Source organism: Pseudophryne corroboree, chromosome 2 (assembly GCF_028390025.1).
Source record: "Pseudophryne corroboree isolate aPseCor3 chromosome 2, aPseCor3.hap2, whole genome shotgun sequence".
Lineage (NCBI taxonomy): Eukaryota > Metazoa > Chordata > Amphibia > Anura > Myobatrachidae > Pseudophryne > Pseudophryne corroboree.
In genome coordinates, this window is record NC_086445.1 from 35,897,539 (window position 1) to 36,185,896 (window position 288,358).

The window sequence follows — 288,358 nt, forward strand, 5'->3', positions numbered from 1 at the left end:
TGTGCCCAGAGGAGACTGACAGTACAAGGAAAGGATTTTGGTAATCCAGGGCAAGAATCATACCAGCCACACCAATCACACCGTAAAACTTGTGATAACAACCCAGTTAACAGTATGACAAATAACATAGCATCAGTTCATGCCCGATGCAACAATAACGTAACCCTTATTGAAGCAATAACTATATACAAGTATTGCAGAAGAAGTCCGCACTTGGGACGGGCGCCCAGCATCCTCTAAGGACTACGAGAAATAGATTTACCGGTAAGGAAAATCTTATTTTCTCTAATGTCCTAGAGGATGCTGGGTACTCTGTAAGGACCATGGGGATTATACCAAAGCTCCCAAACGGGCGGAAGAGTGCGGATGACTCTGCAGCACCGATTGAGCAAACATAAGGTCCTCCTCAGCCAGGGCTTCAAACTTATAGAATTTTGCAAAAGTGTTTGAACCCGACCAAGTAGCAGCTCGACACAGCTGTAGTGCCGAGACCCCCCGGGCAGCCGCCCAAGAAGAGCCCACCTTCCTAGTGGAATGGGCCTTGACCGATTTTGGTAACGGCAAGCCAGCCGTAGAATGCGCTTGCTGAATCGTGTTACAGATCCAGCGAGCAATAGTTTGCTTTGAAGCAGGAGCACCAATCTTGTTGGATGCATACAGGACAAACAGCGACTCCGTTTTCCTGACCCTAGCCGTCCTGGCCACGTAATTTTCAAAGCCCTGACTACATCAAGTAACTCGGAATCCTCCAAGTCACGTGTAGCCACAGGCACTACAATAGGTTGGTTCATATGAAAAGATGATACCACCTTTGGCAGAAATTGTGGACGGGTCCGCAATTCCGCTCTATCCATATGGAAAACCAGATAGGGGCTTTTATGTGACAAAGCAGCTAATTCTGACACACGCCTAGCCGAAGCCAAGGCTAATAACATGACCATCTTCCACGTGAGATATTTTAACTCCACCGTTTTAAGTGGTTCACACCAGTGTGACTTTAGGAAACTTAACACCACGTTAAGATCCCAGGGTGCCACCGGAGGCACAAAAGGAGACTGAATATGCAGTAATTCTTTTACAAACGTCTGAACTTCTGGTAGAGAAGCCAACTCCTTTTGAAAGAAAATGGATAGGGCCGAAATCTGGACCTTAATGGAGCCTAATTTTAGGCCCAAATTCACTCCGGACTGTAGGAAGTGAAGAAAACGGCCCAGCTGGAATTCTTCCGTAGGAGCATTCCTGGCCTCACACCAAGAAACATATTTTCGCCAAATACGGTGATAATGTTTAGATGTCATGTCCTTCCTAGCCTTTATCAGCGTAGGAATGACCTCATCCGGAATGCCTTTCTCTGCTAGGATCCGGCGTTCAACCGCCATGCCGTCAAACGCAGCCGCGGTAAGTCTTGGAACAGACAGGGTCCCTGTTGCAACAGATCCTGTCTTAGAGGAAGAGGCCACGGGTCTTCTGTGAGCATTTATTGCAGCACTGGATACCAAGTCCTTCATGGCCAATCTGGAACAATGAGGATTGTTCTCACCCCTTTTTTCCTTATTATCCTCAGCACCTTTGGTATGAGAGGAAGAGGAGGAAACACATAGACCGACTGGAACACCCACGGTGTCACCAGGGCATCTACAGCTACTGCCTGCGGGTCTCTTGACCTGGAGCAATACCTCTGTAGCTTTTTGTTGAGGCGGGATGCCATCATGTCCACCTGTGGCAGTTCCCACCGACTTGTAATCTGTGCGAAGACTTCGTGATGATGTCCCCACTCCCCCTGGTGTAGGTCGTGTCTGCTGAGGAAGTCTGCTTCCCAGTTGTCCACTCCCGGAATGAACACTGCTGACAGTGCGCTTACATGATTCTCCGCCCAGCGAAGAATTCTGGCTGCTTCCGCCATCGCCGCTCTGCTCCTTGTGCCGCCTTGGCGGTTTACATGAGCCACTGCGGTGATGTTGTCTGACTGGATCAGAACCGGTTGGTCGCGAAGCAAGGTCTCCGCTTGACGCAGGGCGTTGTATATGGCCCTTAGCTCCAGGATGTTGATGTGAAGACAAGTCTCTTGACTTGACCAAAGACCCTGGAGATTTCTTCCCTGTGTGACTGCTCCCCAACCCCGGAGGCTTGCGTCCGTGGTCACCAGGACCCAGTCCTGAATGCCAAATCTGCGGCCCTCGAGAAGGTGAGCACTCTGCAGCCACCACAGAAGTGACACCCTGGCCCTGGGGGACAGGGTGATCAACCGATGCATCTGAAGATGTGACCCGGACCACTTGTCCAGTAAGTCCCATTGGAAAGTCCTCGCATGGAACCTGCCGAAGGGAATGGCCTCGTATGATGCCACCATCTTTCCCAGGACTCGAGTGCAGTGATGCACTGACACCTGTTTTGGTTTTAATAGGTTTCTGATCAGGGTCATGAGCTCCCGGGTTTTTTCTATCGGGAGATAAACCCTTTTCTGGTCTGTGTCCAGAATCATGCCCAAGAAAGACAGACGAGTTGTAGGAACCAACTGCGACTTTGGAATATTGAGAATCCAGCCGTGTTGCCGTAACACTTCCAAAGTGATACGCTGTTCAGCAACTGCTCTCTTGATCTCGCTTTTATGAGGAGATCGTCCAAGTACGGGATAATTGTGACACCTTGCTTCCGCAGGAGCACCATCATTTCCGCCATTACCTTGGTGAAGATTCTCGGGCCCGTGGAGAGACCAAACGGCAACGTCTGAAATTGGTAATGACAATCCTGTACCATAAATCTGAGGTACGCCTGATGAGGTGGATAAATGGGGACATGAAGGTATGCATCCTTTATGTCCAGAGACACCATAAAATCCCCCCCTTCCAGGCTTGCGATGACCGCTCTTAGCGATTCCATCTTGAACTTGAACCTTTTCAGGTATAGGTTCAGGGATTTTAAATTCAATATGGGTCTGACTGAACCGTCCGGTTTAGGGACTACAAACATGGTCGAATAATAACCCCTTCCCTGTTGAAGGAGGGGAACGTTAACCACCACCTGTTGAAGATACAATTTTTGTATTGCATTAACACAATTTTCCTCTCTTGGGGGGAAGCTGGTAGGGCCGATTTGAAATATCGTTGAGGAGGCATCTCTTCGAATTCCAGTTTGTAACCCTGAGACACAATTTCTATTGCCCAGGGATCCACCTGGGAGTGAACCCACAGGTGGCTGAAATTTCGAAGACGTGCCCCCACCGGGCCTAGCTCCGCCAGTGGAGCCCCAGCGTCATGCGGTGGATTTTGTAGAGGCCGGGGAGGACTTCTGTTCCTGGAAACTAGCTGCGTTGTGCAGCTTCTTTCCTCTGCCTCTACCTCTGGCAAGAAAGGACGCACCTCGGACTTTTTTGTTTCTTTGTGATCGAAAGGACTGCATTTGAATGCGGTGCTCTCTTAGGCTGTGAGGGAATATAAGGCAAAAAATTTGACTTTCCAGCTGTAGCTGTGGAGACCAGGTCCGAGAGACCCTCCCCGAACAATTCCTCACCCCTGTAAGGTAAAACCTCCATATGCCTTTTTGAGTCGGCATCACCGAGTCCACAGGACCCTTCTGGCAGAAATCGACATAGCGTTTATTCTAGAACCCAGTAAACTAATGTCTCTTTGAGCATCTCTCATATATAGGACAGCGTCTTTAATATGCCCCAGGGTCAATAATACAGTATCCTTATCTAGGGTATCAATCTCCTCAGATAAGGTATCCGTCCATGCTGCTACAGCACTACACACCCAGGCCGACGCGATTGCCGGTCTTAGTAAGGTACCCGAATGTGTACAAATGGACTTCAGGGTAACCTCCTGTTTGCGATCAGCAGCATCTTTGAGGGTAGCCGTATCCTGTGACGGCAGGGCCACCTTCTTGGATAAGCGTGTTAAAGCTTTGTCCACCCTAGGGGAGGATTCCCATCGTAACCTGTCCATTGGCGGGAAAGGATACGCCATAAGAATCCGTTTGGAAATCTGCAGTTTTTTATCTGGAGATTCCCAAGCCTTTTCACATAACTCATTCAGTTCGTGTGAGGGGGGAAAGGTTACCTCAGGCTTCTTTCCCTTATACATATTCACCCTCTTGTCAGGGACAGGGGTTTCCTCAGTGATGTGCAAAACCTCTTTTATTGCCTTAATCATATATCGAAGGGATTTAGCCAATTTTGGCTGTAACTTTGCATCATCGTAATCGACACTGGAGTCAGAATCCATGTCGTTATCTGTGTCAACAATTTGGGATAGTGGGCGCTTATGAGACCCTGACGGTCCCTGCGACATAGGGTCAGGCACGGGTTGAGACCCTGACTGTCCCAATGCCTCAGCCTTGTCAAATCTTTTATGCAAGGAATTAACATTATCATTTAAAACCTTCCACATATCCATCCAATCAGGTGTGCTGGCGCCGTCGGCGGAGACACCACATTCATTTGCTCCCGCTCCTCTCCCACATAGCCTTCCTCATCAGACATGTCGACACAAGCGTACCAACACACCACACACACAGGGAATGTCCTTTCTAAATACAGTTCCCCCACAAGGCCCTTTGGAGAGACAGAGAGAGAGTATGCCAGCACACACCCCAGCGCTATAATATCCCAGGAATAACACAGTAACTTAATGTTAACCCAGTAGCTGCTGTATGTATAGTTTTTGCGCCTAAATATGTGCCCCCCTCTTTTCAACCCTCTTCTACCGTGTATCAGCAGGGGAAAGCCCGGGGAGCTTCCTCTCAGCGGTGCTGTGGAGAAAAAATGGCGCTGGTGAGTGCTGAGGGAGAAGCCCCGCCCCCTCGGCGGCGGGCTTCTGTCCCGCTTAAACTGTAATTTTGGCGGGGGCTCATACATATATACAGTGCCCAGCTGTATATATGTGTTCTTTTTGCCAATATGAGGTCCCAAATGCTGCCCAGGGCGCCCCCCCTGCGCCCTGCACCCTTACAGTGACCGGAGTATGTGAGGTGTGTGGAGCAATGGCGCACAGCTGCAGTGCTGTGCGTTACCTCTAGTGAAGATCATGAAGTCTTCTGCCGCCTGTGACGTCTTCTTTGCTTCTCATACTCACCCGGCTTCTGTCTTCCGGCTCTGTGAGGGGGGCGGCAGCGCGGCTCTGGGACAGACGGCGAGGGTGAGATCCTGCGTACCGATCCCTCTGGAGCTAATGGTGTCCAGTAACCTAAGAAGCAGGACCTAGCTTCAGAGAGTAGGGCTGCTTCTCTCCCCTCTGTCCCACGATGCAGGGAGTCTGTTGCCAGCAGGCTCCCTGAAAATAAAAAACCTAACAAAATACTTTCTCTCAGCAAACTCAGGAGAGCTCATTGAAAAGCACCCAGCTCCTCTGGGCACAGTATCAAACTGAGGTCTGGAGGAGGGGCATAGAGGGAGGAGCCAGTGCACACCAGGAACTAAATTCTTTCTTAAAGTGCCCATGTCTCCTGCGGAGCCCGTCTATCCCCATGGTCCTTACGGAGTCCCCAGCATCCTCTAGGACGTTAGAGAAATTGTAATTTCTGCCTCTTTATCTGTATGTTCTGATTTTCGTTGTCCGTTCACTACGGCAGATGGCGTTGCATCAACGGCTTCAGGTATAACGGTGTAAATGAATCCGCCGTATCTACATCGGGTGCCTCTGCAACAGTGGTTTCTGTTACTGCAGAATCGTGATCTAATGACTCCACACAATCCAGAATGTTCGGTGCGTATGAATCATTTTGGGTGTTGTGCGTTTCACGTGTACTATGTGTATGAAAGTCTTGAGCATTCAAGTCTTTTTGCTGCGTATCTGTTATAGTTATAGGGCTTTCCCGTGTGTCTGGTATTATGATGTTGGGCTTTATCACCGATGTACTTTTAAAAAAAAAACTTTTGCAGGCTCTGTAATATTAACATTAGTGCCTGCTGTTTGTTCATCAAACTTTGTGTCTGGGATTGTGATAATGGTCTGGCTTGCAATGTCACTTGCAGTGGGGCTATGTGTACTGTATATTTCAGAGCTGTTGTCATTACATATGTTTGAAACATTGTATAATGCAGAAAAGCGCTGTCTCTTAGTTGGGACCACATTTGAATAGGGTAGCTTTCTTTTCAGCCATTTGGCATTCTGATTAGTACTTAGTTTACGACCCCATAGTATTGTGCGTGGCATACCTCACAGTCATTTGTTTGCCTTGGAATTACAATATACGATTCATAAACATTGGTGTAGAATAATTTAGTGGCAAATGAGAGCTCAGCGGAGTTGAGCAACGAAAATTGACGACATCATCGTCGATCATTCTCGCCAACGTAGCATCATCTGTGATTGCCTGGACGGGTGGTCTTCAGGTTGCCGGCGGACGGGGTCTCCGCGACCAGCACACCGGCGCCGGAATCCCGACCACCAGCATACCGACATCTTTTCTCCCTCTTGGGTTCCGCGACCCCCATGGAGGGAGAATAGATAGCGGGCTCATTTGCGCTCTCCCAGCTGTCGGTATGCCGGCGGTCGGGATCCGGCGCTGGTATGCTGGTCGCCGGGACCCCGACCGCCGGCAAACCATACTACACCCGCCTGGACAGTGGCTTTAGTCTCGTCTCCAGTTGTTATAGCTCGTTCAAAACATCTTGCTAAATCGACATCTGTAACAAAAATATGCGGTGGAAAAAAATCATTGTTTTAGATCACTTATCATATAGTGAAATTTGATTAACTTACCTTGTATAAAAATATGATTGAACCAGTTCTCGCTTATAGATGTGGAAGACATAGTTATGACCGGGCCTGGCACGCTGAGCCAATCTCGGGAGACACCTAACTGGTAGAAAATGGCAACCAGACACCCGGATCGTGACACCCTCTTCCTGTCCTCTGCCCACTCCCTCAACACTGCTGTCTATCAATCAGGCAGTGGAAGAGCTGAACTATGGGTGACAATGCAAGGTCTGTTCTGCGCATGCGCAATACCATAATTGTGAATCTACCTTTGACACAGAACCTGCGTCTCACCCTGTATCAAGCCCAGAATCCACAGCTCACTATATATATATATATATATATATATATATATATCCTTTGACACAGAACCTGCGTCTCACCCTGTATCAAGCCCAGAATCCACAGCTCACTATATATATATATATATATATATATATATAAAACCGCTGGAAAGAAGGCGGCACTCACAGTCTTGTAAGGTGCATAAAAGCTGTCACTCCGGGCATGCTATTTATTAAAGTGCAGGTTACGTTTCGGGGACGTGTCCCCTTCCTCACACCGTCTGAGGAAGGGGACACGTCCCCGAAACATAACCTGCACTTTAATGAATAGCATGCCCGGAGTGGCAGCTTTTATGCACCTTACAAGTCTGTGAATGCCGCCTTCTTTCCAGCGGTTATATCATGGTGGGTCTGCAAACCCACAAGGAGGGCACCGCAGCAAGCAAATAGCATTTGGAGTCTCGGGGCTTATATTATATATATATATATATATATATATATATATATATATTCAAACTCAAATACTAGAATATTAGCTTGAACGGCCCTTAATGGATTCCCACATCCCCAGAGCCAGCGCCACTAAAGAACATTACAGAAAAATGTGACCATTTCCAAACCAATTACAAAATAGTGCTGTTTGGTTTGTTTCAATTTCAACTTTATAGGCTTCACATGGACAGATAGAGAATAGATTTTGGTTCTAAGTTCAGCAAATGCTGTTGTATGATAACTGCACACTTTTGCAAAATTGCTCCAGTTTTGCCAATTAGGCCTGGCACCATGGGCAGAACAGCTGTAAAATAAGATGGGAGATGTTGGGTAAAAGGGGGGAGTGGTGGTACAGATTAGCCATAGTAGTGCACCCACATGCAAATCCAAAATTGCATTACACGGGAGAAGATTAAATGAATAATAGGAAGGGGAGCAGAAGGCACATTTACAACTCATTCCCTGTGTTGGGAGGGAGCAGAGCCTTTTCCGCTCAGCAATACAACTTGATTCTTCTAGCACCTCTGAGATTGTTTAAATTGTCACTCATGCAATACTTATCTCAGGTATTTGCACTTTTGGAAAAGTGCATCTCTAGGGGATGATGAACCATTGTAATCTGGACTGCCATAAAAAATTGGGGGACCCAGAACAAACTGGAGCAGAGAGGGTTCTTTCCTCCAATGGCCCAGCAGATGCAGACACTTTTGGATAATGAAGAATGAGCATGCTATGTCAAGCCCTCACAATGCTGAAGTGTGCCACATGCCCCCCCCAGATATCCGCACGTGTCCACTAGACCCACCCACATGCCACCAGACTGCTGATTATCACTGACAGACGGGGGACTTACCACCCACTGTCACTGATTATACTGGTGGGATGACGGTGAGGATGTGAGTGTGACGGCATATCAACACATAACAAGATGGGAACACACCGTACATCTAAGAAATTGCCCCCCTTGTGTGAGATTTTCCCTCCGAGAGGGGGACCCTAGGAACATGGCTCCTGTGATCCTCTTTGCTCTCACTCTACAGTCTGATTCATAGAGGGAACCTGGGAACATGGCCCCCTCGCTCCCCTCGCTCTACCGTCTGATTCACAGAAACAGTTCAGTGCTGGGATTATCTGCGGCGTCTAGCCCCTCTCAGTCCAGGATCCCTCTAATGTGCCTCCCCCCATCGTGGTCCTGCGTGTAATCAATACAATCACATAAAAGTAAAACATGTAGAAAAGGGCCTGATTCTTATTAGGAAATAAAGTAAGAGATAGTAATTGTGCTCCTGGTAAAACCATGCAGAGATTTACATGTGAGAGGGGCGAGTCCAAATGTGAATCTAAATTGCAGCATGTGTGGACTACATGCAGAAACAGCCACACATGCAAAAAAAGTATGTATTGGCACCCCTTGCATTGCAACAGGATTTATCCAGTTACAGGTGCATCCTCACACATCCAGCATCAATACGCCATGCAGCACAAGATGCCTGGTAGGCGTGAGTATGCCACCAAGTCCCCTACAACTTTTTTATTTTTGTGTGTGTCTAAAATGCGTCTAAAGGCCCCCCCTTCCTGAGCGACGTCGCTCATTTTCTCGGCAGGTGTGTATGCCGCCAGCAACGATTGATGCGCGGCCCCGCGGGTCGGCAACAATCGTCGCTGTCGGCAGTGCATGTATGCTCTATCTGGACTGTCGTACAGGAGGTGCATGCATGGCCGGCAGCTGCGTGACGTCACTGAGCGATATGAGCGGTCATATTGTGCAGTGTGTACGGGCGGCCCGGAAGTGTGTACTGCGGCCCGGGAGGGGAAACACTAGACGATGTCGCTCATCTAGTGTGTATGGACCTTTAGTCTTAAACCAATGAGACTAGGACACACAAGTAGACTTGATATATGATATTTTTATATTGTATGTGACTGAGTCAGTATACAGAAAAGAACTTGTATTAGAAAAAAGTGAGGCTGCTACATTGTAGCACTTTGTGTACAGATTCAGACTTACACACAGATACACAAGTGTCATATAATTAATTAGCACAGTCTCCCCATTTTTGGCAAAAAAAATAAAATGCAAAGACGACGAACAATGATATAAGATTCTCACACGACCTGGCATGCCAAAAGGTGGTGTTTGGTGTGACTGCAGCAAGTATGTACTGTATGATGACATACCTGTACTCTTTCTTACTTTAATCCTAAATCAGAATCAGCCCCAGAGGTAGTTATAAGGTCCTTCACCCTCATAACTAATTTAAGTTACGACAGAAAGCGGTAGTAGGTGGAATATTCAAGTGATGTCTCTACTGTATACACAATGCAAATTTTCAGAAAAATCCAAAACGGGACACAGCCCCTTTCCCAATTCCAAGTCCTGCATTCGATGGGAAAAGAAGTCTGTCCCTCTGTCAGATTTAAGCAGCATTGCTAATAAGCTAGTTCTTTAAATTCTCCACGCTGCCATATGTTTGATAGCTAAATGTTGGAAAAAAACTGTTTCTCCACCTATAAACATGGTACTGGCTAAAAATAAGATTTTACTCACCGGTAAATCTATTTCTCGTAGTCCGTAGTGGATGCTGGGAACTCCGAAAGGACCATGGGGAATAGCGGCTCCGCAGGAGACTGGGCACAATTAAAGAAAGCTTTAGGTCACCTGGTGTGCACTGGCTCCTCCCACTATGACCCTCCTCCAAGCCTCAGTTAGGACACTGTGCCCGGACGAGCTGACATAATAAGGAAGGATTTTGAATCCCGGGTAAGACTCTTACCAGCCACACCAATCACACTGTATAACTCGTGATACAATACCCAGTTTAACAGTATGAAAACAACTGAGCCTCTCAACAGATGGCTCAACAATAACCCTTTAGTTAGGCAATAACTATATACAAGTATTGCAGACAATCCGCACTTGGGACGGGCGCCCAGCATCCACTACGGACTACGAGAAATAGATTTACCGGTGAGTAAAATCTTATTTTCTCTGACGTCCTAGTGGATGCTGGGAACTCCGAAAGGACCATGGGGATTATACCAAAGCTCCCAAACGGGCGGGAGAGTGCGGATGACTCTGCAGCACCGAATGAGAGAACTCAAGGTCCTCCTCAGCCAGGGTATCAAATTTGTAGAATTTTGCAAACGTGTTTGCCCCTGACCAAGTAGCAGCTCGGCAAAGTTGTAAAGCCGAGACCCCTCGGGCAGCGGCCCAAGATGAGCCCACCTTCCTTGTGGAATGGGCTTTTACTGATTTAGGATGCGGCAGTCCAGCCGCAGAATGCGCCAGCTGAATTGTGCTACAAATCCAGCGAGCAATAGTCTGCTTAGAAGCAGGAGCACCCAGCTTGTTGGGTGCATACAGGATAAATAGCGAGTCAGTTTTCCTGACTCTAGCCGTCCTGGAAACATAAATTTTCAAGGCCCTGACTACGTCCAGTAACTTGGAATCCTCCAAGTCCCAAGTAGCCGCAGGCACCACAATAGGTTGGTTCAAGTGAAAAGCTGATACCACCTTAGGGAGAAACTGGGGACGAGTCCTCAATTCTGCCCTATCCATATGGAAAATCAGATAAGGGCTTTTACATGACAAAGCCGCGAATTCTGACACACGCCTGGCTGAAGCCAAGGCCAATAACATGACCACTTTTCACGTGAGATATTTTAGATCCACGGTTTTAAGTGGCTCAAACCAATGTGATTTTAAGAAACTCAACACCACGTTGAGATCCCAAGGTGCCACTGGAGGCACAAAAGGGGCTGAATATGCAGCACTCCCTTAACAAACTTCTGAACTTCAGGTAGTGAAGCTAGTTCTTTCTGGAAGAAAATCGACAGAGCCGAGATCTGTACCTTAATGGAGCCTAATTTCAGGCCCATAGTCACTCCTGCTTGTAGGAAATGCAGAAATCGACCCAGTTGAAATTCCTCTGTTGGGGCCTTTTTGGCCTCACACCAAGCAACATACATCCGCCATATGCGGTGATAATGCTTTGCAGTTACATCTTTCCTGGCTTTAATCAGCGTAGGAATGACTTCCTCCGGAATGCCCTTTTCCTTCAGGATCCGGCGTTCAACCGCCATGCCGTCAAACGCAGCCGCGGTAAGTCTTGGAACAGACAGGGCCCCTGCTGCAGCAGGTCCTGTCTGACGGCAGAGGCCATAGGTCCTCTGAGATCATCTCTTGAAGTTCCGGGTACCACGCTCGTCTTGGCCAATCCGGAACCACGAGTATTGTTCTTACTCCTCGTTTTCTTATTATTCTCAGTACCCTTGGTATGAGAGGCAGAAGAGGGAACACGTAAACTGACTGGTACACCCACGGTGTCACTAGAGCGTCCACAGCTATCGCCTGAGGGTCCCTTGACCTGGCGCAATATCTCTCTAGTTTTTTGTTTAGGCGGGACGCCATCATGTCCACCTGTGGCCTTTCCCAACGGTTTACCAACAGTTGGAAGACTTCTGGATGAAGTCCCCACTCTCCCGGGTGTAGGTCGTGTCCGCTGAGGAAGTCTGCTTCCCAGTTGTCCACTCCCGGAATGAACACTGCTGACAGTGCCAAGACGTGATTTTCCGCCCATCGGAGAATCCTTGTGGCTTCTGCCATCACCATCCTGCTTCTTGTGCCGCCCTGTCGGTTTACATGGGCGACTGCCGTGATGTTGTCTGATTGGATCAGTACCGGCTGGTTTTGAAGCAGAGGCCTTGCCAGACTTAGGGCATTGTAAATGGCCCTCAGTTCCAGAATATTTATGTGTAGGGACGACTCCTGACTTGACCAAAGTCCTTGGAAATTTCTTCCCTGTGTGACTGCCCCCCAGCCTCGAAGGCTGGCATCCGTGGTTACCAGGACCCAGTCCTGTATGCCGAATCTGCGGCCCTCTTGAAGATGAGCACTCTGCAGCCACCACAGTAGAGATACCCTGGTCCTTGGAGACAGGGTTATCAGCCGATGCATCTGAAGATGCAATCCCGACCACTTATCCAAGAGGTCCCACTGAAAGGTTCTTGCATGGAACCTGCCGAATGGAATTTTGCTTCGTAAGAAGCTACCATTTTTCCCAGGACTCGTGTGCAGTGATGCACCGATACCTGTTTTGGTTTCAGGAGGTCTCTGACTAGAGATGATAGCTCCTTGGCTTTCTCCTGTGGGAGAAACACTTTTTTCTGTTCTGTATCCAGAACCATCCCCAGGAACAGTAGGCGTGTGGTAGGAACCAGCTGTGACTTTGGAATGTATAGAATCCATCCGTGCTGTTGTAGCACTTCCCGAGATAGTGCTACTCCGACCAACAACTGCTCCTTGGACCTCGCCTTTATAAGGAGATCGTCCAAGTACGGGATAATTAAAACTTCCTTTCTCGAAGGAGTATAATCATTTCTGCCATTACCTTGGTAAAGACCCTCGGTGCCGTGGACAGTCCAAACGGCAGTGTTTGGAATTGGTAATGGCAATCCTGTACCACAAATCTGAGGTACTCCTGGTGAGGATGGTAAATGGGGACATGTAGGTAAGCCTCCTTGATGTCCAGGGATACCATGTAATCCCCCTCCTCCAGGCTTGCAATAATCGCCCTGAGCGATTCCATCTTGAACTTGAATTTTTTTATGTATGTGTTCAAGGATTTCAAATATAAAATGGGTCTCACCGAACCGTCCGGTTTCGGTACCACAAACAGTGTGGAATAGTAACCCCGTCCTTGTTGAAGTAGGGGCACCTTGACTATCACCTGCTGGGAATACAGCTTGTGAATTGCCTTTAGCACAGTCTCCCTGCTCTGAGGGAGTTGTCGGCAAGGCAGATTTGAGGAAACGGCGGGGGGGGGGGGGGGGAGACGCCTCGAATTCCAGCTTGTACCCCTGAAATACTACTTGAAGGATCTAGGGATCCACCTGTGAGCGAGCCCACTGATCGCTGAAATTTTTGAGGCGGCCCCCCACCGTACCTGGCTACGCCTGTGGAGCCCCCGCGTCATGCGGTGGACTCAGAGGAAGCGGGGGAAGAATTTTGATTCTGGGAACTGGCTGACTGGTGCAGCTTTTTCCCTCTTCCCTCGTTTTACACGCTTGCATTTCTGAAGCCGAAAGGACTGTACCTGATAATACAGTGCTTTCTGAGGCTGTGAGGAAACCTGAGGTAAAATTTTTTCTTCCCAGCTGTTGCTGTGGATAAGAGGTCCCAGAGACCATCCCCAAACAATTCCTCACCCTTATAAGGCTCTATGTGCCTTTTAAAGTCAGCATCACCTGTCCAGTGTCGGGTCTCTAATAACCTCCTGACCGAATGGACATTGCATTAATTCTGGATGCCAGCCGGCCAAATATCCCTCTGTGCATCCCTCATATATAAGACGACGTCTTATGTTCGCAAACTAGTATCCCTGTTTGACAGGGTTACAGACCACGCTGCAGCAGCACTATCTGCAGGTCTCAGTCTAGTACCTGAGTGTGTAAATACAGACTTCAGGATAGCCTCCTGCTTTTTATCAGCAGGTACCTTCAAGTGGCCGTATCCTAAGACGGCAGTGCCACCTTTTTTGACAAACGTGTGAGCGCCTTATCCACCCTAGGGGATATCTCCCAGCGTAACTTATCCTCTGGCGGGAAAGGGTACGCCATCAGTAACTTTTTAGAAATTACCAGTTTCTTATCGGGGGAACCCACGCTTTTTCACACTTCATTCACTCATTTGATGGGGGAACAAAACACTGCCTGCTTTTTCTCCCCAAACATAAAACCCTTTTTTAGTGGTACTTGGGTTAATGTCAGAAATGCGTAACACATTTTTTATTTGCCGGGATCATGTAACGGATGTTCCTAGTGGATTGTGTATATGTCTCAACCTCGTCGACACTGGAGTCAGACTCCGTGTCGACATCTGTGTCTGCCGTCTGAGGGAGCGGGCGTTTTTGAGCCCCTGATGGCCTTTGAGACACCTGGGCAGGCGCGGGCTGAGAAGCCGGCTGTCCCATAGCTGTTACGTCATCCAGCCTTTTATGTAAGGAGTTGACACTGTCGGTTTATACCTTCCACCTATCCATCCACTCTGGTGTCGGCCCCCAGGGGGCGACATCACATTTATCGGCATCTGCTCTGCCATCACATAAGCCTCCTCATCAAACGTGTCGACACAGCCGTACCGACACACCGCACACACACAGGGAATGCTCTGACTGAGGACAGGACCCCACACAGCCCTTTGGGGAGACAGAGAGAGAGTATGCCAGCACACACCAGAGCGCTATATAATATAGGGATTAACACTATATTGAGTGAATTTTTCCCAATAGCTGCTTGTATATACAATATTGCGCCTAAATTTAGTGCCCCCCCTCTCTTTTTAACCCTTTGAGCCTGAAAACTACAGGGGAGAGCCTGGGGAGCGGTCTTCCAGTTGCACTGTGAAGAGAAAATGGCGCCAGTGTGCTGAGAGAGATAGCACCGCCCCTTTTTCGCTGACTTTTCTCCCGCATTTTTATGGATTCTGGCAGGGGTATTTATCACATATATAGCCTCTGGGGCTATATATTGTGATATATATGCCAGCCAAGGTGTTTTTATTGCTGCTCAGGGCGCCCCCCCCCCCCAGCGCCCTGCACCCTCAGTGACCGGAGTGTGAAGTGTGCATGAGGAGCAATGGCGCACAGCTGCAGTGCTGTGCGCTGCCTTGGTGAAGACTGATGTCTTCTGCCGCCGATTTTCCGGACCTCTTCTTGCTTCTGGCTCTGTAAGGGGGACGGCGGCGCGGCTCCGGGACCGAACACCAAGGCCAGTTCCATGCGGTCGATCCCTCTGGAGCTAATGGTGTCCAGTAGCCTAAGAAGCCCAAGCTAGCTGCAAGCAGGTAGGTTCGCTTCTTCTCCCCTTAGTCCCTCGCTGCAGTGAGCCTGTTGCCAGCAGGTCTCACTGTAAAATAAAAAACCTAATTATATACTTTCTTTCTAGAAGCTCAGGAGAGCCCCTAGTGTGCATCCAACCTCGGCCGGGCACAAAATCTAACTGAGGCTTGGAGGAGGGTCATAGTGGGAGGAGCCAGTGCACACCAGGTGACCTAAAGCTTTCTTTAATTGTGCCCAGTCTCCTGCGGAGCCGCTATTCCCCATGGTCCTTTCGGAGTTCCCAGCATCCACTAGGACGTCAGAGAAATATGGTATATTTCTACGATGGAGAAAATTACTGCTTCCTTACACGATAGATCAGATAAGTATATGCAAATTTGGGAACCATGGTTTTTTTATTCTAAATCCTCTATCTCTCGAGTATGATTTATTTTGGTGGAGTTGTACTACTTATGCATATATATGGTTGTTTTGCTGTTTTTCGTATTTATATACGATGAATGTTTCTTTTATCCTCATTCTATGGATCTCAATATGAAACTCTACATGGTGGTCTCCCTCCCTCTTCTTCTTTCTTACCCTCTATCTTTCCTACAAGTTTTTGTGTCGGTATATGTTACCGCCCTCTTTATTCTCAGTTTATAGAAAAAAATAATGTGGAATTTGTATATTAGATGTGCCTTTATTTGGTATCCTGTGTGATACCCTGAGCTTTATTTCAAAATGTTCTGTATCATCTTCTTTTCAAAGTCTGTATTGGTTTATACGACATTGTTCCAATAAAAATATTTCTTTAAGAAAAAAAAAGAAGTCTGTCTGCAGTTCTTATACAACTCTTGATATGCATGTGACGGACAATTTATTCACCTAGATCGGGATGAACCTTCTTATGTCGCCAAAGATGTGAGCTGGTAGAAAAGCAGCGGCCGCACTGGGAACACACAAATGGCCTCTCCCCGGTGTGAGTGCGCTGATGCTTCACAAGATCAGCTTTCTGAACAAAACATTTGCCGCACTCCGTGCACTTAAATGGCTTCTCGCCGGAGTGCAGCCGCTGATGGTTAGTAAGGGTGAACCTCCTGGCAAAGCATTTCTCGCACACCGGACATGAAAATGGCCTCTCCCCGGTGTGAGTCCTCTTATGTGACAGAAGACCTGACCTCTGTCGAAAGGATTTCCCACAGTAAGAGCAGTGAAACTGTTTGTCCACGGAGTGACATCGCTGGTGGTCGGTAAAACTCAATTTGGAATTGAAACGCACTCCACAAACCAAGCTTTTAAACAGATTACTGGCGCTATGCGTTTGCTGATGGGTGACGAGGGCTGAATGATTAGGGAAACATTGCTGACACTCCGAGCACTGATGCGTCTTCTCAGGATAGTGTGAGGAGGCGTGCGGACCTGTTGGGGACAAAAGTACTAAGATAAACCCTCTATACATCAGCGGATGGGTCACGTCATCATGTGCGTGAAATTATATATATCTATACATATGTACAAATCAGAAATCAGGTTTTATAACATATCATATGGAAAGATTGTTTATATTCACCCCGTCATCCCCACCTAACACTGGAGTCTAGTTTAGGATTTATTAAAAACATAAAAGTGTAGTAAAGACGTTATTTTACAGTATTCACCCCAGCTCGATGGATGCAGCCATCATTCTTTCTACATTACTAGGGTAGGGCCCTAGACTGTACTCCCTAGCTACATGCAACTACTATTTAATGTTTGAGTAGTGCACCTGCACCTTTTTTCTCTTTGTGTGGCACTATAAGCCTCAGCAAGGTAGCACCTCTCATTACGTGTAGTTAGGTTATGCAGTCAAGGGGCCCTCCCTATATATCCTATATTGTGTATGTATATGTACACTGCTAGGCATAAGGCTCCTTCAGCCTAGAATAGCACCCCTCCCAACCCGTCCTTGATGATTTTAAGTAGGGATCCCATCATTTTCTGATTGTACATATAACAAGGCACAATTAAGGTAAGACCTAAAAATGTATATACAGATGGAGCCATGCTAATCGTATATCAGTTGTGGGGAGTTTTTTTTGGGGAGGTGGGGCCCCCTGAATAGCTGTGCTGCTTCATAATACAACACATACTTTAGCACTATATAACATTCCACTTGTAGGTTTTTACATATGTTACATTTTCACAACGTTATTTTGACCCCTATACACACAGTAGCTGCTCTTATCTATCTTATCTAACACTCTTTAACACTTCACTTACTCTACTAGTGTGATGCCATGGGGTGGTTTGGATGGGCTGGTTTGGAGGTTCCACGCCCCGGACTTGAACCCTTAGAATGTTAGGCACTTACCTGATGAGGTTACTTCGCCATGTAAGCCCATAAACTTGGAAAGGATTATGCAAAAAACGTCTATTTGTTGCAAATTGTATTATAATTCTAATTAATAACGTTTGAATAGCGCTTCTGCTTCTTTTTTCTCTTTGCGTTTTTACACTACTAGAATTAATTCAGGGACAGAATAGATGTTAAACTGACTTCCATATATTCTTAAAAGATGTAACCTGTCCAGCAAACACCTCCGATATCACAGCCCTTTCACACACCGAGCTTTTGTCGGAGGTTATTGCCGGGGTAAGGTGGATCTCGGCTCAGTGTAAAAGGGTCCAAAGCAAACCCCCCTCCCCCTTCCCCGAGTCCACTCATTGGCGAGTTAGGTGGGTCTCGGCTCAGTGTAAAGGGGTCCAAAGCAACCCCCACTCCCGAGTCCACTCATGTGGGACTCTCACCCGGGAACCATGCAGGGTTGGTCACGGGATGGACTTGGGTTGAGGAGTGGTGTAAAAAGATAAGGTCCTGTTTACAACGTGAGGAGATACAGATTTCCTGGCGCTTGGAAATGTCATCTCCAAGCACTGGCAGAAGAGTTCCAGCGTGAATGTGTTTTCTGGGTCAGGGAAGCGATGTGAAAAGGGTCTTTCCAGGGCCTGATCCAGTTTGGAACTGGGGGGGCAGATGTATTAAGAAAAGATAAAGATGAATGTGATAACGCAATAGTCAATCAGCTCCTAACTGCCATGTCACATGCCGGGTTTGAAAAATGACAGGAGCTGATTTGCTGGTGTGTTATCACCTTCCTTTTTATCACTTCTCCCAGCTTAATACATCTGCCGCTGTGTTCCAAATCCTGGGTCAGACCCGGGACTTTGGTGTGAAAAGAGTACAACACTATCACATGTATGGGGTTTGGCTTGCACCAGGCAGTGGTGAGTGGAAACTGTTCCTCCTTCTGCCCTATATTAGGGATTACCAGCCCCAGCACTGTCATAGCATTTGCGGTGTGAATCAGGGAGGGCGGCAGTGTGATGCAGTGGTGGGCTGTGTGATGCTCATAGGCATGGAGGAAATGTATCCTGTCCAGAGCTCCCTGACTCAGGGTCATAGATTCCCCTGGAAATAGGGCAACCAAATCCTACGTAACACCTGGTCAGAGGTGTTGTATACAGAAAAGGGAGTCAGTAGTGACAGAAACAGCATTATGCTAAAGCAGCTATTAGCCATGTTGTATAATGGCAGCCATTCTAGATGTATTTCAAGCTATTTTCTATAGGTTTATAAGTAATGTTGACATTTATATGATATATGCATGAGACCCTTAGCCCTAGCAACCTGTATAAGAAATATGTACTCCAACATATCGGTAATGGTTAAGGATCAGCTCAGATGCATATATGGGTTATTAATCCTACCTACCCCTTAAAGAGTTTATTAAGTGAATTTTTGTACTTGCATAAACGAAACTTATTGATAAAGAATCAGTAGCTTGTTAAAAATGATAATCTAAAAGGGCAGCAACTCCCTAGTAGTTCGTTAGGCTAATAAGCCTAAAAGAATTCACACCTGCAGATTATAGGAGTTTTTTGGCAAGATTCCCAGATATTGGCAAGACGCCCAGAAAAATGACCTTAAAGTATTTAAAAGGAATTTGAACAGTTTTAAATATAAAATCATCTTTATAACGGTTGTAAGCTTTGTATTTAATAACTACAAGCACGCATAATGTTATACAATCATTTCAACCCAATAAGCAGTTATGTGATTCTATGTTTCATAATTTGGTATTGATTAGAATGTTCATTGCTATAATCAATGAACATAGCCAGCTAGTATATGTAATTTCCTTAAATGAATTACATAGATATTTCTGTGAGAAACTATTTTGTTAAGAACAATATGATTTCTCCAGCTGCAGTCACAATGACATTTAGTTAACTCCCACGCTGAGATAAAACTTTAATTGCATGATGAGAACATTAAAGGAGTATGTTTTGGAATGTCCAGGTGACAATGGAAAGAAGGCTTTCAAGATTAAAGTCCAGATGGTGATAAAGAAAAGGCCTTCTCATTAAATTAATGAGCAAACAATGATGAGAATATATATATACAGGAATGCTATAATTGGTTTCATTAAATCATTGTTTATCTTTGCACACGGTGTACTTTGATTGGCTAACACGCTGCCATACCTTTATTCCTTTGTTCATTTGTGTATAAATAAATGCTCCTAAAGCAACGAGTCAGATCAGAAATTACTTGCTGAGCTTCTACATATCTCCTGTGTGTTGTCTCATTATTTCTGGTCTCCAGCCGGCTGCTAAGTACAGAACCATCGACTGATGTTCAAGGGTATTAAACAGACGACCATTGCTGGTGATATTACTGGTCCCACACAGCCATGCTGAGAAATAGCCTGTCCCTATGTACTATCATTTATACCATGGTATAGAGAGGTGAGTGTGTGTAATGGGACAGACGTCCTCTGTGGTAGGGGGCACAGATTAATGTATTACAGGATGGGATTACATGTAGAAAATGATGGGATGGAGAAGGCAGAGTGTCATTCCCTGCATTGGAGGGAGCACAGCCATTTAATCTTAGGAAGAGCACTTGACTTTTCAAATCAGGCTCATCCTGCACTTCTGATGTCTGCGCACTTGGGTTCTAATTCAGACCTGATCACAGCAGCAAATTTGTTCGCTAATGGGCAAAACCAGGTTGATCGTAGCTGTGCTAAATTTAGCACAGCTACGATCAGGCACTCAGACATGCGGGGGGACGCCCAGCACAGGGCTAGTCGCCCCGCATGTCAGTGCCGCCCCCCACCCTGCAGAAATGCAAAAGCATCGCACAGCAGCGATGCTTTTGCCTTTCAGGAGTTGCTCCCGGCCGGTGCAGCTCCTGCGGCTGGCCGGAAGAACCTCATCGCTGCCCCAGGACGCAGCGACTGCGTGCTTCGCTACCGCGGCCCGCCCCCCCAATGGTCCGACCATGCCTATGTTGGCCGGACAGCGCCCCCTGTACGGCAGCTTAATGCCGCCATCCAGCCCCCTCCCGCCCTGCGACCGCCTCAGAGGCAATCGCTAGGCAACAGCGGCTGGCATGCGCTGGCGCATGCGCAGTTCCGACCCGATCAATGCGCTGCGAAAAACTGCAGCGAGCGATCGGGTCGGAATGACCCCACATGTGCACTGCAGGTGTGGCAGATATAACATGTGCAGAGAGAGTAAGATTTGGGTGGGTTATATTGTTTCTGTGCAGGGTAAATACTGGCTGCTTTAATTTTAAACTGCAGTTTAGATTTCATTTAGAACACACCCCGCCCACTCTCTCTGCACATGTTACATCTGCCCCACTTGCAGTGCACATGGTTTTGCCCATAAGCTAACAATTTTGCTGCTGCGATCAGGTCTGAATTAAGTCCTTGGTACCTTCCAGTTGTTCTTTTCTATGTAGATAATGAACCAAAGGAATCACTACGTTCATATACACGAAAATCAAAGACAGCCTCGATGTCCCTTTACTCTCAATATAACACAAAGCAAAAAATAATTCAAGTAATGATTTCACCGTATCCACTATGAGCATTATTAGATCGAGCCATTATATGGACACCTTAAAATGCATTTGGCAAGAAAAGATGTCCACTTTATCATTTCCAATTTGTAAACAAGCCTGGTCATGTAGACGACAAACAATTTATTCACCTCAGACCGGTGTGAACTTTCTGATGTCGACCAAGATGTGAGCTGGTAGAAAAGCAGCGGCCGCACTGAGAACACACAAACGGTCTCTCCCCGGTGTGAGTGCGCTGATGCCTGACCAGGTCGGATTTCTGGACAAAGCACTTGCCGCATTCCATGCATGAAAACGGCTTCTCGCCAGAGTGAATCCTCTGGTGCATAGTTAGAGCAGACCTGAGTTTAAAACAGCTGCCGCACTCCAGGCATGAAAACGGCCTCTCCCCGGAGTGAGTGCGCTGATGCTGGACAAGGTCACCTTTGTGGACAAAACATTTGCTGCATTCGGAGCACTCAAACAGCTTCTCACCAGAGTGCAGCAGCTGGTGCTTAGTAAGAGCAGATCGGTTGGTAAAACATCTCCCGCACTCCAGGCATGGAAATGGCCTCTCCCCGGTGTGAGTCCTCTTATGTGACAGAAGACGTGACCTCTGATGAAAGGATTTCCCACTGTAACAAACAAACAATCTGTCCTCAGTGTGACATCGCTGGTGGGCGGTAAGAGCCAATATGGAGCTGAAACGCACTCCGCAAACAGAGCACCTATACAGATTACTGGTGCTATGCGTTTGCTGATGGGTGAGGAGGGCTGAATGATTAGGGAAACATTGTTGACAATCGGAGCACTGATACGTCATCTCAGGATAGTGTGAGGAGGCGTGCGGACCTGTTGGGGACAAAAGTACTAAGATAAACCCTCTGTACATCAGCGGATGGGTCACGTCATCAAGTGCAATTAACGCTGCATAGTTTAATATACAGTATATGTATGATATAGATATCAGATATTACCGATTGTCATCGGTATCATATATAATTGTATATTTCCATATAACCTTGGAGTTTGTCTAGAACTGTTTAGTTTACTATGTATTTAAAACATAAATGGACAGCACAATGGAAGCAGCCATCTTTCTTTTATACTAGAATGTTAAGGGCAAAGCACCAAGCAAAACAGAATGGGACAGAGTATGAGTAATTATGGGACAGAACAGATGTTAGACATTTACTTGACATCTTTATATGGCACCCCAACCTGTCCAGGGAATATTTTTGAAATTAACCCCACCTATTCCTGTAACTACTGGATGACTGGGGGACATCTACCGGACTAGCAGTCCCAGCACTGGCAGATATAATAGTGTGTGGGCTGTGAGACAGAGTGGAGGCAGCGGTAGGACGCAGCGCTGGATTATGGTCAGCTGTGTGCTTACAGACATGGGGGGTGTGAGAGGCTGCTATCCAGAGATCCCCAACTCAGGGATAGACCCCTGACAACAGCAGAGACTAATCCAACATGACGCCGAGTCAGACAGCAGCAGGAGGCACTATATATGCAGAAGGCAAGCAGTAGGCTGAGTGCAAATTATTACTATTCCATTGCTGGTGATATCACAGGTCCCGCACAGCCATGCTGAGAAATAACCTGTCCCTAATTACTATCATTTATACCATGGTATAGAGAGGTGAGTGTGTGTGTAATGGGACAGACGTCCTCTGTGCCCCAAAGTGAGTGGGTGATAGGAAACCTGTACAGCAGGCACCAGGACGGGCAGATGCCGGCCGCGGGAATGACAGGGCCACAACACTCTGGCACATCTACATATCAGGGTGTGATTACCTCATATTTGAATGGCTGATGTAATAAGAAAGATGGAGCCTTAAATGGAACTTACCTAGATATTAGTAAGGCCTAATCTGCTGGCTGGGGAGACAAAGGACTGCTGGCTGGGGGAGAAAGAAAGGGGGGCTGGCTGGGGAGACAGAAAAGGGGGCTGGCTGGGGGAGAAAGAAAGGGGGCTGGCTGGGGAGACAGAAAAGGGGGCTGGCTGGGGAGACAGAAAGGGGGGCTGGCTGGGGAGACAGAAAGGGGGGCTGGCTGGGGAGACAGAAAGGGGGGCTGGCTGGGGAGACAGAAAGGGGGGCTGGCTGGGGGAGACAGAAAGGGGGGCTGGCTGGGGGAGACAGAAAGGGGGGCCGGCTGGGGGAGACAGAAAGGGGGGCCGGCTGGGGGAGACAGAAAGGGGGGGAGACAGAAAGGGGGGCCGGCTGGGGGAGACAGAAAAGTGCGCTGGCTGGGGAGACAGAAAGAGGTTGCTGGTCATAACTAGACAATTTAGTGCCCTGTGCCAGAAAGTGTTGGACCCCCTCCCGCCCCCATAAAAAAATTAATCTAAAACTTTTTAAGATCTGGTGGTCATCCAGGACATGAAACACCTTACAACACATCCCTGATAATAGCACGTAGCTGCAGGGCAGTTAGCACACCCTACAGACTCTCACAATACCCACTCAGCCACCAATCTGTAAACTCACTGACACCGCACAAATATAATCCCACACTTCTGCATCCACCTCTTATCAAATCTTTGCTTAGTACTGTAGTATCTCCCTACACATAATGCAAAAGCACTAAAATAAAGCCACAGCACCCAAAGCATATGAATCATATGGCACCACCATTGGAATCAGCATTCCTCCCCAACTTGTGCTAGGCAGCAGGCTTATGCAGCTATCTAGAACATGCAGGGGGGTAAAAGGACATAAAAAAACACCAGGAGGCAGTTTCAATTGCTGGTGCAGGGATTTTCCTGCAGCTGTGGGGTTCTGGTATTCAATTAGGGGACAGGAAATGGGATACACATCTTTTTTCATGCACCTCCATAGCAAGTCTGAGTTTTTCCTAAAATTGTTAATTTTAAGAAAATTCAACAGGCCTTGCTCTGGGACCATGGCGGACTTTGCTAGTAGGGCAAAAAACAACAACATTATTACCATTATTTTGTTTGCTTTGAACAAACCCTCTTGCAGCCATTTACTAATAGGATACTATCATAATTATCAGCTGATCAGTGCTACCCTGCACTCTTTCTTCCCCTATGGAAAAAGTTCAAATAATAATAAGAAACCCAGGTGCTTGTAAAGATACTCTGTTCAGTCGTGCTGCTCTCTCATACACAGTGCAATACGGATTCCCACTACTGGAAGTATACAATGTAGAGGAAAAGGAGTGAGCACAATTGGAATGAACAGCAACATCTATTCAGTATTCACAATTAATAAAAACAAACAATAATACTATAATCCCTGTTATAATTTGGCCCAAAGCATAATTAAATGTTCAAAGAAAATGGGTTAAAAGTGAAAATAGTTGTAGTATAAAGCTGCACGTATGAAACCACAATTTATAATGAGTGGTTGGACTCTGCAATAACACACACAAAGGAGGTCTAATTTTTTTTTTTTTTTTAAATTGCGTACTGTTTATTGAAAGTTTTAAATGAACATCCCAATAAAACAAAAACAAAAATAATAAATGATAACAAACAGTAATGGCAGGTATAATAAAGTATGCAGTATGCAAGCAAAAGTACGGTCAGACAATAGACACAGAATATAGGTACAGTACACATCTAATAGATCAGGATATACAATACACCCCACAGTTTAACAATAAGCAGTAAGAACCCACAGGCGCCATGTGAGCTCACACATCAAGGATAAAGTAAAAAAGACACGAGGCATAGAAAAATACAGAAGTATTGGCACTGCAGACCATAAATAAAACACTCGCATAATTATACAGATTAAATTGGAAAATTATTAAAATCCTAAAACATCAGCCATACATAGAGACAAAGCACAAAACCCTGCAATATATAACGACAACTAAACCTCCCAAAACAAACCACCTCAGAACCCCCCCCACCGTGTATAGCCTAACCCCAACCTAGGTATACCTGGATCCCCCAAACCCCCCACCCCCCAATTAAACTACTTAAACTGTACCCAAAGCAACCCTCCCCATAACCCCCCACCCTGTATAACCTACCCCCAACCTAGGTATACTTGGATCCCGAAACAAGTAACCCCTACCCCCACTAAATACACTCTCTATCTAAACACCTCCCCCCTCAATGAAGGAAATTAAAAGAAATAACTGACAGGGGCAAAATACTAATAGCTCCAACTAGGATAGGTTCAACTCTCTCAGAATAAAGGACATAAAGTTCCTCCCCACATACAGTAGTATTCGACAGCAGTCTGACATACAAACAGCCTGCCAGATAGTAAAATAATATGTTGAATCAATGTGTACTGAAGAACCCAAAGCAAGAGTAAACAGAACTCTGCTTATTGCTTCAGACAAAGAATAAATATCATACAGTAGGCATTAACAAGAATTTAAAGAAATCGGGTGTACAGTATGTAGACCCTTTCAATCTAGGAAAATGGTACCACTGTATATTAAGGGAAAAAAGAAAAAAAAATAGAATACATGTAAATATATACCACTGCAACCAGAAAAAAAAGGGGGTATCCAGAGGTGGATGAGGCATCTCCAATACTAAGGTGGTGTATCAATAGTCATTAGTCTGGCCAAAAGTTCAGCTCCCCGACGGAGCAAAAATATAAAACCAGGTCCATCCCAGGGTGATCGTGAATAAACATTAAAGCATCCGGCAAATATAGATGGTAAGTCCCGGGGTCGTAAGATCTTCAACAGAGACATAGATCGTGAATAAACATTAAAGAATCCGGCAAATATAGATGGTAAGTCCCGGGGTCGTAAGATCTTCAACAGAGACATAGTAGGAACCAATGAGGGACCATCAGCATCAGAACAACATCCAGGTTTGACGAACCAAGAAATCGCTGATTTGACCAGAACGACCAGAAGACTCAAGTCCACAGTATAATCAGCCTCAGACGCAATGGGAATTGTAGTATTATAATTTAGAGACTGATCCTCAGCATTTCCTCCGATACATTGCTCAGATAGACAAGAAGGAGAGGGGGTAACCACATATATGGCAGCAAACTTGTTCAGGAGCCGTTGAGTAGTGGCATGAATAGCCTGGAGTATTCTCTGTAAGGAGATATCCATGGTTCCAAAATAAGATCCGCAGCAGGAGATCAGCCCAGTATGTAAAGCAGACCAGTCTCCGTACTATGAGCGAGACCGGGATGCCGCTTAGAGATATTAGGAATAAAGTACAGACTGTTTTAAAGTATCTCCACTGAAAAGCCTCTGCAGGCTGTGTCCAAGATGGCCGTCGGAAAGTAATAAGGGAATACGTCACCTGGAGTTTTCTGCTTTCCCCCGGGCTGTGCAGACGTTAGTGCGGGGAAATTATGGCCAGGTAGAGCAGGAGAATGTATACAGCTCACCCCCAGATGTGGCTCCCAGTCAGTCCACAGCCTCAAAAGCTCACAAGTGTTCGCAATCTAGGGTTTGGAGCTCGTCTGTCGGGTACTGTGAGAAATTTAGTCCGCGGCATAGTAGGTGGTGTAGGATAAACACCGTCTGATGTAGTATAGGTCGCGAGTGGGGTATACCACCTTATATTATACAGAATACTGCAGGAGCTCAGGATATGTGTGTCTTGCTGGTTTCCTGGCTAGACCACGCCCCCCAAAAGGAGGTCTAATTAGTACTGCATGCAGAGCAGTTATCTCTTTATTAGTATAAAAGTATTAGGCGGCGGTTGTTCAATCTGCTGTGACTAATGTCCCGATACCTTAGGAATCTTTCCGTTCATGCAGTCATGAGAAAGCGGAGAGTCCCCAGTCCTTACACAGGTTATATCAGGGTAGAGACCGGGAGAGACAGGGAAACAGTGTGATACGGTCTTCTACAAGAAGAAAAACAATAGATACACTGCGATACTCACCTACCGGTGATGGCAGGAAGCTGTATTAGTCCACAACAGTGATCTTCCATAGTGGTGGGAGACCAGCCGAGTAACTGCCCTGATTCATAGCCGCAATGTGGTGCCCCCGTATAGCATAAATTATCATATTGTGCAACACAGTCCCACTGAGTAGCGGAAATGAATCAAGACTAACCAGGAGGCGCTTCCCTTCTTGTTTTACTTTATATCTAGCAAATAATAGTTTTGAAATCACAATTTGATCGCTTTATTGTAAACCTCGGGCTGCTCCTCTATGGATGGTCAGAAAGCTTCCTTTACGGTCATTATCATGCGCGTCTTCTGAACCAATGTGCTTTTACCAGTAGAAGGATCTAGAACTGGTTTTGTACTCCTGGTGGGTGTAGTATTCCCTCCTGGTGGCTAACGTCACGTCATGAATGATAACTATTCAACTTTCCAACTTATTTTCTGTTACCTCGGCGGATTGCAAACGCTTCAATTGTAACCTGTGAGGCTCTTACAACAGCTTTTGCTTTTCTACCTCCGTTTCCTCCCCCTCAGCCTCCCTTTCTCTAGGTAAGCTTCACCCACATCTTCATTCCACTTCATCCTCTCTCCTCTTCCTAACCGTTTCTTGTGAAATCATTCCTTAGAAAATAAGGGCTACAGCTTTGGTTTACAAATAGTTTAAGGAGTTTGGGCATATAACTGGGATCAAATACAGGTCTGATGGAGAGGTTTCTTGCGTAGTAGTGAGTCCTATAGGTTCCAGGCTTAGAATTATTTGATAACGGCAGTAGTGTAAACATAAATCACTAATTTACCAGGTCACTTTTTTCATATAAACGTATATATGTATTCTGTTATGTATCTTAACACTAGAAAATCAAAATCTTAACAAGTTTAGGGGCAGATTCAATTAAGCGTAATAGCCGTAGGAACGGGTCCCCCCGTCTGGTGGCTATGGGGGTAATTCTGAGTTGATTGCAGCAGCAGCAAGTTTGTTAGCAATTGGGCCAAACCATGTGCACTGCGGGGGGGGGGGGGGGGGGCAGATATAACATTTGCAGAGAGAGTTAGATTTGGGTGGGTTATTTCGTTTCTGTGCAGGGTAAATACTGGCGGTTTTATTTTTACACTGCAATTTAGATTTCAGTTTGAATACACCCCACCCAAATCTAACTATATCTGCACGTTATATCTGTCCCCCCTGCAGTGCACATGGTTTTGCCCAATTGCTAACAAACTTGCTGCTGCGATCAACTCAGAATGACCACCTATGTGCGGTTACTCACAGTAGCTGGAGCTGGGTGTGGTTCATCAAATCGACAGTATCTAGGTCGACAATGTTTAGGTCGACCACCATAGGTCGACAGTCACTAGGTCGACATGGATGGAAGGTCGACAGGGTTTTTAGGTCGACATGTGCTAGGTCGACAGGTCTAAAGGTCGACATGAGTTTTTTTTTTTTTTGTCGTTTTCTTCGTAGAGTGACCGGGATCCCAAATTAGTGTGCCGCTTCGCTCGCCATGCTTCGGGCATGGTGCCTTCGCTCCGCTACCGCTTCGCTCGGCACACTTTACCGTTCCAATCGTAGTCCACGTGGATCGTTAAGTATGAAAAAATTCAAGAAAAGAAAAAAAATGTGAAAAACTCATGTCGACATTTAGACCTGTCGACCTAGCACATGTCGACCTAGAAACCCTGTCGACCTTCCATCCATGTCGACCTAGTGACTGTCGACCTATAGTGGTCGACCTAAACATTGTCGACCTAGATACTGTCGATCTTCAGACCGGATCCCGCTGGAGCTACCAGCAGAAATCACATAACGTAACCGCTGCTTAATGGAAACTTCCCCTTAATGTAACTTATCAGATGTTTATGCAACAACTTACACAACTATTAATCATGTCAAAAGTTTCAGGGGTCTAGACGCGTCTGTACGTGATTTTTAAGTATAGTAACACTGTCCCAAATACACCATTCAGCACAACAGAAAATAAGTGACCTTCAGCTTAGAATTTCTAGAAAACAGGAAGTTTATTAGGGATAACTTAAACATAGAATCAAAATCTGGAAGGTTGAAAACAGTCCTGTACTAGTGAAAGTTTATCAGTGGAATCTAAAAAACTATTACTATGGTCTCACGGTCATAGATGGCGCAATTGACATCAACCAGCTACTTTTGCGCAATGCCCCAGTTTATCCAGTTGGGCCATGGATTCGTGAAAAAAACTGCAGGATAATCTGATGGAAGCACAATCAGTTACAGCACAGAAGATTTCTCATTAGTGTGAATTCTCCGGTGACGAATAAGAACTGAGCTCTGGGAAAAGCAGCGGCCGCAGTGAGAACAGAGGAACGGCCTCTCCCCGGTGTGAGTGCGCTGATGCTTGACAAGGTCGGATTTCTGCACAAAACATTTTACGCACTCAGAGCACTTAAACGGCTTCTCACCAGTGTGTGTCCTCTTATGTGACATGAGATGTGACCGCTTATGAAAGGATTTCCCACAGTAACAATGAAATAATCTGTTCTCGGTGTGACATTGCTGGTGGGCAGTAAGAGCCAGACTGGAGCTGAAACGCTCTCCACAAACAGAGCACCTATACAGATTACTGGCGCTATGCGTCTGCTGATGGGTGACGAGGGCTGAATGATTAGGGAAACATTGCTGACACTCCGAGCACTGATGCATCTTCTCAGGATAGTGTGAGGAGGCGTGCGGACCTGTTGGGGACAAAAGTACTAAGATAAACCCTCTATACATCAGCGGATGGGTCACGTCATCATGTGTGATATATTATACATAATGATACATAGGCTTTATTCAGTTTATCCAGCCTCATATGGATTTGTTCCCTAAACACTACACCTGTCCTTCCCACATTACATTGGAGTTTATTTAGTTACTACACATTACAAACGTAAAAGGAAATGTCTATTTACGATGGCACAATGGAAGCAGCCATCTCTCATTATGCACCTCACCCCAGGGTTAGAGCCATCGTTACGCCAATAAGTGGTGGAAACACCAAGAAGGGGACGGAAAAAACAGAGGGGGATGTCCATGTTACATTGTTATATGGGATCCCAATCTGTCCTGGGGATATCTCCCATCATACACCCGCCTCTATCTTACACTACCGCGTTTCAGGCCACTCTACACCAGGCAGGGGTGGGAGAATCTCCTCATGCCTATCCTATGGATACAATATATTTAGAAGAAAAAGACAAAAAAATACCTTTTTTGGGAGCACTCTTAAAAATGAATTGTAACAAAATAACTCAAACAAAATAAGGGAAGATGTACTGGTGAGTCCTTTAAAACTTAACGTTTATTCTGTTTACTATACTAAAATAATGACCATTGGTCTAATTTAAAAAAAATCTTGATTCGCCCGGTAATTAATAAGGGTCAAGATACTAAGGGGTATATGCAATTGCGGTCGAATTCCCGCAAATGTCAAAAAACGGGACATTTTCGACAAAAAAATAATAATTCGACAATGCAATACAGTACTTTTCGACAAAAAAACGGACTTTTCAAATTCGACTTTTGGAAATTCGACATTTGACAAATTCGACATTTCTGCAATGGTACAAATGCGGCTTTTCGACAAAAGTATATTCAATTGAAGAATGTCAATTTGACAACAGTGCTTTTCGACAGTAAATTCGTCATTTTCAATCCGCCTCACTTTGCTGGCGGAATGTAATAAAAAAAATGTAAAAACATTTTTTTTTGTGTTTTTTTTTTTATTGCTAATAGCATATCTATTTATATTAGAAGGGATTAGGTACTTGGTTTGTCTATTAGGATTTTCAATATAATTTTTAAAATAATATTTTTTTTTAACTGACTAAAATATTGAGAGCATGGTTTTCAGTGGGAAGGGGTGGGAATGGGTTTAAATCCAGAAAAAAAAAATGCGTGGGGTCGCCCCTGCTAAGCATAACCAGCCTCGGGCTCTTTGAGCCGGTCCTGGTGGTAAAAATAAGAATTTACTTACCGATAATTCTATTTCTCGTAGTCCATAGTGGATGCTGGGAACTCCGTAAGGACCATGGGGAATAGCGGCTCCGCAGGAGACTGGGCACAAAAAGAAAGCTTTAGGACTACCTGGTGTGCACTGGCTCCTCCCCCTATGACCCTCCTCCAAGCCTCAGTTAGGATACTGTGCCCGGACGAGCGTACACAATAAGGAAGGATTTTGAATCCCGGGTAAGACTCATACCAGCCACACCAATCACACCGTACAACTTGTGATATGAAACCCAGTTAACAGCATGATAACAGAGGAGCCTCTGAATAGATGGCTCACAACAAGAACCCGATTAGTTAGCAATAACTATGTACAAGTATTGCAGACAATCCGCACTTGGGATGGGCGCCCAGCATCCACTACGGACTACGAGAAATAGAATTATCGGTAAGTAAATTCTTATTTTCTCTGACGTCCTAGTGGATGCTGGGAACTCCGTAAGGACCATGGGGATTATACCAAAGCTCCCAAACGGGCGGGAGAGTGCGGATGACTCTGCAGCACCGAATGAGAGAACTCCAGATCCTCCTCAGCCAGGGTATCAAATTCATAGAATTTTGCAAACGTGTTTGCCCCTGACCAAGTAGCTGCTCGGCAAAGTTGTAAAGCCGAGACCCCTCGGGCAGCCGCCCAAGATGAGCCCACCTTCCTTGTGGAATGGGCTTTTATTGATTTAGGCTGCGGTCATCCTACCGCAGAATGCGCAGCTGAATCGTGCTACAAATCCAGCGCGCAATAGACTGCTTAGAAGCAGGAGCACCCAGCTTGTTGGGTGCCATCAGGATAAACAGCGAGTCAGTTTTCCTGACTCCAGCCGTCCTGGAAAAATAAAATTTTCAGGGCCCTGACTACGTCCAGCAACTTGGAATCCTCCAAGTCCCTAGTAGCCGCAGGCACCACAATAGGTTGGTTCAAGTGAAAACCTGAGACCACCTTTGGGAGAAACTGAGGACGAGTCCTCAACTCTGCCCTATCCATATAGAAAATCAGATAAGGCTTTTACATGACAAAGCCGCCAATTCTGACACACGCCTGGCCAAGGCCAAGGCCAACAGCATGACCACTTTCCACGCGAGATACTTTAGCTCCATGGTTTTAAGTGGCTCAACCAATGCGACTTTAGGAAATCCAACAGCACGTTGAGATCCAAAAAGTGCCACAGGAGGCACAAAAGGAGGCTGAATATGTAGTACTCCTTTAACCAAAGTCTGAACTTCAGGCAGTGAAGCCAGTTCTTTCTGGAAGAAAATCGACAGAGCCGAAATCTGGACCTTGATGGACCCCAATTTGAGGCCCAAACGTCACCCCTGCTTGCAGGAAGTGCAGGAATCGACATAGTTGAAATTCCTCCGTCGGGGCCTTCATGGCCTCCCACCAAGCAATACATTTTCGCCAAACGCGGCGATAATGTCTTGCGGTGACATCCTTCCTGGCTATGATCAGGGTAGGGATGACTTCCTTCGGAATACCCTTTTCCTTTAGGATCCGGTGTTCTACCGCCATGCCGTCAAACGCAGCCGCGGTAAGTCTTGGAACAGACAGGGTCCCTGCTGCAGCAGGTCTTGTCTAAGCGGCAGAGGCCAAGGGTCCTCTGCCAGCATCTCTTGAAGTTCCGGGTACCAAGCTCTTCATGGCCAATCTGGAACCCCGAGTATGGTTTTCACTCCTCGCCTTCTTATTATTCTCAATACCTTGGGTATGAGAGGTAGAGGAGGAGACACATTAAACCGACTGGTACACCCACGGTGTCACTAGAGCGTCCCCAGCGATCGCCTGAGGGTCCCTTGACATGGCGCAATATCTCTTCAACTTCTTGTTGAGACGGGACGCCATCATGTCCACCCGTGGTCATTCCCAACGGTTTACCCGCATTTGGAAAACTTCTGAATGAAGTCCCCATTCTCCTGAGTGTAGGTCGCCCATTGGAGAATCCTTGTGGCTTCTGCCATCGCCATCCTGCTTCTTGTGCCGCCCTGTCTGTTTACATGGGCGACCGCCGTGATGTCGTCTGATTGGATCAGTACCGGCTGGTTCTGAAGCAGGGGCCTTGCTTGGCTTAGGGCATTGTAAATGGCCCTTCGCTGCAGAATATTAATGTGAAGCGAAATCTCCTTGGAAATTTCTTCCCTGTGTGACTGCACCCCAGCCCCGAAGGCTGGCATCCGTGGTCACCAGGACCCAGTCCTGTATTCCGAATCTGCGGCCCTCTAGTAGATGAGCCCTCTGCAGCCACCACAGCAGCGACACCCTGTTTCTTGCTGACAGGGTTATCCGCTGTTTTATCTGTAGATGGGACCCGGACCATTAGTCCCACAGGTCCCACTGGAAAGTCCTTGCGTGGAGTCTTCCGAATGGAATTATGCTTCGTACGAAGCTACCATTTTTCCCAGGACTCGTGTGCATTGATGTACCGACACCTGTCCTGGTTATAGGATGTCTCTGACTAGAGATGACAACTCCTCGGCTTTTTCCACTGGAAGAAACACTCTTTTCTGGCCTGCGTTCAGAAACATTCCCAGGAACAGAAGACGTGTTGTCGGGACCAGCTGTGACTTTGGAATATTGAGAATCCAGTCGTGCTGTTGTAGCACTTCCCGAGAGAGTGCTACCCCCACTACCAACTGTTCTTTGGACCTCGCCTTTATCAGGAGATCGTCCCAGTACGGGATAATAAAAACTTCCTTCTTGCGAAGGAGTATCATCACTTCTGCCGTTACCTAGGTAAAGACCTTCGGTGCCGTGGACAACTCCACCGGCCGCGTCTGGAACTGATAGTGACAGTCCTGTACCACATATCTGAGGTACTCCTGGTGAGGAGGGTAAATGGGGACATGCAGGTACGCATCCTTGATGTCCAGGGAGACCCTGTAATCCCCCTCGTCCAGGCTCGTAATATCCGTCCTGAGCGATTCCATCTTGAACTTGAATCTTCTAATATAAAAGGTCAAGTATTTTAATTTCAAGATGGGTCTCACCGAAACGTTTCGGTACCACAACCACTGTGGAATAGTAACCCCTTCCGGAGGGGCACCTTGACAATCACTTGTTGTGATTATAGTGTTGAATATCCACCAACACCGTCTCCCTGGCAGAGGGAGGTGCCGGTAAGGCAGATTTTAGGAAACGGCGGGGGGAAGAACGTCTCGAACTCCAGCCTGTACCCCTGAGATACTACTTGAAGGACCCAGGGATCCATGTGAGAGAGCCCACTGTCCGCTGAAATTTCTGAGACGGGCCCCCACCGTACCCGGGTCCACCTGAGCAGCCCCCGCACCATGCTGTGGACCTACCGGACGCAGGGAGGATTTCTGCTCTTGGGAACTAGCTGTGTGTTGCAGCTTTTTCCTCTACCTTTGCCTCTCGGCAGAAAGGATGAGCCTCTAGCCCTCTTGCTTTTCTGGGGCCGAAAGGACTGTACTTGATGATACGGTGCTTTCTTTTGTTGTGGGGTAGCCTGTGGCAAAAAAATCGATTTCCCAACAGTAGCTGTGGAAACGAGGTCTGAAAAAAACATCCCCAAACAGGTTTACCCCCTTATAGGGCAACTTCCATGTGCCGATTCGAGTCGGCATCACCTGACCATTGCCAAGTCCATAACCCCCGTCTGGCGGCAATGGACCTAGCGCTTATTTTTGATGCCAGCCGGCAAATATCCCTCTGTGCATCACGTATGTATAAGACCACGTCTTTTATATGCTCTATTTTCAGCAAAATATTGTCCCTATCCATAGTTATTTTCCGATAGGGAATCTGACCACGCAGCGGGAGCACTGCACATCCATGCCGAAGCAACGGTTGGTCGCAATATAATGCCCTAGTGTGCGACTATATTTTATAGGGTAACCTCCTGCTTTCTATCAGCAGGTCCCTTCAGGGCGGCCGTATCCAGAGACGGTAGTGCCACCTTTTCTGATAAGCGTGTAAGCGCTGTATCTACCCTATGGGGTGTTTCCCCGCGTGACTTATCCTCTGGCGGGAAAGGGTACGCTGCCAATAACCGTTTTAGAAATTATCAATTTCTTACCGGGGGAAGACCACTCTTCCTCACACACCTCATTTAATTTCTCAGTTGCAGGAAAAACTACTAATAGTTTTCTCTCACCAAACACAATACCCTTTTATGTGGTACCTGGGGTATAATCATAAATGTGTAATACATTTTTCATTGCCTCAATCCTGTAACGGGTGGACCTATTTGGAGGGTACACCAGTCTCATCGACGTCGACACTGGAGTCAGTATCCGTGTCGACATCTGTGTCTGTTATCTGAGGTAGCGGGCGATTTTAGAGCCCCCCATGACATTTGAGACGCTGGAACAGGCACAAGCTGCGTAGCCGGCTGTTCTGTGTCGTCGACCTTTTATGTAAGGAGTTGACACTTTCACGTAATCTTTCCATAAGTTCAACCACACCGGTGTCGACCCCGCAGGGGGCGACAACATATTTACAGGCATTCGCTCCGCCTCCACCTCATTATCCTCCACATACCTGTCGACACAGCCGTACCGACACACAGCACACACACAGGGAATGCTCTGATAGAGGACAGGACCCCACAAAGCCCTTTGGGGAGACAGAGGGAGAGTATGCCAGCACACACCAGGGCGCTATATATCACAGGGATAGCACCTATAAAAAGTGTTTTCCCTTATAGCTGCATATATATATGTATACTGCGCCTAAATTGTGCCCCCCCTCTCTTTTTAACCCTTTCTGTAGTGTATTAACTGCAGGGGAGAGCCAGGGAGCTTCCCTCCAACGGAGCTGTGAGGGAAAATGGCGCCAGTGTGCTGAGGAGATAGCTCCGCCCCTTTTTCGCGGACTTTTCTCCCGCATTTTTATGGATTCTGGCAGGGGTTAATGTACATCCATATAGCCCTGGGGGTTATATGTGATGTATTTTTGCCAGCCAAGGTGTTAATATTGCTGCTCAGGGCGCCGCCCCCCAGCGCCCTGCACCCATCAGTGACCGCAGTGTGAGGTGTGCATGAGGAGCAATGGCGCACAGCTGCAGTGCTGTGCGCTACCTTGATGAAGACTGATGTCTTCTGCCGCCGATTTTCCGGACCTCTTCTTGCTTCTGGCTCTGTAAGGGGGCCGGCGGCGCGGCTCTGGGACCGGACTCCGAGGCTGGGCCTGTGTTCGATCCCTCTGGAGCTAATGGTGTCCAGTAGCCTAAGAAGCCCAAGCTGGCTGCAAGCAGGCAGGTTCGCTTCTTCTCCCCTTAGTCCAGGCCTGGCCAACCTGTGGCTCTCCAGATGTAGTGAAACTACACATCCCAGCATGCCCTGCCACAGTTTTAGCATTCCCTAATAGCAAAACTGTGGCAAGGCATGATGGGACTTGTAGTTTTACAACAGCTGGAGAGCCACAGGTTGGCCAGGCCTGCCTTAGTCCCTCGATGCAGTGAGCCTGTTGCCAGCAGGTCTCACTGAAAATAAAAAACCTAAAACTAACTTTTATCTAAGAAGCTCAGGAGAGCCCCCTAGATTGCACCCTGCTCGGTCGGGCACAAAAATCTAACTGAGGCTTGGAGGAGGGTCATAGGGGGAGGAGCCAGTGCACACCAGGTAGTCCTAAAGCTTTCTTTTTGTGCCCAGTCTCCTGCGGAGCCGCTATTCCCCATGGTCCTTACGGAGTTCCCAGCATCCACTTTAGAACCAGCACCGGGCTCTGCGTCCGGTCCTGGTGCAAAAAATACGGGGGACAAAAGACGTAGGGGTCCCCCGTATTTTTTACACCAGCACCGGGCTCCACTAGAGATAATGCCACAGCCGGGGAACACTTTTATATCAGTCCCTGCGGCCGTGGCATTAAATCCTCAACTAGTCACCCCTGGCCGGGGTACCCTGGAGGAGTGGGGACCCCTTAAATCAAGGGGTCCCCCCCCCTCCAGCCACCCAAGGGCCAGGGGTGAAGCCCGAGGCTGTCCCACCATCCAAGGGCTGCGGATGGGGGGCTGATAGCCATGTGTAAAAATCAAAGAATATTGTTTTTTTGCAGCAGAACTACAAGTCCCAGCAAGCCTCCCCCGCAAGCTGGTACTTGGAGAACCACAAGTACCAGCATGCGGGGGTAAAACGGGCCCGCTGGTACCTGTAGTTCTACTGCAAAAAAATACCCAAATAAAAACAGGACACAGACACCGTGAAAGTAAAACTTTATTACATACATGCCGACACATACTTACCTATGTTGACACGCCGACTCTGGCCACTTCTGTGCTGTGCGATGCGCTGTCTGACAGCTCAGACGCGCATAGGGAATCAGGAGAGTGCCACGACGTGGCTTTCCCTGGATCGGGTATGCGGTTTGTTTTTTTGCCAAGTACGTGGATTACAAAAAAAGAACAGGACACACTGGATTTAGGGGAGTATAATTTTAATTTCAGGTACCCCGGATTCTGTCGACAAACGGAGACGTGGCCAGAGTCGGCGTGTCAACATAGGTAAGTATGTGTGTCGGCATGTATGTAATAAAGTTTTACTTTCACAGTGTCTGTGTCCTGTTTTTATTTGGGTATTTTTTTTGCAGTAGAACTACAGGTACCAGCGGGCCCATTTTACCCCCGCATGCTGGTACTTGTGGTTCTCCAAGTACCAGCTTGCGGGGGAGTCTTGCTGGGACTTGTAGTTCTTCTGCAAAAAAAACAATATTCTTTTGTTTTTTACACAAGGCTATCAGCCTCCCATCTGCAGCCGATGGATTGGGGGGGGGGGGGGGGGACGACAGCCTCGGGCTTCACCCCTGGCCCTTGGGTGGCTGAAGGGGGGGGGACCCCTTGATTTAAGGGGTCCCCACTCCTCCAGGGTATAAAAGTGTCCCCCAGCTGTGGCATTATCTCTCCAGCTAGTGGTGCCCGATGCTGGTGTAAAAAATACGGGGGACCCCTACGTCTTTTGTCCCCCGTATTTTTTGCACCAGGACCGGACGCAGAGCCCGGTGCTGGTTCTAAAAATACGGGGGATCCCATGTCAATTTCCCCCCCGTATTTTTACCACCAGGACCGGCTCAAAGAGCCCGAGGCTGGTTATGCTTAGGAGGGGGACCCCACGCATTTTTTTTTCTGGATTTTAACCCATTCCCACCCCTTTCCACTGAAAACCATGCTCTCAATATTTTAGTCAGTTAAAAATAATAATATTATTTTAAAAATTATATAAATAATACTTGAAAATCCTAATAGACAAACCAAGTACCTAATCCCTTCTAATATAAATAGATATGCTATTAGCAATAAAAAAATAAAAAAACACACAAAAAAACATGTTTTTAAATTTTTTTATTACATTCCGCCAGCAAAGTAAGGCGGATTGAAAATGACGAATTTACTGTCGAAAAGCACTGTTGTCGAATTGACATTCTTCAATTGAATATACTTTTGTCGAAAAGCCGCATTTGTACCATTGCAGAAATGTCGAATTTGTCAAATGTCGAATTTCCAAAAGTCGAATTTGAAAAGTCAGTTTTTTTGTCGAAAATGTCCCATTTTTTGACATTTGCGGCAATTCGACCGCGATTGCATATACCCCTTAGTATCTTGACCCTTATTAATTACCGGGCGAATCAAGATTTTTTTTAAATTAGACCAATGGTCATTATTTTAGTATAGTAAACAGAATAAACATTAAGTTTTAAAGGACTCACCAGTACATCTTCCCTTATTTTGTTTGAGTTATTTTGTTACAATTGATTTTTAAGAGTGCTCCCAAAAAAGGTATTTTTTGTCTTTTTCTTCTAAAAATATTGTAGCTTAACCTACAAAAAATATTTGGGATCACCACCAATACACAACTGCTGTGAATCTATTAATCAGCAGTAATTATATTGGTTCTTTGATTATTTCTAATTCTGTGTATACATACGAACAGTTGGTGCGGAACTGCACATTTGTATTACTATCCTATGGATGATCAGCGCCAGCGCTGTGATATGTAATAGCGTTTGGTCTGTTACTCGCAGTGACGGCGCCGGTGTGACGCAGCGCTGGATTAAGGCGGCCTGTGTGCTGCTTGTAGGCCTGGGGGAAATGGGAGAGGCTTCATATCTACAGATCTAGGACTCCAGGCTACACAGATTGCCCTGGAAAATTGGACGCACATATTCTACATAATACAGTATATAATAAAAGATGGACAATTACCCCTGGCACATACAGGATACACAGAAGCCCTAATCAAGTCAATGTTACACCCTATAACCAGTAAGCAATCATGCTTTCGATAGAGACAAGATCTTGGGCGTTCATCCTATAAAGATAGGAAATATGCTGGTGGGAATAAATAAAATAATGGAAATAATAAATTAAAATAGAAATATTAAAATATAAAGAATCACTTCTCTTATTTAGGTGTAGCTCTTATCACGCCGTGCAGGGTCAGACAAATGATTGTGAATTCAGCACATATGAAAGATAAAAATGTTTCCAAAATAGTGAAAAAAGTTGAAATACATTTATTTCCACAAAAAGTTAAAAGAATTGTATCATCATATAGAGCTACGCCTAAATAAGGGAAGTGATTGTTTATATTTTAAATTATTTGAACCCTTATTTATTCCCACCGACAATTTTACCATCTCTATAGGATTTCCAGTCAATCCTGAGAACATCAAAGCTCACAATATTGCTTTCATCAATATTGGCCAAAGGCTGCAGCAAGCTGACTGCCTAAACTAAGTGACAGAGCGGAGGCACAAACAAACACACGGCAGTTTAAAACAGTATAGCGCATCTAAGAAACATAGTGGAAGACAGGATTGGCAGTTTAAATAAACTATATGACCCCCATACGATGTTTTCATTAATCAAGAACCAGAGGCCACAGGTAAATAGAGGTAAAGTATTTAATACTATTGATTGATGACACAAATATAACAAAAAGAAAAACAGTGACATGGGCCTGGCAAACATGTAGAGTGCAGTGATCGCGCAGAGCCCAAAAAAAAGTGGATCCCAGGGACCCCTCTGTTTTAAAAATTGGGGTCCTACCGATCTTTTCTTGGGTCCCATCGGAATGAAGGTTCTTATTAATCTTAATCTTGTTTGGACACTACAAAAGTGTTGCAAGGTGGGGGGATGGGGTGACAATGCTGCTGGGCTGTGTAGCATGCAGAACACCCTGCACCAGAGGTGTAACTAGACATTTTGGTGCCCTTAGGCAGAAAGTGAATTGGTGTCCCACCTCCCAGACCGCAAAGTATAGGCAATGCGCGCCGAAGGCGCGGCACACAATTTTAGGGGCGTGGCTTTATGGGGAAGGGGCGTGACCACATAATAATGCCAATTCACATTACACCACACAGTAGTGCCGCTTATACACATTGCACCAGGTAGAAGCTCCTATGCACACTGCGCCAGGTAGAGCACTTTATACATATTGCGCCAGGTAGAGCACGTTATACACTTTGCACCAGGTACAGCACGTTATACACTTTGCACCAGGTAGAGTACTTAAACAAATTGCGCCAGGTAGAACACATTATACACATTGCGCCCGGTAGAACGCGTTATACACATTGCGCCCGGTAGAACGCGTTATACACATTGCGCCCGGTAGAACGCGTTATACACACTGCACCAGGTAAGAGCACTGAGGCACACTGCACCAGGTAAGAGCACTGAGGCACACTGCACCAGGTAAGAGCACTGAGGCACACTGCACCAGGTAAGAGCACTGAGGCACACTGCACCAGGTAAGAGCACTGAGGCACACTGCACCAGGTAAGAGCACTGAGGCACACTGCACCAGGTAAGAGCACTGAGGCACACTGCACCAGGTAAGAGCACTGAGGCACACTGCACCAGGTAAGAGCACTGTGGCACACTGCACCAGGTAAGAGCACTGTGGCACACTGCACCAGGTAAGAGCACTGTGGCACACTGCACCAGGTAAGAGCACTGTGGCACACTGCACCAGGTAAGAGCACTGTGGCACACTGCACCAGGTAAGAGCACTGTGGCACACTGCACCAGGTAAGAGCACTCAGGCACACTGCACCAGGTAAGAGCACTGAGGCACACTGCACCAGGTAAGAGCACTGAGGCACACTGCACCAGGTAAGAGCACTGTGGCACACTGCACCAGGTAAGAGCACTGAGGCACACTGCACCAGGTAAGAGCACTGAGGCACATTGCAGTAGTCACCTTGCAGTAAACACCTTAAAGCAAGAGCGGCAGCGCGGCCACCGCCTCAGACGGCACCGCGGGAAGCCCCAGTCACAAAGCCCAGCTTTACCCACTAAATCACGGAGGCCGCCGATCCCTGCACATCGCCAGCACCCCCCAGAGTCGCTGTGGCCGTCTTAACCCATCCATCACCCGCACTCGGCACTAGCCTTCACTCACCCGCCGCAAGCAGTCAGGCGCCACAGAGGAAGGGAAACTGGCTCCACCTCCTCTTTACATCATTCAGCTCGGGACCAGCATCAGGCAATCATACAAAAATCCCCCTTAGGGATTGGCCTAATGAGTAGCGCGTCCCCGGGGACCCTCCCACTTTAGAAACTTGAGTCACAGGTCTTAAAAAACGGGTAAAAAAATGCGCCATAGCGCGTTTTTGCGATCACTGGGTGTGAAAGCCAGCTAAAGTATGCCATTGATTGATTATACAGAGAAGCAGTTATAACTACAAAGAAAAGAAAGACAGAGACATGGGCCTGGGAAACATGAAGTGTGGAAGCATTGATTAATTGACTATACAGAGAAGCAGTAATAACTAAAAGTAAAAACAGAGACATGGGCCTTTCAAACCAGAAGACAGTCAACAATAGCCCATTAAAGTACAGGATGGAATTATCCTCGAACCCTCCAACTCACCCTTATGTTGTCTATTAAAAAATGGCATGCACAATTTAACAAATCAAGCACTTCATCAACAGGAACACCCACTTTTAAAGCTGAAGATCTTAGTTTGTTTGCCCCCACAAACCCAGCAACCAATGGACTTAAGGCGGCTAACAGTGCTGTTGCTAATTATTGTCACACTTGATAGAGGTCATGAGCATCATCATCACTGCTGACATCACACAATATTACTTCATCCCCAGTGGAATCCATTACACAAGTCTCTGTACTTTGTTACTGTAATCCGTGATGAAGGTTTTCCTCATAGAATTTGTAGTTTATTTTTGTGAACATCAGTTTTCTCTATCAGGGTCTACCTTGGGATATGATATAGCGGCAGCGGATTGGGCACCAAATAGTTAAGCTTTTCAGATTCTCAAGATGCACCGGGCCAGCCCCCTATATCCCCACCTCCTGGCACAGGGAATTCAGTTTTTTGTTTGGTGCAGCAGGAGCCAGCCACGATGAACAGTTGAGCTGCTAAGTTTTTTGCAGCCACAAGATTTTGTTATTTTGTATCGTATTTTTACTTTTTAGGACTAATCTTTCTATGCATCTTAAACATATGGTAAAAGACGCTCCAACAAATCTACACCAGGTCGCGCCAGACTGTATGATTGAGCAATATGTAAACAAGGAAATACAGCGCTTAAATGGTCACATAAGCAAAAACAGGTAGCATGTAAAATCTTTGTTTTATTAAAACATGGAGTAAAAATGTATTTAAAAAGTATATATATGATGGTTGAATCAAGTGCACATAGCTGGCAACTGCCACATAAATTCAAATATCAATCAAGATAGGTGTTTTTCCTAGTGTCAAAAGTCCTTGTATGATTGAGCGGGCGCCAGACTGGATGTTCTAGCAAGTCCGTACTGATGATCCCAGGCTGCGGCCGGAGAACGGGAAGAAGGTAAGGCGTCTTTTACCGCTTAGTTTTTTAAGACGCATATACTGCAGCCTTACTGTTTCCATGGGGGGAGGGGGGGGGGGGGGGACACACACTACCGGACAGTCGCTGTCGCGGCTACCACCTCTGGTGCACCAGCGCTAGGCCTTGGCGATCATAGGTCCTGGGGAATAGTAGAGGCCACGATCCCCGAGGTTGATGTCAGCAGTGGGGAGTAAGACGCTCCCCTGGATATCCCTCCCCACAGTTCATGACCAGTTTCTGCTGAGTCTCCTGCCATGGGGTGGTCTTCAGTATGCCGGCTGTCGGGATCCCGGAGCACAGTATAACGGCGCCGGAATCCCGTCAGCCGGCATACCGACACTTATTCTCCCTCGTGGGGGTCCACGACCCCCCTGGAGGGAGAATAAAATAGCGTGCCACCGTGCCCGCAAAGGGCTCATTTGCGCTTGCCACACTGTCGGTATGCCGGCGGTCGGGCTCCCGGCGCCGGTATGCTGGTCGCTGGGAGCCCGACCGCCGGCATACCATACTACACCCCTGCCATGAACTGATATTTCCGCTTCTGTCTGAAACGCTTAACTTACAATACCGGTCAGAGTCGCATGTGTGGCTGGGTACACTGGTGCGTCTGAATTCATTCAGCCGTTTGTTTGCAGCATGGTCACATATGGAAGCGGGGTTTAAGTCTCCCTGTATCCTACTCTCGAGGCAGGTGATACAGCACTGAGTTCCTACCTACACTTGGCGGTATTGAGTGGTTGATTAGATGCCCGATGCAAATGAGCGTTGTGAACATTTACTGCTGTATTATTCGCTGTGCGTCTGAATACGCTAGTCTCCGGTATAAGGCAATGCAGTAATGTTTTTTCCTACCTAATTATATGTTTGTGTAGTTGAAAAATGTGCCCATATTGCATAGTATATTAACGCATGCTTTTATGTGACTAAGTGTGACAGTATACCCATTGTAAAGGAGCAGCAATAGGTTACAGCAACAACGATTATAGCGATTACAATCTAAGATGGCGCCGCAGATGGCTGCCTCGGAGATACGCAGCTCAGCCAAAATACCTGTTTCCCGTTGTTTTCCCCTGCCCTTGTCTACCCCACCGGTGACCAAATACAGAAGGGAAGCCCTCCTAAGTTGGAGCGCTCCCGAGGTGCTTACCACACGTTCGGGCCAGTCGGCGGGCGGATCAGCGGCCCTTGCAGCCCTGTGTGGCAAGGATGCAGACGTCGTGGACACCGAAGTGGGTGACCGAGCGGCCGCGCATCCCCCGCAGCCCGGGTGGCGACTGGAACGCTGGCCCGGAAAGAGAATGACGGAGGTCCTCATGTCGGCCCTAGTAGTACCTGGGCTCAGAGGAGAGGCTGTCGTGCAGACACCCTAGTGAGGTGGTGGCGGCGAGGGCACCGGTCTGCACTTCCCGCGATCCTGCTTTCGAATGTGCGCTCACTGGCAAATAAGTTTGACGAATTGTCCCTCCTTCTGGGCAGCGCAGGGTCAGGCATTACAGGGTCATCCGTCCTCTGCTTTACGGAGACGTGGCTGGACGACCATATTGCGGACAACCCGATGTCTCTGCCGGGCTTCAGTCTCTTCAGGGCCGATCGTTCCAAGGTTCTCTCAGGAAAAACGAAGGGTGGTGGCATCTGCTTCTACATCAACGACGGATGGTGCACCAATGTCACGATCATAGGCAAATCATGTAGCTCTCACCTGGAGATGCTGAGTATCAACTGCAACCCCTTCTATTCCCCCCGGGAATTTGCCTCAATTGTCCTTGTGGGAGTGTACATCCCCCCCCCCTCACCTGCGCGAACGAAGACCTGCATCACCTGACCGTATGCATATCCGACATAGAATAAAAACACCCAGACTCTCTGGTTATAGTACTGGGCGACTTCAACAGAACTAACCTGAGCAAGGAGCTACCCAAGTACAAACAACAAGTCACGTGTCCCACTAGAGAAGGGCGCACCCTTGATCACTGCTACACTACCCTCAAGTCTGCCTTCCAGTCTATCCCGCGTGCTGCACTTGGCCTATCTGACCACTGCTTCGTTCACCTACTCCCTACCTATACACAGAAGCTGAGAGCGGTTAAGCCTGTCGTCAAGACTGTTAAGAAATGGACCAATGAGGACAAGATGAAGCTCCAGGCATGCTTTGACTGCACGAAATGGGGGGTCTTTGAAGCCTCGGCAACCGACCTGAATGACTTGACAGACACTGTCACATCCTACATCAGCTACTGTGAGGACATGTGTGTACCTACCAAGACTTACCGCATTTACAACAACAAGCAGCCCTGGTTCAATGCCCAGCTCAGGCAACTTCGTCGAGCCAAAGAGGAGGCCTATAGCAGCGGTGACAGAGCACTATACAACCGTACTAGGAACTCTCTGACTAAAGGAATCAGGCTACCAAAAAAGCGGTTCTCGGACAAGCTGACAAACGATCTCTCCACCATTGACCCCGTATCTGTATGGAAAGGAATGCAATCCATAACCAACTATAGGAAAACATCGAAGTCCACCACCATGCACCAAGACCTAGCAGACGAACTGAACCACTTTTATTGCAGGTTCGCAAAAGAAGTCCCCTGCAACCCAAACAATCACCTCTATGATGCCCCGATCACCGACGGCCAACCCCAGGCACTGCAAGTCGCCCAAGAAGAGGTGGAGGCATTGTTCAAAAGGGCAAAGCTTCGGGTCCTGACGGAGTATCACCATCTGCCCTAAGAGCATGTGCGGGTCAGCTTGCCCCCATATTCACCAAGATCTTCAACAAATCGCTGGAGCTACAGAAAGCCCCTTCCTGCCTCAAAAGGTCTACTATCGTCCCGGTCCCCAAGAAACCCTCTATCACGAACCTGAACGACTACAGGTCGATAGCACTGACGTCTGTGGTCATGAAAACGTTTGAGCGTCTGGTTTTGAATCACCGTAAAACTGTGACTGGCCCCCAACTGGACCCCCTGCAGTTCGCCTATCGATCGAATCGGTGTGTCGAGGATGCAGTCAACCTGGGCCTGCACTACATTCTACAGCACCTAGACATTCCCGGTACCTACGCGAGGGTCCTGTTTGTCGATTTCAGCTCGGCCTTCAATACAATCGTCCCCGGCATCCTCCACCCTAAATCACTTCGCCTAGGGGTCCCAGAAGCTACCTGTTCCTGGATAGTAGACTTCCTGACAGATAGAACACAGGTGGTGAAAGCGGGGGAATTCACCTCTCAAGCGCGGTCCATTAGTACAGAGGCCCCTCAGGGCTGTGTCCTCTTACCCCTGCTCTTCTCCCTGTACACAAATGACTGTACCTCAGAGGCGCAATAAGTAAAGATCATCAAATTCGCAGATGACACCACCGTCATCGGCCTCATCAAGGACAGGGACGAATCGGCCTATAGACGGGAAGTAGACCGGTTGGCCCAGTGGTGCATCCACAACAACCTTGAGCTCAACCCCCTCAAAACTGTCGAGATGATAGTGGACTTCAGGAAGAAGTCATCTAGTGCACCTCCGCTAACGATTGCTGACAATGTGGTATCGCTAGTGGACTCCTTCAAGTTTCTAGGGACCACAATCTCCCAGGACCTTAAATGGGGGTCCAACGCTGACGCCACTGTTGAGCGCAGCAGAGGTTGTTCTTACTCAGGCAACTAAGGAAGTTCAACATCCCACAGAAGCTTCTGCTCTTCTACTCCGCGATTGTGGAGTCGGTACTGTGCTCCTCGATAGTCGTATGGTACAGCTCCGCCAGCGCGAGGGACAGATGCAGGCTCCAAAAGGTGGTCAGAACCGCAGAGAAGATCATCGGAGCCGACCTTCCCTCAGTCCAGGACCTGTACCTGTCCAGAGCTAAAAAGCGGGCAATGAAGATAGTAAAAGACCACCTACACCCCGGCCACAGCATGTTTAACTTGCTTCCTACAGGCAGGCGTTACAGGGCCGTCCCCGCCAGGTCCACAGGAAGCCTCAAAAGTTTCTTTCCCCAATCGGTCCGCCTGCTGAACTCCTGAACATTGACTGACTAGACGTACATGTAACTAACTTGTGTCCCTACGGTATACCTATCTATGTGACTTTACTTGCCCTCCCCCATTCCCCCCGCACCTGCTTATCTATTACCTACTTGGCTGTTGTATAGCAAACCGAAGACAAATTCCTAGTATACGTAAGTATACCTGGCCAATAAAGCCGATTCTGATTCTGACAGCTGACTTTAAACTCTGTTTCGGTTAGCGGTTTCTCTTTGTTATTCAGATCCCCAATGCCGGTGCAAAGCAGGGTGAGATCTGATTGTACTTCACTTTAAAGTATTTAAGTGAGGACGGTAACATTTATGTGTAGAAGTACACTGATTATTGTGGTAATAATTGTTGCTATGTCCAAGAAAGGCAAAAGTGACGAGGCACCTACATTAACATCCTGTTTGTCCTGCAAAGCTGCATTAATCGCCTAGGAACTGGTTCATGATGATTTGTGTGCAAATTGCTATAATTTCCATAAAAGCCTTCTGAATAAACCAGCTCCAAGTCAGGTACCTGTTCAGTCACAGGAATTTCTTTGGGCAGCTTTTGCACAGACATTAGCAGACCGTATGGCGCCTGCTACGATACCAGGAATGAGGTTCCCGCTTTACCATTACATGCAACATCCCACTTGGGTCATGCCACTTAAAGTGTTAGATTTAGATCAGTCCTTGGCTGCCTTTCAGCAAATACAAGCTGATAGGCTCAAGGAATGGAGGTCAGATAGACAGGGAGCTACATCATCACTGTCTACACAATTTTCAGAATCTGAGGATACTACAGGTGAGGAAGCTGAATCCTCCCTTTCTAAATCTGCATCTAGAGAGGAGGAGCACTCTTCTGCAGTGGATATACTTGATTTAATTCAGGCTGTTAAATCTATTTCGTCAATCGAGAAGGCAGCAGATCCTGTGCTAAATACTAAGGTGCCTGTGTTTAAACGTCCAAAAATAGTAAAAACAGAATTTACGAACTCAGATCAGCTGAAGGAAATTATGCAAGAGGCATGGTTTACACCCAGTAAGAAGTTTAAGATTCCCAAAAAATGGGATTCTTTCTGTCCTTTTCCTACTGTGGACTGTTTAAAAAAAGGGAGGTTCCTTCCAAGGTAGATGTACATGTAGTTTGTCTTGTGCGCAAATCTACATTACCTCTGCCTTCCACATCTTTAAATGATGTAATGGACAGAAAGATTGATTGGTTTCTTAAGACTGTTTTTTCTTTAGCAGGGGCATTGACTAGCCCAGCTATGGCCTCAGCCTGGGTAGCTAAAGCAGTGGCAGGCTGGGCCGAAGCTTTGGAAGAAGATCTTTCAACAGCTACAAGAGAATAGTTATCCTATATTGCATGTATAAAGCATTATACTTTTTTTCACATACATTGCTACCCCTCCTCCTATTCTTCCTATTCTATCCTTCCTAAATAAATTGTATCCTGGTATAGCTATGTCCCAGTCATGATTCTCATTGCACCAAGACTCTGCAATTGCCACAAAATCCAGGTTATCCCTTGTCATTATCGCAATTAGCTCTGGAATTTTGTCTCCTAAGCTCCTAGCATTTGCAGACCTAGCTTTAAGAATTTTGTCTGTGCATTTGTTATTAGTAGCCATGTCCAGAGCGTACAAAATAAATGACAAGTTTAAAGTTGAAATTACCTGTTTGGGGATGTTGCTCAGTATTTGTTTTCTTTTACTAATCAGTAATCATACTCTGTCCTTTACACCATGACTACACCTTACTAAATATAAAGATATAGTACACCTGACCACAATGGGCAAATGTTCAAAGGAGGTAAACACCAGTCAGTATGCAATAATTAACTGTTTCACCGAGCAACTTCCCCACACATGCAATGACAATTACAAGAAATCATTACATCAAGAAACATACATGAGTTTGCATAAGAGAGAACTGTAGAGAGCAGATTGGGGATGACTTTTCATAGGTTTTAAAAAACAGATAATATGCATAAGATGAATTACATACTTTTGAGGCATTAAGGCAGACCATTTGTGGTAGTGTTGGTGTGTTGATGTTTCCCTTCTGTTTTCCTTCGGCTTAACGCAGGTATAACGCTATTTTTACCTCTGCCTCTTCACACCCTGTTAAACTGCTGCAGCGATCATCGCTGTCCTCTGCCAGTGACTCGCTCGCTGTAGCTCGGCCACTTCCTCTTTGTTTCACAGCAGCCGATCCTGGATCACAGGGCAGCAGCAGAGGCCAGGAGTCGTGAGGGAGCGGTGCATGCAGGCGGCCAGCTGGAGCGCTGGCCGGCTATGTGAGTGCATGTGGCGGTGGAAGAAAAAGCCGGGCTGGGGCTTGAAAAGGGTGGCAGTGATGCTACTCTCCACTCGGTGTGTGTCGGCAGCTCCTATGTTTATTCCAGTAGGAAGGGCACGAATAGTCAAGGGAGGGGACAATGTAGGAAGTGCTCCCCTTTAGGGCTGGAGCCCGGCGGCAACAGACTCCATTGTCTCTGGCAGTTCAGCCCCTGTGCATACGGGTCAAGGACAAAGGATCCAGAAGTAATCTTCGTGGATGCTCTGTCAGAGAGATGGAATTTTCATCATCTGCCTTACATGTTTCCACCAATTTCTATGGTACACAGAGTGATTTGAAAATTCAAACAGGGAGGGGGCGCCGCGATACTAATAGCTCCAGCCTGACCCAGGAGAAACTGGTATACAGATCTGCAGAGGCTGTCGGTGGATGCTCCGTTCCTACTACCTCAAAGTCCAGATCTGCTGATTCAGGGTCCCTGTCTCTACAAACATTTGGATCGACTGTTTTTGATGGCGTGGCCATTCTTCTGCGAGCATCTTTTGCGGATTTGGCATGCATATTTTCAGTGGTGCGCTGCCAAAGGTTTTGATCCGAAATCTTTTAGAGTTTCTAGAATTCTAGCTTTCCCTCAAGAAGGAAAGGACAAGGGTATCCGCATAGCTTCCTTAACGGTTCAAGTGTCAGCATTATCTGTATGGTTTCAAAAGAAAATTTGAGACCTACAGGATGTTCGCACTTTTATATTCAGAGAATGCTTCGCATTCAACCTCCTTTTGTTCCCCCTACAGCTCCCTGGGATTTAGAATTAGTTCTCAGGGCACTTCAAGTTGCCCCATTTGAACCACTGAATCGTGTGGAATTCAAATGGTTGACAGCTAAAGTGCTTTTTCTTCTGGCAATTGCTACAGCTAGAAGAGTATCAGACTTGGGGGATTGTCATGTCACCCCTCCTTTTCTGGTATTTCATCCCGATAGAGCAGTTCATCGAACCAAATCTGGATATCTTCCTAAGGTGGTGTCTAAGTTCCATCTTAATGAAGAAACAGTAGTTCTGGCTTTTCAGAGACCGGACCTCTCTGCAGGAGATGCATCATTGGACATAGTCTGTGCCTTAAGGATCTTCGTGGATCGTACCAGTGCCATCAGAAAAACAGACACTCTCTTTGTCCTTTATTAGACATTATGCCTTTTACACATTTGCCTCTCAGGATGCTGCATTTGGGTGAACAATTCTCCTGTCTAATCAGGAGCATCCCCTCCTTTAGTTACTGCTATGATATGTCCCAAGGTAGATCCTGTGGATCACTGTGGACCCTGATAGAGAAAGCAGAGGTTATGGTAGACTTACATAGATAACCCTCTTTCTCTGAAGTCCACAGGGATCCCACCCTGACGCACTTGATTTGAGAATCTGTACGCTTACTAACCTCTTCCTGTCCTTTGGTATGGAAGTGTAAGTATGTCTTCTCGCCTGAATAGGTCTCCCTTTTGATTAAAACTGCTCCTGCCTTAAGCTTTGGAATCAACAGAATTGTCTGAGCCAGGAGGTGGGGATAGAGGGAGCTGGCCCAGTGCATCCTGGGAGTCTCAGAAGCTTAACTGTTTGGTGCCCTATCCGCTGTCGCTTCATCATATCCAAAGGTAGATCCTGTGGACTTCAGAGAAAGAAGGTTATCTAGGTAAGTCTACCATAACCTGTGCTTTTCCACATTTTTTGGAAGTAGCCTCCTACTGCGATCACTCATGAGGTTCCCGACTGTGCTAAACACTCTTTCCGATTACACACTGGAAAGTGTGCAACATAAGCACAACAAAGCGAGTTTGTACAAGGGGCTCCAAATTGACTTTTTTCCTCCCAGTATTCAAAGGGACTGTGTGACATGCTAATTTATACTTTGTCATTAAAATAATCGTCCACCATTCTACTGATGGTTACTGTATAAGATTGAGTCCCGGTGGAGGTGTCAAGAAGTGTGGGCAATTCTATTAAGCCTGACCAGATGTCATAATGTTGTTTCACTCTGTTGCACTGAGTTGACTCATCATCACCAGCAGTGGGTTTTTGGAAAAGGTAATTTTTTTTCCTGGCAGCAGCATTTACAGAAAACATTGTTGTGTCATGTACTACTTGAGGTGACAACTTGCTTGTAAGGAGCTCTATGCATCTCTTAAGATCTGTACCACTTGGAAAAAAAAGATGTTGCATAGGACTTAAATGTAGAATACAGCAAGTTTGCCAAAATGTAATGATCCAATGTATCCTGGTGAAGCAAAAAAAATTACTTGATCTACAAGTACTACATTATTTCATCTCCAAAAGGATATAAATACATTAGAGAGTGTACAAAGAAGGGCAACTAAAATGGTGCATGGCCTACATCACAAAACTTACCCGGAAAGGCTAAAAGATCTTAAAATGTATAGTTTGGAGGAGAGAAGGGAAAGGGGGGACATGATAGAAACTTTCAAATATATCAAGGGTCTTAACAAAGTTCAGGAGGGAAACATTCTTCAAAGGAAAAGAAGTATTAGAACTCGAGGGCATACATTGAGACTGGAGGGGGGGGGGGAGGTTCAGGGGAAATTTAAGGAGAAATTACTTCACAGAAAGGGAGGTGGATGTGTGGAATAGCCGCCCATCAGAGGTGGTAGAGGCTAAGACTGTAGGGCAATTTAAACATGCTTGGGACAGGCATATAAATATCCTTACAAAGAATTAAGGTTAAAAAAGGGTTGAGATTGCCTGAAGGATAAAATAAAAAAGGGGCAGACTAGATGGGCCAAGTGGTTCTTATCTGCCAAATTCTATGTTTCTATGTTTATACTTAGTGGAATCACTTTGCTTATTCTCTTCCTTCAGCTTCTCTAGCTGCTTTTCCAGTAGTTTAATTAAGGGAATCACCTGACTCAGGCTGGTAGTGTCTGATCTCTCTTCATCGGTTACAATATAAAATGGTTTCAGTAGCTTCCATAATACAACCCTGCAAGGAGGGTTGGACTCGTCACGCATGTTGCAACCCTCTGTTTGGTTCCCAGGTATGGAGGCTGGTATGCACTGGAGCAGACACTGGATTATGCTGGATGGCATACAGAAACAGCAGACTGTCATGAAGTCAGTCAGCAGAACAGAGTGAGAGCACAGGAAGACAGGTACCAGGAATGGAACAGAGCACGGAAGACAGGAATCCAGCATGGCACAGGAAACAGGAACGCAGTTTGCACAGAACCGCAGCTGCCTGTACAAAACCGCAAAGTAGAGATTCATTGCAGCAGGTACAGGGGACCTCACATCCACTGCCCGTAGAAGATGCTGGAAACCAGCGCTATCAGACCCGGCAAGTGAGTGCTGTGTTCCGTTGTGCTGTGACACCCTTTCTAGGATGAAGATTCACCCACTGCAGCCACCCTTGCGCACAAGTAATAATCCTGGATAGGGAAGGAATTGGATGCAGGACTCTTTCCGATCTTCAATGAGGAGGTTGATGAAGATGTTGGCGATGGAAATTGCGTGTGCTGGGCACGGTCCATGCTGCTGGTAGCTGATGCTGGACTGCTTGTTATTATGTTACAGGATTTTCAAAATGTGATAAAAAATTTACATGAACTGGCTGTAAATGACATTACACGGCAGAGGTGCCTAGATGGTTGATGTCCCTACCTCTTCTTACTTCTGCAACACAAATGGTACAGATGCCATGACAAATGCAGGATTTTAAAAAAAAATAATGCCACACAAAAGAGGTAAACATTATATTCCTATGCCCAGGCATGACACTGTCCTTCATATTACTGGCAAGAACTGCTTCCACTTGTGGCTGACTTACTGTGACACAAACATCCTCCTCTTGAATTTTATCAACTTGTTCTCAAATATCTCTCTCATCCTGTTGCACTTCCACAGTAGCATCCTCTATTTCCATATCTAAACCAACACCATCACTACTTTTATTACTCATCTCCATATATCTGCATAGGGTTCAGAAATTATAAAAGGAGGCTTCTCGATAATTACAGTGTCAGGATTATAAATGTCACAATCAGACAAAACACTAGTGAACACCCTTAGATTTTCCTCAGGAATTTTTGAAAATTGGTTGGCACCAGAAAAAATATAATTTTTATACCACTTATGATTTTTGGACTGCACACAGTCACTGACAATGGAAAGCACACTATGCAATTATTTTTAGTTGATTATAAAAGAGAAAGACAGGTAACTTGTTTACTAGGAACAGAAAAGCTCTCCTTGCACTAATTGTTTTGGGGTGCAGATGATGGGGATATCAGTGCACACAGTCGCTGATACTGGAAAACACACTATGCAATTTTCTTATTCGATTATAAAAGAAGACAAAAGGTTTTCGTGTTGCAGTAATAGTTTTGGGGTGCAGATATGAATGAGGGCAATACCACCGCACACAAAACAGTAATATACACTGCGTCTCTAGGCAACACACGTCTTGAAATATATAGTATTTTTTAAATGATTTAAAAAAAAAACGGCAATTTTTGTTCTTTTAGACAAGAGGATTTTATTTATTTTATTTAATAGGAAAACTCAGCTCTTTTTGGGATGCAGCGGATAATCATAATATCAACTCTGTCTCCGGCCAGGCTCGTACACAAGTGACAAGCAACACAGCAAAATAATTTCCTTTAGGAAAAATAAGAAAAGTGCTTCTTCACGGTTTTTTTTTTTGCAGCACCAAAGTTTGCATTTGCAGTGTGTAAAGGCCCATACACACGGTGAGATTCGGGCTATGCCCGATTCTCACTATGCGACAGGGGCTAGGTCGGCATCGCAAGCACATAATGAGTGTGCTTGCGATACTGACCAAGGGGGTCATTCCGAGTTGATCGCTAGCTGCTTTCGTTCGCTGCGCAGCGATCAGGAAATAAATCGGCACTGCGGCGCAATGCGCACACGCGTCGTACTTTTACAACGAACGATGTAGTTTCACACAAGGTCTAGCGAAGCTTTTCAGTCGCACTGCTGGCCGCAGTGATTGACAGGAAGTGGGCGTTTCTGGGTGTCAACTGTCCGTTTTCCGGGAGTGATTGGAAAAACGCAGGCGTGCCGGGGAAACCGCAGGCGTGGCTGGACGAATGCAGGGCGTGTTCATGACGTCAAAACAGGAACTGAATAGTCTGAAGTGATCGCAAGCGCTGAGTAGGTCTGAAGCTACTCTGAAACTGCACAGAATTATTTTGTAGCCGCTCTGCGATCCTTTCGTTCGCACTTCTGCTAAGCTAAAATACACTCCCAGTGGGAGGCGGCATAGTGTTTGCACGGCTGCTAAAAACTGCTAGCGAGCGAACAACTCGGAATGACCACCAAAGTTCTTAAAAATATTGGCTAAAATGACCTTCAGGCTGTGTGTATATCAGGTGTATATGAAACATAAATACATTCTGTGTTTAGACTTAGGTCCCATCGCCATGATATCTCATTATGGTATGCAGTTATTCCAAAATACGGAAAAATCCGATATCCAAAATACTTCTGGTCTTAAGCATTTTGGATAAGGGATACTCAACCTGTAACACAATCCAATCCAATACTGCCCGGCATATAACTAATACAGTAACATACTATAAATTAGTGGTGTCCACAGGCAGGACCAGGGCTAGGAAAGTGACTGTGGGTGTTTTACCGCTGTGTGACACGAGGTGCAGTCTGTGTTGTCACTGTGGGAAATTAACGCTTTGCCTCATACTGGGCTCCGTGCCTGCTGGGAAGAACTGAGCCGAGTCTCGGATCTCCTAAATTTGGGTGTGTTCAATTTAAAAACAAAAAAACAAAAGCTACTTATCTCTAGTATTTACTAAGTGTTCTATGCAAGTATACAGTAGCCTCAACAGTAAACAAAGATATTTTTTTATTTTTGGGGGTAGCAACTCGTCTGAGGGGTGTCTTCCTAATGCTAGACAAGTATTACACCGGTTTGCATAATGTAGTATGATGTGTGACCTCTCACTATTCATCCCCAGAAGCAAATGAAGATAAATGTGCCTGTGCACACCCGCAAGCATTCTGCATCTATCAGCCCTTATGGTCGGAGAAGTAGAAAGTGGACGGGAAGGGACGTTCTCAGATAAGCTGCAATCCGCACACACACATGCAGCCAAGCAATTAAGCACATATATATGTTGGTGATGTGTGTGCAGGGGTTGATATTGCAGAGTTATATAGGCACACACCTGCAGATGGCTCACACTATGAGCAGCCCAGTTACATCACCGGTGGTGTTGGTTTATTAATAGCAGGTACAGCCGTACTCACTGTTACACACCGGTTCTCATGGTTCAGAGCAGGGTGTCATATAACTCACCAGCCAGTGAGTGTATGTAGGATCTGATTAGTCAAGTGGGAACACTGGAATAATTCCAGGTAATCGCAGGTCTCTCTGGAGCCAAGTAGGGGACTTCTGTCCAAGATGGGCTCCTGCACATGCGCAGCAGAGAACTCGGTGGCCATCTTGGAATGGGGCATGAAGTCTCCCTGGAGAACAGGAAGACTGGAGTCTGCACTTCTCTTTCAGCAATACACATGCTAGAAGGTGTTACAGGTCAGGTTCAAATACAGGCAGGCGATGAGGACACGTCGTAAATTAGGCGCATATGCAGCAGATGTGGAAGTGTATGCTGGGCCTGTCTGAGGTCACGTCTGTGAGCAGGAATCGGTACCCTGATCAGCACATAACAATACTTACTACTGCAGGGCCGGCTGCAGGTAAAGCACATTCTGCATATTACACAGCGCAGCCAGGGGCGAGGGAGAAAGGCGACACACCCAGCAACCCTTATGTACACTCTGGTTCCATAGGAACGCCCCACCCCTTCTTCTCTGTTACAGTCGTCCATGCTCTTGCCGCTAGTTACCGGTACTTCCCTGGAAGGACACTTACAGGTCCGCACTATCACAATGAGAGCCCAGGGGTATGTAACACCACTGCTGTCACATAGGGAGGGTGACCTGCCTACAGTACCAGATGATACTGCTGAACCCTTAGTGCCTGTCACCATCACAGCCAATAGGAGTACAAACACCACCAACCTGCGGTAAGGCTGCAGATTACTACATGTCCTAATGGACCCCCCACCCTGCTCTCAGTCCACGATGAGGGGCTGGTGGGGAGTTCCTGGCCATAGGGGGCCATGACAATATTTCTATGTGGGTGACGTCCTAGGGATGATCTGGAGAAACCACCTAAACGTAGCAGTCAGCTGAGTGATGCCATGTAGCAGTGTGAGAGCCTCTGCTGTAAGGTCACCTATAGCCATTTGTGTATCTGTCCTTGCTCCTCACATACTGCCCCCTACAGGCGGAATCACGGGCTCTCATCATTATATGTGACCAGAGGAGCAGCCTGATCCCTCTCATACCCGACGATCAGACATCTATTCTCCCCAACATATTACAGAACAGCGAGGTGCAACAGGAGCGTCTCACACCCAGAACAGCCGCCGTGCACAGTCTATGATCTCCCATTCTGTCCGGCAATGTGATAGATGTCACATTATAGAAGAGCGAGCATCACTGACCTGCACTGGACTCTGGGAGGAATTCCTGCAGCCCCCGATGATCACCAGCATCCAGCTCTACACCGGCCTCAGTTCCTGTGTATGACAATAAGCAGACAGTGTTACACACAGACACACATAGGCAGAGACAGAAGGGGCAGTGTCTCTGTGTAGTAGTCATTATTCCCATATGCCCAACAAAAGATCCAAAAAATTTAGCGGGAGCTGGTTAAGATCAATACCTTGTATGCAGACTAATACAGCTGTCCCCAAAATGTGGAAATGGATTTCTACTTTCTATGAAAAACACTAAAATAATAAAGACATGGGAGCGCTAATAAAAAGCTGGACTGAATACAGTTAAAATATTTATTATTCAATCTTACTAAAAAACAAAAACTTATTATTAATATAAAATACCTATAACCATGGATAGGCAGGTGGACAGATTATCAATAGCTCACAATTAACACAATTAATATGTATGCATGGATCCAGATAAGAAAAAATGCTTTAATAGAAAATAGTTGCAGTTCGTCAGGTAATTAAGGCATATAGGGGTATATTCAATTGAAGCCGTCTGTCAAAAAGACGGCAGTTTTCGACTTTTTTAGGTCGGAAGGGGTTCAGACCTATTCAATATAACCCCAAATTATTCGACAAGTCGAGGAATTCGACTTGTCGAAAAGCACGTGGATCGGCGGAATAGCTGCCGATCCGCGTGCTTCTGTCGAAAACGGGGCCAAAACCGCCTCCTTTTTTACCATCTCAATCAGACTTTAAAAACAGTCTGATTGAGATGAGGGAGCCAAGAGGAGGAGACGGGGAAGAGCGTAGCCACCGCTCACAGCAGCGTACACCCGGCTCCAGCAAGCGAGACCTGCTGGAGCCGGGTAGACGCTGCCGTCAGCGGCGGCTGCGACACATCCTCCGGCTACGCTGCTATGTCGACTGCTGTAGCGCTGCTCTCCCTGGTCTCAGCTCCCGTTTTTCAATTCGACTTTTTTTAAAGTCGAATTGAGATGGCATTGAATAGCTCTTGTCAGATCCATTCCGACAAATGAATGTCGGGATGGATCCAACTTTAATTGAATATACCCCATATACTTTTGGCATCAAATTGGTTGGTAAAGAGTCCGTTCACAGCCGGAAATTGCCTGCTATGTGTATCATATCGCACTTCAGCTTGTTCATACTGGCTCAATTCAGAAGAAGATACTCCGAGACCTTCAAGTTGGGTATGGATCAGCAAGATCTACATGGAAGAGGTCTACAGCCATTAGGTCGACCACTAATGACAGACATGCATTAGGTCGACAAAAGGTTAACATAAAAAAAGATAAACAACATTTTTAAATCTGTTGGTGTCATTTTCGCTGTCGAAGCATGTGGAAGCCCAATTATCCCGATTCACTTGCCATGCCTAAGGCGAGGTTACTATTGCCAACCGTAGTGCACGTGGGTGGTCAAGTATTAAAAAGTTGATTAAGATGCTAAAAACAAACAAACTCAAAGAACTGTGTCGACCATTTGAACCTATCGACCTTTTACATGTCCACCTATTAACCATGTCAACCTTTTGTCTACGTTGACCTAATGCATGTTGACCATTATTGGTCGACCTAGGGGTGTATTCAATTCAAGTTGGATTTCCCGATTTGTTAGATTAACGGAAGTTTAAGGTCGAATCCAGATTTGACCTATTCATTCATACTCCCGTTTATCCGACTTGTCGGAAAGCACGTAGATTGGCTACTTAAACCCCGTTTCCGACAATGTAAATCCGACTTTAAAAAAAAGTCAGATTGGCATTGTCGTTTACGGCCAAATTCTGTCTGATTTGGCCGCTAATTGAATACTGCATTGTCGGAAAGGATCCGACAAGCATTGAATACACCCCATAATGGCCGTTGACCTTCCATGGTTGACCTAGAGCCCGGATACCTTCAAGTCACTGTTAAAGCTATTAGTGCTGACAATCTCTGCCTCTACCCCATGTAGACCTAATTTATGCCTAGGATTATTCTCGGGGCCAAACGTCACAATTAGGCGTCAATTACAAAAACAACACATAATACAGGTTGAGTATCCCTTATCCAAAATGCTTGGGACCAGAGGTATTTTGGATATGGGATTTTTCCGTATTTTGGAATAATTGCATACCATAATGAGATATCATGGTGATGGGACCTAAATCTAAGCACAGAATGCATTTATGTTTCATATACACCTTATATACACAGCCTGAAGGTCATTTTAGCCAATATTTTTTATAACTTTGTGCATTACAAAAAGTGTGTCTACATTCACACAATTCATTTATGTTTCATATACACCTTATACACACAGCCTGAAGGTCATTTAATACAATATTTTTAATAACTTTGTGTATTAAACAAAGTTTGTGTACATTGAGCCCACAAAAAACAAAGGTTTCACTATCTCAGTCTTACTCAAAAAAGTCCGTATTTCGGAATATTCCGTATTTCGGAATATTTGGATATGGGATACTCAACCTGTAGTAGGAAAAGCCATATTATTTACCTACTAAATATAAAAAAGTATTCAAACATGTATTCCAAACTCTCTTCTTACTTGTCAGTGATATTTTTCAGGTGATGATACACATGATGACATCTGGGACATATATTGATACATATGTATACTTACATATGTAAGTTTTAGACTCCATTTTGTGATACGAATGAAGTATATACTGCTTTGGATATACTCAGTAATCCTAAGTGGTGCAAGTAGAACTTTTTTCTTCGTGGTACTGATAGTAAAAATGGGCATGGTAACGTGTCATGAGGGGCCACACATAACTAGGGGAGTGGCTACATGACATGACAATAGGGGGCATGGCCACATTATGCCACACACCGTAATTCTCATTACACATTAAGCCAGACACCGTAACACCCATTACACATTATGCCACACACCGTAATGCCCATTACACATTATGCCACACACCGTAATGCCCATTACACATTATGCCACACACCGTAATGCCCATTACACATTATGCCACACACCGTAATGCCCATTACACATTATGCCACACACCGTAATGCCCATTACACGTTATGCCACACACCATAATGCTTATTACACGTTATGCCACACCCCGTAATACCTTACATATTATACTACACACCGTAAGGCCTATTACATATTATGCCACACAGTTATGCCACTGACATCATTTTATGTCCCACACACATAAATATTCCTTATAAATTATGCCCCAGCGATGGGCTGTACCATATTTCTTAATGGTACTCCATACCACCCTACTTTCAGCACTGGTATTCCTGCAACTGATTAATGCCATTATATTAATACACGTTTAGGTGTGTTTCAAGTAAAGCACCAGGCATCTCATAATGACATATACAGCAAATGATATATAGTATTATAATTTTGATATGGTCATTTATTTATTATTTTTAAAGCCCTTACATCTTCATCTGCAGAAGGATAAGAAAATCTGAACCTTCTGGGAACATGAGACTTCCTATCTGGTCTGAGCTAATTCTCTTTCAAGGTTTCTGGAAAATGTGAAGAAGATTGATAAGTGGATAATTGCTTCTTCTGAAACATCAATTTCTTAAACATTAAGTGTCTGTTTAACGGTTTCTAGCAAATAACAGACACCAATACTTGGAGATGCATCTTCCTCCCATCCTCACATTTCTTCCCAATCAGGATCCATAAATTCACCCTGCTCTTGTGAGGGAATCTATGGGATCAGAATCTCCCTGGAAGACCACCGAAGCCTACCTAGACCGCTTATTATAGAACCAGAGGATGACAGAATCCTATCCGTAGATTCAGATATTCTAGAAAGGCACCTATCCATATTACAGGCCCATAATGGTTAAACTGAAGGCTCAGATAACATCTTTGGGACCTTCTGGGTACAAGGTAGAGAAGAATCACTCTTCCCAGACGGACGACCTCACCTTGAGAGTTCTGCAATGGCGTGCGCCATGGATTTAGCCCATTCCAGGATCACAGGCTCATCTGATTCACATACCGTGCACAGGACTCCTGATTCTGTGAGACATTGGTCACATTTTGCTACGCATTTGTAACATGCAGAAATAATGGTACAGAAGTACTAAACTATGTTTTAGAAGCCTTTTCTACTTTCCCTGCCATGTTGCTATATACACCAGACACTGAGCAACAATATCTGTTCCAAAGTACACCTGCTCCAATCACTCTAAGCCAGTGATGGCTAACCTTGACACTCCAGCTGTTGTTGAACTACACATCCCAGCATGCCCTGCATCAGTTTTAGCATGGCCAAATAGCAAAATTGTAGCAGGGCATGCTGGGATGTGTAGTTCAACAACAGCTGGAGTGTCAAGGTTAGCCATCACTGCTCTAAGCAGTACTAATTGCAGATTTACTAAATATTGGTCAAATTCAGAAAACACACAGGAATGGTAAGCAGTGCGTTCAAACAACTCAAGTACAATAACTGAATAATATAAACTCCCAACATTCTAATAATCCCCACAAATGGTTAATCCGTTACTGCTGCCTTTAACCAGTGCACACATATGCTCAAACCGTAGGGTTAATAAGGAACACTTTATACTCCCCCCTAATGGATCAGCAGCATTTAGTGTACACATTTATATACAGTTATCAGATAGTCTGTAGACATAACTGATTAGCAACAGAAATCACCGTAGGGTTAACAGCTACCACGTAGTTAATAATCCCCATTTATCATGCCTGTGATAAATATCTTATCAACCTCCGGCCAGGCTTTAACCCCATAATCACAATCCCATGCCAACTACTCTGCCCGCTGTATTACTAGCTAAAGTTCCCCCAGCCCGTGGCTGTTATACTGGGAGCCTCCGCGTGTCTTGATGCCTCAGCGTCTCCTCCGGCTGAAGCCCACCTATGTAAGCTGGGGGAGGTACGGGGCTAGGTGCATTGCATGCCTGGGAGGAAGTGTTGGGGCCTTTGTAGCTCAGAATCACTCCCAGGTGTGTAAATTGGTCTGCGGAGGCTGAAGCCCACCTATGTAAGCTGGGGGAGGTACGGGGCTAGGTGCAATGCATGCCTGGGAGGAAGTGTTGGGGCCTTTGTAGCTCAGAATCACTCCCAGGTGTGTAAATCGGTCAGCGGAGGCTGAAGCTCACCTATGTAAGCTGGGGGAGGGACGGGGCTAGGTGCAATGCATGCCTGGGAGGAAGTGTTGGGGCCTTTGTTGCTCAGAATCACTCCCAGGTGTGTAAATCGGTCTGCGGAGACTGAAGTTTCTCCTGCAGAGTCCACCGGTCACAGAAGCGCACATCAGATGGCGCCAGGTACCGGGAATGAGGAATAGATTCACAGTCCAGCGTTACTCTCTCAGGTAGGCTGTGACTGCATCTGAGTAAGCGGCTCCTCTTTCCACACTATATGTAGGTAGAGTCATGGACACTCTCCAGACAGTGATACGGTGACTATATTATAGGAGCTAGTAGCAGGGCCTAATGAGATCCCTTATCTAGCTATATCCTGCTCCTGGACACCTGAGCCCCGCTAACAGGGCCTGAGGTGCAGTAGACCTAAGCCAATTACCCTCGTGCCTGACTCCTATGCACTAAAACAAGAACTGAGGCTAGGTGGAGTACACTGGGGTTATCTGGGCAGTAGGAGGGCGGAGGTGGCTTTTTAGTGCCATGTTCCTGTACCAGCCCACTAACCTATGGTTAAGACTAGTGTGTGTCCCAGATTAGATGTAAGAGGAATGGATTTAACACCACCGAGGCTGCTGTGATAACTACAATATGGTTACCTGTGCTGGAGACACTTACCAACTCTCTCTCTCCCCCCCCCCGCAGCATTCGCTGATCTAGTTACTATCCCGTAATACGATCAGATTGCAGACACTCACACTTACTGTATGTGGCGCCCGTAACTGGTGTCCAGAGGCTTCCAGACCCTGCATATACAGAGACCTCTGTACATATCACCTGTATGACAGTACTGTCTGTATGTCTGTCTCTCTCACCTGATCTGATCTCAGCAGGAACGTCCTCTTCTTTACATTGCTGGTAACACATCCCGTCTCCTGGCACAGCCTGTCATACAAGAACATGTGTCACATACGTGTCCCACCCACACGTTACACGGGACATCTCTATAGGAGTCACACACAGGGCGGGGACATGGGAATAACACAAGATCCTGCAATGTGAGACATGTGAGGAGCTGGGAGAGGTCAGAGCAGGTTCCTCTACCTGATAATCCTGGCTGATCATCCTGTTCTCTTCTCCCATACACCCCGGAGTATAGAGAGGGGTGTCACATGGGTCTGCGGGGTGTGTAGGGTTACACCCACCTGTGGGGGATAGACACAGATGTATAAATGATAACGCAGAAGAAGACCTCAGCTGATACACACACATTATAGTGACGGATATGGTGGAGTAACATAGAACCAAAGTCCTGCAAATAAAACCTTATCCCGATCACTGCTAATGGTCCATTCTCCTGCAGCGCCGCAGTCAGCAGCGACGGGGAAATGTAGATTGTTATACTTACTGTGATGAGACCAGGGGAGGGGGTATTGTACTACTACCCCTAACGCTACTTCCACAGGACTACATTACACTGAGACTATGGGTGGGGAATATTTGTGATGTCTCATGTGTTACCCGGGGATTACACTACTGATCTCTTACTGGAACTATGGATGCAGAGGACACCACTGGGCTCTGAATGTTCTCTGGATGGATGAATTAGAAATATGACTGGACTGTGCAGGTGTGGCAGACACACGTCAGCAGGAGGCAACTGAGTCGGGGCACACAAGGGACCCAGGGCCTGCTCCCTATTTGACTTCATGTTTGGGGAGTCAGGTCTGTAGAACGCGAGGCAGATGGGAGGACAGAGAGGGAGCACCTTCTGTCACGAACCTCGGGCAGCGGCGACCGCGCTTGTCCCTGCGGGTGGCCTGGTCTGCCCGGCGCCTCTCTTCCCCTGTCAGTCTCCGGCTTCAGCGGCGGGTCGGCGCTGCTCTCCGGCGGCTTCCCGGAAGCAAGGGCGCCGCCATCACAAGCAAGGGCAAGGAGGCGGAGCAGGTCTGACGTCACCTGCCTGCTCCGCCAATCAGGCTAGGGCGGGGAATTTAAAATCAGATACCAGGCAGAGATCCGATGCCTGAGTATCTTCGTTTCTCCTGTGGAAGCTATGATCCAGAGCTCCCTCGTCCCTGCAAGCATCCTGTGCTTCCAAGCATCCTGTCCCTGCAAGCATCCTGTGCTTCCAAGCATCCTGTCCCTGCAAGCATCCTGTGCTTCCAAGCATCCTGTGCCTACAAGCAACCTGTGCTTCCAAGCATCCTGTGCCTACAAGCAACCTGTGCTTCCAAGCATCCTGTGCCTACAAGCAACCTGTGCTTCCAAGCATCCTGTGCCTACAAGCAACCTGTGCTTCCAAGCATCCTGTGCCTACAAGCACCTCCGTGCCTCCAGTTACCTCCGTGTCTCCAAGCACCTCGTGCCTCCAAGCACCTCCGTGCCTCCAAGCACCTCCGTGCCTCCAAGCACCTCGTGCCTCCAAGCACCTCGTGCCTCCAAGCACCTCCGCGCCTCAAGCACCTCCGTGCCTCCAGTTACCTCCGTGCCTCCAGTTACCTCCGTGCCTCCAGTTACCTCCGTGCCTCCAAGCACCTCCGTGCCTCCAAGCACCTCGTGCCTCCAAGCACCCCGTGCCTCCAAGCACCTCCGCGCCTCAAAGCACCTCCGTGCCTCCAGTTACCTCCGTGTCTCCAAGCACCTCGTGCCTCCAAGCACCTCGTCCCTCCAAACACCTCGGTGTCTCCAAACACCTCCGTGCCTCCAAGCACCTCCGTGCCTCCAAACACCTCCGTGCCTCCAAGGGTCTCCCAGCACTCCCTGTACTCCCAGTACCTCAGTGCCTTCAATACCACAGTGTCTCCAATATCTCAGTACCCCAGCCTTCATTATTTCTACAAGTCTTGTCTTACAGGAGACCTACAAGAATTCCTCTGGGCCTCCCGCCTGCCGTCTTAGTTCTGCATGAGGAAGACCTACATCCGGCCATCTCTACTACGACCCAGTGGCGGTTCCTCTTCCCGGTCATCGGAAGAAGCCCCGAGTCCACAACACTCCCAAACCAGGTCAGTGATAGTATACTCAGGCCTCATGGACTCGGGGGATCGGAACACGGACTCTAGTGCCATCCAGAACCTGGCTTCTCGAGTGCAAAGTCAGGAAGCAGCACAAGGTCAGGTGATGCAGTACCTCCAGCAGTTGTCCGGGCGTCTGGATCAGATTCAGGCGTCTCTGGCCTCAGTAATTCCGGCTCCTGTTCCAGCAGTCGCACCAGTTGCCGTTGCCAGCAATGTTCAACCATCGGCCGGTGTCACTCCACGCCTTCAGTTGCCTACTCCGTCCCGCTATAATGGGAATCCCAAAAATTGTCGTGGTTTCTTGAACCAGTGCGAGGTACATTTCGAGCTACTTGCACACAACTTTCCTACAGACCGGTCCAAGGTAGCATATATTATTTCTCTGTTGGAAGGTTCTGCTTTGGATTGGGTGTCTCCATTATGGGAACGATCTGATCCCATGGTTTCCAACTACACCAACTTCATCTCGTCCTTTCGAAGGATTTTCGACGAGCCCGGCAGAATGACCACTGCTTCTTCCGATTTGCTCCGTGTTCGGCAGGGCGCCCGTTCCGTGGGCCAGTACGTGGTTCATTTCCAGACCATTGCTTCCGAACTACGCTGGAATAATGATGCCCTGAGAGCTGCCTTCTGGAACGGTCTTTCCGACCGGCTGAAAGACGAGCTGGTTACTAGAGATCTGCCGGATCCATTAGAAGATTTGATTTCCCTTTGCGTCAAGGTGGATCTTCGGATGCAGGAGCGTGGAAGAGAACGTAACCGTTCGGATCGTTCCAGGTTCCGGAATCCTACTCCTAGGCCGGTGGCCTCACCTAGCTCAGATGAGCCCATGCAAATTAACCGCTCCCGACTGTCTCCGGAAGAACGACAGCGTCGTCGTGAGGGTAAACTCTGCCTTTACTGTGGAGCCGCAGATCATTTTCTTAAATCTTGTAAAGTCCGTCCGGGAAACGGGCAGACCTAGCTTGTTCCGGAGGAGTCAAGCTGGGAGTTACGACAAAAGCTTCTCCAACTTCGGACTGCTTGCTTCCAGTAACTCTAGTCTCCAATTCAGTCTCCAGGTCTTGTGAAGCCCTATTGGATTCCGGAGCTGCAGGGAACTTCGTTTCTTCCTTCTGTGCCCAAAGTTTGGGTTTAAAGTTACGGCCTATCGAGCGGCCAATTTCACTGACGGCTATCAACGGGACTAGAATTTCCAAAGGTCTCATAATGTGGCGCACGGGGCCAGTTAAGCTGCGGGTCGGGGCTCTACATCAGGAAGATTTGGAACTCTTGGTAATCCCAGAAATGCCCCATGATCTGGTTCTTGGAATGCCTTGGCTGAAAAGTCATAACCCCCACATCGATTGGAAGTCGTCACAAATTCTGTCCTGGAGTTCCTTTTGTCACACTAATTGTCTTACTCCTGTTTGTCCGCTCCGTGTTACCTCCAAAACGGATGAAGAGCACATTCCGGAGGCATATCAAGGGTACAAGGACGTATTTTCGGAACAAGCTGCTGACCTGTTACCACCTCACAGGCCTTGGGACTGCCCTATTGACCTTGTCCCAGGGAAGACGCCACCTCGTGGTCGCACATATCCTCTGTCTCTTCCCGAGACTCAAGCCATGTCGGAGTATATTAAGTCCAATATGCTCAAGGGATTCATTCGCCCCTCTTCCTCCCCTGCTGGTGCAGGCTTCTTTTTCGTGAAGAAAAAGGACGGGGGGTTGAGACCATGCATCGACTACCGCGGCCTAAACGACATTACTATTAAGAATAAATACCCCTTGCCACTAATCACAGAGTTATTTGATAGGGTTCGTGGTGCCCGCATTTTTTCAAAACTCGACTTGAGAGGAGCTTATAATCTTATACGCATCCGAGAGGGGGATGAATGGAAGACTGCCTTTAATACCCGAGATGGGCATTACGAATACTTGGTGATGCCGTTTGGTCTTAGTAATGCTCCCGCGGTTTTCCAGGGATTCGTCAACGAAATCTTTCGTGATATGCTGTATCAGAGCGTTGTGGTATATCTGGACGACATACTGATTTTTTCCAAGAATCTTGTCGAACACAGGACTCAAGTCAAAGAGGTGCTACACCGTTTACAAGAGAATCATCTCTACGCCAAGCTTTCCAAATGTACCTTTGAAGTAACATCTATTCCGTTCCTCGGTTATGTCATCTCGGGGACGGAGCTTCGCATGGATCCGGAAAAGTTGTCGGCCATTCGTGATTGGACTCAGCCTCTTTCCCTGAAAGCAATACAAAGGTTCCTGGGCTTTGCGAACTACTACAGGAAATTCATTAAAGGTTTCTCCACCATTGTTGCACCCATTACTGCCCTGACGAGAAAGGGTTCTAATCCTAGTTTGTGGCCTCCGGAAGCCATTGTAGCTTTTTCTCGCTTAAAGTTAGCTTTCACGACGGCTCCAGTTCTCCAACAACCAAATTTCGAGGAACCCTTCTTCTTAGAAGTTGATGCATCTTCAGTCGGGGTGGGGGCTGTCCTCTCCCAGCATTCCTCTGATAAGAAATTACATCCGTGTGGCTTCCACTCTCGTAAATTCTCTCCAGCCGAACGAAATTACTCTATTGGAGACCAGGAACTCTTGGCAATCAAATCTGCCTTGGAAGAATGGAGATATCTTCTAGAAGGGGCTAAACATGTGTTTACCATCTACACGGATCACAAGAATTTACTGTACATCAAATCCGCACAATGTTTGAATCCTCGCCAGGCGAGATGGGCACTTTTCTTTTCCCGATTCTCGTTCATTATCAAGTACCGTGCCGGGACTCTCAATATTAAAGCAGATGCGCTTTCCCGTTCACAGGTTCCCACAGACGAGGATGAACCTCCGGAGCGGGGTTTAATTCTGAATCCAGTTTCTGTCTCTGCTGCTTTAACTACTCCAGCTCCTCCTCCTGGAAGAATGTCCGTACCAGCTAGATTCCGCCCAGGAATACTACGGTGGGTCCATAACTCCAAGTTTTCCGGTCATCCCGGCGCTCAGAAGATGTACAAGTTTCTGCAAAGGTCTTACTGGTGGAACACCATGAGGAAGGATGTACAAGATTGCGTTAATTCATGTCCCCAATGTACACAACATAAATCTCCTCGTCTGCCTCCTGCAGGGTTACTTCGTCCTCTGCCTATCCCTGTGAGACCCTGGACTCACATTTCCATGGACTTCATCACTGACTTGCCCTGTTCCAAGGGTTGCAACACCGTTTGGGTTATCGTTGACCGTTTTTCGAAGATGGCACACTTTGTGCCCTTGACTGGTCTTCCGACAGCACCGAAACTGGCTCTATTGTTTATCCGAGAACATTTTCGTTTGCATGGGTTGCCACAAGAGATTGTTTCTGACCGTGGAGTACAGTTCACCGCCAGGTTTTGGAAAGCCCTTTGTTCAACTCTACACATTAAACTTAAGTTTTCGTCGGCTTATCATCCCCAAACAAATGGACAAACGGAACGAGTCAATCAAGATCTAGAGACTTTTCTTCGGTTGTATCTCTCTCCTTCACAGGACAACTGGGTGGAGTTGTTGCCTTGGGCGGAGTTTGCCCATAACCATTTGTTTCATTCTTCCACTGGGGAATCACCATTTTTCGTCAACTACGGGTTCCATCCCCGTGTTCCGGAATTTCCAAGCCTTCCGATAATAGAGGTTCCTGCTGTAGCGTCCACTCTACGACACTTTGGACAAATTTGGAGAAAGGTTCATGCTAATCTTAAGCAGGTTTCTGTTCGGTACAAGTTCTTTGCAGATAAGAAACGGCAAGCCGCACCTCAATATAAAGTTGGGGACAGGGTATGGCTGTCCACACGGAATCTCCGGTTGAAGGTGCCCACCATGAAATTCGCTCCAAGGTTCATCGGTCCTTACCCTGTGCTACAAGTCTTAAATCCTGTGGTCTGTAAACTGGGTTTGCCTGCCCATCTTCGCATACCTAACGCCTTCCATGTTTCTCTACTCCGTCCCCTCATACTGAATCGATTCCACTCAGCACTCCCAAGGCCAACGTCCGTAGTGGCAGAAGCTGGAGCGGAGTTTGAAATCAAAGCTATTCTGGACTCTCGTTATCTTCATAAAAAATTACAGTACTTGGTGGACTGGAAGGGTTATGGACCTGAGGAGAGAAGTTGGATTGGGGCTACTGAAGTAACGGCTCCTCGTCTGATTCGGATCTTCCACTCCAGACATCCGACTAAGCCCGGGAAGTGTCCAGGGGCCACTCCTGGAGGAGGGGGTACTGTCACGAACCTCGGGCAGCGGCGACCGCGCTTGTCCCTGCGGGTGGCCTGGTCTGCCCGGCGCCTCTCTTCCCCTGTCAGTCTCCGGCTTCAGCGGCGGGTCGGCGCTGCTCTCCGGCGGCTTCCCGGAAGCAAGGGCGCCGCCATCACAAGCAAGGGCAAGGAGGCGGAGCAGGTCTGACGTCACCTGCCTGCTCCGCCAATCAGGCTAGGGCGGGGAATTTAAAATCAGATACCAGGCAGAGATCCGATGCCTGAGTATCTTCGTTTCTCCTGTGGAAGCTATGATCCAGAGCTCCCTCGTCCCTGCAAGCATCCTGTGCTTCCAAGCATCCTGTCCCTGCAAGCATCCTGTGCTTCCAAGCATCCTGTCCCTGCAAGCATCCTGTGCTTCCAAGCATCCTGTGCCTACAAGCAACCTGTGCTTCCAAGCATCCTGTGCCTACAAGCAACCTGTGCTTCCAAGCATCCTGTGCCTACAAGCAACCTGTGCTTCCAAGCATCCTGTGCCTACAAGCAACCTGTGCTTCCAAGCATCCTGTGCCTACAAGCACCTCCGTGCCTCCAGTTACCTCCGTGTCTCCAAGCACCTCGTGCCTCCAAGCACCTCCGTGCCTCCAAGCACCTCCGTGCCTCCAAGCACCTCGTGCCTCCAAGCACCTCGTGCCTCCAAGCACCTCCGCGCCTCAAGCACCTCCGTGCCTCCAGTTACCTCCGTGCCTCCAGTTACCTCCGTGCCTCCAGTTACCTCCGTGCCTCCAAGCACCTCCGTGCCTCCAAGCACCTCGTGCCTCCAAGCACCCCGTGCCTCCAAGCACCTCCGCGCCTCAAAGCACCTCCGTGCCTCCAGTTACCTCCGTGTCTCCAAGCACCTCGTGCCTCCAAGCACCTCGTCCCTCCAAACACCTCGGTGTCTCCAAACACCTCCGTGCCTCCAAGCACCTCCGTGCCTCCAAACACCTCCGTGCCTCCAAGGGTCTCCCAGCACTCCCTGTACTCCCAGTACCTCAGTGCCTTCAATACCACAGTGTCTCCAATATCTCAGTACCCCAGCCTTCATTATTTCTACAAGTCTTGTCTTACAGGAGACCTACAAGAATTCCTCTGGGCCTCCCGCCTGCCGTCTTAGTTCTGCATGAGGAAGACCTACATCCGGCCATCTCTACTACGACCCAGTGGCGGTTCCTCTTCCCGGTCATCGGAAGAAGCCCCGAGTCCACAACACTCCCAAACCAGGTCAGTGATACCTTCTGGTTTTATTTATTGCCCCCTTCCCTGGAGCACTGAGTTTGCAGTGAGGAAGAAGATGTAGGAAACCCAGAGGGAGGAACGGACAGGTAGGTAAGCCGAGTTAGTGTTCACTCTAGGTGTCTTTCACAGGGCGCTGCGCCCTGCCCCTTTTTTAGACACCTGAATGCCGCCCTGCCCATTTGTGTGCGCCCTCCCGCCCCGCACTTTGCTGCCCGCCGGACCCCGCCAAGCCACCGGACACATTACTGCAGTAATCCAGTGTGCTTAATCACAGTCACACTGTCTCCCTGCATGAGAGACAGAGACCTCCGCGGCCCGCCCCGTCTGTACCGCCCCATCTGTCCCGCCCACCTCGTCCGTCCCGCCCGCCCACCTCGTCCGTCCTTAGTTGTCAGCCGCCGCATCTCCCCTCCTCTGCGAGAGGCAGGAGGGCTGGGTTTGCCTCTCCCGCCGAGGCAAACCCAGCCCTCCCTCCTCTCTGTGTGCATGGCCAGACACCCGCGGGCAGCCCCCATCTCCCACCAGCCAGTGCCACTGGCCAGCGTACCCATCTACCGGAGTGTGACCCTCAGCTGCCAGAGTGTGAGTAAGTAGATACACACAAAGTAATGAACATGTATTTTAATGCATTGCCATATCCTGCCCCCACCCCCTGCATGTGACCCCATTTACCCCCAGCCTTTGTGTGTGGCACACTTTACCCCCCTCACCCTGGTTTGTGCGCCCCCCCCCCCCCCGTGTGTGTGACACCTTGTGCCCTCCTGCCCCCCCCAACCCCCTGTGTGTGGCCCCACTACCCCTTGTCTTATGTGTGTGCGGAACCATCTACCCCCCCCCCCCCCCTCCTCCTCCTCCAATGTGTCTCAGTGCTTTCTACCTGGTGCAATGTTTCTCGGTGCTCTCTACCTGGTGCAATGTTTCTCGGTGCTCTCTACCTGGTGCAATGTTTCTCGGTGCTCTCTACCTGGTGCAATGTTTCTCGGTGCTCTCTACCTGGTGCAATGTTTCTCGGTGCTCTCTACCTGGTGCAATGTTTCTCAGTGCTCTCTACCTGGTGCAATGTTTCTCGGTGCTCTCTACCTGGTGCAATGTTTCTCGGTGCTCTCTACCTGGTGCAATGTTTCTCGGTGCTCTCTACCTGGTGCAATGTTTCTCGGTGCTCTCTACCTGGTGCAATGTTTCTCGGTGCTCTCTACCTGGTGCAATGTTTCTCGGTGCTCTCTACCTGGTGCAATGTTTCTCGGTGCTCTCTACCTGGTGCAATGTTTCTCGGTGCTCTCTACCTGGTGCAATGTTTCTCGGTGCTCTCTACCTGGTGCAATGTTTCTCAGTGCTCTCTACCTGGTGCAATGTTTCTCGGTGCTCTCTACCTGGTGCAATGTTTCTCGGTGCTCTCTACCTGGTGCAATGTTTCTCGGTGCTCTCTACCTGGTGCAATGTTTCTCAGTGCTCTCTACCTGGTGCAATGTTTCTCGGTGCTCTCTACCTGGTGCAGTGTGTCTCAGTGCTCTCTACCTGGTGCAGTGTGTCTCAGTGCTCTCTACCTGGCGCAATGTGTATAACGTGCTCTGCCTGGCGCAAAGTGTAGAATGTGCTCTGCCTGGCGCAATATGTATAACGTGCTCTACCTGTCGCAGTGTGTATAGGAGGTTCTACCTGGTGCAGTGTGTATTAGCTGCACTATTGTGTGGTGTAATGTGAATTGCCACTATTATGTGGCCATGCCCCTAACCCCACAAAAACAACGCCCCTAAATTTTCGCCTTTGGCGCGCACTGCCCATTCTTTATCATGTGGGAATGGGAGGACCAAGCATTATAGTATTTACCTAATTTTGCCCTTCTAATTGAAAAATGTGCCCTCCCGAACGAAAAATGTGCCCTCCCGAATGAAAAATGTGCCCTACCCGTGATCAGCACCCTGCCCTAAAAAATTCCTAGAGTGAACACTACAGAGTGGCAGCAGATATCCGGCACAGTAAACAGCAGAGATCTGAGCAGGGGGCCTGAATACTGCCCCTTACTACAGGATTACAATCTGGTCTCTCCCTGCTACATGGCGAGATACAGGACTGTGCTGCCTCTGGTCAGGTACATTAATGAGAATGGTAATACCCAGGCATGTTATCTCATGTGTTACAGGTTGTAGTATTGCACTGGTTGTGGGTGTGTTATATGTGCAGTAAAGGTGCCATTGTACCCCCTCTCCTCCGCTCCTGTGTGACTGCCTAACCTAAGGATCCGGGCACACTTAGCAAACTCCGGATCTAACACCCGGTATCCTCACAGCCCTCACTGACCTGTGCCACAAGGGAGATGTGACTGATTGTGTACATCCCTGCAGTGCACTACTTGTGTCCATTACACACCGGAGATCACACACAAGATACGTCACCAAACTGAGCCGCACCTGAATCAGTCACTGTGTGTAATATGTTACGTGTACATGTATGTAATGTCTTCTGGCTTGTGTACTGGGGAATTGGCCCAGCTGTGCTTATGGCAACAAAAGCTATCACTACTATTATTAATTACAAATCATTACATTATAAAGCTAATTAATAATAAGAATTTACTTACCGATAATTCTATTTCTCGGAGTCCGTAGTGGATGCTGGGGTTCCTGAAAGGACCATGGGGGAATAGCGGCTCCGCAGGAGACAGGGCACAAAAAGTAAAGCTTTAGGATCAGGTGGTGTGCACTGGCTCCTCCCCCTATGACCCTCCTCCAAGCCTCAGTTAGGATACTGTGCCCGGACGAGCGTACACAATAAGGAAGGATTTTGAATCCCGGGTAAGACTCATACCAGCCACACCAATCACACTGTACAACCTGTGATCTGAACCCAGTTAACAGTATGATAACAGCGGAGCCTCTGAAAAGATGGCTCATAACAATAATAACCCGATTTTTGTAACTATGTACAAGTATTGCAGATAATCCGCACTTGGGATGGGCGCCCAGCATCCACTACGGACTCCGAGAAATAGAATTATCGGTAAGTAAATTCTTATTTTCTCTATCGTCCTAGTGGATGCTGGGGTTCCTGAAAGGACCATGGGGATAATACCAAAGCTCCCAAACGGGCGGGAGAGTGCGGATGACTCTGCAGCACCGAATGAGAGAACTCCAGGTCCTCCTTAGCCAGGGTATCAAATTTGTAGGATTTTACCAACGTGTTTGCCCCTGACTAAATAGCCGCTCGGCAAAGTTGTAAAGCCGAGACCCCTCGGGCAGCCGCCCAAGATAAGCCCACCTTCCTTGTGGAATGGGCATTTACATATTTTGGCTGTGGCAGGCCTGCCACAGAATGTGCAAGCTGAATTGTATTACAAATCCAACGAGCAATCGTCTGCTTAGAAGCAAGAGCACCCAGTTTGTTGGGTGCATACAGGATAACAGCAAGTCAGTTTTCCTGACTCCAGCCGTCCTGCAACCTATATTTACAGGGCCCTGACAACATCTAGCAACCTGGAGTCCTCCAAGTCCCTAGTAGGCGCAAGGCACCAAAATAAGCTGGTTCAGGTGAAACACCGACACCACCTTAGGGAGAGAACTGGGGACGAGTCCGCAGCTCTGCCCTGTCCAAATGGACAACCAGATATGGGCTTTTTTGAGAAAAAAACCACCAATTTGACACTCGCCTGGTCCAGGCCAGGGCCAAGAGCATGGTCACTTTTCATGTGAGATGCTTCAAATCCACAGATTTGACTGGTTTTAAACCAATGTGATTTGAGGAATCCCAGAACTACGTTGAGATCCCACAGTGCCACTGGAGGCACAAAAGGGGGTTGTATATGCAATACTCCCTTGACAAACTTCTGGACTTCAGGAACTGAAGCCACTTCTTTCTGGAAGAAAATCGACAGGGCCGAAATTTGAACCTTAATGGACCCCAATTTGAGGCCCATAGACACTCCTGTTTGCAGGAAATGCAGGAATCGACCGAGTTGACATTTCTTCGTGGGGCCTTTCTGGCCTCACACCACGCAACATATTTTTGCCACATGTGGTGATAATGTTGTGCGGTCACCTCCTTTCTGGCTTTGACCAGGGTAGGAATGACCTCTTCCGGAATGCCTTTTTCCCTTAGGATCCGGCGTTCCACCGCCATGCCGTCAAACGCAGCTGCGGTAAGTCTTGGAACAGACATGGTACTTGCTGAAACAAGTCCCTTCTTAGCGGCAGAGGCCATAAGTCCTCTGTGAGCATCTCTTGAAGTTCCAGGTACCAAGTCCTTCTTGGCCAATCCGGAGCCATGAGTATAGTTCTTACTCCTCTACGTCTTATAAGTCTCAGTACCTTAGGTATGAGAAGCAGAGGATGGAACACATACACCGACTGGTACATCCATGGTGTTACCAGAACGTCCACAGCTATTGCCTGAGGGTCTCTTAACCTGGCGCAATACCTGTCCCGTTTTTTGTTCAGACGGGACGCCATCATGTCCACCTTTGGTATTTCCCAACGGTTTACAATCATGTGGAAAACTTCCCGATGAAGTTTCCATTCTGCCGGGTGGAGGTCGTGCCTGCTGAGGAAGTCTGCTTCCCAGTTTCCATTCCCGGAATGAAACACTGCTGACAGTGCTATCACATGATTTTCCGCCCAGCGAAAAGTCCTTGCAGTTTTTGCCATTGCCCTCCTGCTTCTTGTGCCGCCCTGTCTATTTACGTGGGCGACTGCCGTGATGTTTTTCCCACTGGATCAATACCGGCTGACCTTGAAGCAGAGGTCTTGCTAAGCTTAGAGTATTATAAATTTACCCTTAGCTCCAGTATATTTATGTGGAGAAAAGTCTCCAGACTTGATCACACTCCCTGGAAATTTTTTCCTTGTGTGACTGCTCCCCAGCCTCTCGGGCTGGCCTCCGTGGTCACCAGCATCCAATCCTGAATGCCGAATCTGCGGCCCTCTAGAAGATGAGCACTCTGTAACCACCACAGGAGAGACACCCTTGTCCTTGGATATAGGGTTATCCGCTGATGCATCTGAAGATGCGATCCGGACCATTTGTCCAGCAGATCCCACTGAAAAATTCTTGCGTGAAATCTGACGAATGGAATTGCTTCGTAGGAAGTCACCATCTTTACCAGGACCCTTGTGCAATGATGCACTGATTTTAGGAGGTTCCTGACTAGCTCGGATAACTCCCTGGCTTTCTCTTCCGGGAGAAAACACCTTTTTCTGGACTGTGTCCAGAATCATCCCTAGGCACAGCAGACTTGTCGTCGGGATCAGCTGCGATTTTGGAATATTTAGAATCCACCCGTGCTGTTGTAGCAGTATCCGAGATAGTGCTACTCCGACCTCCAACTGTTCCCTGGACTTTGCCCTTATCAGGAGATCGTCCAAGTAAGGGATAATTAAGACGCCTTTTCTTCGAAGAAGAATCATCATTTCGGCCATTACCTTGGTAAAGACCCGGGGTGCCGTGGACAATCCAAACGGCAGCGTCTGAAACTGATAGTGACAGTTCTGTACCACGAACCTGAGGTACCCTTAGTGAGAAGAGCAAATTTTGGACATGGAGGTAAGCCTCCCTGATGTCTCGGGACACTATATAGTCCCCTTCTTCCTGGTTCGTTATCACTGCTCTGAGTGACTCCATCTTGATTTGAACCTTTGTAAGTGTTCAAATTTTTTTAGATTTAGAATAGGTCTCACCTAGCCTTCTGGCTTCAGTACCACAATATAATGTGGAATAATACCCCTTTTCTTGTTGTAGGAGGGGTAATTTGATTATCACCTGCTGGGAATACAGCTTGTGAATTGTTTCCCATACTGCCTCCTTGTCGGAGGGAGACCTTGGTAAACCAGACTTCAGGAGCCTGCGAAGGGGAAACGTCTCGACATTCCAATCTGTACCCCTGGGATACTACATGTAGGATCCAGGGGTCCTGTACGGTCCCAGCGTCATGCTGAGAGCTTGGCAGAAGCGGTGGAACGCTTCTGTTCCTGGGAATGGGCTGCCTGCTGCAGTCTTCTTCCCTTTCCTCTATCCCTGGGCAGATATGACTCTTATAGGGACGAAAGGACTGAGACTGAAAAGACGGTGTCTTTTTCTGCAGAGATGTGACTTAGGGTAAAAACGGTGGATTTTCCAGCAGTTGCCGTGGCCACCAGGTCCGATGGACCGACCCCAAATAACTCCTCTTCCTTTATACGGCAATACACCTTTGTGCCGTTTGGAATCTGCATCACCTGACCACTGTCGTGTCCATAAACATCTTCTGGCAGATATGGACATCGCACTTACTCTTGATGCCAGAGTGCAAATATCCCTCTGTGCATCTCGCATATATAGAAAATGCATCCTTTAAATGCTCTATAGTCAATAAAATACTGTCCCTGTCAAGGGTATCAATATTTTTAGTCAGGGAATCCGACCAAGCCACCCCAGCTCTGCACATCCAGGCTGAGGCGATCGCTGGTCGCAGTATAACACCAGTATGTGTGTATATACTTTTTATGATATTTTCCAGCCTCCTGTCAGCTGGCTCCTTGAGGACGGCCCTATCTATAGACGGTACCGCCACTTGTTTTGATAAGCGTGTGAGCGCCTTATCCACCCTAAGGGGTGTTTCCCAACGCGCCCTAACTTCTGGCGGGAAAGGGTATACCGCCCATAATTTTCTATCGGGGGGAACCCACGCATCATCACACACTTCATTTAATTTATCTGATTCAGGAAAAACTACGGTAGTTTTTTCACATCCCACATAATACCCTCTTTTGTGGTACTTGTAGTATCAGAAATATGTAACACCTCCTTCATTGCCCTTAACGTGTGGCCCTAATAAGGAATACGTTTGTTTATTCACCGTCGACACTGGATTCAGTGTCCGTGTCCGTGTCGACCGACTAAAGTAAACGGGCGTTTTAAAACCCCCGACGGTGTTTCTGAGACGTCTGGACCGGTACTAATTGTTTGTCGGCCGTCTCATGTCGTCAACCGACCTTGCAGCGTGTTGACATTATCACGTAATTCCCTAAATAAGCCATCCATTCCGGTGTCGACTCCCTAGAGAGTGACATCACCATTACAGGCAATTGCTCCGCCTCCTCACCAACATCGTCCTCATACGTGTCGACACACACGTACCGACACACAGCACACACACAGGGAATGCTCTGATAGAGGACAGGACCCACTAGCCCTTTGGAGAGACAGAGGGAGAGTTTGCCAGCACACACCAAAAACGCTATAATTATATAGGGACAACCTTATATAAGTGTTTTCCCTTATAGCATCTTTTATATATTTCTAACGCCAAATTAGTGCCCCCCCTCTCTGTTTTAACCCTGTTTCTGTAGTGCAGTGCAGGGGAGAGCCTGGGAGCCTTCCCTCCAGCCTTTCTGTGAGGGAAAATGGCGCTGTGTGCTGAGGAGATAGGCCCCGCCCCTTTTTCGGCGGCCTCGTCTCCCGCTCTTTAATGGATTCTGGCAGGGGTTAAATATCTCCATATAGCCCCTGGAGGCTATATGTGAGGTATTTTTAGCCAAAAAAGGTTTTCATTTGCCTCCCAGGGCGCCCCCCTCCCAGCGCCCTGCACCCTCAGTGACTGCCGTGTGAAGTGTGCTGAGAGGAAATGGCGCACAGCTGCAGTGCTGTGCGCTACCTTAAGAAGACTGAGGAGTCTTCTGCCGCCGATTCTGGACCTCTTCTCGTTTCAGCATCTGCAAGGGGGCCGGCGGCGAGGCTCCGGTGACCATCCAGGCTGTACCTGTGATCGTCCCTCTGGAGCTAATGTCCAGTAGCCAAAGAAGCCAATCCATCCTGCACGCAGGTGAGTTCACTTCTTCTCCCCTAAGTCCCTCGTTGCAGTGATCCTGTTGCCAGCAGGACTCACTGTAAAATAAAAAACCTAAGCTAAACTTTTCTAAGCAGCTCTTTAGGAGAGCCACCTAGATTGCACCCTTCTCGGCCGGGCACAAAAATCTAACTGAGGCTTGGAGGAGGGTCATAGGGGGAGGAGCCAGTGCACACCACCTGATCCTAAAGCTTTACTTTTTGTGCCCTGTCTCCTGCGGAGCCGCTATTCCCCCATGGTCCTTTCAGGAACCCCAGCATCCACTAGGACGATAGAGAAATGCAGACGTCAGACACACAACAGAGACCTGCAGCGCTGGGAATGGTCTCCGGTATAGAGGGCACCCCCAGCAGTCAGTGCGGCTGGTTATACAGAAGGTGTCTAGTTGGGGTCACCAGGTTCCTAAACCTCTGTGTGCAGCGCGGTGACATCAGAATGAAGAGACGTGTCACTGCATGGTAAAGATGGCAGCTGTGATGTACAACTGTCTCAGTATCTTGTCATGTGTTCCATGTTATAGCGCTGAGATAAGCTGCTCTTCCCTCCCATGTATGTAACGTCACATATAAGCCACATCTCCAGTAATATAAATACTTCTCCCCATACAGCAATATTATATCCCCAGAGCGTCTGCGTCTCTCTCACCTGGGCTGATCTCAGCAGGAACGGCCTCTTCCTTACACTGCCGGTGATATATCACGTGTCCCGGCTCATCCTGTCATACAAGAACATGTGTCACATACGTGTCCCACTCACACGTTACACGGGACATCTCTATAGGACACACACAGGGCGGGGACATGGGAATAACACAATATCCTGCAATGTGAGGAGCGGATGTGTGAGGAGGAGAGGTCAGAGCAGGTTCCTCTACCTGATATTCCTGTGTCACAGTCCTGTTCTCTTCCTCTATACAGCCCGGAGAGTACAGAGGGGTCTCACAGGGGTCTGCGGGAGTTCTAGAGCTGCACCCACCTGCGGGGAATGGATACAGAACATTACATTACAGTAAGTATAGTGATTCTATGTACAGTCAGTGGGGAGGTGAGGACTTCCCTACTGAGTATTGAGGAGACCACCACCTGCCACCGAGTACAACTCAGACGTGGCATATACGTCGCTCCACTGCACCCCTTACATCCAACTCAGAAACACGCCCTATATTATATAAAATAGTGATTGCATTATATAGTCATCACTGTACAACAAATTATTACCTGCTCTGATGCTGCTACAATCTGACCGCTGTAATATTTAACCAGTTAGCTATTTATATAGTATACAATTGACTGTATCTGTTATATACCCTAATCCCGGTGCGGTCTCACCTGAGCTGGTGGGATCAGGGACGGGCTCCTCTTCCTTACACTGCGGGTGATACACCCCGTGTCCCGGCTCATCCTGTCATACAAGGACAGAAATATTATTACACCGAGTGTCTATACCAGGAGGATACACAGGATAAGGATATGAGAGTAACATAATGCAGAAGAGATAATGCAGCCAGTCCCGCTACCTGATAATCCTCTATGATAATCCGGTTCTCTTCCTTTATATAATCCCCAGAGTACAGAGGGGTCTCACATCGTCCTGGGGGGCTTCTAGAGCTACACTCACCTGCGGGGAGAACAGACAATGACAGCCATATAGCAATGCTTAGTAATAACAGCAGAACATATCACTGCACAGGGTCACCTGTCACTAGGGCTCGGGTGTAAATCACAGCCCTGCACCGTTACATGTATCTGGGTGGGGTGTCACCCCCCGAGGGTCATCATGACCAGTGACACTGGGGGAAGAATTTATCATCCAACCTTCCACCAGCCCCCAGCATCCGATAGATCGTGATCAGGTGCCAGCTGGAATTGGCAGTCGCTATGGACCCACATGCAGAGGGAATGGAGGCCAATTATGTCCCAACTGCAGTGATCAGTAACAGCCAAACAGCCGGGAGAGGGGCGGAGAGAAGTGACAGGATAGAATCACACACCCTGAGAGACGTCCTCTTACCCACTGAGTCACGCAGCTGCGGAGGGTCCATTACAACGTCATTGTGTCCGCCTGAATAGTCCCACTCTGCCACACAGAACGAGACCTCCACATCCTTACACTTCCCAGGCACCTGCAGCATAGGAGAGCTGGTCACATGACTTACCCCCACACCTAGGAGTACCGTGTAATACATTCCACTGCAGGGCACAATGGCAGACGATGGGTCAGGGATCAATTACCGAGTGCGTCCTGACCAATCACCAGTGCTCCAGTGATGTATCAGTATTGTTACACTCCAGCACAACACAAATCAGTTACTAATAAAAACGCTGTTATAGCAATTATTTAAAAAAAACAAAAAAAAAAAAACAACAGCGTTCTTCCTGGGAATATACAGCTATATGTACAATAAGAGCGCTCACCTTTCTCGTCTCTCTGTGATATACCTCAGTAGGTGGCTGTGTAATCCTGTCACGGCTCCTCTCCCCTGTTGGCGCATGAGGTGGAGCCTCCGTGTTTGGACTCTGGGTGCCGCTGCTTCTGTCTGACACAGGGGGGCCGCTGATGTCTGTCACCTGGTCACCCGACTTTCTCACAACAATGAAATCCTATGAGAGCACCAATATGTAAGATGCCGCCCTATGTATATAATACAGTAACAGCCTCATATACAGCAAGCTAATCCCAGCTGTATATAGGCGGATAGCAGCCCTGCACCATCTCTGTGTAACACAGGCTGTGTGTATATATGGCTGTAACCATAAAAGAGTCACACACAGGGGGATCTGCCTGCTCCTACCCACAATTCCTGGGGGCCACTGCTGTATCTCTGTGGGAAAATGTCACTTTATAGCATAAACCCCTGAAGAAGACTTGTCGTGTATAACAGACGTGTGACAGGAAAGTGACGCCTCTTATAGCCAGACACAGGAGAGAGTGGAAGACGGACAGGGAAATGGCGGCGACCTGTACTGTGTGTTGTACTGTACAACAACTTGTACAACTAGCATGGTGGAAGAAGTATGTCTTACAGTACACCGACTGCCCACACATGATGGAAGTAGCCAACTGGGGATCTGAATTACTATTTATGAGAATGTCGCCAGCCAGTGACATCACAGAGACATGAGGCATATCTGACACTTGGTGCCTCATACCTCACAGCTGTCACCAATTCATAGTGAATAAATGGGTTACAGGGCAATAAGTGCTTGCTCAGACCATAAAGTGGCTGCCTGCATAATATACTGACAAGAGTTGAACTATAATGGAAAGAATGCCAGCTGCTACTACCCCGGGCACTGTCCCCTGTAGTTCCGCTAGTAAATAGTACAGTGAGGTATCTAGCACCTCTCACCTCTCTAGTCAGCAGACAGATAATCTCCATGGTGAGACTCAGCAGCTTGTCTATGATCAGGTCTTTGTTTCTGTCACTCAGTAGCGAGTGCCGGATATGTTCCAGGACCGGGACCTCCATGGCTGGTCTTCAGGTGACGTCTCCTAAGGGAAGGGAATACAATGTTCTGTCAGCTCCATATATGTCATTTGCTCCCATAGTCTCTGCCACATAGAGGGAGCCACATCGCCCATCTATTCCGGGCACAGAAGACATCGGGGTCACTTACTGCACTATACACCATCTGTAATGTAGGAATTGTGGGATTTCCTCACAGCTCCTGAGTGTAACAAAAGCATGGAGGCCTCTTATAGCGTCCTCTAACATGGCCGCATCATCAGCTCTTCTCCGGCAGCCATTTTACTTTTCTTTTATAGGATGCTTAAATCCACAAATCAATATGGACTTGTAAATGGTGGTGGGAGGCGTGACCAGTGGGGGATGCGCAGCGCGATATACGCTGTAACTGCTGGCTCTGCTATACACCCTGTATAACACAACAAGCATATAAGCGAGCTGGAGACACCCCCTATTCTATGTCAGGTTGAGCTGTAAATGACGGGCGAGTTAGTGGAAGAGCTGGGCCTCTTTCTTCGCTAAGCTTCCCAAAAATGGCAGATGGCAGCTGCAGTCTTGGACTGGATAAACAGGGACATCAGATCTGGTGGACAGCACAGCAGGAACATAGAATGCCTCCTCCAACTGTCTGCAGATCAATTCCCTCCAGACTCACCAGCACCTGCTGAACCACATAGACCAGAGGCACCCAAACTATTTTCTTGGAGAGCTGTACTAAGAAAATGACATTGGACAGAGGGGCACAAAATATTCACCGTTATACTACCAGCAATTAGCAGCTGGTTCTGTGCTGAGTAACTCTTATTCTAAGGAGCAATAACACTAATATCAATATCTAAAAATAAATGTATTTTGAACAATTTGACATTTCAATTTTGCTCTCTGCAATTAGATATATAAGTGCACTTTAATGCCCCTTATAGATACAGACCCAAGTGTGCTAGAAGCACCAGAGTAGACAGTGACACCCCAGTCAGGAAAGAGAAACTACACGGACTGTGACAAGGAACTGTGACAATTGCAGGGTGCTAGAATGAACACTAATATGCCACAGTGTAATACCCCCATCTGGTAATGTGCATCTTTGTAGAAGACGAGCACTGTGTAATGATCACCATCCTGGTCTATAGCCCGACCATTGTGGTTATTCTCTTCCCCCCTCTGAGGATAAACGCACCAGTTCTGTTTGTAGTTTCTTATTCTGGAGCCTTAATGACGCCTTATCATAGCTGGATATGGAAATCCCATCTTACATCGTGCAGCCGCCACAGATTCTCCTCCATGTGTCTGTGTTCTGGGCTCCCTCAGTGACACATATGGGACACCCCTATACTGTACTCACCCTACATGTACCCCACCCCCATTGCCAGGCATAGGGAGGGATGGCCAATCAATCTTTTGGATCAATGCGGAATGCCATGTCTGCATTTACCTCAGAAGATGATCAGTAACATGATAAATAAAGAAGAGTGATATTATTCTGACACGCGCCATTAGGGGGTAGATAGATAAACATAAAATAAATGGAAATACAACGTATGCACAGTGGAGGCTGATAATTACATCACTGCTGCATTGTGGGCTTTACATTACTTCAATTAAACATCACATCTCCAGAATCAATCCAAAAAAGACCCACTATGTTTTGGGAATGACCGTCATCCTTTTTATATAATTGGAGAGCGATGCCCACTCCAACCTAAGCGCGAGGTAATCTGCAGATGGAGGCAGCGTAAATCTCCTCTGTGCACACACACACCTGTCCTGTGTATATTGCTGGGGGAGTGTCTGTGTAACGTGAGACATTGCACCATCTCCCCCTGTCCCGTCTCCCCCCTTATACCGGCTAGAGCCATATTACAGGCCACCAGGTCATCCTGTAGCCCCGCAGTCCCAAGTCTCCTCTCTCTCTCCTTACCGCCTTGTTGCCCCGTGTTACAGCGCTGTGACGCACACTAACCATAGACATGTACAGACAGGGAAGGAGAATCCCGGTATTGCAGGCGGCAGTTCCTGCACACAGTGCAGACTAGGTGACCCTAATAAGACACTGACACATTACACTCACCCCAATATAATCCCATTTACATCTCATTACACAGAGCCCCATCCCTGGTAATAACCAATTGCTGCTGAGCTGTCTCCTCTCTATGTATAGCCCTGGCCCCTGTGCTCATGTGACATGGGGGGGGGTATAATGCCCTGCACCTGCCCTGTGCACCCTCATACAACATGAGCTATCTGCAGCTCATACCTTACCCTGCAGCAGGATGTGTCACCGGTTGATGGACAAACACGACTAGTTACCCTTCGTGGAGAGGACCTTTAGGCCACTTGATTCTAGCATCTAACATTAGCCCTGGCTGGATAAAAGATTAAGGTTCTGTAAGGGCGGAAGTTCTCTTCTGCCCTCTCATGCTGTCACTTCCTGGTCCTGATCGCGGAGGGAACGTAGACACTATTGGTCTCCATTTTGTACTTTTTAAATAAAGTTGTTTTTTTGTCTCTTAAAAAAAAAACAGCTGATGGAACTGGTCAGGTGACTTACAGTGAGATTCTTAGTCAGCTGACTAGCTCCAGCAGTTTTTTTTTTAAGAGACAAAAAACTTTATTTAAAAAAGTGCAAAACGGACATCAATAGACAACAGACAACAGCTCTGTTCTGCAGGGAGGGCTGATAACGGCAGCTCGCACAGACGAAGCAGGCACAGGAGGAAAGGGGCAGCGGTGAGTCATCCTGTTACTAATAGCTGGGGGTAATATCGCCGCCATAATAACCTATAGAGGAGCGATACTGAGTGCAGAAACAAGCAGCGGAAATGCTTTAGTACATAGGCTGACCATATCATCCCTTTAACCTGGGACACTCATGAATTACACAGGTTCTGCGGCTGGCTGATTACAAGCCTGCAATTCACCTGGTTTTAAGCAGCCACAGAACCTGTGTAATTCATGAGCGTCCCAGGTTAAAGGGATTTCTCTATCGTCCTAGTGGATGCTGGGGTTCCTGAAAGGACCATGGGGAATAGCGGCTCCGCAGGAGACAGGGCACAAAAAGTAAAGCTTTAGGATCAGGTGGTGTGCACTGGCTCCTCCCCCTATGACCCTCCTCCAAGCCTCAGTTAGATTTTTGTGCCCGGCCGAGAAGGGTGCAATCTAGGTGGCTCTCCTAAAGAGCTGCTTAGAAAAGTTTAGCTTAGGTTTTTTATTTTACAGTGAGTCCTGCTGGCAACAGGATCACTGCAACGAGGGACTTAGGGGAGAAGAAGTGAACTCACCTGCGTGCAGGATGGATTGGCTTCTTGGCTACTGGACATTAGCTCCAGAGGGACGATCACAGGTACAGCCTGGATGGTCACCGGAGCCTCGCCGCCGGCCCCCTTGCAGATGCTGAAACGAGAAGAGGTCCAGAATCGGCGGCAGAAGACTCCTCAGTCTTCTTAAGGTAGCGCACAGCACTGCAGCTGTGCGCCATTTTCCTCTCAGCACACTTCACACGGCAGTCACTGAGGGTGCAGGGCGCTGGGAGGGGGGCGCCCTGGGAGGCAAATGAAAACCTTTTTTGGCTAAAAATACCTCACATATAGCCTCCGGGGGCTATATGGAGATATTTAACCCCTGCCAGAATCCGTTAAGAGCAGGAGTCGAGGCCGCCGAAAAAGGGGCGGGGCCTATCTCCTCAGCACACAGCGCCATTTTCCCTCACAGAAAGGCTGGAGGGAAGGCTCCCAGGCTCTCCCCTGCACTGCACTACAGAAACAGGGTTAAAACAGAGAGGGGGGGCACTAATTTGGCGTTAGAAATATATAAAAAAGATGCTATAAGGGAAAACACTTATATAAGGTTGTCCCTATATAATTATAGCGTTTTTGGTGTGTGCTGGCAAACTCTCCCTCTGTCTCTCCAAAGGGCTAGTAGGTCCTGTCCTCTATCAGAGCATTCCCTGTGTGTGTGCTGTGTGTCGGTACGTGTGTGTCGACATGTATGAGGACGATGTTGGTGAGGAGGCGGAGCAATTGCCTGTAATGGTGATGTCACTCTCTAGGGAGTCGACACCGGAATGGATGGCTTATTTAGGGAATTACGTGATAATGTCAACACGCGCCAAGGTCGGTTGACGACATGAGACGGCCGACAAACAATTAGTACCGGTCCAGACATCTCAAAAACACCGTCAGGGGTTTTAAAACGCCCGTTTACTTTAGTCAGTCGACACAGACACAGACAGGGACACTGAATCCAGTGTCGACGGTGAATAAACAAACGTATTCCTTATTAGGGCCACACGTTAAGGGCAATGAAGGAGGTGTTACATATTTCTGATACTACAAGTACCACAAAAGAGGGTATTATGTGGGATGTGAAAAAACTACCGTAGTTTTTCCTGAATCAGATAAATTAAATGAAGTGTGTGATGATGCGTGGGTTCCCCCCGATAGAAAATATGGGCGGTATACCCTTTCCCGCCAGAAGTTAGGGCGCGTTGGGAAACACCCCTTAGGGTGGATAAGGCGCTCACACGCTTATCAGAACAAGTGGCGGTACCGTCTATAGATAGGGCCGTCCTCAAGGAGCCAGCTGACAGGAGGCTGGAAAAATATCATAAAAAGTATATACACACATACTGGTGTTATACTGCGACCAGCGATCGCCTCAGCCTGGATGTGCAGAGCTGGGGTGGCTTGGTCGGATTCCCTGACTAAAAATATTGATACCCTTGACAGGGACAGTATTTTATTGACTATAGAGCATTTAAAGGATGTATTTCTATATAAGCGAGATGCACAGAGGGATATTTGCACTCTGGCATCAAGAGTAAGTGCGATGTCCATATCTGCCAGAAGATGTTTATGGACACGACAGTGGTCAGGTGATGCAGATTCCAAACGGCACAAAGGTGTATTGCCGTATAAAGGAAGAGGAGTTATTTGGGGTCGGTCCATCGGACCTGGTGGCCACGGCAACTGCTGGAAAATCCACCGTTTTTACCCTAAGTCACATCTCTGCAGAAAAAGACACCGTCTTTTCAGCTTCAGTCCTTTCGTCCCTATAAGAGTCATATCTGCCCAGGGATAGAGGAAAGGGAAGAAGACTGCAGCAGGCAGCCCATTCCCAGGAACAGAAGCGTTCCACCGTTTCTGACAAGCTCTCAGCATGACGCTGAGACCGTACAGGACCCCTGGATCCTACAAGTAGTATCCCAGGGGTACAGTTTGGAATGTCGAGACGTTTCCCCTGCGCTGGCTCCTGAAGTCTGCTTTACCAAGGTCTCCCTCCGACAAGGAGGCAGTATGGGAAAAAATTCACGAGCTGTATTCCCAGCAGGTGATAATTAAATTACCCCTCCTACAACAAGAAAAGGGGTATTATTCCACACTATATTGTGGTACTGAAGCCAGAAGGCTAGGTGAGACCTATTCTAAATCTAAAAAAATTTTGAACACTTACAAAGGTTCAAATCAAGATGGAGTCACTCGGAGCAGTGATAACGAACCGGGAAGAAGGGGACTATCTGGTGTCCCGAGACATCAGGGATGCTTACCTCCATGTCCCAAATTTGCCCTTATCACTAAGGGTACCTCAGGTTCGTGGTACAGAACTATCACTATCAGTTTCAGACGCTGCCGTTTGGATTGTCTACGGCACCCCGGGTCTTTACCAAGGTAATGGCCGAAATGATGGTTCTTCTTCGAAGAAAAGGCGTCTTAATTATCCCTTACTTGGACGATCTCCTGATAAGGGCAAAGTCCAGGGAACAGTTGGAGGTCGGAGTAGCACTATCTCGGATACTGTTACAACAGCAGGGGTGGATTCTAAATATTCCAAAATCGCAGCTGATCCCGACAACAAGTCTCCTGTGCTTAGGGATGATTCTGGACACAGTCCAGAAAAAGGTTTTTCTCCCGGAAGAGAAAGCCAGGGAGTTATCCGAGCTAGTCAGGAACCTCCTAAAATCAGTGCATCATTGCACAAGGGCCATGGTAAAAAAAATGGTGACTTCCTTCGAAGCAATTCCAGTCGGCAGATTTCATGCAAGAACTTTTCAGTGGGATCTGCCGGACAAATGGTCCGGATCGCATCTTCAGATGCATCAGCGGATAACCCTATATCCAAGGACAAGGGTGTCTCTCCTGTGGTGGTTACAGAGTGCTCATCTTCTAGAGGGCCGCAGATTCGGCATTCAGTTTTGGATGTTGGTGACCACGGAGGCCAGCCCGAGAGGCTGGGGAGCAGTCACACAAGGAAAAAATTTCCAGGGAGTGTGATCAAGTCTGGAGATTTTTCTCCACATAAATATAGCTAAGGGTAAATTTATAATGCTCTAAGCTTAGCAAGACCTCTGCTTCAAGGTCAGCCGGTATTGATCCAGTGGGATAAAACATCACGGCAGTCGCCCACGTAAATAGACAGGGCGGCACAAGAAGCAGGAGGGCAGTGGCAAAAACTGCAAGGACTTTTCGCTGGGCGGAAAATCATGTGATAGCACTGTCAGCAGTGTTTCATTCCGGGAATGGAAACTGGGAAGCAGACTTCCTCAGTAGGCACGACCTCCACCCGGCAGAGTGGGAACTTCATGGGGAAGTTTTCCACATAATTGTAAACCGTTGGGAATTACCAAAGGTGGACATGATGACGTCCCGTCTGAACAAAAAACGGGACAGGTATTGCGCCAGGTTAAGAGACCCTCAGGCAATAGCTGTGGACGTTCTGGTAACACCGTGGGTGTACCAGTCGGTGTATGTGTTCCATCCTCTGCTTTTCATACCTAAGGTACTGAGAATTATAAGACGTAGAGGAGTAAGAACTATACTCATGACTCCGGATTGGCCAAGAAGGACTTGGTACCCGGAACTTCAAGAGATGCTCACAGAGGACTTATGGCCTCTGCCGCTAAGAAGGGACTTGTTTCAGCAAGTACCATGTCTGTTCCAAGACTTACCGCAGCTGCGTTTGACGGCATGGCGGTGGAACGCCGGATCCTAAGGGAAAAGGCATTCAGGAAGAGGTCATTCCTACCCTGGTCAAAGCCAGAAAGGAGGTGACCGCACAACATTATCACCACATGTGGCGAAAATATGTTGCGTGGTGTGAGGCCAGGAAGGCCCCACGAAGAAATTTCAACTCGGTCGATTCCTGCATTTCTTGCAAACAGGAGTGTCTATGGGCCTCAAATTGGGGTCCATTAAGGTTCAAATTTCGGCCCTGTCGATTTTTCTTCCAGAAAGAATTGGCTTCAGTTCCTGAAGTCCAGAAGTTTGTCAAGGGAGTATTGCATATACAACCCCCTTTTTGTGCCTCCAGTGGCACTGTGGGATCTCAACGTAGTTCTGGGATTCCTCAAAACACATTGGTTTAAAACCAGTCAAATCTGTGGATTGAAGCATCTCACATGAAAAGTGAACATGCTCTTGGACCTGGCCTGGACCAGGCGAGTGTCAAATTGGTGGTTTTTTTCTCAAAAAAGCCCATATCTGTTTGTCCATTCGGACAGGGCAGAGCTGCGGACTCGTCCCCAGTTCTCTCCCTAAGGTGGTGTCAGTGTTTCACCTGAACCAGCTTATTGTGGTGTCTTGCACCTACTAGGGACTTGGAGGACTCCAAGTTGCTAGATGTGGTCAGGGCCCTGAAAATATAGGTTCCAGGATGGCTGGAGTCAGGAAAACTGACTTGCTGTTATCCTGTATGCACCCAACAAACTGGGTGCTCTTGCTTTTAAGCAGACTTTTGCTCGTTGGATGTGTAATACAATTCAGCTTGCACATTCTGTGGCAGGCCTGCCACAGCCAAAATATGTAAATGCCCATTCCACAAGTAAGGTGGGCTCATCTTGGGCGGCTGCCCGAGGGGTCTCGGCTTTACAACTTTGCCGAGCGGCTATTTAGTCAGGGGCAAACACGTTTGTAAAATCCTACAAATTTGATACCCTGGCTAAGGAGGACCTGGAGTTCTCTCATTCGGTGCTGCAGAGTCATCCGCACTCTCCCGCCCGTTTGGGAGCTTTGGTATAATCCCCATGGTCCTTTCAGGAACCCCAGCATCCACTAGGACGATAGAGAAAATAAGAATTTACTTACCGATAATTCTATTTCTCGGAGTCCGTAGTGGATGCTGGGCGCCCATCCCAAGTGCGGATTATCTGCATTACTTGTACATAGTTACAAAAATCGGGTTATTATTGTTGTGAGCCATCTTTTCAGAGGCTCCGCTGTTATCATACTGTTAACTGGGTTCAGATCACAGGTTGTACAGTGTGATTGGTGTTGCTGGTATGAGTCTTACCCGGGATTCATAAATCCTTCCTTATTGTGTACGCTCGTCCGGGCACAGTACCTAACTGAGGCTTGGAGGAGGGTCATAGGGGGAGGAGCCAGTGCACACCACCTGATCCTAAAGCTTTACTTTTTGTGCCCTGTCTCCTGCGGAGCCGCTATTCCCCATGGTCCTTTCAGGAACCCCAGCATCCACTACGGACTCCGAGAAATAGAATTATCGGTAAGTAAATTCTTATTATTATGGCCACCCTATTAGTACATATTGAGAAGCGGTGTATGAGGCTTTTCACTGTATTTGAGGCTTATCTCCGTTTAGTACATGTGCCCCATGTCTTATATATTTTTGCTGGCAGGTGCTGTTGTGGGAAGTAGACAAACTGCGCAGGATCTGACAGACAGTGGCGGCCATTGTGTTTGCTACATTTGCAATTAGCAGCCGTTAGTTTTGGGGTAGCGTCTAGTTTCCCTTTGTGGAGAGGACCTTTCCCATAACCCCCTGGGTCCATGTCACAAACTATTTGGAATAGTAACCTGTGGCGAACAGAGCGAGACACCGAGCCCAAAGCATGGCGAGCAAAGCGTGGCCGTGAGGGTCCAATGGTGCATAGAAAAAAAAAAAATTAACATCAAACGAACGGAGAACAGAGAAAACATTTAGGTGCTGTAAGGGCGGAAGTTATCTACTGCCCTCTCGTTATGTCACTTCCAGGTCCTGATCACGAAGGTAACGTAGACACAACCTTAGTTTTGGTCTTCAGAAACATGGCCGCCGCTCCCTGTGTCCTAGAGACAAGGATTGAACAAAATGTATACACATCCCGTTTTTCGGCCATCGGCAGAAGACGCACCACGTGACTACATCCTGCCTTGTAGTTCTACCTCCTCGCCGCTGTAGTGTGTGCCAGGAAGGACTACAACTCCCATCAACCCTGTGCATGCGTTGGATTTCTATTTATTTTATGTTTATCGATCTACCCCCTAATGGCGCGTGTCAGAATAATATCAGTCTTCTTTATTTATCATGTTACTGATCATCTTCTGAGGTAAATGCAGACATGGCATTCCGCATTGATCTGAAAGATTGATAGGCCATCCCTCCCTATGCTTGGGAAAGGGGGTGGGGTACATGTAGGGTGAGTACAGTATAGGGGTGTCCCATATGTGTGACTGAGGGAGCACAGAGCACAGACACATATGTACCTGTCAGGAGGAGAGTCTCTGGCGACTGCACGATGTAAGATGGGATTTCCATATCCAGCTATGATAAGGCGTCATTAAGGCTCCAGAATAAGAAACTACAAACAGAACTGGTGCGTTTATCCTCAGAGGGGGGAAGAGAATAACCACAATGGTTGGGCTATAGACCAGGATGGTGATCATTACACAGTGCTCGTCTTCTACAAAGATGCACATTACCAGATGGGGGTAATACACTGTGGCATATTAGTGTTCATACTAGCACCCTGCAATTGTCACAGTTCCCTGTCACAACCCATGTAGTTTCTCTTTCTTGACTGGGGTGTCACTGTCTGTATTGAAATTAGTGTTAGTGCTACTTAGAATAAGAGTTACTCAGTACAGAACCAGCTCCTAATTCCTGTTAGGATAACTGTGAGAGAATATTTTGTGTCTCTGTCCAATGTAATTTTCTTAGTACAGCTCTCCAAGAAAAAATGTTTGGGTGCCTCTGGTCTATGTGGTTCAGCAGGTGCTGGTGAGTCTGGAGGGAATTGATCTGCAGACAGTTGGAGGAGGCATTCTGTGTTCCTGCTGTGCTGTCCACCAGATCTGATGTCCCTGTTTTATCCAGTCCAAGACTGTGGCTGCCATTTTGGGAAGCTTTTGTGAATAAAGAGGCCCAGCTCTTCCACTAACTCGCCCGTCATTTACAGCTCACCCTGACATAGAATAGTGGGTCTCAGGGCTCCAGCTCGCTTATATGCTTGTTGTGTTACACAGGGTATATAGCAGAGCCCGCAGTTACAGCGGATATCACGCTGCGCATCCCCCACTGGCCACACCTCCCCCACCATTTACAAGTCCACAAAAATTTGTAGACCTCTTATAAGTGAAAAGTAAAATGGCTGCCGGAGGAGAGCTGAGGATGTGGCCATGTTAGAGGACGCTATAAGAGGCCTCCATGCTTTTGTTACACCCCATAATTCCTACATTACAGATGGTGTATAGTGCAGTAAGTGACCCTGATGTCTTCTTTGCCCGGAATAGATGGGTGATGCGGCTCCCTCTATGTGGCAGAGACTATGGGAGCAAATTACATATATGGAGCTGACAGAACATTGTATTCCCTTCCCTTAGGAGACGTCACCTGAAGACCAGCCATGGAGGTCCAGGTCCTGGAACATATCCGGCACTCGCTACTGAGTGACAGAAACAAAGACCTGATCATAGACAAGCTGCTGAGTCTCACCATGGAGATTATCTGTCTGCTGACTAGAGAGGTGAGAGGCACTAGATACCTCACTGCTCTATTTACTAGCGGAACTACAGGGGCACAGTGCCCGGGGTAGTAGCAGCTGGCATTCTTTCCATTATAGTGCACCTCTTGTCAGTATGTTATGCAGGCAGCGAGCGATCAACTCGGAATAACCCCCTATATACATAGGGCGGCGTCTTACATATTGGTGCTCTCATAGGATTTCATTGTTGTGAGAAAGTCGGGTGACCAGGTGACAGACATCAGCGGCCCCCCTGTGTCAGACAGAAGCAGCGGCACCCAGAGTCAAAACCCGGAGGCTGCGCCTCATGCGCCAACAGGGAAGAGGAGCCGTGACAGGAATATCCAGGCACCTACTGAGGTATATCACAGAGAGACAGGAAAGGTGAGCGCTCTCATTGTACATATAGCTGTATATTCCCAGGGAGAACGCTGTTTATTTTTTTTAAATTTCTATATCATCATTTCGATTTGTGACTGATTTATGTTGTGCTAAAGTGTAACAATACTGATACATCACTGGAGCACTCGGTAATTGATCCCTGACCCAGCGTCTGCCATTGTGCCCTGCAGTGGAATGTATTACACGGTACTCCTAGGTGTGGGGGTAAGTCATGTGACCAGCTCTCCTATGCTGCAGGTGCCTGGGAAGTGTAAGGATGTGGAGGTCTCGTTCTCTGTGACAGAGTGGGACTGTTCAGGCGGACACAATGACGTTGTAATGGACCCTCCGCAGCTGCGTGACTCAGTGGGTAAGAGGACGTCTCTCAGGGTGTGTGATTCTATCCTGTCACTTCTCTCCGCCCCTCTCCTGGCTGTTTGGCTGTTACTGATCACTGCAGTTAGGACCTAATTGGCCTCCATTCCCTCTGCATGTGGGTCCATAGCGACTGCCAATTCCAGCTGACACCTGATCACGATCTATCGGATGCTGGGGGCTGGTGGAAGGTTGGATGATAAATTCTTCCCCCAGTGTCTCTGGTCATGATGACCCTCAGGGGGTGACATCCCACCCAGATACACGTAACGGTGCAGGGCTGTGATTTACACCCGAGCCCTAGTGACAGGTGACTCTGTGCAGTGATATGTTCTGCTGTTATTACTAAGCATTGCTATATGTCTGTCATTGTCTGTTCTCCCCGCAGGTGAGTGTAGCTCTAGAAGCCCCCCAGGACGATGTGAGACCCCTCTGTACTCTGGGGATTATATAAAGGAAGAGAACCGGATTGTCATAGAGGATTATCAGGTAGCGGGACTGGCTGCATTATCTCTTCTGCATTATGTTACTCTCATATCCTTATCCTGTGTATCCTCCTGGTATAGACGCTCGGTGTAATAATATAAGAGATGTTGGGGGAAACTAGTACGATGGGGTATAGATGGGTCCAAAGGAGCCGGTGCACTTTATATTTCTTCAACTGGGTGTGCTGGCTCCTCCCCTCTATGCCCTCTCCCACAGGCAGTTTAGAAAATAGTGCCCTCAGGAGAGGATGCACACTGAGCTCCAGAGAGTTTTATTCAATTTCATTTCAGTGTTTTATTTTTTTCAGTATGCTGTGTGGGCAACAGCATACCTGCACCGTGGGAGTTGGGGTGGGGGGGTGTCACCGGCCTTGCGAGGTGCAGAGCCGCTTCCACACTGCAGGACCTCCATCCTGAGGAGCTGTTTGTTCAGCGGGGCACTGCGCCTTGGCTGATGCAGCACGCCGCACACCCCCTAACGCTGCCTGAAGGAGACATCGGTGGTGAGTACATACCGGGGGCCTCGCTAGGGGGGTCCCCAGTTCAAAGTGTGGCTGTACACGGGCGCAATGTACGGGACCCTCCCTGGGGGCTTCCGCTAGGATACCCCTTGACTACACTGACACAATCATGCTTAACCAAGCACTTGTGTGAGGTTTTAAGCTTAGGGGAGACGTTACCAGTATAAATATTGTGTATTGCTCCGGCGCCATTGGAGGGGGCGGAGCTTCCTCAGAGCGGGACCAGCGGCGTTTGGTGCCTTCCTCTGCTTACAGATGCCATCAGCAGCTGACACTCAGCGCTTCCTGCCTCACAGGCACGCTGGAAACTGGTACAGGGTGTAGCTAAAGGGGGAGAGCCGCTGTTGTACACTATTCTGAGCCTAATTAGGACTGTATTTATTAGTGTTATTGTGATACAGAGCTGACAGTCTCACTGGGGCTGTGTAGTTCCAGGTGTGCTGGTATTTCTCCCCCTCTGTGTATCTCCTCTCACATACAGTAGGAAAAGCAGGCTTGAATTATAACTGTCTGTGTGTAAGTGTATGTATGTGTTTTGCACTTACTGTGAATATGGGTAAGCACAAGCTGTGCGGTATCTGTCACACCAGATTCTCTCCATTGTCTAATGACTCTGTTTCCTGTGAGCAATGTAGTCAGTCTTCACAAATTAGTGGATAGGTTGGGGGAGAGGGTACAGAGCCTCACTGGTTAGGGTCTCTTAAAACTATGATGTCAGATATGTCATCCCAGCTCCCTGCTAATGTGCAGAAAACTCAGCTACTACAACAGGCTGTTGCAGGTTTAGCTGCTAGGGCAGATGCACAGCCTCCACCCTCTCTCTCATGCAGGTCCACAGAAGCGTGGTATACCTGCTATACTATCTGATACAGATGAAGATGTCCAGGATATTGGAGATGACCCGGACCCCATTAGTGGGGATCCCGATTCTACACTGGTTATTGAACCCCTCATTTTGGCTATAAAGGATGTGCTGAAGCTCCCGCTAGAGGATGCTTCTTCACAGCAGTCATTTTTCTTTGTACAAAACAAGCCCAATGTCTCTTTCCCTGAATCTCCAGAGTAAAGGTGGGTACACACTGATAGATATATCTGCCAATCAATTGATCGGCAGATATATCTGTGGACGGATCGGGCATTGTGTTGAGCATACACACTGCCCCATCCGTCGGGGACTGACGTCATGAACTGGGTGGGCGTGTACACACGCCTGCCCAGTTCAGCTGTCAATCACCGCCGGCCGCCGCAGCATGTGTACGGTTGGGCGGCTGGTCGTCCGTACACACACAGCGATGCGCCAATATATCGGTAGCTATATTGGCCGTCGGCTGTGCTGCGGGGCCGACGCGATATGTCTGTGAACGTCAGAGTTCACAGACATATTGCCCGTACACAGTGGCCGACGGACCCGCGATATATCAGCCAGTGTGTACCCACCTTTAGATGACTTATTCAAACAGGCCTGGAAGAATCAGGACAAAAAAATTTCAAGTGTCCAAAAAGTTTTTGCGCACTTTCCCATTTGCTCCTCAAGGTAGAAATCACTCGTGTCCTCTGTGATTCCCTCAAGGAGATGGGGAACATCAATGCTCGGATGTCGGCCATGGCGGTGTCGGCGCTCAGGGCCTTTTGGTTGCGTCAGTGGATTGCAGACACGGAATCCAAACGTAATGTGGAGTCCCTCCCCTTTTCTGGGCAATGGCTTTATGGGGTTGAGCTGGATTCCTGAATTTCCAAGGTTACTGCCGGGAAATCCACGTTTCTGCGCTCTGGGGCCCCGCCGGCGAGACGTTCCTATCCGGGACCGTCTCTCCAGTCCTTCCTATCTCGCACATTTCAATCAAAGGCCAGAGGTGCCTCCAATGCGGCTAGAGGTAATAGGTGAGTCCAGGAAACCTGCAAGTACCAGTCCTCGGGAACAGTCCACCAGTTCTGCTTCCACTAAAGCCTCAGCATGACTATGCCAACCCACCCCGAGGGGATCTCGAGGTGGGAGCTTGACTGCGTCACTTCAGCCGTGTCTGGGAATCCTCCTCTTTAATGAACGAGATACCGTTCATATCTTTCAGTGTGGAGGCTCAAGCAATGAACAATGAGCGTCTCCTCTGCTCAAGGATCAGGTACAGTCGGACAACGCCACGACGGTGGCATATATCAATCGACAAGGAGGGACAAAAAGCAAAGCCTGCATGCGAGAGGTGTCAAAGATACTCCTCTGGACTGAAAGAACCGCAAGAGCCATGTCGGCAATCTTCATTCCAGGTGTGGACAACTGGGAGGCGGACTTCCTGAGTCATCACGATCTCCACCCGGGGGAAAGGGGGCTCCACCATCTGGTGTTCCAGCAGATCATCGACCGGTGGGGTTGCCCACAAATAGACACGATGGCTTCTCGTCCCAACAAGAAACTTCCCTGGTATTGCTCGCGGACCAGGGACCCTCAGGCGAGGGTAGTGGATGCACTGGCGTCGCCTTGGCCGTACGGGCTGGTTTACCTGTTTCCTCCAAACCCGTTGCTCTTGAGTGCTAAAGCGAATGGGTAATCAAGGTGTCCAGGCAATTCTGATTTCCCCCGGATTGGCCTCGGAGGGTGTGGTACGCGGATCTTCTGGACATCAGAATCGGCTTTATTGGCCAGGTGTACTCACGTACACTAGGAATTCTTTGTGGTACAATGCATCGCCAAGCAGCAACATGAAGGGGGAATACATAGCATACGAAGGGGGAAGAACATAGCATACATTACACACATTACACGTATGAGTTGATACTGCACATTGCAACTGTACAATAGACTCAACATATTAGACATATTATACATGTAGGACTAAACACAAAGGCTGCTTGGCAGAGCAGCACCGAGGCAGCCATCCGCGGCGCCAGCTAGAACTCAGACAAATGTCCATCGAAGACCCTTGGCCTCTGCCACTAAGAAGCGATCTTCTTCAACAAGTACCGTTCATCTACCCGAACTTACGGCGATTTCGTTTGACGGCATGGAGGTTGAGCGGAACATCCTAGCTCACAAGGGCCTTTCCAAAAAGGTTATTGCAATCATGGTCCAGGCCAGGAAACCTGTGACTTCAAAACCTAATCATCATATCTGGAGGAGATATGTCTCGAGGTGCGAGGAATGCACGTTTCCGCCTGCAGCGTTTCACTAGGGATGTTTCCTACGTTTCCAGCAGGCTGGTGTGGATAAGGACTTACATCTGGGTTCCATTTAAGATCCAGATTTCAGCTCTCTCCATTTTTCTTTCAGAAGAAATTGGCAGTGTTGCCAGAAGTTCAGATCTTCTTGCAAGGCGTACTCCACATACAACCCCCTTTTGTGCCGCCTACGGCACCCTGGGATTTGGAAGTAGTGTTGAAATTTCTACAGTCCACCTGGTTTGAACCTCTGATGACAGTAGAAGACAAGTACCTCACGTGGAAGACTGTGATGTTACTGGCCCTGTTTCAGATTTGGGGTCCTTATCGTGTAAAAGTCCCTACTTGGTCTTTTACGAGGACAGAGCGGAGCTCCGCACCAGACAGCAGTTCCTGCCAAGGTTGTCTCCGCATTTCATCTGAATCAACCTATTGTGATTCCGTCCAGTTCTGACGCTTCTGCTCCTCCGGAGGCATTGGATACTCTGCGGGCCTTGAAAATATATGTCAAGCGTACAGCTCGGGTCAGAAAAACGGATTCCTTGTTTGTGCTGTATGATGCGCAGAAGAAGGATTGCCCTGCTTCAAAGCAGTCCATTGCTCGTTGGATTAGGCTTACTATCCAACAGGACTATGTGTCAGCAGCCTTACCTGTTCCACAGTCTCTGAAGGCCCACTCTACGAGATCAGTGGGCTCTTCCTTGGCGGCTGCCCGTGGAGTCTCGACCTTGCAACTATGCCGAGCTGCTACCTGGTCGGGGAAGAACACTTTTGTGAAGTTCTACAAATATGATACCCTGACCAAAGAGGATACCCAGTTTGGGCAGGTGATGCTGCAGCAGTCTCTGCACGTTCCCGCATGTTCTGGAAGCTTTGGGACGTCCCCATCGTACTAATGTGTCCCCAATATCCCTTATGGATGCTAGAAAAAATAGGATTTTAATACCTACCGGTAAATCCTTTTCTCGTAGTCCATAAGGGATATTGGGCGCTCGCCTCAGTGCGTGGACTTTTCTGCAGGTTCTTGTTGTATGGTTACCTGTTCAGCTGTTGCTGTTGTTGTTACCAGCCGTTGCTGGTTGTTGTATGTTAGTGGTGTGCTGGTGTGTAAATCTCACCACCCTTTCTGTTATGTTCCTTCTCTCCTGTATGTCCTTACTCCTTCGGGCACGTTTTTTTACCTATAACTGCCTGTGGGAGGGGCATAGAGGGGAGGAGCCAGCACACCCAGTGATAAAGTGCACTGGCTCCTTTGGACCCTGTCTATACCGCATCGTTCTAGTTTCCCCCAATATCCCTTATGGACTACGAGAAAAGGATTTACCTGTAGGTATTAAAATCCTATTTTCTGTCCTTGTATGACAGGATGAGCCGGGACACGGGGTGTATCACCCGCAGTGTAAGGAAGAGGAGCCCGTCCCTGATCCCACCAGCTCAGGTGAGACAGAGGCAGGATTGGGTTACATAAAGGATACATTGCGTGTAATTGTATACTATATAAATAGCTAATTGCATAAACATTACAAGTGAAACTATTTTTTTCAAAGTAGGGATATGTACTAAACATTCCGTTATTCTAAATAAGTCTGGTGCCGTGCCATGAATATATGTAGCTATATAGAGCGGTCAGATTGCAGCAGTGTCAGTGGCAGTGTTTATAGATTTATTTATTTGAAAAAACCTTGATCCCCCAGTGTGACCGCTGGAACTGTGGGGTACAGAGGTGGTTGTAGGGGGGCGGACAGTTTGTGGATGCTGGAACTGTGGGGTATAGAGGTGGCTGTAGGAGAGCGGGCACTGTGTGGATGCTGGAACTGTGGGGTATAGAGGTGGCTGTAGGAGTCCAGGCACTGTGTGGATGCTGGAACTGTGGGGTATAGAGGTGGCTGTAGGAGAGCGGGCACTGTGTGGATGTAGGAACTGTGGGGTATAGAGGTGGCTGTAGGAGTGCAGGAACATTAAGACCCTCTGTACTGTGGCACCTATGGCAGCATTAGGTTATTATGTTACTGATTAGTGTATCATTAGCTTCAGCTGCTGCCAGTGTTACAGCTGCTGACTCTGTGTGCTAGGAAGGGGGGATAGGTGCTGGGCAGCGCCTCATACTGCCGGCGCCCGTTCCTCCTGCTGTCAGACCTCTGGAGGGGTGACCCGGTCACTGCCATAACGGCAGGCAGCCTCTCTGCACGAGACAGCGCTCTGGAGCTATGGCAGTATCTGTCTCTCTGCACACTGGATGTAGGGAGCTGTGGTGAGCTGCGCTCTGCACCCGGTCACTGGGCTGGCACACATAAGAGCACAGCCTGCTAAGGGGGCAGGTGATGGATGACGTCAGTCACCTTCCTCACTAAGCTCTCACAGGGAAGACATTGTACAGCTGTATCCTAATTCCTGTCAGTGTATGTAGTGTACTCAGTGCTGGGCCTGAGGAGGAGGAGCCTAATTCCTGTCAGTGTATGTAGTGTAGTCAGTGCTGGGCCTGAGGAGGAGCCTAATTCCTGTCAGTGTATGTAGTGTACTCAGTGCTGGGCCTGAGGAGGAGGAGCCTAATTCCTGTCAGTGTTTGTAGTGTAGTCAGTGCTGGGCCTGAGGAGGAGGAGCCTAATTCCTGTCAGTGTATGTAGTGTACTCAGTGCTGGGCCTGAGGAGGAGCCTAATTCCTGTCTGTGTATGTAGTGTACTCAGTGCTGGGCCTGAGGAGGAGGAGCCTAATTCCTGTCAATGTATGTAGTGTACTCAGTGCTGGGCCTGAGGAGGAGGAGCCTAATTCCTGTCAATGTATGTAGTGTACTCAGTGCTGGGCCTGAGGAGGAGGAGCCTGATTCCTGTCGGTGTATGTAGTGTACTCAGTGCTGGGCCTGAGTAGGAGGAGCCTAATTCCTGTCAGTGTATGTGGTGTACTCAGTGCTGGGCCTGAGTAGGAGGAGCCTGTGTGGTTTGTGTTTTGCTTTGTGTGTGAGGGGCCATCTCCCTTATGCAGGTGGCTCCTGACAGCAGCACCTGATTGGTGCATGATATATGTACCCCCGTTCCTTTACTCCAGCACGTTTGGGGCTGTATTACATAGCAGCAGCAGCAGCAGGTAGGGTCTCTGTTACATTTTCCCTCTTACTATCAGTAACCCACTTTCTCTGACGTCCTAGTGGATGCTGGGAACTCCGTAAGGACCATGGGGAATAGCGGCTCCGCAGGAGTCTGTGCACAACTAAAAGAAAGCTTTTAGACTACCTGGTGTGCACTGGCTCCTCCCACTATGACCCTCCTCCAAGCCTCAGTTAGATTTTGTGCCCGGCCGAGGTTGGATGCACACTAGGGGCTCTCCTGAGCTCCTAGAAAGAAAGTATATAATTAGGTTTTTTATTTTACAGTGAGACCTGCTGGCAACAGGCTCACTGCAGCGAGGGACTAAGGGGAGAAGAAGCGAACCTACCTGCTTGCAGCTAGCTTGGGCTTCTTAGGCTACTGGACACCATTAGCTCCAGAGGGATCGACCGCATGGAACTGGCCTTGGTGTTCGGTCCCGGAGCCGCGCCGCCGTCCCCCTTACAGAGCCAGAAGTAAGAAGAAGTCCGGAAAATCGGCGGCATGAAGACATCAGTCTTCACCAAGGTAGCGCACAGCACTGCAGCTGTGCGCCATTGCTCCTCATACACACTTCACACTGCGGTCACTGAGGGTGCAGGGCGCTGGGGGGGGGGCGCCCTGAGCTGCAATAAAAACACCTTGGCTGGCAAAAATACCACAATATATAGCCCTAGAGGCTATATATGTGATAATTACCCCTGCCAGAATCCATAAAAAAGCGGGAGAAAAGTCCATGAAAAAGGGGCGGAGCTATCTCTCTCAGCACACTGGCGCCATTTCTCCTTCACCGTTCCGCTGGAAGGAAGCTCCCTGACTCTCCCCTGCAGTCTACACTACAGAAAAGGGTAAAAAAGAGAGGGGGGGGCACTAAATTTAGGCGCAGTATAACTTATAGCAGCTATAAGGGGACATAATTCAGTTAGTCCCTGCATTATATAGCGCTCTGGTGTGTGCTGGCATACTCTCTCTCTGTCTCCCCAAAGGGCTTTGTGGGGTCCTGTCCTCTATTAGAGCATTCCCGGTGTGTGTGCGATGTGTCTGTACGGCTGTGTCGACATGTTTGATGAGGAAAATTATGTGGAGGCGGAGCAGATGCCCATAGAAGTGATGTCACCCCCTGCGGGGCAGACACCTGAGTGGATGGTTTTATGGAAGGAATTACGTGCAAGTGTCGACTCCTTACACAAAAAATTTGACGACATGCCAAATGCGGGACAGCCGGCTTCTCAGCTCGTGCCTGCCCAGGTGTCTCAAAGGCCATCAGGGGCTCTAAAACGCCCGCTACCTCAGATGGCAGACGCAGATGTCGACACGGATACTGATACCAGTGTCGACGACGATGAGTCAAATCTAATGTCCACTAGGGCCATTCGTTGCATGATTGAGGCAATGAAGGAGGTATTACACATTTCGGATATAAACCCAGGTTCCACTAAAAAGGGTATTATGTTTGGAGAGAAAAAACTACCCGTAGTTTTTCCCCCATCTGAAGAATTAAATGAAGTGTGTGAAGAAGCGTGGGCTTTCCCCGATAAAAGATTGGTAATCCCTAAAAAATTACTAATGGCGTTCCCTTTCCCGCCAGAGGATAGGGCACGTTGGGAAACACCTCCTAGGGTGGATAAAGCGCTCACACTTTTGTCTAAAAAGGTGGCACTTCCGTCTCCGGATACGGCCGCCCTAAAGGAGCCTGCGGATAGAAAGCAGGAGGCGATCCTGAAGTCTGTATATACACACTCAGGCATTATACTTAGACCAGCTATTGCGTCAGCATGGATGTGCAGTGCTGCCGCTGCATGGTCAGATTCCCTGTCAGAAAATATTGACACCCTAGACAGGGACACTATTCTCCTAACCATAGAGCATATAAAAGACTCAGTCTTATACATGAGAGATGCACAGAGGGAGATCTGCCGGCTGGCATCTAAAATAAGTGCATTGTCCATTTCTGCTGGGAGAGGCTTATGGACTCGGCAGTGGACAGGGGATGCAGATTCCAAAAGGCACATGGAAGTTTTGCCTTATAATGGTGAGGAGTTTTTCGGGGATGGTCTCTCAGACCTAGTTTCCACAGCGACAGCTGGGAAATCAGCATTTTTACCCCAGGTTCCCTCACAGCCTAAAAAAGCGCCGTTTTATCAAGTACAGTCCTTTCGGACCCAGAGAAACAGGCGAGGAAAAGGCGGGTCCTTTCTGTCCAGAGGCAGAGGTAGGGGAAAAAGGCTGCAACAAACAGCAGGTTCCCAGGAGCAAAAGTCCTCCCCCGCTTCTTCCAAGTCCGCCGCATGACGGTGGGGCTCCACAGGCGGAGCCAGGTACGGTGGGGGGCCGCCTCAAAAATTTCAGCGATCAGTGGGCTCGCTCACAGGTGGATCCCTGGATCTTGCAAGTAGTATCTCAGGGGTACAAACTGGAATTCGAGGCGTCTCCCCCCCGCCGTTTCCTCAAATCTGCCTTGCCAACGACTCCCTCAGGCAGGGAGGCTGTGCTAGAGGCAATTCACAAGCTGTATTCCCAGCAGGTGATTGTCAAGGTGCCCCTACTTCAACAAGGAGGGGGTTACTATTCCACACTGTTTGTGGTACCGAAACCGGACGGTTCGGTGAGACCCATTTTAAATTTGAAATCCTTGAACACATACATAAAAAAGTTCAAGTTCAAGATGGAATCGCTCAGGACGGTTATTGCAAGCCTGGACGAGGGGGATTACATGGTAACCCTGGACATCAAGGATGCTTACTTGCATGTCCCCATTTATCATCCTCACCAGGAGTACCTCAGATTTGCGGTACAAAATTGCCATTACCAATTCCAGACGCTGCCGTTTGGACTGTCCACGGCACCGAGGGTGTTTACCAAGGTAATGGCGGAAATGATGATACTCCTTCGAAAAAAGGGAGTTTTAATTATCCCGTACTTGGACGATCTCCTAATAAAGGCGAGATCCAGGGAGCAGTTGTTGGTAGGAGTAGCACTATCTCAGGAGGTGCTACACCAGCACGGTTGGATTCTGAATATTCCAAAGTCACAGCTGGTTCCGACGACACGTCTACTGTTCCTGGGAATGATTTCGGACACAGTCCAGAAAAAAGTGTTTCTCCCGGAGGAGAAAGCCAAGGAGCTGTCATCTCTAGTCAGAGACCTCCTGAAACCAAAACAGGTGTCGGTGCATCACTGCACGCGAGTCCTGGGAAAGATGGTGGCTTCTCACGAAGCAATTCCTTTCGGCAGGTTCCATGCCAGAATCTTTCAGTGGGACCTGTTGGACCAATGGCCCGGATCGCATCTTCAGATGCATCGGCTAATAACCCTGTCTCCAAACCAGGGTGTCTCTGCTGTGGTGGCTGCAGAGTGCTCATCTACTAGAGGGCCGCAGATTCGGCATACAGGACTGGGTCCTGGTGACCACGGATGCCAGCCTTCGAGGCTGGGGGGCAGTCACACAGGGAAGAAACTTCCAAGGACTATGGTCGAGTCAGGAGACTTCCTTGCACATAAATATTCTAGAACTAAGGGCCATTTACAATGCCCTAAGTCAGGCAAAACCCCTGCTTCAAAACCAGCCGGTACTGATCCAGTCAGACAACATCACGGCGGTCGCCCATGTAAACCAACAGGGCGGCACAAGAAGCAGGACGGCAATGGCAGAAGCCACAAGCATTCTCCGATGGGCGGAAAATCACGTGCTAGCACTGTCAGCAGTGTTCATTCCGGGAGTGGACAACTGGGAAGCAGACTTCCTCAGCAGGCACGACCTCCACCCGGGAGAGTGGGGACTTCATCCAGAAGTCTTCACACTGATTGTAAATCGTTGGGAACGGCCACAGGTGGACATGATGGCGTCCCGCCTAAACAAAAAACTGGAGAGATACTGCGCCAGGTCAAGGGACCCTCAGGCGATAGCGGTGGACGCTCTAGTGACACCGTGGGTGTACCAGTCAGTTTATGTGTTCCCTCCTCTGCCTCTCATACCAAAGGTACTGAGAATAATAAGAAAACGAGGAGTAAGGACAATACTCGTGGTTCCGGATTGGCCAAGAAGAGCTTGGTACCCGGAACTTCAAGAGATGATCTCAGAGGACCCATGGCCTCTGCCGCTCAGACATGACCTGCTGCAGCAGGGGCCCTGTCTGTTCCAAGACTTACCGCGGCTGCGTTTGACGGCATGGCGGTTGAACGCCGGATCCTGAAGGAAAAGGGCATTCCGGAGGATGTCATTCCTACGCTGATTAAAGCCAGGAAAGATGTAACTGTAAAGCATTATCACCGCATATGGCGGAAGTATGTTGCTTGGTGTGAGGCCAATAAGGCCCCAACAGAGGAATTTCAGCTGGGTCGATTTCTGCACTTCCTACAGGCAGGAGTGACTATGGGCCTAAAATTAGGCTCCATTAAGGTATAGATATCGGCTCTGTCGATTTTTTTTCCAAAAAAACAAAAAAAACTAGCTTCACTGCCTGAAGTTCAGACATTTGTAAAAGGAGTGCTGCATATTCAGCCCCCCTTTGTGCCTCCAGTGGCACACTGGGATCTCAACGTGGTGTTGAATTTCCTAAAATCACATTGGTTTGAGCCACTAAAGACCGTGGATCTAAAATATCTCACGTGGAAAGTGGTCATGTTATTGGCCTTGGCTTCGGCCAGGCGTGTATCAGAATTGGCGGCTTTGTCATTTAAAAGTCCTTATCTGATTTTCCCTATGGATAGGGCAGAATTGAGGACTCGTCCCCAGTTTCTCCCTAAGGTGGTATCTGCTTTTCACTTGAACCAACCTATTGTAGTGCCTGCGGCTACTAGCGACTTGGAGGATTCCAAGAAACTGGACGTAGTCAGGGCCTTGAAAATTTATGTTTCCAGGACGGCTAGAGTCAGGAAAACTGACTCGCTATTTATCCTGTATGCACCCAACAAACTGGGTGCTCCTGCTTCTAAGCAGACTATTGCTCGCTGGATTTGTAGCATAATTCAGCTGGCGCATTCTGCGGCTGGACTGCCGCATCCTAAATCAGTAAAAGCCCATTCTACAAGGAAGGTGGGCTCATCTTGGGCGGCTGCCCGAGGGGTCTCGGCTTTACAACTTTGCCGAGCTGCTACTTGGTCAGGGGCAAACACGTTTGCTAAATTCTACAAATTTGATACCCTGGCTGAGGAGGACCTTGAGTTCTCTCATTCGGTGCTGCAGAGTCATCCGCACTCTCCCGCCCGTTTGGGAGCTTTGGTATAATCCCCATGGTCCTTACGGAGTTCCCAGCATCCACTAGGACGTCGGAGAAAATAAGAATTTACTCACCGGTAATTCTATTTCTCGTAGTCCGTAGTGGATGCTGGGCGCCCGTCCCAAGTGCGGATTGTCTGCAATACTTGTACATAGTTGTTGTTCACAAAAGGGTTATTGTTATGAGCCATCTGTTGAGAGGCTCAGTTAAATTTCATACTGTTAACTGGTTATGGTATCACGAGTTATACGGTGTGGCTGGTATGAGTCTTACCCGGGATTCAAAATCCTTCCTTATTGTGTCAGCTCTTCCGGGCACAGTATCCTAACTGAGGCTTGGAGGAGGGTCATAGTGGGAGGAGCCAGTGCACACCAGGTAGTCTAAAAGCTTTCTTTTAGTTGTGCCCAGACTCCTGCGGAGCCGCTATTCCCCATGGTCCTCACGGAGTTCCCAGCATCCACTACGGACTACGAGAAATAGAATTACCGGTGAGTAAATTCTTATTATTACCAACTACTCCTATTGGTGCTGCTTGTCTGACACACACTCACCATCTGTACACCACGTGGTGCCCTCAGTTGTAGGAGAATAGTCACTGCCACCACCAGGCTCCTTCCCCTGCACCAGGAACCACTGACTGTACATAGAATCACTATACTTACTGTAATGTAATGTTCTGTATCCATTCCCCGCAGGTGGGTGCAGCTCTAGAAATCCCGCAGACCCCTGTGAGACCCCTCTGTACTCTCCGGGCTGTATAGAGGAAGAGAACATGACTGTGACACAGGAATATCAGGTAGAGGAACCTGCTCTGACCTCTCCTCCTCGCACATCCGCTCCTCACATTGCAGGATATTGTGTTATTCCCATGTCCCCGCCCTGTGTGTGACTCCTATAGAGATGTCCCGTGTAACGTGTGGGTGGGACACGTATGTGACACATGTTCTTGTATGACAGGAGGACCCGGGACACGTGATATATCACCGGCAGTGTAAGGAAGAGGCCGTTCCTGCTGAGATCAGCCCAGGTGAGAGAGACGCAGACGCTCTGGGGATATAATATTGCTGTATGGGGAGAAGTATTTATATTACTGGAGATGTGGCTTATATGTGACGTTACATACATGGGAGGGAAGAGCAGCTTATCTCAGCGCTATAACATGGAACACATGACAAGATACTGAGACAGTTGTACATTACAGCCGCCATCTTTACCATGCAGTGACACGTCTCTTCATTCTGATGTCACCGCGCTGCACACAGAGGTTTAGGAACCTGGTGACCCCAACTAGACACCTTCTGTATAACCAGCCGCACTGACTGCTGGGGGTGCCCTCTATACCTGAGACCATTCCCAGCGCTGCAGGTCTCCGGGGCGTCTCTGACGTCTGCATAATAATTACCTTTATAATGATAATACTAATATTAACTAAACCAGTTCCCCAGTGTACAAGCCAGAAGACAATACATACATGTACACGTAACATATTACACACAGTGACTGATTCAGGTGTGGCTCAGTTGGGTGACGTATCTTGTGTGTTATCGCCGGTGTGTAATGGACACAAGTAGTGCACTGCAGGGATGTACACAATCACTCACATCTCCCTTGTGGCACAGGTCAGTGAGGGCTGTGAGGATACCGGGTGTTAGATCCGGAGTTTGCTAAGTGTGCCCAGATGGAAAGGAGGAGCGGAGGGTACAATAGCACCTTTATTGCATAAATAACACACCCACAACCAGTGCAATACAATAGTCTTTAAGGGGGTCATTCCGAGTTGATCTCTTGCTAGCTATTTTTTTGCAGCGCTGCGATCAGATAGTCGCCGCCCACAGGGGAGTGTATTTTTGCTTTACAAGTGTGCGATCGCATGTGCAGCCGGGCGGTACAAAAAAGTTTTGTGCAGTTTCTGAGTTGCCCAGAACTTACTCAGCCACTGCGATCACTTCAGCCTGTCCGGTCCCAGAATTGACGTCAGACCCCCGCCCTGCAAACGCTTGGACACGCCTGCGTTTTTCCAACCACTCTTAGAAAACGGTCAGTTGCCACCCACAAACGCCCTCTTCCTGTCAATCTCCTTGCGATCGGCTGTGCGAATGGATTCTTCGTTAAATCCATCGCTTAGCAACGGTCCGCTTTGTACCCATATGGCGCGCCTGCGCATTGCGGTGCATATGCATGCACACTAGTGACCTGATCACAGCGCAGCGAAAAATCCTAGCGTCGATCAGGTCGGAATGACCCCTTAAATCTGCTAGTAACACATTGGGGTATATTCAGTACAAGTCGGATCCTTTCTGATAAGCATTGCCAGACAGGATCCGACAAAGCACTGTTCAGCAGGGTCCCCGTTTGCTGACAGGAAGGCAGTTTTCAGTTCTCCAGGTCGCCGCTGAAAGCGCTGTATGCTGTATACATTCAGCAGTGCGCAGTAGCACCACCCAAGCCATGCATACCTGGTAACAGGGGCAAGTAAGAAGCGCCGCTGATGGTGCCACTGGCCAGGGGCGGAGGCGGAGTGAGAGGCGCTGCTGCTGGTGCTGGTGGACGCCCGCTGAGTGAAGAGGCGGAAGGATCCCGGAGGAAGTAGTGGCTCCATAGCAACTGAGTGAGGGAGAGTGTGAGCCAGCATTTCCTGCCGAAGTAGAAGAATGACTCTGCCAAACCCAACAGGTTTGACCCGATCCCGACAATGGCAATCCGACTTTTTTTAAAGATGGATTGACATTGGGAGTCATTCCGACCCGATCGCTCGCTGCAGTTTGTCGCAGTGCAGCAATCGGGTCAGAACTGCACATGCGCCGCAGTGCGCCGGCGCATGGCAGTCGTCGGTGCCCAGCGATCGCCTCTGAGACAGGTGGTCGCTGGGTGGGAGGGGGCTGAACTGCGGCGTTAAGCCGCCATTTAGTAGACGCGGTCCGGCCAACGCACGCGTGGCCGGACCGTTGGGGGGGCGTGTCGCGGTGGCTGCGTGACGTCTCGCGCAGCTACTGCGGCCAGCGGCAGCGACACAACTCCCGGCCAGCCGCAGGGGCTGCGCTGGCCGGGAGTTACTCCACAGATACAAAGGCATCGCCTCTGTGCGATGCTTTTGTATTTGTGCGGGGGGGCCGGCACTGACATGCGGGGCGGACTACCCCTGTGCTGGGCAAACCCCCCCCCCGCATGTCTGCGTTTACGATCGTGGCTGTGCTAAATTTAGCACAGCTACGATCAACTCTGAATGACCCCCATTGTCGGAAACGGGGCTAAAACCTGTCTGGTTTGGCCACGCTTCCGACAAGACATGCTTATCGGCGGCTGCGTGCATTCCAACAGCTTTCCGACAAGTCGGGAATTCCCAACTTGTCGGAAAAAATGGCCCCCTATTGAATAGGTCGGAACCCCTTCCGACCTAAACCTGTCTTTAGTTGCCGTCTTGTCCGACAATTATTGAATACACCCCATTAAATAACATGCCAGGGTTTTACCAGTATCCTTTATATCCCCTGTAAAGTCTATACCTGACCAAAGGCAAGGAAGCACAGTTCTATATCTCGCCATGTGGCAGAGAGAGACCAGGTGGTATGAGGGTAATACTGTAGTAAGGGGCACTGCTGCCCTCCTTGCACTGATTCCTATCTGGTCTCTGTTTTGAGGGTTCCACCCACTTGGCCAAGTTCTCCACCAGTGTGGTGGGGCTCTGGCTCTCAGTCCCCTGGTCCAGCAGGCACACCAAATACCACAGAACCAGCGAGCTACTCTGAGTGGAACGATGCCTTGAACGTGTCCTCAGATGTGATGCAGCTTTTCCAGCAGAATGTCTCCCATGTATATCCCAGGTGCTGGTAGAGATCAGTATCCTATCCCAGGCCGGATCTAAGTACCATCTAGCTGCGCTGGTGCTGCTCCTTTTACAAAGTCTCCTGCCTATCAATGCTGTCCAAGGGTTGGTGGTCTCTGCTTATTGGAGCTGCAGAAATAGAGGTTGGAGATGGGAAGGAGGAAGGTTCTGTGCAGTTACCGCCTGCTGGTCCCCTGCCACAGAGTCTCGCACAGTCCTAGGGGAGAACATTAGGTGCTGATGGAGTTATCCTTCCTCCAGATCTCAGATAGGTCCCAGTCACTCCCAGCATTACCCCCTGACACGCTGTGTGACATGCATGCAAGGTGTCACGTTTGTGTTTTTTGTAAACCCGGATTTGAGTCACTGACAGGGGTGGAGTCTGAGGTGCTAGACTGGAATCTGGATGGGTTAATATACAGGTGAAACTCAGAAAATTAGAATATCGTGGAAAAGTTCATTTATTTCAGTAATTCAACTTTAAAGGTGAAACTAATATATTATATTGACTCATTAAATGCAAAGTGAGATATTTCAAGCCTTTGTTATAATTTTGATGATTGTGGTTCACATCTTAAGAAAACCCCAAATCCAAAATCTCAGAAAATTAGAATATTACATAAAATCAATAAAAAAAGGATTTCTCTTACGTCCTAGAGGATGCTGGGGACTCCGTAAGGACCATGGGGTATAGACGGGCTCCGCAGGAGATAAGGTACCTAAAAAGAACTTTGACTATGGGTGTGCACTGGCTCCTCCCTCTATGCCCCTCCTCCAGACCTCAGTTAGAGAACTGTGCCCAGAGGAGAATGGGTGCACTGCAGAGAGCTCTCCAGAGTTTTCTGTGGAAAAAGAATTTTGTTAGGTTTTTTATTTTCAGGGAGTCCTGTTGGCAACAGGCTCCCTGCATCGTGGGACCGAGGAGAGAGAAGCAGAGCTGGCTTGTAAAGTTGGGCACTGCTTCTAGGCTACTGGACACCATTAGCTCCAGAGGGAGTCGGAACACAGGTCTCACCTGGGGTTCGTCCCGGAGCCGCGCCGCCGTCCTCCTCACAGATGCCGAAGATAGAAGCCGGGTGAGTATTGAGGAAAAGACTTCAGGCGGCAGAAGACATCAGATCTTCATGAGGTAAGCGCGCAGCGGTAAGCTGCGCACCATTGCTCCCAGTCACACACACGCAAGCAGGCACTGAAGGGTGCAGGGCGCAGGGGGGGGGGGGGGGGCGCCCTGGGCAGCAATAAACCTCGTTTTGACCGTAAATAAGGTGGATTAGGCTGGGGGACAGTAAATCCGCGGACCCCCGCCATTTTATTAATATATGATGAAGGGACCGAAGCCCGCCGTCGGGTGTGCGGGGCTTGATTCTCACCACTAACCAGCGCCATTTTCTCCACAGAGGCTGCATGAGAAAACGCTGGCTCCCTGTTCTCTCCCCTGCTGAGCTTCACAGGTTGGAAAAAGGAGGAGGGGGGCACTTTGGCGATGCAGTGAGTGGAGATTACGATTATAAACCTATAAAAGCGCTATCTGGTTGTATATTCCAGTGTTTTTAAGCGCTGGGTGTGTGCTGGCATACTCTATCTCTCTGTCTCTCCTAAGGGCCTGGTTGGGGTTTTGTCCCTTTATAGGTAAATCCCTGTGTGTGGGGGGTGTCGGTAAGTGTGTGTCGACATGTCTGAGGCGGAAGGCTTCTCCAAGGAGGAGGTGGAGCAAATGAGTGGTGTGTCCCCGTCAGTTGTGCCGACTCCTGATTGGATGGACATGTGGCATGCAAGTGTGGCTTCTTTACATAAAAGGCTTGATAAGGCTGGTTTAGGGGGGACATCAGGCGGTCAATCCTCAGATTGGACCGATTCACAGGGCCCGTTGGGGTCTCAAAAGCGCCCCTTAACACAAGACACTACTACCGACACGGATTCTGATTCCAGTGTCGACTATGACAAAGTAAAATTGCACCCTAGGGTGACTAAAACTATTCAGTGTATGATTGTGGCAATAAGGGATGTGTTGCATATTGTGGATGAACCCTCAGTCCCCGACACAAGGGTACACATGTTTAAGGAAAAGAAACAGATTATTAATTTTCCCACATCTCATGAATTAAATGAGTTCTTTGGAAAAGCTTGGGAGACTCCGGATAAGAGACCGCAGATCCCCAAAAGAATTTTTATGGCATACCCTTTCCCTAAGCAGGACAGGGAGATTTGGGAATTACCCCCCACTGTGGACAAAGCCCTGATGCGCTTATCCAAGAAAGTGGCGCTACAGTCTCCTGACACAGCGGCCCTTAAAGACCAAGCAGATCGCAGGCAAGAAACTACCTTAAAGGGTATTTCTCTGACGTCCTAGTGGATGCTGGGAACTCCGTAAGGACCATGGGGAATAGACGGGCTCCGCAGGAGACTGGGCACTCTAAAAGAAAGATTAGGTACTATCTGGTGTGCACTGGCTCCTCCCACTATGACCCTCCTCCAGACCTCAGTTAGATTTCTGTGCCCGGCCGAGCTGGATGCACACTAGGGGCTCTCCTGAGCTCCTAGAAAGAAAGTATATTTTAGGTTTTTTATTTTACAGTGAGATCTGCTGGCAACAGGCTCACTGCATCGAGGGACTAAGGGGAGAAGAAGCGAACCTACCTGCTTGCAGCTAGCTTGGGCTTCTTAGGCTACTGGACACCATTAGCTCCAGAGGGATCGACCGCAGGACCCGTCCTTGGTGTTCGTTCCCGGAGCCGCGCCGCCGTCCCCCTTACAGAGCCAGAAGCAAGAAGAGGGTCCGGAAAATCGGCGGCAGAAGACTTCAGTCTTCACCAAGGTAGCGCACAGCACTGCAGCTGTGCGCCATTGCTCCTCATGTACACCTCACACTCCGGTCACTGATGGGTGCAGGGCGCTGGGGGGGGCGCCCTGAGGGCAATATAAACACCTTGGCTGGCAAAATAATCACAATATATAGCCCCAGAGGCTATATATGTGATAAATACCCCTGCCAGAATCCATAAAAAAGCGGGAGAAAAGTCAGCGAAAAAGGGGCGGAGCTATCTCCCTTAGCACACTGGCGCCATTTTCTCTTCACAGTGCAGCTGGAAGACAGCTCCCCAGGCTCTCCCCTGTAGTTTTCAGGCTCAAAGGGTTAAAAAGAGAGGGGGGCACTAAATTTAGGCGCAATATTGTATATACAAGCAGCTATTGGGGAAAATTCACTCAGTTATAGTGTTAATCCCCACATTATATAGCGCTCTGGTGTGTGCTGGCATACTCTCTCTCTGTCTCCCCAAAGGGCTTTGTGGGGTCCTGTCCTCGGTCAGAGCATTCCCTGTGTGTGTGCGGTGTGTCGGTACGGCTGTGTCGACATGTTTGATGAGGAGGCTTATGTGGTGACGGAGCAGATGCCGATAAATGTGATGTCGCCCCCTGTGGGGCCGACACCAGAGTGGATGGCTAGGTGGAAGGTATTAACCGACAGTGTCAACTCCTTACATAAAAGGCTGGATGACGTAACAGCTATGGGACAGCCGGCTTTTCAGCCCGCGCCTGCCCAGGCGTCTCAAAGGCCATCAGGGGCTCAAAAACGCCCGCTCCCTCAGATGGCAGACACAGATGTCGACACGGAGTCTGACTCCAGTGTCGACGAGGTTGAGACATATACACAATCCACTAGGAACATCCGTGACTTGATCCCGGCAATAAAAAATGTGTTACACATTTCTGACATTAACCGAAGTACCACTAAAAAAGGGTTTTATGTTTGGGGAGAAAAAGCGGGTAGTGTTTTGTTCCCCCATCAGATGAGTGAATGAAGTGTGTGAAAAAGCGTGGGTTCCCCCGATAAGAAACTGGTAATTTCTAAAAAGTTACTGATGGCGTACCCTTTCCCGCCAGAGGATAAGTTACGCTGGGAGATATCCCCTAGGGTGGATAAGGCGCTCACACGTTTGTCAAAAAAGGTGGCACTGCCGTCTTAGGATACGGCCACTTTGAAGGTACCTGTTGATAAAAAGCAGGAGGCTATCCTGAAGTCTGTATTTACACACTCCGGTACTAGACTGAGACCTGCAGATAGGGCTGCTGCAGCGTGGTCTGTGACCCTGTCAAACAGGGATACTAGTTTGCTAACATAAGAGCATATTAAAGACGTCGTCTTATATATGAGGGATGCACAGAGGGATATTTTGCCGGCTGGCATCCAGAATTAATGTAATGTCCATTCTGTCAGGAGGGTATTAGAGACCCGACACTGGACAGGTGATTCTGATTTTAAAAGGCGCATAGAGATTCTGCCTTATAAGGGTGAGGAATTGTTTGGGGATGGTCTCTGGGACCTCGTATCCACAGCAACAGCTGGGAAGAAAATTTTTTACCTCAGGTTTCCTCACAGCCTAAGAAAGCACTGTATTATCAGGTACAGTCCTTTCGGCTTCAGAAAAGCAAGCGGGTCAAAGGCGCTTCCTTTCTGCACAGAGACAAGGGAAGAGGGAAAAAGCTGCACCAGTCAGCCAGTTCCCAGAATCAAAATTCTTCCCCCGCTTCCTCTGAGTCCACCGCATGACGCGGGGGCTCCACAGGCGTAGCCAGGTACGGTGGGGGGCCGCCTCAAAAAAATTTCAGCGATCAGTGGGCTCGCTCACAGGTGGATCCCTGGTTCCTTCAAGTAGTATCTCAGGGGTACAAGCTGGAATTCGAGGCGTCTCCCCCCCGCCGTTTCCTCAAATCTGCCTTGCCGACAACTCTTTCGGGCAGGGAGGCGGTGCTAGAGGCAATTCACAAGCTGTATTCCCAGCAGGTGATAGTCAAGGTGCCCCTACTTCAACAAGGAGGGGGTTACTATTCCACACTGTTTGTGGTACCGAAACCGGACGGTTCGGTGAGACCCATTTTAAATTTGAAATCCTTGAACACATACATAAAAAATCCAAGTTCAAGATGGAATCGCTCAGGGCGGTTATTGCAAGCCTGGACGAGGGGGATTACATGGTATCCCTGGACATCAAGGATGCTTACCTGCATGTCCCCATTTACCATCCTCACCAGGAGTACCTCAGATTTGTGGTACAGGATTGCCATTACCAATTCCAGACACTGCCGTTTGGACTGTCCACGGCACCGAGGGTGTTTACCAAGGTAATGGCAGAAATGATGACACTCCTTCAAAAAAAGGGAGTTTTAATTATCCCGTACTTGGACGATCTCCTTATAAAGGCGAGGTCCAAGGAGCAGTTGTTGGTCGGAGTAGCACTATCTCGGGAAGTGCTACAACAGCACGGATGGATTCTAAACATTCCAAAGTCACAGCTGGTTTCTTCCACACGCCTACTGTTCCTGGGGATGGTTCTGGACACAGAACAGAAAAAAGTGTTTCTCCCGCAGGAGAAAGCCAAGGAGCTGTCATCTCTAGTCAGAGACCTCCTGAAACCAAAACAGGTATCGGTGCATCACTGCACACGAGTCCTGGGAAAAATGGTAGCTTCATACGAAGCAATCCCATTCGGCAGGTTCCATGCAAGAACCTTTTAGTGGGACCTCTTGGACAAGTGGTCGGGATCGCATCTTCAGATGCATCGGCTGATAACCCTGTCTCCAAGGACCAGGGTGTCTCTGCTGTGGTGGCTGCAGAGTGCTCATCTTCTAGAGGGCCGCAGATTCGGCATACAGGACTGGGTCCTGGTGACCACGGATGCCAGCCTTCGAGGCTGGGGGGCAGTCACACAGGGAAGAAATTTCCAAGGACTTTGGTCAAGTCAGAAGTCATCCCTACACATAAATATTCTGGAACTGAGGGCCATTTACAATGCCCTAAGTCAGGCAAGGCCCCTGCTTCAAAACCAGCCGATACTGATCCAATCAGACAACATCACGGCAGTCGCCCATGTAAACCGACAGGGCGGCACAAGAAGCAGGATGGCGATGGCAGAAGCCACAAGGATTCTCCGATGGGCAGAAAATCACGTCTTAGCACTGTCAGCAGTGTTCATTCCGGGAGTGGACAACTGGGAAGCAGACTTCCTCAGCAGACACGACCTACACCCGGGAGAGTGGGGACTTCATCCAGAAGTCTTCCAACTGTTGGTAAACCGTTGGGAAAGGCCACAGGTGGACATGATGGCGTCCCGCCTCAACAAAAAGCTAAAGTGATATTGCGCCAGGTCAAGGGACCCTCAGGCAATAGCTGTGGACGCTCTAGTGACACCGTGGGTGTACCAGTCGGTTTATGTGTTCCCTCCTCTGCCTCTCATACCAAAGGTACTGAGAATAATAAGAAGGCGAGGAGTAAGAACGATACTCGTGGTTCCGGATTGGCCAAGAAGAGCTTGGTACCCAGAACTTCAAGAAATGATATCAGAGGACCCATGGCCTCTACCGCTCAGACAGGATCTGCTACAGCAGGGGCCCTGTCTGTTCCAAGACTTACCGCGGCTGCGTTTGACGGCATGGCGGTTGAATTCCGGATCCTAAAGGAAAAGGGCATTCCGGAAGAAGTCATTCCTACGCTGATAAAAGCCAGGAAAGATGTAACCGCAAACCATTATCACCGTATTTGGCGAAAATATGTTGCGTGGTGTGAGGCCAGGAAGGCCCCAACAGAGGAATTTCAGCTGGGTCGTTTTCTGCACTTCCTACAGTCGGGAGTGACTATGGGCCTAAAATTGGGTTCCATTAAGGTCCAGATTTCGGCTCTGTCGATTTTCTTCCAGAAAGAACTGGCTTCACTGCCTGAAGTTCAGACATTTGTAAAGGGAGTGCTACATATTCAGCCCCCTTTTGTGCCTCCTGTGGCACCTTGGGATCTCAACGTGGTGTTGAGTTTCCTAAAATCACATTGGTTTGAGCCACTTAAGACTGTGGATCTGAAATATCTCACGTGGAAAGTGGTCATGTTATTGGCCTTGGCTTCGGCCAGGCGTGTGTCAGAATTGGCGGCTTTGTCATGTAAAAGCCCTTATCTGATTTTCCATATGGATAGGGCAGAATTGAGGACTCGTCCCCAGTTTCTCCCTAAGGTGGTATCAGCTTTTCACTTGAACCAACCTATTGTAGTGCCTGCGGCTACTAGGGACTTGGAGGATTCCAAGTTACTGGACGTAGTCAGGGCCTTGAAAATTTATGTTTCCAGGACGGCTGGAGTCAGGAAAACTGACTCGCTTTTTATCCTGTATGCACCCAACAAAATAGGTGCTCCTGCTTCTAAGCAGACTATTGCTCGCTGGATTTGTAGCACAATTCAGCTGGCGCATTCTGCGGCTGGATTGCCGCATCCTAAATCAGTGAAAGCCCATTCCACGAGGAAGGTGGGCTCATCTTGGGCGGCTGCCCGAGGGGTCTCGGCTTTACAACTTTGCCGAGCTGCAACTTGGTCAGGGGCAAACACGTTTGCTAAATTCTACAAATTTGATACCCTGGCTGAGGAGGACCTTGAGTTCTCTCATTCGGTGCTGCAGAGTCATCCGCACTCTCCCGCCCGTTTGGGAGCTTTGGTATAATCCCCATGGTCCTTACGGAGTTCCCAGCATCCACTAGGACGTCAGAGAAAATAAGATTTTACTCACCGGTAAATCTATTTCTCGTAGTCCGTAGTGGATGCTGGGCGCCCATCCCAAGTGCGGATTGTCTGCAATACTTGTATATAGTTATTGCCTAACTAAAGGGTTATTGTTGAGCCATCTGTTGAGAGGCTCAGTTATATTTCATACTGTTAACTGGGTATTGTATCACGAGTTGTACGGTGTGATTGGTGTGGCTGGTATGAGTCTTACCCGGGATTCAAAATCCTTCCTTATTGTGTCAGCTCTTCCGGGCACAGTATCCTAACTGAGGTCTGGAGGAGGGTCATAGTGGGAGGAGCCAGTGCACACCAGATAGTACCTAATCTTTCTTTTAGAGTGCCCAGTCTCCTGCGGAGCCCGTCTATTCCCCATGGTCCTTACGGAGTTCCCAGCATCCACTACGGACTACGAGAAATAGATTTACCGGTGAGTAAAAATCTTATTTTATTCTCATACGGGTGCTGTGCTAAGACCGACGATTGCGTCGGCATGGGTGTGTAGCGCAATTGCAGCTTGGACAGATGAGCTGAGATCAATTTGATACTATGGATAAGGATACTATATTCCTAACTCTAGCCCATATAAAAGACGCAGTCTTATTTATGAGGGATGCTCAAAGGGACATTGGTTTGCTAGCTTCTAGGGCCAATGCCATGTCTATCTCAGCGAGAAGATCCTTATGGACTCGCCAATGGACAGGTGATGCGGATTCCAAGAAACATATGGAAGTACTACCCTATAAGGGGGATGTATTGTTTGGGGATGGGCTGACGGACCTGGTTTCCACAGCTACAGCAGGTAAATCAAATTTTTTACCATATATTCCCCAACAGCAAAAGAAAGTAACACCCTATCAGATGCAGTCCTTTCGGTCGCACAAGTCCAAAAGAGGTCGGGGATCTTCTTTCCTCGCCAGAGGTAAGGGCAGAGGCAAGAGAGCACCTGCTGCGGCAGGTGCCCAGGAACAAAAGTTCTCCCCGGCTGCTCCAAAACCCACAGCATAACGCTGGGGCTCCCCTGAGGGAGTCCCCACCGGTGGGGGCACGTCTTTGACTTTTCAGTCAGGCCTGGGTCAGTTCGGACCTGAATCCCTGGGTGTTGGAAATAGTTTCCCAGGGTTACAAACTGGAATTCGAGGAGGTGCCCCCGCGCCGATTTTTCAAATTGGCCCTACCAGCTTCCACATCGGAAAGGGATGTAGTGTTAGCTGCAATTCAAACGCTGTGTATACAGCAAGTGATAATCAAGGTTCCCCTGCACCAGCATGGAAGAGGTTACTACTCAACCCTATTTGTGGTCCCGAAACCGGACGGTTCAGTCAGACCGATTTTGAATCTGAAATCCCTAAACCTGTACATAAAAAGATTCAAATTCAAAATGGAATCACTCAGAGCGATAATAGCCAACATGGAGGAGGGGGAGTTTATGGTGTCTCTGGACATAAAGGATGCGTACCTTCATGTCTCCATATATGCCCCCCATCAGGAATACCTGAGATTCGCTGTACAGGATTGTCATTACCAATTTCAGACGTTGCCGTTTGGACTTTTCACGGCCCCGAGGATTTTCATCAAAATAATGGCGGAAATAATGGTGGTCCTGCGCAAGCATGGAGTCACAATTATACCATACTTGGACGATCTCCTGATAAAAGCGAGATCAAGGGAGAAATTGCTGAGCAGTGTGGCGCTCTCTCTGAGAGTGCTCCAACAACACGGTTGGATTCTAAATCTACCAAAGTCACAGTTGATTCCGACAACTCGACTACCGTTCCTAGGTATCATACTGGATACGGAACAAATGAAGGTCTTTCTCCCAATAGAGAAGGCCCAAGACATCCAGAACATGGTCAGAGAACTGCTAAAACCGAAAAGGGTGTCAGTTCACCAATGCACTCGAGTTCTGGGAAAAATGGTGGCGGCCTACAAGGCCATTCCCTTCGGAAGGTTCCATGCACGGACTTTTCAATGGGACCTTCTGGACAAGTGGTCAGGGTCCCATCTGCACTTACATCGGAAAATAACTCTGTCCCCAGGAACCAGAGTGTCCCTCCTGTGGTGGTTGCAAAGGGCTCACCTACTGGAGGGTCGCCAGTTCGGGATTCAGGACTGGATCCTGGTTACCACGGACGCGAGCCTCCGAGGATGGGGAGCGGTCACACAGGGAAAGACTTTTCAGGGTCTTTGGTCAGACCAGGAGTCCTGTCTACACATCAATGTGTTGGAACTCAGGGCCATTTACAACGGCCTTCGACAAGCGGAGAGTTTTCTTCGAAACCTACCGGTTCTGATTCAATCAGACAATGTCACAGCAGTGGCTCATGTGAACCGCCAAGGCGGGACAAGAAGCAGAGTCGCGATGGCGGAAGCCACAAGGATTCTGCGCTGGGCGGAAAATCATGTAAGCGCTCTGTCGGCTGTCTTCATTCCAGGAGTAGACAACTGGGAAGCAGACTTCCTCAGCAGACACGATCTCCATCCAGGAGAGTGGGGACTTCATCAAGAAGTCTTTGCAGACGTAACAAGTCTTTGGGGAACCCCTCAAATAGACATGATGGAGTCACGCCTCAACATAAAACTTCGGAGGTATTGCGCAAGGTCTCGGGACCCTCAGGCAGTAGCAGTAGACGCACTAGTAACACCGTGGGTGTTCGAATCGGTCTACGTGTTTCCTCCTCTTCCTCTCATCACGAAAGTGTTGAGGATCATAAGACAAAGAAGAGTACAGACGATACTCGTTGTCCCAGACTGGCCTCGAAGGGCCTGGTACTCAGATCTACAAGAGATGCTCACAGGAGACCCCTGGCCTCTTCCTCTGAGGGAAGACCTGTTGCAGCAGGGGCCATGTGTATTTCAAGACTTACCGCGGTTACGTTTGACGGCATGGCGGTTGAACGCCGAATCCTAGCAAAAAAGGGGATTCCGGAAGAGGTCATCCCTACTTTAATAAAGGCTAGGAAGGAGGTGACGATAAAACATTATCACCGTATCTGGCGAAAGTATGTGTCTTGGTGTGAGACCAAGAATGCACCTACGGAAGATTTTCATCTGGGTCGTTTTCTCCACTTCCTACAGACAGGAGTGGATATGGGCCTGAAATTAGGCTCGGTTAAGGTACAGATTTCGGCCCCCTCGATTTTCTTTCAGAAGGAATTGGCTTCTCTTCCAGAAGTCCAGACATTTGTAAAGGGAGTGCTGCACATCCAGCCCCCTTTTGTGCCTCCAGTGGCACCATGGGACCTGAACGTGGTGTTGCAGTTCCTAAAATCACACTAGTTTGAACCGCTTAACAAGGTTGAGTTGAAATTTCTTACTTGGAAGGTGGTCATGTTGTTGGCCTTAGCATCAGCAAGGCGAGTGTCAGAATTGGCGGCTCTCTCACACAAGAGCCCCTACTTGCTTTTTCATGTGGTTCGAGCTGAATTGGAATTGAGGACAGGTCCGCAATTTTTGCCAAAAGTGGTTTCTTCGTTCCATATGAATCAACCTATTGTGGTGCCTGTGGCTACCGGTGACCTGGAGGATTCCAGATCCCTAGACGTAGTCAGGGCCTTAAAGATTTATGTAGCCAGGACGGCTAGAATTAGGAAAACAGAGGCTCTGTTTGTCCTGTATGCGGCCAATAAGATTGGCGCTCCTGCTTCAAAGCAGACTATTGCTCGCTGGATCTGTAATACGATTCAGCAGGCTCACTCTACGGCTGGATTGCCGGTACCAAATTCGGTCCCATTCCACTAGGAAGGTGGGCTCTTGGGCGGCTGCCCGAGGCGTCTCGGCTTTACAACTTTGCCGAGCGGCGACTTGGTCGGGGTCAAACACTTTTGCTAAATTCTACAAGTTTGATACCCTGGCTGATTGCTCAGTCGGTGCTGCAGAGTCATACGCACTCTCCCGCCCGATTGGATGCTTTGGTATAAACCCCATGGTCCTTACGGAGTCCCCAGCATCCTCTAGGACGTAAGAGAAAATAAGATTTTAAACCTACTGGTAAATCTATTTCTCCTAGTCCGTAGAGGATGCTGGGCGCCCGTCCCAGTGCGGAAACTCTGCAAGACTTGTATATAGTTGTTGCTTACATAAGGGTTATGTTACAGTTGACATCGGTCTAGGACCGTTACTGTTGTTTTTGTTCATACTGTTAACTGGTTATGTATGTTCCAGGTTACATGGTATGATTGGTGTGGGCTGGTATGAATCTTGCCCTTGGATTGCTAAATCCTGCCTTGTATTGTCCATCTCCTCTGGGCACAGTTCTCTAACTGAGGTCTGGAGGAGGGGCATAGAGGGAGGAACCAGTGCACACCCATAGTCAAAGTTCTTTTTAGGTGCCCTATCTCCTGCGGAGCCCGTCTATACCCCATGGTCCTTACGGAGTCCCCAGCATCCTCTACGGACTAGGAGAAATAGATTTACCGGTAGGTTTAAAATCTTATTTTTAAATACAGAAATGTCGCCCTCTGAAAAGTATAATCATGCATATGTACTCAGTACTTGGTTTGAGCCCCTTTTGCTTGAATTACTACCACAATGCGGCATGGCATGGATTCTATCAGTCTGTGGCACTGCTGAGGTGTTATGGAAGACAAGGATGCTTCAATAGCGGCCTTCAGCTCTTCTGCATTGTTCCGTCTCATGTCTCTCATCTTTCTCTTGGCAATGCCCCATAGATTCTCTATGGGGTTCAGGTCAGGCGAGTTTGCTGGCCAATCCAGTACAGTAATCCCACGGTCATTGAACCAGGTTTTGGTAATTTTGGCAGTGTGGGCAGGTGCCAAGTCCTGCTGGAAAATGAAATCAGCATCTCCATCTCTTGTTAAGCTGCTCCTGAACAATAAACTAAGTCAGAAGCATCTTCCATGGGCTAAAGAAAAAAAACAAAATAAAAAGGTCTGTTGCTCAGTGGTCCAAAGTCCTCTTTTCTGATGAGAGCAAATTTTGCATCTCATTTGGAAACCAAGGTCCCAGAGTATGGAGGAAGAATGGAGAAACACACAATCCAAGATGCTTGAAGTCCATTGTGAAGTTTACACAGTCTGTATTGATTTTGGGGAGCCATGTCATCTGCTGATGTTGATCCACTGTGCTTTATTAAGTCCAGAGTCAATGCAGCCGTCTACCAGGACATTTTAGAGCACTTCATGCTTCCTTCAGCAGAAAATCTTTATGTAGATGCGGACTTCATTTCTCTAGCATCCATAAGGGATATTGGGGACACATTAGTTCTATGGGGGGGGGACCCGCTATAGGCCCTGCATGAGACTGGCTAGCGATGGCTGTACTTAACATTTATGTGAGGCTACAGCATGATTAGGAGACATGGCCAGTATAAATATACATCTCTAGCTCCGGTGCCATTACGGGGGGCGGAGCTACATCAGAGCGGGCTCAGCTACATTTTGGCGCCTTCCTCTGCATAAGCAGCAGCCTCACACAGCTTCTCCATACTGTCACACGCTGGATCACTGGTACAGGGTGTAGTTGGGGGAGAGCCGCTATTTGTGCACAGATATTATTCGTCTCAGGGGTTCATTATATAAACAGTTTTCACTGATATATATAAAAATGCTGACAGCCTCACTGGGGCTCTGCAGCATTGGGGGTGCTGTTGTCCTCTCTTCTTCTGTGTCTCCTCATTCATCTGGTTCCATATTCTCCCCTCTTTCATCTGGTTCCATATCATGTGATCAGTGTAGTCAGTCCTCACAAAATGCTAAGGACAATGTGGGGGAGAGTCACAAGCCTTCCTAGCTGCCGGCTATCAAAACTATGATGTCTGATATGTCATCTCAACTCACTGCAAATGCCAATAAAACACAAGAACTGCAACACGCAGTAGCAGATCTAGCTGCCAGGGCTGATGTTCCCCCCCCCCCCCTGTCTAATACAGGTGCGCATAAACGTGCTTTACCTGCACTCCTCTCAGATACTGATGATGATTTACAGGATGATGGGGATCCCATAAGTGGGGATTCCACCCCTACACAGGGTATTGAACCCCTCATTTTGGCTATAAGGGATGTGCTAAAGCTCCCCCTAGTGGACACTACTAATCAGCAGTCGTTTTTCCTCCCACAAGACAAACTGACAGTCACTTTTCGTGATTCTAAGGAATTAGATGATTTATTTAAGGTAGCATGGAAAAATCCAGATAAAAAATATCAGGTGTCAGAACGGTTTTTGCATACACTCCCCTTTGCCCCTGAGGGCAGAAAGTTCTGGGAAGAATCTCCGGCTGTAGACGTCTCAGTCTCTCGTCTCTCTAAGAAGGCGGTGCTCCCGGCTCCGGGCTCCTTTACAGTAAAGGACCCTGGGGATAGAAAAATTGAGACCACACTGAAATCTATCTACATTGATGCAGGGGTATCTCAAAGACCAGTCATTGCAGGTTGCTGGATGACACATGCAATTCATTCCTGGGCTACTCAAATTCAGGAGGTTCTCTTGGGTGACCTGACCCTGGTTACCACAATGACTTTTCTAAAACACATTCAAGACACTGCAAGAGTCCCCTGTGACTCCCTAAAGGAGATTGTCAATATTAACGCTAGGACCACTGCTATGGCTGTATCTGCACACAGAGCCATATGGTTGCGTCAGTGGATTGCAGACACTGATTCCAAACGCAAGGTGGAATCTCTTCCCTTTACAGGTGAATGGCTCTTCGGAGGTGAATTGGATGCATGGATCTCCAAAGTTACTGCTGGGAAATCCGCGTTTCTTCCCTTGGGGGCTCCGCCTGCTAGACGTACCTACAGGGACCATCTACTCAATCCTTTCGGTCCACCAGATTTCGATCTAGGGCCAAGGGTGCGTCAAGTGCAGCTAGAGGCACCAGGGATAAACCTAAGAAACCAACCGTTACCGGCTCTCAAGAACAGAGCACCAGTTCAGCTTCCGCAAAAACCTCAGCATGACGGTGCCCGCCCACCCCGGGAGGATCTCGAGGTGGGAGCCTGGTTACATCACTTCAGCCACATCTGTGAAAGTTCCTGCCAGGATGCCTGGGTAAGGGACCTTATTTCTCAGGGTTACAAGCTGGAGTTCGACTGTGCTCATCCCCAACGATTTTTCAAATCAAGCTTACCAGCTTTGGAAAATATGCGTGTTACGCTACTACAGGCCATCATAAAGTTGGTCCAGTCCCAAGTCATTGTTCCAATACCTCTGCAACAGCAAGGACGAGGTTACTACTCCAGTCTGTTCGTTGTGCCAAAACCAGACTGGTCTGTGAGGACAATTTTGAATCTGAAGTCCCCTTACCTAAAGGTTTTCAAATTCAAGATGGAATCTTTGAGAGCAGTGATCACAGGCCTGGAACATCAGGAATTTCTAGTGTCCCTGGATATCAAGGACGCCTGCCTCCATATCCCAATTTAGCCTCCTCATCAGGCCTATCTGAGGTTTGCTCTGCTGAACGATCACTACCAGTTCCAGGCATTACCCTTTGGCCTGTCTACAGCTCTGAGGGTGTTCACGAAGGTGATGGTGGAAATGATGTTCCAGCTCAGGGTCCAGGTGGTCAACGTGGTCCCTTACCTGGACGATCTCCTGATGAAGGCTAGTTCCAGGGAGCTCCTACTGCTCCATATAGATCGCACTATCCAACTTCTGTCACACCTGGAGCCATCTCAGCGGCACCTGTTTCTGGGAATGATACTGGATACTGTAGCACAGAAAGTGTTCCTCACAGCTTCTCTCGACAACGCCAGCCACTGGGCGCTGTCATGACAGTCTGTACCATGTGACTGCTGTGACTGCTGCACCTCCAATGAGAGACCAGTATTCCTCGATACCTGTGTCCTGTCCCCAGTGAGCAGGATATATAAGACTTCCTATTTAGTCATGGTCATTGAACCAGGTTTTGGTACTTTTGGCAGTGGCAGAGGACAATGTGAGAACTCTCCAGGAAATGGTTTGCATGGTTCTCCGACCGACTCGAGTTTCCGTTCATATTTGCATAAGATTGTTGGGAAAGATGGTAGCCTTGTACGAGGCCATTCAGTATGGAAGATTCTATGCCAGACCCTTTCAATTGGAGCAGATAAGTGACTGTGACAAGGGACCCGGGCACACTTTGTGACATAAGGAATGTCAGCGTTATTTACCCGTCTGGTAAATAAGTGGGCTGAAATAGGGCATACCACGGGCGGCATTTAAGAATGTTTAGAGCCCAGTGGTGCCCTTCTGCATCCATAGTTCCAGTAAGAGATCAGTAGTGCAATCCCCGGGTAACACATGAAACATTCACAAATATTCCCCAACCATAGTCTCAGTGTAATGTGGTCCTGTGGAAGTAGCGTTAGGGGTAGTAGTACAATACCCCCTCCCCTGGTCTCATCACAGTAAGTATAACAATCTACATTTCCCCGTCGCTGCTGACTGTGGCGCTGCAGGAGAATGGGCCATTAGCAGTGATCGGGATAAGGTTTTATTTGCAGGACTTTGGTTCTATGTTACTCCATCATATCCGTCACTATAATGTGTGTGTATCAGCTGAGGTCTTCTTCTGCGTTATCATTTATACATCTGTGTATATTCCCCACAGGTGGGTGTAACCCTACACACCCCGCAGACCCATGTGACACCCCTCTCTATACTCCGGGGTGTATGGGAGAAGAGAACAGGATGATCAGCCAGGATTATCAGGTAGAGGAACCTGCTCTGACCTCTCCCAGCTCCTCACATGTCTCACATTGCAGGATATTGTGTTATTCCCATGTCCCCGCCCTGTGTGTGACTCCTATACAGATGTCCCGTGTAACGTGTGGGTGGGACACGTATGTGACACATGTTCTTGTATGACAGGCTGTGCCAGGAGACAGGATGTGTTACCAGCGATGTAAAGAAGAGGACGTTCCTGCTGAGATCAGATCAGGTGAGAGAGACGGACATACAGACAGTGCTGTCATACAGGAGATATGTACAGTGGTCTCTGCGGCCTGGGGTTCCCATGCAGTCATCATGTTGGGTCTAAGGATTTCCTGCAATAACGAAATTGCAGACATTAATACCTTGTATTAAACCATCCATTTACACCTAACCTTCATCATATACTCAGAGTGCCTAAGCCCCGGAACAGCCCCCAGGCAGACTCATTGTAGCTGGTGTCCGTTTCCTCATTGACTGTATCGGTGAGAGATGTTAGGTACCTACAAGATTTCTAAAGATACAGGTAGGAAATTAAGATGCTTCAACAAATAGCGTTCTGCCTAAATTAACACACCAGGGTCTTTCTCCTGTGACCGGATGAATCCTCCACCTCCGCCAAGCGATAATAGATTGAGTTTGGGTCTCACTAGAGCTGGCTAAACTCTCTTACTCTCAGTAACTGCCTGATACTGACTCCACCCACTGTGCAGTGGGCAGGTGTGTTGCTGCCACCACGTGGCACCTGGAACCACGTTTCTACTCCGGCACCTGATACCGTTTGCTGTTGTGTATTTGTGGGCATGCTGACACACACCTCTGGACTGGCTTCGGTTGACTCCCACTGGTCACTGACCATCTACCAGGCCCTGCATCAGTAGCTGGTAGAGATTGGAGACACTGGGCTCAAAACAGTTGGAGAACAGGACTGCGTGTTTTGCATTCCTGTTTGTCACAAGATGAAAAGCAATCGTCTTGAAGGCAAGATGTTTATTGCTTAAAAAGTCTTAAAGACCTTTACTCTTTACAAGCATTGCTCAGAGGGTACAGCATACAAGGTGGTTACAGCAGATCTCTCAGTCAGAGAGAATATCTCTCTTTCACTCAGGGCTCACAGAGGCACTTTTATATATAGTCAGAAGGCATAATACAACTCACATTACACAGGAACTGACAATTTACAATTCTCGTTTGATATATTTCTCACACAGACTCCAAATAATGTTTGCATTTGACTTCTTAAATGAAAAAATGGTTCTCATCCTTCCCTGCATACACCTCTAAGGATTCTTATATCAATCGTCTATTTAGAGAATGGCGAACGTGCCATGAGTTTATCATGTGTTAGTGTTCACTCTAGGAATTTTTTAGGGCAGGGTGCTGATCACGGGTAGGGCACATTTTTCATTCGGGAGGGCACATTTTTCGTTCGGGAGGGCACATTTTTCAATTAGAAGGGCAAAATTAGGTACATACTATAATGCTTGGTCCTCCCATTCCCACATGATAAAGAATGGGCAGTGCGCGCCAAAGGCGAAAATTTAGGGGCGTTGTTTTTCGTGGGGTTAGGGGCATGGCCACATAATAGTGGCAATTCACATTACACCACACAATAGTGCAGCTAATACACACTGCACCAGGTAGAACCTCCTATACACACTGCGACAGGTAGAGCACGTTATACATATTGCGCCAGGCAGAGCACATTCTACACTTTGCGCCAGGCAGAGCACGTTATACACATTGCGCCAGGTAGAGAGCACTGAGACACACTGCACCAGGTAGAGAGCACTGAGACACACTGCACCAGGTAGAGAGCACTGAGACACACTGCACCAGGTAGAGAGCACTGAGACACACTGCACCAGGTAGAGAGCACCGAGAAACATTGCACCAGGTAGAGAGCACTGAGAAACATTGCACCAGGTAGAGAGCACCGAGAAACATTGCACCAGGTAGAGAGCACCGAGAAACATTGCACCAGGTAGAGAGCACCGAGAAACATTGCACCAGGTAGAGAGCACCGAGAAACATTGCACCAGGTAGAGAGCACCGAGAAACATTGCACCAGGTAGAGAGCACCGAGAAACATTGCACCAGGTAGAGAGCACCGAGAAACATTGCACCAGGTAGAGAGCACCGAGAAACATTGCACCAGGTAGAAAGCACTGAGACACATTGGAGGAGGAGGGGGGGGGGGGGGTAGATGGTTCCGCACACACATAAGACAAGGGGTAGTGGGGCCACACACAGGGGGTTGGGGGGGGCAGGAGGGCACAAGGTGTCACACACACGGGGGGGGGGGGGGGGGCGCACAAACCAGGGTGAGGGGGGTAAAGTGTGCCACACACAAAGGCTGGGGGTAAATGGGGTCACATGCAGGGGGTGGGGGCAGGATATGGCAATGCATTAAAATACATGTTCATTACTTTGTGTGTATCTACTTACTCACACTCTGGCAGCTGAGGGTCACACTCCGGTAGATGGGTACGCTGGCCAGTGGCACTGGCTGGTGGGAGATGGGGGCTGCCCGCGGGTGTCTGGCCATGCACACAGAGAGGAGGGAGGGCTGGGTTTGCCTCGGCGGGAGAGGTAAACCCAGCCCTCCTGTCTCTCGCAGAGGAGGGGAGATGCGGCGGCTGACAACTAAGGACGGACGAGGTGGGCGGGCGGGACGGACGAGGTGGGCGGGACAGATGGGGCGGTACAGACGGGGCGGGCCGCGGAGGTCTCTGTCTCTCATGCAGGGAGACAGTGTGACTGTGATTAAGCACACTGGATTACTGCAGTAATGTGTCCGGTGGCTTGGCGGGGTCCGGCGGGCAGCAAAGTGCGGGGCGGGAGGGCGCACACAAATGGGCAGGGCGGCATTCAGGTGTCTAAAAAAGGGGCAGGGCGCAGCGCCCTGTGAAAGACACCTAGAGTGAACACTAATGTGTGATGGTGCTCCGGCCACACCTCTAAATAGTAAATATAAGAAGACATACTGTAAACTTAATAATAATAATAATAATAATAGTATAAATGTATCAACAATTGGAGGAACACGAGAAGAGAAGAGAAGAGAGACCAGGCCGGAGAATTCTACACTCCACTAAAGGATATATGGTGCTTTTACATATGTCATATTTTAGTTATATATTTTGCATTTGAACCACATATACCTGGAGAACTTTTCACAAGAGGGTATCTCTCATCACCGTTTTGAGCGACCTAGGGAATACCATTATTTACAGCATGTGTCTTCTTATATTTACTATTTAGAGGTGTGACTGGAGCACCATCACACATGATAAATTCATGATCGCTATGTAGCAAAAGAAGGCCTATGGCATTGGAGGACTCTAACAAAAAATGAGATGGTTCTAAAATATAATTTTTACTGGTATGCGTTACAATAAAGTACAGTGGGGCAAAAAAGTATTTCGACAGCCACCGATTGTGCAAGTTGGCCCACTTAAAAAGATAATTTCCATCATAGGTACACTTCAACTGTGAGAGACAGAATCTGAAAAACAAAGAAAACAACAGGAAATTACATTGTATGATTTTTAAACAATTTATTTATTTGTATATTCTTGTGAATCTGCTTTTCCTAGGGGGTTCCACAGTGACCCCTGTTGGGGAAACCAGTGCAGGGGAGACTGGGTATCTCTTCATGATGAGAGTTCAGGTGAAAATAAGGATTTTGAGGTAATGGGCTTGGGTCACAGATGGGTGATTTGATATGAAGTATAATTGACAGGGCAATTGTATATGAGTAGCACTATATACCAATGGCAGTGTGATAATGAAGAAATGACATGTATCAGGACTTAGATAATGTATGAAAAGCTATATGATAATTACTAAGCGAGGAACGATAGCCCCGAATAATGCACAGTAGTAATGATATGTAACCAAGTACTTGGCTCAAGGATGTAACTGTGAGGTGGGGCCCTAACACTGCAGAAGCCTGTATTCCCAGGTGGTCTCCTATCCAAGTACTAACAGAGCCCAACATTGTATTGCTTCCAAGATTGAATGGAAATGGGCATATTGAGCATGATGTCACTGTAGGTAAGTACTCCCCTTGGGTGCCTCGGTAGGGTGAAGCTGTGCAGATGAACTCTCACACTGTAGATAGGTAGTCTAGTCTAGAGCTGTATAAGTAAAATACACTTGGGTATGGGCATTTGCAAATAATGTTGATCAGATATGCTAAAACATCTCATTCATTAAAGAAAAATTCTCCAAAGGTGCTACAGTAACATGTGTAACTACCAATCGGGATTCGGGTATAATCACATGAATTAAGAAAAAATATGAAAAAGACATGGTTTACCAGAAGTTGTCTTGTGGACCGGTCTGTGCACAGATCGGAGACAAGCTGGTCACGCGTTTCGATAGGGGTTGGCTTGATCGCCAGATTTGTTGTATAGCTGTTTCCAATTGATCAAGCCAACCCTTGGTGAAACGCGCATCCAGCTTGACCCTGGTCTGTGCATGGAGGAGGTGGATTCAGAGAAGCGGACACTAAAAGAGCAATTAGATAGGTGGGATAACAACCAAGAAAGTGCTGTGTCCTAAATACGTAGGGAGTGTAGTATCTGTATGAGAAAAAGAGTGGTCAATAGTGTCAAAAGCAGTAGAGCGATCTAGCAGAATAAGAAGTAATGGCCTTTAGACTTTAAAGTGACCAGATCATTCACTACTTTAGCCAGTGCTGTCTTTGTCGAGTATTGGGAATGAAAGCCTGACTGAAGCAGGTCCAATAAGTTGTGCGAGTTAAAGTGTTTGGGGGAGTGTAGGCAAGTCTCTCAAGTAGCTTGGAAGCTGAGAGATGGGACAGGACTTTATGAGAGCGTTGGAGTCAGAATTTTTTTGCAATTTTTTTCCACGAACAGAAGGTATTACAAACCAGCCATTTATATAAGACATAATACAGACGAAATAGACACAATAAAAGACGCCCAGCTGTTTTTTAACAATTTATTCTTCTCTCTTCAATTCACATAGTCTTGTCAATCTTTACATCACTCTATATTTGTTTTTTAATATTTCGCATCAGTTCATCCGAAAGATTTCGGATGTAATAATAGATATTATTCAGTTATTTTAAGGATATAATAAGTTATTTTTTTAACCCTTGTGCACCAGAAACAGATCCTTCTTTTTTATCTGTCTCTCTCCCCCTTCTTCCTAACTGGAATGAAGCCATGGAAGAGAGGAAGTCATCAGCACCTGCTTGGATGAAAGCCATCCAATGTACATTGGACTAACCATTTCCAGAGCACACAAGCAGCTTTACTTTGTATAGGACTAATGTAAAACCTTTTGCAGACGGCAACTGACTTGTAATGTATTTACTAATGGAACAAAACAAATGAAGCTGCCTATTTCTTTCCCACTAATTAATGTTTTCTTTTTAAAACCAACCAAATACATGTTGGGCTACAAAAACATAAATGGTTGTGTTAACATATATTTGGTAACGTGACTAACTGACATTTCCAGGCCAACACAAAACACGTTCCTATCTGGAAAGCACTATGCAGAATTTGGGAAAAATACATATTTGTAATAAGCGGGTGTGGAATATTAGATCTACACTAAAAAGGTCTACAGTCAATAGGTTTACCACTAATGGCTGACATGCATTAGTCGACAGGGTCAACATGGAAATGGTTGAAACAAAAAAGGCGACACTTTTTTTTTTTTTTTTGGGGTGCTTTGTCACTTTTCTGCCACAAACAAGCCTCATTAGTGTACCACCTCCCCTCGCATGGAACGCTTCACTCGCCATGCTTTGGGCAAGGTGCCTCACTGCTCTCAACGCAGATTATTCACAGTGCGCTTGCTGTGTTTTGATAGGTCACATCTTAGTCGACATCAGAGAGTTCACACCGTCCTAGGTGAATAAACTGCCCATTGAATATACAACACGGCTTGTTTATAAACTGAAAAAAAGTGGACCTCTTTTCCCACCATGTAAATTTAAAGGTGCGGGGCTAAGTTTTTTTTTGGTCCTTAGTCCTACGTATGTAGTAGGTGCTGTGTCCAGTTATAGATCCATCTAAAAATGTGCCTAGTGAATATAGGGTGGTCATTCCGAGTTGATCGCTCGCTAGCAGTTTTTAGCAGCCGTGCAAACGCTATGCCACCGCCCACTGGGAGTGTATTTTAGCTTAGCAGAAGTGCGAACGAAAGGATCGCAGAGCGGATACAAAGTTTTTTTTGTGCAGTTTCAGAGTAGCTCTAAACCTACTCAGCGCTTGCGATCACTTCAGACTATTCAGTTCCGGATTTGACGTCACAAACACGCCCTGCGTTTTTCCTGGCCCGCCTGCGTTTTTTTAAACACTCCCTGAAAACAGTCAGTTTACCCAGAAACGCCCACTTCATGTCAATCACTCTGCGCCCACCAGTGCCACTGAAAAGCTTCGCTAGACCCCTTGTGAAACTACATCATTCGTTGTAATAGTACGTTGCGCGTGCACATTGTGCCGCATGCGCAGAACTGACATTTTTTAGCCTGATCGCTGCACAGCAAACAAATGCAGCTAGCGATCAACTCGGAATGACCACCATAGTGAAAAAATAACTCGAATAACTTCTTGGTTTGTGTAATATTGGGTTTGAGCATGAAAGGACATCAGAACTGTCTGTTACTTCTGTGACTTTTCTGTGCAAGGAGTAAATACATTTACATTATTTCTGTGCAGGGTAAACACTGTCTGCTTCAGCATGTAACCTCCAAATGTTAAACCGCTTTATTTTTGCACAGCAATTTAGATTTCAGTTTGAACACTCCTCACCCAAATTTAATACTCTCTGCACATGTTTCATTAGTCATTAATCTTAGTGTGATTTCTGAAATTCTTTCCATGCACCTAAAGGCCTGTAGATTTTTAAGGCCTATGCTAAATAGTTGTAACATTATCATTTGAATAATTATACTTGTAGTACAGTAATCTGCAGGAGAGCCTAAGAGATCTGATTACCCTTCATTGTGGCAGAGGAGCTTTGTATTTACTGTGAGTGCTGACGTAACCGTACGCACCACTTCCGTTTTAGATTGATGTATCTGAGTACAAGCAGGATTCGTGACAAGAAGAAAAGGCTGCGATCCCTATCAATGACATTCCTTAAGGTGCATATTCAATTAGCCCCAGATTCTTCCATCTGAAATTACCACAACTATCACACCCAGTTTGTGATTAATGCAGTTATGTGGGATCCAACTGAAGAAGAACTTGTTCTGGAAATTTTGCCGTTAATAACCGTGATAATTATGTTGAAAAATGGGGAAAGTAGCCTGTACCCTAATCATCTGCCAATAAGTATCGGATAACATTATTGATCTCTCTTACTGGCCAAAAGCAAAATATTTGGGGTTTCAAAGGGATCCCGGCTCCATTTGCCAATGCGATGGTGTTCGGTTGTGGGGATGGATCCTGAGGAATTACCACTGCTGAGTTCGTGGGTGGAGGTTGCGGGGATGGATCTTAGGATCCAGTACAGAAGTGTTTGGCTGTGGGTGTACGAGCTCAGTAGTAGCACTGCCCATTTACAAAGTGGCACCATGATTGGCTAGCACACGGAGCCATTTTTAAAATTCAAGATGGTCACAAAGAGTCAATCGTGGCTCACCGCGTCTTCGCCCCAACCCCATGGGCTGGCTTGTATTAGCCAGTGCAGGGCAGTGAATTGGCACGGGAGGAGCTGACCAGCTCCTCAAGGAAGAAGATGCCAGAGGAAGTCCTGGAAGGTGGCAGCCAATCAAAAGCGCTTACAGGCCGCTGGCCCCTGGTGAAGATTAAAGATGTCACCGTCACAAGCCCTGGGGGTGTGGCATCTTTGTAAAAGAGCTTACAGGCTGCCGCGCCATAGTAGAAGATGAAAACCCTGGAAGCCCTGGAGAGGCGGTGGCCACACAAAAGAGCTTACAGGCTGCAGCCCCCAGATGAAGATGAAAGAAGATGCCAACGTAAGCCCTGGTGGTCTGCCCCGCATGTCCGCCCCCCAAGCACACACGCACACAGGTGTAAAGTATCACACGGCGGCGCTGCTTTTGCACCTGGTGAGTAGCTCCTGCCCGCTGGAAGGCCGCTACCCGCCGTGTCCTTGGTCGCAGCGGCTACGTGTGATGTCACGCAGCTGCCGCGTCCCGCCCCCACAACGGTTCGGACACGCCTGCGTTTGGACTGCGCCCTGCCAATGGCGTTCTAATGCCGTTGGCACGCCCCCACCCGCCTCACGACCACCTCTGCCTTTCAATCGGGCAAAGGCGATTGCAGCCCAGAGATGCGGTTAGCATCTCAATGGGCTCCCGGGGTGCGTGCGCACTCCACAAAGTGATTCAGACGGCGATCGCTGCAGCAGTGCAGTCTGAATTACCCCCAATATTACTACTGACTTTGGGACTTATTCAGGTTTGTTAGAAAATTAAAAAAGCAAGCAACTGGGCTAAACCATGTTGCATTAGGGGTGGGGCAGATGTAACATGTGCAGAGAGAGTTAGATTTGGGTGGGATGTGTTCAAACTGAAATCTAAATTGCAGTGTAAAAATAAAGCAGCCAGTATTTACCCTGCACAGAAACAAAATAACCCACCCAAATCTAAATTTCATCTGCCCCACCTGCAGTGCAACATGGTTTTGATCAGTTGCTTGCTTTCTTAGGGGGTCATTCAGGTCTGATCACTGCTAGCGGGCGATCAGGTCCTAACTGCGCATGTGTATGTACCGCAATGCGCACGCGCATCGGACAACAACAAAGGGCATCGCAAGTCAGCGATGGGATGGTGCAAAAAATCCGATCGCACGGGCGTTCGCAAGGTGATTGACAGGAAGAGGCTGTTTATGAGCGGCAACTGAGCATTTACAGGGCGTGTCTGGAAAAACGCAGATGTGTCCAAGCGTTTTCAGGGAGGGCGTTCTGACGTCGGCTCCGGCTCAGATCAGCCTGTTCTCATCACACTGTAGGAGTAAGTCCTGGGCTGCGCACACACTGCACACAGTGGATTTTTGCAGCTCGGCGTACACATAGGATCGCACACTTTACGGCGCATTTGCACTCCCGCTGGAGGCGGCGACTATCTGAACGCAGGACAGCAAAGTTAACCCAGCGATCAGGTCTGAATTACCCCCTTAGTTTGCTACCAACAAACCTGAATAACTCACTTTGACAGCTATCGACCTCTCACTCGCCACCCAGGGGTTCAGAGGATAGTCTCAGACTTCAGCTCAGGCCTGGGGTAGACTTTGGAGGGGGTACCCCACTTCTCAATGAATTCCTGTCCTGGGCTGACTAGTTGTGGGGGGATTATGCTTTGGCTGGGGTGGCCCTGTTAAGTGAGTCCCTTGGCTGTGTCATTACCCACCTGCTAGTGGAGCTTGCTGTTGGACCCCTGTGCAATTTTTTCCACATTTCCAGGACTATGGCTGACTACAGGAGCCCAGTGCTATTTCATAAATTACAGAGGACCTTTACACATTTTGTTTTCTGTATTTTCTTTGTAACCAGGGCCGGCTCTAAGAACCCGGACTTGGTTTTGCTTGGGGGAGGGGTAAAATGCATTTAATTTTTTTCAAATTTTGAACTTTACCACTACAGTGAACCCTTCTGTTAATAGAGTCGTGGTATTGACTCGAAGAGCAGAAGGGATGTAGTACCACCCATTAGTTACATTTTTACATGTGATTAGTAACATGACGGTCAACTGTGGTGATGTATGGCCACTTTCATGATTTGCAGATCCAAACTTTGGGTGGAAAATATCTGCAGATCACTGAAACAAATCTGTATGGGCAAAGTTAAATGGATTGGGGAATCTTTCAAATGGGATGTAAAATCATAGAACCTGAAATAATAAATTGTGATTGTTGATGTATGGGGGCCTTAACCCATGCAATGTAAGTTTAGGCAAACCCTTTTTCCAATATTGTAGCTAGTCAGCCGCCTTTGTATTCATGCCCTAGCGCAGGCCTGGCCAACCTGTGGCTCTCCAGCTGTTGTAAAACTACAAGTCCCATCATGCTTTGCTACAGTTTTGCTATTAGGGAAGGCTAAAACTGTGGCAGGGCATGCTGGGATGTGTAGTTTCACAACATCTGGAGAGCCACAGGTTGGCCAGGCCTGCCCTAGCGTAATAACTGATTTCCGAGTCTTCAGTGTGGGATTACTAATCTCTAAGTAAGCTCCATCTCTAGTATTACATCAGTCACATGACTACGAGGTAATCGCGCAGTGATGTGTAAACGTGCCATAGAGTTAGGACATTGTCATAACCGCGGCTGGCATCTGCCCGTCCTGGTGCCTGCTGAGCAGGTTTCCTGTTACCCACTCACTGTGGGGCACGGAGGAAGTCTGTCCCATTACACGCACTCACTTCTCTATATAATGGTATAAATGATAGTATATAGTGTTGAATCCTTTTGACTGTTTCTTTCCTTGTTGCATCTAAGTAAAAGATTGAATTGTAGTCAGATTTATAAAACAATTATTTATTTAAAAGACCACGCCCACATACAGACTGAGAGATGGATGGCCTCTCTGTCAGCCCAGGTTAGATGATATCAATGGAGAAGAACATGGCGATGCACTGGTTTTACAGGTTGAGTATCCCTTATCCAAAATGCTTGGGACCAGAGGTATTTTGGATATGGGATTTTTCCGTATTTTGGAATAATTGCATACCATAGTGAGATATCATGGTGATGGGACCTAAATCTAAGCACAGAATGCATTTATGTTTCATATACACCTTATACACACAGCCTGAACGTCATTTTAGCCAATATTTTTTATAACTTTGTGCATTAAACAAAGTGTGTCTACATTCACACAATTCATTTATGTTTCATATACAGCTTATACACACAGCCTGAAGGTCATTTAATACAATATTTTGAATAACTTTGTGTATTAAACAAAATTTGTGTACATTGAGCCATCAGAAAACAAAGGTTTCACTATCTCACTCAAAAAAGTCTCTATTTCGGAATATTCCGTATTTCGGAATATTTGGATATGGGATACTCAACCTGTATAATACTTGGTTACACCCAATTTTCTTAACTCTCCCACTGATCTCATACATCCTAGTAGAATCTTTCTACAGTTGTATGCTCTTATTAGGACAGGGTACCAGCTAGAAGATGGTTAGCCTTATTTGGCTAATTCCAATTCTGTTACACACTAGGGAGTAAATTAACTAAGATGGGAGTTCTATTTTAGACGGGATGCTGCCCATAGCAACCAATCAGATTCCAGGTATTCTAGAGGGTGCTAGATAAATGAAAAGTAGAAGCTGATTGGTTGCTATGGGCAACATCCCATCTTAAGTAGAACTCTCATCTTAGTAAATTTACCCCTATGAGTCTGCAGACCCTGTTAAAGGGAAATGTATCTTATAAGTGAATGTTATAAGTTTATATGATAGGTATAGCTGTATACCACAAAATATGTGAGTATATTGAATTATTAAAATAAATTATATTCCTTATGCGCTTAGATATTTAACAGTAGGGACAGGTTATTTCTCAGCATCACTGTGTGGGACTTGTAATATCACCAGCAGTGGGATTATACCTAGCGGCCAAGGTATTTTTTTTTTTTTATCAGCCATTGCCACGGGCACCATGCGGCTATCGAGTAAAGCTTTGTCATCCCCCCGTAGAGGTGCACAAGAAAGTCAGCCATGTTGGGGTATTTATTACATATTGTTATAGTAATAACTTCCACTTAGCCTACTTGTATCCATCTGCATATATAGTGCCTCCTGCTGCTGTCTGACCCGGCGTCATGTTGGATGAGTATCTTCTGTTGCCAGGGGTCTATCCCTGAGTTTGGGGATCTTTGGATAGTAGGCCTCTCACATGCAAGTCCAGTAGATAGGGCAAGATGAGCTTCCCCAACCCCCTCACCCTGTAGTTATAGGAAGAACTACAAATATATTCCTTGGACAGGTTGGGGTGCCATATAAGAATTGTCAATTAAATATGGACATCCATGTAATATCTGTTCTGTCACAGACAAGATGGCTGCTTCCACTGTGCTGAAGTGAGTGGAGTGACGATGTTGGTACAATCGTTCTTTAATGTCGTAAATACGCAGTAAACTAGAGTTGTAGACAAACTCCAAGGTTATGTGGGAATGGCATGGGTAACTTAAGTAACAACTGTATATGCTACTGAATACTTTAAATAATATAAAAGAAAGTAAGAGATATTCTGAGAGTTCTACTGTTTTTTCTCTAACGTCCTAGTGGATGCTGGGACTCCGTCAGGACCATGGGGAATAGCGGGCTCCGCAGGAGACAGGGCACATCTAAATAAAGCTTTTAGGATCACATGGTGCGTACTGGCTCCTCCCCCTATGACCCTCCTCCAAGCCTCAGTTAGGTTTTTGTGCCCGTCCGAGAAGGGTGCAATCTAGGTGGCTCTCCTAAAGAGCTGCTTAGAAAAAGTTTTTTTAGGTTTAAATCTCAGTGAATCCTGCTGGCAACAGGATCACTGCATCGAGGGACTTAGGGGAGAGATTTCCAACTCACCTGCGTGCAGGATGGATTGGAGTCTTAGGCTACTGGACACTTAGCTCCAGAGGGAGTCGGAACACAGGTCCTCCTGGGGTTCGTCCCGGAGCCGCGCCGCCGATCCCCCTTACAGACGCTGAAGACGGAGGTCCGGAAAGCAGGCGGCAGAAGACTCCTCAGTTTTCATGAAGGTAGCGCACAGCACTGCAGCTGTGCGCCATTGTTGCTACACGTCTCACTGATTCAGTCACGGAGGGTGCAGGGCGCTGCTGGGGGCGCCCTGGGCAGCAATATTAAATACCTTTAGTGGCAAAATAAATACATCACATATAGCCATTAAGGCTATATGTATGTATTTAACCCAGGCCAGTTTTCTTAAAACCCGGGAGAAAGGCCCGCCGAAAAAGGGGCGGAGCTTATTCTCCTCGGCACTCAGCGCCATTTTCCTGCTCAGCTCCGCTGGTGAGGAAGGCTCCCAGGACTCTCCCCTGCACTGCACTACAGAAACAGGGTAACAAAGAGAAGGGGGGCATAATTTGGCGATATTGATATATTAAAAGCGCTTATATCAAAAACAACACCTTCTAGGGTTGTTTATATACATTTATAGCGCTTTTGGTGTGTGCTGGCAAACTCTCTGTCTCCCCAAAGGGCTAAGAGGGTCCTGTCTTCGATTAGAGCATTCCCTGTGTGGCTGCTGTGTGTCGGTACGTGTGTGTCGACATGTATGAGGACGATGTTGGTGTGGAGGCAGAGCAATTGCCGGTAATGGTGATGTCACCCCCTAGGGAGTCGACACCGGAATGGATGGCTTTAGTTATGGAATTACGTGATAATGTTAGCACATTACAAAAGTCAGTTGACGAAATGAGACGGCCGGAAAACCAGTTAGTACCGGCTCAGGCGTCTCAGACACCGTCAGGGGCTGTAAAACGTCCCTTACCTCAGTCAGTCGACACGGGTACCGACACAGATGAATCTAGTGTCGACGGTGAAGAAACAAACGTATTTTCCAATAGGGCCACACGTTATATGATCACGGCAATGAAGGAGGCTTTGCAGATCTCTGATACTGCTGGTACCTCAAAGAGGGGTATTATGTGGGGGGTGAAAAAACTACCTGTAGCTTTTCCAGAATCAGAGGAATTGAATGACGTGTGTGACGAAGCGTGGGTTAACCCAGATAGAAAACTGCTAATTTCCAAGAAGTTATTGGCATTATACCCTTTCCCACCAGAGGTTAGGGCGCGCTGGGAAACACCCCTTAGGGTGGATAAGGCGCTCACACGTTTATCAAAGCAAGTGGCGTTGCCGTCTCCTGATACGGCCGCCCTCAAGGATCCAGCAGATAGGAGGCTGGAAACTACACTGAAGAGTATATACACACATACTGGTGTTATACTGCGACCGGCAGTAGCCTCAGCCTGGATGTGCAGTGCTGGGGTAGTGTGGTTGGATTCTCTGACTGAAAATATTGATACCCTGGATAGGGACAGTATTTTATTGACTCTAGAGCAATTAAAGGATGCTTTTCTTTATATGCGAGATGCTCAGAGGGATATTTGTACTCTAGCATCAAGAGTAAGCGCGATGTCCATATCTGCCAGAAGAAGTTTATGGACGCGACAGTGGTCAGGTGATGCGGATTCCAAAAGGCATATGGAAGTATTGCCATATAAAGGAGAGGAATTATTTGGGGTCGGTCTTTCGGACCTGGTGGCCACGGCAACTGCCGGCAAATCCACTTTTTTACCTCAGACCCCCTCCCAACAGAAAAAGACACCGTCTTTTCAGCCGCAGTCCTTTCGCTCCTATAAAAACAAGCGACCAAAAGGACAGTCTTATCTGCCGCGAGGCAGAGGAAAGGGTAAGAGAGGGCAGCAAGCAGCCCCTGCCCAGGACCAGAAGCCCGCCCCGGGTTCTACAACGCCATCAGCATGACGCTGGGGCTTTACAAGCGGACTCAGGAGCGGTGGGGGGTCGACTCAAGATTTTCAGCAATCAGTGGGCTCGCTCACAAGTGGACCCGTGGATCCTGCAGATAATATCTCAGGGTTACATGTTGGAGTTCGAAAGGTCTCCCCCTCGCCGGTTCCTAAAGTCTGCTTTACCAACGTCTCCCTCAGAAAGGACGTCGGTTTTGGAAGCCATTCACAAGCTGTATTCTCAGCAGGTGATAGTCAAGGTACCCCTCCTACAACAGGGAAAGGGGTATTATTCCACACTATTTGTGGTACCGAAGCCGGACGGTTCGGTAAGACCTATTCTAAACCTGAAATCCTTGAACCTGTACATACAGAAATTCAAGTTCAAGATGGAGTCACTCAGAGCAGTGATAGCGAATCTGGAAGAAGGGGACTTCATGGTGTCCCTGGACATAAAAGATGCTTATCTGCATGTCCCAATTTACCCCTCACACCAAGGGTATCTCAGGTTCGTGATACAAGACTGTCATTATCAGTTTCAAACGCTGCCGTTTGGTTTGTCCACGGCCCCTCGGGTCTTTACCAAGGTAATGACCGAAATGATGGTTCTTCTACGAAGAAAAGGCGTATTAATTATCCCTTACTTGGACGATCTCCTGATAAGGGCAAAGTCCAGAGAACAGCTGGAAGTCGGTGTAGCACTATCCCAGGTAGTGCTTCAGCAACACGGGTGGATTCTGAATCTTCCAAAATCTCAATTGACCCCGACAACTCGTCTGCTGTTCCTGGGAATGATTCTGGACACGGTTCAGAAAAAGGTGTTTCTCCCGGAGGAGAAAGCAAGGGAGTTATCCGAACTTGTCAGGAACCTCCTAAAACCAGGAACTGTGTCAGTACATCAATGCACAAGAGTCCTGGGAAAGATGGTGGCTTCTTACGAAGCGATTCCATTCGGCAGATTCCATGCACGGACATTTCAGTGGGATCTGCTGGACAAATGGTCCGGATCGCATCTGCACATGCATCAGCGGATAACACTGTCACCAAGAACAAGGTTGTCTCTCCTGTGGTGGTTGCAGAGTGCCCATCTGTTAGAGGGCCGCAGATTCGGCATACAGGACTGGGTCCTGGTGACTACGGATGCCAGCCTACGAGGCTGGGGAGCAGTCACACAGGGAAGAAACTTCCAGGGCGTGTGGTCAAACCTGGAGACGTCCCTTCACATAAATATACTGGAGCTAAGAGCGATCTACAATGCTCTAAGCCTTGCAAAATCGCTGCTTCAGGGTCAGCCGGTGTTGATCCAGTCGGACAACATCACGGCAGTCGCCCACGTAAACCGACAAGGCGGCACGAGAAGCAGAAGAGCAATGACAGAAGCTGCAAGGATTCTGCGCTGGGCGGAGAATCATGTCATAGCACTGTCAGCAGTGTTCATCCCGGGAGTGGACAACTGGGAAGCAGACTTCCTCAGCAGACACAACCTTCACCCGGGAGAGTGGGGACTTCATCCAGAAGTCTTCCACATGATTGTGAACCGTTGGGAAAGACCAAAGGTGGACATGATGGCGTCTCGCCTCAACAAAAAATTGGACAGATATTGCGCCAGGTCAAGAGACCCTCAGGCAATAGCTGTGGACGCTCTGGTAACACCGTGGGTGTACCAGTCAGTGTATGTGTTCCCTCCTCTGCCTCTCATACCAAAGGTACTGAGAATTATACGGAAAAGAGGAGTAAGAACAATACTGGTGGCTCCGGACTGGCCAAGAAGAACTTGGTATCCGGAACTTCAAGAGATGCTCACGGAGGATCCATGGCCTCTACCTCTAAGAAGGGATCTGCTTCAGCAGGGACCTTGTATGTTCCAAGACTTACCGCGTCTGCGTTTGACGGCATGGCGGTTGAACGCCGGATTCTAAAAGAAAAGGGCATTCCAGAGGAAGTTATTCCTACCTTGATTAAGGCTAGAAAGGAAGTGACTGTACAACATTATCACCGCATTTGGCGAAAATATGTTGCGTGGTGTGAGGCCAAGAAGGCTCCAACGGAAGAATTTCAATTGGGTCGATTCTTACATTTCCTGCAAGCAGGATTGTCTATGGGCCTAAAATTGGGGTCCATTAAAGTTCAAATTTCGGCCTTATCAATCTTCTTCCAGAAGGAATTGGCATCAGTGCCTGAAGTACAAACTTTTGTCAAAGGTGTACTACATATACAACCCCCAATAGTGCCTCCAGTGGCACCGTGGGATTTGAACGTAGTTTTGAATTTTCTCAAATCTCATTGGTTTGAGCCTCTAAAATCGGTAGATTTAAAATACCTTACATGGAAGGTAACCATGCTATTGGCCCTGGCTTCAGCCAGGAGAGTTTCAGAGTTGGCGGCTTTATCATACAAAAGCCCATATCTGATTTTCCATTCGGACAGGGCAGAACTGCGGACACGTCCTAATTTTCTCCCTAAGGTGGTTTCGGCTTTTCACTTGAACCAGCCTATTGTGGTGCCTGCGGCTACTAGCGACTTGGAGGACTCCAAGTTACTGGACGTTGTCAGAGCATTAAAAATATATATTTCAAGGACAGCTGGAGTCAGAAAATCTGACTCGTTGTTTATATTGTATGCACCCAACAAGATGGGTGCTCCTGCGTCTAAACAGACGATTGCACGTTGGATCTGTAGCACAATCCAACTTGCACATTCTGTGGCAGGCCTGCCACAGCCTAAATCTGTAAAGGCCCACTCCACAAGGAAAGTGGGCTCATCTTGGGCGGCTGCCCGAGGGGGTCTCGGCATTACAACTTTGCCGAGCAGCTACGTGGTCAGGGGAGAACACGTTTGTAAAATTTTACAAATTTGATACTCTGGCTAAGGAGGACCTGGAGTTCTCTCATTCGGTGCTGCAGAGTCATCCGCACTCTCCCGCCCGTTTGGGAGCTTTGGTATAATCCCCATGGTCCTGACGGAGTCCCAGCATCCACTAGGACGTTAGAGAAAATAAGAATTTACTTACCGATAATTCTATTTCTCATAGTCCGTAGTGGATGCTGGGCGCCCATCCCAAGTGCGGATTGTCTGCAATACTTGTACATAGTTATTGTTACAAAGATCGGGTTATTACTATTGTTGTGAGCCATCTTTTCAGAGGCTACTTCGTTTTTTGTTATCATACTGTTAACTGGGTTCAGATCACAAGTTGTACGGTGTGATTGGTGTGGCTGGTATGAGTCTTACCCGGGATTCAAGATCCTTCCTTATTGTGTACGCTCGTCCGGGCACAGTACCTAACTGAGGCTTGGAGGAGGGTCATAGGGGGAGGAGCCAGTACGCACCATGTGATCCTAAAAGCTTTATTTAGATGTGCCCTGTCTCCTGCGGAGCCCGCTATTCCCCATGGTCCTGACGGAGTCCCAGCATCCACTACGGACTATGAGAAATAGAATTATCGGTAAGTAAATTCTTTTTTTTTTTTTTTTTAAAGCGGCAGTCATTAACTTGGCAAAACCAGGTTGATTTTGCCATATAAATGATTGCCACTTTAAGAAAACTGGAGAACTCTCACAAAATCTCTCACATTCACCCTATTAAATTCCCCTCCAAGATATCTGCATAGTATATATGTACAAATACAAACAAATACAAACAGAGAACCCAGCACTCACCAAAGTAAACTCACTTATCCTCAACAATTCAATAAATAAATGATGGGGGTTTAGTTGGTGGATTGGCCAATGCACGGAAGCCTGCATACCGATTTTCAAGGTACCCCACCTTCATGTAGGTCCTACACTATCACAGAGTCTTAAAACCTGACTACTTCACTGCTGCATCATCTGCCTGCTAGATGTAATGTGTACCTGCCACAGACTTTATGGCTTTTAAAGGCACACTAGTCACCTATTGCACTGGCTCAATGATGATTGCTAAAGAACAGCTGAGACAGGTTCAGGATAATAAAGTCCACACAGGGTTGCATGGGAAAGCTAGTGGCCACCCTGTGAGTGGTAAGTGCATAGCTGTGCCCCGCTTCTGGTGTGGTGAGTGCTGTGGTTTTTCCTCTGTGTGTATATGAAGGGGTTAATCTATGGTTAGCTCTTATTAACCGTGGCCACTAGCTTTCTCATGCACCCCTGTGTGGACTTTATTATCCTGAATCTGTCTCAGCTGTTCTTTAGCAATCATCTTTGAGCCAGTGCAATAGGTGACTAGTGTGCCTTTAAAAGCCATAAAGTCTGTGGCAGGTACACATTACATCTAGCAGGCAGATGATGCAGCAGTGAAGTAGTCAGGTTTTAAGACTCTGTGATAGTGTAGGACCTGCATGAAGGTGGGGTACCTTGAAATCGGTATGCAGGCTTCCGTGCATTGGCCAATCCACCAACTAAACCCCCATCATTTATTTATTGAATTGTTGAGGATAAGTGAGTTTACTTTGGTGAGTGCTGGGTTCTCTGTTTGTATTTATTAGCGATGTGGTCATGGGCTACATGCACCACGCCCTTGAGTGGTAAGTACAGCTGTGTACCCCGCTTCTGTGGTGGAGAGTGCAGTGTTACATGCACCCCACCCTGTGAGTGGTAAGTGCATAGCTGTGCCCCGCTTCTGGTGTGGTGAGTGCTGTGGTTTTTCCTCTGTGTGCATAGTATATATGTATAAGTATGTATAATTTATCATACATGATGACACGACCCATATGCTGATGTATAAAGGGTTTTTCTTACTACTTTTGTCCCCAACAGGTCCGCACGCCTCATCACACTATCCTGAGAAGACGCATCAGTGCTCGGAGTGTCAGCAATGTTTCCCTAATCATTCAGCCCTCGTCACCCATCAGCAAACGCATAGCGCCAGTAATCTGTACTGGTGCTCGGTTTGCGAACTGCGTTTCAGCTCCAAATTGGCTCTTACCGCCCATCAGCGCTGTCACATAAAGGACAAACGGTTTCATTGCTCTTATTGTGGGAAATCCTTTAATCAGAGGTCACGTCTCCTGTCACATAAGAGGACTCACACCGGGGAGAGGCCATTTTCATGCCCAGACTGTGGGAGATGTTTTACAGATAGATCTGTTCTTACTAAGCACCAGCGGATTCACTCTGGCAATAAGCCGTTTAAGTGCACGGAGTGCAGCAAATGTTTTGTCCATAAAAGCGACCTTGTCAAGCATCAGCGCACTCACACCGGGGAGAGGCCGTTTGTGTGTTCCCACTGCGGCCGCTGCTTTTCTGATGGCTCAAATCTTGGTCGACATCAGAAAGTTTTGCACCGGTCTAAATGAATACACTGCCCCAGTCACATACATTGCAAGGCTTGTTTACAAACTGGAAAAACAAAATGGCTTCTTTCCCCACCAAATGCATTATAAGGGGCGGGGCTATGTGTTTTGGTCCTCAAGCCTGTACATGTAGAAGGTGCTGTGTCCAGTTATGAATTCATCTAAAAATGTGCATGGTTGTTACAGTGAAAACATCACTTGAATTACTTATTTATGTTATATTGGGTATAAGAGTGAAGGGATATTGGAACTGTCACTTGTGTGTATGACTAGTGATTACTGTGTTTCTTCATCCTCAGAAAAGACCAACTGTAAGGCTAGATTTCCATCATTCAGAGGAGCTGAAAAAGTCAAGTTCTCTTAATGGAAAATGCTTCACTCCCAGCAGGGTCGGAACTAGCCTTTGCGGCGCCCCGGACGGAAAAAACAGGGGCTTGGCTTCATGAAGGGGCGTGGTCAGTTATGCCCCCAGTAGTATTGCCCCCAGTAGAGTTGTTGTGCCCTCAGTAGGATTGCCCCCAGTAGAGTTGTGCCCCCAGTATTATTGCCCCCAGTAGAGTTGTGCACCCTAGTTTGTGCCGCTTACAAAAAATAAATTAATACTTACCATCCCCGCTCCTGATTCCCGACCGCTGCTGCCCTCCGTGTGCGGGCGCCGCTCCTCTGATCTATGGGAAAGACATCATGACTTCAGCGTTCACTGCACAGTCAGCACCGGGGGGCACCACCAGTAGCAGATCTTGCCACAGCGGCGGCGCCCTCTGGAAGGCGGCGCCCTGGGCAAAAATCCTGCGTGCCCGTAGCAAGATCCGCTACTGACTTCCAGGCTGTGCCATTACCTACCTGGCTAGTAGAGCCGGGTGCTGGTTTTAAAAAATTGTGGGGAATCCTACCTCCTTTTTCCATATTTGTGCAAGCAGGTCCAGTCCAAGCCCTGGAGGAAGGGGGGGGGGGGATTTAAATAATATGGGGTCATCACATGTGTCCCCCCCCTTCCTGTATTTTGAGAACCAGGACCGGCTGTTTGTGCTTGTGGGTGGGACCATTTTAACCATTTGCACAGAGAAGCACTGAGTACATCTCACTAATCTGTGCAGGCTTCTCTAAGCATGCTGCTGAGGTGAGCGATTATGTGAATAGTGTATTGTGATCTGGGTTTTAACTATTCACGGGTGTGTTTGCAGCAACGATTCTAGGTAAATTCCTGTGTTTCAGTGTTTATAGAATTGACATCCAAGCTTGGCTGAAGGTGTTTTTGATCATATGCCTATGACTACCTGTGTTTTGTACTTCTATTTGAACAAACATTCCCATGTTTGTTCTTTAGTACATTTCTGTGAATGAATAAATGCCCAAACACTCCTGCGTTTTCCAAATCAGACTAACAAGGAGCTTAGTACATTGACCCCTTATTGTTTTCCTCTTAACACCAGTCAGAATACCCAGCCATCTCTCATCCTGACCCTGTGCTCCTTGCCCACTTCTACTCCATCTGTGTCACCCCTGTCTGTCTGCCTCTCCCCTTCAGAATGTAAGCTGTCACGAGCAGGGCCCTCTCCCCTCATATGCTTTTCCGTCTCTTTCTTAGACTGTCTTCTGCTCCATACTCCCTAGAACGGCACCTAACCCTGATGCTTTTTTCAGTGTCCTGTCCACTGATGTAGAAATGTTTATATACAGTACCTTGTACTTGTCCTATGTTGTCTTCTACTGTAAGTCTCTGTTTCCTTGTTTTGCTCATTTGTTTATGTACTTTGTTAGGCGCTGCAGAACCCCTTGTGGCGCCATATAAATACATGATAAAATAAATACTTGTAGTGTAAATAGAGAGATGGCTGCTTCCATTGTGCTGGGTTGAATAGACAATGTCAGTACAATTCATGTATGTTTTAAATACATGCTAAACTAGACCATTCCAGTCAAATGCCAGAGTTATGGAGGAGTGACTGGGCTAACCTTTAAGGAGCAATTCCATATGATCTAAGACCTGAAGTTTTAGTGGTACATACTGGTGATATGGGGTAATTGGCTCAGTAGTGAGGTGTATTGGTGCAGACTCTAGGTCCTTAGAGTTCACACACCTCTTTCCTTGTGAATACATTAAATAGTGCTTTACTTTCGGCACAAAATGAAACAAAGTAAGAACCATCTAGCCGCCATTGAGGGCACTGACTTACTTCTTGGCCCCTCTATATATGGGCAGCTAGTCTACAGCAAAGTCTCACAGTCTTTCCTGCTCTCTGTAGGCTAACACAGGCTCCGGCTTGGCTGGCTGCTACAGCTTCACAAATGCAGTTTCAGTCATTAGAGTTTTAGGGTTCTCTGTACCTCCTGTATATAAGAACCAGGCTTCCTAGCCTCCAGACACACTGGACTCTGACTGTCACCCCAACCTGGACTGTCTGACTGTTTCAGCCTCATCCGGGCTCTGTGCAAAGGGCAGCCTCTAGGTGTGGAAACACCTCCCTTTTTCTTTATGTGGGCGGATCCCACCAGCCACACACTGAATATCCTATTTATCAATACCATCTTATCAATACATTCACCTTACCGAAAGGTGCCATAGCACTCAATTTGGCCTAACATGATGATGCAGCAAAGTTGCAATTCAGAGTTTCATTACGGGGTGGCCAGTGTATCGTGTAATATACAACAAAGGGGGTAATTCAGATCTGATCGCTGCTGTGCGTTTTCGCACAGCGGGTGATCACATCTGAACTGCACATGCGTATGCACCGCAATGCGCAGGTGCGATGGATGGCTGCAAAGCAGATCGCCGGTCAGCGATGGGTTTGTGCAAAGGATCCATTCGCACGGGCGTTCACAAGGAGAATGACAGGAAGATGGTGTTTGTGGGTGGTGACTGACCGTTTTCAGGGAGTGTCTGGAAAAACGCAGGCGTGTCCAAGCGTTTTCGGGGAGGGTGTCTGACGTCAAATCCGGCCCCGAACAGGATGATGTGATCGCAGCGGCTGAGTAAGTCATGGGCTGCGCAGAGACTGCACAACATCAGTTTGTGCAGCTCTGCTACACATGCGTTCACACACTTGCATAGTGAAAATACACTCACCCTGTAGACGGTGACTATTTGATTGCAGGACTACAAGAATCGCTGCCTAGCGATCAGGTCTGAATTACCCCCAAAGAGCTTTGCAAAACACAGACAGACTACGGACACTTTCACAGTTTCTCATATAGCGCAGCATATTCCATTTTTACAATTGGAATCAACAGTGATAAGACAAACTGGGTAATAACAGACAGACATATAGGGCCTCATTCCGACCTGATTGCACGCTAGGTTTTTCTTTTTCATCCACTAGGGGTCACTAGAGTACTCTTGGGATATGGACGGTGCGTAGCAGGGAAGGCACATTTAAATATTTAAATGTGTAACCCTCCTCTTCCCTCCTCCATACTCCCAGGATCCTCAGTTTTTTTTATGTGCCTCAGGGAAGCACATCATGGGCTCCCGAGCCCGATTTTGATTTTACTTTTTAATTTTGATTTTACCTTTTTAATTTTATTTTTCTCTACAGTCAATCCCTTCCCCACTTACTAAGAAGTGTGGGTCCGGGATTGTATTGCCTTCAGCCGCTGCTGACACGTGGGCGCTTGCAGGAGAAGCACGGCTGTGTCAGCCAGGCAGCATGCGGTCCCTTCCCCACTTACAGAGAAGTGAGGGTCCGGGATTGAGCGGCCATCTCCTCCACATGAACAGGCCACAGAACTCTGGGTGGAGGAGATTTCAGAGGAGTCATTTTTTCTAACGGGCGCTTCCAGCGCTGCTGCCGCCAGGAGAGCGCTGCATACGGTAGCTTCTACAGCTACCGCAAGGTCAGTGGTACCGCACGCTCCCAGCAAGCACACAGGTGCAGAGAGCGTGGTCTTTGGGGGATTCTGCCGCTGCCCGCCCGCTCGATACGCTGGCCGCCTGACTCCCTAATCCCCGCAGCCTATGAAGATTACACCAGCAGCCATGGAGATGTTTCCTCTGACTGCTGGCGCTCGATGCCTCCCCCACCCGCGCTGGCGCCCGAGGTCACTGGGCGCCGATGCTCGCCCCGCTGCCCGCCAATGAACCCCCGCTGGCCGCCCATGCAGGCCGGACGCCGTTCTGTACAGCGGTCGCACACTGATCAGGGCGCTCCCGCTGGCCGATACTCAGCCCAGCCGCGGACAGCCAGGCTGCCGCCGCTGGGCTTCTGTTCCGTTCCCCACTGCTCTCCGGCTCCCTGCTAGCTGTGATCAGCGGGAGAGGAGGGAGCACTGCAGAGGGGGAGATTGCAGGAGACGGGGGGGGGGAGAGATTATACTCAGCATAACGAGGGTATCTCGTTATAATATAGACAGGGAGTTTATTACATGTACTTGTATTACATGGATGTGTTGTATCATGTAATATATGTATGGGGATTTATTACATATGTAAACGTTGAAATATGGCATATATACATAGGAGGTAGATATTACATATGGGTATATACACTTCCCCACTAGAGGAGCTGGGGTGGTGTTAGGAATTCGGTCACAGTTTAGTGTGTGCCAGCTGCAATACTCTTCGAGGTTTATACACACTTTATTTAAGGTCGGTACCAGTGTTATCTAAGAGAATCCACGTGCACCGTGGGAATACCAGTCTGCATACGGACATCTACCCTGATCCTATTTTGGCGGCTACATCTAACTGTATATGTAAAGCGCTGCAAAATGTGTGTGCGCTATACAAATAATTAATAAAATCAGAATTTACTCACCGGTAATTCTATTTCTCGTAGTCCGTAGTGGATGCTGGGAACTCCGTAAGGACCATGGGAATAGACGGTCTCCGCAGGAGACTGGGCACTCTAAAAGAAAGATTAGGTACTATCTGGTGTGCACTGGCTCCTCCCTCTATGCCCCTCCTCCAGACCTCAGTTAGGGAAACTGTGCCCGGAAGAGCTGACACAACAAGGAAAGGATTTGGAATCCAGGGTAAGACTCATACCAGCCACACCAATCACACTGTACAACTTGTGATAACCATACCCAGTTAACAGTATGAACAACAACTGAGCCTCATTTAACGGATGGCTCATAACAATAACCCTTTAGTTAAGCAATAACTATATACATGTATTGCAAAGAGTCCGCACTTGGGACTGGCACCCAGCATCCACTACGGACTACGAGAAATAGAATTACCGGTGAGTAAATTCTTATTTTCTCTGACGTCCTAGTGGATGCTGGGAACTCCGTAAGGACCATGGGGATTATACCAAAGCTCCCAAACGGGCTGGAGAGTGCGGATGACTCTGCAGCACCGCATGAGCAAACTCAAGGTCCTCCTCAGCCAGGGTATCAAACTTGTAGAACTTCGCAAACTTGTTTGACCCCGACCAAGTAGCAGCTCGGCAAAGCTGTAAAGCCGAGACCCCTCGGGCAGCCGCCCAAGAAGAGCCCACCTTCCTTGTGAAATGGGCTACACCGATTTTGGATGTGGCAATCCAGCCGCAGAGTGAACCCGCTGAATCGTGCTATAGATCCAGCGAGCAATAGTCTGCTTCGAAGCAGGAGCGCCAACCTTGTTGGCTACATACAGAATAAACAGCGAGTCAGACTTTCTGACTCCCGCCATTCTGGAAACAAATTTTCAAAGCCCGGACTACGTCCAGCAACTTGGAATCCTCCAAGTCCCTAGTAGCCCCAGGCACCACAATAGGCTGGTTCAAATGAAATGATGATACCACCCTATGGAGAAATTGGGGACGAGTCCTCAATTCTGCCCTGTCCATATGGAAGATCAGATAAGGGCTTTTACATGACAAAACCGCCAATTCTGACACACGCCTAGCCGAAGCTAAGGCCAATAGCATGACCACTTTCCACGTGAGATATTTTAGCTCCACGGTCTTAAGTGGCTCAAACCAGTGGGATTTCAGGAAATCCAACACAACGTCAAGATCCTAAGGTGTCACCGGTGGCACAAAAGGAGGCTGAATATGCAGCACCCCCGGAACAACGTCTGAACTTCAGGCAGTGAAGCCAGTTCTTTTTGAGAGAAAATGGATAGGGCCGAAACCTTGACCTTTATGGATCCTAATTTTAGGCCCATAGTCATTCCTGACTGTAGGAAGTGCAGGAATCGACCCCGCTGGAATTCCTCTGTAGGGCCTTCCCGGCCTCACACCAAGCAACCTATTTTCGCTATATACAGTGAAAAAGTCTTGCTGTCACGTCTTTCCTAGCCTTTATCAGCGTAGGAATAACTGCATCCGGAATGCCCTTTTCCGCTATGATCCGGCGTTCAACCGCTATGCCGTCAAATGCAGCCGCGGTAAGTCTTGGAACAGACAGGGCCCCTGTTGCAACATGTCCTGTCTGAGAGGCAGAAGCCCCGAGTCCTCTGAGAGCATTTCTTGCAGCTCCGGGTACTAAGTCCTTCTTGGCCCATTCGGAGCAAAGAATATTGGCCCTCATTCCGAGTTGATCGGTCGCAAGGCGAATTTAGCAGAGTTACACACGCTAAGCCGCCGCCTACTGGGAGTGAATCTTAGCTTCTTAAAATTGCGACCGATGTATTCGCAATATTGCGATTACTAACTACTTAGCAGTTTCAGAGTAGCTCCAGACTTACTCTGCCTGTGCGATCAGTTCAGTGCTTGTCGTTTCTGGTTGACGTCACAAACACACCCAGCGTTCGCCCAGGCACTCCCACCGTTTCCCCGGCCACTCCTGCGTTTTTTCCGGAAACGGTAGCGTTTTCAGCCACACGCCCCTGAAACGCCGTGTTTCCGCCCAGTAACACCCATTTCCTGTCAATCACATTACGATCGCCGGAGCGAAGAAAAAGCCGTGAGTAAAAATACTATCTTCATAGTAAAGTTACTTGGCGCAGTCGCAGTGCGAACATTGCGCATGCGTACTAAGCGGATTTTCACTGCGATGCGATGAAAAATACCGAGCGAACAACTCGGAATGAGGGCCATTGTTCTCACTCCTCCTTTTATTACAATTCTCAGCCCTTGGGTATGAGAGGAAGAGGAGGGAATACATAGACTGACTGGAACACCCATGGTGTTACTAGTGCGACCACAGCTATCACCTGAGGGTCCCTTGACCCGGCTTAAAACCTTTTTTAGCTTTTTATTGAGGTGGGACGCCATCTAGTCCACCTGAGGCAGTTCCCATCAATTTGCAAACTGCGTAAAGACTTCCTGATGAAGTCCCCACTTTCCCGGGTGGAGGTCGTGCCTGCTGAGGAAGTCTGCTTCCCAGTTGTCAACTCCCGGAATGAACACTGCTGACAGTGCGCTTACTTGATTCTCCGCCCAGCTAAGAATTCTGGTGGCTTCTACCCTCGCCACCCTGCTCTTTGTGCCGCCTTGGCGGTTTACACGAACCCCTGCGGTCTGACTGGATCAGAACCGGTTGGTCGCGAAGCAGGATCTCCGCTTGACTTAGGGCGTTGTATATGGCCCTTAGTTCCAGGTTATTGATGTGAAGGCAAGTCTGTTGACTTGACCACAGACCTTGGAAATTTCTTCCCTGTGTAACTGCCCCCCACCCTCGGAGGCTTGCATCCGTGGTCACCAGGATCCAGTCCTGAATGCCGAATCTGCGGCCCTCGAGAAGGTGAGCACTCTGCAGCCACCACAGGAGAGACACCCTGGCCCTGGGGGATAGGGTGATTAACCGATGCATCTGAAGAGGTTATCCGGACCACTTGTCCAGTAAGTTCCATTGGAAGGTCCTCGCATGGAACCTGCCTAAGGGGATGGCCTCGTATGATGCCACCATCCTTCCCAGGACTCGAGTGCAGTGATGCACTGACACCTGTTTTAGTTTTAATAGATTCCTGACCAGTGTCATGAGCTCCTGAGCTCTCTCTATCGGGAGATAAACCCTTTTCTGGTCTGTGTCTAGGATCGTGCCTAGGAGAGGCAGATGAGCTGTAGGAACCAACTGCGACTTTGGAATATATAGAATCCAGCCGTGTTGCCGTTACACTTCCAGAGAAAGTGATACGCTGTTCAGCAACTGCTCTCTTGATCTCGCTTGTATGAGGAGATCGTCCAAGTACGTGATAATAGTGACACCTTGCTTCCGCAGGAGCACAATCATATCCGCCATTACCTTGGTTATGACAATCCCGTACCGCAATTCCGAGGTACGCCTAATGAGGTGGATAAATGGGGACATGAAGGTATGCATCCCTTATGACCCGATTCACGATAAAGTCTCCCTCTTTTTAGGCTTGCCCTGATCGCTCATAGCGATTCCATCTTGAACTTGAACCTTCTCAGGTATATGTTCAGGGATTTTTAATTCAATATGGGTCTGACCGAACCGTCTGGTTTCGAGATTACAACATGGTCGAATAATAACACCCTCTTGTTGAAGGAGGGGACCCTTGACCACCACCCGTTAAAGATACAATTTGTGAATTGCAGTTAACACTGGCTCCACCTCTTGGGGGGAAGCCCGCAGGGCCGTCGGTGAGGGGGCATCTTCTCACAGTCCAGCTTGTATCCCTGAGACACAATATCTATTGCCCAGGGACCTAACAGGGAGTGAACCCACTTGTGGCTGAACTTACGAAGGCGTGTCCCCACCGGGCCTAGCTCCGCCTGTGGAGCCCCAGCGGCATAGGTGGATTTTTGTAGGGGCCGGGGAGGACTTCTGTTCCTGGGAACTAGCTGTGTTAATCCCGGCTCTGACAAGAAAGGACGCACCTCAGACTTTCTTGTTTCTTTATTCGAAAGGCTGCATTTAATAATGTCGTGCTTTCTTAGGCTGTGCAGGAATATAAGGCAAACTAGCAGAATTACCAGCTATAGCTGTGGAGACCAGGCCCGAGAACCCTTCTCCACACAATCCTCAGCCTTCCATATGCCTCTTAAGTCGGCATCATCTGTCCAATGCATATTCTACAGGACACGTCAAGCAGAGATCGACATAGCTTTGACTCTAGGACCCAGTATACTCATGTCTCTTTGGGCATGCTTTATAACTATATATCTATCACTTAAGACAGCATCTTTAATATATTTACTAGGGTCTCAATCTCTGCTGATAAGGTACCTGTCCACGCTGCCACAGCGCTATAAACCCATGCCGACACAATCGCCGGTCTGGGTAGTATACTAGAATGTGCACGCTATCTGCAGGATCCCTGAGAATAGCAAGTGCTACCGTCTGTGCAAACAGGACACTCTAGGGGAAGATTCTCAACATATCCTGGCCCTAGTGGGGAAAGGATACAGCCTGAGAATTCTCTTGTGGGAAGCTGCCGTCTCTTGTCTGGAGATTCCCGCTCTTTTTCCTCATGAGAGGAGGGAAATTTACCTCCGCATTCTTCCCCTTAAACATGTGTACTCTCGTGTCAGGGACAGATGAGTCATCAGTGATATGCAAATCATCTTTTATTTCAATATCATATATTGAATACCTTCTAGCCATCTTGGCTGTAACTTTGCATTATCGTAGTCGACAGTGGAGTTAAACTCCGTGTCGATACCAGTGTTTGTTATTTTGGATAGTGAGCATTGTGAGACTCTGAAGGTCTCTGTGACATAGGGACAGACATGGGTAGATTTCCTGTCTGTTCCCTAACCATTTGTGCAATAAATTCACCTTAGCACTTACACATATCCAAACAGGTGTCGGCGTTGTCGACGGAGACACCCTCTCACACACATATCCGCTATATCACCTCCTTAGAGGAGCCTTTTACCTCAGACATGTCGACACACGCGTACCGACACCACACACACAGGGGATGCTCTATTTGAAGACAGTTCCCCCACAAGGCCCTTTGGAGAGACAGAGAGAGAGTATGCCAGCACACACCCCAGCGCTATATAACCCAGGGATTACACTACAACTCAGTGTTTACCCAGTAGCTGCTGTATATACAATTTTTGCGCCTAAATTTATGTGCCCCCCCCCCTCTCTTTTCACCCTTTGTGTACCAGGATACTGCAGGGGAGAGCCTGGGGAGCTTCCTTCCAGCGGAGCTGTGAAGAGAAAATTGCGCTGGTGTGCTGAGGAAGAAGGCCCCGCCCCCTCAGCGGCGGGCTTCTGTCCTGTTTCTGACTAAAAATGGCAGGGGTTTTACACATATACAGTCACAGACTGTATTATGTGTATTTTTATGCCAAAGGTATTTTTATTGCTGCCCAGGGCGCCCCCAGCGCCCTGCACCCTACAGTGACCGGAGTGTGTGGTGTGCTGTGGGAGCAATGGCGCACAGCTGCGGTGCTGTGCGCTACCTTAATGAAGACAGGAATCTTCTGCCGCCGATTTCATCGCTTCTCTTCTGGCTCTGCAAGGGGGACAGCGGCACGGCTCCGGGAACGGACGATCGAGGTCAGGCCCTGTGTTCGAACCCTCTGGAGCTAATGGTGTCCAGTAGCCTAAGAAGCACAAGCTAGCTGCAAGCAGGTAGGTTTGCTTCTCTCCCCTCAGTCCCACGTAGCAGTGAGTCTGTTGCCAGCAGATCTCACTGAAAATAAAAAACCTAACAAATACTTTCTTTCTAGCAAGCTCAGGAGAGCCCACTAGGAGCGCCCAGCTCTGGCCGGGCACAGATTCTAACTGAGGTCTGGAGGAGGGGCATAGAGGGAGAAGCCAGTGCACACCAGATAGTACCTAATCTTTCTTTTAGAGTGCCCAGTCTCCTGCGGAGCCCGTCTATTCCCATGGTCCTTACGGAGTTCCCAGCATCCACTAGGACGTCAGAGAAATAAACAGTAGCCATCAGGGGTCGCATGCTAACAGTTCAGCTGTGTTGCAGTCAGATAATTCAATGCTAGACCTTATACTTATAGTGAATATTCCTAGCCCAGCCAGTCATAACCTCATCAGTCCAGCGCAAGGTGCTGAATTTTAAGGACACTATGGAACCTTTTTCAATCCTGACGTTTTTATTGGTTAGAACACAGCGAGAACCTGTGCGGGTCTGGGTGTTTCATTGTTATAATTCTATTATTAAGCTCTATACCAGAGTCTATGACAGCATTTCTGGGTGTCAAACTTTTCAAGGCACACCTGACACTACTCTTACTGACCCATCAGATTGGACATTCATGCTCTGCTAAAGGCAATGTATGTGCTTTAGTTGGGGTTTGGGTTAACGGCGTTATTGTGGCATAGGCAACGTAGTTGGTAGCCACATCTGGCCTCAGAACAGTTTCTACGGTTCTTACTCAAGATCAGCTAAGGAGTTACACATGACTGCTATAGATGTAAGCCAGGTTAGTTCTCTGAGGTCAGCGTCAAGCTTGCAGTTGACGTAGACTTGGCCTACCCAGGGGCAGAGTCCGTAGAAACATTACTTACACATCAATATGTTATTTACTTCTCATTAGGAGGATTAAGTTCTCACGCTTCGGCATGAAGGTCTGTTTACGGCCATTGCTACACCAGTTATTACACTACACTTTCGAGACTGTCCTATAACTCACTACAACGTGGTCGAGAACGTGGTTTTCAATAAACCACTAACTGTCATTTGGGCATAAACACTGCTGACAAGCCGATGGCATGGCGAGCTGTTAATTGTCTCGTTTCTTCTTTTGTGTGAGCACATCTTCTGATGTTTTATTTGACGTTTTTACGGAAATCCACAGATCGGTGGATGCACAATTTAGTGGTCAAAACATATAGTTCCATTGTCTAACACCTTTGCAGTGGTTTGTCAAGACAAGCTAATAAGCCTCGCTGTGTCAGAGGACACAAAGGCAGTTCTGTAGACCGATGCTCAGTCTCTCGTAGATTCAAGGTTATTGCTCTCTTTTTGTAGTACTACAGCCGGACGGCTCGGTCATAATCCATATTGAACCTAAGGAGGCTCAATCAGTACGTGACTTACTACTTATTTAAGATGGAATTCATGCGGTTAGTGATTGCAGGTTTACAACCTCAGACATCGGATTCTCACTGAAGCTCAAGGATGTGTACTTACGCATTCAAATTTTAGCCACTACATCAGGCATACTTAAACGGTTGCAGGACAACAAAACCATTATTACTTTCAAACACTACTGTTTGGCCTCTCACAGCGCCTCGGGTAGTCACAAGGGTAATGTCTGTGATAATCATTGTTCTCAGAACGGGTAGTGATACTGTACTTAGATGACCTGCTCATCAAAGCTCCGGCTCAACAACTGCTTCTTCAAAAACATTACTAAAGTACCATGTGCTAGTACAGCAAGTTTGCATTGACAACTTTTCCAAATCAAGCCGGGTTTCGTGTCAAAGAATTCAATCCCTAAAAACAAATAGCACAGAGTATTAGTTCTCTAGTACATTTTAGACTCCATCCACAGGAAGTCTTGGTGCACTTGTGCATGTGACTGTTAGGGAACATAGGACCGTCTTTACAAGTACTCTACTTCGTAAGTGGCATTTACTATCTCTTACAATTAATCTTCTCGCACAGTGATCAGACCTTTGCCTACCGATTCGGTAGATAGTGCGCTTATATCTAAAGGCCAGAGTATCTCTATTCTCGTGGCACCACATAAGCAATCTCACCGCGGGAAGATTGGTCCGAGTCTGGTCTTACCTAATCAGTTGCCGGACGCAAGTCTCAGAATTTGGGGAGTGGTAATCCTACATAGTCTTTCACACCTGGAAGGATTACTGACAATAAATGTCCTGGAACTCAAGTCAATGTACAATGGCCCTCATTCCGAGTTGTTCGCTCGCAAGCTGCTTTTAGCAGCATTGCACACGCTAAGCCGCCGCCTACTGGGAGTGAATCTTAGCTTATCAAAATTGCGAACGAAAGGTTCTCAAAATTGCGAAAAGACTTCTCTGTGCAGTTTCTGAGTAGCTCGAGACTTACTCTGCCACTGCGATCAGTTCAGTGCTTGTCGTTCCTGGTTTGACGTCACAAACACACCCAGCGTTCGCCCAGACACTCCTCCGTTTCTCCAGCCAGTCCCGCGTTTTACCCAGAAACGGCAGCGTTTTTTCACACACTCCCATAAAACGGGCAGTTTCCGCCCAGAAACACCCACTTCCTGTCAATCACACTCCGATCACCAGAACGAAGAAAAAACCTCGTAATGCCGTGAGTAAAATACCAATCTTCATAGCAAATTTACTTGGCGCAGTCGCAGTGCGAACATTGCGCATGCGCAGTTAGCGGAAAATCGCTGCGATGCGAAGAAAAATACAGAGCGAACAACTCGGAATGACCACCAATACACGGTGACAGGAAGTTCACATGCTCCAGTCTCAGGTGATTCAGGTCCAGTCAGCATCGCGATGGAAGTCGCATAAATCACCACACAAGCTGCGAGAAAGGTTTGCATCCTAATTTGTGCCGAGCCTCATCAAGTGAAATTGTCGGCAGAGTTTCATTCCAGACGTCGACTACTCAAATACAGTTTCTCATCCTTCAGGATTTTCATCCACAGGGATGGGCGTAAATTCAGAGATGTTGTAGAGTTGCAGTTACCCACAACTAGATCTAACGGTTTCTCGACAACATGGTCAAACACTCGATAGGTGTTCACATAAAAAAATGAAAAGGCACTGCCAGGGGATGATCTCACAATAGTGTGGCAATACAACCTCGGGTATCTGTTCCACTGTTTACACCGATTCTTTGCTGGAGATTGCGGATCAAACGACAATCCACACCAGTCATGCTAGTGGTACCGAATGGGTCTTCGGATTTTACTCTCGGCTATCTGTGGGCGCTGCCACTACGGCCAAACCTAATACAACAGGGTCCGTTCCTTTAACCTGATTTGGAGCGGCAGAGGTTGACAGGGTGTCAGTTAAAACCGTCTTTCAAGACGAGAGAACATTCCAAGATCGGTGATACAACCATGTTACGCATAGAAGCCACTTACAGCAGCTCATTGTCCGTTTTTGACCAGCTTATATAGGCTGTGTGAAGTTCATAAATAGCTGACTTCCTTGAGGTTTCACGTGTTTTTTTTTTGTGTGTTTTTTTTGCTGTTACAGACTAGGGTAAATGGAGGACTACATTTAATTGCACTAAGCGGCAGGTCATAGAAACATAAACATAGAAACATAGAATTTGTCGGCAGATAAGAACCACTTGGCCCATCTAGTCTGCCCCCTTTTTTTTTATATATTATTTTTATCTCTAACCTTATTTGATCCTTATTTCTTTGTAAGGATATCCTTATGTCTATCCCATGCATGTTTAAATTGCTCTACAGTCTTAGCCTCTACCACCTCTGATGGGAGGCTATTCCACTTGTCCACTACCCTTTCTGTGAAATAATTTTTCCGCAAATTTCCCCTGAACCTCCCCCCCTCCAGTCTCAGTGCATGTCCTCGTGTCCTATTGCTTCTCTTCATTTGGAGAATGTTTCCCTCCTGGACTTTGTTAAAACCCTTGATATATTTGAAAGTTTCTATCATGTCCCCCCTTTCCCTTCTCTGCTCCAAACTATACATATTGAGATTTCTTAGTCTTTCTGGGTATGTTTTGTGATGTAGGCCATGCACCATTTTAGTTGCCCTCCTTTGTACAGTTTCTAATGTATTAATATCCTTTTGAAGATATGGCCTCCAGAACTGAATACAGTATTCTAGATGAGGCCTCTGCCTTGGCAATTTACTGTCAAAGGCGTTTTGTCCTTTTGCCAACAGTTTGCTCGTTTCTGCGAGGTATCGTCCCTCCATTTGTACCGCCTACGGTGCCTTGAAACTTCAATCCGTTGTTACATTTTGTACAGTTCTAAATTTTAACCCTTATAACACGGGGAAGTAAAATTTCTACCTTAAGAAACAGTGTTTCTCTTAACCGTAGGGTTGGCAATTGGGTGCCTTGTTGCAAGCCACCGTATTTAAGATTTCATGATCCTAGAGCGGGATTGCGGAAAATTCTGTTTTTCCTACCTGAGTTAGTATCTTCTGTTCACATCAGTTCACCAATTGTAGTTCAGGTATTAGCTGAACGTACAGGAATTCCAACTACTTTGCATGTGGTACACGCACTACGCGTTTATGTAAGCCGAAGAACAACGGTTCGTAACACGCATACATTGTTGTTTGTTGCTGATGAAGGCAACATGCGTTGGACAGCTTCCAAGCAGACTTTGGCCAGATGAAGTAAGCTGACCATTCGTCAGGCTTATCTTTAAGCTAGGCTACAACAACCTACATCACTGTCAGTTCATTCCACAGGTTCTGTGGGACCTTAATCGGTAGCAGGTCGTGGAGCTTCTACGATCCCGTAAGCTTACATGGTCATCAGTGCACACCTTGTGCGCTTTTACAAGTTGGATACATTGGCGGCATCAGCTTCTAGCTTTGGCCGTCTAGTGTTACAGGTGCCAAACAGCTCTCCCGCCCAAGGGGGAAACTTTGGTACGTCCCAAGAGTACTCCAGTGACCCCTAGTGGATGAAAAAGAAAATAGGATTTTGGTACTTACCAGGTAAATCCTTTTCTTTGAATCCATAGGGGGCACTGGACGCCCACCCAGAGCAGTTTTCACTAGCTTGCGGTAAGTTCAGGAGACCTTATGGTAACACGTTCTAACCATCTAATTCTGATGTTATAGAGATTTTCCATTATCGTGTCAACTTTCTAGTTGTCCGTTTTGTTAGGTGTCAACCTTATTGTCCGTTATTCATAATGTTATATGTAATTCTCCATTGTTCATCTCTCTGTCGCTCCTATTCGGCTCAGTAAAAAACACTGAGGATCCTGGGAGTATGAAGGAGGGAAGAGGAGGGTTACACATTTAAATATTTAAATGTGCCTTCCCTGCTACGCACCGTCCATATCCCAAGAGTACTCCAGTGCCCCCTATGGATTCAAAGTAAAAGGATTTACCTGGTAAGTACCAAAATCCTATTTTTTGCTGCGATGCGATCAGGTCAAAACTGCGCATATGCATTGTACGGGTACAAAGCGGATCATTGCTGAGCGATGGATTTAACGAAGAATCCATTCGCACAGCCAATCGCAAGGAGATTGATAGGAAGAAGGCGTTTGTGGGTGGCAACTGACCATTTTCTGGGAGTGCTTGGAAAAACGCAGGCGCGTCCAAGCGTTTGCAGGGCGGGTGTCTGACGTGTCTGGGCAGCATAAATCCTCATTTAAGTGACTGCCAAAAGTGGTATATAGTGCCTGGGCACTGAATCCGAACCGCCAGTATAAATATTTGAAAAATAGCGGGGCTGAATCGCGCCATTAAGGGGGCGTGGCTTAGCCCTCACAGCTCTCATCAGCGCCATTTTCTCTGCACAGAGCTGCAGAGAAGCTGGTCCTGTCCTCCTACACTGCTGTACAATAACAGGGTGCAAAACGGGGGGGGGCACAGTTAATTTGGTGCTGGTTTCATAATAATAAAAGCGCTAACAGGTCTTGAGACATTGTATAAACCGTTTTCAGTACCGGGATAGGCGCTGGGTTGTGAGCTGGCAAACTCCCTCTGTGTTTCTCTGACACGCTTTACTGTGGGTCTGTCCCCTATAGTCCCAGTGTGGTTGTGGGTGTCGGTATACGTGTCGGCATGTCTGAGGCTGAGTGCTCTTCCCAGGAGGAGGCTGGAGTGGGGACAGAAAAGACTGTGGGAGTGAGCCTGTTGGCACCGCCGACTGCTGATTGGGTAAATGTTCTGAATGTTTTCAATGCAAATGTGGCTCTATTAAATAAGAGATTGGATAAATCTTAGACTCAGAACCAGGCATGGAAAAAATCCATGGAGGATGTGTTGTCAAAAGTCCATACCCCCTCGGGGTCACAAAAGCATTCATTTACCCAGATAGCGGATACAGATACCGACACGGACTCTGATTCCAGTGTCGACTATAGTGATGCCAGATTGAATCCTAAACTGGCTAAGAGTATTCCGTACATGATTGTGACGATAAAAGACATGTTACATATCTAGGTAGACCCTACGGTTCCTGATACAAGGGTCTGTATGTATAAAGGAAAGAAACCTGAGGTAACGTTTCCTCCCTCTCATGAACTGAACTCGCTTTTTGAACATGTCTGGGAAAATGCTGACATGAAGTTTCAGATTCCCAAGAGAATTCCGGTGGCATATCCATTCCCCTCTGGGGATAGGGATAAGTGGGAGTCACCCCCCACTGTAGACAAAGCTCTATCACGGCTGTCCAAGAAGGGGGGCGCTTCCGTCTCCTGACACAGCGGCCCTAAAGGATCCTGCGGATCGTAACCAGGAAAATACAGTAAAATCCATTTATGTCACTACGGGTACGCTGCTCAGGCCTGCCGTTGCTTCGGCATGGGTGAGTAGCGCTATTGAAAAGTGGGCAGATAACTTGTCATCTGAGATAGATACCCTGGACAGGGATAGCATTCTTTTGACACTGGGTCATATCAGGGATGCTGCAGCCTACCTTAAGGAAGCTGCGAGGGACATTGGCCTTTTGGGATCAAGGGCCAATGCCATGGCAGTCTCAGCTAGGAGAGCATTGTGGATTCATCAATGTAATGCTGATGCTGACTCTAAGAAGGCTATGGAGTCTGCCGTACAAAAGTGGTGTCTTGTTTGGTGACGGCTTCGCTGACCTGGTATCTACGGCTACTGCGGGTAAGTCCTCATTTTTGCCTTATGTTCCTGCACAACAAAAGAAAACGCCCCACTATCAGATGCAGTCCTTTCGGCCCAAGAAATACAGAAAAGGACGAGGGTCCTCCTTCCTTGCTGCTAGAGGAAGAGGAAAGGGAAAAGGGTCACCGGCTGTGGCAGGTTCCCAAGAGCAGAAGTCCTCTCCAACTTTTGCCAAATCCACCACATGATGCTGGGACTCCTCTGCGGGAGTCCGCACCGGTGGGGGCACGTCTCCAACTCTTCAGTCAGGTCTGGGTTCGTGCGGGCCTAGATCCTTGGGTATTAGAAATAGTGTCCCAAGGGAACAAACTGGAGTTTCAAGACGTTCGCCCTCACCGATTTTTCAAATCGGCCTTACCAGCTTCTCTTCCGAACAGGGAGGTAGTATGCGATGCAATACAAAAGCTGTGTCAAAATCAAGTCATTGTCAAGGTGCCCCCGTCACAACAGGGAGAAGGCTTTTTATTCGAGCCTGTTCGTGGTCCCGAAGCCGGACGGCTCAGTCAGACCAGTTCTGAACCTAAAATCCCTCAATTTCTATCTGAAAAAATTCAAATTCAAGATGGAATCTCTCTGAGCAGTGATCTCCAGTCTGGAGGAGGGGGATTTTATGGTGTCAGTCGACATAAAGGATGCCTACTTACACGTCCCCGTATATCCTCTGCATCAGGCTTACCTGAGGTTTGATATTCAGGATTGTCATTACCAATTTCAGACGTTGCCGTTTGGTGAAAACCCTCAGAGCCGTGGACAGACAAAAGTTATGGCAGAAATGATGGTTCTCCTGCGCAAGCAAGGAGTCACAATTATCCCTTACTTGAACGATCTCCTGATAAAGGCGAGATCCAGGGACCAATTACTGCAGAACATTACAATTTCCCTGACAGTTCTGCAACAGCATGGTTGGCTCCTAAACTTGCCAGAGTTACAGTTGAGTCCGACAAAACGACTATAGTTTTTGGGAATGATTCTGGACACAGAAGTACAGAGATTTTTTCTTCCAGAAGAAAAGGCTCTAGAAATTCAGAGTCTGGTCAAACAAATTCTGAAGACAGCGAGAGTGTCAATCTATCAATGCACTCGAGTGCTGGGGAAGATGGTGGCGGCCTACGAGGCCATTCCATTTGGAAGTTTCCATGCCAGAGTGTTTCAGTGGGATCTGTTGGACAAGTGGTCCGGATCTCATCTGCACATGCACCGGAAAAAAATCCTGTTTTCCAAGACCAGAATCTCACTCCTGTGGTGGCTGCACAGCTCTCACCTCCTAGAGGGGTGCAGGTTCGGGATTCAGGATTGGAGCCTAGTGACCACGGATGCGAGTCTACGAGGCTGGGGAGCAGTCACACAGGGGGAAACTTTCCAGGCATACAAGCGCTCTGTCGGCAATATTCATTCTAGGAGTGGACAACTGGGAAGCAGACTTCCTCAGCAGACACGATCTCCATCCCGGAGAGTGGGGTCTTCATCAAGAAGTCTTCGCAGAAGTGACAAGTCTTTGGGGAATTCCTCAAATAGACATGATGGTGTCCCGCCTCAACAAGAAACTTCAGAGATATTGTTCCAGGTCGAGAGACCCTCAAGCAATAGCAGTGGACACCCTAGTGACACCATGGGTGTTTAAGTCGGTGTACGTGTTCCCTCCACTTCCACTCATTCCAAAGGTGCTGAAGATCATAAGGAGAACAAAGGTTCAGACAACCTTCATTGTTCCGGACTGGCCAAGAAGGGCTTGGTATCCAGATCTTCAGGAATTACTCATGGGAGATCCCTGGCCTCTTCCTCTACGAGAATATCTGTTACAGCAGGGGCCGTGTGTGTTCCAAGACTTACCGCGTCTTCGTTTGACGGCTTGGCGGTTGAACGTCGTATCCTAGCCCGAAAGGGTATTCCCAGTGAAGTCATTCCCACACTTCTTCAGGCTAGAAAAGAAGTGACGGCGAAACATTATCACCGTATTTGGAGGAAATATGTGTCTTGGTGTGAGTCCAAGAAGGCTCCTGCGGAAGAGTTTCAACTAGGTCGGTTCTCCATTTTCTGCAAGCAGGTGTGGATGCGGGTCTAAAGTTAGGCTCGATTAAAGGGCAAATTTCGGCCTTATCAAATTTCTTTCAAAAAGAATTGGCCTCCCTTCCGGAAGTTCAGGCTTTCGTGAAAGGCGTGCTGCATATCCAACTCCATTTGTGCCCCCAGTGGCACCATGGGATCTTAACGTGGTATTACAGTTCCTTCAATCTCATTGGTTTGAACCTCTACAGAAGAGTTGACATTTCTCACGTGAAAAGTGGTCATGCTGTTGGCCTTGGTATCTGCAAGGTGGGTTTTCTGAGTTGGCGGCCTTGTCTCACAAGAGCCCTTATTTAATCTTCCATGAAGATAGAGCGGAGTTGAGGACTCGTCAACAGTTTTCTACCGAAGGTGGTTTCAGCGTTCCACATGAACCAACCTATTGTGGTGTCTGTGGCTACGGCCGCCTTCGCCGAGTAAAAATCCCTCGATGTGGTTAGGGCTTTAAAGATTTATGTCGCTAGGACGGCTCAAATTAGGAAAACAGACGCTCTGTTTGTCCTGTATGATCCCAACAAGATTGGGGCTCCTGCTTCTAAGCAGACTATTGCACGCTGGATCTGTACTATGATTCAGAATGCTCATTCTATGGCTGGATTGCCGTTACCGAAATCAGTAAAGGCCCACTCTACCAGGAAGGTGGGCTCATCTTGGGCGGCGGCCCGGGGGGTCTTGGCGTTACAGCTTTGCCGAGCGGCTACTTGGTCCTTGAAGCGTCCCCAGCATCCTCTAGGACGTATGAGAAAATAGGATTTTAATACCTATCGGTAAATCCTTTTCTCTTAGACCGTAGAGGATGCTGGGCGCCCGTCCCAGTGCGGACTCTATCTACAGTACTTGCTTAATAGTATTGGTTGTGTTGCACACAGGTTGTGTTCTGTTATGGTTAGCCTGTTGCTACCATTGTTCATGCCGTTGACTGGACTTATGTTTAATGCCATGTTGTACGGCGTGTTTGTGGTGTGAGCTGGTATATATCTCACCCTTAGTTTAACAATAAATCCTTTTCCTCGAAATGTCCGTCTCCCTGGGCAAAGTTCCTATAACTGGAGTCTGGAGGAGGGGCATAGAGGGAGGAGCCAGTTCACACCCATTCAAAGTCTTAAAGTGCCCATGTCTTCTGCAGATCCCGTCTATTCCCCATGGTTCTTGAAGCGTCCCCAGCATCCTCTACGGACTAAGAGAAAAGGATTTACCGGTAGGTAATTAAAATCCTATTATTATTATTATTTATTATATTCCTATTAGTGTTTTTACTAGCAGATGCAATATATATATATATATATATATATATATATATATATATATATATAATTTGTATTGAAGCTAGAGCTAGAAATCTGCTACAAGAAAAACTGTCTCTCAGCATCTGAGCTATGACACTTCATATGAAAGATGGGTTCTAGTCTAATCTCTGTGTAAAAAAAAAAATTCCCCAAAAACTGAATTTATAAAATAGAATAATATTAACAATAAAAAAGTTTCTTTAATAATGTTAGATCTACAACTATGATATATGCTATAAAAAAATCATTCAGAGAACAGGGACGGCCATCGGTCAGTAAACAGTCAGGGGAGAGAGAGTCGGGGGAAAGACAAAGTCAGAGGGAGAAGGAAACTGAAAGAGAGTCAAGGGAGATAGACACTGAGAGACAGAGTCAGGGAAGAGAGAGAGTTTTTCCTGCTATATGCAGGCTAACACAGGCTCCGCCTTGGCTGTCTGCTACAGCTTCATAAATGCAGTTTCAGTCATTAGAGTTTTAGGGTTCTCTGTACCTCCGGTACATAAGAACCAGGCTTCCTAGCCTCCAGACACACTGGACTCTGTCACCCCAACCTGGACTGTCTGACTGCTTCAGCCTCATCTGGGCTCTATGCAAAGGGCAGCCTCTAGGTGTGGACACACCTCCCTTTTGTTCTTTGTGTGGGCGGATCCCACCAGCCACACACTGAATATCCTATTTATCAATACCAGCTTTGGTGATACTGCCACAATACAGATGTGTCCACATACACTTTAACAAAAGGTGCCATAGCACTCAATTTGGTCTGACATGGGGAGAGAGACAAAGTCAGAGAGAAACAGATAACTGAACTGCATTACACAGTATATTAAAACACAATTATACAGTACCTTGTACACTGCAATATTCACACACAGCATTGCAATCATTGATCTGTATTATACTGTATAACACTATCATACCCCATACACTGTAATATACACATACAGCCCTGTAATCCCTGATCTGAATTATACTGCACATTACATCACTATTATACCTCATACACTGATATACACACACACAGCACTGTAATCCCTGATCTCTGTTATATTGCATATTATCTCACTATTCTACCTCATACACTGTCATATCTACGCAGCAACGTAAGCCATTATCAGGGGAGGAGAGATAAAAACAAAGGCAAAACTGGGGTATGCTGAACATGTCATGAATAATTAAGGAGGGGGAGGACAAAGTGTTATAGCTGTGGAAACTGGACTCTTATGAGGGAAGGGCCAGGAGGAGGGGTGTATAGATACGGAGCTTCTACCCTTACAGCAGCTGGAATGCTTTGATCTATTTTATGAACTGCTTCACATTTCTTTGCCCCATTAATGCTAAGCTTCTGGGAAAATAGAGCTAACCAGAAACTTTCTTGCAAACCCCAATGTGCCTGACTGTACTGAACAGTAAATTCTTGATGCTATACTTAAGGAACTGTCTGGGCGGGATGTATTCAGATACATCGCCGCCCCTCGCCGCTTACCGCAGCGATGTTGATCTCATATGTACTAACATATGTGATCAATATTGCAATGCGGTGACGGAGGCCCCCCGCGATACCTGTGAGGTGGTCTGCGGGGGGTCTCCGTCACTTCCCTGGGGTCCCCACACTGCCTTGACGCGGGTAGCAGCAGCAGGCTGCCCCCGTGCCTCTTCTTCCCCCCTGCAGCTGGAAGGACGTCCGGCTGCGTTGCTAGGGGGAGGAGGAGACTACCTTCCGGGTCCAGGGCAGCCTGGAGGAAGGTAAGCCAGGGGGGAAGGGGGGGGGGAGCGTCTGCGGCGGGGTCGGCGGTTTGTGGCAGTCGGCAATAAGAAACCCATAGGCTTCTATAAGGTATCGCCATTCAGAGGTGGCGAAAACGCTGCGGTACGGTCTTAGTAAATTTGAAAATGCAGTAAAAGACCCGTTTTCGGGGGGTTTACCGCATTTTTGCTTTAGTACATCCCGCCCTCTGTGTTTTTCTCTCCCTATGTCATAATAGGATATCCCCCACTGTATGAATAAGTGATGCATGCAACATGAGAAGCACTGTCCTTTTACCTGAGCAAACAAATAAGGCCACAGTTACAAGCTTCAGTGCCATTTCTAGCGGTGGGCGAGCCGTGCAAACGCACGGGGCGCCTGCCGCGGCACTTTCTGTGTCCTTATTTCCTCTCCTCCCTCTTCCCGAGCGCTCCTGCTCGGGGGGAGGAGTTTTGCGGAATGACGTGTTTGCGTCGTGACGTCACAACGCAATCGCGTCATTCCGTGAAACTCCGCCCCCTGAGCAGGAGCGCTCGGGGAGAGGGAGGAGAAGAAGAGATATAAGCCTGGAAGGAGGAGGCGGCCGGCGCGAGGGACGTGTCGGCGGGACCCGAAGAGCGGGAAGATGTAAGTATTAACTCTCTCTCTCCCCCCCTTCCCCCCCCCACTTGACACCTGCCTGCCGCACTGTGTAAAATGGGGATACCTGCCTGCCGCACTGTGCAAAATGGGGATACCTGCCTGCCGCACTGTGTAAAATGGGGGCACCTGCCTGCGTACTGTGTAAAATGGGGATATCTGCCTGCCGCACTGTGTAAAATGGGGGCACGTGCCTGCCGCGATGTGTAAAATGGGGATATCTGCCTACCGTACTGTGTAAAATTGGGGATACCTGCCTGCCGCACTTTGTAAAATGGGGACACCTGCCTGCTGCGCTGTGTAAAATGGGGACACTTGCCTGCTGTAATGTGTAAAATGGGGACTTTTTTATTTTTTCCCCCCTGTGGTGGGCGTGATGATATCAGATGAGGCCACGCTCACTTTAATGAGACCACGCCCATTTTAATCAGTCCACACACCCTTGTCGGGAGTGCGCGCGCCTTCGCCGCGCGCATGCTTTTTCTGTTTATAGCTATATGGGGGGGAACGCATTTTTTTTTTTTTGCAATGGGGGGGGGGGGGGGGGGGGCGCATTTTGAAATCTCGCACTGGGAGCCAAATTGTCTAGAAACGGCCCTGACAAGCTTTTCCTCCCACCCCCCCCATTAAAACATGACTATGGGTGGGTGCTTCAAAAATGTTGACAATATAGCTTATGTCACAACATATGTCTGTTGCTGAACTACAGCCTGCACAAAGAAAGATATTGCACACACAGCTACAGCGCTCATCAAATACCATGACACCATATATACAGAGCAATAAGCCTAATTGCATGAAAAAAATACAATCACCCTTAAATGAATTGTAATCCTCAATAGTTGGAAAAGATGAATGGAGGAAGAATCTTTCTGAGGGATCTCTCCTTCAAACTCAGAACACTGGTGGTCATTCCGAGTTGTTCGCTCGCTGCTACTTTTAGCAGAATTGCTAATAGGCTAAAATCCGGCAGTTCTGCGCATGCGTATGCACCGCAGGGCGCACGCGCTAAGCAATTTTACACGAAACTATGCTATTTTACTCACGGGCGAACAAAGCTTTTCAGTCGCTCTGTTGATCGGAGAATGATTGACAGGAAGTGGGTGTTTCTGGGTGGTAACTGAGCGTTTTCCGGGAGTGTGCTAAAAAACGCAGGCGTGCCAGCAGAAAACGCAGGAGTGGCTGGAGAAACGGGGGAGTGGCTGGCCGGACGCTGGGCGTGTTTGTGACGTCAAACTAGGAACTAAACAGACTGAGGTGATCGCAATCTAGGAGTAGGTCTGGAGCTACTCAGAAACTGCAGGAAATACTTAATAGCAGAACTGCTAATCTTTCGTTAGCAATTCTGCTATGCTAAGATACACTCCCAGAGGGCGGTGGCTTAGCGTTTGCATTTCTGCTAAAAGTAGCTAGCGAGCGTACAACTCGGAATCACCCCCACAGTCAGGACTTGTTTATCCTTAATTGGACCTGAAAAACAAGTACCTCTTTTCTCAATATAAATGAGAATAATAAGAGGCACTATAAGACGCAGACCATACTGTAGTAGTAATTAAAAACACGCACAAGTTTAATACCACAGATTAAACTAACAAGATACATAAAAGAAATCAGCATATCATAAATATCTCCATAGGGCAACACAGCATGTATATCACCAAGGGGATCCCTGAAGCCACAGATGTTACTTGTGTGGAAGGTTGTCAGGCTCTCCGGATGCCCGATTCCATACAGGATCAGTCCCCAAAAGGATTAATATGTTCGTGTTTCCCAGAGTCTATATCACATAAAAACAGGAGCCACGCTTAACACGTATTGGACGTCAAGTCCTTCATCAGAAGCGTGAACTACAGCCATCAATGGGTTTTTACTAGTGATGAGCGGGTTCGGTTTTACTCGGTTCTAATAAACACGGCATCTTATTGGCTATCCAAAACACGTGACATCCGTGAACCAATAAGATGCCGTTTTGAGAACCGAGTAGAACCGAGTAAAACCGAACCCTCTCATCACTAGTTTTTACAGCCATCCATGTACAATGACATCGAAAACGCGGTTTGCTATTACAATGATAGTTCATTTTAATGTAAGCAGCCACACAGCAGAACACAAGCTAAAAAACAAACATTCACCATAAAGGTGGAGATATATATATATCAAGTATATATACAGGCGCTGTGACAGGTGGCTTATCCTAGCAGCTGTATGAATAAGGGGTAGTCAAGCCCTTTTAATGACAAGGTCAACAGAGAAGAATATACAGCGCTGATTGACACAGTGAGATCTGCACAATGGCCCTCATTCCAAGTTGTTCGCTCGTTCTTTTCCTTCGCATCGGTGCGATTTTCCGCTAACTGCGCATGCGCAATGTTCGCACTGTGGCTGCGCCAAGTAAATTTGCTAAGAAGTTTGGTATTTTACTCACGGCATTACAAGGTTTGTTCTTCGTTCTGGTGATCGTAGTGTGATTGACAGGAAGTGGGTGTTTCTGGGCGGAAACTGGCCGTTTTATGGGAGTGTGTGAAAAAACGCTGCCGTTTCTGGGAAAAACGCGGGAGTGGCTGGAGAAACGGGGGAGTGTCTGGGCGAACGCTGGGTGTGTTTGTGATGTCAAACCAAGAACGACAAGCACTGAACTGATCGCAGTGGCAGAGTAAGTCTCGAGCTACTCAGAAACTGCACAGAGAAGTCTTTTCGCAATATTGCGAATACTTCGTTCGCAATTCTGCTAAGCTAAGATTCACTCCCAGAGGGCGGCGGCTTAGCGTGTGCACTGCTGCGAAAAGCGGCTAGCGAGCGAACAACTCGGAATGAGGGCCAATATGTGTTTAATGTTTGTTTAAGAAAACCTTATACAATAAAAACATTTCAAGCTAAATGAATGGGCATAAAATCTATGTCTCACAATTAAATCTTTGGTGGACTTTGAGACCTAGTAAATACTAGCACCAACTAGCATATATATAAGCACCAATTAGCATAAATTGACCAATCAGCGCTGTATATTCTTCTCTATTCACCATAAAGGAGCTGCCCAGTAAAAGGCCAGGGGTTAGATGGTGCCAGTGGTGTCCTCAGTGTGGTGGTGCCAGCAGTGTTGGTAGTGCAAGGGTGCCAGCTGTGTCGTCAATGTGGTGCCAGCTGTGTCGTCAATGTGGTGGTGCCAGCTGTGTTGGCAATGCAAGGGTGCCAGCGGTGTCCTCAGTGCAGTGGTGCCAGCTATGTCATCAGTGTAGTGGTGTCGGCAGTGCAAGGGTGCCAGCTATGTCCTTAATGTGGTAGTGCAGGGGTGCCAGCGGTGTCCTCAGGGTGGTGGTTCCAGCTGTGTCATCAGTGTGATGGTGTCGGCAGTGTCGACAGTGCAAGGGTGTCAGCAGTGTCCTCAGTGCAGCGGTGCTGGCTAGAAATCTGTAACAAACAATGTCAAGTGCTGTTTGTTTGCACTATATAAGTATCAGGATATTTGCCTTTTATCAGCGGGTAGCGTGGCTTACTGGTAAGGTGACTGCCTGTGATAAGCAGAGGTTTGGGTTCGAGCCCATAATTATATAATATTAATAATATAACTGTTACAATAATAATGATAATATAATCACAATTTATCAAACAGTACCTTAGATTTCAATCAAAGAAATTAGCACTTTAAAAAAAAAATAGGAGCACTATATAACTGGAACCATACTGTTTCATAGACTAGTGGTGATTACAGATCGTGCGCCTAATTCAGGTTGGATCGCAGTGTGCCCGCGGGGGTGCCGCAGAAAATGCGATCGCCTTGGCCTGTCAATCAGGCAGAGGGGGGGGGGGGGGGCGAGCGAGCGGGCAATGCTCCATTTCCAGGGAGGAGACGGAGCATTGCGGCTCGAATGGGGGACGGAGGCAGCTAAACGGGAGTGTGATCACGGCGGCTGCGTGACATCACAGCCGCCGCGATCAAGAACATGGCGGTGGGACTCCTGCGGGCGCAGCTTACTGCGCCAGCAGGAGCCACCCTTATTCTGCTAACTGTAAGGGTGTGGTATGTTAGATTAGACTTAGGTCGACAGTGTCTAGGTCAACCACTATTGGTCGACAGTAAGTAGGTTGACATGGTTTCTTGGTCGACTGGGACTCTAGGTCGACATGAGTTTTTCTTTTTCTTTTTTTGGTGTCATTTTCTCTGTAGAGTGACCGGGAACCTCAATTAGTGCACCATGTCCCCTTGCATGGCTCGTTTTGCTCACCATGCTTCGGGCAAGGTGCCTCGTATCGCTCGGCACAGGTTACCGTTTCCAATTGTAGTCCATGTGGATCGTAAAGTATGAAAGTTACAAAAAAAATTGAAAAATTGTGAAAAACTCATGTCGACCTTTTGTCATGTCGACATAGAATCCCTGTCGACCTAGAAACCATGTCGACCTGCTTACTGTCGACCAATAGTGGTCGACCTAGACAGTGTCAGCCTACTTACTATCGACCTAAAGACTGGATCCAGCCTGTATGTGCCTCCAAGCACCATTGTAAGAAGAAGCTGGAAATTTTGAATAACGCGCAAGATAGTGCGCATCCCATTGGTTGCGTTTGTCTACAAAAAAGTTGGTCCTCAAAATGGAAATCCATAAGGTCAAAACTATCCAGGTATAGGGGGAGCAGCCATAAAGTTGACTCGATGTCCAGCTTTGCCAAAAAGGCCCCTTTCCCCTGCTTCCTAACCATTTTGATCGCCTGGTCGAATTAATGGCATTGCACCGAGCACTGCTCCTCATCCAGGGCATCGTTAACCAATGCCCCTCTGGAAAGGATAAGTGCTGAATAAGCCTGAATTTTCCCAATGCTTTTTTGGGGGCTAAACCGAGCGGTGACACTACCAAATTTGCTATTGGGGTGCCGCAAATGGCCCCGCCACCTTGCCTAACCCTAATTCCTTAAAAAAAAAAATAATGCGCCAATTGCGGCTGCTCCCTGATGGAACAAATGTTCCTGCTGCAGCTGCCTGGGAGGACGTCCCGCTTTATTGGGATCTTGAATCCTACCCTATATCCTTCCTGCAACCTACTGAGCTTTTAGACGCTTGGGGTACCTAGATAGCCACTCCCGGATCCCCGCTAGCCTCACTGGGCTCTTTGTCTTTGACAGGTACCAGTGTGGCATACTGGAATGTTAACAGATATTGGAAAGTTCCAAAAGCCATTTGATTCTTATCAGTGAGTGGGGGAGTTTATGGCCCCAAAACCAGATAAAACAGTTCTGGCAGACCATGCCACATGTAGGGCGTTAGGACAGGATGTGTAGGGGGTTTTTAGGACAAGGAACAAAGCACAGGCTAGAGTCCAGTGTGAGCTGAGGACTGAGGATGGAAGGCAGAGGCTACGTGTCCAGGGATGAGAGCCCATGCTAGGGCTGTGGAACAGGCATGGTACTCCACAGCCCCTGGCATTATGGAGGGAAGAGCAGCGTGTAGGTGTTGCTATAAAGAGAGGGAGAGCCCATATCTGCAGTATAACAGGAGATCCAGCAGCTTCAGTGAGAGATAGAGAGTGCAGTGTGAGATTCACAGTATGCAGAGTACAGTGGAAGGAACCAGGAACAAAGGGGATCCCCACCTTTAGGGGTACCCAAGAAGCAGGATAGGAGGTGTGAGTCTTTGGGAGAGGACTACCTGGGTGAGTGGTAGGAAACGTGTGGCGGAAGGCCCCCAGTGATGAGTCCATGAGAGATCCCGTTTATATAGACTGCAGATATCCCTAAGCAAATAGGGGGAGAACGCACCGAAATGAATCTCAGTTTGCGGCCGCCGCACTACTGATTCCCAGAGACTGCGCTGGTATGTACTGTAATGCTGTCCCATCATTGTTTATGCTGTTATTGCCAGTGAAGCGAATGGAAGGAAATGCTAACCTGATGTAACCGATATGAATAGTGGGGGTCATTCCGAGTTGTTCGCTCGTTAGTTTTTTTCGCAACGGAGCGATTAGTCGCAAACTGCGCATGCGCAATGTTCGCAGTGCGCCTTCGCCAAGTAAATTAGCACAAAAGTTTGGTATTTTACTCACGGCTTAACAAAGATTTTTCATCGTTCTGCTGATTGGAGTGTGATTGACAGGAAGTGGGTGTTTCTGGGCGGAAACTGGCCGTTTTATGGGAGTGTGCGGAAATTCGCAGGCGTTTCAGGGAAAAACGCGGGAGTGGCTGGAGAAATGGGTGAGTGTCTGGGTGAACGCTGGGTGTGTTTGTGACGTCAAACCAGGAACGAAACTGACTGAACTGATCGCAGTGTAGGAGTAAGTCTCGAGCTACTCAGAAACTGCTAAGAAATTTCTATTCGCAATTCTGCTAATCTTTCGTTCGCAATTCTGCTAAGCTAAGATACACTCCCAGTAGGCGGCGGCTTAGCGTGTGCAATGCTGCTAAAAGCAGCTAGCGAGCGAACAACTCGGAATGAGGGACATTGTGCTGGAGAGAGGAGAACAAGAAATGAAATGTTATTGTCGTGATAACCCTGTCTGAACTGTGAATAAACTGCTTGCTGTCTGTGATGAGATGGCCTGGCGTTCAATGCTTACAATCACTGACGGAACTGTCGATGCCTGGCTGTCACACCAGCGCTCCAGATACCTTCTCACCCTTCTCTCCTTGTCACCCCTTCTTTCTAAAACAGTCCCTGTTGCAGTGTGTGCATGCGTGTTTAAATTTGCAGAATGCCCGTGTACAACTAGCATCGTTGAAGGCGTAGTGTCAGGAATCGACTTACTGCAGCTGCACCTGTCCGCCGGTGCAACCTCCGTCTGAGGCTCCCATGTCTCGCTGCCACTGGTCCCCTTGTCGCTAAATGCCATTCTGGGCCTAAGGACACTACTGTTGTCAGCAGGCGTGCACGCACGCCGCATTCCCGCCAAACCACGGCATGGGCGCCGCCATGACAGTCCCCTTCAGCTCTTCCGCATCAGCCAATCCAGAGCCTGGCCGCACCTCCCATTCACTCCCAACCAATACCTCAGACTGGGGGGTATATCAGGAGCAGCAGGGTGAGTCAGTCCTTGCCTTGGACTTCGTGTCATTCCTCTGACCTGTGTCTCTGGCTCCGTTCTCCTGTTCCTCTTGGTACCTGCTCTGCTTTCCAGTCTGGTCCTGCACTGCCGTGGAACCACAAGCACCAGCAACCCGGGTACCTGTGATCAGCTTCACACCTTATCCAGCTACAGTGTGCTCCAGCCATCTGCAGTAGAGACTCCTCCAGGTGCATCTCGTTACCTACACCTGTTCGTCAGCCTGCAAGCTGCCAGTGTTATTCCAACCTGCACTGAGGATTTAAACCACTTGTTCCTGTCTCCTGCAACAGTTATCTGGCTCGCTATTCCCACCATCATCCCTGCTGTGCTCCACAATCCAGGAACCATCGGTTCCCATACCGATACATCGGTCCCATGATCGATTGTTACCCACGTCACAGACTTTGCCATATACTTTCAGCTTCCACGCTGTTCCATCCACAATTGCATATCTTCTGTTGTCATCAGTATTCCTGCTGCCATATTGTTTGAATCAATTGCTAAATAAACAACACAGCGCACAAATCTTATCCAGCCTCCTCGTTTTCTCCATCCCATCTCCACTGACCCACTAGTGCCCTCTCCGGGAACACAAACTAGACAGAGCCTGACACGTAGCACTTAAACATATCTTGTCTGTGTGTGCCAGGGCTCCCTATCCCCGCCCTTTGCACTGTAGCTTCTTTATCGCTAGCACCCCTCGCCTGCGCCTTAAGCCACAATTCGATATATTTTGTGCCAAACTTGATGTATATGGGTAGTTTAGATTGCAGCATAACAAGTACAGCTAGAATATAATAGACAGAAAATTCATTGATGGGTGTGCATGTCGATCAGTGATTTAATTACGGCTTGTGTTTATTACAGGGAGGAGTGTATAAAATGTAATATAATACAGTGTATAAAATACAAGATAATACAAATCAGTAATGTCACTAATGTCAGTGCTGCATGTGTATATTACAGTGTATAAGAGACGTACTAGTGATATAATATACAATATAATACAAATCATTTGATGTCATCCGAACGATTTTATAAATATCCAAATGGCCCTTGGTAGAAAAAAAGGTTCCCCACCCCTGCTTTAAGTATTGTAATACCATGTGTCTGGTGATACCATGTGTCCAGGATCCGATTAAAATGGCAGCGTTCAAAATGTCACCTGTCGGAATGCTGACGCCAGAATCCCAAACCAGACTTTCGGAATCCCTAACATAGGTAATGTATGGCGGATATTATAAGGAACAGGCTGGCGGAGGCGTTCGGTTAGGATCAGGAACTAGAGGGAAAGTTCGGGTTAGGCAGCGAAGGGGGGATAAGATTTAGGATGCAGGGAGGGATGGTTAAAATGGGTACACAATAAGCAAAATCGCATAGTGTTTCCCCTTGCCACCCGGGCCGCTGACATAGTGCATACAGGCTATGCAATATTGCAAGTGAAATCGCACAGTAATATCATACCGCGGCTGGAGAGTACACGCAGCTTGTGACGATATTGGGCCTAATTCTGAGTTGATCGCAGCAGCAAATTTGTTAACAGTTGGGCAAAACCATGAGCACTGCAGGTGGGGCAGATATAACATGTGCAGAGAGAGTTAGATTTGGGTGGGGTGTATTCAAACTGAAATCTAAATTGCAGGGTAAAAATAAAGCAGCCAGTATTTACCCTGCACAGAAACGAAATAACCCACCCAAATCTAACTATCTCTGCACATGTTATATCTGCCCCACCTGCAGTGCACATAGTTTTGCCCAATAGCTAACAAACTTGCTGCTGCGATCAACTCAGAATGACCCCCATTGTCAGATCGAGCTGCATGCACAGTCGACAGTGGGTGTCATTAACGATCTCTGGGAGTGAACAACAGGCATCGCTCGTAGGGTATACTGGGCTCAGGCAGGTAAAAAGAGTGGATTTGTGTAAAATGTGGCCTAGTGTGTATATGCACCATTAGAGTTATGCTCTTTGTTCGGTCCGGACGCGGCATGACCTCACTGAGCGATATCCCGCAGTGTGTATTCACTATGTCAGCGGCCCGAGAGGCAAGAGGAAACACTGTGATATCGCCCATGACGCGTATCGCGTAGTGCGTACCCATCTCAGGGATAGAGGGAGGGAGGGTTAGACAACAAAAAAAAGAGGGAGGTTTAGGGTTAGTCTGTAGGGAGGGAATGTAAGGGGGTAGAGGGTTACCTAGTAATCGTCGGGAAGCCACAGTCTTCTGACTGCTGCCATCCCAAATTGCCTGAGAGTTTATTTGCATTTATGTATAAACCATAAAAATTAACCAGGCATGCTATGAAATATGCACATAGCTATAACAATGTATTATATTTAGAAAACAAACAGCATTCTATGTTCCGAGTGTGTGATTGTGTTTACTCAAAAGTGAGGCTGATTAGCCTAAAATGTGAAGGTGTATCTCTCTTGCTCTGTACTGATATACACTGTTCAAAAAAATAAAGGGAACACTTAAACAACACAATGTAACTCCAAGTCAATCAAACTTCTGTGAAATCAAACTGTCCACTTAGGAAGCAACACTGATTGACAATCAATTTCACATGCTGTTGTGCAAATGGAATAGACAACAGGTGGAAAGTATAGGCAATTAGCAAGACACCCCCAATAAAGGAGTTGTTCTGCAGGTGGTGACCACAGACCACTTCTCAGCTCCTATGCTTTCTGGCTGATGTTTTGGTCACTTTAGACAGCTGGCGGTGCTTTCACTCTAGTGGTAGCATGAAACGGAGTCTACAACCCACACAAGTGGCTCAGGTAGTGCAGCTCATCCAGGATGGCACATCAATGTGAGCTGTGGCAAGAAGATTTGCTGTGTCTGTCAGCGTAGTGTCCAGAGCATGGAGGCGCTACCAGGAGACAGGCCAGTACATCAGGAGACGTGGAGTAGGCCGTAGGAGGGCAACAACCCAGCAGCAGGACCGCTACCTCCGCCTTTGTGCAAGGAGGAACAGGAGGAGCACTGCCAGAGCCCTGCAAAATGACCTCCAGCAAGCCACAAATGTGCATGTGTCTACTCAAACGATCAGAAACAGACTCCATGAGGGTGGTATGAGGGCCCGACCAGTGGTGCAAGTAGAAAAAATGTCTTACGGGTACTGTGTGCGCGCGCCTTTGGCGCGCGTGCAAAATATGGGTGTGGCCAAATGTCACATGGGGCGTGACCAATGAAAATGGGGGCGTGATACACATATGGGGGGAGGGGCAGATACACGTATGACCCCAATAGTGCCAGATACATATTGCCCCACAGTGCCAGATATACATTGCCCCACAGTGCCAGATATACATTGCCCCACAGTGCCAGATATACATTACCCCACAGTGCCAGATATACATTGCCCCCAAAGTGCTAGATAGAAAATGCCCCCACAGTGCCAGATTTACAATGCCCCACTATGCCAGATAAGCACTGTGGGGACAATGTATATCAAGCACTGTGGGGGCAATGTATGATATACATTGCCCCCACAGTGCTAGATATACATTGCCCCCACAGTGCTAGATATACATTGCTCCCACAGTGCTAGATATACATTGCCCCCACAGTGCTAGATATACATTGCCCCCACAGTGCTTGATATACATTGCCCCCACAGTGCTTGATATACATTGCCCCCACAGTGCTAGATATACATTGCCCCCACAGTGCTAGATATACATTGCCCCCACAGTGCCAGATATACATTGCCCCCACAGTGCTAGATATACATTGCCCCCACAGTGCTTGATATACATTACCCCCACAGTGCTAGATATACATTACCCCCACAGTGCTAGATATACATTGCCCCCACAGTGCTAGATATACAATGCCCCCACAGTGCTAGATATACAATGCCCCCACAGTGCCAGATATACATTACCCCCACAGTGCTAGATATACATTGCCCCACTCAGGCTGCTCCACGTCCCCTCCAACTGATATGCTCCCTGCTCCGCCTCCTCCTAACGCGCGCGGCTCAAGCAGCCTCAGCAGCCAGCCCCACTCTGCGCCCACTGCCGCGGGAGCGTGATGACATCACAAGCACGCTCCCTGCACACTGGGAAGGGGAGGAGCAGCAGCGGCAGTAGCAGTACCCGGCCGGCCACAGCAACTGGTGAGCGCTGCGCACATCAACGCTGTGAGCGGCGGCCCGGCGGAGTGGGTACGGCGTACCCGCGGCTAAACTCTTAAGGGTACGCCGTACCCGCCCGTACCCGCCCACTTGCAGCACTGGGCCCGACGTCCACAGGTGGGGGTTGTGCTTACAGCCCAACACCGTGCAGGACGTTTGGCATTTGCCAGAGAACACCAAGATTGGCAAATTCGCCACTGGCGCCCTGTGCTCTTCACAGATGAAAGCAGGTTCTCACTGAGCACATGTGACAGACATGACAGTCTGGAGACGCCAAGGAGAACGTTCTGCTGCCTGCAACATCCTCCAGCATAACCGATTTGGCAATGGGTCAGTAATGGTGTGGGGTGGCATTTCTTTGGGGGGCCGCACAGCCCTCCATGTGCTCACCAGAGGTAGCCTGACTGCCATTAGGTACCGAGATGAGATCCTCAGACCCCTTGTGAGACCATATGCTGGTGCAGTTGACCCTGGGTTCCTCCTAATGCAAGACAGTGCTAGACCTCATGTGGCTGGAGTGTGTCAGCAGTTCCTGCAAGACGAAGGCATTGATGCTATGGACTGGCCCGCCCGTTCCCCAGACCTGAATCCAATTGAGCACATCTCGGACATCATGTCTCGCTCCATCCACAATGCCACGTTGCACCACAGACTGTCCAGGAGCTGGCGGATGCTTTAGTCCAGGTGTGGGAGGAGATCCCTCAGGAGACCATCCGCCACCTCATCAGGAGCATGCCCAGGCATTGTAAGGAGGTCATACAGGCACGTGGAGGCCACACACACTACTGAGCCTCATTTGACTTGTTTAAAGGACATTACATCAAAGTTGGATCAGCCTGTAGTGTGTTTTTCCACTTTCATTTTGAGTGACTCCAAATCCAGACCTCCATGGGTTAATAAATTTGATTTCCATTGATAATTTTTGTGTGATTTTGTTGTCAGCACATTTAACTATGTAAAGAACAAAGTATTTAATAAGAACATTTCATTCATTCAGATCTAGGATGTGTTATTTTAGTGTTCCCTTTATTTTTTTGAGCAGTGTATAATAGGATTTTAATACATACCGGTAAATCCTTTTCTCTTAGTCCGTAGAGGATGCTGGGGATGCTTCAAGAACCATGGGGTATAGACGGGATCCGCAGGAGACATGGGCACACTATAAGACTTTGAATGGGTGTGAACTGGCCCCTCCCTCTATGCCCCTCCTCCAGACTCCAGTTATAGGAACTGTGCCCAGGGAGACGGACATTTAGAGGAAAAGGATTTATTTAATTATTTTAAAACTAAGGTGAGATACATACCAGCTCACACCTCAAACACGCCGTACAACATGTCATTCAACAACAACACATGCAACGTCATGACCAACATCAGTGACAGACTGACTGAACTCAACTCAACAGGAGCGTAACCATAACCAAACTGCAGATACAGCCCGCACTGGGATGGGCACCCAGCATCCTCTACAGACTAAGAGAAAAGGATTTACCGGTAGGTATTAAAATCCTATTTTCTAGAGAATGCTGGGGATGCTTCAAGAACCATGGGGTTTATACCAAAGCTCTAGAACGGGCGGGAGAGTGCGGATGACTCTGCAGCACCGATTGACCAAACAAGAGGTCCTTCTGAGCCAGGGTATCAAACTTGTAGAACTTCGCAAAGGTGTTTGATCCCGACCAAGTAGCAGCTCGGCAAAGTTGTAACGCCGAGACCCCTCGGGCAGCCGCCCAGGATGAGCCCACCTTTCTGGTAGAATGGGCTTTCACCGATTTTGGTAACGGGAATCCTGCCGTAGAATGAGCCTGCTGAATCGTATTACAGATCCAGCGTGCAATAGTCTGCTTAGAAGCTGGAGCCCCAACCTTGTTGGGAACCCACAGGACAAACAGAGCCTCTGTTTTCCTAATCTGAGCCGTCTTGGCGACATAGATTTTCAAAGCTCTGACCACATCGAGAGACTTCGATTCTGCCAGGGCGTCAGTAGCCAACGGCACCACAATAGGCTGGTTCACGTGAAATGATGAAACCACTTTTGGCAGAAATTGCTGACGAGTTCGCAACTCCGCTCTATCAGCATAGAAGATTAAATAAGGGCTTTTGTGAGACAAAGCTGCCAACTCAGACAGCCGCCTTGCGGACGCCAAGGCCAACAACATGACTACTTTCCAAGTAAGGAATTTTAACTCAACCTTATGCAAAGGTTCAAACCAATGCGATTGCAGGAATTGCAATACCACATTAAGATCCCACGGTGCCACAGGAGGCACAAATGGAGGTTGGATGTGTAGCACCCCTTTCACGAAGGTCTGAACTTCTGGAAGGGAGGCCAATTCTTTCTAAAAAAAAAAAAAGATCGACAAGGCCGAAATCTGTACTTTAATGGAGCCTAACTTTAGGCCCGCATCCACACCTGCTTGCAAAAAATGAAGCAAACTCCCCAGTTGAAATTCTTCCGTAGGAGCCTTCTTGGATTCACACCAAGACACATATTTCCTCCAAATACGGTGGTAATGCTTTGCCGTTACTTCTTTTCTAGCCTGGAGAAGAGTGGGAATGACTTCACTGGGAATACTCTTCCGGGCTAGGATTTGGCGTTCAACCGCCATGCTGTCAAACGCAGCCGTAGTAAGGCTTGATACACGCATGGCCCCTGTTGCAACAGGTCCTCCCGAAGAGGAAGAGGCCAGGGATCTTCTATGAGCAACTCCTGAAGATCTGGATACCAGGCCCTTTTTGGCCAATCCGGAACAATGAGTATCGCCTGAACCCTTGTCCTTCTTATAATCTGTATCACCTTTGGAATGAGTGGAAGTGGAGGGAACACATATACCGACGGAAACACACACAGTGTCACTAGGGCGTCCACCGCTATCACTTGAGGGTCCCTTGACCTGGAACAATATCTCTGAAGTTTCTTGTTGAGGCGGGACGCCATCATGTTTACTTGAGGAATTCCCCAACGACTTGTCACTTCTGCAAAGACCTCTCGATGAAGACCCCACTCTCCTGGATGGAGATCGTGTCTGCTGAGGAAGTCTGCTTCCCAGTTGTCCACTCCTGGAATGAAGACTGCTGACAGAGCGCTGGCATATCTTTCCGCACAGCAAAGAATCTTCGTGGCCTCGGCCATCGCCGCTCTGCTCCTTGTTCCGCCCTGGTGGTTTATGTACGCCACTGCTGTTACGTTGTCTGACTGACCGTGCATGTCTAGGTGAGACTCGGACCACTTGTCCAACAGATCCCACTGAAACACCCTGGCATGGAACCTGCCATACGGAATGGCCTCGTAGGCCGCCACCATCTTCCCCAGCAACCGAGTGCATTGAAGAACTGACACCTTTGCTGGTTTAAGAATCTGTTTTACCATGTTCTGTATTTCCAGAGCCTTTTCCACTGGAAGAAAAACTCTTTGCAATTCTGTATCCAGAATCATATCCAGGAACGACAGCCGTGTCGTCGGAACCAACTGTGATTTTGGCAAGTTTAGGAGCCAACCATGTTGTTGCAAAATCGCCAGTGAAAGGGCAACATTTTTCAGCAATTGCTCCTTGGATCTCGCCTTTATGAGGAGATCGTCCAAGTACGGGATAATTGTGATTCCCTGCTTGTGCAGGAGAACCATCATTTCCGCCATTACTTTGGTGAAAATCCTCGGAGCCGTGGACAGACCAAACGGCAACGTCTGAAATTGGTAATGACAATCTTGAACAGCAAACCTCTGGTAAGCCTGATGTGGAGAATATATGGGGACGTGTGTCACACTCGTGGCGCTGTGGCTGCCACGCTTACCGCTCCGGGTGCGCTGGGTCTCCCGGCGGTCGCCGCCCCCGGTGGGCTCCGGGTTGTTGCGTCTTGCTGGCGCTGCCTCCGTCGGGTTCCCGGGGTGTGGGCGCCGCCATTGCGCCTGGCGTTCACGGGAGCGTGGTGGGCGAGTGACGTCATCGGCCCCTTCCGCCAATTGGGAGAGAGCGGGAAGTTCAAAGGAAGACGCCGTGCAGAGCTCCGGCGCCTGAGTATCGTCTCTTCTATGATCACCAGTGCTAGCAGCGTTCAGTGAGTTCTCTAACTGAACGTCTCCTGTGTACCAGCGTTTGCAGAGTATCTCTCAGTAGAACATTCCTTGTGCTTCCAGCGTTTGCAGAGTATCACTCAGTGGAACATTACTTGTGCTACCAGCGTTTGCAGAGTATCACTCAGTGGAACAATCACTGTGCTACCAGCGTTACAGTGAAATCACCTAGAGGAACACTCACTGTGCTACCAGCGTTACAGTGTATCACTCAGTGGGAAATTCCCTGTGCTACCAGCGTTACAGTGTATCACTCAGTGGAACATTCCCTGTGCTACCAGCATTACAGTGTATCACTCAGTGGAACATTCACTGTGCTACCAGCGTTACAGTGTATCACTCAGTGGGACATTCCCTGTGCTACCAGCGTTACAGTGTATCACTCAGTGGAACCTTCCCTGTGCTACCAGCGTTACAGTGTATCACTCAGTGGGAAATTCCCTGTGCTACCAGCATTACAGTGTATCACTCAGTGGAACATTCACTGTGCTACCAGCGTTACAGTGTATCACTCAGTGGGACATTCCCTGTGCTACCAGCGTTACGGTGTATCACTCAGTGGAACATTCCCTGTGCTACCAGCGTTACAGTGTATCACTCAGTGGAACCTTCCCTGTGCTACCAGCGTTACAGTGTATCACTCAGTGGGACATTCTCTGGGTTACAGTGTTTCTCTTAGGGGGACACCTCCTGTGTTTCCTGTATTACATGATATCTCCAAGTGGAACGCCTTCCATACTTCCAGAGTTACACTGAATCTTAAATCCTCATTCATTTCTTCAACATCGCTCACAAGCTTCTCATTCTTCAAACATCGCTCACAAATTCTTCATTCTGCAGTGTGCGTCACCATCGTTCTCAAATCCTCATTAGTTTCTTCAGCATCGCTCACAAGTTCTTCACTCTTCTGTGTGCTTCACCATCGTTCTCAAATCATCATTCATTTCTTCAGCATCGCTCACAAGTTCTTCATTCTTCTGTGTGCTTCACCATCGTTCTCAAATCCTCATTAATTTCTTCAGCATCGCTCACAAGTTCTTCATTCTTCTGTGTGCTTCACCATCGTTCTCAAATCATCATTTATTTCTTCAGCATTATACGCCAGTTACTACAGCTAGTTCTGCATGAGGAAAACCTACATCCGGCCATCCCTGCTCCGGCCCAGCTGTGGTTCCTCTTTCCGATCATCGGAAGAACCCCCGAGTTCTCAACACTTCGAACCCAGGTCAGTGACAACGTGTAAGTAGGCATCCTTTATGTCGACCGACACCATAAAATCCCCCTCCTCCAGACTGGAGATCACTGCTCGGAGAGATTCCTTCTTGAATTTTAATTTTTTTAGAAAGAAATTGAGGAATTTTAGGTTCAGAATCGGTCTGACGGAGCCATCCGGCTTCGGGACCACGAATAGGCTCGAATAAAAGCCTTCCCCCTGTTGTGACGGGGGTACCGTGACAATTACTTGATTTTGACACAACTTTAGTAGCGCAGCGCATACTACCTCCCTTTCTAGAAGAGAAGCTGGCAAGGCCCATTTGAAAAATCGGGGAGGGGGCACATCTTGAAACTCTAATCTGTACCCTTGGGTTACTATTTCTAATATCCAAGGATCCAGGTCCGAGTGCACCCAGACCTGACTGAAAAGTTTGAGACGTGCCCCCACCGGTGCGGACTCCCGCAGAGGAGCCCCAGCGTCATGCGGTGGACTTGGTAGAAGCCGGAGAGGACTTCTGCTCTTGGGAACTTGCCACAGCCTGTGACCTTTTTCCCCTTCCTCTTCCTTTCACGGCAAGGAAGGAGGACCCTCGTCCTTTTTTGTATTTATTGGGCCAAAAGGACTGCATCTGATAGTGGGGCGTTTTCTTTTGTTGCGCAGGAACATAAGGTAAAAATTATGACTTACCCACGGTAGCCGTAGATACCAGGTCAGTGAGGCCGTCACCAAACAAGACCCTACCGTTAAACGGTAGAGACTCCATTGTCTTCTTAGAGTCAGCATCAGCATTCCATTGATGAATCCACAATGCTCTCCTAGCTGAGACTGCCATGGCATTGGCCCTGGATCCCAAAAGGCCAATGTCCCTCGCAGCTTCTTTTAAATATGCTGCAGCGTCCCTGATAAGACCCAGAGTCAAAAGCACGTTATCCCTGTCTAGGTTATCTATTTCAGATGACAAGTTATCTGCCCACTTTTCAATAGCGCTACTCACCCATGCCGAAGCAACGGCAGGCCTGAGTAGCGACCGTGTAGTGACATAAATGGATTTTAGTGTATTTTCCTGCTTACGATCCGCAGGATCCTTTAGGGCTGCCGTGTCAGAAGACGGAAGCGCCACCTTTTTGGATAGACGCGATAGAGCTTTGTCTACCGTGGGGGTTGACTCCCACTTTTCCCTGTCCCCAAATGGAAACGGATATGCCACTGGAATTCTTTTGGGAACCTGTATCTTCTTGTCAGGATTTTCCCAAGCCTTTTCAAAAAGAGCGTTCAGTTCATGAGAGGGAGGAAACGTTACCTCAGGTTTCTTTCCTTGATACATACAGACCCTAGTATCAGGAACAGCAGGGTCCTCTGTTATATGCAACACTTCTTTTATTGCCACAATCATGTACTGAATGCTCTTAGCCGTTTTGGATTCAATCTGGCATCACTATAGTCGACAGTGGAATCAGAGTCCGTGTCGGTATCTGTCTCTGCTATCTGGGTAAATGCACATTTCTGTGACCCTGAAGGGGTCTGAGAGCTTGTGACAATGCATCCTCCATGGATTCTCTCCATGTCTGGTTCTTAGACTCATATTTATCAAATCTCTTAGACAACCGAGCCACATTTGCATTCAAAACACTCAACATATTTACCCAATCATCCGTCGGCGGTGCCGACACGGTCACTCTCACAGTCTTTTCTGTCCCCACTCCATCCTCCTCCTGGGAAGAGCACTCAGCCTCAGACATGTCGACACACACACGTACCGACACCCACAATCACACTGGGCTATAGGAGACAGACCCACAACAAAGCCTGTAAGAGAGACACAGAGGGAGTTCTGCCAGCTCACAACCCAGCACCTATCCCGGTACTGAAGCGAGTAAAAGATTGCCCAGACCTGTTAGCGCTTTTATATGTAAATAATTAGCACCAAATGTCTTGTCTCTCCCCCCCCCCCCCGTTTTGCACCCTGTTACTTGTACAGTAGTGTGGGAGTGTTATGATTCCAGCACTCTGGTCTGAGGAGATCTTATTGCAAGGACCGGAGCACTGGAACGTAATGCTGGGAAAGGGGAATGGAAAGGGAATAGCCCCTGGCGCCCTATCTCCGTTGTCTCGCCTGTGCTGTCAGTACACTCTTGCGAGACTATGGTTGCTTGAGCCCATGGCAGCCGCGTTTGAAGGGCGGATTACGTCTGCCCAACTTCGATGCCCCCTCAGGTCTTAATGAGAGACAAAGAGTGAACCGAGACAGGGTGATAACAAGGGGCCCTCTAACTGAAACAACCAAAGCCAGGGGCTACTAACTAGCCTAAAACTAAATGTATGTACGGCTTGCCGCCAAAGGAAAAGAACAACAAAGGAAATGCTGACCACACGCCCACACAATACTTTTGTGTACCGGCGGTGACAGCATAAGCAGAACCCTCTGCAAAACACCAGTGACAGAAATAATAATGGAATACAGCGGCCTAGGCCGACGGACGCGGCAGAGCCGCTACTCACGGAACCGGTACGAATACTGGCAAACGGACAGGAACTCCCAATGCTGCTGACACAGACTCTTAGAACTGGAGGACAGGCAGAATCCCAAACGAAAGACCGGTGGACACCAAGAAGCCAGAAACTTGACCAGGCACAGGCAAAGGCACTGGACCTCAGGACAGGAACGCCTCACGGCAGGACACGGGATCAGACATAGGAATCGACACAGGGACTGACACAGGAATCGACACAGGAAGCTCAGGAACTAGCAGGAACCAAGCTCAGAACTCAAGCAGACTGGATACCCAGAAATATCACCAGCGTGTGTGAATTGCAGTCAGCCAGCATATAACAGAGAGGCCTAATTAATAATCTCATGCAGCTGCCCTGTTGCATGACTCCAAACTGACAAGATGCAATTAGCAGCCAGGTGAGGCTGAACACATGGGAACAAGCTGCAATTACACAGACTCACCAGCGGCAGCAGACAAGAGTATTCTAAAACAGAGCAACAGGAAATCCTGGCATGCAAGACAACTTTATAAACATAAAATAGGAATGAACCACTACCTGTGGTTCATAACAGTATCCCCTCCTTAAGGGTGAGCTCCGAGCACCCCATGACACCCACGGGGAACATGAACAGAAGTATACCATAAAATACATAACCAAAATGCAAAAATGGGAATGAGCCACAGCCGTGGCTCATAACAGGGAGAGTCCCGCTTAAATTACATATTTATACTGGTGGGGGTCCGTAATTAGTGCCTAGGCACGGTTTACACATCTGCCAGTGCTATTTGAGGGTCCTATGCTGCCCAGGGCGCCCTGCATCCTGCAGTGCCGTTCTCATGTGGGAGCATGGCACGTTACCTCAAAAGCCGTCTTCTGCCGTCACTGAAGTCTTCTGATCTTCCTTTACTAACCCGGCTTCTGTCTTCTGGCTCTGTGAGGGGGGTGACGGAGCGGCTCCGGGAACAAGCAGCTAGGCGCACCAAGTGATCGAAACCTCTGGAGCTAATGGTGTCTAGTAGCCTAAGAAGCAGAGCCTTTGAACTCAGAGTAGTAGGTCTGCTTCTCTCCCCTCAGTCCCACGATGCAGGGAGCCTGTTGCCAGCAGGTCTCCCTGAAAATAATAAACCTAAGTCTTTTTTCTGAGAAACTCTGGAGAGCTCCTCAGTATGCATCCAGTCTCACTGGGCACAGAATCTAACTGGAGTCTGGAGGAGGGGCATAGAGGGAGGGGCCAGTTCACACCCATTCAAAGTCTTATAGTGTGCCCATGTCTCCTGCAGATCCCGACTATACCCCATGGTTCTTGAAGCATCCCCAGCATCCTCTAGGACGTATAATATATATATATATATATATATATATATATATATACATACACACACACACACACCTATAATTACATTTTATAAATGGTAGTACAGAATAAACGATATTCAATGATATGATGATAATAGAGAAGAGAACCTCAGCTGCGGATTTATATCTTCCCCGCAGGATATCTCCGCTTCGTCTGCCTTTACATTTTTCCTAATTCCCGGAAAGCTGGGGGTCCCTACTGTAAGGAGACACCAGCAGCTTGTTGCTGCCAAACACAAAACCAGATCTATCAGTCTTAGAACAGTGGAACCACTGCCACGTCTCTGCCTGCGCCGCTCCACACTGCTAGGTTTGAGGATTTATCATTTCAACAAAACATTGCTCCGGAATCACCTGCCCTATCCGCAGCTACCAGCACCGTTCCAAAGCCGAGACTCCCATCTTTCCCAAACTGTATAACTGGAACCGGATATATTTACGGAAGAGTGCAGCCCACCTTAAATTGCTTATTATTAAGCCCATAGCGATATACTCACATACATACCCTCCAACTGTACCTTTTTAATAGGTACAGTACCTTTTTTTTTATGGTCTGTACCTATTTTTGGCTCTCCAAACTTCCATTGAAAGTATAGGAAAAGGGTAGATGCTAGAATCAAGTGGGCTAAGGGACCTTTTCCGTAAGGGGGAGGAGTTACGACGCAAGGGGGAGGAGCTAGGCCAGCGGGATAGTTCCTCTACTATCCACGCCACCAACTATTACCTTTAGTAATTATGTGGTGAGCGAAGCGAGCCACCGTGCCCGAAGCGTGGCGAGCGAAGCGAGCCCACGAGGGTACTTTTCGGGTACCCTGTTCGCCCGTAGCTCCTCCCCCTGGTGACGTAGCTCCTCCCCTCAATACGTCACAAGGTCCCTTCAGCCCCTCCGATATAGAACCAACCGGAAGGGGTGTGGCCACGCCCCCCCCCCCCCCCCCCCCCCCCTTTACCCGTGGCCATGCCCCTTTTCTAATTTGTACCAATTTTTGTGTGTCAAATGTTGGAGGGTATGCACATATATAAGAAAAAAAGAGGATGATAAGCTTATATTACAATCAGAAAACCCCTTTATTACCTACGTAAATGAAAAACGTACAAATAAAAGTGTCCAGAGCAGAAGCTACAATAATAAACATGGCAGACTCCAGACACAGAGCAGCTGCATCAGTGAGGCTCGGGCACACTGTCAGTCACAGCCTGGGTATTGCTTATGCTCCCTTCGTGATCAGGACCAGGAAGTGACAGCATGAGAGGGCAGAAGAGAACTTCTGCCCTTACAGAACCTTAATCTTTTATGCACCCAGGTGCTTATGGGAAGGTCCTCTCCACAAAGGGTAACTCGACGTGAGATTCCGAGTCAGCTGACCAGCTCCAGCTGCTTTTTTTTTTTAAAGAGACAAAAAAAACTTTATTTAAAAAAGTGCAAAACGGACATCAATAGTGCCTATGTTCCGTTTGTGATCAGGACCAGGAAGTGACAGCATGAGAGGGCAGAAGAGAACTTCCGCCCTTACAGAACCTTAATCTTTTATGCACCCAGGGGCTTATGGGAAGGTCCTCTCCACAAAGAGGGTACTTTTCGGGTACCCTGTTCGCCCGTAGCTCCTCCCCCTGGTGACGTAGCTCCTCCCCTCAATACGTCACAAGGTCCCTTCAGCCCCTCCGATATAGAACCAACCATAGACACAACCACATAGGCACTATTGATGTCCGTTTTGCACTTTTTTTAAGTAAAGTTTTTTTTTGTCTCTTTAAAAAAAAAAAAAAGCAGCTGGAGCTGGTCAGCTGACTCGGAATCTCACGTCGAGTTACCCTTTGGGTTGGTTCTATATCGGAGGGGCTGAAGGGACCTTGTGACGTATTGAGGGGAGGAGCTACGTCACCAGGGGGAGGAGCTACGGGCGAACAGGGTACCCGAAAAGTACCCTCGCGGGCTCGCTTCGCTCGCCACGCTTCGGGCACGGTGGTTCGCTCCGCTCCGCTTCGCTCACCACCTAATTACTAAAGGTAATAGTTGGTGGCGTGGATAGTAGAGGAACTATCCCGCTGGCCTAGCTCCTCCCCCTTGCGTCGTAACTCCTCCCCCTTACGGAAAAGGTCCCTTAGCCCACTTGATTCTAGCATCTACCTTGTGTCTATGTTGCCTTCGTGCTAAGGACCTGGAAGTGACAAAACGAGAGGGCAGGAGAGCACTTCCGCCCTTACAGCATCTAAATGTCTCCTTCGTTCTCCGATCGTTTGGGGCAAATTTATTTCTCTATGCAGAATTGGACGCTCGCCACGCATCGGGCTTGGTGTCTCGCTCCGCTTCGCTCGCCACACTTTAGTATTCCAAATAGATTGTGACATGGACCCAGGGGGTTATGGGAAAGGTCCTTAGCGCGAAGAGAATCTAGACGCTACCGTGCCTATGTTCCCTTTGTGATCAGGACCAGGAAGTGACAGCATGAGAGGGCAGAAGAGAACTTCCGCCCTTACAGAACCTTAATCTTTTATGCACCCAGGGGCTTATGGGAAGGTCCTCTCCACAAAGGGTAACTAGACGTGAGAGTCCGAGTCAGCTGACCAGCTCCAGCTGCTTTTTTTTTTTAAAGAGACAAAAAAAAACTTTATTTAAAAAAGTGCAAAATGAACATCAATAGTGCCTATGTCCCCTTTGTGATCAGGACCAGGAAGTGACAGCATGAGAGGGAAGAAGAAAACTTCCGCCCTTACAGAACCTTAATCTTTTGTGCACCAGGGGCTTATGGGAAGGTCCTCTCCATGAAGGGTAACTAGACGTGAGATTCCGAGTCAGCTCACCAGCTCCAGCAGCTTTTTTTTTTTTTTTTTTTTTAAAGAGACTAAAAACCCTTTATTTAAAAAAGTGCAAAACAGACATCAATAGTGCCTATGTTCCCTTTGTGATCAGGACCCGGAAGTGACAGCATGATTGCCCTTACAGAACCTTAATATTTTGTGCACCCAGGGGCTTATGGGAAGGTCCTCTCCATGAAGGGTAACTAGACGTGAGAGTCCAGACCATCTCCAGCAGCTTCTTTTTTTTTTAAAGAGACAAAAAAAACTTGATTTAATAAAGTGCAAAACGTACGTCAATAGTGCCTATTTTCCCTTTGTGATCAGGACCAGGAAGTGACAGCATGAGAGGGCAGAAGAGAACTTCCGCCCTTACAGAACCTTAATCTTTTATGCACCCAGGGGCTTATGGGAAGGTCCTCTCCACAAAGGGTAACTAGACGTGAGAGTCCGAGTCAGCTGACCAGCTCCAGCTGCTTTTTTTTTTTAAAGAGACAAAAAAAAACTTTATTTAAAAAAGTGCAAAATGAACATCAATAGTGCCTATGTCCCCTTTGTGATCAGGACCAGGAAGTGACAGCATGAGAGGGAAGAAGAAAACTTCCGCCCTTACAGAACCTTAATCTTTTGTGCACCAGGGGCTTATGGGAAGGTCCTCTCCATGAAGGGTAACTAGACGTGAGATTCCGAGTCAGCTCACCAGCTCCAGCAGCTTTTTTTTTTTTTTTTTTTTTAAAGAGACTAAAAACCCTTTATTTAAAAAAGTGCAAAACAGACATCAATAGTGCCTATGTTCCCTTTGTGATCAGGACCCGGAAGTGACAGCATGATTGCCCTTACAGAACCTTAATATTTTGTGCACCCAGGGGCTTATGGGAAGGTCCTCTCCATGAAGGGTAACTAGACGTGAGAGTCCAGACCATCTCCAGCAGCTTCTTTTTTTTTTAAAGAGACAAAAAAAACTTGATTTAATAAAGTGCAAAACGTACGTCAATAGTGCCTATTTTCCCTTTGTGATCAGGACCAGGAAGTGACAGCATGAGAGGGCAGAAGAGAACTTCCGCCCTTACAGCTCCTTTATCTTTTATCCACCCAGGGCTTATGGGAAAGGTCCTCTCCATGAAGGATAACTAGACGCTACCACAGTCACAGTGAGATTCGGAGTCAGCTGACCAGCTCCAGCAGCTTTCTTTTTTTTTTGGAAGAGACAAAAAAAAACTTTATTTAAAAAGTTGTAAAGCAGACATCAATAGACAACAGACAACAGCTCTGTTCTGCAGGGAGGGCTGATAACGGCAGCTCACACAGACGAAGCAGGCACAGGAGGAAAGGGGCAGCGGTGAGTCATCCTGTTACTAATAGCTGGGGGTAATAACCTATAATAACCTACAGAGGAGCGATATTGAGTGCAGAACCTTAGTACATATTGAGAAGCGATATGTAGAAGGCTTTTCACTATATTTAACGTATTTGAGGCTTATCTCCGTTTAGTACATGTGCCCCTGTCTTATATATTTTTGCTGGCAGGCATTGTTGAGGGAAGCAGACAAACTGAAGAATGAAAGAAAAAGCTGCTGCATGCAGCACAGGCTCTGACTGACAGTGGCAGCCATTTTGTTTGCTGCATTTGCAATTAGCAGCCGTTAGTCTTGGTCTTCAGAAACATGGCTGCCACTCCCTGTGTCCTAGAGACATGAGTCACAATGGATTTAACAAATATTATACACATCTTGTTTTTCGGCCGCCGACAGAAGGCGCATTACATGACTACATCCTATCGGGGAATTGTAGTTCTACCGCCTCAACGCAGAAGTGTGTGCCGGGAAGGCTACAACTCCCATCAGCCCATGCGGTGCATTGGTGTACAGAGGCTTGCACAGTGTTTGTCCATCAGCCGGTGACACATCCTGCTGCAGGGTAAGGTATGAGCTGCTGTTCTCATCCTCATGCAGATAACGCATGTTGTATGAGAGTACACAAGGCTGGGGGCCTCTTACCACCTCTGTTGGCAAAGTGTATTGGATTCCCTGGTGCAGTAACGTCAGTACACACACTTATGAACTTAAACAGTAATGCAGGTTTATTCATTGAACACAGGTGACTCAGATGTAATACTGATATAGTCAAGTAGGGGCCCTTATGTTATACAAGGTAACAGCAGTGGTAGCGGTACTTATCAGGAGTTGTCTCCAGTGGTAAGTCTGACTCCCGCTGTAGAGAAGATGCGACGCCCAGCTCAGCGTCCGCTCCGAAGCTGCAATACATGTAATGGAAACGCTGTGAGTCTCTGTATCAGTCTCAGCTCTGCACGCTTGCACACACTCAAAGGACTCTGTCTCACTCACTCTAAAATGGAGGAGCAGGGATTATATCCCATAGCCCTACCTCCGAGTGACTCTTGGCACTAGGGGATGCGCCCATAGACTGCTGTGTAGAAGGAGACAGGCACAGAGCACACCATATCTTAACACTCCTGCCTGCTTAAGACTGTCTATGGTCACAAAATTAAAGAACATGAAATGTTATCAAACAAATCAATAAAGTAATTCTTGTAACCGAAAACATAATGTGAAGCAAAACAGTAAGAATAAATCAACATTAACCATATTCTAGTCCACATTCCATCAGGAATGCATGTAACAAGTGTGATGACAGTCCTTTTGTCAACATGTCGGCAATAGTTTCTTCACTTGCAACATATTCCACATTGGCAGACTTGTTTTCCACCAACTCACATATGAAATGATATCTTATAGCTAATGTGCTTAGACCGTCCATGATGCTTTGTGCTACGAAAAAGATCAATTGCTCCCTTGTTATCACACTTTATGTTGATGATCTCACTGTGGTAAAGAAGACCTAATTCACATAAAGTCTCTCTTATCCAAAGCGCTTCTTTTGAAGTTTCTGTGAGCGTCATGTACTCTGCCTCTGTTGTAGAAAGAGCAACTGTGGGTTGTTTCCTACTTGCCCACCTTACGGCTGCACCTGCCAGTGCAAACAGGTATCCAGTATAAGAACGTCTATCATCCTCATCTGATCCCCAGTCGGCGTCACAGAATACTTTTAAGGTGGTATCTGTTGATCTTGTAAATCTCAGCTTTAGTGAACTTGTACCTTTGAGGTTCCTTAGTATTCTCTTTACTGCAATCCAGTGTTGTCTCCCTGGATTATTTGCAGACTGGCTTGCCCGACTCACTGCATGTGTGATGTCAGGTCGTGTCCCAATACTTGCATACATCAAACTACTAATAGCATTTTGATAAGGAATTTCTTGCATTTCCTCTATCTCCCATTTGCTACTTGGTGACATGGCCTTGACCATCTTTGAACTTTTATCAATGGGACTACTTACTGATTTTGCATCTGTCATTCCGTATTTGTAAATTACTGTCTCAATGTATGTTTGTGACAGTTCCCTCTTGCAGGTTTTGTACAATTTTCATACCTAATAGATGATTTGCAGGGCCTAGATCTTTCAACTTGAATCTTTGTTTAAGCTGGTGCTTGATGTCAGTGATGTGATCTTCTTGACCTGCCAAAGGTAAATCATCAACATAGACAGCTATGATGAACAACTTTTCTTTGATTGTTTTGTGGTATAGGCAGTGATCAGTCTCTGACCTGACAAAGTTTATTTCTAGTAACGTTGCATCCAACTTTACATCCCAGCAACGACCACTTTGCTTAAGGCCGTATAGTGACCACTTAAAGAGACAAACTTTCCCAGTTTGGAATATATCCAAATCATAGTGTTCAGGCGGCTCCCTGTAAATTTCCTCAACTACAGTAACTCTCCATTTAGGAATGTGGAATCAAAGTCTAGCTGGTATAACAGTAGATCATGTAGTGTAGCAATAGCAATCACTAACCTTAAGGTGCTGTACCTCTCCACTGGTGAGTAGATCTCTACGTAATCGATTCCATATTTCTGGGTATAGGCCTTGGCAACAAGGCGGGCTTTATAATGAGCTACTGTCCCATCTGAGTTCAACTTCTTGCAGAAACCCCACTTGTTCTTAATCATTTTACGGCCGCTTGGTCTATCAACCATAGTCCATGTACTGTTATCATTTAGTGCTGACAGTTCTGTATCAATTGCTGACTTCCACTCTGTCCAATCACTGCTTGACTTTGCTTCCTGTATGTTTTGAGGTTCACAGTAAGCTATGTTTGCGTACTCCTCACTGTATTTCTTGTCTGTAACACCTTTTTTGCTCCTCGTGGAACTTCTGTTCCCTGACTTGTTGTCCGCTTTGACACTCTCAGATTCAGATACGCTTTCTGCTGCCTGTACATCCAATGATACATTTTCTTGTTGCTCCACTGCTCCAGTTGTGGTGCTGTCTCGTAGAATACCACAACTCTGGATTTAAGAAGACGTTTACTTGTAACATTCCAAAGTCTGTATCCTTTGCTTTCTATAGATTTTGGATCTATCTTTCTCCTTTTCTCCTTTTGGTATACAGTGTGTGCAAAGCTTTGCTCCTGAAGACACGAAGATGACTGACACTTGGCTTTTCTCTGGACCATGCCTCCAGTGGTGTTTTGCTTTTGACGGCCACTGTAGGTGCACAATTCTTTAGGTATATTGTAGTAGATACTGCTTCTGCCCAAAACTTATTTTCCAGGCAAGCATCACTTAACATAGTTCGTGCTCTTTCAACAATTGTGCGGTTTGCCCCGCTCACTCACACCATTCTGTTCTGGTGTGTAGGCAATTGTTAGCTGATGCTTTATGCCATATTTCCTAAGGAATGCGGCTAAGACTTTGTTATCATACTCTCCACCGTTGTCTGATCTCAGGATCTTTAGTTTAGTTTTGGGCATTAGGTTGACATGTACTAGGTCGACAGGTGAAAAGGTCGACATGAGTTTTTGGAGGTTTTTTTGGTGTAGTTTTCTGCGTAAAGTGATGGGGAACCCGAATTAGTGCACCGTGTCCCTTCGCATGGCTCACTTCACTCGCTATGCTTGGGCAAGGTTACCGTTCCAATCGTAGTCCACGTGGATCGTCAAGTATGGAAAAAGCCAAAAAATTAAAAAAGAGGATTTTGGTACTTACCGATAAATCTATTTCTCTGAATCCTCTAGGGGACACTGGAGTCCTATACAGTAGGGGTGTGAAGCTTGCAACCGGAGGTGTGGCACAATCTAAAATTAGCATTGTCTGCACAGCTGGCTCCTCCCCCTTCACATCCCTCCTCCCTCAGTTTGAAAAATTTGACTGAGAGAATAGGACATGATACACATGGCGAGGAACCGAACCGTACATCATATCAAACAGCATCCAAGAAACTCTTAACAGAAAAACCAACGCTGTTTGCATGAACTGTTTGAACAAGAACTTTGAACACAGCAGGTTGACAGCACCGAGGCGGGCGTCCAGTGTCCCCTAGAGGATTCAGAGAAATGGATTTATCGGTAAGTACCAAAATCCTCTTTAATCCACTAGGGGACACTGAAGTCCTATACAGTAGGGGACATCCCAATGTTATCCCCCAGGGAGGGTGTGCTGTCGGTGGCCTGCAAAACTAAACGTCTGGACGCAAAGTTATCAAACTTGTAAAATTTTGCAAACGTGTGGGCTTAGGACCACGTTGCCGCCCTGCAAAGTTGAGTAGTGGAAGCACCTCTGGCAGCCGCCCATGAGGCACCCACTGATCGGGTGGTATGAGCACCCGTCTGAACCGGAACCTGTTTGCCACAGGAAACATAAGCTTGCCGAATGGCAAGTCTAATCCATCTAGCCAAAGACTGCTTAGATGCTGGCCAACCCTTCTTAGGCCCATCATAAAGAACAAACAAATGGTTCGACTTTCTGAAGGACGACGTAACTTGTACGTATACCCGTAAAGCTCGGACAACATCCAAGGACACGTCCCCATCTGCGAGAGCCTGGAAAGATGGGACCACAATCGGCTGGTTTACATGAAACCCCCGAAACAACCTTAGGAAGGAAATCTGCTCTTGTACAGAGTTCTGCCCTATCCTCATGAAAAATTAAAAAAGGACTTTTACACGATAAGGCACCCAACTCAGAAACCCACCTGGCCGAAGCCAAGGCAAGCAATAACGTGACCTTCCAAGAGAGATATTTCAGGTCTGTTCCTGCTAACGGCTCAAAAGTTGGTGATCTCAAAAATTCCAACACCAAATTTAAGTCCCATGGTGCAGTAGGAGGACGAAAAGGGGGTTGTATCCTCAGAACCCCCTGTAAAAAGGTTTGAACCTCTGGCAAGGATGCTAACTGCTGTTGAAATAGGATGGAGAGAGCCAAAATTTGAACCTTCAGAGATCCCAGCCTCAGTCCTACATCTAGACTGGCTTAAAGGAAGAGTAGAAGTCTGGATAAGTGGAAGTTCGTCGAATTCCACCCACGTTCTTGACACCAGTCCATGTACCTCTTCCAAATCCTGTAGTAGTGCACGGCTGTGACCGGCTTCCTAGGGGCAATCATCGTAGGAATGGCCGTTCTTGGTATCCCTCTGTTTCTTAAGATCCGGGTTTCAATAGCCACGCCGTTAAACGCAGCCTGTTCAGGTCTGGGTGGTGGAACGGTCCCTGAGATAGCAGGTCCTTTCTCTGAGGTAACCGCCAAGGATCTTCCACTAGTAACCCTCGCAGGTCTGAGTACCAACTCCTGCGGGGCCAATCTGGTGCGATTAGAATTGCCCACACTCGTTCTTGTTTCAACCTTTTCAGGACCCTGGGTATGAGTGGGAAAGGTGGGAAGATGTAAACCTTCGCGTAACACCAAGGAAGTGTTAATGCGTCCACTCCTTCTCATGTCCTGGACACATATCTGGGCAGCTGATGGTTTTGCCGAGACGCCATTAGGTCGACCCCATCTCCTCACCACCATGTTGAAAATCCGTGGATGTAGGCACCACTCTCCCGGATGCATGTCCTGGCGACTGAGAATCTGCTTCCCAATTCTCCACACCTGGAATGAACACTGCCGAGAGGATGATGTATTGTCTTTCTGCCCACAACAAGATCTTTGTGGCTTCCTTTAACGCCATCCTGCTCTTTGTTCCACCTTGACGGTTTAAGCCGTCGTTGTGACATTGTCCGACTGTATCTTTAAGTGCTGACCCATGACTAGGTCTACGGCTAAGAGAAGCGCGTTGTAAACCGCTCTTAGCTCGAGAATGTTTATGGGTAGTCTGCTCTCCTGTAATGTCCACCTGCCCTGAAACTGATGTTCCTCCAGGACAGCACCCCAGCCTCTGAGACTGGCATCCGTTGTTAGGATCCTCCAATCCCAAATGCCGAATCTCTTGCCTGCTGCGAGTTTCCTGTGCAATGACCACCAAATTAAGGAGGTTCGTGTGCGTGGTGGAAGTCAGATTCTTCGATATAGAAGCCAGGTTCATCTGGAATGGTCGGGAATGAAGTCTGCCGTACTGGAGAGCTTCGAACGAAGCCACCATCTTTCCGAGAAGTTGCACACAGAGGTGTAGAGAAACTGTTTGTGTCCTCAGTACCTGAGCCACTAATCTCTGTAGGTCTTGGACCTTATTTTCTGGTAGGAATACTCTCAATTGTACCATGTCCAAGATGAGACCGAGGATTTGAATCCATTGAGTCCGCAAGAGGTTGGATTTCTGGAAATTCACAATCCACCCGTGTTGAATGAGGAATTGATGAGATGTCCGAACATCCTTGATCAGCTGTTCCTGAGATGATGCCTTGATCAGTAGATCGTCTAGGTAAGGTATAATCGTGACCCCCAATAGTCTCAAACCTGCAACCATGATTGCCATGAACTTCGTAAAGATTCTCGGGGCTGATGATAGACCGAACGGCAAGGCCCTGAATTTGTAGTGATCCGTCAACAGTGCGAACCTTAAGTAAGCCTGGTGAGGAGTCCAGAATGGGATATGCAGATATGCATCCTTTATGTCCATGGATACCATGAACTCGCCTTGTTCTAAGCCTGCAATGACCGACTGGATTGATTCCATCTTGAATTTGTAGACCCTTAGAAACTGGTTTAAAACTGTTAAATTGAGTATCGGTCTGACCGTCTCGTCTGGCTTTGGCATGACAAAAAGATTGGAATAGAAACCCGTTCCTCTCTGAGAGGCAGGAACTGGAATAATGACCTCTGACTTTAGCAATTTTTGAATTGCTGTCAGTAGTGCTCTCGCTTTCTGAGGGCACCTAGGCAATCCCGTTGTAAAAAACTGACTGTGAGGCCTCTGTTGAAAATCCAGTTTGTACCCCTGTAAAATTATGTTGTTTATCCAAAGTTCTGGTGAGGCTTTGGCCCAGATGTCCCGAAAACCTTCCAGACGTGCGCCCACCAAGGGGGACCCCAGGTGAGCCGGTAGCCCGTCATGCCACAGTTTTGTCAGCAGGTTTATCCTGCTTTCTGGCTGATGCCTGTGAGCGGCCTCTACCTCTGCCCCCATGTACCTGAGTACCGAACCCCTTCCTCGGGCTCGAAAGGACTGCGATCTAAATGAATTAAACGCTGGTCCCGAATAACCTCTCCTAACCTGTGGAGCGGCTCTTGTATAAGGAGTAGGTAGAAAGATGGATTTTCCTGCTGTAGTCTGCGAAATCAACTTGTCCAACTCTGAACCGAAAAGCATCTCCCTGGATTCTACCGCCTTCTTGGTGTCAGAGTCTCTTTGCCATTCTCTGAGCCATAAAATCCGTCTAGCCGATATGGCCGATGCGGAGATGCGCGATGCTGTTCTGCTAATATCCTTGAGGCTTGACATAAGTATGAAGCAGATTCTCGAATGTGTTCCTCCAGTTGGGTAATCTCTTCTAAGCTATTTTCCTCCTCAATAGCCTGTACAATACGTCCAGACCATGCTCCCATGGCCTTGTTGACTCAAGCACAGACGATCGCCGGTCTCTGTGCTGCACCTGCTGCTACGAAAATAGACTTTAAAGCTGTGTCAACCTTACGGTCTGACGCATCCTTTAAAGTCGTTACATTAGGTATTGGTAAGATTGTCTTCTTCGACAACCTTCCTAGGGAAGCATCTACTACTGGTGGATTCTCCCACTTATCCACTACACCCTTAGGTAGGGGATAAGTTACTTGAAACCTCTTTGGAAATTTAAAGCGTTTGTCAGGTTGTTTCCAAGCCTCCTCCATTTGAGATTGGAGGGATTTAGGAATGGGAAACACTGCTGAACGTGGCTTTTGGGATTCGAATAATTAGAAATTTTCTGGCTCCTTTACTTCTTCTACCTTACAGTTTAGGATCTCTTTCACTGCGTCAATTAAGGAATCCAAACCCGAGATTGCCGTGTCATCTTCCGGAAAATGGGCGTCCAGGTTAGATTCAATTAACTCACCCTCTTCTGTATCAATGAGAACACACTCTTCCTCCTCTGATTCCGGTATAATAGGAAGAGGTCTTTTTAACTGCCTTGCGCACAGTCGTCTGTTTGTGCGGGCGGCATTAACTTGATGAGAAATTCCTCCATCGTCTTGGAGAATCCTGCAGCCCATTCTGATTGCTGCTCGCGTGATTCTGCCATCTCCTTGGAAATTGTATTTGCAAGTTTGTCTTCCCATGCCTTAGCCAGAGCACTGTTCCCAGGTGGAGCGTCCTTGTCTAAGCAGGAGTCGCACACCCCGGAGCTGCCAACCCGCGTGCTCTTCTTGTTACACTTTGTACAAACATAACAGGTCTTGGTTGCTTTAGACATGCTGTGTAAACCCCCTATCAGGGTACTTCGCGGCGCTTTCACCCTTTAAACTAGGAAGAGAAAGGCTGTCAGAGATGACGGAAGCAAAGGTATCAGATTCGGCTGGAATTAGTGTCCCCCTCCTTATATAGAAAAATGAACAGAATAAAAAAAATAAAAAAATAAAACACCAGCCGACAAGCAACCCTCACACCACAACTGTAACTCAGCTACGATGGTAGAGTTGGGATCCGCTTGCTTCCTTGTATTTTCAGCAGGATCTAGAGAATAGAAGTCCCTTGAAAATATAAACAATAAGGCAGAATTATTTTGTTCAGGCGATCCTCACATTTCTAACTATATAATTTTACCAGCAGAGGGAGCTATTTCCCTAAACATCCCTCTCTGTTCTATACGAGGGGGAGGGTTTATCCCTTCCCCTTAGATGGCGCCAGTTTGGGATTAATAAAATGGCCGACATGGACAAATTTTTACTATGTTTTCCCACTTATCCATTACAGATTCTACCGCCTTCCCTATAACAGCCAGCGTTTGTGCTATTCAATCTGCCTTCACTATGAATTAAAAACACTATGAGGGGGCGCGCTGCTCTTACTTGCACGCAGCTGAAGGATCCCCTCACCCGCGCAACAACAACAACAACAGCAGCAGCAGTGTGGCTGGCTGGCGCGCGCTCCGGGACCGCTTCCCGAAGTGGCGCCATTAATGTCTTCCCTCACGGGGTTTGATGCTCAGTCTGTGGGCGGACTGCTCCCTTTTCCCCCCGGCACGCTGTACAACCTGGTGACCGCTTTTCTAGCGTACAGGGGATATCTGACAGGGGATAAAGAATAAAAATAAAAAACCTAGCATGGCCCCTATTGTAGAAATCAGTTCTCACTGTGAGGCTGCTGAGTAGAGGTCCCTCCAAAAGGGATCTTTGTCTCTCCAATATAAGTATGCCATGTCTCCCTTTTATTAGGTGGACGCGGCACACTCTCTCTTTTTACTGGAAATTTAGTCAGGAGCTCAGTGCTCCACGTGCTGTACCTCCAGCACAATTTTTCAAACTAAGGGAGGAGGGGTGTGAAGGGGGAGGAGCCGGATGTGCAGACAATGCTAATTTTAATTTGTGCCACACCTCCGGTTGCAAGCTCCACACCCCTACTGTATAGGACTCCAGTGTCCCCTAGTGGATGAAAGAGAAAAGAAAAAAAAATGTGAAAAACTCATGTTGACCTATTGACCATGTCGACATAATGACTGTTGACCTAACGACCGTATCCCATAATTATAGTGGCAGCACCCCTCCCATGTCACATGAGCACAGGGGCCAGGGCTATACATAGAGAGGAGACACTATGTGGCCTCAGGGCGGCTCGGCAGCAATTGGTTATTACCAGGGATGGAGCTCTGTGTAATGAGATGTAAATGGGATTACATTGGGGTGAGTGTAATGTGTCAGTGTCTTATTAGGGTCACCTAGTCTGCACTGTGTGCAGGAACTGCCGCCTGCAATGCCGGGATTCTCCATCCCTGTCTGTACATGACTATGGTTAGTGTGCGTCACAGCGCTGTAACACGGGGCAACAAGGCGGTAAGGAGAGAGAGAGGAGACTTGGGACTGCGGGGCTACAGGGTGACCTGGTGGCCTGTAATATGGCTCTAGCCGGTGTAAGGGGGGAGACGGGACAGGGGGAGATGGTGCAATGTCTCACGTTACACAGATGCTTGCCCAGCAATATACCCAGGACAGGTGTGTGTGTGCACAGAGGAGATTTACGCTGCCTGCATCTGCAGATTACCTCGCACCACGCGCTGAGGTCGGAGTGGGCATCGCTCTCTGATTATATAAAAAGGTCGACGTTCATTCCCAAAACATTGTGGGTCTTTTTTTGGATTGATTCTGGAGACGCGATGATTTAATTGAAGTAATGTAAAACCCACAATGCAGCAGTGATGTAATTATCAGCCTCCACTGTGCATACGTTGTATTTCCATTTATTTTATGTTTATCTATCTACCCCTAATGGCGCGTGTCAGAATAATATCAGTCTTCTTTATTTATCATGTTACTGATCATCTTCTGAGGTAAATGCAGACATGGCATTCCGCATTGATCCAAAAGATTGATTGCCCATCCCTCCCTATGCCTGGCAATGGGGGTGGGGTACATGTAGGGTGAGTACAGTATAGGGTGTCCCATATGTGTGACTGAGGGAGCACAGAGCACAGACACATATGTACCTGTCAGGAGGAGAGTCTCTGGCGGCTGCACAATGTAAGATGGTGATTTCTACATCCAGCTATGATAAGGTGTCATTAAGGCTCCAGAATAAGAAACTACAAACAGAACTGGTGCATTTATCCTCAGAGGGGGGAAGAGAATAACCACAATGGTCGCGCTATAGACCAGGATGGTGATCATTACACAGTGGTTGTCTTCTACAAAGATGCACAATGCAGTATAATGACATGGAATGAGGGGGGGGGGGGGGGGGGCTCTGCACTGGCATATGAGGGGTTCTGACTGAGGCACATAGAGGGGCAATGCTGAGGTTGCTCTGTTTGGCACATTACCAGATGGGGGTATTACACTGTGGCATATTAGTGTTCATTCTAGCACCCTGCAATTGTCACAACCCCCTGTCACAACCCATGTAGTTTCTATTTCCTGACTGGGGTATCTGTCTGCTCTGGTGCTTCTAGCACACTTGGGTCTGTATCTCAGTCTGTATCTATAAGGGGCATTACAGCGTGGCATATTATGAATCTCATCGCAGACAGCAACATTTAAATGTCAAATTGTTCAAAATACATTTATTTTTAGATATTGATGTTAGTGTTAGTGCTCCTTAGAGTTACTCATCACAGAACCGGCACCAAATTCCTGTTAGGATAACTGAGAGACAATATTTTGTGTTTCTCTGTAACATAGGCCCTCATTCCGAGTTGTTCGCTCGCAAGGCGATTTTAGCAGAGTTACACACGCTAAGCCGCCGCCTACTGGGAGTGAATCTTAGCTTCTTAAAATTGCGAACAACGTATTCGCAATATTGCGATTACAAACTACTTAGCAGTTTCAGAGTAGCTTCAGACTTACTCGGCATCTGCGATCAGTTCAGTGCTTGTCGTTCCTGGTTTGACGTCACAAACACACCCAGCGTTCGCCCAGACACTCCCCCGTTTCTCCAGCCACTCCTGCGTTTTTTCCGGAAACGGTAGCGTTTTTATCCACACGCCCATAAAACGCCGTGTTTCCGCCCAGTAACACCCATTTCCTGTCAATCACACTACGATCGCCGGAGCGAAGAAAAAGCCGTGAGTAAAAAAACTATCTTCATAGCAAAATTACTTGGCGCAGTCGCAGTGCGAACATTGCGCATGCGCACTAAGCTGAAAAACGCTGCGATGCGAAGAAAATTACCGAGCGAACGACTCGGAATGAGGGCCATAGTAACATAGTAACATAGTATCTGAGGTTGAAAAAAAACAATTGTCCATCGAGTTCAACCTATTTGTGGTCTCCTATGCATGATGATTTGACTAAAATTTCTGACTGATGCTGCTGTCAGCCATTGCATTTTATCCCTATTTATAGTAACTATAATGCATGACTATGCACCATACCCCTGGATATCCTTATCCAATAGGAATTTATCTAACCCATTCTTAAAGGTTTTGACAGATTCCGCCATTACAACGCCCTCGGGCAGGGAATTCCAAACACGTATTGTCCTTACCGTGAAAAAGCCTTTACGCCGTATTGTGCGGAATCTCCTCTCCTCTAACCTGAGCGAGTGTCCACGAGTCCTCTGTGTTGATCTAACCAAAAACAGGTCCCGCGCAAGCTCTGTGTATTGTCCCCTTATATATTTGTAGATGTTGATCATATCCCCTCTTAGTCTCCGCTTTTCCAATGTAAACATGCCTAGTCTTTCAAGCCTTTCCTTGTATTCCATCATCTCCATGCCCTTAATTAGTTTGGTCGCCCTCCTCTGTACCTTTTCAAGCTCCAGGATATCCTTTTTGTAGTACGATGCCCAGAACTGTACACAGTATTCAAGGTGTGGCCTCACTAGTGATTTATATAACGGGAGTATAATATCTGTCTAATGTAATTTTCTTAGTACGGCTCTACGGATCTGATGTCCCTGTTTATCCAGTCCAAGACTGCGGCTGCCATTTTGGGAAGCTTTGGGAAGAAAAAGGCCCAACTCTTCCACTAACTCGCCCGTCATTTGCAGCTCACCCTGACATAAAATAGGGGGTCTCAGGGGGGTTTCTCCAGCTCACTCTGAGAAAGAATGACAACATCTGAGCGCATCCCCCACTGGCCACACCTCCCCCACCATTTACAAGTCCGTGTAAATTTTTAGATTTAATCTTCTTATAAAAGAAAAGTAAAATGTCTGCCGGAGAAGAGATGATGATGCGGCCATGTACAGATGTGTATAGTGCAGTAAGTGACACTGATGTCTTCTGTGCCCGGAATAGATGGGTGATGCGGCTCCTTCTATGTGGCAGAGACTATGGGAGCAAATTACATATATGGAGCTGACAGAACATTGTATTCCCTTCCCTTAGGAGACGTCACCTGAAGACCAGCCATGGAGGTCCAGGTCCTGGAACATATCCGGCACTCGCTACTGAGTGACAGAAACAAAGACCTGATCATAGACAAGCTGCTGAGTCTCACCATGGAGATTATCTGTCTGCTGACTAGAGAGGTGAGAGGCGCTAGATACCTCACTGTTCTATTTACTAGCGGAACTATAGGGGCACAGTGCCCGGGGTAGTAGCAGCTGGCATTCTTTCCAGTATAGTGCACCTCTTGTCAGTATACCGTGCAGGCAGCCATTTTGTGTTAAATATTCATTGCCCTGTAACCGATCAATTCACTATGAATGTGTGACAGCTCTGAGGCATGAAGTTTCAGACATGCCTTATGTCTCTTTGCTGTCACTGGTGCATAGCCAACTGATGACACTCTCATATATATTTATTCAGATATCAAGTTGGCTACTTCCATCATGTGTGGGCAGTCGGTGTACTGTATGATATACTACTTCCTCCCGCCATGCTATTTGTACAACACACAGTACATGTCTCCGCCATTTCCCTGTCCGTCTTCCACTCTCTCCTGTGTCTGGCTATAAGAGGCGTCACTTTCCTGTCACACGTCTGTTATACACGACAAGTCTTCAGGGGTTTATGCTTTAAAGTGACATTTTCCCACAGAGATACAGCAGTGGCCCCCAGGAATTGTGGGTAGGAGCAGGTAGATCCCTCTGTGTGTGTCTTCTGCCTCTTATGGTTACAGCCATATATACACACAGCCTGTGTTACACAGAGATGGTGCAGGGCTGCTATCCGCCTATATACAGCTGGGATTAGCTTGCTGTATATGAGGATGTTACTGTATTATATAGATAGAGGCGGCATCTTACATATTGGTGCTCTCATAGGATTTCATTGTTGTGAGAAAGTCGGGTGACCAGGTGACAGACATCAGCGGCCCCCCTGTGTCAGACAGAAGCAGCGGCACCCAGAGCCCAAACATAGAGGCTCCGCCTCATGCGCCAACAGTGGAGCGGAACCGTGACAGGAATATCCAGCCACCTACTGAGGTATATCACAGAGAGACAGGAAAGGTGAGCACTCTCATTGTACATATAGCTGTGTTTTTAAATAAATTCTATACAGGCTTTTGATTGGTAACTGATTTATGTTGTGCTAAAGTGTAACAATACTGATACATCACTGGGGCACTGGTGATTGGTCAGGACGCACTCGGTAATTGATCCCTGACCCATCGTCTGCCATTGCTACCTGCAGTGGAATGTATTACACGGTACTCCTAGGTGTGGGGGTAAGTCATGTGACCAGCTCTCCTATGCTGCAGGTGCCTGGGAAGTGTAAGGATGTGGAGGTCTCGTTCTCTGTGACAGAGTGGGACTATTCAGGCGGACACAATGACGTTGTAATGGACCCTCCGCAGCTGCGTGACTCAGTGGGTAAGAGGACGTCTCTCAGGGTGTGTGATTCTATCCTGTCACTTCTCTCCGCCCCTCTCCCGGCTGTTTGGTTGCTATTGAACACTGCATTTTGGACCTAATTGGCCTCCATTCCCTCTGCATGTGGGTCCAAAGCGACTTCAACTTCCATTTAACATCTGATCATGATCTATCCCATGAAGGTTGGATGATAAACTCTTCCCCCAGTGTCTCTGGTCATGATGACCCTCGGGGGGTGACATCCCACCCAGATACACGTAACGGTGCAGGGCTGTGATTTACACCCAAGCCCTAGTGACAGGTGACCCTGTGCAGTGATATGTTCTGCTGTTATTACTAAGCATTGCTATATGGCTGTCATTGTTCTCCCCGCAGGTGAGTGTAGCTCTAGAAGCCCCCCAGGACGATGTGAGACCTCTCTGTACTCTGGGGATTATATAAAGGAAGAGAACCGGATTGTCATAGAGGATTATCAGGTAGCGGGACTGGCTGCATTATCTCTTCTGCATTATGTTACTCTCATATCCTTATCCTGTGTATCCTCTTGGTATAGACGCTCGGTGTAATAATATTTCTGTCCTTGTATGACAGGATGAGCCGGGACACGGGGTATATCACCCGCAGTGTAAGGAAGAGGAGCCCGTCCCTGATCCCACCAACTCAGGTGAGACAGCAGCGGGATTGGGGTATATAACAGATACATTGCGTCTTATTGTTTTACTATATAAATAGCTAATTGTATAAATATTACAATTAAAAATAACTTTCGACATACTGATATGTTCTAAACATTACATCTGTTATTCATAATAAGTCAGTGTCTTGCTATAACTATATACAGTGTGTAGCTATAGAGCGGTCAGATAGCAGAAGTGACAGAGCAGGTAATAGCTGTACAGTGATAAAGATTATAGTGTTTATACGCTGGGACCGTGATCAATAGGGTTGGTTGTAGGAGCGCGGGCACTGTGTTGGTGCTGGAACTGTGGGGTATAGAGGTGGTTATAGGAGCGCAGGCACTGTGTTGGTGCTGGAACTGTGGGGTATAGAGGTGGCTGTAGGAGCACAGGCACTGTGTGGATGCTGGAATTGTGGGGTGTAGAGATGGCTGTAGGAGAGCGGGCACTGTGTGGATGCTGGAACTGTGGGGTATAGAGGTGACTGTAGGAGTGCGGGCACTGTGTGGATGCTGGAACTGTGGTGTATAGAGGTGGCTGTAGGAGCGCAGGCACTGTGTGGATGCTGGAACTGTGCGGTATAGAGGTGGCTGTAGGAGCGCAGGCACTGTGTGGATGCTGGAACTGTGGGGTGTAGAGATGGCTGTAGGAGAGCGGGCACTGTGTGGATGCTGGAACTGGGGTATAGAGGTGACTGTAGGAGTGCGGGCACTGTGTGGATGCTGGAACTGTGGTGTATAGAGGTGGCTGTAGGAGAGCGGGCACTGTGTGGATGCTGGAACTGTGGGGTATAGGGGTGGCTGTAGGAGAGCAGGTACTGTGTTGGTGCTGGAACTGTGGTGTATAGACTGTGGTGGCTGTAGGAGCGCAGGCACTGTGTGGATGCTGGAACTGTGGGGTATAGAGGTGGCTGTAAGAGTGTGGGCACTGTGTGGATGCTAGAACTGTGGGGTATAGATGTGGCTGTAAGAGCGCGGGCACTGTGTGTATGCTGGAACTGTGGGGTATAGAGGTGGCTGTAGGAGAGCTGGCACTGTGTGGATGCTAGAACTGTGGGGTATAGAGGTGGCTGTAGGAGCGCGGGCACTGGATGCTGGAACTGTGGGGTATAGAGGTGGCTGTAGGAGCACGGGCACTGTGTGGATGCTGGAACTGTGGGGTATAGAGGTGGCTGTAGGAGCAAAGGCACTGTGTTGGTGCTAGAACTGTGGGGTATAGAGGTAGCTGTGGGAGCATAGGCACTGTTTGGTGCTGGAACTGTGGGGTATAGAGGTGGCTGTAGGAGCGCGGGCACTGTGTGGATGCTGGAACTGTGGGGTATAGAGGTGGCTGTAGGAGCGCGGGCACTGTGTGGATGCTGGAACTGTGGGGTATAGAGGTGGCTGTAGGAGCGCGGGCACTGTGTGGATGCTGGAACTGTGGGGTATAGAGGTGGCTGTAGGAGCGCGGGCACTGTGTGGATGCTGGAACTGTGGGGTATAGAGGTGGCTGTAGGAGTTTGGGCAGATTAGGACCCTCTGTCAGTGTTATGTAGTGTAGTCGGTGCTGGGCCTGAGGAGGAGGAGCCTGTATGTGTGTGGTGTTCCCAGTTATAGGAGAATAGTCGCTGCCACCACCAGGCTCCTTCCCCTGCATCGGGAACTACTTACTACTTCGTGTGTGTACCTGCTGCGGCGCCTCCTTGCTGGGTCCTCATGGCTGGTTATTGTGGGTCCTGGCTGCTGCATAGTAATCAGAGCAATATACACAGCACAGGACAGCCGGGGGATGGCTGAGTGTTGGGTCTTATCTGTAGGTACCAGAGGTACAGCAGGTGCAGGCGTGTTGCCTGGGCGAGTAGTGTAACATGGGACATTTCTGCCATTGTCTATACACTTACACAAGTTACTATGCGGTAATTGTGGCCACTGTTCCTGTAACATGTCCAGGCTGAGTCAGTGTGTGACCTACATGTAACCTTGTACTCGGGGGCAGGCGGTGGTCTCCTCATTACTCAGTAGGGAAGTCCTCACCTCCCCACTGACTGTACATAGAATAAGTATACTTACTGTAATGTCCTGTATCCATTCCCCGCAGGTGGGTGCAGCTCTAGAAATCCCGCAGACCCCTGTGAGACCCCTCTGTACTCTCCGGGCTGTATAGAGGAAGAGAACAGGACTGTGACACAGGAATATCAGGTAGAGGAACCTGCTCTGACCTCTCCTCCTCGCACAGCCGCTCCTCATATTGCAGGATATAGTGTTATTCCCATGTCCCCGCCCTGTGTGTGATTCCTATAGAGATGTCCCGTGTAACGTGTGGGTGGGACACGTATGTGACACATGTTCTTGTATGACAGGATGAGCCGGGACACGTGATATATCACCGGCAGTGTAAGGAAGAGGCCGTTCCTGCTGAGATCAGCCCAGGTGAGAGAGACGCAGACGCTCTGGGGATATAATATTGCTGTATGGGGAGAAGTATTTATATTACTTGAGATGTCGTAATATGTTTTTGTGGTAAACACGGTAACAGATGATGCTCACACGGGTTTTGCTGAACCACTTTGCTGCAGTTTTTTTTTTTTTAAGTAATGTTTATTGAGCATAATAGAAAAAAGTTACACCAATCAGATCTAACATCTCCATAAGTGACACGATATACACAACAATATAGACAACAAATTCTGAAGGCGATGATAGTGATCTGAAATAGAACTTAACAATTTATTTATTTTTATTTCAAGAGGGGGAGAGCAATCAAATCAATAACCAGAACTGTGTATAAAAAAAGGGAGGAGACACGAAGAAAAGAAAAATAGAGGAGCAGAGGAATATAGGGCTTGAGGAGGAATGGGAGAGAGGAATAAAGGAATAAAAGAGGAGAAGAGGAATATGAGAATAGAAGAATGAAGAATAGAAGGGTGGAAGGATAGAAGGATAGCCAGCCAAGGTGTGCGTGCATCTTTAGTTCTAGGTGAAATTAAATTAAATGGTTGCCAGAGGGGGGTTCGGCCTCATAGTAAGTAGACCAGGGAGTCCAAACGCGAGCAAATTGAGTTGGAGTATCATGAATAATTGAGGATATTCGTTCCAATCTGTAGGTCGACCAGATTGCGTTGATAGTGGCAGGTAAGGGGGAGGGGTAATCCACTTCCAGTTTGCAGTCATTTGGCCCTTAGCTGTATTGATAATGTGGGTGATCAATTTATGCGTGGGTTGTGGGAGGTGGGAAATCGGTCTAGCCAAAAGTGTAAATAAGGGTGAAGAAGACGTATCAAAGTCACTAATATTTTTAATTAACTTATATATTTCCTTCCAGTACTGACTTATAGAAGGGCATGTCCACCAAATGTGTAAAAAAAAAAAAGTCCCTCTTTGGCCCGGAGATCGAGCATTTCGATATTACCTGTTTAATTTGGGACCATTCCGCAGGAGTTTGCTCCTCACCTACATCCTTTTCCCAGGCCAATTCATGAGATTCTTTGTGGGGGTTGAATGTGGGATAATAGGATTTGATACAGAGATTAAATGAACCCTTTAGATGACTGGTGGTGACGACAGAGGGATTCTATAGTTGAAGTGGAAGTAGTCGCAGTAGGACGCTCGAGGGAGTGATAGAAATGCCGAATTTGTAAAAATTGGAAAAAGACCCTGTGGGGGAGATTAAAACTGGATTGTAGACTAGTAAAATCTGGGAAGGTGTGTAGAGGGGCAACGTCCACAGGGAATAAGAGGTTATGGTTAGTCCATAACTTGAACTGACGGTGATCCATACCTGGAAGGAGGGCAGGGTTGTTTCAGAGGGGTTGAAACGAACGAAGTTTCTAGAAATGTGTACAAAAATCCCAGATGGATAATGAGAACCGTACTGTAGGGAGGAGGCAGATAGAGATTGGCCGGGTAGTGGGGGAACACCATACGAGGGCAGAGGGAGAATAAACTGAGAGTGTGTGGGCTTCAATGTACGTCCAAACTTTCTGATTTGGAGGGGCATGCCAGTGTATGCAGGAGGTCAATTGAACGGCCCGAAAATATTTAAGGAGATCAGGAATGCCCATATCCCCAGAGTGTTAGTGTTTCCGTAATATTCGCATTTTAACTCTCGGTTTCTTACCTGCCCATATAAAATTTGAGATCTCATGTAGCAAAATTTTGAAGGTTGGTGTAGGGATATGAATAGGGAATGTTTGCCAGAGGTACAATAAACGGGGGAGAACATTCATTTTGACCACCGCAGAGCGACCAAACCACGAGATAAACTGTTTGTCCCTGTCAGGTCCGGGTGTTTTTGTGAATCCGTTAACCTGGAACCAACCACAGGGGTAGGTGCTGTGGTATGAAGAAAACAGGGAGGACGAAGGAAGTTCCGTTTCATATATTTATTAAAGTAACAATTCAGTAAGGAGTTAAATGACTAGTTGTTAATCATCATTATACTGAAGTATTGCAGGAATGACAGAAATAATATGCAAGAGAAAACTCAGAAATAAATAAAAGAAATGTTCATGGAAACATATGCAAAAACAAGCTGAAGAATAAATGTTGAATTGTCCAAATATAAACAGGCTTTGATGCTGAACTGCAGATTGTGTTTAACTGGTTAATGCAGACATGGAGAATTAACTGTAAGAATTTGCAATGGAGTTTTAAGAGTTAACTGAGAGACTGTGAAGAATTATCCTTGTAATGACAACATAGAAAAAGTACTGAATTGGGTTACTTGCGGGTTCCGGAGATCACTGTGAAACTGTAGTAGATGGCGAGGTGATGAATGGGTTAAATGCAGAGTTGAACAAACGAACAGCTGAGGGAATTGGAATCCTCCAGACTTTGTATGATAGGCAGACAGACAAGGTAACCTCATGCAGGACACTGGGAATCCAAGTATTTCCAATAGGTGTGCAATTGACTGATAGCACAATGGAGAGCCGGTAGATCTTTGGCAGTGAAGGCTGCAAAACGGACCTCTGGGAACGGAGGCGATATCTGGACCACGGGAATCACACAGGAATGCACGGAGAGAGTTCAGAGCTAGAGCACAGCTTTGATACAACAAAGCACTGGCCCAGAGTGACATAATCCCAGCCTACTTAAAGGCAGCACAAGCACGGGATTGGCTTACACCTGCCCACAGGTGTTTTCACAAGTGCTCAGTATTAGCTATTTGGTCTCCAACATGGCCACCTCCTATACAGCAGACACACTGCAGTGCCTTAGGCCATTTGGTCCCCGCACTCACAGTTCCCAGACTCTGCATTACCTGTGCCATTGATCACGCCGTGTCCCCACACGGGCGCACAGCACCGCGAGCAACCGCACTGGCAATGGATGAACCCCAGAACCCGCAAAGGTGAGAGACCGGTTCGTGACAGTACCCCCTCTTCTACGGGTGGTCTCCGAACACCTTTGAACCTTGTCAGGATTTTTGAAGAAGTATTTCTGTACCAGTCTTGGAGCATGAACATCTTCAGAGAAAACCCAGGATCTCTCCTCCGGGCCGTAACCCTTCCAGTCGACCAGAAACTGTAAACGTCCATATCGGGAACGTGAGTCCACAATCTCTTTAACTTCAAATTCCTCATTCTGCAAAGAGTGAACTTTAGGAGATTTGGACTGGGTAGTACGGAACTTATTGAGAATCAAAGGCTTCAGTAAAGATGTATGAAAGGCGTTAGGAATTCTCAAAGACGGTGGCAGCTTGACTTTGTATGACACAGGGTTGAGTACCTTTACAATGGGAAATGGACCAATAAACCTGGGAGCAAATTTCTTAGAAGGAACTTTGAACTTGAGATTGCGTGTAGAAATCCAAACTTGGTCTCCCACTTTGTAATTCGGTACAGCTTTACGTTTTTTATCTGCAAAAGATTTATAACGAGCGGAAGTTTTGACCAAGGACTTACGTACACAACTCCAGATGCTAGATAGACGTTGAAGCTCTTGATCTGCCGCTGGGACCTCTAGGGCTGGCAATGGATGAAACTCTGGCACACGAGGATGAAAGCCGAAGTTAATATAAAAGGGCGTAGATTCTGAAGATGAATGGAAGAGATTATTATGAGCAAATTCTGCCAATGGAAGGTAGTCAACCCAGTCATCCTGTGAGGACGATATATATAGCCGGAGAAATGTTTCAAGGTCTTGGTTGACTCTCTCAGTTTGTCCATCTGTCTGAGGATGATATGCAGAAGAAAAGTTCAACTTGACATTTAAAGATGAACAAAGCGACCTCCAAAACTTGGCCACAAACTGTGTTCCCCGATCAGAAACAATTTCTCGAGGAAGGCCATGCAACTTGAAGATTTCAGAGATGAACAATCTGGCTAGTAAAGGGGCTGATGGTAACCCAGTTAATGGAATGAAATGTGCCATTTTCGAAAATCGATCCACTATCACCCAAATGGTATTTCGCCCTTTTGATGGGGGTAGATCGGTCACGAAATCCATTGAGATATGAGTCCATGGTTGTTTGGGTATGGATAGTGGATGTAACAAACCTGGTGGAGAACTTCTTGGACTCTTATGTTGGGCACATTTAGGACATGCTGCTATAAACTCTTGGACATCGGCTTTGAGACGTGGCCACCAATAAGACTGTTGAATAAACTTGAGAGTCTTTAGAACCCCAGGATGACTCATGAAGGAAGAGGAGTGAGCCCAGGTAAGCAGCCGTTTTCGAAGACTTGTGGCGACAAAGGTCTTGCCAGGCGGAGGAACTGGAGAGGTTCGAGTCATTAAAAAGGACCTAGGATTCACAATGGCTTGATTCGTGGTAGCATCATTTAATTCAGAAGAAGCAAAGGACCGGGAAAGGGCATCTGCCTTTTTGTTCTGAGACCCTGGACGATAGGTGAGTTTGAAATCAAATCGTGAGAAGAAAAGCGCCCATCGGGCTTGTCGTGGATTCAAACACTGAGCTGACTGCAGATACAGAAGATTCTTATGATCAGTATAAACTGTAATGCGATGTTGAGCTCCTTCTAGAAGGTATCTCCACTCCTCAAATGCCAACTTGATGGCAAGTAACTCTTGCTCACCGATTGCATAATTACGTTCTGCCGGGAGGAACTTACGGGAGAAATATCCGCAGGGATGGACCTTTTTATCTTCAAAGACTTGTGACAACACAGCTCCTACTGCTTCTGTAGATGCATCCACCTCTAGTAGAAAGGGACGATTCAGATCAGGCTGTCGAAGAATGGGGGCTGACACAAAGGCTTGCTTTAAATCAGAGAAGGCTTTGATTGCTTCTGAAGACCAGTTCGTTTGCTCCCTTACGAGTTAGGGCTGTGATGGGAGCAGCTAACGTAGAATAATTCTTAATGAATCTCCTATAGAAATTAGCAAAGCCGAGAAATCGCTGAATCCCCTTGAGAGTTGTAGGAGTGGACCAATCTCGGATAGCTTGTACCTTACCGGGATCCATACATAGCTCTGATCCAGAAATGATGTAACCAAGGAACGGTATGGAAGATACTTCAAAAGTGCACTTCTCTAACTTACAATAAAGTTGATTTTTCCTCAGACGTGTCAGTACCTCTTTAACTTGGTGACGGTGAGACTTTATATCCCTAGAGAATATTAGGATATCATCCAGGTACACTACTAGACACTTGTAGAGAAGATCACGAAAAAGTTCATTCACATAGCTTTGAAAAACTGCAGGTGCATTACAAAGACCGAAAGGCATTACAAGGTATTCGTAATGCCCATCCCGGGTATTAAAAGCAGTCTTCCACTCGTCCCCTTCTCGGATGCGGATTAAATTGTAGGCCCCTCGGAGATCCAGTTTTGTAAACACAGTAGCTCCTTTTACCCGGTCAAATAATTCTGGAATTAAGGGTAATGGATACTTGTTTTTCACAGTGATCTCATTGAGTCCACGGTAATCTATGCATGGTCGTAACCCACCGTCCTTCTTCTTAACGAAAAAGAATCCGGCTCCTGCAGGTGAAGAAGATGGTCTGATAAATCCTTTGGTTAGATTTTCTTGTATATAATCAGACATAGCTTGCGTCTCTGGGATGGATAGCGGATAAATTCGTCCCCTAGGAGGTGTTTTACCCGGAACCAGGACAATTGGGCAGTCCCATTCGCGATGAGGAGGTAGAGAGTCTGCTGCTTGTTTACTGAAAACATCCGCAAAGGATTGATACACCGGAGGTAGGTCGGGAAGGCTGATTGACCGGAGAGGTACAATTGAGGCTAAACAGTTCTTGGTACAAGATTTACCCCATGAAAGGACTTCCATGGTTTGCCAATTAAGTTGAGGGTTATGTTTCTGCAGCCAAGGTAAACCAAGTATCACATCTTGAGAGGCTTTGGGAATCACGTAGAAGGAGAGGTATTCGGAATGGAGCACACCAACTTTCATCTTGAGACATACGGTTCGATGAGTAATTATACCATCTGGAATTCGACTTCCATCCACTGCTGTAACGGCAACTGCTGCTTCCAGAGGCATGGTTTGAACTTTAGACCGCATGACAAAGGCTGAGGAGATGAAGTTCTCGGCTGCCCCAGAATCTAGGAGAGCTGAAACTTTCACTGTAGAACTTGGCACTTCTAATTGAATAGACAAGGTCGGCTCTTTCCCAGAACGTGATTCTAGAGTAACTCCTAGCTTAACCTCTCTTGAATAAGCTAGGAGCGAGAGTTTCCCGGTCGGAGTTTGCAGAATTTAACTAAGTGTTCAGAGGACCCACAGTACATGCAGAGGTTACCCTGTCGACGACGAAGTCGTTCCTCTTCTGTGAGGCGAGAGCGCCCAATCTGCATAGGTTCGTCTGTCGTTACCGGAGACTGTGATGAAGAATCTTGTCGAGGCCTAGGATGATAACGTGGACTGGATCGCTCTGCCCTGGATTTCTCTAAACATCGCTCCCTGTAGCGTAGGTCAAGTTTGTTACAGAGAGAAATCAATTCATCCAGTTTAGTTGGCACATCCCGGATAGTTAAATCGTCCTTGATTCTCTCAGAAAGTCCATTCCAAAACGCGGCGATCAGGGCCTCCTCATTCCAGTTTAACTCTGAAGACAACGTGCGAAACTGAACAATATATTGATTGACAGGACGTAAACCTTGACGTAGACGGAGAATCTCCAAAGATGCTGAGGTGGTCCTGCCGGGTTCGTCAAAGATTCTCCGGAAAGAAGATACAAACTCTTTGTAATTAGAGAGGATAGGATCACCTCTCTCCCATAATGGTGATGCCCACTCCAGAGCCTGACCGGAGAGGAGGGCAATAATATATGCGACCTTAGAACGAGCTGATGGGAAACTGGCGGACATCAGTTCGAACTGGATCTCGCATTGATTCAGGAATCCCCTGCAAAGTTTTGGAGTTCCGTCAAACTTACTCGGAGAGGGTAACTGCAAGCGGGACGTAGGCAGCATCACAGGAGAAGCTGTAGTGGTAACTGGGACAACCGGAGTTGGAATCTGGACTTGAGACGTTTTAATTGCTGTATGAAGAGTCTCTAAACGGTCTGCCATAGTTTGCATAAACTGCACTATTTGTGTCTGTATAGACTCCTGGTTTTCCAGACGGGAAAGGATATTTGACGTAGCACCGCCTCCTGCGAATTGGTCACTTGACGGATCCATGTGGCCAGTGCTTACTGTCAGGTCCGGGTGTTTTTGTGAATCCGTTAACCTGGAACCAACCACATGGGTAGGTGCTGGGGTATGAAGAAAACAGGGAGGACGAAGGAAGTTCCGTTTCATATATTTATTAAAGTAACAATTCAGTAAGGAGTTAAATGACTAGTTGTTAATCATCATTATACTGAAGTATTGCAGGAATGACAGAAATAATATGCAAGAGAAAACTCAGAAATAAATAAAAGAAATGTTCATGGAAACATATGCAAAAACAAGCTGAAGAATAAATGTTGAATTGTCCAAATATAAACAGGCTTTGATGCTGAACTGCAGATTGTGTTTAACTGGTTAATGCAGACATGGAGAATTAACTGTAAGAATTTGCAATGGAGATTTAAGAGTTAACTGAGAGACTGTGAAGAATTATCCTTGTAATGACAACATAGAAAAAGTACTGAATTGGGTTACTTGCGGGTTCCGGAGATCACTGTGAAACTGTAGTAGATGGCGAGGTGATGAATGGGTTAAATGCAGAGTTGAACAAACGAACAGCTGAGGGAATTGGAATCCTCCAGACTTTGTATGATAGGCAGACAGACAAGGTAACCTCATGCAGGACACTGGGAATCCAAGTATTTCCAATAGGTGTGCAATTGACTGATAGCACAATGGAGAGCCGGTAGATCTTTGGCAGTGAAGGCTGCAAAACGGACCTCTGGGAACGGAGGCGATATCTGGACCACGGGAATCACACAGGAATGCACGGAGAGAGTTCAGAGCTAGAGCACAGCTTTGATACAACAAAGCACTGGCCCAGAGTGACATAATCCCAGCCTACTTAAAGGCAGCACAAGCACGGGATTGGCTTACACCTGCCCACAGGTGTTTTCACAAGTGCTCAGTATTAGCTATTTGGTCTCCAACATGGCCACCTCCTATACAGCAGACACACCGCAGTGCCTTAGGCCATTTGGTCCCCGCACTCACAGTTCCCAGACTCTGCATTACCTGTGCCATTGATCACGCCGTGTCCCCACACGGGCGCACAGCACCGCGAGCAACCGCACTGGCAATGGATGAACCCCAGAACCCGCAAAGGTGAGAGACCGGTTCGTGACAGTCCCATGCCGATAGGTCTGATTTGATGGAAGCCAGCAATCTCGGGAAGTTAGCAGCATATAGCTGTCTATACAATTTAGTGAGGTAAACACACAAGTATTTTAGGATTGGTCAGAGTCAGGATTATGTTGTCTATATATAATGCTATGTTATGATACAAGTGCCCCACTGCTATACCCGTGATACTTTTTATTTAGTCTGATCTTCGCAGCCAGCGGTTCCATGACAAGGGCGTATAATAGGGCAGCCCTTGCAGGTTCTTTTGTTAATCCAAAAAGGATCGGATGAAGCGCCATTTACCAATACCGAAGCCGTTTGGTTATTATAAAGAGAATTAACCCCCATGGAGAAAGGCGCCCTCAAATCCCATATTAGAAAAAGTCTGTTGCAAAAAAGGCCAAGCTGCTCTGTCAAAGGCTTTTTCGGCGTCGAGCGCCACCGCCAAAGCTGACACTGAGCGGTTCATCATGTGGATGAGGTTTATCAGTCATCTTGTATTGTCGGATGCCTTTCTATTGGGAATGAAGCCCACTTGATCTGGATTGATCAAAGATGGGAGCATAGGGGCGAGTCGCAAAGCAAGAATTTTAGCAAAAAGCTTTTGGCCAACATTCAGGAGAGAGATTGGCCTGTAGTTGCCAATCTCTGTGGGGTCTTTCTGGGGTTTTGGGATGACTGTTATGTTGGCCCTGGTGGTGGCATCATCGAGCGATCCGCCCTCGAATAGCAAATTAAGCAGAGGACAAAGAATGGGAAGTAGAGGTTCAGTAAACTTTTTGTAGTAAAGGGCAGTGATTCTGTCTGGGCCTGGTGCAGCAGAGCGGCGCAGTAGTTTAATAGCTGCTCTAATTTCCGCATCAGTAATCGTCGAGTTAAGAGTGTGAAGTTAAGTCGTGGATAGTTTGGGAAGAGAGCAGGAGTCTAAGTAATGAGAGATAGAGACGAGATCCGAAGGTGAGGTGGTGGAGTTAAGGAAGAGGTTATAGAGAGATTTGTTAAACTGCTGAAATTGCCGTGTTATGACTTGGGGGTCATGGTTGGTGCTGTTGAGACGTTTCGGTGAGTGAATTCGGTTACAAGTGCGTTTGGCGCAGAGTTTACAACCTAACAGGGTGTCGGCTTTGCAGACTTTTCGTAAAAAGTTTGACGAACCCATAATAGATTTAGCTGCTTTTCTCGAAAGGATTTGTGACAACGGTCCATTGACAGCGAGGATCTTGAGATACATGCGTTTTTTTGGGTACCTGTGATGGAGATCTGTCAGGAAGGCTAGAGACGTCTCGAGTTCTAAAAATCGAGCCTGTTCTGCTTTTTTGTGTGAAGCCACTAAGCTGATAAGGGTACCTCGTAGGGTAGCCTTATGGGCTTCCCACAGAGTGGGAGGGGAAATATCTGAGGTGGCATTGCTAGTAAAAAATTCTGTGAGAGCTGCAGTGAGGTCTACAATATTGGACTGTTTTAAAAGAAGGGATTCGTTAAGTCGCCAGTGACAGGTAGGTCGGGGGACAAATTGGGCGGAAATTTCCAATTCCATGGCAAAATGGTCGGAGTAAAGGGAGGATCTGAGCGCCAATAAGTGTCTGGGTAGTGGCACTATCAACGAAAAGATAATCTATACAAGTGTGCAGATTATGAGGGGGGGGATAGTGTGTAGATCCTCAAGCAGTGGGGTATTGAACGCTCCATTCATCATAGAGATCACTAAGGGCAAATTGCGAGAGAAGCAGCTTAGATGTTTTGGCGTGTCTAGGAGAAGTATGAGGGGAGTGAGATCTGTCAAGGTTGGGATCTAAGATTGTATTAAAATCTCCACCTAGAGTACAGTATAATAGTGAGTCCTCTGGGTAGCCGGGTAAGGAGGTTGAAGAAGGTAGCGTAAAGGGAGCCCTGTTGCTCATTAGGGGCATATGCTGAGGCTAAGATGATGGGGACTTGATTAAATGTTCCTGTGAGAATAAGCAAACGGCTTTGCGGATCTGAGATAGTGTCATGTATAGTGATAGGTGTATTGTGATGAATCATGATCGCAGTAACCCCGCCGTTTAGCATTCATCGAAGAGTAGAATATATTCGGTTATTGTTTAGAAGAGAGAGAGGGATGAGGAGTTTTGAGGTGGGTCTCTTGTAGCATGATTATATTAGATTTACGTCGGTGAAAATATTGAATAGCCATGGCCCTTTTAGTGGGAGAGTTGAGGCCGTTTACATTAAGAGTTAGAACTGTGAGCTTCATGGGGGGGTCAAAATACAACAGACAAAGCAGTAAGAGAAAGCAACGCCTCGACTGGCTAGTGAGGTTAGAGTGGAGGCAACTAAAAGGGGCCAAAGAGAGGGAGATAGAGAAAGAAAGCAGGTAAAGAAGAAAGGCGACCTACTCCTATAGCGGGGACAGGTTTGGGGTGAAAAGAGTGTCAGTGAGACACTTCCATCTTCTGGAGACGTGGGTGAGAAAGAACAATAAAATACACAAAATAAGCAGTGTGGAAAACAGACTGGGTAAATGCGGGTATGAGATGACCTGAGGGAAAGGACGCAATCACATTCACATGTGTGGTCAATGGATAAATGACAATAGGATTGAAACTAATCCACAGTACACAGAGGAAGCTACAAAAACAAAACAGAATGAATAAATAGGAGACATCAGAGAACATCTACAGGTGTAGTACAAAAAAATATAAGTGTATCTCAAAAGTTGGCCGTGAGCTATCCTGGAATTGAGAAATGGAAGGCTAAGACAGCGTGGGTTGAACAGTAAGAGATCAAGGGTGTACCAGTAACAAAGCCAACCAGTTAAATTAGAAAACGTCAGAACTGTACAAACATAAAACTGGAGAAAGATCAAGTTACAACTTTCATAACAACAGTCAAGCCTTGGACCAATCTTGGGATGGTGTCGCCGGAATATTTCTGGAACTTCGTCTAGGAGACCAAACAACTTTAGTAGATCATAGCCTTGGGTAGCGTGAGTTGTGCCGTTTCTAGTAACCAGGAGCTGACAAGGGAAGCCCCACGTATATTTGATAGAGTGGGTTTGCAGAGTTTTAGTGACATTTAGAAGATCCCGCCGTTTCTTACGTGTCGACGAGGCTGGGTCTTGGAACATTTGAAGTTGGGAACCCTAGTAGGAGACAGTTGAAAGTCCTCTGACATGATCTGCTCTTTCACGTTAAAATAATGGAAGCAGAGAATGACGTCCCGTGGAGGCTGAGTAGGTGGTGGTTTGGTATGGAGGGCTCTGTGAGCTCGATCTAGATGTAGGAGGTCAGTGGAAATATCAGGAACTAGGTGGAGAAACAGGCCCCCTAGGTAGACAGGTAAAGAGTCAGCAGTCTCTGATTCCGGAATATTACGTTTGCGGAAATTGTTTCGCCGATTGCGATTTTCAATGTCCTCAAGGTGGTCCTGATAGTACTCCAGGTAGGCACATAGGTGGTCATTCCGAGTTGATCGCAGCAGCAATTTTGTTAGCAGTTGGGCAAAACCATGTGCACTGCAGGGGGGGCAGATATAACATGTGCAGAGAGAGTTAGATTTGGGTGGGTTGTGTTCAAACTGGAATTTAGATTTCAGGGTAAGAATAAAGCAGCCAGTATTTACCATGCACAGAAACAAAATAACCCACCCAAATCTAACTCTCTCTGCACATGTTATATCTGCCCCCCCTGCAGTGCACATGGTTTTGCCCAACTGCTAAAAAATTTCCTGCTGCGATCAACTCGGAATTACCCCCATAGATCAGTAAATTCCTGGTTCATGACACTCTGGTATTGGCAGATTTCATCCACCTTTTGCTCAAGGGTGTCCGTTCTGGAGCTAAGATCAGCAAGTTCAGACTTGAAATCTGCCAGGGCCGACCTCCTCTCTGATCGAATCGTTTTAGTAACTATAGAGATCACATCATTAGCTGTTAGTGGGGCATCCGCAGAAGGCACGCTAGCCATGTCTGAGACAATTGTTTTGGGAGAGAACCAGCTTTTTCCCATGCTCTGATAATACTGGGTTTGGATGGAGCAGGGGCCTTTCAGTGCTTTTGGGGCATATCGTGCACAGGACCATGCACCAGGGCAGATAAGTTTGAGTATAGCATGACTAAATAAATAGAAAGGGGCTTCCCTCAATAAGTAAGTAGAGTAGTCACGGTCACATGTACACAATCACGGGCGATAAAAATAGACATTAGCAATATAGATGTGCCATTTGGACCCTCGTGGGACTCAGGTCATCTCAGGAGTCAGGAAGTAAACATCACAGTCTGAGATGGGATGAGCACATTTAGTAAGTAAACATTATCTGAGGTATGGTGCACAGCATATGACGTAGATGATAGAGGTGTGTGGATGACTTTATCCAGCAGTGTCCAGCATCAGCCGGTGAGCCAGCCAGACCCCGGGAACCTTTGTACAGATGGAGCGCACCCTGGTGTCTCAGCAGTGGAGGGCACCACTGCAGTTCCACACCGGGACAGAGTGCAGAGTCTGTGGAAAGGTATCAGCTATACCAAGTGAGCGGGTCTGTACAACAACTGGGCACCAGAGATTGGACCCTGGATCTGTGACCCTGTCTCCCCCAGCCTGAGGCTCTTGAGGCCATAAGATGTGCTGCCAACCAACAGTTAGCCGTTGGTGTAGCAGAGGAGACTAGTGGAGAGGCACGCTGGGCACAGCTAACACTGGGAGAGAGGCAAGTATAGGCTGGGAACAGGTGCTGCCAAGCAGCCACTCACCAGCACTATGAAGCAGCCAGGAGACAGCCTGCAGCGTCTCGGGACCTCCGGAGGGGGTGAGCAGCTCCAAAGAGGCCAGGGGAGAGAGTTTCTCCAAGTCTAAGGGAGGAAAGGCGATGCCGCCGTGCTCCGCGCCAGCCGCCACTTCTTCCCGGGTCGGAAGCGCCACCCAAGGCAGTGGCTGCACTCGGGCGTGTAGGCCGAAACCCGCAGAAACACTACAAGAGTGTCCCCCGGCTCCGCGGTCCTCACACACCGGCAGGCAGGGAACTCTGGAGACCCTCCGCAGCACGGGAGCACCGGGTCCAAGAGTGGAAAGAGGTGTTTTAGTAGGCTGGCGGCCGGGAGCTCACCAGTGCTGCGTCCACTCAATATGCAGGTTAGGCCACGCCCCCATGGTGCAGTTTTGTCAGGCATAACAGGATGGTACCATCAGGATAAGGTGTGGTTCCAGCAGTCACTTCAGCATAAATATTCACAATATGCGCGGTCTGCTTCCGGTTAAACACTGCTGTCACCTCTAGTGACCGGCCAACTTATTCAGCATCTGTCTCCCCGCCCCCAACACAATATCAGATATTTATGCTTCCTCTCAAGCACTAACTACTTAAACCAAATATCAATCACTCCCATGTCCTCCACCTGTGATCATGTGTTCTGTATACAGAGAAGTGTGAGAAATGAACCCTAGACAACAACAAAAGTGGCCGCGCTGTGTGTCAGCAGTTATGTGAAAACAGAGAGCACAATGTGTATGAAAGGTTTATATATTTAATATCATAAAAAACAATTGATTAATAAAATTGAGTGCACACCTATATCTGTGTCAGGTGATGAATCAAAGTTCAGCCATATAATCAAAAGTGGCTATCCAAGATAATACTTCCTATTCCACAGTGCAAAAAAGAGATGTGAGAATGAATGAGCGCAGTTCCAGATAGTATGCTCTATCATTCACCGGATAGATAATAATACATATAGTACCTCTCCAGAAAGGGCTGGTATGTATTAGCCGAGCGTCCCCGGCTAATGAGTCCTGCGTTGCCCACTGTACTGCACAGATGAGAGGAATTATCGGGTGCCCGGTGTTGAACACCTGCCGCTGTAGAGGAGTGTATGGCAGTCTCGTGTTTCCATGGTGGCTGCCCGGCAGAAGGTAACAAGCCGCAGCGGTAAGATGAAAAGCGGCTTCTTGTGATGGTAAGCCGGTGAGAGCTGATGAGGATACAGCGGTGTGAATTGCACAGGGATAGATCACCTGGACCAGGTGTGCAGAAGGCGGAGTCCTGACGCGTTTCGTCATGGTCACGTGACTTTATCACCACGGAAACACGAGACTGCCATACACTCCTCTACAGCGGCAGGTGTTCAACACCGGGCACCTATCTGGAACTGCGCTCATTCATTCTCACATCTCTTTTTTGCACTGTGGAATAGGAAGTATTATCTTGGATAGCCACTTCTGATTATATGGCTGAACTTTGATTCATCACCTGACACAGATATAGGTGTGCACTCAATTTTATTAATCAATTGTTTTTTATGATATTAAATATATAAACCTTTCATACACGTTGTGCTCTCTGTTTTCACATAACTGCTGACACACAGCGCGGCCACTTTTGTTGTTGTCTAGAATTCATATCCATCCTCACATAGTGGTTGTGGCAAGCGCAGTGTCTCAGGAGTTCTTTTATATTGTTGTTATAGTTTACATATTCATATATTTGCGCGAGGCGCTGTACAAGTAGTTTTTTCTGTTGTTCTGAGAAATGAACCCTGTCTGCAGCATGAGCGGTCAGACTCCCAGATAAAGTCTTAGTCTCTGCCTTAATGGTCTTTGACCAAACTGCCCTTTTTGCCCCAGTTATGTTATATATATGGGAGAGAAGAGCAGTTTATTTCAGTGCTATAAAATTAAAAGATACTGAGACAGTTGTACATCACAGCCGCCATCTTTACCATGCAGTGAGAGATGTCTCTCTATTCTGATGTCACCGCGCCGCACACAGAACACCACGTTGTTTCTCCAGTTGTACAGACAATAGTCTCTGCCACCACCAGGCACCCTGCACTGGCAACCGTTAACTACTTGGTGTGTGTGTGTGTATACCTGCTGCAGCACCTCTTTGCTGAGTCCTCATAACTGCTGCCTAGTAATCAGAGCAATATACACAGCACAGGACAGGCGGGGGATGGCTGAGTGTTAGGTCTTATCTGTAGGTACCAGAGGTACAGCAGGTGCAGGCGTCTTGCCTGGGCGAGTAGTGTCACATGGGGCATTTCTGCCATTGTCTATACACTTACACAAGTTACTATGTGGTAATTGTGGCCACTGTTCCTGTAACATGTCCAGGCTGAGTCAGTGTGTGACCTACATGTAACCTTGTACTCGGTGGCAGGCGGTGGTCTCCTCATTACTCAGTAGGGAAGTCCTCACCTCCCCACTGACTGTACATAGAATCACTATACTTACTGTAATGTAATGTTCTGTATCCATTCCCCGCAGGTGGGTGCAGCTCTAGAACTCCGGCAGACCCCTGTGAGACCCCTCTGTACTCTCCGGGCTGTATAGAGGAAGAGAACAGGACTGTGACACAGGAATATCAGGTAGAGGAACCTGCTCTGACCTCTCCTCCTCGCACATCCGCTCCTCACATTGCAGGATATTGTGTTATTCCCATGTCCCCGCCCTGTGTGTGTCCTATAGAGATGTCCCGTGTAACGTGTGGGTGGGACACGTATGTGACACATGTTCTTGTATGACAGGATGAGTCGGGACACGTGATATATCACCGGCAGTGTAAGGAAGAGGCCGTTCCTGCTGAGATCAGCCCAGGTGAGAGAGACGCAGATGCTCTGGGGGTATAATATTGCTGTATGGGGAGAAATATTTATACAGAGGGAGCCACGCTAATCATGACTCCGTCTGTGTCGCTGCGTTCCTGCAGAGGTGCGCCTACAGCAGCATCTGGGGTGCGCATGCGACGCTCACACGCAATGGGAGCATCTCTGTGCACTCCCGTACCGTGGCAAGGCGCCGTTATCGCTTAGTCACGCAGGGAATGCACATTTGCGATGGAGCCAGATCAGATGAGTGGAGCTCCATCTGTATTACTGGAAATAAGGCTTATATGTTTATTTACCCTGTACCTGGCCTATATCAGGGCTGGTCAAACCGGTCCTCGAGATCTATCAACAGTTCATGTTTTCCAGGCCTCCTGGAAGTCTGTAGAATTGTCAGTTAGGAATAAATGCAGCACATCTTAATTCGTAATGACTACACCTGAGCACCAGCTAGGTGGTCTGGAAAATGTGAACTGTTGCTAGATCTCTAGGACTGCTTTGGCCAGCCCTGGCCTATATTGTCTTCAACTGTAAGTTGCTGTTTTCCTGTTTTGATTATTTGTTTATGTACTCTGTAATTGGGCGCTGTGGAACCCTTGTGGCGCCATATAAATAAAGGATGATAGTAATAATAATAATAATAATAATATGTTACATTACATGAAAAAATAGGATTTTAATTACCTACCGGTAAATCCTTTTCTCGTAGTCCGTAGAGGATGCTGGGGTCCACATTAGTACCATGGGGTATAGACGGGTCCACCAGGAGCCATTGGCACTTTAAGAGTTTGAGTGTGGGCTGGCTCCTCCCTTTATGCCCCTCCTACCAGACTCAGTCTAGAAACTGTGCCCGAGGAGACGGACATCTTCGAGAGAAGGATTTTACACAGATAGTGGCGAGATTCATACCAGCTCACACACAAGGCAAACCAAGCTAACTAGCTTGAAACATCAGCAACGGTGGAACAATATTAGTTACCAAGTAACGAAACAGTACTTACCAAGAACGAAGCAGTACTGAACAAGGTAACCACTGCAGGATCACAAAGCGCTGGGCGAGCGCCAGCATCCTCTATGGACTACGAGAAAAGGATTTACCGGTAGGTAATTAAAATCCTATTTTCTCTTACGTCCTAGAGGATGCTGGGGTCCACATTAGTACCATGGGTATGTACCAAAGCTCCCAGTATGGGAGGGAGAGCGCGGAGGCTCCTGCAGAACTGATTGACCAAACTTCAGGTCCTCAGAGGCCAAAGCATCCAACTTGTAGAACTTTGCGAACGTGTTCAACCCCGACCAAGTAGCCACTAGGCATAGTTGTAAAGCCAAGACACCACGGACAGCCGCCCATCAAGAACCCACCTTACGAGTAGAGTGGGCCTTAACAGACGTAGGATACGGCAGGCCTGCCGTTGAATACGCATGCCAGATAGCGAACCTGATCCAGCGAGAGATCGTCTGCTTAGAAGCAGGACACCCAATTTTCTTGGGATCATACAGGACAAACAGAGAGTCCGATTTTCTGTCACGAGCCGTCCTCTTCCATAGATTTTCAGAGCCCTTACAACATACAAGGACTTTGATAAAATGGAGTAGTCAGTAACCACTGGCACCACAATAAATTGATATGAAATGCCGACACAACCTTCGGAAGGAACTGCGGACGAGTCCGGAGTAGGGAAGCATTTTTTCAATCCCAGGTTATTGGGATTGAAAAATGGCCAATCCCGGGATTCCCGGGTTACCCGGGATTGTCTTTTAGCTATGTGGCCTCACCCCACCCCACACCGCCCACCCCGCACACATAATTCACCATATACCGGGGGTGGGCGTGTGGGGAACAACCTCTGATCTTTCCTGGCGGATGCCTGCAGCAGCTTACGGTGTAGCGTGACCTCTCACGCTGCGCTGGGGGTCCGGAAGGAGGAAGCTGGGCAGCGTCTGAGCTCAACGCTAATCCCTCAATCCCCGGGATTGGAGCTTCCAATCTCGGGATTGAATCCTGGCCATTTTTGGCCCTAAATCCCGGGATCCCGCTGATCCCGATCCCGGGATTGGCCACCATAGTCCGGAGCTCAGCTCTATCTTCATGGAAGATCAAGTATGGGCTTTTACATGACAAAGTCCCTAACTCCGACACACAACTAGCAGAAGTCAAGGCCAACAAAGTGACAGCCTTCCACGTGAGAAACTTGACTTCAACCTCCTATAGAGACTGGAGGAACTGCAACACCACGGTAAGATCCCAGGGCGCCGTAGGTGGCACAAAGGGAGGCTGGATGTACAGAACTCCCTTCACAAAGGTCTGAACCTCAGGGAGGGCAGCCAACTGTTTCTGGAACAAAATGGATAGTGCTGAAATCTGGACCTTTACGGTAAGTCTTGATAAGCGAACAGCCCCTGCTGCAACAGGTCCTCCAGAAGAGGAAGAGGCCTCGGCTCTTCTAGCAATAGATCCAGAAGATCCGCATACCAAGCCCTTCTTGGCCAGTCCGGAGCAATGGGGATTGCCTGAACTTTTGTTCTTCTTATGAGTTTTAGAACTCTTTGAGTGGAAGTGGAGGAAACACGACTGGAACACTGGAACCGACTGGAACACCCACGGAGTCACTAGGGCGTCCACCGCCATGGCTTGTGGGTCCCTCGACCTGGAACAATACCGCCGAAGCTTCTTGCTGAGACAAGAGGCCATCATGTCTATTTGAGGTACACCCCAAAGATCTGTTACCACCATGAACACCTCCGGATGGAGTCCCCACTCCCCTGGATGGAGATAGTGTCTGTTGAGGAAGTCCGCTTCCCAGTTGTCTACTCCCGGAATGAAGATTGCTGACAGCGCCAATGCGTGTTTTTCTGCGCAGAGGATGATTCTTGTTACCTCTGACATAACAGCTCTGCTCTTCATTCCGCCCTGTCGGTTTAGGTTACATTGTCCGACAGCACTTGAGAGGCCCGATTTCTCAGAAGATGGGCCGCTTGGAGAAGCCCGTTGTAGATGGCTCTTAGTTCCAGAATGTTTATCGGCAGGCCGGCTTCCAGACTTGACCACCTTCCTTGGAAGGTTTCCCCTTGAGTGACTGCGCCCAAGCCCCGGACACTTGCATCCGTGGTTAGAAGGATCCAGTCCTGAATCCCAAATCTGCGCCCTCCAGAAGGTGAGGCAATAGCAGCCACGAGATGAGTGAGATCCTTGCCTTTGGCGACAGACGTATTCTCTGGTGCATGTGTAGATGAGATCCCGACCATTTGTCCAGGAGATCCAGTTGGAAGGACCGAGCATGAAATCTCCCGTACTGCTGAGCCTCGTAAGAGGCCACCATCTTTCCAAGAAGGCGGCTGCACTGATGAACTGACACCCGGGCTGGCTTCAGGACATCCCGGACCATTGTTTGTATCACCAATGCTTTTTCCTATGGAAGAAACACCCTCTGCACTTCCGTGTCAAGGATCATTCCCAGAAATGACAACCTCCTGGTCGGTTCCAATTGTGATTTTGGAAGATTCAGGATCCAACCATGTTCTCCGAGAAGCTGGGTCGTGAGAGCTATAGACTGTAACAGCTTCTCCTTGGACGATGCCTTTATCAGCAGATGGTCCAGGCATGGAATTATGTTCACCCCCTGTCTGCGGAGTAGAACCATAATTTCCGCCATCACCTTGGTGAATACCCTCGGTGCTGTGGAGAGGCCGAATGGCAGGGCCTGGAATTGAAAATGACAGTCCACCAGTGCAAATCGGAGATAAGCTTGATGCAGCGGCAAAATCGGAATGTGGAGGTACGCATCCTTGATATCCAGGGATACCAGGAATTCCCCCTACTCCAGACCTGATATCACCGCCCTTAGAGACTCCAATTTGAACTTGAACTCCCTCAGAAAGGGGTTTAGTGATTTTAAGTTCAGAATGGCCCTGACCGAACCATCCGGTTTCGGTACCGCAGAAGGTTCGAATAGTAACCCTTGTTTTACATCTGGGGAGGAACTGGTACAATAACCTGTGCCTCCACCAACTTCTGGATGGCTCCCTGTAGGGTAGCCCTGTCTGCCGGCAAAGCTGGCAAGCCTGATTTGAAGAACCGGTGAGGAGGGAGATCTGGAAACTCCAGCCGGTACCCCTGGGACACAATATCTTGAACCCAGGGATCCAGGCCGGACGACACCCAGACGTGATTGAAATGTCTGAGTCTCGCCCCCACTGGCCCTACCTCCAGGCCGCGCGGTCCACCGTCATGCTGAGGAAGCAGGCTTATGTTCCTGGGAACCTGCAGCAGCAGGTTTCTTGGATTTTGGTCGACCTCCTCTAAAGAAGGTGTTGAACGGTTTGACCTTTCTTGTTTTAGCAACCCGAAAGGACTGTGATGTAGCCAAAGAAAAAGGTTTCTTCGTAGCTTGTGCAGCTGAGGGGAGAAAAGGTGACTTACCCGCTGTAGCCGTGGAGATCCACGCATCCAACGCTTCCCCAAAGACAGCCTGACCTGTGTAGGGTAGGGTCTCCACACCTCTCCTGGATTCAGCGTCGGCAGACCACTGGCGCAGCCATAGGCCTAGTCGAGCGGAGACAGACATGGAAGATATTCCTGCAGCCACTGAATCCAGGTCTTTCATGGATCATACCACCTTATATCCTGCAGAATCCTGAATGTTACGTAAAAACAATTCATCCTCATGTAATGTGCCTAACCACTTTACTATAGCTTTGGAAATCCGTGCACAGGCAATAATAGGACGTAGTATCGCGCCTGAAGCCGTATAAATGGATTTGAGCGTAGTATCAATTTTGCGATCAGCCGGCTCCTTTAAGGCGGTAGATCCTGGGACAGGTAAAATCACCTTTTTTCGAGAGTCTGGATACAGATGCGTACACTATGGGTGGGTTTTCTCATTTCTTTCTATCCTCCTCAGGGAAGGGGAAAGCAACCAGAACTCTTCTAGGGATCTGGAATTTTTTCTCTGGGTTTTCCCATGCTTTTTAAAAAATAGCATTTAATTCTTTGGACGCAGGGAAGGTTAGCTAGGCTTTCTTATTATCAGTGAAGTAAGCCTCCTCAACATGCTCAGGTGTTGTATCAGCAATATTCAACACATCCCTGATAGCCTCTATCATCAACTGCACCCCTTTAGCAAGAGATGCGGCCCCCCTGAGCACATCCTCATCTGCCGTGTCAGAATCGGTATCCGTGTCATCTTACATAATCTGGACAAGGGCACGATTGTGGGAACCTACAGAGGGGGGCCCTGAGGTAACAGAACCAGACCAAACTGCCATAGAGGCCTGTAAAACCTGAGTTGCAGATTCGTTTTGTGCAACCCTAGTAGAAATCTGAGAAATCATAGATTTGATAGAGGATAACCATTCAGGCTCCCTTGCTGGTATCTGCGCCAAAACAGTGCAATCCTGATTACATGGAATCAGATCATCCCCAGAGGACATATCCTCTGCAGCATATGACACACTCTGGACATAGCTAAATGGAGACCCCACACACACACACACACACACACACACACACACACACACACACACACACACACACACACACACACGTATGGAGACGCATGGCTTCTAACGGGGCGGACTGAGTCTCCAGACTTAGTACACAGTATCCAGACTGGCATTGCAGCTTAAAAGGGGGCTTACTCCATTTTACGCACTTAGACACATAAATTCAGTATAAAGAAGAGTGGGAAGACCGTGCGCCATTGCTGGGGCGGGGCTTCACTATGAGCGGATCCAGCAGCTCACAGGTGCCATTTTACATCACTGTAGCAACACAGACGCTGACTGCAGTGACGCGCACCTCCTCCGGAGAGCCTCCATATTACCTCAGCGGTACCAGGGGGTCATAGCAGGGGGGAGCAATATACTAGTGTACTAAGTCCCTAATCTAGGTACCTAGTCTGTGACCAGGCTAAGCTTGGCTTTAGCGATAAGGGCGCAGTGTGCTGGTTCTATTCTCTCTCTGTGTCTCTTGTGAAGGGCTCTTTGTGGGGTAATTGTGCTCTTAACCTTTTCCTGTGTGTGTGCTGTTACTGCTGCATTATGTCAGGCAAAGAGTGTGTATCATGCAAGGCACAGTGTTCCTTTTCTCCAGGGGGTTCACTAGTGTGTACTCAGTATAGTATCCCTTCTCAGGCTAGTGAGACAGAGCCAACATGGCTGCACTCCATTCGGGGTATGATCTCCACCATCTCTACTAAATTATTTCGTAATGAGAAGGAGACGCAATACTTAAGCAGTCTATGACTGAGTTTATGCAAAAGGATTCAGTGCTCAGACCAGCGTCTCAATCCTCTACCATTTGTCTGCAAAAACGTACTTTGGCCCATATCCTGCATTCTGATAATGAAGGGTCAGAAATGGAGGAAGATGAGGTGGACATAGAGATAGGGGAGGGTACTCTGTCGCCAGGTGTTGAGGCTTTCATAGACTCTATCAGGGAAGTCCTAAATATTCCTGATAAAGTGACAGAGGTGTGTGAGGAATCTTTCTTTAATGTGAAGAAAAAATCCTCAGCCACTTCTCCTGTGTCAACAAAAGAACCTGTTTGAAGAACCGTGGGTTAATTCAGATAAGAAATTTCAAAATTCCTAGGCAGGTTATTATCATCTTTTCTTTTTCCTCCTGAGGATAGCAAAAAATGGGAAAATCCACCGATAGTGGATGCGTCAGTCTCCAGGCTCTCACGTAAAATAGTATTACCTGTTCCTGGTGCAGCCTCCCTAAAGGTTACAGCTGATTGTAAGATTGAGACTACACTCAAGTCTTTGTATACAACTGCAGGGGTGGCCCAGAGACCCACTAGAGCATGTGGGTGGATTACGCGAGCCATTGCTAAATGGTATGGTCATTTAATTGAGGGGTTAGACACCTTACTTAAAGAGGAAATTGTTTTACTCCTGCAACACATACAGTACTCTGCGAATTTTAAGGTTGAAGCCATTAAGGAGATAGGCTTGCTTAATGCACGCACCACAGCTATGGCAGTGTCGGCATGCAGGGGATTATGGCTACTGCTGACGCGGACTCCAAAAAAGGCGTGAAAGGCCTGCCTTTCACAGGGGAGGCCTTATTTGGCAAAGAACTCGATAAGTGGATTTCACAAGCACTGTGGGTAAATCCACCTATCTACCTTCTGCAGCTTCGCCAACTAGGAAGGCATACTCAGGACCCAATTTACAGTCCTTTTGGACTGCAAAGTTTTGGGGCAAGGCCAGAGGTTCTTCTGCCGCTGCCAGAGGTGCTAGAGGTAAACCATGCAAACCAGCAGCTGCTGGTCCTCAGGAACAGAGCTCCGGCTCTGTCTCTTCAAAGTCTTCCACATGACGGTGGGCCGCGATGCCTGGGAGACAGGCAGGTGGGAGTTCTTCAGTCACACCTGGACAAAATCTTGCCAGGATCCCTGGGTCATAGACCTTATAGCCCAGGGTTACAGGCTGGAGATCCAGGATCTCCCACCTCACATATTCTTCAAATCAGGCTTACCAGTTTCACAAGAAGCAAGACTAACCTTACAAGAACCCATTCAAAAACTGTTACAGACCCAGGTCATTGTTCCAGTTCCACCTCATCTACAAAACAAGGGATACTATTCCAGCTTGTTTGTAGTTCCGAAGCCAGACGGTTCGGTTAGACTGATTCTGAATCTCAAGTCATTGAACCCATACTTACGAGTGTTCAAGTTCAAGATGGAGTCTCTGAGAGTGGTGATCTCAGGTCTGGAAGAGGGGGAATTCCTAGCGTCTCTGGATATCAAGGATTTGTGCCTTCACATTCCGATCTGGCCACCTCATCAGGCTTATCTACGGTTTGCACTGCAGGACTGCCACTACCAGTTTCAGTTTCAGGCCCTGCTATTTGGTCTTTCCACGGCACCGAGGGTGTTCACCAAAGTGATGGCAGAGATGATGATGCTACTCCGCAAACAGGGAGTGAACGTAATTCCTTACCTGGATGATCTTCTGATAAAGGCTGCATCCTGGGTGCAGTTGTTGGAGAACATTGGTCTCACGATCAGATTACTCCTGGATAATGGGTGGATTCTGAACCTGCCATAATCTCACCTAGAACCAACGCAGAAGCTTCAGTTCCTGGGAATGATACTGGACACAGAGTCTCAGAAAGTGTTCTTTCCCTTGGAAAAGGCAATGGTAATCCAGTCGATGGTTCGGGCTGCCTTGAAGCTGACCTGAATCTAGTACATCTGTTTATCCACCTTCTGAGGAAAATGGTGGCTTCTTACGAGGCAATTCAGTAAGGAAGGTTTCATGCGAGGCCTTTCCAGCTGGATCTGTTAGACAAATGGTCCGGATCGCATCTTCACGTGCATCAGAGGATTCGTCTGTCGCCAAAAGCCAAGATCTCCCTCCTGTGGTTTCTACAAACTTCTCACCTAGTGGAGGGTCGAAGGTTCAGGATTCAGAATTGGATTCTATTAACCACAGACGCAAGCCTCGGAGGTTAGGGTGCAGTCACCCAGGGGGTGCAGTTTCAAGGAAGGTGGTCAAGTCAGGAAGTCATCCTTCCAATAAACATCCTAGAGCTCAGGGCTATCTACAACACCCTTCTGCAGGCCTCCTCTCTTCTTCAGAATCAGGCCATTCAAGTTCAATCATTGTCGGCGATCTTCATTCCGGGAGTAGACAACTGGGAAGCAGATTTCCTCAGCAGACACGACCTTCACCCGGGGGAATGGGGCCTCCACCCGGAGGTGTTTTCCGGTGGTTAACACGTCGGTGGGGGTATCCACAAATTAACATGATGGCCTCTCGACTCAACAAGAAGCACAAGTGGTATTGTTCCAGGTCGAGGGACCCACAGGCTGTAGCAATAGATGCCCTGACAACTCCATGGGTCTACTAAAAAGGTTACCATAAGAAAATGGTACTGGACTCTCCTATTTTAGGGGCACTCATGTATCCACATAGATATAGCCCATATAGTATTGAACAAAAATATAAAAGTTAACTTTTATTATAAATGTTAATAAAATGGAGTGTATTCACTCTTAGGTTTAAAAGGCGAAATATTGACAAAGCACATTTACTAACATACAACAAAAATATATTAAAATTGTACAGGTTTTTATGCTGGGCCTCGGCCCTATATGATTATATAGATCATGTTGGACATTAGATTGGCTTGTCCGCAAGATGATAGGGATAGGTAAGGCCTTGAGGTGTGTTTCTGGGTTCTGCTATCCCGTATCTGCTCCAGCATAGAATACGGGCTGAGAGACCCCTGCTAGCACCAGCCAATGTAGCTCTAGAGTAATATCAGGGTTTGTAGGTGTGTCCCAATGTCTTCTACTTTTGTCTGCGCTGACACATGGTCATCAGTAATAGATTAGAACTGGGTAGTACCAGACTAATTATTATAAGACTGCTCAAGATTCTGTGCGGCTAGTCCGCAATCCCTATTTCAAACTCCATGGGTCTACCAGCTGGTGTACTTGTTTCCTCCAATTCCTCTGATCCCAAGAGTTCTCAAAAGAATAAAAAGGGAAAAAGGGAAATAGTTCAAGCAATTCTGATTGCTCCGGACTGGCCATGAAGTGCCTGGTATGCAGATCTTCTCGAGATGCTAATCAAAGATCCGTGGCCTCTGCCTCTTCGAGAGGATCTTCTGCAACATGGCCCGTTCGTTTATCAAAACTTACCATGGCTATGTTTGACGGCTGATTCTAGCCAGGAGAGGAATTCCTGACAAGGTCATCCCAACTATGATCCAAAGCCAGGAAGGGGGTAACGTCAAAACTTTACCATCGTACCTGGAAGAAATATGTCTCTTGGTGTGAGAGCAGACAATATTCTATGGTGGAATTTCATCTGGGACGTTTCCTGCTTTTTCTGCAGTTGGGAGTTGATGTGGGCCTACGCCTAGGCTCGATAAAAGTTCAGATTTCGTCCTTATCTATTTTCTTTCAGAAACAATTGACTTCTCTCCCTGAGGTCCAGATGTTCCTGAAGGGTGTTCTTCATATCCAACCTACCTTTATGCCTCCCACGGCACCTTGGGATCTCAATTTGGTTTGGCAATTCCTTCAATCGGACTGTTTTGATCCGTTACAGAAGGTAGACGTAAATTCTTACGTGGAAGACTGCCATGCTGTTGGCCTTGGCATTAGCAAGGCGCGTATCGGAGCTGGGGGCGTTGTCTCACAAGAGCCCCTACTTGATTTTCCATGAGGACAGAGCTGAACTCAGGATTCATTGGCAATTCCTTCCTGAGGTGGTGTCGGCGTTTCACATCAACCAGCCAATTGTGGTTCCGGTTCTGACTGACACATCTGCTACTTCGAAGTTCTTGGACGTTGTCAGGGCTTTGTATGTAAAGCCAACAGACTCGCTGTTCGTTCTATATGATGCCAACAAGATTGGCTGTCCTGCTTTAAAGCATTCAATTGCACGCTGGATCAGGCTCACTATCCAGCATGCTTATTCCACGGCCGGTTTGCGGATTCCAAAATCTGTACAGGCCCACTCTACTAGGTCGGTGGGTTCCTCTTGGGCGGCTGCCCGGGGTGTCTCGGCATTACAGCTCTGCCGAGCAGCTACTTGGTCGGGTTCAAACACGTTTGCCAAGTTTTACAAGTGCGATACCTTGGCCTCTGAGGACCTTCAGTTTGGTCAGTCAGTTCTGCAGGAACCTCAGCACTCTCCCACCCAGTTTGGGAGCTTTGGTACGTCCCCATGGTACTAAATGGATTCTCAGTATCCCCTAGGATGTTAGAATGTTAGAGAAAATAGGATTTTAATTACCTACCGGTAAATCCTTTTCTCGTAGTCCGTAGGGGATACTGGGCGCCCGCCCGCTGCTTTGTTCTTCCGGCACGGTTGCTTGTTTAACTGTTGTTTGGTTCAGATGTTGCTGTTCCGGTTTTCAGGTTTGGTTAGCCTGGCTTTCCTCTTGTTCTGGTTGTGCTGGTTTGAAATCTCACCACTTTCCTTATCTATTTCCTTCTCTCAAAGTATGTCCGTCTCCTCGGGCACAGTTTCCTAGACTGAGTCTGGTAGGAGGAGCATAAAGGGAGGAGCCAGCACACATTATCAAACTTCTATAGTGCTCATGGCCCCAAGTGGACCCGTCAATACCCCATGGTACTAAATGGATTCCCAGTATCTTCTACGGACTACGAGAAAAGTAATTACCGGTAGGTAATTAAAATCCTATTTTCTGCCTCCCACCACTGCTAACAGTTCCACTACATCCGGCTGTTACATTCAGAGATTCTGTTAGAATTAGTGCTTAAATAGAAACATATAGTGTCTGTTGCATTTACACCTGTCAGGAGAGGATTTCTCCTGCACACGCTGACACTCCGAAATAAGTTACTTCAGTATTCCATGCTTGTACTGGTATCTGGATGAAAGGTCGACACCAAATGATCAACATGGTTCAAATGGTCAGTCGACATGAGGTTTTTTTTTTTTTGTCTTATCATGTTGGCTCCTCTCGGTGATCAGAAAAGCCTACGGTTTTCTGGTACGGGCCTACCAACATCACACTTATTCCAGGTACTACCTCCGGCCATCACAACATGAGGCTTCAGTGGAACAAGTCTGTTGTGCAGCTTTCGGGGCCTCTGTCCACACGGTTTTAGCATTTTCAGGTTTTGTTCTCCGGCACACCCACTTTAGGCATACATTTCTCCAGTCAGGCAGCCTGAGTGTTCACTCCCCTGGGGGTAGCTATTGAACATCCCTTGGTCCAGTGACCCCAGCCTTGCTGAAAGAAAAAGGATTATTTTTGGCCACTTACCATTGATTCCATTTCTCTGAAGCAGGCTGGAGAACACTGCATTGCAAGAGCGTAGCTACCATAGGTGCAGGGAGTGCAGCTGCTATGGGGCCCAGAGCTGAGAGGGGCCCACCTTCCCGGTCACAGTTACATGTGTTATATACAAGGGTGTACCTTCCATAACTGCAGGCAGTGCAGCTGCTATGGGGCCCAGAGCTGAGAGGGGCCACCTTCCCTGTCACAGTCACATGTGTTATATACAGGGTGTAGCTACCATAGATGCAGGCAGTGCAGCTGCTATGGGGACCAGAGCTGAGAGAGGCCACCTTCCCTGTCACAGTTGCATGTGTTATATACAGGGTGTAGCTACCATAGGTGCAGGCAGTACAGCTGCTATGGGGCCAGAGCTGAGAGGGGCCACCTTCCCGGTCACAGTTACATGTGTTATATACAGGGTGTAGCTACCATAGGTGCAGGGAGTACAGCTGCTATGGGGACCAGAGCTGAGAGAGGCCACCTTCCCTGTCACAGTTACATGTGTTATATACAGGGTGTAGCTACCATAGGTGCAGGGAGTGCAGCTGCTGTGGGGCCAGAGCTGAGAGGGGCCACCTTCCCGGTCACAGTTGCATGTGTTATATACAGGGTGTAGCTACCATAGGTGCAGGGAGTGCAGCTGCTATGGGGCCCAGATCTGAGAGGGGCCACCTTCCTTGTCACAGTTACATGTGTTATATACATTTTTCGCATTGGGTGGTACGTAGGGGTCCTTTCAAAGTTTTCCTTGGGGCCTGCGTTGTATCTAGGTATGCCCCAGGACCTGCTTATTGAAATGTGGTATAAAATGAACTGGGGGGCATTTTAATGTTATAATGAACCGGTGCACTGTAATGAGGCACGATATGAATGGGGAGCACTATATACTGTATATCATAATGTGAATTGGGGGTACTGTGCGGCATAATATGTACTGGCAGCTTTGAAATGTGACATAGGGTGAACTTAAGCACTACTGCGATTCATAAAAGAAACTAGGGCACTACTATGGGGTATAACATTAAATAAGGCTCTACTATGGTTCAGAAAATGAACTAGGGCACTATTATAGAGCATAAAATTAACAACTGCTGCAGAGAAGTGTCTCTCTAGAAGCATTGGGACGGGGGGTTCTTCAAAATGTTGCTATGGGGCCCACAAAGTTCTGGCTATGCCCCTGCTGCATTCCCTCCCTCAGACTTAGTCGTGGATGGTTTGGTACTTGACCGTCTTTTTTAATTGTTCTAATAGTCTCACTGGGTTACTTCTACTCCTTTCCGGACTCTTTTAAAGAAGTGCGGGAATTCTGGCTGGGGTTGCAGGGGATAGGAGCTTACTTTTTAAAGCTAGAGTGTAATTTAGGTGCCAGCTCCAGTCCCAACCTGCAATCCTCTTTTTTGCCACTGATAGAATTTATATATTTTATGGGAGCCTTGGATCGAGGTGTATGGGTTGAATATTGAGCCTTCAGTCCCAACATATGAGGATTCGCAACTTAATCTTCAGTCATACTGTACCTGTGATTCTGTTCATTGATTAAGAGGACACAAAATCTGTATTCCTCAATACTCTAATTGAATATTATATACAGGTTTGAGCTGAATATTAATCCATTTTGTAATAGCAGTAGTATTACATTGTTTTAACCTCTATATTTCACTGTATCAGATCCAATAAATGGGCTATTTTATGTAATTAACAATAAAAGTGAAGTTTTAAGTATTAGTTTGTATGCCTACCACATACAACCCGTTACTCTTCTTGCTCCTATCTAGTATGTTACGTTACATACATGGGAGGGAAGAGCAGCTTATCTCAGTGTATAACATGGAACACATGACAAGATACTGAGACAGTTGTACATCACAGCCGCCATCTTTACCATGCAGTGACACGTCTCTTCATTCTGATGTCACCGCGCCGCACACAGAGGTTTGGGAACCTGGTGACCCCAACTGGGCACCTTCTGTATAACCAGCCGCACTGACTGCTGGGGGGGCCCTCTATACCTGAGATTATTCCCAGCTCTGCAGGTCTCCAGGGAGTCTCTGACATTTGCATATTCATTAACTTTATAATAATTGTAATTAATAATATTAAATCCACGGGGGCGTGGCCACGGCGGCAGAGGACTAGGCAGCAGGATCGAGGAGCTCCCTGGATAATTAATCCTGTAACAATCCTGGGGCCCCGATCCTGCTCTCCTCTGGACTAATCTCCTGCCTGGCGGTGCTGGGGAGGCGGTGGAGTGTGTGTGCGAGCGCTCCCGGCTCGCGTCGGCGGCCGCCCGGACTCCGGGCCTAGGCCGCAGCTCAGTCCCCGGCCTCGATTTTGAAGCTCCGCCGGGCGCGTGCGCGCGCGCACACGATCGAGCGCCCGAGGCGGACGCGGCGTCCAGCGGCACAGGAAAGGAGCGGCACCCCACTCCTGCACCCTCAGGGCCACATCCTGATACCCTGAAGGCTGGTGCAGAGAGGGAAGGAGGGGGAAATCCTTGTGCTGGGCGGCCATTTTACCTGCAGCTCCCTGAGGCACTGAACACAGCAAGGTGCAGTGTGGGTGAAGACTGCACTGGGCTGGAGGATTGATACTGTCCCAGCTGCCCTGCCTCCAACTGCTTATACTGCTGGAATACCACACACTGGACATATTTATTTATACCATTGGACCCCCCAGGTCCCCCTTCTCCCTTCTCCCTTCATTACAACATCTGGCTATCCCAGTGACTGGCGTGCTGCTGTTACTGCATTTACCATCCACTGTTATACTTTTGACACTGAATAACGGGACTCTCATTACTGCTGGACCCCCACAAGATGGTGAGGGGCGGCCAGAGTGCGGCCGCGGCTAAATTGGAGAAGTTTGCCCGACAGCCTACATCTCAGTCGACGCAGTCATCTCCTAAGCCTTCCCCCCCTACCAGAATGGATCCACCGGCTGGGGCCGACTCGGGGGCGAATACGCAGCCGTCTGCACCCTCCATCCAGCAGGTCCTGGAGGCCATAGCGGCCAGTGAGCAACGCCTATCGGACAAGATGGAGAAGGTGCAGTGCGATTTATCACTGCTACGACAGGACGTCCAACGAGTACGGGAGAGGGTGGGCGAAACTGAGACAAGGGTCTCCAACCTGGAAGACCTCAGCGGCCCTCTGCAACAATCGGTGTCTGCAGTTACACAGCAAGTCACAACGATACAAGCCAAACTCCTGGACATGGAGGGCAGACTCCGCAGAAACAACGTGAGGTTCGTAGGCCTCCCCGAAAAAGAAGAAGGGGCACACCCCGAGGATTTCCTGGAATCCTGGTTAAAAGAGGCATACGGTGCTGAATCCTTTACATCTCAGTTTGCAGTGGAGCGGGCCCACCGCGTGCCCTTCCGGCCTTTACCACCAGGTGCCCCACCACGAACTTTTATAGCAAAATTCCTGCACTACAAGGACCGGGACTCCGTCCTGCGCCTGGGACGTGTGAAGGGTCCCCTGATACGGAATGGAATCCGGGTGTCGGCATTTCCGGACTTTGCAGCGGACGTCCAAAAAGACCGAGCACAGTTTCTCCCCATAAAGCGACGCCTTCGGGACCTGAATATATCCTATTCAATGCTGTTTCCCTCCAGGTTGCGAGTGGTGGCGGACGGGGAGACTAAATTCTTCAGCTCGCCCAGGGAAGCGGCTTCCTGGTTGGACAGATACGCTCCGGGGGCACGCCAGCTGGCTCCAGACTGACATCGGGTCGCCTTCCTTTATGGGCCTACAACTCGCAAGTATAAGTCCAGGGAGCTTCCTCTCGTTTAGCGGTTCTGGACTTTGCTGAGAAGTGTTATAAACGTATAAACGCATAAGGGTTTAAATATTGGGGTTGTTTGATCTGTACGCCTAGTACAGTGTTGCCGTAGGCTTTGGGTTCTCCAGGGCTAGAGTTCGGTTAGGGATTTAGGTATGCCACAGTTCGGGGAGGTATACGGGGAGGGGGGATGCCGGGGGGCTGCTGTTGGCCCCCCAGTAGTTTTTCTGTTTTATGTTTTGAATTTAAGAAGCCTACATATTAGTCATTCGGAGGGTGTGGTGGGGTTGCACTGTTTCCAGGGGTTTGGCTTGGGGTCCGTGGACGGCGCGACTGCGCGAGTAAGGAGCCGGGGGGTTGGGTGGTAGATAGGAGTGTTGCGCCCCAGCTGATGACTTGGCGGACATGCCTCCCTTAAAAATCTTGTCGTGGAATGTCCGAGGCATTAACAACAAAGTAAAGCGATCCTTAGTGTTTAAGATGATCAAGAAATATTGCCCGGATATTATCTGTTTAACCGAAACCCATTTGGAGGGAAATAGGCTGTTGTCGCTCCGTAGGCCTTGGGTGGGCTGGGCATATCATTCCTCGCACTCCTCCTATTCCCGAGGGGTGTCGGTAATGATTAAGAGGACTGTGCAGTTTGAGATGATTAGGGTAAATACAGATCCACATGGTAGATACGTGTTCATAGAATGTAAATTGTTCTCACGTAATTTTTTCCTGTTGTCTGTGTATGTTCCCCCCCCGTTTTCATATGATGTCCTGCAAAAGGCCGCCTTATTTGTTGCCTCCTCCCCACGTACCCCTGTCATCTGCTTGGGGGACTTCAACGCTGTGTTGGATGCCTCCTTAGACAGATGGAGGGCTCCCCGGGATCAAGGGACGGGGGGCGGTTCAGCCTCATCGGGATCTAAATTCGCAGACTTTCTAGACGGTATGCAGTGGGTAGACGTCTGGAGAATTCGGAATCCTAGTCTTAGGCAATACTCCTGTTATTCGGGTACACATGGCTCTTTTTCTAGAATCGACCTGGCCCTGGTCTCGCCTGGGCTTTTGCCTGGCGTGACGGATGTCCGTTACGAGGCACGGGGGGTGTCAGATCACTCGCCCCTGGTGCTCTCAATAGATGGGGAATGTCAGAGGGGACAGTCATATTGGCGGCTACACCCTTCCTGGTTGGCCCAGCTGGGCGAATGCCCGGAGTTGGTGTCCACATGGGAGGGATTTTTTGCAGACAATGTGGGATCGGCCCCGGCCCCGGTTGTCTGGGACGCGTTCAAGGCGTATTTGCGAGGTACAATGATCGGCAAAATTGCAGCCTGCAAGGTGGCTAGAAGGGCGACGGAAAGACAGCTTGAGACTGAGTGTAGAGATCTGGAGATGCGTTACCTGACAGAGGGTACTCCTGAGCTGAAGGCCCGCTGGCTTGCGGCTCAGGAGGCCTGGCTGGCCCACCTTTCAGATATAAATGCACGTTCCCTTTTGTTTAGGGCTACTAACATATATATGCAGGCGGACAGACCAGGTAGCCTGATGGCCCACTTAGTGCACTACGATCGACCTGGGACCACGATAGCGCAAATGCTTGACCCAGGCGGCTTCACGGTGGATGCCACCCCCGACATCGCTCAGATGTTCCTCGGCTACTTCAGAGAAGTATACGACAGTAGATTGACATGCTCCACGGAGGAACTAGACTTGTACCTGACAAACATTCCCCTTTCTAAACTCTCCCATGAGGCCAGGGACGCATTGGACGCACCTCTGACCCTGGAAGAGGTGGTGTCGGCGGTGGAGGTGTCTCCTAGAGGTAAATCCCCGGGTAGTGACGGTATTCCCACGGAACTATATAAACAGTACATAGAGTTCTTTGGTCCCCAGCTGCTTGACACGTATGTTAAAATGACTGCCACTAACAGCCTTCCTCCCTCAATGTCCGAGGCGATCCTTATAATGCTTCCAAAGCCTGGTAAGGACCCCAAGTTGTTGGACTCCTACAGGCCGATCTCCCTCATCCCCACTGACGCCAAGATCCTGGCGAAAATTCTTGCGGTCCGACTCAACCTAGTAATTGAATCTATAATTCATCCGGATCAAACCGGCTTCATGCCTGGGAAATCCACATCCATTAACTTGCGCAGGCTATACACCATTTTGCAGGCCCCCCGCGACTTCCCCTCGGACGCGGCTGTAGTCTCATTGGATGCAGCCAAGGCATTCGACAGCGTTGAATGGCCTTACCTGTGGGGAGTCATGAGGAACATGGGCTTCGGCCCAAACTTTATTCAATGGATCAAACTACTATACCAGAATCCACGCGCCAGGGTCTTGGTGAACGGCTACATTTCCTCCTCCTTCCCTTTGACACGGGGCACCAGACAAGGATGCCCCCTCTCTCCTGCCCTGTTTGCCATAGCCATAGAGCCCCTCGCTTGCCTGATCAGATCGCACCCGGACATTGGGGGAATAGGTACCGGCCCCTGTACTGACAAGATAGCCCTTTATGCGGATGACTTGTTGTTATTCCTTCAAGACTACGCAGTAGAGATGCCCACTGTGCTGCGGGTCATCGAGACATTCGGTGGGTACTCGGGTCTCCGCATAAATTGGACTAAATCATTTATTATGCCCATTATAGGCCCCCTCCCTCAGGTTCCGAAAATATCCCTGCCACTGTGCTGGACAGTTCAGTTTAAGTACCTCGGAATTCTAATTACAAACGACCCATCAGACTTTGTGCCCTTAAACCTCGACCCCCTAGTACAAACAGTAGTGCGCAAATCTAGAGCCTGGGGTAAGCTACCACTGACAATGACGGGCAGGGTCGGCCTTATTAAAATGGTAGTCCTGCCTAAACTATTGTATGTGCTACTACAGTCCCCTGTATTCATTTTTCCAGCCTTCTTCAGGAAATTAAATAGCGTCCTGTCCTCCTTTGTATGGGCCAATGAAAGAGCTAGAATTAAATTAACCACCCTCACCAGACAAAAAGGGGACGGCGGTCTGGCCTTGCCCCACTTCCAACTATATTATTATGCTGCTCAGCTATCACATATCAGTATGTGGCTTCGGGAGGGGGGGGGGGGGGGCTGGGCTGGGCCGGGCATTCCTTCAATGCTATTACCCAGACCTTTCCCCGGCACAGGTCCTGGTGGGGGAAAACCCTTCCAGATTTCTACCTCCTATTGTCTTTCAGGCGATGAGAATATGGCTAGCATTGAAGGGCCTACTCTGGTATGAAGGCATGGACCCTGATACTCCCCTATGGCACTCCACAATGCTTAATGAACTGAGGTCCCTAGAGGGCGGGGAGGTATGGGCTCCGTACTCGATAGACTCACTGTCCCAATTATATAGTGACGGTTCATTGAAATCATTTCACCAATTAAAGGAGGAGTTTGGACTCCCGAACTCTTACTTCTACAGATATTTACAGCTCAGGCACGCCTTGCAGGCGCAATTTGGAGACTTCCCCCCGGCGCTCCTCCCATTTCCCATCAAAACATTTCTACAATCACTGGGTCGAGTCAAGGTGATTTCCTTCACCTACTCATACCTCCTTCAAACAATACATGCAGACCCGCTCTCGAATCTTCGGGCGAACTGGGAGTGTGACTTGGGTCCCATAGACGGGGAAGACTGGGAGGGCGCTCTGGGCAATCCGAGCCAGGTCACCAAATCGCTACGGTTTCAGCAGATACAGCTTTTCATTCTGCATAGATCATACATGACACCGAGCAGGCTGGCCAGATTCAGGTCTGATAATGTTGATGTTTGCCCCAAGTGCGGGGCTGCCGGAGGCACATTCTGGCACCTCATATGGGAATGCCGTTGCTACAGGTGTTCTGGGCTGGGGTCAGGTCGATTCTGGAACACACGGGAACACAGAGGGGAATGCTGACTCCGAGATTTTGCATTCTGGGGGTGGGTGACTCGGATTCTGGGTCTAGATGGGAAAATACGTATGCCCGCAGCGTATGCGCACTTGCAAAAGTGTGTATCGCGCGGACATGGATGGCCCCCAGCCCTCCCACAATACCTGCTCTTAAAAGTTTGATCAATGATACCCTATTAAAAGAACGATATGTATATATGAAATATAATGCCCTTACCAGATACGAGAAGATTTGGTCTCCTTGGATCACTTCCACATACTCCTCCCTTGCCCTTCAAATGTAGCGGGCACTGCCCATTGCTGTGGAAGCGCTGTTTGGGCCCCGGGGCGTTGGGCCGAACCCTTTACCTCTCCTAACACAGTTGCTTAAATATTTAGCTGTCGCACCACACCATGCACACATCAGCTTGACTAGGCTTGAGTTTGTTTAGAGGGTTAGTTCGGGGGTAGTGGGGTTGTGGGCTATATACGGCTCACTAGACGGGGTAATTACACTTAAGGTGGGGGGAGAAAACTTAAAAAATGTTAAGTATGTGAATCATGACTTGGCTACAGACTACAAACAATATGTATATCGCGGGAAGACCGCACGGAAATGGTAATATGGGGAATATCATTCATGCATGTATAATACCATAAAGTTAATATGAATGACTGAATACTGTGATTATACACTATGACCAGTAACGTATTCTGAAATGTCTGTATCTCTAACTTTGTGGTGAATAAAAATTACTCTATTTAAAAAAAAAAAAAATAATATTAAATCCACGCTAGGGGACACTGCCATGAAATTGGGTAAAAAACAGGTTCTATGCAGTTACCACCTGCTGATCCCCTGCCACAGAGTCTAGCACAGTCCTAGGGGAGAACATTAGGTGCTGGTGGAGTTATCCTTCCTCCAGATCTCAGGTCCAGTCACTCCCAGCATTACCCCTGACACGCTGTGTCACATGCAGGGACGTCACCTGTTACTTCCTGCCTGGGAAATCCTGGTAATCAGGAGGTGAAATAGGGCAGACTACCGGGCGGCATGTAAGAAGGTCAGAGCCCAGTGGTGCCCTCTAAGAGATCAGTAGTGCAATCCCCGGGTAACACATGAGACATCACAAATATTCCCCACCCATAGTCTCAGTGTAATGTAGTCCTGTGGAAGTAGCGTTAGGGGTAGTAGTACAATACCCCCTCCCCTGGTCTCATCACAGTAAGTATAACAATCTACATTTCCCCGGCGCTGCTGACTGCGGCGCTGCAGGAGAATGGACCATTAGCAGTGATTGGGATAAGGTTTTATTTGCAGGACTTTGGTTCTATGTTACTCCGCCATATCCGTCACTATAATGTGTGTATCAGCTGAGGTCTTCTTCTGCGTTATCATTTATACATCTGTGTCTATTTCCCACAGGTGGGTGTAACCCTACACACCCCGCAAACCCATGTGACACCCCTCTCTATACTCCGGGGTGTATGGGAGAAGAGAACAGGATGATCAGCCAGGATTATCAGGTAGAGGAACCTGCTCTGACCTCTCCCAGCTCCTCACATGTCTCACATTACAGGATATTGTGTTATTCCCATATCCCCGCCCTGTGTGTGACTCCTATACAGATGTCCCGTGTAACGTGTGTGTGGGACACGTCTGTGACACATGTTCTTGTATGACAGGCTGTGCCAGGAGATGGGATGTGTTATCAGCAATGTAAAGAAGAGGACGTTCCTGCTGAGATCAGATCAGGTGAGAGAGACGGACATACAGACAGTGCTGTCATACAGGTGAATATGTACAGAGGTCTCTGCTGCCTGGGTAGGAGGGCCCTGCCAGTCAGTACTTACAGAATATAGAGAGGGGGTAATATGTGGGGTGATCTGGGTCAGAGAGTAGGTGGGAGGTCAGGGGGGTAGAGTAATGCCTTATTAGGAGGGCTGATGGGCCTATAGGTGAGACATAAGGGCCCGTGTGAAGGTGTGGGTGCTGGGACTGTAAAGAACCATGACACTTTCTCCTGTACTGGTGATAATCTGCTTGGTGTAGTGTAGAAGTGATGCCAGCTCTCTGTGAGGGAGCAGAGCTGACCCGGACACTCACTATAAGGAGGTGACGTAGGCTGTGGACCCTCATGGCGATCTACATGATCTTCCTGATGTAAATGGTCCGTTCTGTTACAGCCAGCACTGATACCTGGTATTATCCCATCCAGTTACACCTACGCTTCATCATATACCCAGAGGGCCTGAGCCCCGGGACAGCCCCCAGGCAGACCCACTGTATCCGGTGTCTGTTCTGACAATGCTAAATTCTTTTGTCGTATAAACAACCCTTAATGAAGTCTAAGAACACTGTACGCTGTTTACTTAAGAAGTACCGTAAGGGTACGCTAGTTGCGTAACGATCGCTCAGCCGTAGGCGAGACGCTCAAGCGTCACGTTCGCTCACGGCCCAGTGATCACAGGACAGCACGTTATTGGCTATGACTAGAGTAATGATTCGCTATGGCGTAGCGGACGCTCGAGACCACGAGGAGATCACCAGCGGCGCAGACGCTCACAACGCTATACCTTTATGTCTAAATCTTTTATCAATGAAATACACAGAATACCTTAATGTGAATACAGGGTGTAAGTGCAACCTTGTGTAACCTGACTAACTACAAAGCTGCTTGAGCGTCACCGACGCTCAAGTGAACACTTAAAACTATAGGAAATACACAGATACTGGTTTAGGGTCCAAAGCCTATTAACTGTATTATATCTAATATACTTGTAAAAGAGAATAACAGTACAAATGATACACTACAATATAACAGATACTTCCTAACCAAAATACAATACTATCTAATACAATACAATACTAGTCTAGGGGAGATGTGAGAGAAAAGAGAAGGGAGAGAGATAGAAACGGAGAGAGATGAGAGAAATTGGCTCACAGTAAGACAATGATTACGGAGAGAAACTTACGCACAAAGGGTATGATCGCATGCGCCTCGATATCCAGCTCCCGATTATCAGCAAGAAAACCGTTGATGAGAGTGAAGTTGGATATGGTCGGCCTGCCTATTTATGCCCCACACACAATGCAATCTCATAGTCCCTACAATCCCATTGTCCATTGGACGAAGGAATTCGGCCCTGCATCATAACAAAAGGTCATAGGTTGATTCATACAGGTGGGCTGTGACGATTTCCAACAGCTCAGGTGGGTGGGGAACTAGGTTTCCCGCCGCATACCTGAGTATGAGTAAATAATAGAAATGGACATAAACTTCTTATGTCCATAACTATCCGCACGAGCGATTAATACGCTCCAAACCAACACCGGAATATTGCTAATTAAATTCTCTTCCGATGGGTACCAAACACTGCTGTATGACTCCTGTTAGACCCTTCGTACAATACAAAGAGGGATTCCTCCGTTCAGGGACATTCTATATTAACCAAACTTTCAGAAACTATCAAAGGGATCATGATCTATAAACTACATTAATTATAAAAATGTGTAACGAATGAGTCGCACGCTACGACTACATACTCTTTACCGTAAATACGCATACCGAGTGCGAGCGAGTGCACACAGTAGCGGGTATGCGCCTTCACGGGAAAGCGCACGCATGCGCAGCGCGTACCAGGGTGAGGTGCAAATATGGCAATGTGTATAGAAACATTTTTCTGACTTTGACAGTTCCTCCAGTGACTGTATCGGGGAGAGGTAACCGGTACCTACAGGCTTCTGGTGTTAGGTTCTGCAGCTTGGGGTGTAAAAGCTGTTTCTCAGGCAGCCACTGGCGCACTGTCCCCACATTGTGTAACATCCAGGAGCCAGACCATCGCCCTACACACAGTGTATGAGCTGGTATAGGAAACGCAGACTTGCATGAGGAAACAAGAATTTTCACACCCTTAACTTAAATACACTGAGGACAGGGGAGTGGGGGGGAATATCTTTTTATAGCCACTGTATAATAGAAATAGCCATTCCTGGTAAGAATCCCCCTCTCCCGTCCTCACCTTTATTTTCTATATAAAGCATGGTCCCTATATCTCACTTACTGTACGGAAGACCACCCTGATGCTGTAGATGATTTACCTGTGTCCCAAAGCTGAGACTGTCTTCTCATGTAGGCTGTACTGGGATGTGGTCATGTGACCGGCACTGAGGATCCCGGTGGTCACCAAGCTGACGCGGGGATCCCGAGCTATCACAGTGCCGGCAGACAGAATGCCGACCCACAGAGACTATTCCCTCTCATGGGTGTCCACAACACCCACAGAGTGAGAATAAAATCAGTGGCGAGTGCAGCAAGCCCGCAAGTGGCGTTGTTGTGCTCACCCCGCCGGCATTTTGCTGCAGGAATCCCGGGGTCGGTATGCTGGCCCCAGCGCCAGTCTCCCAGCCCCAACCCACTGTGCCTGTCCCTTTCCTGACTCTGACTGATACACTTAGTACACACTTATCTGGAAGGATCCATATCACCTCCCACCCCCTTATGGGGTAGAGATGGAATAGTCCACCACTGGAGCACATCACAGATATCCCTTTCTTCTTCCCACACAGGAAAAATACAAAGACCCAATATAGCGACCGGCTGGCCAAAAATAAAACCACAAAACTTAAAAACAGCAAGCCCAATATCCCTGGTTATAAGTGGAACAGACAGCTATACTGCTGGGGCTGCTGTACTTCCTCCAATATATCTAGTCACTAGGACTGAGATATTCATCGCTATGGTGACCGGTAATTGTTCTTACATAATACTGCATTTGGATATTGCATCCATACAGCTATATGATACAGTGGTGGGAGGAAGAGTAAGTATGTGACAGAGAGAAACTGTCTGTGGCCTACACGTATGGCAGGATATTCCTCCTGTCACTGTCAGTGTAACATATGGGAACACGTGTGGCCGGATATTCCTCCTGTCACTGTCAGTGTAACATATGGGAACACGTGTGGCCGGATATTCCTCCTGTCGGGATCGGTATGAAATACCTCCAATCAAAATCCCGACGTTCAAAATCAAGAACACCAATTGACCGATGTTCAAAATCCCGACAAGGTCAAAATACCGACATGGACAAAATACCGACTTTTAAAATACCGACAAGGTCAAAATACCGACATGTAAAATGCCGACAGGTCAAAATACCGACACACGTTTTCTTGTTGTTTTTTGTGTGTATGTTGACATAAGTCAACATGGACACCATATAAAGTGTACCGCGTCCCCTCGCATGGCTCGCTGCACTCGCCATGCTTCGGGCACGGTGCCTCGCTACGCTCGGCACACTATTATATTCCCCCTCCAGGTCCACTGGGATGGTAAAGTATGAACAAGTAAGTTTCAATGAAAAAAATCATGAAAAACTCATGTCGGTATTATGACCTGTCTGCATTTTACATGTCGGTATTTTGACCTTGTCGGTATTTTAAATGTCGGTATTTTGTCCATGTCGGTATTTTGACCTTGTCGGGATTTTGACCATCGGTCAATTGGTGTCGGGATTTTGAACGTCGGGATTTTGATTGGAGGTAAACTGACTGCATCCCCTCCTGTCACTGTCAGTGTAACATATGGGAACACGTGTGGCCGGATATTCCTCCTGTCACTGCCAGTGTAACATATGGGAACACGTATGGCCGGATATTCCTCCTGTCACTGTCAGTGTAACATATGGGAACACGTGTGGCCGGATATTCCTCCTGTCACTGTCAGTGTAACATATGGGAAGACATGTGGCCGGATATTCCTCCTGTCACTGTCAGTGTAACATATGGGAACACGTGTGGCCGGATATTCCTCCTGTCACTGTCAGTGTAACATATGGGAACACGTGTGGCCGGATATTCCTCCTGTCACTGTCAGTGTAACATATGGGAACACGTGTGGCCGGATATTCCTCCTGTCACTGTCGGTGTAACATATGGGAACACGTATGGCCGGATATTCCTCCTGTCACTGCCAGTGTAACATATGGGAACACGTATGGCAGGATATTCCTCCTGTCACTGTCAGTGTAACATATGGGAACACGTGTGGCCGGATATTCCTCCTGTCACTGTCAGTGTAACATATGGGAACACGTGTGGCCGGATATTCCTCCTGTCACTGTCGGTGTAACATATGGGAACACGTATGGCCGGATATTCCTCCTGTCACTGCCAGTGTAACATATGGGAACACGTATGGCAGGATATTCCTCCTGTCACTGTCAGTGTAACATATGGGAACACGTGTGGCCGGATATTCCTCCTGTCACTGTCAGTGTAACATATGGGAACACGTATGGCAGGATATTCCTCCTGTCACTGTCAGTGTAACATATGGGAACACGTGTGGCCGGATATTCCTCCTGTCACTGTCAGTGTAACATATGGGAACACGTATGGCAGGATATTCCTCCTGTCACTGTCAGTGTAACATATGGGAACACGTATGGCCGGATATTCCTCCTGTCACTGTCAGTGTAACATATGGGAACACGTATGGCCGGATACTCCTCCTGTCACTGTCAGTGTAACATATGGGAACACGTATGGCCGGATATTCCTCCTGTCACTGCCAGTGTAACATATGGGAACACGTATGGCCGGATATTCCTCCTGTCACTGTCAGTGTAACATATGGGAACACGTATGGCAGGATATTCCTCCTGTCACTGTCAGTGTAACATATGGGAACACGTATGGCCGGATATTCCTCCTGTCACTGTCAGTGTAACATATGGGAACACGTATGGCAGGATATTCCTCCTGTCACTGTCAGTGTAACATATGGGAACACGTATGGCAGGATATTCCTCCTGTCACTGTCAGTGTAACATATGGGAACACGTATGGCCGGATATTCCTCCTGTCACTGTCAGTGTAACATATGGGAACACGTATGGCCGGATATTCCTCCTGTCACTGTCAGTGTAACATATGGGAACACGTATGGCCGGATATTCCTCCTGTCACTGTCAGTGTAACATATGGGAACACGTATGGCCGGATATTCCTCCTGTCACTGTCAGTGTAACATATGGGAACACGTATGGCCGGATATTCCTCCTGTCACTGTCAGTGTAACATATGGGAACACGTATGGCCGGATATTCCTCCTGTCACTGTCAGTTTAACATATGGGTGATAATGACTACTACTACACAGAGACACTGCCCCTTCTGTCTCTGCCTATGTGTGTCTGTGTGTAACACTGTCTGCTTATTGTCATACACAGGAACTGAGGCCGGTGTAGAGCTGGATGCTGGTGATCATCGGGGGCTGCAGGAATTCCTCCCAGAGTCCAGTGCAGGTCAGTGATGCTCGCTCTTCCATAATGTGACATCTATCACATTGCCAGACAGAATGGGAGATCATAGACTGTGCACGGCGGCTGTTCTGGGTGTGAGACGCTGTGGAGAATAGATGTGTGACCGTCTGATATGAGAGGGATCGGGCTGCTCCTCTGGTCACATATAATGATGAGAGGCCGTGATTCCGGCTGTAGGGGGCAGTATGTGAGGTGCAAGGACAGATACACAAATGGCTATAGGTGACCTTACAGCAGAGGCTGTCACACTGCTACACGGCATCACCCAGCTGACTGCTACGTTTAGGTGGATTCTCCAGGTCATCCCTAGGACAGCGCCCACATAGAGATATTGTCATGCCCCCCTATGTACAGGAACTCCCCACCAGCCCTTCATCGGGGACGGAGAGCAGGGTGGGGGGTCCATTAGGACGTGTAGAAATCTGCACCCTTACCGCAGGTTGGTGATGTTTGTGCTCCTATTGGCTGTGATGGTGACCAGCACTAAGGGTTCCAGCAGTATCATCCAGTACTGTAGGTAGGTCACCCTCCCTATGTGACAGCAGTGGTGTTACATGGCCCTGGGCTCTCATTGTGATAGTGCGGACCTGTAAGTGTCCTTCCAGGGAAGTACCGGTAACTAGCGGCAAGAGCATGGACGAGTGTAACAGAGAGGAATGGGAGGGGCTTTCCTATTGCACCAGAGCGTACATGCGGGTTGCTGGCTGCGCTGTGGAATATGCTGAGGTTGCCGTGGCCCCTAGAGCGAATTTGCTGAACCTGCGGCCGGCCCTGCTACTAGTAAGTATTGTTGTGTGCTGATTCCAGCTCACAGACGGGACCTCATACAGGCTTATTCCCGGCATACACTGCAGTATTTGTGCCTAATTTACATCATGTCCTCATCACCCGTGTATTAGCATCTTCCCTGTAACAGGTGCGGAAGGTACACCTCCTAACGTGTGTACTGTATATGCACTCACTGGCTTGTCTGCATGGGCCACGTGTGCGGAGAGGTGGAGAGTGGGCGGGAAGGGATGTTCTAAGATCAGTACCTCCCTTCCCGCCCACTCTCCACCTCTCTGGCCGTAATGGATGCAGAATGTTTGCGGGTGTGCACAGGCAGATTTACGTTCCTTCGCTAGCGAGCGTGCATAGTGCCAGATCACACATCATACACTACGCAACCTGGTGTAATATTTGTTTATCATTACATTCCTGCCCCTGGGAAGATGCCCTCTCGGACAAAAGTTTCCACCCAAAAAAATAAATAAACCTTCATTTACCAATGAGAATACTTTATACTTGAATAGAATACTTAGTAAATACTGGAGTAACAGCATTTGGTCTCTTGAAACATTTCATCAGCTCGAGTTATGTAGCCAGGTCATTATGGATCTGGATAAGCCAGGACTACGACTCCCAGGGCAGAGGTCCCAGACTTGTAGTAAGGCAGCCGTCTCCACCACTGGCTCCTCAGAGGATTCTGTCAGAGTGGTGTCAGGAGCAGCCGCCTCTCCCACTGGGCCAGGACATTGTTATGGTTACAGACCTGGGAATGCGTCGTTACTTGGTTTTAGTATGAAATACCTACAATCAATATCCTGACAAGGTCAAAATACAGACATTTAAAATGTCGACAGGTCAAAAAGTCGACACAAGTTTTCATTGGGTTTTTGTGTGTATGTCGACATGGACACAGTAAAAGTGTACTGCATCCCTTCGCATGGCACGCTGCGCTCACCATGCTTCGGGCATGCTATTATACTTCCCCTCCATGTCCACTGCGATGGTAAAGTATGAACAAGTCGTTTTCAATGAAAAAATCTTGTCAGCTTTTTGACCTGTCGACATTTTAAATGTCGGTATTTTTACCTTTTTCTGGTATTTTAAATGTCGGTATTTTTACCTTTTTCTGGTATTTTAAATGTCGGTATTTTTACCTTTTTCTGCTATTTTAAATGTCGGTATTTTTACCTTTTTCTGCTATTTAAAATGTCGGTATTTTTACCTTTTTCTGGTATTTTAAATGTCGGTATTTTTACCTTTTTCTGGAATTTTAAATGTCGGTATTTTTACCTTTTTTCGGTATTTTAAGTGTCGGTATTTTGACCAGGTTGGGATTTTGGCCTTGTTGGAATTTTTATTGTAAGTAAATTGACCGCATCCCGTCGTTGTTTCTAGCATCACATTCCAGAGATAATTTCTGTTTTTGGTGCAAAACTGGATAATATTCTAAAGGAAACCTGGGTAAACATATTTTAAAAGTAAAGATATACCAAGAGACAAGCGTAGCGATGTAATATTGTTATATCCAGGGGAGATAGAGGTGTAATGTTTGAACCCATCTACCAATTATGCCAGAAGTAACATTTCCCACCAATGATACGAAGGGGTAAATTTACTAAAGCTAAAACGGAGTATTGGTGATGATAGGCAGCATCTGAACTGATCTGAGTTCATAGAGGAGGCCAACGGACCCTTCAAGATTTGAAGACTGGAAGAATGGGCCAAAAGCACAGCTGAGTCATTCATGCGACTAGTTTCTCCATACAGGAGGCGTCTTGAATCTGTCATTACCAACAAAGGCTTTTGTACGAAGTATTACATTTCAGTAAGCATGTTCAATGCTTTTTCCCTGTGCCATTTCACATTATTACACATAACTTATTTTATAGACAGCTTTCGTTTTGATGTATTTGCATTTCTGGATTACATGGGTTGTTGCTGACATTTGGTGAAAATGTCATTACAATAGCCCAGTGGCTACCAAACTGTGTGCCGTGGCTCCCTGGGGTGCCTCGGGACACTTGCAGGGGTGCCCTGGGTTGGTGGTCCAGGACCAATTCAAATTATTCATGGTCAATATAATAGGCAAAACCAGTGCTGGTGGCTGCCAGTCATAAATATGTGGCCAAACAGAAGCAAATCTTGTCCCTCACCACACAACTGACCCTAAGGATGACCTATAAATGCAATCTACTTAATGTAATATTTCTTTCTAAATTTCTCGATAAGAGATTTTTGGCCTAGGGGTGGCGTGAAAAAAATTCTGATATTCTAGGGCGCCGTGATTCAAAAAAGTTTGGACACCACTACAATAACCCCATTACAAATATATTTACTGATAAAAATGTTGATGTGTTCAATACTTATTTTAGCCGCTGTATACCCAGTGGCGTCACAAGGGGGGTGCGGCCCATAACCGGGTGTCATCCACCGAGGGGTGAAACCAAAGTGCCAGCTCCTGCTCAGTGACAGGAGCCGGGTGCTGCACTGTAACATTACGTGCAGCAACCTGGCTCCTGTCACCATGTAGGAGCTGGCACTGCAGACACCATAGTCTCCGGGGGCAGACCGCAACTCCCGGACCCCCGGAGTGATGAAAATGCGGGTCGGGCGCTTAGCCATGCCCCTTCCCGTGAAGCCACGTCCCTCCCGTGGGTTAGCCCGTCAAGCCACACCCCCTTCATGCCCACTGCCGCATGAGTGACACCTCTGTGTATACCTGTGAGTGATCCTGTATAGGCCCATTGGAACACTGCCTCTAGTGGTCAGATCTGATGTTAGGAAGTGTGTTGTATACCTGTGAGTGATCCTGTATAGGCTCTGGTGGAACACTGCCTCTAGTGGTCAGATCTGACGTTAAGAAGTGTGTTATATACCTGTGAGTGATCCTGTATAGGCTCTGGTGGAACACTGCCTCTAGTGGCCAGATCTGATGTTAGGAAGTGTGTTATATACCTGTGAGTGATCCTGTATAGGCTTCGGTAGAACACTGCCTCTAGTGGCCAGATCTGATGTTAGGAAGTGTGTTATACACCTGTGAGTGATCCTGTATAGGCTGCGGTAGAACACTGCCTCTAGTGGTCAGATCTGATGTTAGGAAGTGTGTTATACACCTGTGAGTGATCCTGTATAGGCTCTGGTGGAACACTGCCTCTAGTGGCCAGATCTGATGTTAGGAAGTGTGTTATACACCTGTGAGTGATCCTGTATAGGCTCCGGTGGAACACTGCCTCTAGTGGCCAGATCTGATGTTAGAAAGTGTGTTATATACCTGTGAGTGATCCTGTATAGGCTTCGGTGGAACACTGCCTTTAGTGGCCAGATCTGATGTTAGGAAGTGTGTTATACACCTGTGAGTGATCCTGTATAGGCTCTGGTAGAACACTGCCTCTAGTGGCCAGATCTGATGTTAGAAAGTGTGTTATATACCTGTGAGTGATCCTGTATAGGCTCTGGTAGAGCACTGCCTCTAGTGGCCAGATCTGATGTTAGGAAGTGTGTTATATACCTGTGAGTGATCCTGTATAGGCTCTGGTAGAACACTGCCTCTAGTGGCCAGATCTGATGTTAGGAAGTGTGTTTATATACCTGTGAGTGATCCTGTATAGGCTTCGGTGGAACACTGCCTCTAGTGGTCAGATCTGATGTTAGGAAGTGTGTTATATACCTGTGAGTGATCCTGTATAGGCTCTGGTGGAACACTGCCTCTAGTGGTCAGATCTGATGTTAGAAAGTGTGTTATACACCTGTGAGTGATCCTGTATAGGCTTCGGTGGAACACTGCCTCTAGTGGTCAGATCTGATGTTAGGAAGTGTGTTATATACCTGTGAGTGATCCTGTATAGGCTTCGGTGGAACACTGCCTCTAGTGGTCAGATCTGATGTTAGGAAGTGTGTTATATACCTGTGAGTGATCCTGTATAGGCTCTTGTGGAACACTGCCTCTAGTGGTCAGATCTGATGTTAGAAAGTGTGTTATATACCTGTGAGTGATCCTGTATAGGCTCTGGTGGAACACTGCCTCTAGTGGTCAGATCTGATGTTAGAAAGTGTGTTATATACCTGTGAGTGATCCTGTATAGGCTTCGGTGGAACACTGCCTCTAGTGGCCAGATCTGATGTTAGAAAGTGTGTTATATACCTGTGAGTGATCCTGTATAGGCTTCGGTGGAACACTGCCTCTAGTGGCCAGATCTGATGTTAGGAAGTGTGTTATATACCTGTGAGTGATCCTGTATAGGCTCTGGTAGAACACTGCCTCTAGTGGCCAGATCTGATGTTAGGAAGTGTGTTATATACCTGTGAGTGATCCTGTATAGGCTGCGGTAGAACACTGCCTCTAGTGGCCAGATCTGATGTTAGGAAGTGTGTTATATACCTGTGAGTGATCCTGTATAGGCTTGGTGGAATACTGCCTCTAGTGGCCAGATCTGATGTTAGGAAGTGTGTTATATACCTGTGAGTGATCCTGTATAGGCTCCGGTGGAACACTGCCTCTAGTGGCCAGATCTGATGTTAGGAAAAGTGTTATATACCTATGAGTGATCCTGTATAGGCTCTGGTAGAACACTGCCTCTAGTGGCCAGATCTGATGTTAGGAAGTGTGTTATATACCTGTGAGTGATCCTGTATAGGCTGCGGTAGAACACTGCCTCTAGTGGCCAGATCTGATGTTAGGAAGAGTGTTATATACCTGTGAGTGATCCTGTATAGGCTCTGGTAGAACACTGCCTCTAGTGGCCAGATCTGATGTTAGGAAGTGTGTTATATACCTGTGAGTGATCCTGTATAGGCTGCGGTAGAACACTGCCTCTAGTGGCCAGATCTGATGTTAGGAAGAGTGTTATATACCTGTGAGTGTCTGTGCCACGTCTGTCAGTGCTTCATTTCCTATATAATAAAAGGCTAGCGCTGCCACTCACCTCTATAGGGGGAATTCTAATGTCCTGCGTGCCAGTGGCCGCTAAATGGCGTCCGACGGAGCAATTCAAATGTTGCTTGGTTCGGGGTGTGTGCAGCAGCGGGTGCTGCCGTTACTGTTATATTCTGTCTTATGACGGGCTGGTAACTAGTCTTATGGTAATAGCCGTGCGCTCCTCACTGGAATCTCATTATAATAATCCTGCACCACAATTAGAATTGTCACTGATATCAGAAGCCTGTGTGATTTGGTTATTGGCCAATATCCCTGTACAAAGTGCAGGACACTGCCGGGAGATGTGGCTGTTTGGCCATCCTGCAGTAATAGCTGTGGTGTGTGACGTGTTCATGTTGTGTCAGTGTCGGCGCAGTCCCGTGGGCACTTTGCCTGCGGCTGGGGGGGTCAGATACACGTGGCCTCCTCCGCCGGCACAGCGTCACATACGTGCCATAGCGTCCATGTCTCTGATGCACAGACCGCACTGCGCAGCAGTCCCTATTTCCCTGTGTGAGCACCCGTGTAGGCTCTGTGCCTGCTCCTACGTATATAACTATTACAGTACAGGGTCTGCCAGCGCCTCATCTCTCCGGGTCATGGACAATAGACATTTGAGCCTTTTACATTTTCCACTAAAACAAAAAGCAAACAGAAAAATGACCCCTGGCGATGCCGTGATATTGCTCAGCTGCGCAGGGTTGGGACATGTGACTAGTCGCGGTGAGAGAGGCTCGTCCTGTACGCTTATCATTCTACGTGCACACAGGGCATGATGATAGTGGTTACGGAGCTAAGCGCTTTGTGCTGCTACTGTGCGTGCGTGGAAATACCTAAAGATCTCACACATTTCCATCTTGGTTTGTTCCTCTGTTATCTGGAAATAACCTGTTTATTTATGAATCCATTCTCCCTTTATACGAAAGGGTAATTGAGTTTTTTAATCATTTCTTTTGAATAAATTGTTTATATGCTTTCAACGTAGGACAGCTTCTGCTTATACTATCGATATTGTGTGATATTGGCCCAGGAGATCCACACACACAAATTGTTGTTTGTTTGTTTTATGTAGAATACGTTCCTCCAATTTTCCAGGGCAATCTGTGTAGCCTGGAGTCCTAGATCTGTAGATATGAAGCCTCCCATTTCCCCCAGGCCTCTAAGCAGCACACAGTCCACCATAATCCAGTGCTGCGTCGTATCGCCGCCATCACTGCGAGTCACAGACCAAACGCTATTACATATCACAGCGCTGGCGCTGATAATCCATAGGATAGGGCAGGAGGAGGAGCAGATTCTCCCCACCCCTGCCTGGTGTAGAGTGACCTGAGACGCGGTAGTGTAAGATAGAGGTGGGTGTGTGATGAGAGATATCCCCAGGACAGATTGGGATCACATGTAACAATGTAACATCCCTCTCTGTCTTTCCGTCCCCTTCTTCTTGGTGTTTCTGCCACTCATTGGTGTAACAATGGCAGTAACACTGGGTAGAAGACTCTAGTAGTGTATAATGAGAGATGGCTGCTTCCATTGTGCCAGTGTAAATAGAATGACCGTGTCACCCACTGTTATATTTGTAATACGCACTAACTACAAAAGCTCCAATGTAATGTGGGAAGGACAGGTGTAACACCCATGAGTGGGAATAGCCCTCGGCCTCCTGCCGGCATTCTGGCAGCCATAATCCCGGTATGCTGACCGACAGGATCCCAACTACATCCCGATGACGCGACCCATCCGCTGATGTACAGAGGGTTTATCTTAGTACATTTGTCCCCAGCAGGTCCGCACGCCTCCTCACACTATCCTGAGACAAATCATCAGTGCTCGGAGTGTCAGCAATGTTTCCCTAATTATTCAGAAAAATTCCTTTGCGGGTTGCAGTGACCGGAGCTTAGCTAGTTAGGCTCCATATAGCCGGCGCAGTCGCAGCGATTGCCTGAAATAAATGGACACACACTTTTAAAAGTTCGTATTGTATTGCGTGGAGCCGCTGTGCCGGCTATAGGGAGCCTTTGACCTAATCCGTTCACAACCTGCAAAGGAACTCTTCTTTTGAGCAGAGCCTATTATCTCCTCATTGTTAGGAGACACCACGACACTCCGCAAGTACCTACAGGTGCCTCATGTACATGGCATGGCGCTACTGGTCCCAGTGGGCCAATGAAAAGGTGATTAAACCAAAACACTGCGGCCATTTACCATCTCCATTGTGGTGAGAGCACTCTCCTATTTGCATTTCAATATATGAGCATCACGGACACAGTGGCCGGTAATCCACTGTCGTGATATTGCATACACCAGTTCGCTGCTGGACTTTTTATTACTGCGGCTGCGTATAGACTGACTGCAAAATCTGAGAGTCTCCGCAGCTGTCAGTGGCATTAACTACCTTCATATTAAGGCACTTTGGGCTTGATTCAGCATCAGTTGCAAATGCAAATAATCATTCAGTGAGCGATTACCGGCACATTGTGCATTCGTGCACAACCAAACAGAAGACTCTGTGCACGCGCCAAGTCTGGTTTCAGTGATCGTACCTAGCTACAGATGTAGCCATGCTCATCTTACTGCAATGCCGCATGTTGCATCACGACATGCTGCATGGCAGTGGCGTCACAAGGGGTGTGCAGGCCGCACCCATGTGTCACCAGCCGAGGGTGGACTCCAAAATTCCGGCACATTCTCAGTGACAGGAGCCGGGCACTGTAACATTATTTGCAGCACTCTGCTCCTGACACTGTGTAGGAGCCGGCATTGTAGAAACAGCACTCCCCAGGGTCAGCCCGCAGAGTGACAAAATCATTGGTCAGGACGCGATGACCCCGCCCCTTCCACACGAAGCCCAGAACCTTTTTTTTGCGGTGCCGCATGGGTTGTCACTGAGGTAAGTGACGCCTCTGCTGCATGGCGTGCCAGGCTGTGACTATTCGCAGCCGGCGATGGCTTCATTAATTCCTACATCTGTATCTGCGATCACAGCAGCGATTGCATTTAACAACAATAAAAAGGAGTAGTGGAGGCGTGTCAGTGGGATGGCAACGCAATTTATGTGATGTGGTGGGTGTGCCGTGGGCATGCAATTGTAATACAGGTTGAGTATCCCATATCCAAATATTCCGAAATACGGAATATTCCGAAATACGGACTTTTTTGAGTGAGAGTGAGATAGTGAAACCTTTGTTTTTGATGGCTCAATGTACACAAACTTTGTTTAATACACAAAGTTATTAAAAATATTGTATTAAATGACCTTCAGGCTTTGTGTATAAGGTGTATATGAAACATAAATGAATTGTGTTAATGTACACACACTTTGTTTAATGCACAAAGTTATAAAAAATATTGGCTAAAATGACCTTCAGGCTGTGTGTATAAGGTGTATATGTAACATAAATGCATTCTGTGCTTAGACTTAGGTCCCATCACCATGATATCTCATTGTGGTATGCAATTATTCCAAAATACGGAAAAATCCCATATCCAAAATACCTCTGGTCCCAAGCATTTTGGATAAGGGAGACTCAACCTGTATATGAGAAACAGATTACAGGCATTGAAAATGCATCAACAACACAGGCTGAGTAGCCGGAGAGCTAGGCAGAATTTGGAAGGACTGACGGCAGCAGCAAAAGTTCCGATGGTCAAGCTAATATTTGCAAAACCACAGGCAGCTGATGGTATTCATAGTGCTGAATGACTAATAAAATAAATTATTTTTTTAAATCTCCAATAGAACACTTTTCTTTAAGTATGTTTGTTGTCATGTGTGTGCGCGCATTGTAGCAGTGTTGTGCATAACTTATTACTATTGTAAACAACACGTTACTTTAACATTGTACATGTTTGTATTGTGTTTTCACAATGACCCCTAATGCCAGCCTGACATTATTCTGACAGACTAGAACAAGAAACAAACCATTTATGTATAAGAGCAGCGTTTATTCTTGTAATTGTGAGTGACTGGACGCAATTTTGTGTTTGCAGCGATGTGTGCACTGGGAGTATGCTAGATTTGTGATGGGGTTGTGATGGGATTGTGGGTTTGGCTACAGGTCTTTGCAGATTTGTTCATTCAGTCCCAATTGCAATCCATGCTGAATGAAGCACTTTGTATCACACCTATCTACATTGCTATTGAGCTTGTTGTTCAGATTGGGACTTTAAAATTAAAGGCCCATACACACTAGATGAGCCAATGCCGATATTGGCGGCAGCAGGGACCCCGAAGGGGTGCCGGCATCAGCAAGTATATACACGGTGAGGAGGGGGGGGGACAATGCACATGCTGCACCAGAACCTCCCACGTCTGTACATGTTCAGATGAGGGAGGGGGTCATTAATGATGCGCGGGAGCGCACAACGTTAACAACATTGAGTGTACACACCAGACGAGATTGTAAAAGATCTCGCTCAGAATGGCCCTTCTGTGCGATATCTTTTATTTTCTCGTCTAGTGTGTACGGGCCTTTAAGGCTCTCATACATCAGCATTCGATTGGGTCAATCTGCCAATTTGCAAATATTGTGCAAATAATCTGCAGTGTATGGGGTTCACAAATTGTGGATTCAGACCAAACATCGATTGGGAGTGTTAAATCACGTTGTCAAACATGCTGGTTTTCACAGATCAATTGGGGCTGTAGATTGCTAGTGTATGGTATCAATCAGTAGACTGGTAGATTGGAAAATCTTTAAATCTGGTTAAAAAAAACACCTCAGAATTTGCAGATTGATTTTTTTTATTGCTGATGTATGGGGGCCTTAACACAGAGTATGATACAATGAAACCATTTATATTACTATTATATATCATATACAAGTAATTTTCTATATTCCACGGATTTACTTATGCTCAATAGATGATCCTGAGGTTATAATGATTTCTTTCTTGCTGATTTATTTTTATACTTCACTCTTGGGAGTTTTATTTTTCAGTTTAATAAATCATTTGTTATCATAATTATAATTTAGAATTGATGAGTATTATTTGTGCAATTAAGCACCACCTGTATACTTTTTAAATGTAATTAGAAGCAAACTTTCTTGACAGCTGACAAAATCTTAAGTTTCTAGTGGACAGCCACACTTGATCCCCCACCTTGAAATTACAAGACTTTCGGTGACTATCCGCATAACAAATTTAATGAAAAGATGCAAACCCTCAGGCAGATTACTGGACTCAAGCAAAGAAAATGAATTGGCTCTTGGGTGATGTCCACAAACACAAAGAAAAGGATATACATTGTTGAAGGAATGACAGGCATTGTTGTAGGCAAATTCAGCCAAGGGTTGATGTACTGATCAATTGTTATCATATATTTGGAGAAACTGAGAGATTGCTCCAGAGATTGATTCACCCTTTCATTCTGTCCATTACACTGAGGTTGATATGCAGAAGATAAGATGAGGTTGCTGTCCAATAGTGTAAAAGCGTTCTGCGCTACAGTAAGTGTGCAGCTGCTCAGTACAAAGGGGAATTCGAATGGAATTGTATTAGGGGGGTGATTCAGACCTGAAGACCGATCATTTTCTCTGACATGTGGGGGGACGCCCAGCACAGGCCTAGTCCGCCCCGTATGTCAGGTCCGCGCGTCCGTCCCCCCCTTTGCACAGGTGCAAAAGCATTGCGCTGTGGCAATGCTTTTGCACTTGCCAAGATGCTCTCTACCTGCACAGCCTAGCTGCATTGGCTACCTGCCGTGTTCTAGGTCGCAGCGGCTGCATGTGACGTCACACAGCCGCCACAGCCTGCCCCCACAACAGTCCGGACATGCCTGCATTGTCCGTACTGTGGCCCACCAACTGCATTCTAATGCCATTGGCGCGCCCCCTCCCACCTTGCGACCGCCTCTGCCTGTCAATCAGGCTGGGTCAATTACAGCCCTGAGATGCATTTGCATATCACTGGGCCTCACCGGGTCCGCACGCACTGTGCACTTGCTGCACGTGCGCACTCCCCAAAGGGCTTCAGACTGTGATCACTGCCATTGCAATGATTGAGTCTGAATTAGGCCCTATATACGAGTGCTATGTTATGTAAAACAAGATTTGGAAAAAAAAAACTGTCAGGAATCTGCATTCTCCGTCGCATCACTACTGTGGAACTACAGGTTCCAGCAGTTCAGTTCTGTTCCAGTTTTCAGTCTAATGCAGCCTGGAGTACACAGTGCTTCAGCTAACCCACAGCTGATCTGAACACCTAATCCAGCAGGGTGTGTTCTCACAGAGATGCAACATCCAATCATCACAGACCAAGGGGTATAAACTCCAGTTCCTGGCTCATTCTCATCACCTTGGACAACGCGTCACATCCTTTGAACAGGCGTCTCCTGTCTTCAGTCCTCTGTCTGCAGAGATTCCCCAGTGTATTGGACCTGTGGAACTACAGGTTCCAGCAGTTCCATTCCAGTTCCGTTTCCAGTTCCAGTCTGCAGTCTCCTGTTTCCAGCGATCTCCTATTTCTGGCATTTCCAAGTTGTTTCCCTGTTCCAGTGTTCCTGTGGAACTACAAGTACCAGCATCCATTCCAGCTTTCCTACGAGTCACATTCGGTGTACAAGTTCTCCTGCTAGGGCCTTGCTTGGCTTAAAGACGTGTGCTTCTACAGAGACTGTGTGCTTTGATTGCTATTTGTTATATATCGGAGTTTCGTTTGCTGCATCTGATTTCATTATTGCCTTATCATTTATATCAAGTTACAAGTTCATCTTCATTGCTCATTTGTTACCAGTGACTTTTGAAATATTCATTTATCGGATTAAGTTATTATTCATTGTTCCGGTCATCCGTTATCCCTGTGTGATAATAAATATCAAGCGCACATGCGCGGAACTTTTCGTCAGTCTCCCTGTTTCCTCTATCACTCCTACACTGACCCACTAGTGTCCCCTCCGGGGACAGACAAAGTTACAGAATCCTGACAGTTTGTCCAAGGCCCATGTACCCAGATGGTGGTCAGAGTGTGGGGTCAGGGTCACTACAAAGTTCAGTGTCACGACTCAATGATCAAGAGTCGAGTATCAATGGACCTAACCCGGTTCCAGCCGTCGGTCCAAAGACTCCACTGGTTCCAGCCAGCCTGAGTAGCTCAGTTTCCAATGATGAGCTACCTCCTTCGGTTCCAGCCGATTCCAGTAAGACTCCTCCGGTTCCAGCCGGTTCAAGCTCTTCCGGACCCAATCCGGTCCCATCCATCGGTCCGGATCAGCCTCCTTCGGTTCCAGCCGATTCCAGTAAGTCTCCTTCGGTTCCAGCCGATTCCAGTAAGACTCCTCCGGTTCCAGCCATCGGTCCAAAGATTACACTGGTTCCAGCCAGCCCGAGTAGCTCCGTTTCCAATGATGAGCTACCTCCTTCGGTTCCAGCCGATTCCAGTAAGACACCACTGGTTCCAGTCATCCCGAGTAGCTCCGTTGCCAATGCTGAGCTACCTCTTTCGGTTCCAGCCGATTCCAGCATCCTCGGATCAAATCCGGTCCTATCCGTCAGTCCGAGGACTCCTCCGGTTCAAGCTCTTCCGGACCCAATCCGGTCCCATCCGTCTGTCCGGATCAGCCTCCTTTGGTTCCAGCCGATTCCAGTAAGCCTCCTTCGGTTCCAGACGATTCCAGCATCCTCAGATCAAATCCGGTCCTATCCGTCAGTCCGAGGACTCCTCCGGTTCCAGCTGGTTCAAGCTTTTCTGGACCCAGTCCGGTCCCATCCGTCTGTTTGGATCAGCCTCCTTCGGTTCCAGCCGATTCCAGTAAGACTCCACTGGTTCCAGCCAGCCTGAGTGGCTCCAATGATGGGCTACCTCCTTCAGTTCCAGCCGATTCCAGCATCCTCGGATCAAATCCGGTCCTATCCGTCAGTCCGAGGACTCCTCCGGTTCCAGCCGGTTCAAGCTTTTCTGGACCCAATCCGGTCCCATCCGTCTGTCCAGATCAGCCTCCTTCGGTTCCAGCCGATTCCAGTAAGACTCCTCCGGTTCCAGCCGGTTCAAGCTCTTCCGGACCCAATCCGGTCCCATCCGTCTGTCCGGATCAGCCTCCTTCGGTTCCAGCCGATTCCAGTAAGCCTCCTTCGGTTCCAGCCGATTCCAGCATCCTCGGATCAAATCCAATCCTATCCGTCAGCCTGAGGACTCCTCCGGTTCCAGCCGGTTCAAGCTCTTCCGGACCCAATCCGGTCCCATCCGTCTTTCCGGATCAGCCTCCTTCGGTTCCAGCCGATTCCAGTAAGTCTCCACTGGTTCCAGCCAGCCTGAGTGGCTCCAATGATGGGCTACCTCCTTCGATTCCAGTAAGACTCCACTGGTTCCAGCCAGCCTGAGTGGCTCCGATGATGGGCAACCTCCTTCGGTTCCAGCCGATTCCAGTAAGACTCCACTGGTTCCAGCCAGCCTGAGTGGCTCCAATGAATGATGGGCTACCTCCTTCGGTTCTAGCCGATTCCAGTAAATTCTGTCTCAAATGACCATGAATGGTCTAGTTGTTCTGATGACAAAAGTCTTTCTTCTGAAGATGAAAGTTGGGAAGACTTTTGAGGACCTCTGCTTTTGTGTATTCCTAAATTCTTTTTCAAGGATCCTCCAAGTTCCAGTGTGGGTGTTCGGTGCCCACCCATAAAAGGGGGGGTACTGTCAGGAATCTGCATTCTCCGTCGCATCACTACTGTGGAACTACAGGTTCCAGCTACAGCAGTTCAGTTCTGTTCCAGTTCCAGTTTTCAGTCTACTGCAGCCTGGAGTACCCAGTGCTTCAGCTAACCCACAGCTGATCTGAACACCTAATCCAGCAGGGTGTGTTCTCACAGAGATGCAACATCCAATCATCACAGACCAAGGGGTATAAACTCCAGTTCCTGGCTCATTCTCATCACCTTGGACAACGCGTCACATCCTTTGAACAGGCGTCTCCTGTCTTCAGTCCTCTGTCTGCAGAGATTCCCCAGTGTATTGGACCTGTGGAACTACAGGTTCCAGCAGTTCCAGTCTGCAGTCTCCTGTTTCCAGCGATCTCCTATTTCTAGCATTTCCAAGTTGTTTCCCTGTTCCAGTGTTCCTGTGGAACTACAAGTACCAGCATCCATTCCAGCTTTCTTACGAGTCACATTCAGTGTACAAGTTCTCCTGCTAGGGCCTTGCTTGGCTTAAATACATGTGCTTCTACAGAGACTGTGTGCTTTGATTGCTATTTGTTATATATCGGAGTTTCGTTTGCTGCATCTGATTTCATTATTGCCTTATCATTTATATCAAGTTACAAGTTCATCTTCATTGCTCATTTGTTACCAGTGACTTTTGAAATATTCATTTATCGGATTAAGGGGGTAATTCCAAGTTGATCGCAGCAGGATTTTTGATAGCAATTGGGCAAAACCATGTGCACTGCAGGGGAGGCAGATATAACATGTGCAGAGAGAGTTAGATTTGGGTGGGGTGTGTTCAATCTGCAATCTAATTTGCAGTGTAAAAATAAAGCAACCAGTATTTACCCTGCACAGAAATAAAATAACCCACCCAAATCTAACTCTTTCTGCACATGTTATATCTGCCTCCCCTGCAGTGCACATGGTTTTGCCCAATTGCTATCAAAAATCCTGCTGCGATCAACTTGGAATTACCCCCTAAGTTATTACTCATTGTTCCTGTCATCCGTTATCCCTGTGTGATAATAAATATCAAGCGCACATGCGCGGAACTTTTCGTCAGTCTCCCCGTTTCCTCTATCACTCCTACACTGACCCACTAGTGCCCCCTCCGGGGACAGACAAAGTTACAGAATCCTGACAAAGACAGGTTAAAACATTTATAAAAAACTATTTTGTTAAAAATAAGCAATGGTTTACAGGTGGGAGCGGTATCTGTAATTTGTACTGTGATAGTCCAATAATTACAGCTACCACTCCAAACCATCTTTTTAAAGAATACCTGTAAACAATTATTTAACAAAATTGTTTCAATTAATATTTTTTAACCTGTCATTTTTTATCCTAAACTTGCTTTACATAACTTATGCACTCGTATTTTATACCCAATAGTGAACAAAACAACTTCAAGAATTGGGCTATAAATGGGGATTCCCTATCGAACACAATGTCAAGAGGCAATCCATGTAATCTGTAGATATCTTGGCACTGGATAATTTGGTGAATGGATCAAAATGGGCAAGCTTGCTGTAATAATCAACCACAACCCAAATGGTGTTTTTTCCAGAGGCCAATGGTAAATCAAAAATAAAGTCCGTTGAGATGTGGGTCCAAGGTTTTCTAGGAATGTACAGCACCAATAATTGTCCAGAATGGGTGCCTTTGTTTCTAGCTGAAACGTCGCATTCTTGAACAAATTCACTGACATACTGAATGAGGGTAGACCACCAGACTGAGCAAGCCAGAAGTTCCAGAGTCTTGGAAATTCCTGGGTGTCCTGACACTTTACTTGAATGGAATTCAGACAAAATAAAACCGAAAACGTCCAGGAACAAAATATAATCCGGAAGGAGTGTTTGGGGGAGTTTAAACCTGTACTGATTGAAGATGTGATAATAGACTTTGTGCCAACCAGCATGAATGGAGGCCACCTGAATAATGGGCAAGTTGACTGAAGCTGTATCGTGATTGGAAAGGAAGCTGTGTGACAGGGCATCAGCCTTTATATTTCTGTAACCAGGTCTGTAGGTGATAATAAAATTAAATTGAGTAGAAAACAGTGCTCAACTTCCTGGTCTGGAGTTGAGTCTCTTGGTAGACTCAATATAAAGTAAGTTTTTATGGTCTTTGTTGACAGTGATAGTGTGTTTGGCTCCCTTTAGCCAATGTCTCCAGTCCTCAGAGGCCCACTTGATGACAAGAAATTCTTGGTTTCTAACAAGGTAATTAGACTAAGCTGATGAGATTTTCAGAGACTGGAAAACACAGGGATCTAAGTTGTTGCTGAAAGCATCCTTTTGGGAGAGAATGGCTCCAAATACCACTTCAGATGCATCCACCTCAACAATGAAAGGTAGCTCAGGCTTAAGGTGGTAAAGAACTGTGGCCGAGACAAGGCTTGTTTTAGAGCCGAAGAGGCCTCCGAGGCTTGAGGGGACCAATTGATGGTATATGCCCCCTGTTTGGTTAAAGCAGTTATAGGAGCTGGAAAAACTTAAAAGGAGTGAATAAACCACCTAATAGTTTGCGAAGCCCAAGATTCTTTGGACAGTTTTTAAGTTGGTGGGCAAAGGCCAATTGATTATGGCTTGGAGTTTACTAGGATCCAAGGAGAAGCCCTTAGGAATGATGATGTACCCCAATAATTCACATTTTTCCAGTTTGGCAAATAGGTGGTGTTCACAATGTTTTGAGAACTTGCTTGACATGACTTGGATGAAGATCTAAGGACTGTGAATAAAATGAAAATATCCAGGGAGACGATGACAAATCTTCCAAGGAAATCCTATTAAACAGGTTCCGGAAGACTGCAGGAATATTTGAGAGGTCAAAGGGCATGACCAAGTACTCACAGTGACTTGACTGGGTATTAAAAGCTATCCTTCATTCATCTCCATCTTTAATACTAATAAGATTGTAAGCACCGTACAAATCAATCTTTGAGAAGATGGTGGCCTCTCTGAGCTGGCCAAACAGTACCAAGATGAGGGGTAGAGGGCAGGTGTTTTTTATGGTGATTTTATTCAAGCTCCCTATAGTCAGTGCATGGCCTTAAAGTCTCATCTTTTTTGGGAACAAAGAAAAACCCAGTGGCGCAGGGGATTTTGAAAGTCTATTAAAATCCTTGCTTTGGTTCTCTTTGACATTAGTCTTCCATGTCTTAAGTTTCAGGAGCTGACAAGGCATACAATCTTCCTTAGGCAGTCTGGTCCCTGAAATTAATTAAATGGCACAATTGTTTTCAGGATGTGGCGTTAAAGTATCTGCTTTGGTTTTGGAGAAAACATTGAGTAACACATGAGACTGAGGAGGGAGACCTTTGGGTGCCTGCTGAATTATCCTAACTAGAGTGTTCAAACAAGAAATGGCATAATCCGTACCACAGCAAATGATCTCTCAGAACTTCCAATCCACTGTAGGATTATGCTGAGTAAGCCATGGATGTCCCAAGATCAGATCAACTGTGGGACTATTGATAAGGAGAAAATAAATACCCTCAGAACTGTAGTAAGCCAATTGACAGGTGGACTCTTGCAGTATGATGCGTGATATTACCACAAACCAAAAGGACTACCATCAAGAATGCAACAGAAATGGCTGGATTTAGCTTGATTGAAGGAATATTCAAGGTCTCAACGAAAAGAAGATACCTGCGGCACCACTATAAATAAAGGCTCACATGTTGGTGGAAGACTGGTGGTAGATCAAAGCCTGGCACAAGTAAATCATTATTGTAAGAGATTAACTGTTGTCACGAGACAAGCTCTCACTGCCGCGGGTCCCGGGATCCTTCGTTGCTGGTGCGGCTGACGGCGGTGCTGTGTGGCCACATGGGGACGTGGCGCGGTCAGCGGCGGAAGTGACGCGGCTTCCAGGAGTCAGGAGTGAGGACCTAGTGGCCTGCAGCTCTCCTGTGTGTCTGCAGCATAGGGGGCGGCCATGTTGGAGACCAAGTGCAGCACCAATGAGCATCTATTGGTGAGAGTCAGCCAATCCTGTTTCCTTGCTGCCTATAAATAGGCTCGGAAGTTTTAATTCTGTGCCAGTGCTTTGTTGTAGTTACTCTGTACCCTAGCTCTGTGCTCCCGCAGATTGTTCTGTGCGTCTCCAGGTATTCTGGTCCCATCTCTGCTCTCAGAGTTGTCTGCCGTTTCTCACTGCGCAGTACCCATCAGCCCTCCAGTGTGTGGTCACGGTTAACTGCTCACCTGACGGTACCTTCGGATCCTCTGGAGCCCCGTGGTGGTTCGCCAGCTTCTTCTAGTGTCACTCAGTCACGTCTCCGCAGCATCTAGTGGACATTCTTCACAGTTCTTCATTCATGTCTTTGCATCTTCCAGTGGACATTCTTCACAGTTCTTCATTCACGTCTACGCATCATCCAGTGGACATCCTTCACAGTTTTTCATTCATGTGTTCGTATTATTTAGTGGACATTCTTCACAGTTCTTCATTCACGTCTTCGCATCATCCAGTGGACAATCTACACAGTTCTTCAATCACGTCGTCACACCATCCAGCAAACAATTCTTCACAGTTCTTCATTCACGTCTTCGTATCGTTCAGTGGACATTCTTTACAGTTCTTCAATCACGTCTTCACACCTTCCAGTATCCAATTCTTCATAGTTCTTCATTCACGCTCCAACTTCGTTCTTCAGGAGTCCGATAACCTCAGTCTCGACAATCTAAAATTCGTTAGTCACAGACTTTTGGTCAACTACATTAAGATCTGTTGTCCCTAATAAAATATATGAAAATAAATTATCTTCGTCCTCCTTGTTTCCTGCATACAGGAGCATCTACTCCTTCGGTTGGTCTGAGTCCAATCGATTCACAAAAATAGCCTGCTTTGACAACTGTAAGCCTACATGGACCCCCACTTCCTTCCTTCCTTTCCTTATTCATCAGGCTTGGTCTATTCCCGACTTGTTAGGGCAGGAACGAGCCATATGACCTTTGCCTCCTAGAGAATGTCTCCTGGATTTTTCTTCTAATGATAATTTATAGGCCCCAGGATGAATAGGCTCAGAGGAATCAACTGAGGCTAACGAGGAGTTAGCAGACCACATGGATATTTGAAATTCTTCCTCCAACAGTCTCTACTTTACACATTTGTCCAATTTTAATTGCTAGGTGTTGCAGAAGGAGTGTCCTTTATCTGATAAGCCAAGCCAATACGATATTGTCTCCTCAGTGTCACAACTGAGGGCCTGAGCTGACGGAAGGCAGCCTCAGTTGTAGGGGCTGAGATGTACCGGAACCTGGGAGGTTGTATCAGACCCCTGGACATGTAAGTAACATGAATAATAACTGCCCGAAGGCGTGACCACGACAACTTGGATAAAAGTCAATGATGTTTATTATGACAACTCCGCAACACAGCAGCAGTAAAAGAAAACGTAAAAGTCAGCAAAGAATAAATACAGTTCCTGGGTACTACAGGATGGCAGGAGCCACAGGGCACTGGTAGTGTGAGATAGTTCTTATGATCTTCTAGATGGAAAGTCCTTACCAGGCCCGACTGTAGCAATGGAGATAACCCAGGATTGTGCCAGCTGGTGTTCTAGGAAAAGCTGGGTTGCTGAAGATAAAACAGCTGCTGTGGATACTGGCTGGAACCAGACTGTTGTTAGCACGGAGTGGATACTGGCTGGAACCAGTTAAATAATAAATGAACTTGGGAGCGATGAAATATGAACTGAAATGTAGAACTTGAGAGCGGAGAAATAATAATACCGGTGGAGAGTGGTAAAGTGTAGAAAGGACACCGGCCCTTTAAGGGAAGCTGTACTCTGCTGGAAGCTGAGCTGGAAGCAGGTAATGTTGTAGCTGGAAACAGATGAATCCACAATGGATTGGAGAGTCAGGCTACACCGCAGGTGGAATGCTGGTGCGGGTCTCTATGGTGGAAGTCTTGAGACAGGAGCTGGAACCTGGAAGACAATCACAGGAGAGAGACAAACAGGAACTAGGTTTGACAACCAAAGCACTGACGCCTTCCTTGCTCAGGCACAGTGTATTTATACCTGCAGCAAGGAAGGGATTGGCTAGGCAATTATGCAGATTATCAATACTGAGAACAGATTGGTGGAAATGATCAGCTGACAGAATCCAAGATGGCTGCGCCCATGCAGACACTTGGAGGGAAGTTTGGTTTGTAATCCATGTGGTAATGAAAACAGTAATGGCGGCGCCGGCCACCGGAGACAGGAGGCGCCAGGCTGACAGATGCACATCCAACCACGCGGACACAGCGGAGGCCGCGGCTGACGTAATCGCCACTCAGACACTCTGCATGCAGAAGTTCAGGGACGGCGGCGGAGGCCGCGGGAGACGCCATGCCAGGTGTAATATGGCGTTTACTGTGACAGCGTCCCAGAGTGACAGGAGAGGATACAGGAATGTACACATCAGGATAACAGATGGGATCCGGTCCTGGAGCGCTGAGCCAGCCTTAGGAGGCATCTGATGGGTAAGAAATGGCGTCCAGATACCCGGATCGTGACAGCACCCCCCCCTTTAGGAGTGGCCCCAGGACACTTCTTTGGCTTTTGAGGAAACTTGGAATGGAATCTCCGGACCAAGGCAGGAGCATGGACATCAGAAGCATTGGTCCATGAACGTTCCTCAGGACCATAACCCTTCCAGTCAATAAGATATTGTAGTTGACCGTAACGGTGACGTGAGTCCAGGATCTTGGCCACTTCATACTCAACGCCTCGTTGAGTTTGGACTTTCGGAGTTGGAGGAAGTGAGGAATGAAACAGATTCAAGATCAGCGGTTTCAACAGGGAAACATGGAATGTCCTGGGTATTTTTAAGAAGGGAGGCAACTGGAGTCTGTAAGCAACAGGATTGATGACTTGTTCAATCTTGAAAGGACCGATATAGCGAGGTGCAAACTTCATACTGGGAACTCTTAACCTCAAATTCTTCGTGGATAACCATACCCGATCACCCACCTTGAGAGCAGGAACTGCTCGACGCTTCTTATCCGCAAACTTCTTGTACCTGAACGATGCCTTGAGCAGAGCTGATCGTACGCTCTTCCAGATATTGGCAAACTGATGAAAGGTGATATCCACTGCGGGAACAGAAGTTGCTGGAAGCGGTTGGAACTCAGGGACTTTAGGGTGGAATCCAAAGTTAGTGAAGAATGGTGTTGAAGCAGATGAAGAATGATACTGGTTGTTATGACAGAACTCGGCCCAGGGAAGTAATTGAGCCCAGTCATCTTGAGAGGAGGACACAGATGCGGAGGAAGGCCTCCAAGTCCTGATTCACCCTCTCGGTTTGACCATTGGTCTGAGGATGGTAAGCCGTGGAAAACTTTAGCTTGACTTGGAGGACTTGACATAAACTTCGCCAGAATTTGGCTGTGAATTGAACTCCTCGATCTGAGATAATTTCTTCAGGAAGACCGTGGAGTCGGAAGATCTCTTGTATGAATACTTGAGCCAACTTGGAAGCTGACGGAAGACCGGTGAGAGGAATGAAGTGTGCCATCTTGGTGAACCGGTCAACTACCACCCAGATGGTATTGAACTTGTTGCACATGGGTAAGTCTGTAATGAAATCCATCGACAAGTGGGTCCATGGTCGACGGGGAACGGATAGTGGAACCAGTTGCCCCGCAGGCGACTGGCGGGATACTTTATGTTGGGCACACTTTGGGCAAGATGCAATAAACTCCAAGACGTCCTTTTTCAGAGTTGGCCACCAATAGAACCTAGAGATAAACTCCAGGGTTTTTTGGATACCTGTATGTCCGGCAAAACGGGAAGCATGGGCCCAATGCATGAGCTTCTTCCTTAGCATCAGCTTCACAAAACTTTTCCCTGATGGGGGCGTAGAGTCCATCCCTACCGTGGAGAATGCCAACGGATTTATAATAGGATGCTTGTCTGAAGACTCTGACTCATTTTCTTGCTCCCATGAGCGGGAAAGGGCATCGGCCTTGCGATTCTGAGAGCCCGGACAGAACTGGAGTTTAAAGTCGAACCTGGAAAAGAAAAGTGCCCATCTGGCCTGACGAGGGTTGAGACATTGTGCGCCCTTCAGGTATAAAAGGTTCTTGTGGTCTGTAAGTATGGTGATTGAATGAGAAGCTCCCTCCAACAGATACCTCCACTCTTCTAGAGCGAGCTTGATGGCTAGCAACTCCTGGTCGCCAATGGCATAGTTGCGCTCAGCTGGGGAGAACTTCCGGGAGAAGAAACTGCAAGGGTGTAAATGGCCATCTTTAGCCCTCTGAGATAACACCGCTCCTACTCCAACGGAGGAGGCATCCACCTCTAATATGAAAGGAGAGTCGATGTCAGGCTGTTTCAGAACAGGCGCAGAGATGAACCTTTGTTTTAAAAGATGAAGTGCTTGCATGGCTTCTTCAGACCACTTGGACGGGTTAGCACCCTTCTTAGTGAAAGCAGTAATAGGCGCCACAATGGTGGAAAAGTCTCGTATAAACTTTCGGTAATAGTTGGCGAACCCTAAGAACCTCTGGACCCCTTTGAGGGTTAAGGGTACCGGCCAATTTTGGATTGCTTGTAGTTTCTCAGGATCCATCTCTAGTCCGGAACCGGACACAATGTACCCTAGAAACGGGATGGACTTGACTTCAAAGACGCATTTTTCTAATTTGCAATAGAGATGATTGACACGGAGACGGGACAGAACCTCTTTAACCCAAAAACGATGTTCCTCTAAATCGTTGGCAAAAATGAGGATATCGTCTAGATAGACCACGACATGACGGTATAGAATGTCTCTGAAGATCTCATTGACAAAATGCTGGAAGACAGCTGGAGCATTGCTCAATCCGAAGGGCATGACGAGGTACTCATAATGTCCGTCACGGGTGTTAAAGGCGGTCTTCCACTCGTCACCCTCACGGATCCGGATGAGATTGTATGCACCTCGCAAGTCCAGCTTTGTAAAGATGGTAGCTCCGCTAACTCTGTCAAAGAGCTCAGTAATCAGGGGTAAAGGATAACGGTTCTTGATGGTAATGTCGTTCAAACCTCTGTAGTCGATGCACGGCCGCAGACCACCATCTTTCTTTTTTACAAAAAAGAAGCCTGCGCCGGCTGGAGAAGAAGAAGGTCGAATGAACCCCTTTGCTAGGTTCTCTTTAATATATTCCTCCATAGAATGCGTCTCAGGCAGAGACAACTGATAAGTTCGGCCTCGAGGTGGAACCTTCCCTGGAACGAGATCAATCGGACAGTCCCATTCTCTATGAGGAGGAAGGATATCAGCAGAAGCTTTACTGAACACATCCGTGAAATCTTGATATGGAGGAGGTGGAACATCAGACGACCTGGGGGAGGAAGAACAGACAGGCAATACTTTAAACAAACATGTCTCAGCACAGGAGGGACCCCATGCCAGGATTTGCGTAGTCGTCCAATCAATTGTAGGATTGTGAAGACGGAGCCATGGAAGGCCCAGGACCACAGGATGTGTGGCTCTTGGAATCACTAAAAAAGAAATAAGTTCGGAATGAAGAACTCGCACTCTCAGACGAACTGGTAGAGTCCTTAAAGAAATAACTGCATCAAAAATTTTGCTGCCATCCACGGCAGTTAAAGAAATGGACGAAGGAAGTCTCTCGGTGGGTAGGGACCACCGTTTAACATAGGCTTCGGTAATAAAGTTCCCAGCTGCTCCGGAATCAAGGAGGGCAATGACGTTCCGATAACGTTGAGCAACTTGAAGCGAGACTGGGAGATTACAATCTTGAGGAGATGGAGAGGAGATCATTACTCCTAGCCGGCCCTCTCCTTGGCGAGCTAGGATTTGGAGTTTCCCGGACGTTTGGGACAGGCATTAATGGTGTGAGACGGAGCTGCACAATAGAGACAGAGAAACTCGGAGAGACGTCTTCGGCGCTCAGCAGGAGTTAAACGGGAACGGCCAAGTTGCATGGGCTCATCTTTAGATGGTGACAGTTGACGAGGAGGAGGAGCAGAAGATTTTGGAGCAGATGATCTTCCACGCTCAGTTGCTCTCTCTCTGAAACGTAAATCAACTTTCGTGCAGAGTGAGATTAGCTCATCTAACTTAGAAGGTAAGTCTCTGGTAGCTAACTCATCTTTAATACGCTCAGATAAGCCATGCCAGAATGCAGCATACAGGGCCTCGTCGTTCCATGCCAGTTCGGATGCCAGGATCTGGAACTGTATCAGATATTGTCCTACAGTACGTGACCCCTGGCGTAAACGGAGAATCTCGGATGAAGCTGAGGTTACCCGGCCTGGCTCGTCGAAGATGCGCCTGAATGTTGACACGAAGGCAGTGTAGGAAGATAGCAGGGTGTCGGACCTCTCCCATAACGGTGATGCCCAATCAAGGGCTGAGCCACTGAGAAGAGAAATAATGTAGGCAATTTTTGTACGGTCACTGGGAAAATTGCCAGGTTGTAGCTCAAACTGAATCTCACACTGGTTGAGAAATCCCCTGCAGAATCTTGGAGATCCGTCAAATTTTGCTGGCGTTGGAAGATGAAGACGTGGAGCAGAAATGGGTAAGGTGGGTGGGGTTATAGCTGGAGTCACTGTGGTTGACGCACCAGACGCGCCTGATCCACGGAGAGTTGTCTGAATCCCATCCAGCCGAGTAGAGAGATCCTGGAGACAGCGGATGATGTGGCCCTGTGCAGCCTCCTGATGTTCTAGTCGGGCTGCCAGTTCTTGCATCGGCCTGGCCGCTTGATCCTGGTCTCCGGCTGGATTCATTAGGTCAGTGCTTACTGTCACAACTGAGGGCCTGAGCTGACGGGAGGCAGCCTCAGTTGTAGGGGCTGAGATGTACCGGAACCTGGGAGGTTGTATCAGACCCCTGGACATGTAAGTAACATGAATAATAACTGCCCGAAGGCGTGACCACGACAACTTGGATAAAAGTCAATGATGTTTATTATGACAACTCCGCAACACAGCAGCAGTAAAAGAAAACGTAAAAGTCAGCAAAGAATAAATACAGTTCCTGGGTACTACAGGATGGCAGGAGCCACAGGGCACTGGTAGTGTGAGATAGTTCTTATGATCTTCTAGATGGAAAGTCCTTACCAGGCCCGACTGTAGCAATGGAGATAACCCAGGATTGTGCCAGCTGGTGTTCTAGGAAAAGCTGGGTTGCTGAAGATAAAACAGCTGCTGTGGATACTGGCTGGAACCAGACTGTTGTTAGCACGGAGTGGATACTGGCTGGAACCAGTTAAATAATAAATGAACTTGGGAGCGATGAAATATGAACTGAAATGTAGAACTTGAGAGCGGAGAAATAATAATACCGGTGGAGAGTGGTAAAGTGTAGAAAGGACACCGGCCCTTTAAGGGAAGCTGTACTCTGCTGGAAGCTGAGCTGGAAGCAGGTAATGTTGTAGCTGGAAACAGATGAATCCACAATGGATTGGAGAGTCAGGCTACACCGCAGGTGGAATGCTGGTGCGGGTCTCTATGGTGGAAGTCTTGAGACAGGAGCTGGAACCTGGAAGACAATCACAGGAGAGAGACAAACAGGAACTAGGTTTGACAACCAAAGCACTGACGCCTTCCTTGCTCAGGCACAGTGTATTTATACCTGCAGCAAGGAAGGGATTGGCTAGGCAATTATGCAGATTATCAATACTGAGAACAGATTGGTGGAAATGATCAGCTGACAGAATCCAAGATGGCTGCGCCCATGCAGACACTTGGAGGGAAGTTTGGTTTGTAATCCATGTGGTAATGAAAACAGTAATGGCGGCGCCGGCCACCGGAGACAGGAGGCGCCAGGCTGACAGATGCACATCCAACCACGCGGACACAGCGGAGGCCGCGGCTGACGTAATCGCCACTCAGACACTCTGCATGCAGAAGTTCAGGGACGGCGGCGGAGGCCGCGGGAGACGCCATGCCAGGTGTAATATGGCGTTTACTGTGACAGCGTCCCAGAGTGACAGGAGAGGATACAGGAATGTACACATCAGGATAACAGATGGGATCCGGTCCTGGAGCGCTGAGCCAGCCTTAGGAGGCATCTGATGGGTAAGAAATGGCGTCCAGATACCCGGATCGTGACACTCAGTGGTGGATTGTATCACTCAGTCACTGATCCAGTGTCTGAATTCAGAACAATATTCTCATGCAGTTCTGGGGCCTTGTGTGAGGGACTTGTGTGAGGGACAATAGATGAGACTCAGCGGAAGCAATCCGCCAGAGTCATCATAAAGTTGGCCTAAAGCTTGAAAAAAATGCTTCAATGGACTGAATAGCAGTATGATTGGAGCTTAAGTGAAAGGCTTACACTTGAAGATCCCCTGGAGCAAGGAGATAATAATTCCTATCCTGTGAATTAGATCTCAACCTGAAATATCATTTACAGGTTTCCCTAAAATTCCAGAATATTTTCACTTAACACAGGGACTAGGAGTTAGCGGGATGGCAAGGTGAGCGCAAGGTGTGGGCTGCGGTGGGTGCAGATGAAATTAAATCAGAAGGCAAACAAACAAGAGACACTAGGAACTAAACATACACAAATCTGGGCAAGGGCTGGGTGCAAGCAGAACTGTTCAAGGCAGGTATAAGGTGCTGGACAAAAAGCTAGCAACCCCAGAACAGAGAGAGGCTCTTTGCAGATGAGTAGCAGCAGATGCAGTTAATTATATTACAGCTGAGTAGCTGCACATGTACAGAGAAAGTGTCTCGGCTGCTAGTAACAGCTGGGACCAACAGGCAGTACGGCTGCAGAGACTCCTGGTGTCCTAGCAACCATCAGGACCATCGGCCATTGCAGTTGTCTTTATGCGTTGTCATGGTCACCTAATAACAACCTGTGAGCCACTATGATGGCTCCTAACAAAAACACCGCTCACAGTGTACTAGAGATGCTGAGCTATGACTTTAATTACACATTAATTAGTTGTAAACGCGCACAGTCACAAATGAAACACAATGTAACCTGGCGTGAGAAAAACCTGCTGCATCCTAGCACTTTGTATACAGATTCAGACTGTCGTACACAGATGTACAAAGGTCACACATCAAATTGATCAATGCAATCTAGCATAGCAGTTTAGATGCTTCCAGTTGTTTTAATTGTGAAATAAGATGCACATTTTGAGAGAGACATTTGGGGGTATATGCAATTGCGGTCGAATTCCCGAAAATGTCGAAAAACGGGACATTTTCGCCAAAAAAAATATTCGACAATGCAATTCAGTACTTTTTGTCAAAAAAACTGACTTTCCAAATTCGACTTTTTGAAATTCGACATTTGTCAAATTCGACATTTCTGCAATGGTACAAATGCGGCAATTCGACAAAAGTATATTCCATTGAAGATTGTAAATTCGACAACAGTGCTTTTAGACAGTAAATTCGTCATTTTCAATCCGCCACACTTTGCTGGCGGAATCTAATAAAAAAATTTAAAAACATGTTTTTTTTTGTGTTTTTTTTATTGGTAATAGCATATCTATTTATATTAGAAGGGATTAGGTACTCGGTTTGTCTATTTTGGAGGCACAAGTATTATTTATATATTTAAAAAAAAAAAAAAAATATATATATATATATATATATATATATATATATATATATATATATATTTTTTTTTTTTAATGGAATGGTAAAATTCTGAAAAAAAATGCGTGGGTCCCCCCTCCTAAGCATAACAAGCCTCGGGCTCTTCGAGCCGGTCCTGGTTGCCAAAATACGGGGGGGGGAAATGACAGGGGATCACCCGTATTTTAACAACCAGTACCGGGCTCTGCGCCTGGTCCTGGTGCAAAAAATACGGGGGACAGAAAGAGTAGGGGTCCCCCGTATTTTTTTGTACCAGCACCGGGCTCCACTAGCTGGACAGATAATGCCACAGCCGGGGGTCACTTTTATACAGCGCCCTGCGGCCGTGGCATTAAATATCCAACTAGTCACCCCTGGCCCGAGGCTGTCCCCCCCCCCCCATCCAATGGCTGCGGATGGGGGGCTGATAGCCTTTTGAAAAATGAAAGAATATTGTTTTTTCCAGTAGTACTACAAGTCCCAGCAAGCCTCCCCCCGCAAACTGGTACTTGGAGAACCACAAGTACCAGCATGCTGGAGAAAAACGGGCCCGCTGGTACCTGTAGTTCTACTGGAAAAAAAATACCCAAATAAAAACAGGACACACACACCGTGAGTAAAACTTTATTTCACACCTGCCGACACACACATACTTACCTATGTTGACACTCAGACACTGGCCACGACCCCCTCGTCAGTAAAGAATCCGGGGTACCTGCAAAAAAAATTATACTCATCAAAAACCAGAGTCCGGATCTTTTTTTATAATCCACGTACTTGTCAAAATAAAAAAACGAACACCCGGACCAGGTGGACTGAAAGGGGTCCCATGTTTACACATTGGACCCCTTTCCCCGAATGCAGACACCCCCTGTCACAGAGGGTCCCTTCAGGCAATCAGCAAGCGCCACTTTGTGACACTCTGCTGATTGGCTATGTGCGTCTGAGCTGGCAGACAGCGCATCGCAAAGCTCCTCCATTATATTCAATGGTGGGAACTTTGCAGTCAGCTGACCGCTAAGTGACCTCACCGCTGACCGCAAAGTTCCCACCATTGAATATAATGGTAAGGCTTTGCGATGCGCTGTCTGACAGCTCAGACGCGCATAGCCAATCAGCAGAGTGCCACGACGTGGCGCTCGCTGATTGGCTGAAGGGACCCTCTGTGACAGGAGTCACGTGGGGTCCCGGCATTCGTGGAAAGGGGTCCCATGTGTAAACATGGAACCCCTTTCAGTCCGTTTGGTTCGGTTTGCCGTTTTGTTGTTTTGCCAAGTACGAAGATTATTAAAAAAGATCCGGACACTGGATTTAGGTGAGTAGAATTTTTTTTACAGGTACCCCGGATTCTTCAGTGATGAGGGGGGCGTGGCCAGTGTCGGACTGTCAACATAGGTAAGTATGTATGTGTCGGCATGTATGAAATAAACTTTTACTTTCACGGTGTGTGTCTCCTATTTTTATTTGGGTATTTTTTTTCAGTAGAACTACAGGTACCAGCGGGCCCATTTTTCCACCCGCATGCTGGTACTTGTGGTTCTCCAAGTACCAGTTTGCAGGGGAGGCTTGCTGGGACTTGTAGTTCTTCTGGAAAAAACAATATTCTTTCATTTTACTCAAGGCTATCAGCCCCCCATCCGCAGCCCTTTGATGGGGGGACAGCCTCGGGCTTCACCCCAGGCCCTTGGGTGGCTGGGGGGGGACCCCTTGATTGAAGGGGTCCCCACTCCTCCAGGGTACCCCGGCCAGGGGTGACTAGTTGGGTATTTAATGCCACGGCCGCAGGGCGCTGTATAAAAGTGACCCCCGGCTGTGGCATTATCTGTCCAGCTAGTGGAGCCCGGTGCTGGTACAAAAAATACGGGGGACCCCTACTCTTTTTGTCCCCCGTATTTTTTGCACCAGGACCAGGCGCAGAGCCAGGTGCTAGTTGTTAAAATACGGGGGATCCCCTGTAATTTTTTTTGCCCGTATTTTGGCAACCAGGACCGGCTCAAAGAGCCCGAGGCTTGTTATGCTTAGGAGGGGGGACCCCACGCAATTTTTTTCCGGGTTTTTTACAGTTTTCCCCCGTTTTTTTTTAACATTTTTAAAAATCTACTCAAAATCCGTCAAATTGGACGTTTTTCGACAGCGGGACTGTCGAATCCGTTTTTTATTGAATATGTAGAATTCCGGCACCCACCTGCCGGAATTCGACGGTCGAATTGTGTCGAATTAAAAAACAGGCAAAAAATTGCAGCGATTCGACGGCAATTGCATATACCCCTTGGAGTATCCCAGTCTCCCGGGATCTAGTGCATCGAGAGGACACATATGTAGATGCTCTATTGTTTGGTTACCTTGAAACTTTGCAGAGGTTTCTCTCCAGAGGTTGACACTTAGGGTTCTGCTGACGTGACGTATGTGAAGTAATAATGCCCATTCTACATGTAGGGCTCAGGCTTCAGCAGGTGATTTTTGCCCGGCAGAAGGGTGGTCATCTCTCCAAGCCTCTGCCAGCCATAACCTTCTGGATGTGAGATCCTCTATGAATGCTCTAAACCCTTATCCAGTGAAGTAATTTTCCTGCAGTGTCATGTCCTTATACAAATGATTATACCTAACCCACCCTTTGTTTTATGTATTGCTTGGGTACCTCCCCTATATGGATGACTGCTGTGGATTTTTAAAAGGAAATGGTCAAACTTTTACTATTACATTCTTGTCCTTGAAATACTCATAGAAACCGCATTGTCCCACCTGTACTGACTGTCTGTCTGTCTGTCTTGTAGGACAGATTGGGAAGTTTCTCAGAGAACGAGAAGGGAAGGAAGATTCTGGGGTGGCTCTACTCAGCTGATTAAGATGTTATCCCATTAGTAAATGCTCTTATACCTGCTGCTCTCCAGTGTTAGGGTACGTCCTTGTTACGTTCTTGGTGCTCTCAACAAAGAGGTGTAGTGTAGCAACTCCAAAGCACCAGAAAGTGATGCTGAAGTAATGGCCAGGTGTGATGGTAACCCCTAGCAACCTACCTCCGTTGTTTCACCCGCGTGGTCAGTTCGCGCCTGTGAGACTATGTGTTCTTGGGCCTCTGGCAGCCGCATTTGAAGGGCGGATTAGGTCTGCCCAACTCCGATGCCCCCAGGTCTTAATGTGAGACAAGGCGTGAACCGAGACGGGATAATAACAAGGGGACCTCTAACTAAACCAAACTGAGAGCTAGGGGCTACAAAGAGACCTAAAACTAAACGTATATGCGGCACAGCCGCCAGGATAAACAACAACCAAGGAAATGCTGTCCACACGCCGACACAATACTGTTGTGTACCGGCGGTGACAGCATATGCAGAACCCTCTGCAAAACACCAGTAACTAGTATAACTAAGAATACAGCGGCCTTGGCCGACGGACGCGGCAAAGCCGCTACTCACGAAACCGGTACAAATACTGGCAAACGGACAGGAACCCCCAATGTAGCTGACACAGGCTCTCAGGACCGGAGGACAGGCAGAGTTCCAACGACTGAGCAGTGGACACCAAGGAACAGGATACGGGATCGGGATCAGGAACAGACAAAGCCACTGGATTCCAGGACAGGAACACTTCAAGGCAAGACACTGGGTCAGAATACTTCAAGGCTAGAAGCAGCTAGACAGAAACTGCTAGACAGAAGCTATCACCAGCGTCTGTGTAATGCACTGAGACAGAATATAATAGGCAGCCCTCCAATAGCTGCAGAGAACCTAATTAATTATGTTGTGCAGCTGCCCTGCTGCACAACTGACAGGTGTAATTAACAGACAGGTGAGGCTAAACACATGAAAACAGGCTGCAATTACACAGTCTCACCACTGGCGGCAAACAAGAGTCTTCTAAACCAGAGCAAAGGGAAATCCTGGCCTGCAAGAGAACTATAACACAAAATACATAACCAAAATGCAAAACAGGAATGAGCCACTGCCGTGGCTCATAACAGTCCTCCTGTTGTAATACATCTCTTACTCTGTAGGACTCCTCCCTGAGCTGGTGATCTGTGTGAGAGCTTCACCCATATCACCCTCTCCCTGCTCCCCAGGGAATACATGGTTAGATGCGCTAGGCTTTCCTGGTAATGTGTGTGACTTACACCATGCACTTCTATAATCACCCTTTGTGCAGTCTCTCATTTATGTCCTTTTGGAGATGCGGCTCCCAGACCTGTGCGCAGTATTCCACGTGTGGTCTCACCAGTGACCTATATAGAGGCATCGCCACCTGTCTTCCTGCTACTAATTCCTCGCTGTGCCTCTAGCATCCAGCCTTCCCCATGCCTACATTTTCTGCTTTATGTCCCCAGTGATAGTGGCTCCCTCCTCTGTAATTCATATTTTAGTGATTTTAACACTGTAATAAACTTTGGGTCTTTGAAAAACAAGTAAAAATGCATCACTTGAATTACACTACTGTATACAGGGCCTAATTCAGACTGGATCGCTGCATCGGCAGCGAACGCAGTCTGAAGCCCTTTGGGGAGTGCAAACGTGCGCACCCTGAGAGGCCCATTGAAAAGCTAAAAGCATCTCAGGGCTGCGATCGCCCCTGCCTAATTGACAGACAGAGGTGGTCGCGGGGCGGGAGGGGGCGTTGGAACGCCATTGGCTGGTGCAAAAGCATCGCCGCCTTGCGACTCTTTCACACCCGTGCAGGGGGGGGGGGGGGGCAGGGCCTGACATGCGGGGCGGACTAACCATGTGTTGGGCATCTCCTCTCATGTCTGAGTAACTGATCGTATATACAGTATGTAGCACATATATGATCAGATCTGAATCACCCCCATAGTTGCCACATTTACCCATTACTTTACTCTGATACATCTCTAGTGTTTTAATTTATTTCCTTTTAACCCCTCCCCCCCCCCCCCCCCCCTTCCCCCATGTATCTACACTGTTAAATATCTCTGTGTGATCTGCAGGAAGCAGACATTACCTTTTACACCAGTAGTTATGTCATCAGGTATTGCATATCACTGGTGCAACTACAGTACATGTCCTCAGGTCCTGCTCTGGTCGCCCCTTCCTCCTCTGCGTGTTTTATATGTACTACAAGTTTTTATCTACCAATATTGTATCTATTCAGCCACCATTGTATTCATGCCCTAGCATGAGGGCGTTTATAACTGATCTGAGTCTTCGGTGTGGGATCAGGCCTATACTAATATCTAGATAATCTCCATCTACAGCTCCATCTTTATTATTACATCACTCACCCGACTATGAGATAATCACACCCTGATGTGTAGACCTGCCAGAGAGTTGTGGCCCTGTCATACCCGCGGCTGGTATCTGACCGTGCTGGTGCCTGCTGTACAGGTTTCCTGTTACCCGCTCACTGTGGGATGTAGATATAGCCGCAATTACACACAGAATATAGCCATGCTGTATATCAATTTAATCAGCAGAATCTGATTATGCGTCCTAGTACATTACTTTGCCTCTAAGACTCATTTCCATGGGGAAAAAAATAGCAAAAAAAACACTCGTCGCTACAGAGTCCAGCCATGGCATGGCACAATTTCAAGGGCTGTTTAGTGTGACTGCAGCAAGGATCCAAAAAGGCTGATCTGTACATTTAAACTTTCATTTTTTTACACACTCATCGCCTAGCACCGTTAATTTACAAATGGTGCCTTAGTGTCTATTGTCCCTTTAAATATGGTGCTGCAGCAGAGGGGGGTTAACCTCTTTAGTGCTGCGTCCGCAGTCAGCCACGTGGATCGCAGGTTTCCGGCCACACTGTCTAACATCTGTTATGTACCAGAATTACTCTATACTTTTATAACTGTCCCGTCCTATTCTACTTTGTGCTTTCCACTTAATGCCAGTGAGGGGAGGAGACAGATTCAGCAATGTTCTAGTAATGTAAAAAGAAAGATGACTGCTTCCATTGTGCTGAAGTGAGTGTAGTTACGATTTAGTACAACAGTCCATTTATGTTTTTAATACACCATAAACTAGACAATTCTAGGCAAACTCCAAGGTTATGTGGGAATGGCAGGGTTAACTTTTAGTAACAATTGCATAAGGTACTGAGTACATCCAGTAATATCTGCATGGTACATATGTATTACTACACGGAATGTCTCACACATGATGACGTCACCCATCTGCTGATGTATAGAGGGTTTATATTAGTACTTATATCCCCAACAGGTCCGCACGCCTCCTCACACTATCCTGAGAAGACGCATCAGTGCTCGGAGTGTCAGCAATGTTTCCCTAATCATTCAGCCCTCGTCACCCATCAGCAAATGCACAGCGCCAGTAATCTGTATAGGTGCTCTGTTTGCGGGGTGCGTTTCTGCTCCAGATTGGCTCTTACCGCCCACCAGCGATGTCACACCAAGGACAAACTGTTTCACTGCTCTTACTGTGGGAAATCCTTTCATCAGAGGTCTCGTCTTCTCTACCATAAAAGGACTCACACCGGGGAGAGACCATTTGCATGCCTAGAGTGCAGAATGTGCTTTGCCAGGAGGTCTGCCCTTACTAAGCACCAGCGGATTCACTCTGGCGAGAAGCCGTTTAAGTGCACGGAGTGCGGCAAATGTTTTGTCCAGAAAGATGATCTTGTCAAGCATCAGCGCACTCACACCGGGGAGAGGTCGTTTTCATGCCTGGAGTGCGGGAGATGCTATACCAGCAGTTCTTCCCTTACTTTGCACCAGCGGATTCACTCTGGCGTGAAACCTTATCAGTGCATGGAGTGCAGCAAATGTTTTGTCCAGAGATCTGACCTTGTCAGGCATCAGCGCACTCACACCGGGGAGAGGCCATTCTCATGCACGGAGTGCAGCAAATGCTTTGTACAGAAAGGTGACCTTGTCAAGCATCAGCGCACTCACACCGGTGAGAGGCCGTTTGTGTGTTCCCAGTGTGGCCGCTGCTTTTCTCAGAGCTCCCATCTCTACCAACATCATGAAAGAGTTCACAAAGTTCTAGGTGAATAAACTGCCCATTACATCCAAAACAAGACATGTTTACGAACTGGAAATATAAAAGTGGACCTCTTTTCCTGCCAAATGCATTATAAGGTGCAGGCCTACGTTCTGGTCCTGTGCATGTAGAAGGTGCTGTGTCCAGTGATGAATCCACCTAAAAATGTCCATAGTGGTTACAGTGAAACCATCGCATGAATTACTTCCTGGTTTGTGTTATATTAGGTATGAGAGTGATGGGACGTCGGAACTGTCTTATTACATCTGTGACTTTTCTGTGTATGAATGTAGTGATTAATTCATTATCCCACTAGAAAAGAACTACTGAAAGGTACAATGGGGGTCATTCCGAGTTGATCGCTAGCTGCATTCGGTCGCTGTGCAGCGATGAGGCTAAAAAAGGCACTTCTCAGTGATCGCGCTGAGACCAAAAAAAAGTGGG

At 47.7% G+C, this 288,358-nt stretch overlaps 3 protein-coding genes across 15 annotated transcripts in view; 2 read left to right on the forward strand and 1 right to left on the reverse strand.

Moving 5' to 3' along the window:
- Positions 1-15,959: 15,959 nt before the first annotated feature.
- LOC134995703 (oocyte zinc finger protein XlCOF7.1-like) lies at positions 15,960-84,081 on the reverse strand. 5 transcript variants are annotated; one of them, XM_063951124.1, is made up of 13 exons: positions 83,894-84,081; positions 81,518-81,660; positions 80,583-80,768; positions 80,179-80,290; positions 79,685-79,785; positions 79,497-79,569; positions 79,043-79,143; positions 78,814-78,883; positions 62,939-63,039; positions 62,710-62,779; positions 56,706-56,780; positions 21,337-22,036; positions 16,608-16,713 (listed from the first exon to the last, which is right to left on the reverse strand). In XM_063951124.1, exons 2-13 carry the CDS (start codon positions 81,635-81,637, stop codon positions 16,686-16,688), a joined length of 1,737 nt encoding a protein of 578 aa, XP_063807194.1. In that variant the 5' UTR covers positions 81,638-81,660; positions 83,894-84,081; the 3' UTR covers positions 16,608-16,685. The 5 variants fall into 5 exon arrangements, with proteins under 5 accessions (XP_063807197.1, XP_063807194.1, XP_063807195.1 ...); XM_063951125.1 differs by having other exon boundaries at positions 83,889-84,081; XM_063951127.1 differs by lacking the exon at positions 21,337-22,036 and having other exon boundaries at positions 15,960-16,713; positions 83,894-84,080.
- Positions 84,082-84,243: 162 nt separating this feature from the next.
- Positions 84,244-147,122, forward strand: LOC134995759 (oocyte zinc finger protein XlCOF7.1-like). Of its 5 annotated transcripts, XM_063951132.1 has the most exons (12): positions 84,245-84,361; positions 92,224-92,366; positions 92,562-92,747; positions 93,003-93,114; positions 93,508-93,608; positions 98,641-98,713; positions 106,271-106,371; positions 106,533-106,602; positions 125,484-125,584; positions 125,744-125,813; positions 129,184-129,277; positions 144,763-144,881. In XM_063951132.1, exons 2-12 carry the CDS (start codon positions 92,247-92,249, stop codon positions 144,788-144,790), a joined length of 1,056 nt encoding a protein of 351 aa, XP_063807202.1. In that variant the 5' UTR covers positions 84,245-84,361; positions 92,224-92,246; the 3' UTR covers positions 144,791-144,881. The 5 variants fall into 5 exon arrangements, with proteins under 5 accessions (XP_063807199.1, XP_063807200.1, XP_063807201.1 ...); XM_063951129.1 differs by lacking the exon at positions 129,184-129,277 and having other exon boundaries at positions 84,244-84,361; positions 144,763-147,122; XM_063951130.1 differs by lacking the exon at positions 129,184-129,277 and having other exon boundaries at positions 84,244-84,361; positions 92,562-92,723; positions 144,763-147,122.
- Positions 147,123-192,811: 45,689 nt separating this feature from the next.
- Positions 192,812-288,358, forward strand: part of LOC134995815 (oocyte zinc finger protein XlCOF7.1-like) — a 96,109-nt gene continuing 562 nt past the window's right edge. Inside the window, exons 1-14 of one of the 5 annotated variants that reach the window (XM_063951134.1) lie at positions 192,812-193,042; positions 205,951-206,093; positions 206,832-207,017; positions 207,269-207,380; positions 207,756-207,856; positions 207,972-208,044; positions 210,134-210,234; positions 210,396-210,465; positions 225,996-226,096; positions 226,256-226,325; positions 247,192-247,292; positions 247,452-247,521; positions 253,001-253,075; positions 287,132-288,358. The exon at positions 287,132-288,358 is cut by the window's right edge and continues 561 nt beyond it. In XM_063951134.1, coding sequence (XP_063807204.1) covers positions 205,974-206,093; positions 206,832-207,017; positions 207,269-207,380; positions 207,756-207,856; positions 207,972-208,044; positions 210,134-210,234; positions 210,396-210,465; positions 225,996-226,096; positions 226,256-226,325; positions 247,192-247,292; positions 247,452-247,521; positions 253,001-253,075; positions 287,132-287,928 — 1,977 coding nt within the window. In that variant the 5' untranslated portion in view covers positions 192,812-193,042; positions 205,951-205,973 and the 3' untranslated portion in view covers positions 287,929-288,358. Of the gene's footprint in view, positions 193,043-193,511; positions 193,626-205,950; positions 206,094-206,831; positions 207,018-207,268; positions 207,381-207,755; positions 207,857-207,971; positions 208,045-210,133; positions 210,235-210,395; positions 210,466-225,995; positions 226,097-226,255; positions 226,326-247,191; positions 247,293-247,451; positions 247,522-253,000; positions 253,076-283,732; positions 285,346-287,131 lie in introns of those variants that run through there. The other 4 variants (XM_063951142.1, XM_063951135.1, XM_063951136.1 and 1 more) reach the window with 4 other exon arrangements.

Bases quoted from the DNA above. Each gene is read 5' to 3' on its own strand.
- LOC134995703 (XM_063951124.1), bottom strand. From the start codon at position 81,637: ATGGAGGTCCCGGTCCTGGAACATATCCGGCACTCGCTACTGAGTGAC. The intron at 80,769-81,517 runs GTGAGAGGTGCT...GTGCTCTCATAG, and splicing joins TCTGTCTGCTGACTAGAGAG to GATTTCATTGTTGTGAGAAA. The intron at 79,786-80,178 runs GTAAGAGGACGT...TTCTCCCCGCAG, and splicing joins GCAGCTGCGTGACTCAGTGG to GTGAGTGTAGCTCTAGAAGC.
- LOC134995759 (XM_063951129.1), top strand. From the start codon at position 92,247: ATGGAGGTCCAGGTCCTGGAACATATCCGGCACTCGCTACTGAGTGAC. The intron at 106,372-106,532 runs GTAGAGGAACCT...CTTGTATGACAG, and splicing joins CTGTGACACAGGAATATCAG to GAGGACCCGGGACACGTGAT. The intron at 106,603-125,483 runs GTGAGAGAGACG...TATTCCCCACAG, and splicing joins TCCTGCTGAGATCAGCCCAG to GTGGGTGTAACCCTACACAC.